The sequence below is a fragment of the Pseudophryne corroboree genome, chromosome 11 (assembly GCF_028390025.1).
Source record: "Pseudophryne corroboree isolate aPseCor3 chromosome 11, aPseCor3.hap2, whole genome shotgun sequence".
NCBI lineage: Eukaryota > Metazoa > Chordata > Amphibia > Anura > Myobatrachidae > Pseudophryne > Pseudophryne corroboree.
Window position 1 is genome coordinate 149,193,104 of NC_086454.1, and position 288,358 is coordinate 149,481,461.

Genomic DNA, 288,358 nt, shown 5'->3' on the forward strand with positions numbered 1-288,358 from the left:
ACCTCCACCATGCTTCACAGTTGCATGCAGATGCTCATTATTTTACTGCTTTCCAGCCCTTCGGCGAACAAACTGCCATCTGTTACAGCCAAATATTTTACATTTTGACTCATCAGTCCAGAGCACCTGCTGCCATTTTTCTGCCCCAGTTCCTGTGTTTTTCTGCATAGTTGAGTCACTTGGCCTTGTTTCCATGTCGAAGGTATTGCTTTTTAGCTGCAATTCTTCCATGAAGACCACTTCTGGCCAGACTTCTTTGAACAGTATATGGGTGTACCAGGGTCCCACTGGTATCTGCTCACCAATTCTGAGCTCATGGCACTGCTGGACATCTTCCAATTTTGAAGGGAAGTAAGCATGATGTGTCTTTCATCTGATAGACTAAGGACCTTATTAAGTAAGAGTAGCATATTCTGCTTTTTAGCAGAGTCTGCTACTCTTGCAATCACATGCTGGGGGCCGCCCACTGCAGGGCAAAGCCAATGCATGTGACGACACGCAGCTGCCCCGAAAATGCAGCCGACACGCCCCCGTTTCCCTGGTGCCGCCCCGAAAATGCTCCGTCGCCGCCCTCTGCCTTGTGAATGCCTCTGTCTACCAATCAGGCAGAGGTATTCACAGTTAATGCGACCCAATCGCATAAACTGCTCACGCACATGCAGGATGGCGTGCGCACAGCGGGGTCTTCTCAAAAATTGTGATGCAACCTGAACTAGGCCCTAAGTTTCCTTCGCTAACCACTGCATCTACGGTCCTCAACGTTGCCCGTTTCTTTGTGTTTCAATGCTGAGACATACAGGCAGGTACTTATCCATCATGCAATACCATCAGAGAGGTGTCTGATTGGCTCTAAATTTATTCTGCAGCAGGACAATGACCCTAAACATACAGTCAGTGTCGGACTGGGGTATGAAGGCCCCACCGGGAGAATGGAGTGGTCTGGGCCCTTTGTTAAATATATATAGTAAAAACTGCTAATGCATGCATAATAAAGTGCCAGATTAGTAACAGAAATACACTGTATATATAGCAGAGATTGGCGGCCGGCAGGAGTAGCTGGATGCGGGGAGACATGTCTGCAGTGGCAGGGGAGGCGCTGCAGGGAGAGAGGTGCCTGCGGGAGCTGAGATCGTCGGCCGGCGGGGGGACATGTCTGCGGCGGTGGGGGAAGGCGCTGCAGGGAAGAGATGCCTGGCCAGGGGACGGCCAGGCACCTCTATCCCTGCGGCGCCTCCCCCCGCCGCCGCAGACATGTCCCCCCGCAGCCAGCTCCTCCTGCCGGCCGACGATCTCAGCTCCCCCAGCAACGCTCGTCTCCTCACCTCAATCCGACTTGTTTTCAAGTCGGATTGAGTTTGTTGGAAAGGGGGCCAAAACCTGTTGGATTTGGCCCCATTTCCGACAGAAGCACGCGGATCGCGGCTGTTCCGCCGATCCATGTGTTTTCCGACAAGTCGAGAATTCCCGACTTGTGGGAAAAAATCAGCCCTTATTGAATAGGTCGGAACCCCTTCCAACCTATTTCTGTCGGAAACTGCCGTCTTTCCCACAAGTCGGCAGCTTCCGACAGTTATTGAATACACCCCAAATTGTACATTGCTATTTTTCAGCAGGAACGTCCTTCCTGAATCTGTCATTAAGTACGGCATAATCAGGAACGACGTTCCTGAACCTATCCTTGGTCAAAATGTATTTGCTGCTGGGGTGAAGTAGAATGCTGTATGGCAACAGGTAAGCACCGTACAGTGGATCTGTGGGGGGAGAGCAACAGTCCAGCTCCTGCCCTTTGACTGGCTGTCAGCATGTCTCTCACATATAGTCATTATGATTGTGTGTGAGAGAGGCTGACAGTCAATTAGAAGGCAGGAGCTGGACTGAGTCATGGAACTGTTCTGCGAGAGACAAGTCAGGGTATTCTCGGAGACTAGTGGTTCTGTGTCGAGTGTGCAGTGGACCTGGGAAAGAAGAACACTGTTGCGAAGAAAGAGCCACGGGGACATGATCTGCAGAATGCCCCCAGCACTGTATTTGTTGCTGAGCTTTTTTGTTCCCAAATATAGCACTCTCTATATATATATATATATATATAGCACTCCATCTCTCAGCAGCAGATGTTGTTTCTGAGGCAACACAGGAAATTCAACATCCCGCAGAAGCTGCTGCTCATCTTCTACACAGCGATCGTAGAATCGGTCCTATGTTCATCGATCACAGACTGGTATGGAGCTGCCAATGAGAGTGACAGACGGAGGCTGCAAAGGGTGGTGAGGACAGCTGAAAAGATCGTTAAGGCTGACATCCCTCCCGTCCAGGAATTATGCCAGTCAAGGGTGAGGAAGCGAGCAGAGAAAATCGTGGCAGATATGCAGCACCCAGGTCACAAACTGTTTGAACCGCTTCCATCAGGCTACAGGTCCATTCCCGCGAAGTCGACCAGATCCATTAAAAGCTTCTTCCCACTAGCTGTCCACCAGCTGAACAATATATAAAAAGTCCAACATGTATAATATGACTAATATGTTGAGTCTATCGTACAGTTGCAATGTGCAGTATGAACTCATATGTCTAATGTAATGTATGCTACGTTTCCCCCTTCTTATGCTATGTATTCCCCCTTCATGTTGCTGCTTGGCAATGCATTTTACAGCAAAAAAACTTAGTGTACGTGAGTATACCTGGCCAATAAAGCGGATTCTGATATATATATATATATATATATATATATATATATATATACATACATATATACTGTATATATATTTATTGTTGAATGAAAATAAAAGCCCTGTATTTTATATTTTTATAGATTTTTATTTACACCATAAACTTTATATTGTTTTATACTAAATGTTAGATTGACTTTTAGAAATTGTCACATAAATCTCTGGAGACATTTCTCCTTATTTCTTAGCTTCATCATCTTCAAGACTGTAGCCATATAATTTTCTGAGCCGCTCTTCATGTTTCTGCATCAGAATCTCTTGCTGTTTGTGGTTTCCATTAGCCCTACACAAAGAAACATCCATACATACATTAACTATAAAAAACTCAATTAAAAAACTTGCTGAAGACCTTCATCTCCCAGAGGAACACTCACCCAGATTAGATTGCAAGCATGAATGAGAAAGGCCACAATATGTTTAACTAAAAAATAGTCTTCAATCTCACCTCATATCATTTTGGGAACTGTAGAAGACATAGGGTATATTGCACGGCTGCCTAATACTTTCTAAGGAGACTGAGCACACATAACATGTACTATTTACTGTCTTCGCAATTTGAGCTGCCGAATGCCCTGTACACACTGAGCGATAACACTGGACGATATGAACGTCCAATAATTGGTTGCCATGGGCAACTTCTCCACTGGCTCACTTCTCCACACTTTTCACTGCTTCATGAATAGACCCCAAAATCCTTCTCTGCAATGTGGGATGTCTTGATAACCCTAACTCAGGTCAGATCCACCAGTTATGAAAGAAATGTATTAAAGGCTGGCTTTCAGCAGAAGGCAAGTGCCCAAAGCTTACGTTTCTTCCTTTTCATGCCTCAGATTTAGGGTTATATCCAATCACCCGTGCTGAATTGTCAGGAGCAAAAAACATGAGTTTTTCGCTACTTTCCTGATGTTTCACCGATAATTTTTTTTTCCACGGTACCCAATTAGGTCTCCCGTAAAAAAACAACAACCTTTTTTGTGAAAAAAAAACCACACAGGTTCAGTGAAACGCCGGCGCTTATCGGGGATTTTGCTTTGCCTGCCTGAGGTAGGTAAAACAAAATCCCTGATAAGCCGTGGCTCGTGATGGCTCATTGGGGCTAACAGGATAGCCCCTGGCGAAGCAATTACTGCTGGTCATTGACTGCGGGTAATTGGATATCGCCCCCTTAATGTGTTTGATTGCCCTTATGTCAAAGAGCTTGGCTGATCACATGCACTTAACCATATCAAAGGGCAAATTGCTAATAAACTACTATGATTCCTAAATATATATTACAAAGAACAAAAACAAAAGAGCAGACAATAAAGATAAAACTGGTGGAAGATTTTAGTAAATAATATTGCCCATAAGCCAAGGGAAGCATGATTCATGTGCCCGAATATCAGGCAGTTGGGGTCATGTGTATTGTATGAGTGATTGCTAAAGAGAATGATCCTTGGCCTCCAAAATTCTGTACACATACATATTCATTCCACCCACACAAGTGGCCACAGGCAGATTCAGCGTAAATGCTTTGTGGATAATGCTTTTTGTTAAAATGTATCTAATAGGATACAGGTTGAGTATCCCATATCCAAATATTCCGAAATACGGAATATTCCGAAATGCAGACTTTTTTGAGGGAGAGTGAGATAGTGAAACCTTTGTTTTTTGATGGCTCAATGTACACAAACTTTGTTTAATACACAAAGTTATTAAAAATATTGTATTAAATGACCTTCAGGCTGTGTGTATAAGGTGTATATGAAACATAAATGAATTGTGTGAATGTAGACACACTTTGTTTAATGCACAAAGTTATAAAAAATATTGGCTAAAATTACCTTCAGGCTGTGTGTATAAGGTGTATATGTAATATAAATGCATCCTGTGCTTAGATTTAGGTCCCATCACCATGATATCTCATTATGGTATGCAATTATTCCAAAATACCGAAAAATCTCATATCCAAAATACCTCTGGTCCCAAGCATTTTGGATAAGGGAGACTCAACCTGTACTGACCAAAGTGCAATGAGAAATTACCAGGCAATTCCAGCGTAAACAGGACATACAGTATTTCCTAGTATTGGGGAGCAATGGTTCATTTCCTGCCTCTTCTTCTTCTACCTTGTAGATGTCAAAACTTCCCAGTACATATTGCTGCACTTTTTCTCCTCTGCTATTATGCTTTTCTTCTTTTTTTTGCTATAGGACCTGGAGGAAACCCTCCAAACAAGAAGAGAACATACAAATTCCAAACTAAAAGGTAACTAAGATGACCATATCAACATAGCTTTTCTTAGGGTTGGGTACGGGATCCCGGCGGTCGGAATCCTGGCAGTCAAAGTACCGACGCCGGAATACCGACCGTCAGAATGCCAGCAGGGGGGACAAGCAGAACGAAGCTCCCTGCGGGCTCGCTATGCATGCCGCGCTGAGGGCTTGGTGGCACACTTTGCTTGCCACAGGTGCTATTCCCACTCCATGGGTGTCGTGGACGCCCAGGAGTGGGAATAGCTGTGGCGGCGCTGCCGGCATTCTGGCGGTCGGGATCCCGGCGTTGGTATTTTGACCGTCGGGATCCCGACTACATCCCCTTTATTAAGTGCAAATTTGGCAAGAAGTAAGGTTTTCTCTGCAGGGTAATTCAAACCTCTATGTTATGATGATCTCACCTATAGAGAAATGACGAGAGAGAGATTTCCTACCAATAATTTATTGAAGCAAATATATATTTGTGTCCATTTTCTTTTGCTTGCCAAACTAACTACAGTATGCACTCACTTGGATTTCTCTCTCCTCTCACTGTAGAAGTTCATAAGTCTCTGCTGCTGTTCATTCATTTCCTTTTGGCGATTTTCTCTTATCTTGCTATAAGACACAAAGACAGTTACCCATCAGCCTGGCCAAAGATGGTGAGCTTGCATCCATCACACATACCGTAGGGTCTGATATCTTAAGCATTTTACAGTACATATTTTGACCAAATCAACACTGAATATTAACATTTGCTCTTCCTTTTTATAGGCATTTACAATAAAAGAAATGAAAAGTTATTATGTATTATTATTTATTACCAATTATTTACATAGCACACACATATTCCGTAGCGCTTTACAGAGAATATTTGGCAATTCACATCAGTCCCTGCACCAGTGGACCTTACACTCTAATACTCCCTATCACATGTGCATGCACACACATTCACACTAGGGTTATTTTTATTTTTTTTGGTGGGGGGCAATTAACCTTCCAGTATATTTTTGGACTGGGGGAGGAAACTGGAGTACCTGGAGAAACCCACGCAAACACGGGGAGAATATACAAGCTTCATACAGTTATGGCCATGGTGGTAATCAAACCCAGTGCCGTAACTAGACATTTTAGCGCTGTGTGCAAGAAACAGCATTGTCGCCCCCCTTTATGTAAAATAGGGGCGTGGCTTCACGGGAAGGGGTGTGGCCACAAAATAATACCAATTCATATTACAGTGCACTGTAGTCTCTATTATTCAAATTATGCCGCACAGTAGCACCACTACATCAGATAGAGTCCCTTTTACTCATTACGGCAGACAGCGTCCCCCCTTTTACATGCGGCAGACAGCGTCCCCCTTTTTACACATTACGGAAGACAGCGTCCCCCTTTTTACACATTACGGAAGACAGTCCCTCTTTTTACACATTACGGCAGACAGCATTCCATTTTTACACATTACGGCAGATAGCGTCCCCTTCTTACACATTACGTCAGACAGCGTCCCCTTCCTACACATTATGGCAGAGAGCGTCCCCTTCTTACATATTACGGCAGAGAGCGTCCCCTTCTTACACATTACGGCAGACAGCGTCCCCCACATTACGGCAGACAGCGTCCCCCTTATTACACATTACGGCAGACAGCGTCCCCTTCTTACACATTACGGCAGACAGCGTCCCCTTATTACACATTATGGCAGACAGCGTCCCCCTTTTTACACATTACGGCAGACAGCGTCCCCCTTTTTACACATTACGGCAGACAGCGTCCCCCTTTTTACACATTACGGCAGACAGCGTCCCCCTTTTTACACATTACGGAAGACAGTCCCTCTTTTTACACATTACAGCAGACAGCATCCCCTTTTTACACATTACAGCAGATAGCGCCCCCTTATTACACATTACGGCAGACAGCGTCCCCCTTTTTACACATTACGGCAGACAGCGTCCCCTTCTTACACATTACGGCAGACAGCATCCCCCTTTTTACACATTACGGAAGACAGTCCCCCTTTTTACACATTATGGCAGACAGCGTCCCCTTATTACACATTACGGCAGACAATGTCCCCCTTATTACACATTACAGCAGACAGACAGAAAAGATAGACAGACAGATAGATAGATACATAGACAGACAGTCGGAATAGATGATACTTACTGTCTCTTTGCTGGCTCAGGCAGTCAGGCTCCTCAGTGCAGCAGCTGCTGGCAGATCCCGGGATGGCTGGGGAGGAGGAGGAGGGAGGGAAGGAGGAGCTGCAGCACCACACTGTAATTGGTGGCACCGCCGCATGCAGCTGTCCCTCTCCTTCCACATTGGCTGGCAGCCACCGCTGTGAATGCTGGGATGAGGGAAGCGCATCCCAGCATTCACAGCAGCAGCGGCCAGCCTATTTGGAAGGAGAGGGACAGCTGTAGCGGCGCCGCCACCAATTACAGTGTGCTGCTGCGTCTCCCTCCTCCCCCTCCCTCCTCACCTGCCCCCAGGGTTGCTCCTCTCCTCGATCCGGCAGTGGGCACACACAGGCGGAATGTAATGAGTCAATATGACTCATTACAATGCTGCTGACTTTAGGGAATGCAAGCAGTTGCGCCCTCAGGGCGACTGCGCTGTGTGCCAGGCACACCTGACCTCAGTTCTGTGAGGCAGTAATGCTAACCATTACACCTTCCATACTGATGATTATGATTGTGCTCATTGAAGCCGTTAATTAACAATATCACATTGATGTGCGATTGTACTACGCAGGGGCGTTTATAGAGGAGGGGCCCCCTATGCAGACCACAGATGGGCCCCCTCCTCTTCCCGTCATTGTAGGCTCCGGCATTGTGCCAGAGTCTACTGTGTATGCGCAGGTCTCTGGAAACATGGCGCACGCCATGTTCCGGAGACTAATTTCACTACTGCGCATGCGCGGCGGCCATTTTGACTGTGATTTTTGCGGTGGCTGCAGCGCCCGACGCGGGACTCCGGAAAGGTAAGTATTAAAACGTGGGTGCAATGTGGCTCTTCCTGGGGCTCGCGTGCACCGCACACATATACAGTAGGACAACAGTTTTCAGCACTGATTCTCAAGTAAGCCCAACAGGGTGCTGGATGCAGTTATAAATGCTTGGCACCCTCTCTAGCTGGTATTGTAGAATAGCACAGTATATATTTTATATGGTTATATGTGTGATAGAATGTATTACGGTTACATCATTTTTCAGTGTCACATTATTTTTCAATGTCTCCAGGTGAGTTATTTAAGCATGTCTAGATTCTTGAATTTGACCCATAAAAGTGCTACTACCAAATGTGGTCAATAGCCACCCGCATTCAGCTTTGCTAGACTGTCTCAGCTAGCAGTCTGCCACGGTGTGCCAGCCAGCCAATGGAACTTTTCCCTAGAAAAGACTGCTGTTAATCTGGGGACAGGGTCCAGGATGTCCACATCCTAATATGATGTATGGCCCTTTGCCCTACCGTGTGAATCTTTAATCTGTCCGAACACTCTTAAACTGCCCAGAGTTGACCACATGCGGAAACGTGCCACCAAGGGGAAGTTAAGCTGACAGATCCTCGGAAATCGTTATCAAAACCCAGCCCAACCAAAGCCACATAACCATGGGAACCAGTTTAAGGTTAAAAGAGGATTTTTCTCTGGCAGCACTCTACTCTTTGGAACATTACTAACAGGTGTGTCAGCTCTTGTTGGGCTGGTCCAGGATTGAGCTGTATTTACACATTCACTGGGCACCCTAGTAATATTATAACCACCTTTCTGTAGAGTTCTATAAAGGTAGTATTTGGGAGAATATACATAACTTGAACCAGGACTGGTGCAATATTGTGGGTCATAGGGTTGGTAAAAAAAATACAGAGGCAATTGCTAAATTATTTGTTTTAGAGACACCCCTGCTGTTTTATGCATTAATACCAAGGATAGTGTAGAGCTCTTAAGGACTCTAACCTTTAATAATATGTTGCACAAGTCAGTATGCGTGAAAACCTCTGTTTATTGTATGTTCATAAGTAAGACATTTGCAGTGTGACAACTTTCAGAATTTAACTTTGTGACTCCTGACCTTGCTCCCACTCCTGTCAGTAAGCTGTAAGTAGTGGGAAAAAGAAGGTCGGAGTTCTAAGTGACGGGATGACAACAGGAAAGATATTCAAATAGGTCTCTCTAAAATGAGAAGGGACTTCTGGAAAGTGAAATGTACACAGCAGTAGAGAGGGTCAATGGCCTACCCACTGGGTTTGGAAAGTATGACATGGGCTTCTGCTGACACAAACATCTGTCTGCAGACAGATCCATCTCGGTGATGCTTAGGGCCTTGATGACAGTGGAAGGACAGGCTTTCTGAGGAACCGAATGAAGAGCAGCCTGACTAATAAAATAGCTGTATGTTTCGAGAGATTGTAGTTTAATGTGTACTCTCATTGGGGAGGATAACCTGGCTGACTCTCAATTATAGTCATAACAGGTTGAAATGCTGAGAATGCCAATTCCAATCATCTCTCCAGCCAGGTATACTGTACCTGGCTGTTGTAAAATCATAATAAATATTGTAGTTCAGTTTTGGATATCCATCCCTTCTGATGAAATCTACACCTGATGGGTTACAGCATATCATTGCACTGCACCATGTTATTATACAAGCCAAGGAACTACACCGCCCAGCTATGCTAGCTGGTAGACACACCTTTTATAGTGCTCATAGCTATAACTATTGCACATACTGCTTCCTCTAAACAATGACTTAATAGGCTTCCAAGAACTCTAGACCTTTTTGCAATCTAAGTGCCTATTTCAGAGATGGTTGCTGATGTACGAAAATATGCAAATCTCACAGCCATCGGGAAGTATACTAAAACGCCCAGTCTGTGTCTCTGGATTTTGTGTATGAAGCCGCAACCATCGACTGAACATCAGTTGATCATTAAACTTCACAGTGAACTTATGGTCGCGTAAATGGGGGTTGGAAATAAGCCTCATTTTAATGGGATCCCAGTCTGTGGCATGCCTCTGAAATGGTCACAATTCGTCGACATTTGAGTTGCCACCCCCACCCCGTTAACAGCCACAACCAATCTGTCACTAACTTTGCAAAAAAAAATCCTCTCTGCGACCGCTGTCACAAGACCCTTGTGACTCATGCACAGTAGAATAAACATTGCCCATTTGCTATAATACTGGCGTCCGTCTCTGGATCAGGCCCGAAGTTATGTTGTGATTATTTTTAGAATTAATCTTTTAACTTGTTTTATAGAGAAGTTTTTTTCTACTTTCACAAATTGTGAATAGGAGCTTCAGCCTGTCAGTAAGTGTGATGCAAGTGTAAATGATGCTGACTGTGAGAGGAGACTGTGACACAGCTGCTGTAAAGTATCTGGAGTCAGAAGACCTACTATTTGGTCCTTTTTTCATTTGCTGTTTGGTAACCTCCCTCTCGCCAAATGGAAGTTTGGGAGTGCAAAAGAGTGACCAATCAGAAACACAGATGCACTTTTTCTTAATAGAGAAATTTGGGAGCTTATTTCATAACATGATCCAGAGAAGAGTGATGTGACCAATGTAGTCATACTATTGAGAGATAATAACTGATTGGTTGGAATGAGTTACTGCATGTGTTACATTTGCATTATTTAGTAAACACAAATAATAAAATAACAGATTATAAATTAAATTCAAAGTGACCATAATAAATTACATAATTACCTGTAAAACTCGTAGTGTACAAGAATGCTTGCGGTAGCCAAGAAAATGCAATATAAAACCAGGTATCTATTGCGCTGCTCCTGCTCGTGAACAGACTCTTTCCACTTTCCCCTTGGAGGAAACTGGGACCAGTACCGTTCACTATCTTTTGATGCAGAGCTGAGAGGATGTAAAGGCAGGCGTCAGTAAGGCCATATTTATAATGGAAAAGCATATAAGGTAGAGCAATATATATTAATAGAGAAAACTCTGAAAGGGAAAAGCAAAGCAAGCAATGGGGGGGGGGGGGGGGGATATTTTGGTTTTATCTAACTGTTAATGACTTCTTTGTGACCTCATCAAGCACAGCATTCCTCCCCCTGCCCCTATGTGTTTATATCAAAGAAAGAAGGAATTTCCTGATATCAAGGCATCTTGGAGATAAGAAGATAAGAGAACCAGGATGCAGAAGGCAATAATGACGCAGAAGGAAAGGATTGGGGGGTGTATGTAGACAGCAAGAAAGAGAAAGTGGAAAAGAGAGAAGTCAGAGAAACAGCAGATCATATGGAACACATACATTTATCAGCAAAGGGAAATACTGCAGGAGACACATAGAGATAGATAAACATGGTTATGTACAAAGATTGGGTGGTTACCTGTAAAAGGATCCCTGGTCTTTGTTATAAGTTTGCTTCCAGTTCTGGCCTCTGCTGGAGGCGGTATTTTGGGTGCTGTTTGAAGAATCCCAGAATCCTCTCTGTATTGCCTCCAAAATCTGGTCATAATCTCTGCGAGAGGAATCTTTGCTCAACACCTTATACGCTTCGTTAAGGCGCACAAACTGGGCATGCAGAAGAGGGTTCGAGGGATCGCTATCAGGATGGCACTGAGATGAAAAAAAGAAATTAAATGCAATAGCTGTAGGAGGAGAAGATGCACTTATCAAATGGACCTTACACAAGATATACACTACCGCTAATTGATTCCAAAACACCCCCAGAATTCTCTGTAAAGGATAAACCTGATACGTGTGTTTTGCACAGAAATGAGGCCACCTGCTGTGACTTGTGTGTACTTCAATCTCCATGAAGCAACGCCCCCTAACCTAAAGGTCACACCCTAACCACGAGGCCATGCCTCCTAACCACGAGGTCACGCCTCCTAATTTTGGATCCCTCTTTCTGAACCACAGAAGTTGGGAGGTATGCCAACAGCCGGATCATTCCTGATTCCTGAAAATAAACAACTTATGCACACAAGGTCACGAGGTGCTCATAATGACGTCATATACATGCCCAATGCTGTTTTGAAACCAATGAGTCAATACATACATAGTGGGAGAATTCCAGTGTTGGCCTTGTATTGTGATACTGTGAACACTTGTGAAAACGTGTAAAGTGGCCTCATAAATGGGTTGCTACAAGACAAGTGGGCTGCAACAGGAGCTGAAACTATAGACAAGTTGACCACCAGAATGCGCCGTCTTTGCACTGCTGTGATCGCCGCTAAAGGTGGATACATTGAGGAGAAAAATGTAAGGAAATCAAAACTCAATTTATTTGTAAATAATGTGTTTGAGTATAAAACATGTTTATTTGCAAAAATAAATGTATATTCATCACAAACTAGCTTTTTTGGTCCTTTACATTCCAAACAATTGATGATTTGGATGTTGTATTGAAATTAATGAGCTGTAGTGTACATATCAAAATAAATATTTCTATATTTAACTACACATGAGAACAGTAGAGACCCGATCGGGAGCAAGTAAATCAATGGCCTGCCGAGTATGAGGGGGAAGTGAGTGGTGGGCTTGGATACAAATAAATGTTTCCATCCTGCTATTTCCCTTTAAATTGTTAACTTAAGCTAATTTAGCAAGTCTATATCAGTAAGTGTCAGCAGAACAAACCTACCTTCAATTTAATGTGTACCCCTTATCACAAATTAAGATTTCCTCATGCAATAACATACATATACACTACGTAGGCAAAAGTGTTTGGAAGCCAACCCCACACACACAATAAAAATGGTGTGCTCCTGCAGCAGACACGTGTTCGTGAAGGTATAGAATGGGTACAGCGGCATTGATTAGAGCAGTTGCTAATGAAATGGCTTTGCCAGGAGTTTGAAGAGGGGATCATCATAGGCTGTGCAATGTCATGTTTCCAGGGGCAATGCTGAACTGGTATACAGAAAATTTGGTAAGCCAGCTGGACTGGCTTAACCCCACTGAGAACCTCTGGGACAAATAGGAGCAACAGGTGCGTTCTAGACCGCCTTGACCTTCTTTAGTGTCACAGTTGGTCACTGTATTTAAGGCGGAATGGAAAAACATACCTCCTGCTGTTGTCCAGAAACTTGTGGACAGTTTGCCAAGAAGGGTGACTGCAGTAATCACTTTAATGGATATTCACAAATGCTCACTTATGTGCTTCTCACTCTTTATTTTTTTTTTGTAATGTTTCGCCTCATCTTTCCAATTTATTGTCATTTTCCAGTTCTTATTTTCATAAAACTAAAAGTGCAAACAAATAATGAACTGTGAGTTTGAAAATATACTTTTAGAGCCTACTGGTTTGCAATGAAAATATTTTCTGGAACAAATGTAAAAGTGTAATTTGTAATACAGACAAATATGTTGACTGTCTAAAGAAGTTAACATTTACTAATAGTGTCGGACTGGGGCATGAAGGGCCAACTGGGGGAACACGGTAGTAGGGGCACATGTTTAGGGGTGTGGCCAGCCCCCACATTACTTTACCTAACCAATGGAGAGTGCATAGACAGGGGAACCTTGATAAAAATAATGTATATATAGTAAATACTGCTAGTGCATGCATGATAATGTACCAAGGACACAGACTCGGATCACCATCGTTACCATCTGTCTGATGGCGGACCGCTATGAAGCTGACTCAGACTGACCACAGTATCCGGACAGCTGGGTACAGGAAGTCTGTGTCCAACGGAGCAGACCCTAGGCCCGGCACAGCTATACAACGGGAATGACACGTGCCTGTTTTGAAGAACGGTGCCGGTAGCTGCTCCGCCCACCAAAGCGGCAGCATGTCAGTCATTCTGCAGCTGACAGGGGGCTGCGAGCAATATCACAAGAACAGTTTTGCACAAGCGTAAAATGGGTCTTGTGCCTGCACAGCACACAAACATCGGATTTGTACGATAACCATCGGGTTTGCAAAGAAATTCGAATCAGACCCTAAATCACAAAAGGTGACGCAGAATAACTGCTCTTGCTAGATTTGTCTACAGAGAGAGAGAGGAATGAATATACTGAGTACATTTTGTCTGCCCTTAAAGATACACTGCAGATTAACAACTGATAGTCATTCGAAAACAGAATTCTTTCTCAGAGAATAATGGGGGATGTAGATAAAACAGTGTAAAGAGTGATCGTAGTTTTCTTATGTGAAATTACTCCGATATGTCATGTCAGTACTTGTCTGGACATTTGTAGTAAAAGAACAGTAACTCATAACATTTACATTTTCAGATATGAACCATGGAAGTAAAACATGTTTTATTGTTAGCCTGAATTCCACTGCAATTGTTGTTCAGTAATACAATGGAGGTCATTCCGAGTTGTTCGCTCGCAAGCGGATTTTAGCAGATTTGCTCATGCTAAGCCGCCGCCTACTGGGAGTGAATCTTAGCATCTTAAAATTGCGAACGATGTATTCGCAATATTGCGATTACACACCTCGTAGCAGTTTCTGAGTAGCTTCAGACTTACTCAGCATCTGCGATCAGTTCACTGCTTGTCGTTCCTGGTTTGACGTCACAAACACACCCAGCGTTCGCCCAGACACTCCCCCGTTTCTCCGGCCACTCCTGCGTTTTTTCCGGAAACGGTAGGGTTTTTTCCCACACGCCCATAAAACGGCCTGTTTCCGCCCAGTAACACCCATTTCCTGTCAATCACATTACGATCGCCAGAACGATGAAAAAGCCGTGAGTAAAATTACTAAGTGCATAGCAAATTTACTTGGCGCAGTCGCAGTGCGAACATTGCGCATGTGCATTAAGCGGAAAATCGCTGCGATGCGAAGATTTTTACCGAGCGAACAACTCGGAATGAGGGCCAATATTTCTTCCTCACTCCATTACACAGATCTGAGCCCTCCACATCTTGAGGAGCAAGTCCTAATGGCATCTAATAATGGCTAAAGGCTAACAATACAACCTGTGGCATCAGTAGCCCTGCCCCTGTGCATGAGCCAACCAATACGATCCACATATTTTCTGAGAAGCAAGGATGACAAGCTGTCAGTCACTGCCTAGCTGCTTTGTTGAAGCACTCCAACCTAACATGGGGGTTGATGTATTAAGCAGCGATAAGAGTGGACCATTTATCCATAGCAACCCATCCGCTTCTACCTATTAATTCATAGGCTGTGCTAGATAAATATGTAGAAGCTGATGGGTTGCTATGAGCAACTCCTCCACTGCTCCATTACTTTCTCTGCTTGACACATTAACCCCATGACAACCTGTTGTCAGACAGTGAAACCAGGGCGTGGGGTGCTTATTTAGTAGAGTAACTGTGTATGTATATCATTCAGCTCAGAAATATGCAGCTGTTACTATATATTAATGTGAAATAGTGGCTTTAATTCCACTTTGTACAGACAGCATTGAATGGGTTCAGAATGTAATACCAGCAGTTGGGATGCCGGTGGTCATATGCAGAGAGCAGCATGGTCATATGCAGAGAGCTGCATGGTCATATGCAGAGAGCAGCATGGTCATATGCAGAGAGCAGCATGGTCATATGCAGAGAGCAGCATGGTCATATGCAGAGAGCAGCATGGTCATATGCAGAGAGCAGCATCCTGACACTGGACAGGGTAAGTATTTTTACCCTCCCCACTCCTAACCCTCAGGAGGTGGCGGCTACGGCTAACCCTTGGGGGGTGGCGGCTACGGCTAACCACCCCCCTAGTGCCTAACCCTAACCCCGATACTTACCTTTGGGATGTCGGCTGTCAGTGTCCTGACGCCAGTCTCCTGAGTGGTGTCTGGACTCCAGCACCGGCAACATGACCGCCGGGATGCCAAATGCATCCCGATTTATCAATTAGCCTTCAGAACTTTTCTTTTACATCAAATATATATTATATTTTCAGAAAGAAATACAAAAAAGTACAATTCAAACCCCCCCCCCCCCCCACCACCACCTTCCATCAGAACAAATAAGTACAATGAACACTTGTACATCGATATGGACACAGTGTCGACACTGTCAACAATTCATTTTTAGGTTTAGGCTGAGGTAAGGGCTACAGGGGATCATTCTGATTTGATCGCTAGCTGCCGTTGTTCGCAGCGATCAGGCTTAAAATTGGCATTTCTACGCATGCGTATGCACCGCAATGCGCACACGAGATGTACGGGTACAAAGTCCTTTGTGGTTCTGCACAGGTTCTAGCGAAGCTTTCAGTTGCACAGCAGAACGCAGGAAGATTGACATGAAGTGGGCGTTTCTGGGTGGCAACCGACCGTTTTTAGGGAGTGCTTACAAAAACGCAGGTGTGTCGGGGAAAACGCAGGCGTGGCTGGGCGAACGCTGGGCGGGTGTGTGACGTCAAAAGCCGTCCCTCCATCGTTAGAATCGACGCACACGAAGAGTAACTACAGGGCTGGTCTTGTTTTGCACAAACTGATTTTGCAGGCGCTCGGCTGCACAGGCGTTTGCACTTCTGCAAAGCGAAAATACACTCCTCAGTGGGCGGCGACAATGCGTTTGCACGGCTGCTAAAAGTAGCTAGCGAGCGATCAACTCGGAATGACCCCCACAATCATCTGAAAAAGCTGTCGACATGCCGACATTCACAATGTTGATATTTTGGCAATGTTAACACGATGCTCATGTCGAAAAACAAGATTTATGGTAAGAACTTACCTTTGTTAAATCTCTTTCTGCGAGGTACACTGGGCTCCACAAGGATAGACATTGGGGTGTAGAGTAGGATCTTGATCCGAGGCACCAACAGGCTCAAAAGCTTTGACTGTTCCCAGAATGCATAGCGCCGCCTCCTCTATAACCCCACCTCCCGGCACAGGAGCTCAGTTTTTAGTAAACCAGCCCAATGCAGTAGCACCACACTCTCACGACAGAAGTGTCAGCGGCTAATGCCATACCAACCCAAAGAAGCTAAGTGCGTCAGGGCGGGCGCCTTGTGGAGCCCAGTGTACCTCGCAGAAAGAGATTTAACAAAGGTAAGTTCTTACCATAAATCTCGTTTTCTGCTGCGGGGTACACTGGGCTCCACAAGGATAGACATTGGGGATGTCCTAAAGCAGTTCCTTATGGGAGGGTACGCACTGTAGTGGGCACAAGAACCCGGCGTCCAAAGGAAGCATCCTGGGAAGCGGCAGTATCGAAGGCATAGAACCTTATGAACGTGTTCACAGAGGACCACGTAGCCGCCTTGCACAATTGTTCAAGGGTCGCACCACGGCGGGCCGCCCAAGAGGGTCCAACAGACCGAGTAGAATGGGCCGTAATGTGAGCAGGAGCTGACAGACCAGCCCTCACATAAGCATGAGCAATCACCATTCTAATCCATCTGGCCAAAGTTTGCTTGTGAGCAGGCCAGCCCCGTTTGTGAAATCCAAACAGCACAAAGAGAGAATCATATTTCCTAATAGAAGCAGTTCTCTTCACATAGATACGGAGAGCCTGTACCACATCCAAAAACCGCACTTTGGGAGACAGATCAGGAGAAACAAGTGCCGGAACCACAATCTCCTGGTTAAGGTGGAACGAAGAAACCACCTTAGGTAAATATCCGGGACGAGTCCTAAGAACCGCCCGGTCACGGTGAAATATCAGATATGGGGAACTACAAGACAAGGCACCCAAATCCGACACTCTTCTAGCTGAAGCAATAGCCAGCAGAAACACCACCTTAAGGGAAAGCCACTTAAGATCAGCTGAACCAAGGGGTTCAAATGGAGACTCTTGTAACGCCTCCAAAACCACCGACAAGTCCCAAGGAGCCACAGGCAGGACATAGGGAGGTTGGATACGCAACATGCCCTGAGTAAAGGTATGCACACCAGGAAAGGTCGCAATCTTTCTCTGAAACCACACCGACAAGGCAGATATTTGAACCTTGAGGGAGGCCAGCCGCAGGCCTAAGTCCAGGCCCTGCTGAAGAAAAGCCAACAACTTGGCAATACTAAACTTGGAAGCGTCATAATGGTTAGATGCGCACCAAACAAAGTAAGAATGCCAGATTCTATAGTAAATCCGAGCAGAAGCCGGTTTCCGGGCCCGCAACATAGTTTGAATGACCGCCTCAGAAAATACTTTAGCCCTCAAGACAGAAGCTTCAAGAGCCACGCCGTCAAAGACAGCCGGGCTAGGTCCTGGTAGACACAGGGGCCCTGAACGAGGAGGTCTGGGCGTTGTGGAAGTAGAATTGGACGCTCTGACGATAGGCCCTGTAGGTCTGAGAACCAGTGCCGTCTGGGCCATGCTGGAGCTATGAGAAGCAGAATTCCTCTTTCTTGCTTGAACTTCCGAATTACCCTGGACAGGAGTGACACCGGAGGGAACACGTACGGCAGCCGAAACCTCCACGGCACCACCAGCGCATCCACGAATGCTGCTTGAGGATCCCTTGTCCTTGCTCCGAAGACCGGAACCTTGTGATTGTGTCGAGATGCCATCAGATCTATGTCTGGAAGGCCCCACTTTTCCACTAGGAGTTGAAACACTGCTGGATGGAGGCCCCACTCTCCGGCGTGTACGTCCTGACGACTGAGAAAGTCCACTTCCCAATTCAGGACTCCCGGAATGAATATTGCCAATATGGCCGGTAGATGGCGTTCCGCCCAATGTAGAATCCGTGAGACTTCCTTCATTGCCCAACGGCTTCGAGTGCCGCCTTGATGATTTATGTAAGCCACTGTGGTGGCGTTGTCCGACTGTACTTGGACAGGACGGTTCTGAATTAAATGCTGGGCCAGGTTCAATGCATTGAAGACCGCCTGCAATTCCAGAATGTTGATCGAGAGGAGAGATTCCTCCTTGGTCCACCGACCCTGAAGGGAGTGTTGCTCCAGCACCGCGCCCCAACCTCTTAGACTGGCATCTGTCGTCAACAGGACCCAGTCGGATATCCAGACAGGACGGCCCATGCACAATCGTTGGTCCTGGAGCCACCAGTGCAGCGACAGACGGACCTCCGGAGTCAATGAGATCATGTGAGACCTGATCCGGTGAGGCAGGCCGTCCCACTTGGCTAGAATCAGCCTCTGGAGGGGGCGAGAATGGAATTGAGCATACTCCACCATGTCGAATGCTGACACCATGAGGCCCAGCACCTGCATCGCCGAATGTATCGACACTTGCGGATGAGAAAGGAAGCAACGAATCCTGTCCTGAAGCTTCAGGACTTTCTCCTGAGACAAGAACAACCGCTGGTTGTGAGTGTCCAATAGCGCTCCCAACCGTGCTCTGAGCAGGGACCAGGGAGGATTTCTTCCAGTTGATGAGCCACCCGTGGGCTTGTAGAAACCGGACAGTCATATCCAGATGACGTAGGAGAAGTTCTGGGGAATTTGCCAGGATTAACAAGTCGTACAGATACGGCAGTATCCTGACCCCTTGACGGCGGAGTACCACCGTCATCACCGCCATGAATTTGGTGAAGACTTGCGGAGCTGTAGTTAAACCAAAAGGTAACACCCGAAACTGGTAATGGAGGTTGCCAATCGCAGACCTCAAGTATTGCTGATGTGACACTGCTATAGGAATATGCAGGTAAGCATCCTGTATGTCCAGGGAGACCATGTAGTCCCCAGGTTCCAAGGCCAGAACTATAGAGCGAAGGGTTTCCATACGGAACTTGGAATCTTTCGCAAACCTGTTCAATGCCTTGAGGTTGAGAATGGGCCGGGAGGACCCATTCGGTTTTGGGACCAGAAACAGCGGAGAATAGTACCCCCGGCCCCTCTGAGTAAGAGGCACCTGTACTATGACTCCTGTATCCAGGAGGGTCTGTACCACCGAATGTAGAGTGTTTGCCTTTGTCTGGTCCAACGGGACGTCTGTCCGGCAAAATCGATGAGGGGGTCGGTTTTTGAAGGCTATGGCGTAACCTCGAGTGACGACATCCCGTACCCAGGCATCTGAAGTGGTCTTCAACCATTCCTGGGTATACCCTAGAAGCCGGTCGCCCACCCTGGGATCCCCCAGGGGGAGGCCCGCCCCCGTCATGTGGCAGGCTTATCCATCTTGGAAGCTGGCTGACGAGCAGCCCAGGCTCTTTTGGGCTTCGGCTTACTAGGTTTGGAAGTGCGGGCCTGCTTGTTGTACGCCTGACCTTTTGCTTTACCTGAAGGACGAAAGGGGCGAAAGGAAGTACCTGTAGCCTTCGACACAGAAGGAGCGGTACTTGGCAGACAGGCAGTTTTGGCAGTAGCCAAATCAGCCACTATCTTATTTAAGTCCTCCCCAAACAGAATATCTCGCTTGAAAGGGAGTACCTCCAGGGTTTTTCTAGAGTCCAGATCCACAGACCAGGATCTCAGCCACAATATCCGGCGAACCAGGACTGATGTAGTAGAGGCCTTGACCGCTAGGATACCGGCATCAGAAGCCACCTCTTTAATATAGTGAGAAGCTGTGACAATATACGACAAGCATTGTCTAGCATGGTCAGAAGAGATTTCAGCTTCTAACCCTAGGGCCCATGCTTCAATAGCCTCTGCAGCCCATGTTGCTGCAATAGTGGGCCTTTGTGCAGCACCCGTGAAGGTGTAAATCGCTTTCAGACAACCCTCCACACGTTTATCCGTAGGCTCTTTTAGAGACGTGACGGTAGTGACAGGTAGAGCTGAGGAAACCACCATCCTAGCCACATGTGAGTCTACTGGAGGAGGCATTTCCCAATTTTTAGACAACTCTGGCGCGAGGGGATAGCGAGCCAGCATCTTCTTTTGAGGCACAAACTTCTCACCCGGGTTTCCCCAGGGTTCCTGACGTATATCCACTAGGTGGTCAGAGTGAGGTAAAACTTGTTTAACCACCTTCTGACGCTTGAACCTATCTGGTTTCTTAGGAGGGGCGGATGGCTCGGGTTCATCCGTAATCTGTAAAATTAACTTAATAGCCTCCAAAAGATCAGGAACATCCACATGTGAACTACCCTCCCCATCAGCAGTATCTGTGTCAGAATCTGTGGGGTCAGTGTAAGTGCCATCTTCATCAGACGAGGTGTCAGTGACAGCAGTGGATTGTGAGGAGATAAGAGCTCGCTTAGAGGACCCCTTTGTCTGAGGCGAGCGAGGGTCAAACTTTTTAGTAGTCAAGGACTGGTTCAACTTCTTCAACTGAGCAGATAAATTGTCTGCCCACGGCGGGTTAGCTGCAGGGACCACATACGGTTGCACCGGCATAGGAGGTCCCATAGGGGGTGTTAGTTTATTAACTAGCGTATGTAGAAGCGTGGAGGAAGTAGCCCACAGTGGGTCATTATGTACCTCCGTTGCCACAGTCCCACTGGGGGGCAAGGAGCCCCCAGAACCAGAGCCCACAGCTTCTATATTCTCCTCATAGGGATCTGTGGCTTCAGCAACACCGGCAGTGTGTTCAGCCCCAGAACCGTTACCTTCAGAAGCAGACATGATATAACTTGCAGTATCAGGTAACACAGTACAATTGGCAGCAGCACAATACCTCTTACCCAAACCCCTGTGCAGTGTAGTCCGCACAAGCAGGGATACAGGAGAGATATGGTGACTAAAATCACAGAGAAAAATACGTATTAAAGTATATCTTGTGAAAATCCTATATAATTATAAAACCTGACGCACCAAGCCCCCTCAGGTTATAGAATATAGGGATAGCAAGTTGAGTGAGAGACACGAAATGGAAACTACTCAGCAAGCTAATGCACACACATATAGTCACAGTTAAGCAATGCAGAGGTTATTACTAACAATAATACTGCACTGGACCAGCTTATATAGCTATGTAGTCAATAGATATAACACTGCACAGTAAGAACTGGATGTATATCACAGGGTACTTGTACTAGAGGACCCTGACTAAATGCACTCTTTCTTAACTAACACTGTCTAATTGACATGTAAGTGTCATGTAAAGTCACAGCGCTGACAACCAGGCGGCTTTACACAGGAGGATTTGCCCAAGCAGTCCCAGGAACAGTGTAACTGAGAGAAATGGCGCCCAAATACTGACAGGGAGTGAGGGAGAGACAGATATGCAGCTCCAGGGCGGGAACATTTGCTGAAAATGGCGCCCTGGTGCTGGGGGAGGGGCTCCAGGTCTAAGCCTTATCCCCCTGCTGGCAAAACCACCGGCTACTGCGGGCTACTAGTAAAACGGTTTTAAGGGAAAACCTGACCTGCACCCATGCCCTGGTGGTCTAGTGGGATCGCCTGTACTGCCACAGTGTCCACCGCCAGCGCGCGCGGCCAGCCTCCCTCTGACCGCGCCGGATCGCGATAAAGTACGGGCCCACGAGCGGGATCCACTCACCACCTCCCGAAGCGCGGCCACGCGATCCCGGAGAGCCCCCATCGTGTGTGCCTGACCATAGAAGAAAACCGGAGCCTCCTGCTGTAGTTACCCGGCAACCAGGGCTCGGGAGTGTACAGCGCCGCTGGGGAGAGATGGAGCTGCAGCAGTGAATGTCACTAGACATGTACACACTGCTCCTCCCTTGAGGTCTTTACTTTTCTTCTCAAAAAGCTCTTCTTAGGGCTGCCCAGAGCAGCCCCTCTGTTATATGCCTGCTATCTGCGGCACCAACTACAAAACTGAGCTCCTGTGCAGGGAGGCGGGGTTATAGAGGAGGCGGCGCTATGCATTCTGGGAACAGTCAAAGCTTTTGAGCCTGTTGGTGCCTCGGATCAAGATCCTACTCTACACCCCAATGTCTATCCTTGTGGAGCCCAGTGTACCCCGCAGCAGAAATTCGGAATGTCTACATACCGTACTCCACCATCTACATCACCTTACCTCCTAGCTAGCCCTGCAGCATCAGTGGATGGTAGGAGCCCTCTATCAGGAGTATGGGGCAAAGAACAACTGCTGTTTTTCTTTTGGGAAGAGAGGAATTTATGGCAAATCTTAAAAGTGAACAAAGAGTTCATGATCATGTCAAAGCCAGATGTGGTTTACACCAACTTCTATGACCGGGCCCATTTTCATGGGTTTAAGTTTCGGACAATGACTTTTCAATGTTGCAGTCTACCAAAGTTATTATAGTGCTTTCAAAAAAATGCATTCAGTCGCCACACTTTCACAAAAAATGCTAATTGTTTTGTCTCTTTCATTTATATTCACGAAGTTCACCCAAGAAAATGAAATATAAAATAGCAGCTATTACAACCAGTAGTCATTTTGGGTATGTCTGTATTCACTTGAACATAATAATGTGGCAGTATATATATATGTAATTTCTACATTATTGGGGAGTGGCTATATACACAGCTTGAGGTCTTGTCACAGATTCCCCCCTGGGATAACAGGACTATGACTGTACCACTGAAGGACATCTATGTTCTGCACATCCCACTAGTGTCCCTTTTGCTGAAGTACAAACTTCACTACCGGTTTGAGCTTTATGGCAGATGTTTCTCTTCAGGATTTTTCTGCAATATGCATCATTCATCTTACCATTATATCCAATAGGTTTGGCTAAAAAATAAATAAATCTCCCCATAGCATGATGCCCCAACTATAATGGCTCACAGTGTGCATGGTGTCACCTGACTGGGGTGCAGTGTTTCATTTTGCATTCATGCTAAAATGCCCCACAAATCCACATATCTTTCTACCACATCTCAGGGTATTCTAGAAGGCAAAGTATAGTTTTTTTTTCAGTTAGCGATTCTTTTTAGTCAACCTCACAGAATGGTCCTTTTGCTGGAATGTCTTGGAGGTTGTTGACCCATGTACTGTACATCACTTTTGTAATCGCAGCCACAGACTTTAGTGTCACAGTGTCCTTCTTCCAGTTATGTACTACAGACTGCATGAGCTCCAAGGGAACTTTAATGCCTTGGTAATGGTCTTGTACCCACCACCAGATTTATTTTGTAAAGGTACATTTTTTTTCATATGCGTTTAGTAGATTGTGGGAAGGCTTTGGATTTTACACACGCGCATGTGCAGCAACCCAGGATTTTGCTTAGTGTGAATGCAAACAACCGAGGACTAAATCCCGGTTCCCCGACCCTGCTCCTGACCAGGGTCATGGAGCTGAGACCCGGGAATTTGTCGGCTGCTAGACCCGGCAAATTCCCATGTCACATGTCTGAAAGCAGCATAATTACTCCACGGTTCATTGGGAAAAAAGCCTAATTCAGTGTAGATCAAATCTTGATAACTAGTTATGAAACCTGTGTTGGGAGCTGAATACTCGAGACGTAGTTGGAGTTGGTTTTAGCAGCAATTTGGAAATATTGGGCCTAATTCAGATCTGATCACAGCAGCAAATTTGGTAGCTATTGGGCAAAACCATGGGGGTCATTCCGAGTTGTTCGCTCGCAAGCTGCTTTTAGCAGATTTACTCACGCTAAGCCGCCGCCTACTGGGAGTGAATCTTAGCTTCTTAAAATTGCGAGCGACGTATTCGCAATATTGCGATTACACCTCTCTTAGCAGTTTCTGAGTAGCTCCAGACTTACTCGGCATCTGCGATCAGTTCAGTGCTTGTCGTTCCTGGTTTGACGTCACAAACACACCCAGCGTTCGCCCAGACACTCCCCCGTTTCTCCAGCCACTCCCGCGTTTTTCCCTGAAACGGTAGCGTTTTTCCGCACACCCCCATAAAACGGCCAGTTTCCACCCAGTAACACCCACTTCCTGTCAATCACACTACGATCACCAGAACGATGAAAAAGCCGTGAGTAAAATTCCTAACTGCATAGCAAATTTACTTGGCGCAGTCGCACTGCGGACATTGCGCATGCGCACTAAGCGGAAAATCGCTGCGATGCGAAAAAAAATACCGAGCGAACAACTCAGAATGACCACCCATGTGCACTGTAGTGTGTGTGTGCGTGTGTGTGTGTGGGGGGGGCTGATATAACATGTGCAGATAGAGTTAGATTTGGGTGGGTTGTATTGTTTCTGTGCAGAGTAAATACTGGCTGCTTTATTTTTACACTGCATTTTAGATTTCAGTTTGAACACACCCCACCCAAATCTAACTCTCTCTGCACATTTTATATCTGCCCCTGCCCCCTGCAGTGCACATGGGGCCTAATTCAGATCTGTTCGCTCGCTAGCAATTTTTGCAGCGCTGCGAATAGATAGACGCCGCCTTTAGGGGAGTGTATTTAAGCTTTGCAAGTGTGCGAAGGCGCGTGCAGCCGCCCTGTACAAAAACAGCTTGTGCAGTTTCTGAATAGCACTGACCTTACTCAGCCGCTGTGATCACTTCAGCCTATTCGAGCCCGGAATTGACGTCAGACACCCGCCCTGCAAACGCTGACACGCCTGCATATTTCCACCCACTTCCAGAAAATGGTCAGTTGCCACCCACAAACGCCCTCTTCCTATCAATCTCCTTACGAACGGCTGTGCGAATGGTTTCTTCCCTAGAACCAGTGCACAACAACGATCCGCTTTGTAACCATACGATGCGCCTGTGCATTGCGGTGCATACGCAATTACGCATGCGCAGTAGTTACCTGATCGCTGCACAGCGAAAATATTATTTTGGTACTTACCGGTAAATTCTTTTCTCGTAGTCCGTAGAGGATGCTGGGGTCCACATTAGTACCATGGGGTATAGACGGGTCCACCAGGAGCCATTGGCACTTTAAGAGTTTAAGAGTGTGGGCTGGCTCCTCCCTCTATGCCCCTCCTACCAGACTCAGTCTAGAAACTGTGCCCGAGGAGACAACATACTTCAAGAGAAGGAATTAACACAGATAGTGGTGAGATTCATACCAGCTCACACATACAAGGCACGTCAAGACAACTAGCTTGAACTACTCAGCAACAGCTGAAACATTACTTACCAAGTAACACTGCAGTACTCAACTAAAACGAAGTTGTACTGAACCAAATAACAATAGCAGGAAACGAAGCGCTTTGCCGGGCGCCCAGCGTCCTCTACGGACTAAGAGAAAAGGATTTACCGGTAAGTACCAAAATCCTATTTTCTCTTACGTCCTAGAGGATGCTTGGGTCCACATTAGTACCATGGGGATGTACCAAAGCTCCCAGAACGGGAGGGAGAGCGCGGAGGCTCCTGCAGAACTGATTGACTAAACTTCAGATCATCAGAGGCCAAAGTATCGAACTTGTAAAACTTTGCAAACGTATTCGACCCAGACCAAAGTTGCAGCTCAGCAAAGTTGCACTGCCGAGACACCTGGGCAGCCGCCCAAGAAGACCCCACCTTACGAGTAGTGTGGGCCTTAACAGATTTTGGACATGGCAGTCCTGCCGTAGAATAAGCGTGCTGGATAGTGAACCTAATCCAGCGAAAAATAGTCTGCTTAGAAGCAGGATACCCAATTTTTTTGGGATCATATAGGACAAACAGAGAGTCCGACTTTCTGTGACAAGAAGTTCTCTTCACATATATCTTCAGAGCCCTCACAACATCCAAGAACTTTGAAGTAATTGGGAGTCAGTAGCCACTGGCACCACAATAGGTTGGTTGATATGAAATGCCGACACAACCTTTGGAAGAAACTGCTGACGAGTCCGGAGCTCAGCTCTATCTTCGTGGAAGTTCAAGTAAGGGCTTTTACAGGATAAAGCCCCAGCTCGGAGACACGTCTAGCAGAAACTAAGGCCAACGAAGTGACCGCCATCCATGTAAGAAATTTGAGCTCCACCTCCTGTAGAGGCTCAAACCAATCTGACTGGAGGAACTGCAACACCACGTTAAGGTCCCATGGCGCCGTAGGCGGTACAAAGGGAGGTTGGATATAAAGAACTCCCTTCAAAAAGGTCTGAACCTCAGGGAGGGCAGCCAATTGCTTCTGAAAGAAATTGGATAGGGCTGAAATCTGGACCTTCACAGATCCCAACCTCAGACCCATATCCACTCCTGCTTGCAGGTAGAGGAGGAAACGTCCCAGTTGAAATCCCACCGCAGGAAACTTCTTGGACTCACACCAAGAAACATATTTCTTCCAAATACGATGGTAATGTTTTGACGTTACCCCTTTCCTAGCCTGTATGAGGGTAGGAATAACTTTCTTCGGAATACCTTTCCGAGCAAGAATCAGGCGCCCAACTTCCATGCCATCAAACATAGCCGCGGTAAGTCTTGATAAGGGAACGGCCCCTGATGCAGCAGGTCCTCCCGAAGAGGAGGCCTCGCTCTTCTTGCAGTAGATTCAGAAGGTCCGCGTACCAAGCCCATCTTGGCCAATCAGGGGCAATGAGGATCGCTTGAATCCTTGTTCTCCTTATGAGCTTTAGGATTCTTGGGACGAGTGGGAGTGGTGGAAACACGCACACTGACTGAAACACCCATGGAGACACCAGGGGGGGTCCACTGCCACTGCCTTTGGGTCCCTTGACCTGGAACAATAACGCCAAAGCTTCTTGTTGAGATGAGAGGCCATCATGTCTATTTGGGGCAATTCCCAAAGATCTGATATTTTCTTGAAAACCTCCTGATGGAGTCCCCACTCTCCTGGATGGAGATCGTGTCTGCTGAGGAAGTCTGCTCCCCAGTTGTCTACTCCTGGAATGAAGATGGCTGACGGCACCAACGCGTGTTTTTCTGTCCAGAGGAGCATTCTTGTCACCTCTGACATTGCCGCTCTGCTCTTCATTCCGCCCTGTCGGTTTATGTAAGCCACTGTTGTTACGTTGTCCGACTGCACTTGGATGGCCCAATTTCTCAGAAGAGGGGCCGCCTGAAGAAGACCGTTGTAGATGGCTCTTAGTTCCAGGATGTTGATGGGCAGGCCGGCTTCCAGGCTTGACCACCATCCGTTATTAGCAGGACCCAGTGCTGAATCCCGAACCTGCAGCCTTTTAGGAGGTGAGGCAATTGGAGCCACCAGAGGAGAGAAATCCTTGCCCTTGGCGACAGATGAATTCTCTGATGCATGTGGAGGTGAGATCCTGACCACTTGTCCAGGAGATCCAGTTGGAAGGGCCGAGCATGGAACCTCCCATACTGGAGAACGTCGTAGGAGGCCACCATCTTTCCCAATAGGCGAATGCATTGATGAACCGACACCCGGGGTGGCTTCAAGACATCCCGGACCATGGATTCGCTCACCAACGCCTTGTCCCGTGGAAGAAACACCCGCTGCACTTCCATATCCAGGATCATTCCCAGAAATGACAATCTCTGGGTTGGTTCCAAATGTGACTTTGGAAAATTCAGAATCCACCCGTGACTCTGAAGCAGTCGCGTTGTGAGAACAATAGACTGCAGCAGCTTCTCCTTGGACGATGCCTTTATCAGGAGATCGTCCAGATAAGGAATGATGTTCACACCCTGCTTGGGGAGTAGCATCATCATTTCCACCATCACCTTGGTAAACGCCCTCGGTGCTGTGGAGAGGCCGAATGGCAGGGCCTGGAACTGAAAATGACAGTCCAGCAATGTAAAGCGGAGATAAGCCTGATGCGGCAGCCAAATCGGAATGTGAAGGTACTCATCCTTGATATCCAGTGATACCAGGAATTCCCCCTCTTTCAGACTTGATATCACCGCCCTGAGAGACTCCATCTTGAACTTGAACTCCTTTAGAAAAGGGTTCAACGATTTTAGGTTCAGAATGGGCCTGACCGAACCATCCGGTTTCGGTACCACGAAAAGTTTCGAATAGTAATCCTTTGTCAGCATGTGAGGTGGTACCGGCACAATGACCTGTGCCTCCACCAGCTTTCGGACAGCGTCTTGAAGCACTGTGCTGTCCTCCAACAGAGTTGGTAAACCCGACTTGAAAAAACGATGAGGAGGGAGACTTTGAAATTCCAGCCTGGATCCCTGAGACACAATATCTACTACCCAGGGATCCAGGCCGAACGATACCCAGATATGACAGAACTGTCTGAGTCTCGCTCCCACAGGCCCCACCTTTGGGTCGTCCCGTCCACCGTCATGCGGAGGACTTTAGGGTACCTGAAGCAGGCTTTTGTTCCTGGGAACCTGCAGCGGCAGGTTTCTTGGACTTAACCTTACCTCCCCTAAAGAAGGTATTAAATGATCTGGCCTTTCTAGGCTTGTTGGGCCGAAAGGACTGCTGCGCAGCTGAGGAGAAGGATTTCTTCGGAGCAGGTGCTGCTGAGGGAAGAAACGGAGACTTACCCGCTGTAGCGGTGGAAATCCACACGTCTAGAGCTTCCCCAAAGAGAGCCTGACCTGTATAGGGTAGGGACTCCACACTTCTTCTGGATTTCGCATCGGCCGACCAATGGCGGAGCAACAGTCCCCGACAAGCTGAAGCAGACATGGAAGAAATTCCCGCAGCCATGGTCCCCAGGTCCTTCATGGATTCTACCATAAAACCTGCAGAATCATGAATGTTGCGTAAATACAATGCAACGTCATCCCTATCCATCGTATCCAAATCCTCAATTAAGGTAGCCGACCACTTCACTATTGCCTTTGGAATTCATGCACTAGCAATAGTGGGACGTAATATGGCCCCAGAAGCAGTGTACATTGATTTCAGAGTATTATCAATTTTCCTATCTGCAGGCTCCCTTAAGGCGGTAGATCCCAGTACAGGTAAAACCACCTTTTTTGAGAGTCTGGATACAGATGCGTCAACAATCGGCGGGTTTTCCCACTTTTTCCTGTCCTCCTCAGGGAAAGGAAAAGCTACCAGAAACCTCTTAGGGATCTGAAACTTCTTTTCAGGGGTCACCCAGGCCTTTTCAAATATAGCATTCAGCTCTTTTGACGCAGGAAAGGTTAGCGAGGCTTTCTTGTTTTCAGTGAAAAAAGCCTCCTCCCTGATAGCCTCTATCAACAACTGCACCCCCCTTTGCAAGAGATGCGGACCCCCGCAACACATCCCCATCACCATCTGTAGTGTCAGAATCGGTATCCGTGTCGTCTTGTGTTAACTGCACAAGCGCACTTTTGTGGGGGTATATAGTGGGGTGACCCGAGGTACCTGACAAGGGCCTTACAGTCATAGAGTTCTGTAATACCTGGGTTGCAGATTCATTACTATCAACCCTGTCAGAAATTTGAGAAATCCAAGTCTTGATAGAGGAAAACCACTCTGGTTCCCTTGCAGGTATCTGTGCTAAACCAGTGCTATTCTGATTACATGGAATGGGATCATCCTGGGAGGATAAATCCTCTGCAGCATATGACACTGTATCCCTGGACATTGCTGCAGGTGACCACCAAACACACACACAGGTTGGGGTAAGACAGAGTTTCCTCCCCAAGAATGGCAAGAGAGAGACAGAGATTGGAGCCAACCCACACCAGCGCTTTTGACAAGGAGAAACCCCTTATCTGTGCTGACTTGTGCTCCTTAACAGGACACACAGTCAATATATCAGCCTCCCCTCCCTTCTACAACCCCTGGTACCATTATACAGTAAGCTGGAACTGCTGTGAAGGGACCAGAATCTTCCTTCAGCTACTGCGTGCAGGAAAATGGCGCTGGAGCGCTGCAGGGTCCGCTCTGAGAAGCTCCGCCCCCTTCATGGCGCTGTCTTCCCGCTCTTCTGAAGTTTAAACTGGCCTGAGGACTTGTGCTGGCTGAGATCCCTGGACCCCGACAGGCTTGCTGACCAGTGTGAGGGGTAAGCGCAGGCCCAGGGCGCTCCTCACAGCGCCGCACAGTGTGCCTCTGGTACCATCCAGGAGCGCCCATCCCCTGTTGTCGCCATCTTCACACCGGCCCACTTGCTAGGGGGGTCGGTGACTAACTCACCACTTGCTTCAGCTCTGTAAGGGGTCGGCGGCATGCTGCTGGAGCGAGCGGTTCCCCTGTGGCAGAGACCGATCAGACCCCTCTGGAGCTCAGTGTCCAGTCAGCGGAGTCAGTGGCTCAGACCCCGCAGGGCGGACACTGCTCCTCCCCTTAGTCCCACGCTGCAGGGAGGCTGTTGCCAGCAGCCTCCCTGTAAAATAATAAACTCTAAACTAAACTGTTTTAGGAAAGTTTGCAAGAAACAATCCCGCACCTGGAGTCTGCAATAATAGTAGATTTTAATGTTGGGAATTATATATTTAGTTCTTAATGTGCATAACACATATCTATATAAATATCGGTGCTACCCACTGATCCAAAAATATATATAGAAAGGAAAATTATAGCAGGGATCAGTTTCTTGGGGTGCACTCCATCCCATTTACAAATAATTTAATAATTTCATAGATTCGTTACTGAGTTGCATATTCTCGAACAGAAATTACCAATATCCACGTGGAATATTCCTGGATTATGTTCCACCTATGATATTATTATGGCCTAATTATTCGGCCATACTAAAGCGAAGTATTAAAAACAATATAGAAATAGAAAAACGTGAAGAAAAGAAAATCTTTATTAGACAGATTTCGGCTCTACCAATGCGCATTTCGCTCTATGGTAGAGCTTCCTCTGGGCTCTACCATAGAGCGAAATGCGCATTGGTTAGCCGTGTGCCGCCAATGCATGCCTAATGTTTTAGCTCAGTAATTACTTGCTTGTACTGTATACACTTATACCGTTTAGTATATGGAGGAGACTTGATTATAGGAAGCCCGGCTGTGCGTGCATACCAAAAATCTGTCAGTTGCCCATGTATCATCTCATGATGTATGGCTATGCTGAATAGCAGATAGCTGTAATAAGCAGGGTCAGCATACCTTTATCTGAAGCACAACTGTTAATAATCTCATATATATTGCTAATTTTTGCACACCTTATTATAAAACGCTGAGCCTAAAAACACAAGATCAGAGGCATTTGGAAGTGTATGGGAATAATTAAACGGACCCACATACCATTTGGGACATATTTCCTTTGTTGTGGGATGTCAGTAATTATAGGTATATCTTGATTCTAAATATCACCGCCAATAAATATATACATACTAACCACTGACCCCTGCAGATCTTATTACAGCTTGTGTGTATTAGCAATATACAACAGTCCCTGCAGTAAACAGGGTGTGGAGTGCTAATAAAAAAATAAAAAAATAAATATATATATATATATAAATTGCTGACTCCTGCAAACCTCATTACAGCTTGTGTGCATTATAAACAGCAGTCCTTGCAGCAATCAGTGTGTGGAAACACACTGGGACATTTAACATACCTGATATTAATAGACTGACTTATTATCTGGGACGTATTTTCCCTATTGGGGGATAATGTCAGTAATTACAGGTCTGTAATCATATACACCTGTACCACGCAGTTATATATACAGGAAAACATCCGGGGTATTAATTTCATGCGCAGCCAAGAAGCCTGGTATATGTAATATCTGCACAATGTCCCTAGTATATAAATAAGGGCAGAGTGCTGAGAACTTGAAATACAACATATATGGCAACATTTGTTGCCATTCTCTGCAGATAACATTGAATGGATACATTATAAATACCAAGGCTGGTATTAAACATTTGTTGCCACTTCCTACATACTAGGTAATACTATACTGAAAATAGCTGGTATTAGCATAAGAAAGTGAATGGACATATTATAAGCATTAAGGCTGTGATTTAAATGTTAAAATTTATGGTTAGTCCTCCAATTTCTGTGGTTAATCCATTACAACATATATAACAAGTGGAATACTATTCGGGTATAGGTGCAAGTATATATTATATATAGAATTCCATGGCAAGGACAACAGTACATTATTACCTATAAGTGGATATACACATAAATAGTTGGAGCTTTAAACATTTGTACTCATCATAAGAGCATATCGAATATATAAGAAATAATAGGCGGCACACAATTTGGTTTTAATCATATTTTATTTTTACACAAGACAGAAATCTGTCTAATAAAGATTTTCTTTTCTTCACGTTTTTCTATTTCTATATTGTTTTTAATACTTCGCTTTAGTATGGCCGAATAATTAGGCCATAATAAATAATAATATCATAGGTGGAACATAATCCAGGAATATTCCACGTGGATATTGGTCATTTCTGTTCGAGAATACGCACTCAGTAACGAATCTATGAAATTATTAAATTATTTGTAAATGGGATGGAGTGCACCCCAAGAAACTGATCCCTGCTATAATTTTCCTTTCTTTTTTAGGAAAGCTCAGGAGAGCTCCCCTAGCTGTGACCGGCTCCTCCGGGCACATTTTCTAAACTGAGTCTGGTAGGAGGGGCATAGAGGGAGGAGCCAGCCCACACTCTCAAACTCTTAAAGTGCCAATGGCTCCTGGTGGACCCGTCCATACCCCATGGTATTGATTTGGACCCCAGCATCCTCTAGGACGTAAGAGAAAAACGCTAGCGAGCGAACAGATCTGAATTAGGCCCATGGTTTTGCCCATTAGCTAACAAATTTGCTGCTGCGATCAGATCTGAATTAGGCCTATAGATTTTTGTTTTATGGGTATTAGCTATGAGGTAAAAAAACAAAAAAAAAACAAAGAGCACATAGAGATTTTCATTGAATTTTTCCGTAAAAAGGTTTACAGTTTTCTAATATAACTCTAAAGACCTATTATTTTGGCTTTGTCAGGCATTTATTTTTCTGGACATTTGTCCCCCTCAGCAGCTGAATTGGGCCCCCACCAGACCCTCCAAGAAGCTCCTGGCCTGGACATTCAGTAATTGTAAAGCTAGATACTACACACTGAGCGTTATCTCTTTGATCCAGCAGAACGAACCAACAGATCGTTCAATTCAGCGCATATCGCAGTGTGTATGCCCAATATGCGGCTGCCCACGGTCACTAGCGACGTTGTCAGGTTTGATGTACTGCACATCAAGCCTGACGATATCGCTAGTGATACCATGTAAGCTAATGAAGGTCGGAACAGTGATCATTCCATCCTCCATTAACATTGCTCAATGTGTACCCAGGTTCCTATATCTCAGCCCGTCAGGCTGACATATCGGCTTGATACACATCGCTCCAGTGTGTACCCAGCTAAAGGAGCCCCTTACGGGCTTGCTGCGCTCGCCAGTGCGTTCACGCAAGGCAGTACACAGACCTCAACTTCAGCTTGTGAAATGTGGGCATATCATGGTGTGTGTCACGCTCGGCTGGAATTGAGGACCCGGCGACTGAGACTTGCCCGAGGAAGCAACTGCCTGTGGATGAAGATGACGAGGGGGCTGGATATGGTTCCTTCTCATGAGACAAAGGCCAATGGAAGATGTAGTCTGGGCTAGGAGTCAATGAGTTGGAGTTGAAGAAACGAGACTGAGGAAAAGAACTGTGGCCTTGTGACTGCGGTTTGAAAGACGAGGCTGAAGAGAATGAATTGCGGAGTTATGAACTGTGGCTTGAAAGACGTGGCTGAAGAGAATGAATTGCGGAGTTATGAACTGTGGCTTGAAAGACGAGGCTGAAGAGAATGGACTGCGGAATGATGAACTGTGGCTTGAAAGACGTGGCTGATGAGAATGAACTGCGGAATTATGAACTGTGGCTTGAAAGACGTGGCTGAAAAACTCTTCCTTAAAGAACTGAAGATTGCGGAGGTCCCGTAGCGGCCGGGATTCCTCTACGGCTTGGAGTCCCGGTGGACACTCTACGAGAGGAGACGGGCTGGAGGCAATAGGACTGCTGCAGCGAAACATAGTAACCGGAACCAGGGCACCTGGAACAACCTGAAGCAACCTGGGAGCACAGAGCTAGAGCACCTTACACAAGTAAGCAACTTGAAGCACTGGCACTCTTACTCTGGGCTAGCCCCTTTGTAAGGGAAGCCAGCCCTGGATTGGCTGAACACAGAATGGGACTCAATTGGCTTCATTGGACTCCAATATGGCGGCCCCCAGCAGAGAGGACACACACACATACACAGGGAGTCAGTATGCAGACTGAACTCCCTGCCTCCCCGGAAGCCGCACTCCCCGCCAGAGCCCTTTGCCGCAGCAGCTCCCTGCCACAGCACCTCAGGTCCCCAGCCTCCGGCCCCCAGGCGCTGGACGGTCGCGCCAGAGGCCCGCGCCGCAGCAGAATCCCGGCGCCGCAGCTCTGCCACCCGTCGGAGCGGCGAAACCCGGGACCTCCGGCCGGAGGTAAGAGTCCGGTCACTGACAGTGTGTGTGTTGGCATCGCTCGCAACATCTGCGACAGTAGGCGTACAGTGGGCAGAACACGGATGTGTACTGCCTTTACAAACAGCGCATACACTCTTACTTGTGGTCATCAGAGACACTTGTGCTGTGTACCTGAGGGCTATTCTAATGCATTGATATCGGACATCAGTGAGCAGCAGCAAATGCAGGAGAGTGTGCTCTGAATGCAATTATTATCTTATTTCTCTGTTAATCTTCTAGTAGTTTCACAATACTATTATAGTAATAGTATTACTATAGTATTATTATTATAATAGTATTACACACAGATGTTAGGAATATGCATCTGCTTAAAGAATGGCAACATTTAGTTATTATTGTACACTGTATTTAATCCATTTCAAAAAAGGACTACTAGATCGCTGCATTTCCAGTGCCTCGTTGGCACTTAGATGACACCATGCACGCTAACAATTGCATCATTTACAGTGAAACTTTCTATATGCTGTAAGGAATAACAGTTTTCAGCCCACATTCTGTGCCCTGTGCATAAGCAAATACATTTATCCATTCATATTTTACATGCTAGAGATTAATACAATTTTAAACCAAATTGTACACTTTGTAGCAATATTCTGGTATATGTGATTATAGGGGGTCATTCCGACCCGATCGCTCGCTGCAGTTTGTCGCATTGCAGTGATCGGGTTGGAACTGTGCATGCGCCAGCGCCGCAGTACGCCGGCGCATGGCAGCTTTCGTTGCCTAGCGATCGCCTCTGAGACAGAGACGGTCGCTGGGTGGGAGGGGGCTGAACGGCAGCGGTAAGCCGCCGTTTAGGGGGAGCGGTCCGGCCAACGGAGGCGTGGCCGGACCGTTGGGGGGCGGGCCGCGGCGGCTGCGTGACGTCTCACGCAGCCGCTGCGGCCAGTGGCAGCGACAATTAACTCCCGGCCAGCCGCAGGAGCTGCGCTGGCTGGGAGTTACTCCTCAAATATAAAGGCATCGCTGCTGTGCGATGCTTTTGTATTTGTGTGGGGGTCAGAATGACATGCGGGGCGGACTAGCCCTGTGCTGGGCGTCCCCCCGCATGTCAGGGAAGATGATCGTAGCTGTGCTAAATTTAGCACAGCTACGATCAACTCGGAATGACCCCCATAAGCCCTTAGATGTTATGTGGAACCATATATCTATCTCCTGTCACCCCAGACAGTAATAACCCTGCAAAACATATCACACTAACATGATTCCCACAAAATTATTATTTTGGTTGTAACAAAAATGTACCTTTCAAAATACATGTATCCATTTCATGCTGTGATCAGATGCTACAGTGCATCCGGAAAGTATTCACAGCACTTCACTTTTTCCATATTTTGTTATGTTACAGACTTATTCCACAATGTAATAAATTAATTTTTTCCCCCTCAAAATTATACACATAATACCCCATAATGACAACGTGGAAAGTTTTTTGCAAATTTATTAAAAATAAAAAACTAAGAGAGGAGACGGGCTGGAGGCACCTTTGGCAGCAATTACAGCCTCAAGTCTTTTTGAATATGATGCCACAAGCCTGGCACACCTATCTTTGGGCAGTTTCGCCCATTCCTCTTTGCAGCACCTCTCAAGCTCCATCAGGTTGGATGGGAAGCGTCGGTGCACAGCCATTTTCAGATCTCTTCTGTCGAAGTCAAAAATATTACATGGAGAGAACATCCAAACTCCAAACAGATGAGTCGCTATGGTTGCGAATACGCACAGCGTATTCGCAATATATGGTAACATACGCACTCACACAGACATGCCACAAAGATATATTCAACACATATTTCATACAGCACATAAATTGAACATATCAAGCACTAGACATAAGGTTTTAAATTATATAGTGGAGTATAGCGTCATGTATGTGTATTGTTGGAGCGGAGCAAGATGGGCATGTCATGCATGGTGTCAGGATGATCGGGAGAATGTGTGTGTCAATTTGGTGCCTATGGTTAGGTTGTAGCACATTGCCATGAGTAGATGATTAACTGTAGGAATATGAAGTCACTTTTACTGGAACAAAAGGATATTCAAAGGAGCATGTGTGGACAGGAAATCAGAGGCCTGCAACCTTGAACAAAAGCCCTCACACTGACCAATGACTTATCATGAATGAGAAAGTTCCCTCCCCTAGACTAATAACAAGAGACCTGTACACCCCCAACAGACTTAGTGTATAGCTGATCCCACACACAGAGCTTCCTGTTCTGTCTTTCCCGGGTGATGGTCGAGATGCTATCTGTCCAGTGGCTGTTTGTTTTTGCTGAGAGAGATATGGAGCGGAAGGTGCATTGAGCAAATATGGTGATGTATTGCTGGCTGTATTTGAATTAGTTTGTAATAACTGCTTCCTGTGTAAATTATAAACATGTAACTATATATATATATATATATATATATATACACACACACACACTGTACATTGTGATATATTGTATACATATCCTTTTAATAACAAATACAGGTTGAGTATCCCATATCCAAATATTCCGAAATATGGAATATTCCGAAATACGGACTTTTTTGCGCGAGAGTAAGATAGTGAAACCTTTGTTTTTTGATGGCTTAATGTACACAAACTTTGTTTAATACACACAGTTATTAAAAATATTGTATTAAATGACCTTCAGGCTGTGTGTATAAGGCGTATATGAAACATAAATGAATTGTGTTAATGTACACATACTTTGTTCAATGCACAAAGTTACAAAAAATATTGGCTAAAATGACCTTCAGGCTGTGTGTATAAGGTGTATGTAAAACATAAATGCATTCTGTGCTTCGATTTAGGTCCCATCACCATGATATCTCATTATAGGATGCAATTATTCCAAAATACGGAAAAATCCGATATCCAAAATACCTCTGGTCCCAAGCATTTTGGATAAGGGATACTCAACCTGTATATACATCAATGAGCTTTGGAACGCAGACAATGTGTACGTGTATTGGCCCTCATTCCGAGTTGATCGGTCGCAAGGCGAATTTAGCAGAGTTACACACGCTAAGCCTACGCCTACTGGGAGTGTATCTTAGCTTCTTAAAATTGCGACCGATGTATTCGCAATATTGCGATTACAAACTACTTTGCAGTTTCTGAGTAACTTCAACCTTACTCTGCCTGTGCGATCAGTTCAGTGCTTGTCGTTCCTGGTTTGACGTCACAAACACACCCAGCGTTCGCTCAGACACTCCCCCGTTTCTCCAGCCACTCCTGCGTTTTTTCCGGAAACGGTAGCGTTTTCATCCACACGCCCATAAAACGCCGTGTTTCCGCCCAGTAACACCCATTTCCTGTCAATCACATTACGATCGCCGGAGCGATGAAAAAGCCGTGAGTAAAAATACTATCTTCATTGTTAAATTACTTGGCGCAGTCGCAGTGCGAATATTGCGCATGCGTACTAAGCGGATTTTCATTGCGATGCGATGAAAAATACCGACCGATCAACTCGGAATGAGGGCCATTGTTTTCTCTTATGGGATGTAGTGTTTTGCGACGTACAGCGCACATTTATAGCACATGGTAATAAGATGCGCCTGGCGTCCGCAGTATATATTAGAGCTGGCATTTTAAATATTTATTAGAAAGTAATTTGACTTAAACACTTCAGAGATGTTCAATCGGATTCAAGTCTGGGCTCTGGCTGGGCCACTCAAGTACATTCACAGAGTTGTCCTGAAGCCACTCCTTTGATATCTTGGCTGTGTGCTGAAAGAAGAACCGTCGCCCCTGTCTAAGATCAAAAGCGCTATGGAGCAGGTTTTCATCCAGGATGTACATTGCTGCATTCATCTTTCCCTCTATCCTGACTAGTCTCCCAGTTCCTGCCGCTGAAAAACATCCCCACAGCATGAAGCTGCCACCACCATGCTTCACTGTAGGGATGGTATTGGCCTGGTGATGAGCGGTGCCTGGCTTCCTCCAAACATGACGCCTGGCATTCACGCCAAAGAGTTCAATCTTTGTCTCATCAGACCAGAAATTTTTGTTTTTCATGTTCTGAGAGTCCTTCAGGTGCATTTTGGCAAGCTCCAGGCAGACTGCCATGTGCTTTTTACTAAAGGAGTGGTTCCGTCTGGCCAATCTATTATACAGGCCTGTTTGGTGGATTGCTGCAGAGATGGTTGTCTTTCTGGAAGGTTCTCCTCTCTCCACAGATGAATGCTGTAGTTCTGACAGCGTGACCATCGGGTTCTTGGTCACCTCTCTGACTAGGGCCCTTCTCCCCCGATCGCTCAGTTTAGACGGCTGGCCAGCTCTAGGAAGAGTTCTGGTGGTTCCGAACTTCTTCCATTTATGGATGAATGATGCCACTGTGCCTATTGGGACCTTCAAAGCAACAGATATTTTTCTGTACCCTTCCCCAGATATGTGCCTCGAGACAATCCTGTCTCGGAGGTCTACAGACAATTCCTTTGACTTCATGCTTGGTGTTTGCTCAGACATTCACTGTCAAGTGTGGGACCTTATATAGACAGTTGTGTGCCTTTCCAAATCATGTCCAATCAACTGAATTTACCACAGGTGGACTCCAATTAAGGCGTAGGAACATCTCAAGGATGATCAGTGTAAACAGGATGCACCTGAGCTCAATTTTGAGCTTCATTACAAAGGCTGTGAATACTTATGTACATGTGATTTCTTATTTTTCTATTTTTAATAAATTAGCAAAAATCTCCAAAAAAAAGAAGCTTTTTTCACATTATCATTATGGGGTATTGTGTGTAGAATTTTGAGGGAAAAATGAATTTATTCCATTTTGAAATAAGGCTGTAATATAACAAAATGTGGAAAAAGTGAAGCGCTGCGAATAATGGACACTACCCTTACATCTCTGCACTGTACAGAAGGTTAATATTTTTGCACATGGCAAGAAAACACCAGGATTTGCTTAGCAGTCTAAGCATGCACAGCCATACTCAATATTACTGACACATACATTGATAGTTTTTAATTTAATTTAAAATAAATAATATGTACACATATGCGTGCATACTTTGTTAAATATTGGAATGCAGCAGAACCAGAAAACAGCAGCAAGTTTCAATGTTGGATCAAGAAATTCCAGGGCCAAAAAAAAATAATAAAAAAATACAAATCCTGCATCAGGTAGGATACAAACAGGAAATAACCAAAGTGAGTCTGAAGACACTGAAGATCCTTGACGCAACGGCAAACTGTCCAGCCACAATTATGGGACCTACAGCAAAAATCTGGCAAGAGATCACTGGGCAGTCACTTGTCGCGCCATTGCAAATCTTCTTTGACTCTGGCCGGGGATGGGATCTGAATGATTCGGGCTGGGGTATGGATCTTGTGAGAAGGCCAGTGCAGCTGATGAATATTCCACAGCTGTGCCAGGCATTCTGTCAGCAATATCCTTCAGTCCTTGGGAAAGAAGAGCAGCGTGCTCCCGCATGGTGGCAACGATAGCCTGGGTCTGCCTCTTCATCAGCTCATTTTGTCTCACAAGTGACCACTTCATTTCGGTAAGCAGGCGGATAACAGGGTCACTGGTTTAGGGGAGCGGCACTGATGGTTGTGGTAGTGACGTATGTGTCACATCCCGGCTCATATGGAGTCCCTGGAGAATTGGCCTCACCATCTGCTAAAAAAACACAAAACAAAAAAAATGCTTGTCAACTTACAAACGTCAAAAGATGACACAAAACATTACACCCAAAACAAAATATTATATGAGTCACAGAATGTAAGGTAGGTGTGTCAGAATCGTAGTGGGCCACGCCTATCAACTCTTACTCTTTGGACCCAAGCGCCAGATCTTCCACTGGAACCAACCTCAAGCACTGGGAGATAGGCTCTCTACCAGTCCCCCTCATGTACTGGAGTTGATCCTGTAGCTTTTGCATCAGTCTGTTGCGTAAGGCCGGGTACACATCTGCACAACCAGCAATTGTGCTGATGGTCGGGGGGAGTGCTCTTCCCTGACGGACCATAGCAGATTGCCACTACACATTACACAATGTAATGAACGACAGAACATCTTGTTCATCCTTCATTACACTGCACTGGGTCGCACGTGATATGCACAATTTGTCTTTCCGGTGTGGCAAATCGTGCCGATATACCAGTAATGTATACCCAGGCTTAGTCCGACCATCTGAAATGATAAATGTAACAAATTTTAAAAAAGTAGTGCAAGAGCTCAAGTTTATACAACATACAGTACAATGTCACTTTACATTTGTTCAGAAGTACTTTTGGGCCTAATTTAAGTGTCAATCATTAATTGCTGTACTTCCATAAGAAGATCAAAGAATATAGGCAAATCATTGGACAAGTTCATTAGATTATACAATTTGACAGGACCTAATCGGTAGCAAAAATGTGGTTAAATATTTAAAATAAATATGCATTACTGTCAGCTCTGCAAACTGAGTCAACTTTTTTCACTTAAGTGTTACGAGAACCATTTACATTGTTTTGATATTAGTACCTCACTTTTTTTTTCTTTTTCGCGAGGCATATCTTACCATCTGAGCACTGCGCGGACCACGGGTGCTTCTACGTTGACTGCATCAGCAATCTCTTGCCAGATCTTTCATACAGGCCCCAAATCATACTGGACATGGAGGAACTTTGCCATTGCCTCACTGACAAGAACTTAGAGGGTAATTCAAACCTAATCATAGCAGCAAATTTGTTGACAGTTGGGAAAAACCATGTGCACTACAGGGGGTAAATTTACTAAGATGGGAGTTCTATTTAAGATGGGATGTTGCCCATAGCAACCAATCAGATTCTACTTCTCATTTATCTAGCACCTTCTAGAAGATAATACCTGGAATCTGATTGGTTGCTATGGGCAACATCCCATCTTAAATAGAACTCCCATCTTAGTAAATTTACCCCCAGGTGTGGCAGATATAACATGTGCAGAGAGAGTTAGATTTGGGTGGGTTATTTTGTTTCTGTGCAGGGTAAATACTGGCTGCTTTATTTTTACACTGCAATTTAGATTTCAGTTTGAACACACCCCACCCAAATCTAACTCAATCTGCACATGTTATATCTGCCCCCTCTGTAGTGCACATGGTTTTGCCCAACTGCTAACAAATTTGCTGCTACGATCAGGTCTGAATTATCCCCTTAAGCTCTTTGATGCTCACATTTAGCCGTCTGTTGGTCTCCCAAATGGTGTAGGAGTGTTTATGCTGCTTGGCCTTGGAACCGCGCCATCCAATAGCGTGGTAAAAATTGGGGCAACACAGATGTTGTAAAAAATAAAAATATTTGATTATGTATTGGTTTGAGAAGCATTCTTGAGTGTTCAGACTACTGGCATTGCCACCACGATTGCCTGACATGAACCCAATTCAGCATTTATAGAACGTGGTGAAGAGGTTCATTTGCACCCAAGATCCTGTAGCTACAAATATCAGGGAGCTGTGGGAAGCTATTCAGGTGGCATGGGTCAACATCTCCCCAGAGGTCTTCCGTCCAGTTGAGGAATTAATGTCAGGTTGAGTTGCTGCACTTCGCTGGGCTAGAGGGAGTCCTACATGATACTAGGCACCCATCACATTACTTTTGGCACTTCAATATGTATAAAAAAAGTCACTCATCAACCCCTGCAGGACAGTGAAGGACCAGCACTCATATCAATACACCACGAAATGTATTAAAGCAACTTGTGTTCATACATATGCCTTCCGTGCCCAACGGTCGTTTCAAACTCCATCCAGTGTTTTTCTTCATGGGCCATGTCTGTCCGTCTCTCTCAGTATAATATACATGGGCCATGTCTGTCTGTCTCTCTCAGTACAATATACATGGGCCATGTCTGTCTGTCTATCTGTCTCTTGCTCAGTATAATATACATGTAGATATCTACGGCACTCAGGGATAACAGAATAAAGGCAGGACCGCCTGTTCAGACCCCCCTATACACTGTGTGTGTGTGTGTGTGTGTATATATATGTGTAAAGTGGTTGGGAACATCCAGGGGCGCATTAAGAGAGGAGGGGGCCTTCTGCAGTCTCCGTCAGGTGACCTCCCCCTCTCCAGCCAGCAGTGCTCTATTGAGCATTAGTAAACTCTGGTGTACAGTATGGGCAGGTTTCCGGGAAAATGGTGCGGTGGCCATTTTCCCAGTTATTTTCCCCATGACTGCTGCGCCAATTTCCCAGTGATTTGTGCAGCGCTGCCAACATGGGACTCCGGAAAGATAATACCCCTTTTCAGACCACCAGCTTGTAACCCGGGTTATTGCACATCAGCGCACATAACCAGAGTTGCTGTGCGGTCTGAAAAGGCCCAGGGTAAATATCCGACCAAAGTTGAACAAGGTTTCAACCCTGGTCGCTGTGCTGTGTGGACGGGTTGCTGCGACCCGTTTCCCGTTCACACTGTATGGACGGGCGGCGCTTGGAGATCTAATCTCCAAGCACCACCTCTGCTCGCGTCACCGATGATGTCACCAACCCGGCAATATGCCGGGCTGGGATGCCAGTGTGAAAGGGGCCTGAGGCGGGTCGCACCCGGGAATCATCTGTGTACGGCTTCTGGGTGCAACCCGCCATGTGCGGTCCCAAAGGGGTATGTGTATTGAAGAAATGGGTGCAGGGTGTGTGTGGTGTGGGTCCATGCGCCCTGCAGACCTTGCACCCTTTATAGATATTCCACTGGGAACATCTGTCCACAGTACAGTACAACAAATAGTGTTTAAATAAGCAACTTAAAATGGCAAGTAAATACTTTCACATGTAGAAATGACTTACATTCCAGGAATCATACTAAGACATAAAAAGAAGACAATATATTTATCAAGGGAGCGCATAAATTAATTTATTACCAAATCACTTTAAAAACAATATATACACATGAATAAAATAATACATAAAAAGAGATTAAACGTGCAAATTTGCATATACACTAAATAGCCTTTGCCCTTTTTTCTCTCCAATCGGTTTAAAGTTCAAACCATCCACAACATTTATAACATTTCTTGGATCCGTTGTATTATTTATTTGTAATATATTTAAACGGCAAATGGGCATTCGTGCTTTAAGCCGGAGTAGTTCTCATATGTCCTTATTGTTATAGGATACACAGTAGCAGGGGGAGAGCGCTGTGTGTGGTCTGTAGCTCACAGCGGTATGCTACAACCCCCGCCAATTAGAGCCGCACTGTGTGTTGCATAAATACTCACGGCCGCAGATGTCCTTTCAAATAGGGGTCTGGACCTCTTTTGCCAGGTCTCTCATCTGCATGATCCGCAAAAACGAAGAAGCTAATACAGCCGATTAATATTCAAAAGTGGTAGTATCCGTTAGAGTGCAATAAAGTCCTGTTTGTTGAAGCCTTCTTACGCGTTTCTCCGCTATTATACACAACGCGGTTTCGTCAGTGGATAATCAAGGAGGCATTTCCAGGCTCTTTTTAAACCCGGATGGACCAATCACAGGATTAATTAATAAATACATTCACCTGTGTTTTAACGCCTCAAATGCAGTCCCATTCGCATGTATAAACATCAATGCAAATATATATACTATATATACACAGGTATATATATCTCACATGACCAGGAGACTGATGTCGTTATTTGTATCCATATAGAGAATACAAATTCTAAAAACACAGAAAACCCTGTAAGCGCTCTCATAGCCTAGAGGTAAGACACCATGTACAAAGACACATGTTAATGAAGGATTTTAGTTTGCTCATCTTTAGTTAAAAATAAATAAATCGGTACATGGATTTATGTAAGAAAGGGTGATACTGAGCCATAATACACTAATTATGGTGTAATGTACATGGATTTGTAGGCAATGATTGCTGTATTTACAGAATAACATTGTTATTTCACAAAGCACTAACTACTGGTACAAATGCCAGTGACCTTCCGATGTATACTGACAGCAGATGAGCAACATCATTAGAATGCATTTTGGGAAGATTCCTTAGACATTTCTGATCCATGGAGATTGCTACACCCAACCGATAAAACACATACCCATTTGTCACTGGCACATGGAACGTTGTCTCGTATTGACAGGTTCTTAATTGCCGATGACTTAATGTCCCAGGTTGCTGGGGTGGATATACTTGACATATTGATCTCTGATCATGCCCCTGTCACGCTGGCAATAACCCAACCCATATGCACTCGACAGATCGTATCTGGAGATTCCCCCAATACTTGCCAGATTCAGAGGATTTTAAACTGTATCTTACATATCATTGGACCAATTACGTTGATGAAAATATAGATTACTGGGATAGACCTGACATTTTTTGGAACGCCTCCAAGGCAGTGATGAGGGGTCACATTATTGGTTATATCACCCGAAAAAAAAGGGAATCCAAACTGGAATACACTGCGTTAAAAGCGGCAATGTCCTTAGCCTTCCAAACATACACTACTACTCCAACAGAGATCACCCTTACTGAATACAAACAGGCCAGGCGCCTGCTTGAAACTTATTTAGCCACCCAGGCGAAACACTCCTTAGACTTTACTAAAAATAAATTTTATAGATGGGGCAATAAGGCTGGTAGATTACTGGCGGTCATTTCCCGACCTCCCAAAAAACGACACATTATAACCGCTATACACCACCCCAGGTCCAGTCGTATTATCACCAAATCTCAAGAAATAGTGGATCAATTTCAATCCTATTTTCAATCTTTGTTTAGCTCGGCACAAATAGATACTGATATACAATCACAGCTGCTCATAGATGAGGTACTACCCCCTCTGACTCGCGACCAGAGAGAAGCCATTGTGGGAAAAATAACGGCAGAGGAAATTAACACTGCTATCTCCAATTTAACTCATGGTAAATCTCCGGGTCCAGACGGCCTGTCGGGAGATTACTACCGCATGCTACAGGCCCACATTGTTCCCACCTTATTGGAACTGTTTCAAGCTATACATGAAAGGAGCACCCCATCTCCTCTCTTTAATGAAGCATTTATTACACTTATCCCCAAACCTGGTAGGAACACCAATTTTCTTTCCTCATACAGACCAATTAGTCTATTAAATGTTGACTACAAACTTTTGGCCAAGATAATGGCGACGCGGCTTCAATCCATTCTCCCTGATATACTCACCACAACTCAAATGGGTTTTGTAACTGGTAGACATGCGGTTAAAGCAATCCGCATGGCACTAGCGGCGGTGGCGGCATCTCAGTCTCCATGTACAGACTCGAATATGCTTCTCAGCCTCGATGCCAATTAGGCCTTTGACATGGTCTTGTGGCCACATTAGTTTACTGTGTTGGAGAGAAGAGGCTTTGATACGGGCTTTATTAACTATGTACGATACATCTACGAATATGCGCTATTCCGCGCATATTATATCCACTGCAAACACTTCCCATACTGCTGACTAAACAGGACGTACAAACAATCAATAAACTCATCAGAACCTTTATATGGAAGGGAGGCCGGACACGTATTGCTTTGTGTAAACTAGCCCAACCTAAGTCCAATGGGGGTATCAACTTTCCAGATGTAGTAGTTTATAATCACGCTGCACTTCTGAGACACTTGAGAGATTGGCTGCAAAATAGCTCTGTATATACGAACACATCCCTCGAACAGAACTTTTTAGCAGATGTGGGTCTGACATGTTTTCTTCACCAACATGATTGGGAGATACCGGACCATGTTAGGTCTAACCCACTTTTGTGGTCTACTAGGAAAATGTGGCACATACTGCGCCACAATGCGAAATTGAATCAATACTACTCCTTACACTTGCCCTTAATTAAAAACCCAGAGTTCTTGGACGACATGGCTGCCCATCCCTTTACAACATGGAGGGAGGCTGGTATAGCATCGATTCGGTCATTGGTATCTGTGGAGGACCACCGTTTGCTTACCTTCTCAGAGGTTTCAACGAGACATGCTGTGGTCGTTTCGTCTCCCCTTCCATTTTTGCAAACACAATTTTACGTTAGGCATGTTCTTACACATTTTGCGGAGGGGGACTGGACTAACCCTCTAGATAGTCTCTTAATGCACCCTGTACCGAGTCACAAGGCCATATCCATACATTATACTTTTTTGAGGACAATATTAGATCACGCTACTGTGACAGGTGGCATGTCCAAATGGTTGGCCCACTTTCCTGGACTGACCATACCAACAATGGAAAAAGCACTACTATACTCCCGGAAGGTCCTCCCAGCAAGCACGTACACTGAATTATTTCTTAATGTGTATCACAACACTTATCTATCCCCGTTACGACGATACCATATGGGAACGTCAGAAACACACTCTTGCCCAAGATGCCACCAGAGTGAGGCTGACACGTATCATTGTTTGTGGGCATGTCCGATTGTACAATACTTTTGGCATCTCATTAGGAGATATGCGGAGGCTAATTTAATAACCTATGTGCCCTTTACCCCCGAATGGGCAGTTTTGGGTATCATTGATCCCACTCTCCGCATGCCATTGGAATGTAAAAAACTACTGATAGCCCTTAGTGCGGCCGGGAAAAAAACGATTCTACAGGGGTGGATAGATAGTACACCACCACAGATACCATTATTTTTGAGTAAACTACACCATATATTCAGGATGGACTGGGTGGAGGCTATTGTTGATAGAGGCAAACAAGTAGATGTTTTTCAACCTCTGGGAATCTTGTATCTCCACTTTGCCCCTCGCTACACGGCTACACATTCATAACAGCCTCAAGAACACTACGTGGTACCTGACTAGATTGGCTGTGCAAGACCAACCTATATCTTTGGTTTAAGAATGGACGATTGTGACGGCTCCCCTTATGGCTACGTCTACGATGTATAATACCATCACTGTATTAAATGATTACTCACTTATAACGCAAAAGTCTTAGCAGTTTGATGTATGTGAATATCTGTGATGTCTCAATAAAAAGGTTACTTAAAAAAAAAAAAAAAAAAGAATGCATTTTGGGAGCACAAATGATTGCATGTGTTTGCTCTTTTCGCTGACTGCACGCACACACTTACGTTTGTGAGGCTGGAAATAACCGTGAATGTGCATTCGCTTTCACAGATGTGAGAAATGGTCCGGAGATGTGAGAAATTGGGGCAGTACGGATGGTGTAATGGTTATCATTGCTGCCTCACAGAACTGAGGTCATGGGTTCAATTCCCACCATGTCCCTAACTGTATAGAGTTCGTATTTTCCCCGTGCTGGAGTGGGTTTCCTCTGGGTATTCCAGTTTCCTCCCACAAAAATATACTGTTAGGTTAATTGGCTACCAACAAAATGTAACCCTAGTGTGTAAGTGTTTGCGTGTACATGGGCGTACTAGATGGGCCACGTCGTTATTATCTGCTGTCAAATTCCATATTTCTAAGGTCATACGCATGCCTACTTTCACTTGCTATCTGTGACTCAGGCCCTAAGTCTTCAGATCTCAGTACCTGAATTCATATTAATTGGCAATGACAACGTGCATCTGCCAATTATTATTTTCAATGTACTTACTGTTTTTCATCTCATGCTGGACGAGTACGGATAAAGTATTTGTATCTTTTAATATGTGTAGAAAGGAGCCTCCATGTCTCTCCATTAATTCTTTCCATAGTGGCCATTGTTGTGGTGGAGTGATTGTCACTTTACTTTGTTCATTTTGGTTCACACTTGTTGCTACATGGGGCAGCTCTGCAAGTGGGATCAGTACGAGATCCTGGCGGTCGGGATCCCGGAGACAGATGCAGAGATCCCGGTGACGAGTGCAGCGTGCCCCCTCACGGGCTCGCTGCGCTCGCCACAGGTTTCTATTCCCATTTGGGTGGTGGCGTGGACCACCACCCAAGACGGGTAACCGGCCAGCGGTCAGGACTCCGACCGCCGGTATTTCAGCTGGTGTCGGGATTCCAGCGTTGGTATCCTGACCGCCAGGATCCCGACAGGTGGTCAACTGACTGCCTCTCGTGCAAGTCACAGAGCAGACAAGAGAGAACTTCCTCATGACATAACTCCTCTGCAACACATACAGCTGAGGGGTGTGCAGCCTGCACCACAGGGACTCCCACTTCCTTTACTGATAGCGCTATACGGCTCCTGCTTACATCATTACCCACTTGCCTGGCGTAATAACATAAGATTTATCCATAAATACATTTTATATATACACCAATTTGTTAATAAAATAATAGTGAATGTTTATGTTTAAACCGCTATTTTTTTTCCATTAGTTGATTGCAAAAAATAAAATAATGAACAATTTTGGGAACATAAGCATTTTTACAGTGTAAATATATATATATATATATATATATATAGATATATATATATATATATATACATACATACATACATACATACACACACATACATATACATACATATGTACACAGTACCAGTCAAAAGTATGGACACACCTTCTCAATCTATGGTTTTTATTTATTTTATTTATTTTCTACATTGTAGATTAATACTGAAGACATCAAAACTATGAAAAAACACATATGGAATTATGTTGTAAACAAAAAAGTGTTAAATCAAAATATGTTTAATATTTTAGATTCCTCAAAGTAGCCCCCTTTTGCTTTGATGACAGCTTTGCACACTCTTGGCATTCTCTCAATCAGCTTCATGAGGTATTCTCCTGGACTGGTTTTCCAACAGTCTTGAAGGAGTTCCCAGAGGTGCTGAGCAATTGACAGCTGCTTTTCCTTCACTCTGCGGTCCAAATCATCCCAAACCATCTCAATTGGGTTTAGGTCGGGTGATTGTGGAGGCCAGGTCATCTGACGCAGCACTCCATCACTTTCCTTCTTGGTCAAGTAGCCCTTACATAGCCTGGAGGTGTGTTTGGGGTCATTGTCTTGTTGAAAAACAAATGATGGTCTCAGTAAGCGAAAACCAGATGGATGGCATGGCGCTGCAGAATGCTGTGGTAGCCATGCTGGTTAAGTGTGCCTTGAATTTTGAATAAATCACCAACAGTGTCACCAGCAAAGCCCCCCCCCACACCATCACATCTCCTCCTCCATGCTTCACAGTGGGAACCACACATGCAGAAACCATCCGCTCACCTTCTCTGCGTCTCACAAAGACACAGCGTTTGGAACCAAAAATCTCAAATTTGGACTCATCAGACCAAAGTACAGATTTCCACTGGTATAATGTCCATTCCTTGTGTTTCTTGGCCCAAACAATTCTCTTCTTCTTCTTGTTCATCCTCAGTAGTGGCTTCTTCGACCATGAAGGCCTGATTCACGCAGTCTCCTCTGAACAGTTGATGTTGAGATTTGTCTGCTACTTGAACTCTGTGAAGAATTTATGTGGGCTCTAATTTGAGGTGCTGTTAAGTAGCGGTTTCTGAGGCTGGTATCTCTAATGAATTTATCCTCTGCAGCAGAGGTTACTCTTGGTCTCTCTTTCCTGGGGTGGTCCGTATCGACTGACCTTCATATCTTAAAGTAATGATGGACAGTCGTTTCTCTCTGCCGAGTTGAGTGGTTCGTGCCATAATATGGATTACAACAGTAGTCAAATATGGGTGTCAACTGTGTACTAACCCTACCTCTGCACAACACAACTGATGGTCTTAAACACATTAAGAAGGCAAGTCATTCCACAGATTGACTCTTGACAACGCACACCTGTTAATTCAAAACCATTCCAGGAGACCTCATGAAGCTGATTGAGAGAATGCCAAGAGTATGCAAAGCTGTCATCAAAGCAAAAGGGGGCTACTTTGAGGAATCCAAAAAATAAAACATATTTTGATTTGTTTAACACTTTTCTTTTGTTTACAACGTAATTCCATGTGTGGTCTTTCATAGTTTTGATGTCTTCAGTATTAATCTACAATGTAGAAAATAAATTAAAACCATTGAATGAGAAGGTGTGTCCAAACTTTTGACTGGTACTGTGTGTGTGTAATAATATATATATATATATATATATATATATAAATATATCAATGTAGGGACCGGCACTCTCACAAACAGCACATAAATGCCCAGGTGCCTCCACAAATGGTCAATCGGCCATGGATATCACTTTAATATCGTCATCAGGATAACCAGCGGGTACAGACAACAACATTTAAATACCTACTCACCACCCCATGTGCAACTACACCATCGCTGCGGGCGCCGGGTCCATGGACGACAGCAAACTGCGTTGCGTACTTCCTGTGCGCCCGGACGCTCGAGCGGTTGCCTAGAGACAAAGACATTATGTGACCTAAACAAACAGAAAAAAATACAATGCAGGAGAATACAGATCAAGTAAACAGCAAATCGGGGGACAAAACAGATGTATGCAGTAGATGATCCCATACATAATCATATTAAAATAAGAATTTACTTACCGATAATTCTATTTCTCATAGTCCGTAGTGGATGCTGGGGACTCCGAAAGGACCATGGGGAATAGCGGCTCCGCAGGAGACTGGGCACAAAGTAAAAGCTTTAGGACTAGCTGGTGTGCACTGGCTCCTCCCCCTATGACCCTCCTCCAAGCCTCAGTTAGGATACTGTGCCCGGACGAGCGTACACAATAAGGAAGGATTTTGAATCCCGGGTAAGACTCATACCAGCCACACCAATCACACCGTACAACTTGTGATCTGAACCCAGTTAACAGCATGATAACAGAAGGAGCCTCTGAAAAGATGGCTCACAACAACAATAACCCGATTTTTGTAACAATAACTATGTACAAGTAATGCAGACAATCCGCACTTGGGATGGGCGCCCAGCATCCACTACGGACTATGAGAAATAGAATTATCGGTAAGTAAATTCTTATTTTCTCTAACGTCCTAGTGGATGCTGGGGACTCCGAAAGGACCATGGGGATTATACCAAAGCTCCCAAACGGGCGGGAGAGTGCGGATGACTCTGCAGCACCGAATGAGAGAACTCCAGGTCCTCCTCAGCCAGGGTATCAAATTTGTAGAATTTAGCAAACGTGTTTGCCCCTGACCAAGTAGCTGCTCGGCAAAGTTGTAAAGCCGAGACCCCTCGGGCAGCCGCCCAAGATGAGCCCACTTTCCGTGTGGAATGGGCTTTTACAGATTTTGGCTGTGGCAGGCCTGCCACAGAATGTGCAAGCTGAATTGTACTACAAATCCAACGAGCAATCGTCTGCTTAGAAGCAGGAGCACCCAGCTTGTTGGGTGCATACAGGATAAACAGCGAGTCAGATTTTCTGACTCCAGCCGTCCTGGAAACATATATTTTCAGGGCCCTGACTACGTCCAGCAACTTGGAATCCTCCAAGTCCCTAGTAGCCGCAGGCACCACAATAGGTTGGTTTAAGTGAAATGCTGAAACCACCTTAGGGAGAAATTGAGGACGAGTCCTCAATTCTGCCCTGTCCGTATGAAAAATTAGGTAAGGGCTTTTATAGGATAAAGCCGCCAATTCTGATACACGCCTGGCTGAAGCCAGGGCTAACAGCATTACCACTTTCCATGTGAGATATTTCAAGTCCACAGTGGTGAGTGGTTCAAACCAATGTGATTTTAGGAATCCCAACACTACATTGAGATCCCAAGGTGCCACTGGAAGCACAAAAGGAGGCTGTATATGCAGTACTCCCTTGACAAACGTCTGAACTTCAGGAACAGAGCTAGTTCTTTTTGGAAGAATATCGACAGGGCCGAAATTTGAATCTTAATGGACCCCAATTTGAGGCCCATAGACAGTCCTGTTTGCAGGAAATGCAGGAATCGACCCAGTTGAAATTCCTCCGTAGGGGCCTTCCTGGCCTCGCACCACGCAACATATTTACGCCAAATACGGTGATAATGTTGTACGGTTACATCCTTCCTGGCTTTGATCAGGGTAGGGATGACTTCATCCGGAATGCCTTTTTCCTTCAGGATCCGGCGTTCAACCGCCATGCCGTCAAACGCAGCCGCGGTAAGTCTTGGAACAGACATGGTCCCTGCTGGAGCAGGTCCTGTCTTAGAGGTAGAGGCCACGGGTCTTCCGTGAGCATCTCTTGAATTTCCGGGTACCAAGTCCTTCTTGGCCAATCCGGAGCCACGAGTATAGTCTTTACTCCTCTCCTTCTTATGATTCTCAGTACTTTTGGTATGAGAGGAAGAGGAGGGAACACATACACTGACCGGTACACCCACGGTGTTACCAGAGCGTCCACAGCTATTGCCTGAGGGTCCCTTGACCTGGAGCAATATCTGTCCAGTTTTTTGTTGAGGCGAGACGCCATCATGTCCACCTTTGGTTTTTCCCAACGGTTTACAATCATGTGGAAGACTTCTGGGTGAAGTCCCCACTCCCCCGGGTGAAGATCGTGTCTGCTGAGGAAGTCTGCTTCCCAGTTGTCCACTCCCGGAATGAACACTGCTGACAGTGCTATCACATGATTTTCCGCCCAGCGAAGAATCCTTGCCACTTCCGTCATTGCCCTCCTGCTTCTTGTGCCGCCCTGTCTGTTTACGTGGGCGACTGCCGTGATGTTGTCCGACTGGATCAATACTGGCTGACCCTGAAGCAGAGGCCTTGCCTGACTTAGGGCATTGTAAATGGCCCTTAGTTCCAGGATATTTATGTGAAGTGACGTTTCCATGCTTGACCACAAGCCCTGGAAATTTTTTCCCTGTGTGACTGCTCCCCAGCCTCTCAGGCTGGCATCCGTGGTCACCAGGACCCAATCCTGAATGCCGAATCTGCGGCCCTCTAGGAGATGAGCACTCTGTAACCACCACAGGAGAGACACCCTTGTCCTTGGAGACAGGGTTATCCGCTGATGCATTTGAAGATGCGATCCGGACCATTTGTCTAGCAGATCCAACTGAAAAGTTCTTGCGTGGAATCTGCCGAATGGAATCGCTTCGTAAGAAGCCACCATCTTTCCCAGGACCCTTGTGCACTGATGCACTGACACCTGGCCTGGTCTTAGGAGTTTCCTGACTAGGTCGGATAACTCCCTGGCTTTCTCTTCCGGGAGAAACACCTTTTTCTGTACTGTGTCCAGAATCATCCCTAGGAACAGCAGACGTGTCGTCGGAATCAGCTGCGATTTTGGAATATTTAGAATCCATCCGTGCTGTCGTAGTACTATTTGAGATAGTGCTACTCCGACCTCTAACTGTTCTCTGGACCGTGCCCTTATCAGGAGATCGTCCAAGTAAGGGATAATTAAGACGCCTTTTCTTCGAAGAAGAATCATCATTTCGGCCATTACCTTGGTAAAGACCCGGGGTGCCGTGGACAATCCAAACGGCAGCGTCTGAAACTGATAGTGACAGTTCTGTACCACAAACCTGAGGTACCCTTGGTGAGAAGGGCAAATTGGGACATGGAGGTACGCATCCTTGATGTCCAGAGACACCATGTAGTCCCCTTCTTCCAGGTTCGCTATCACTGCTCTGAGTGACTCCATCTTGAACTTGAACCTTTTTATGTAAGTGTTCAAGGCTTTCAGATTTAAAATGGGTCTCACCGAGCCGTCCGGCTTCGGTACCACAAACAGCGTGGAGTAATACCCCTTTCCCTGTTGTAGGAGGGGTACCTTGATTATCACTTGCTGGGAATACAGCTTGTGAATGGCTTCCAATACCGCCTCCCTGTCGGGGGTAGACGTTGGTAAAGCAGACTTCAGGAACCGGCGAGGGGGAGACGTCTCGAATTCCAATTTGTACCCCTGAGATACTACCTGCAGGATCCAGGGGTCCACTTGCGAGTGAGCCCACTGTGCGCTGAAATTCTTGAGACGGGCCCCCACCGTGCCTGAGTCCGCTTGTAAGGCCCCAGCGTCATGCTGAGGACTTGGCAGAAGCGGGGGAGGGCTTCTGTTAGTGGGAAGAAGCTGTCTGTTGCAGTCTTTTTCCCCTTCCTCTGCCCCGGGGCAGATATGAGTGGCCTTTTGCCCGCTTGCCCTTATGGGGACGAAAGGACTGAGCCTGAAAAGACGGTATCTTTTTCTGCTGCGAGGTGACTTGGGGTAAAAAGGTGGATTTCCCAGCCGTTGCCGTGGCCACCAGGTCCGATAGACCGCCCCCAAAGAACTCCTCCCCTTTATACGGCAATACTTCCATATGCCGTTTGGAATCCGCATCCCCTGACCACTGTCGCGTCCATAATCCTCTTCTGGCAGAAATGGACATCGCACTTACTCTTGATGCCAGAGTGCAAATGTCTCTCTGTGCATCTCGCATATATAGGAATGCATCCTTTAAATGCTCTATAGTCAATAATATATTGTCCCTGTCCAGGGTATCAATATTTTCAGTCAGGGAATCCGACCAAGCCACCCCAGCACTGCACATACAGGCTGAGGCGATTGCTGGTCGCAGTATAACACCAGTATGAGTGTATATACTTTTAAGGATATTTTCCAGCCTCCTATCTGCTGGCTCCTTAAGGGCGGCCGTTTCTGGAGACGGTAACGCCACTTGTTTTGATAAGCGTGTGAGCGCCTTATACACCCTAGGGGGTGTTTCCCAACGAGCCCTAACCTCTGGTGGGAAGGGATATAGTGCCAATAATTTTTTAGAAATTAGCAGTTTTTTGTCGGGGGTAACCCACGCTTCATCACACACTTCATTCAATTCATCTGATTCAGGAAAAACTACGGGTAGTTTTTTCACACCCCACATAATACCCCTTTTTGTGGTACTTGCAGTATCAGAGATGTGCAAAACCTCCTTCATTGCCGTGATCATGTAACGTGTGGCCCTACTGGAAAATACGTTTGTTTCTTCACCGTCGACACTGGAGTCAGTGTCTGTGTCTGGGTCCGTGTCGACCCACTGAGGTAATGGGCGTTTAATAGCCCCTGACGGTGTTTGAGACGCCTGGACAGGCACTAACTGAGCTGCCGGCTGTCTCATGTCGTCAACAGTTTTCTGTAACGTGCCGACACTGTCACGTAATTCCTTAATTACGGCCATCCATTCAGGTGTCGACTCCCTAGGGGGTGACCTCACCATTATAGGCAATTGCTCCGCCTCCACATCATTTTCCTCCTCATACATGTCGACACACACGTACCGACACCCAGCACACACACAGGGAATGCTCTGATAGAGGACAGGACCCACTTAGCCCCTTGGGGAGACAGAGGGAGAGTTTGCCAGCACACACCAGAGCGCTATATATGTATAGGGACAACCTTACAATAAGTGTCTATCCCTTATAGCTGCTTATATCTGTTATTTTGCCAAATAAGTGCCCCCCTCTCTTTTTTACCGTTTCTGTAGTTGCAGGATGCAGGGGAGATTCTGGGAGCCTTCCTACCAGCGGAGCTGTGTGGGAAAAATGGCGCTGTGTGCTGAGGAGATAGGCCCCGCCCCCTTCACGGCGGGCTCTTCTCCCGCTTTTTTCTGGAAAACTGGCAGGGGTTAAATACATCCATATAGCCCAGGAGCTATATGTGATGTATTTTTTGCCAAATAAGGTAAATTCATTGCTTCCCAGGGCGCCCCCCCCCAGCGCCCTGCACCCTCAGTGACCGAAGTGTGAAGTGTGCTGAGAGCAATGGCGCACAGCTGCAGTGCTGTGCGCTACCTTATGAAGACAGGAAAGTCTTCTGCCGCCGATTTATGGACCTCTTCTTGCTTCAGCATCTGTAAGGGGGCCGGCGGCGCGGCTCCGGGACCCATCCATGGCTGGGCCTGTGATCGTCCCTCTGGAGCTAATGTCCAGTAGCCTAAGAAGCCCAATCCACTCTGCACGCAGGTGAGTTCGCTTCTTCTCCCCTTAGTCCCTCGATGCAGTGAGCCTGTTGCCAGCAGGTCTCACTGAAAATAAAAAACCTATTTAAACTTTTACTCTAAGCAGCTCAGGAGAGCCACCTAGATTGCACCCTTCTCGTTCGGGCACAAAATCTCAACTGAGGCTTGGAGGAGGGTCATAGGGGGAGGAGCCAGTGCACACCAGCTAGTCCTAAAGCTTTTACTTTGTGCCCAGTCTCCTGCGGAGCCGCTATTCCCCATGGTCCTTTCGGAGTCCCCAGCATCCACTAGGACGTTAGAGAAATATCATTTAGCATGTATACAGCTAATCGGTTCTCATGGATTAGCTGTATACATGCTAAATGATATTTAATATGATTATGTATCTATTATGTATGGGGTCATCTACTGCATACATCTGTTTTGTCCCCCAATTTGCTGTTTACTTGATCTGTATTCTCCTGCATTGTGTTTTTTTCTGTTTGTTTAGGTCACATGATGTCTTTGTCTCTAGGCAACTGCTCGAGCGTCCGGGCGCATAGGAAGTGCGCAACGCAGTTTGCTGTCGTCCATGGACCCTGCGCCCGCACCGATGGTGTAGTTGCACATGGGGTGGTGAGTAGGTATTTAAATGTTGTTGTCTGTACCCGCTGGTTATCCTGATGACGATATTAAATTATCGAAACGTCGATTAGACCAAGTTTGTGACCGCTGTGTCCTTCTTTACCTGAATGAAGTCCTGAGAGTGCCACTCTTTTCCAGTGATATATATATATATATATATATATTTATATATTATTATTATTTTTTTTACTTATATTAGACTGTCCGGCAGTATGCTATTATATACAGTGTAGGGCTTTTTCTTTAAATATAAAATATATTGCTTGAACTTGCAGCCCAGGAGGTCTCCTGTGATTGTATGAAGATTGCCCACTACTGCTCTAGATGTACTGAAAGGGGATCTATTTCCATAGAAATAATTTACAATAATATGAGAGAGTTACCTTCTTTGACTGGGCGAAAAAAGCATTCTTAATTTCCTCGCTTGTGGCCTTCCTGCCAACGCCCAATACCTTGTAGTGGTCCTTCACATCTGAGCTGAAAGAACATTAAAAAAAGTCAAACTGTATACACAAATGTGTAAAATATGCCGCGCTAATCCATGTAACCACACTGAAGGTCGAATATACAAAAGTATTCATTTACTGTAAAATTGTCAAATCATGCTCAATTTAAGAATATATTTTGAGGAGTATTTAACTCATATAATTATATGTCAGCAGATGTTAAATAAAAAAACCTTCTGAAACGCACTGCCTGCAAAAGTATAACATTAAGACACTTTGCACTGAAGAGCAGCAACAAAGCAATAGTCGGGAAGTTTAGAAATGGGGTTTCCTACTGCAACTGGTGCAAAATGAGGACACACGAGGCATAGATTTTTCTTTCTATGGCATTAAAGGTTCTCGTTAATACTAGCTGGAGCCCCTTTTCAAGATGAGCGAAATTGGTCTCTGTATGGAAAGTGCCAGCTTTTAACACAGAAGGGATTATCACCTATTCTTGTTGACAAACTGGCCCTAGGGCCTTATTCTGACCTGATCACAGCACAATGCGATGCAACAGCACAAACGGGCGCTTACTGGCCGTCTGCGAAAGTGCAGCAGCTGCAGTGCGCAATAAATCATTATGATTGACAGGCGACACCATCCAAGGGTGGGGAGGCTGAGGGAAACGCAGGCATGTCATGGCCATTTTCGGTGCCGGTTGAGGTCACCTGCAATCGGAAACATGGCAGTGGTGCCCCTGCACATGCAGCCGTGCTGCATAAGCAGGAGTGAACCTCTATTTGAGGTTTTTGCGATGTGATCGCAATTGAATTGAGATCGTATAGCGGGGCGGCGCCACACATGCTGAACGACCTTACCCAGCATGTGATTTGAGTGGTCGCCTATTTTGGTAAAATAGCAAAATCTGCAACCAACTCTAAATCACCCCCCTAGTGTCTTAACCCTGGCCACCCCCTCATCCCCAGAGGTTGCTCAGATATTGCTTATGTATACTAATTTCTCCATATGGTTCAGGTCACAAATTTGACTGGGCATTTTCCATTGTTAGGGATTCTTAAAAGCGTGCGCTGTAGTCCCCCTTCCAATCTTTAGCAGTAGTGACACCAGTCCAATAGGAAAACATGGTGGTATGGTATCATACTTTGGATTTCTTCAGAAGGGACCTCTATAACAGAATGCAATACAAAATAGGTGGTATACACTAAAATGCCAAAAGTCATGGGATAACAGTATGTAAAAGTAATGGAAAGTGGCGCCACTGCACTGTGACATCTTAGAAATGCCCAATCCTGCAGCTGTTGTAATCTTGACATCTTGTGAGTTTGAACACCAGCTAGGCTGCTCATGGCAATTCGACATTAATTATTGGAGTTCAAATGGGGCATGATGGTGGGTGCCGACGGATGGAACATTGCATTTCCAAAGTTGTGTGAACATTCCTCAAACTAAGGTGTCATTTGTGTAGCGGAATACCTCACGGAAGGCATTACCTCCCACCATGTACAGCGCAGAAGCAGACTACGGGTGCTTAATGATGAGCAGTTGCGTCTGGCCAGAATTGTCCGTGGTAACAGACAAGCGATACGGACTCCACATTCAATGCAGGAGGTACCAGACACACATCCAGCAGGTCAGTGCAGCGTTCTTTGGGGGTCATACAGAAATGATCGCTCGCCAGCGACTTTTTGCAGCGCTGCGAGCAGGTTAAAACTCGGCAAAACTGCGCATACGTATGCACTGCAATGCGCAGGCGCGTCGTACGGGTAAAAAGAGGATTGGTGCTGGGCAATGGATTTAACTAAATATCCATTCGCACTGCCGATCGCTAGGTGATTGATAGAAAAAGGGAGTTTATGGGTGTCAACTGACCGTTTTCTGGAAGTGTTTGGAAAAACGCAGGCGTGTCCAAGCGTTTGCAGGGCGGGTATCTGACGTCAATTCCGGGACCAAAAAGTCTGAAGTGATTGCAGCGGCTGAGTAAGTCCAGAGCTACTCTGAAACTGCGACAAAGCTTTTTGTGCCATCGGCTGCAAAAACGTTCGCACACTTGCAAAGCGAAAAAACACTCCCCCATAGGCGGCGACTATCTGTTTGCAGCACAGCAAAAAGTTGCTAGCGAGCAATCAACTCAGAATGATCCCCTTTAGCTTCCATGGGATATGGGAGCAGAAGACCCACCAGAGTGTCCCTATTAACACTAGAACACCAGACACAGAGCCTCACCTGGGCTCAAGACATCACTAATTGGACCCTGGAGAACTGGCAACATGTGGTGTTGACCAATAAGTCACAGTTCTAGTTGCTTTGGGCTGATGGTAGTGTTTGGATGTGGCACAATTCCCCTGAGGCCATGGACCCCAGTTGTCAACATGGTAATGTGCAGGCTGGCAGGGTTACCATAATGGTGTGGGGTGTTCACATGCCATGTGTGTTCACATGGCAAGAGTTGGGTCCGCCTGAACACGTTATTGACTGGAAACCGCTATGTTGCAGCCCTGGACCCCCCACAATAATGGAGTATTCCAGCAGGATAATGCATGGTTTAGCCTTGTAAATGATTGCCCCTTTAAAACAACATCAGAGTTCGACAGGCAACCCGCACAGCCGCCGCACTCGTACTTCGTTACATTAAACCAAAAATATTTATTACTGGAACCAATCACTTATGATTGGGCTTTAGAAGAATCAAAATAAATTTTGCTTAAATGTCGGCACTTTCAGCAGAGATATAGGGGGTCATTCCGAGTCGATCGCTAGCTGCCGTTGTTCGCTGCGTAGCGATCAGTGAAAAAAACGGCTAATATATGCATGCGTATGCAATGTAATGCGCACGTGCGTCGTACGGGTACAAACTTCTTTGTGGTTTTGCACTGGTTCTAGCGACGATTCCAAACGCACAGCCGATCGCAAGGAGATTGACATGAAGTGGGCGTTTTTGGGTGGCAACTGACCGTTTTCAGGGAGTGTTTGGTAAAAAGCAAGCGTGGCAGAAAAAACGCAGGTGTGGCTGGGCGGGTGTGTGACGTCAAAAGCCGACCCTCCGTCATTAGAATCAACGCACACGAAGAGTCACTACAGGGCTGGTCTTGTTTTTCACAAAAAGAATTTGCAGGCGCTCTGCTGCACAAGCGTTCGCCCTTCTGCAAAGCGAAAATACACTCCCCGGTGGGCGGTGACAATGCGTTTGCACAGCTGCTAAGAACTGCTAGCGAGCGATCAACTCGGAATGACCCCTTTAGGACTTTTTCAAATGAGAGCATATAATGATGTGGCCCACGCTCACTTTCTACCCCATCTGTGTCACCCCTGTCTGTGTGCCCCTCCCCTTTAGAATGGGTGTAGATCATTAGATCGACAGTGTCTAGGTCGACAATTTTTAGGTCGACCACTATAGGTCGACAAGTTCTAGGTCGACAGGACAAAAGGTCGACATGAGTTTTTTATGGGGGGTTTTGTGTTGTTTTCTCCGTACAGTGACCAGGAAGCCCAATTAGTGCACCGCGTCCCCTCGCATGGCTCGCCTGCTACCGCTGCGCTCGGCACAGGTTACCGTTCCCAATCGTAGTCCGCGTGGATCGTTAAGTATGAAAAATTTCAAAAAAGTAAAACGTGAAAAACTCATGTCGACCTAGAAACCCTGTCGACCTATAGTGGTCAACCTAAACATTGTCGACATAGGCACTGTCGATCTTCAGACCGGATCCCCTTTAGAATGTAAGCTCTCACGAGCAGGGACCTCTTCCCTCATGTGCTTTAACGTCTCTTACTTAACTTATTTTCAATACTCCCTTTGATTGCACCAAATCCTTCGGTTTTCTCCCACCCTGATACTTATTTCAGTGCTGTCTACTGACGCAGCTATGTTTCTCTATCGTCCTAGTGGATGCTGGGGTTCCTGAAAGGACCATGGGGAATAGCGGCTCCGCAGGAGACAGGGCACTAAAAGTAAAGCTTTAGGATCAGGTGGTGTGCACTGGCTCCTCCCCCTATGACCCTCCTCCAAGCCTCAGTTAGATTTTTGTGCCCGGCCGAGAAGGGTGCAATCTAGGTGGCTCTCCTGAGCTGCTTAGAAAAGTTTAGCTTAGGTTTTTTATTTTACAGTGAGTCCTGCTGGCAACAGGATCACTGCAACGAGGGACTTAGGGGAGAAGAAGTGAACTCACCTGCGTGCAGGATGGATTGGCTTCTTTGGCTACTGGACATTAGCTCCAGAGGGACGATCACAGGTACAGCCTGGATGGTCACCGGAGCCTCGCCGCCGGCCCCCTTGCAGATGCTGAAACGAGAAGAGGTCCAGAATCGGCGGCAGAAGACTCCTCAGTCTTCTTAAGGTAGCGCACAGCACTGCAGCTGTGCGCCATTTTCCTCTCAGCACACTTCACACGGCAGTCACTGAGGGTGCAGGGCGCTGGGAGGGGGGCGCCCTGGGAGGCAAATGAAAACCTTTTTTGGCTAAAAATACCTCACATATAGCCTCCGGGGGCTATATGGAGATATTTAACCCCTGCCAGAATCCGTTAAGAGCGGGAGACGAGGCCGCCGAAAAAGGGGCGGGGCCTATCTCCTCAGCACACAGCGCCATTTTCCCTCACAGAAAGGCTGGAGGGAAGGCTCCCAGGCTCTCCCCTGCACTGCACTACAGAAACAGGGTTAAAACAGAGAGGGGGGGCACTAATTTGGCGTTAGAAATATATAAAAAAGATGCTATAAGGGAAAACACTTATATAAGGTTGTCCCTATATAATTATAGCGTTTTTGGTGTGTGCTGGCAAACTCTCCCTCTGTCTCTCCAAAGGGCTAGTAGGTCCTGTCCTCTATCAGAGCATTCCCTGTGTGTGTGCTGTGTGTCGGTACGTGTGTGTCGACATGTATGAGGACGATGTTGGTGAGGAGGCGGAGCAATTGCCTGTAATGGTGATGTCACTCTCTAGGGAGTCGACACCGGAATGGATGGCTTATTTAGGGAATTACGTGATAATGTCAACACGCGCCAAGGTCGGTTGACGACATGAGACGTCTCAAAAACACCGTCAGGGGTTTTAAAACGCCCGTTTACTTTAGTCGGTCGACACAGACACAGACAGGGACACTGAATCCAGTGTCGACGGTGAATAAACAAACGTATTCCTTATTAGGGCCACACGTTAAGGGCAATGAAGGAGGTGTTACATATTTCTGATACTACAAGTACCACAAAAGAGGGTATTATGTGGGATGTGAAAAAACTACAGTAGTTTTTCCTGAATCAGATAAATTAAATGAAGTGTGTGATGATGCGTGGGTTCCCCCCGATAGAAAATATGGGCGGTATACCCTTTCCCGCCAGAAGTTAGGGCGCGTTGGGAAACACCCCTTAGGGTGGATAAGGCGCTCACACGCTTATCAGAACAAGTGGCGGTACCGTCTATAGATAGGGCCGTCCTCAAGGAGCCAGCTGACAGGAGGCTGGAAAAATATCATAAAAAGTATATACACACATACTGGTGTTATACTGCGACCAGCGATCGCCTCAGCCTGGATGTGCAGAGCTGGGGTGGCTTGGTCGGATTCCCTGACTAAAAATATTGATACCCTTGACAGGGACAGTATTTTATTGACTATAGAGCATTTAAAGGATGTATTTCTATATATGCGAGATGCACAGAGGGATATTTGCACTCTGGCATCAAGAGTAAGTGCGATGTCCATATCTGCCAGAAGATGTTTATGGACACGACAGTGGTCAGGTGATGCAGATTCCAAACGGCACAAAGGTGTATTGCCGTATAAAGGAAGAGGAGTTATTTGGGGTCGGTCCATCGGACCTGGTGGCCACGGCAACTGCTGGAAAATCCACCGTTTTTACCCTAAGTCACATCTCTGCAGAAAAAGACACCGTCTTTTCAGCTTCAGTCCTTTCGTCCCTATAAGAGTCATATCTGCCCAGGGATAGAGGAAAGGGAAGAAGACTGCAGCAGGCAGCCCATTCCCAGGAACAGAAGCGTTCCACCGCTTCTGACAAGCTCTCAGCATGACGCGGAGACCGTACAGGACCCCTGGATCCTACAAGTAGTATCCCAGGGGTACAGTTTGGAATGTCGAGACGTTTCCCCTGCGCAGGCTCCTGAAGTCTGCTTTACCAAGGTCTCCCTCCGACAAGGAGGCAGTATGGGAAAAAATTCACGAGCTGTATTCCCAGCAGGTGATAATTAAATTACCCCTCCTACAACAAGAAAAGGGGTATTATTCCACACTATATTGTGGTACTGAAGCCAGAAGGCTAGGTGAGACCTATTCTAAATCTAAAAAAATTTGAACACTTACAAAGGTTCAAATCAAGATGGAGTCACTCAGAGCAGTGATAACGAACCGGGAAGAAGGGGACTATCTGGTGTCCCGAGACATCAGGGATGCTTACCTCCATGTCCCAAATTTGCTCTTATCACTAAGGGTACCTCAGGTTCGTGGTACAGAACTGTCACTATCAGTTTCAGACGCTGCCGTTTGGATTGTCTACGGCACCCCGGGTCTTTACCAAGGTAATGGCCGAAATGATGGTTCTTCTTCGAAGAAAAGGCGTCTTAATTATCCCTTACTTGGACGATCTCCTGATAAGGGCAAAGTCCAGGGAACAGTTGGAGGTCGGAGTAGCACTATCTCGGATACTGTTACAACAGCAGGGGTGGATTCTAAATATTCCAAAGTCTCCTGTGCTTAGGGATGATTCTGGACACAGTCCAGAAAACGGTGTTTCTCCCGGAAGAGAAAGCCAGGGAGTTATCCGAGCTAGTCAGGAACCTCCTAAAATCAGTGCATCATTGCACAAGGGCCATGGTAAAAAAATGGTGACTTCCTTCGAAGCAATTCCAGTCGGCAGATTTCATGCAAGAACTTTTCAGTGGGATCTGCTGGACAAATGGTCCGGATCGCATCTTCAGATGCATCAGCGGATAACCCTATATCCAAGGACAAGGGTGTCTCTCCTGTGGTGGTTACAGAGTGCTCATCTTCTAGAGGGCCGCAGATTCGGCATTCAGTTTTGGATGTTGGTGACCACGGAGGCCAGCCCGAGAGGCTGGGGAGCAGTCACACAAGGAAAAAATTTCCAGGGAGTGTGATCAAGTCTGGAGATTTTTCTCCACATAAATATAGCTAAGGGTAAAATTATAATGCTCTAAGCTTAGCAAGACCTCTGCTTCAAGGTCAGCCGGTATTGATCCAGTGGGATAAAACATCACGGCAGTCGCCCACGTAAATAGACAGGGCGGCACAAGAAGCAGGAGGGCAGTGGCAAAAACTGCAAGGACTTTTCGCTGGGCGGAAAATCATGTGATAGCACTGTCAGCAGTGTTTCATTCCGGGAATGGAAACTGGGAAGCAGACTTCCTCAGTAGGCACGACCTCCACCCGGCAGAGTGGGAACTTCATGGGGAAGTTTTCCACATAATTGTAAACCGTTGGGAATTACCAAAGGTGGACATGATGGCGTCCCGTCTGAACAAAAAACGGGACAGGTATTGCGCCAGGTTAAGAGACCCTCAGGCAATAGCTGTGGACGTTCTGGTAACACCGTGGGTGTACCAGTCGGTGTATGTGTTCCATCCTCTGCTTTTCATACCTAAGGTACTGAGAATTATAAGACGTAGAGGAGTAAGAACTATACTCATGGCTCCGGATTGGCCAAGAAGGACGTGGCACCCGGAACTTCAAGAGATGCTCACAGAGGACTTATGGCCTCTGCCGCTAAGAAGGGACTTGTTTCAGCAAGTACCATGTCTGTTCCAAGACTTACCGCAGCTGCGTTTGACGGCATGGCGGTGGAACGCCGGATCCTAAGGGAAAAGGCATTCAGGAAGAGGTCATTCCTACCCTGGTCAAAGCCAGAAAGGAGGTGACCGCACAACATTATCACCACATGTGGCGAAAATATGTTGCGTGGTGTGAGGCCAGGAAGGCCCCACGAAGAAATTTCAACTCGGTCGATTCCTGCATTTCTTGCAAACAGGAGTGTCTATGGGCCTCAAATTGGGGTCCATTAAGGTTCAAATTTCGGCCCTGTCGATTTTTCTTCCAGAAAGAATTGGCTTCAGTTCCTGAAGTCCAGAAGTTTGTCAAGGGAGTATTGCATATACAACCCCCTTTTGTGCCTCCAGTGGCACTGTGGGATCTCAACGTAGTTCTGGGATTCCTCAAAACACATTGGTTTAAAACCAGTCAAATCTGTGGATTTGAAGCATCTCACATGAAAAGTGAACATGCTCTTGGACCTGGCCTGGACCAGGCGAGTGTCAAATTGGTGGTTTTTTTCTCAAAAAAGCCCATATCTGTTTGTCCATTCGGACAGGGCAGAGCTGCGGACTCGTCCCCAGTTCTCTCCCTAAGGTGGTGTCAGTGTTTCACCTGAACCAGCTTATTGGGGTGTCTTGCGCCTACTAGGGACTTGGAGGACTCCAAGTTGCTAGATGTGGTCAGGGCCCTGAAAATATAGGTTCCAGGACGGCTGGAGTCAGGAAAACTGACTTGCTGTTATCCTGTATGCACCCAAGAAACTGGGTGCTCTTGCTTTTAAGCAGACTTTTGCTAGTTGGATGTGTAATACAATTCAGCTTGCACATTCTGTGGCAGGCCTGCCACAGCCAAAATATGTAAATGCCCATTCCACAAGGAAGGTGGGCTCATCTTGGGCGGCTGCCCGAGGGGTCTCGGCTTTACAACTTTGCCGAGCGGCTATTTAGTCAGGGGAGAACACGTTTGTAAAATCCTACAAATTTGATACCCTGGCTAAGGAGGACCTGGAGTTCTCTCATTCGGTGCTGCAGAGTCATCCGCACTCTCCCGCCCGTTTGGGAGCTTTGGTATAATCCCCATGGTCCTTTCAGGAACCCCAGCATCCACTAGGACGATAGAGAAAATAAGAATTTACTTACCGATAATTCTATTTCTCGGAGTCCGTAGTGGATGCTGGGCGCCCATCCCAAGTGCGGATTATCTGCATTACTTGTACATAGTTACAAAAATCGGGTTATTATTGTTGTGAGCCATCCTTTCAGAGGCTCCGCTGTTATCATACTGTTAACTGGGTTCAGATCACAGGTTGTACAGTGTGATTGGTGTGGCTGGTATGAGTCTTACCCGGGATTCATAAATCCTTCCTTATTGTGTACGCTCGTCCGGGCACAGTACCTAACTGAGGCTTGGAGGAGGGTCATAGGGGGAGGAGCCAGTGCACACCACCTGATCCTAAAGCTTTACTTTTTGTGCCCTGTCTCCTGCGGAGCCGCTATTCCCCATGGTCCTTTCAGGAACCCCAGCATCCACTACGGACTCCGAGAAATAGAATTATCGGTAAGTAAATTCTTATTTTATATACCCTGTACTTGCCCTATACTGCATTGAACTGTAAGTTACTGTCTTCATGTTTTGCTTATTTGTTTACTCTGTATTTGGCCGCTGCGGATCCCATGTGGCGCCATATAAAGTAGGATTTTAATACCTACCGGTAAATCCTTTTCTCTTAGTCCGTAGAGGATGCTGGGGACACCATAAGAACCATGGGGTATAGACGGGATCCGCAGGAGACATGGGCACTTTAAGTGGGTGTGAACTGGCTACTCCCTCTATGCCCCTCCCCCAGACTCCAGTTATAGGAACTGTGCCCAGGGAGACGGACATTTCGAGGAAAGGATTTATTGTTAACTAAGGTGGGACACATACCAGCTCACACCTCAAACACGCCGTACAACATGGCATTTAACAGAAACTCCAGTCAACGGCATGAACAACATCAGCAACAGGCTGACCATAACGTAACACAACCCGTGTGTAAACATAACTAATAACTGCAGATAGAGTCCGCACTGGGACGGGCGCCCAGCATCCTCTACAGACTAAGAGAAAAGGATTTACCGGTAGGTATTAAAATCCTATTTTCTCATACGTCCTAGAGGATGCTGGGGACACCATAAGAACCATGGGGTTTATACCAAAGCTCTAGAACAAGCGGGATAGTGCGGATGACTCTGCAGCACCGATTGACCAAACATGAGGTCCTCATCAGCCAGGGTATCAAACTTGTAAAATTTTGCAAAAAAGTGTTTGAACCCGACCAAGTAGCTGCTCGGCAGAGTTGTAATGCCGAGTTTTCGCGGGCAGCCGCCCAGGATGAGCCCACTTTTCTGGTAGAGTGGGCCTTCACTGATTTCGGTAACGGCAATCCAGCCGTAGAATGAGCATGCTTAATCGTATTACAGATCCAGCGTGCAATAGTCTGCTTGGAAGCAGGCGTTCCAATCTTGTTGGCGGCATACAGGATAAACAGAGCTTCCGTTTTCCTAAGTTGAGCCGTTCTGGCGACATAAATCTTCAAGGCCCTGACAACATTGAGAGATTTTGACTCCGCGAAGACGTCAGTACCACAATAGGCTGGTTCATGTGGAACGATGAAACCACCTTCGGCAGAAACTGTTGACGAGTCCTCAACTCCGCTCTATCTTCATGAAAGATTAAATAAGGATTCTTGTGAGACAAAGCCGCCAACTCAGACACCCGCCTTACGGATGCTAAGGCCAATAGCATGACCACTTTCCAAGTGAGAAATTTCAACTCAACCTTCTGTAAAGGTTCAAACCAATGTGATTGAAGAAAATGCACCACCACGTTAAGATCCCATGGTGCCACTGGGGGAACTTTGTGGTCAGCGGTGAGGTTACTTTCGGTTAACCGCTGACCACAAAGTTCCCACCATTGGTTACAATGGAGCGCATAGGCGCTACATTGTAACACTGCCGTGTGCCGCCTGTCAGACAGTACAGGAGCACACAGCCGATCAGGAGGGTGCCACAACGTGGCGCTCCCTGATTGGCTGAAGAAACCCACTTAGACATAAGTCAGAGGGGGTTTCTGGCATTCGGGGAAAGGGGTCCCATGTGAAAACATGGGGCCCCTTTCAGTTCGAGGTCGGGTGTCCGTTTTTTTATTTTGACAAGTACGTGGATTACAAATGGATTACAAGCAGAAGAGCCTTCTACCCTGGATTTTGTGAGTATAATTTTTTCAACAGGTACACCATGGATTCTACATGGAGAAGAGGACCGACCCTCGTGTGAACATAAGGTAAGTATGTGTATATGGTGGTGTGGATGTATGTATTAAAGTTATACTTTCAAGGTGTGTGTCTTATGTTTTTATTGGGGTATTTTTTTAGTAGTAGTACTACAGGTACCAGCGGGCCCGGTTTTCCGCCGCATGCTGGTACTTGTGGTTCTCCAAGTACCAGCTTGCGGGGGAGGCTTGCTGGGACTTGTAGTACTGCTACTAAAAACAATATTCAACACTTTCAACAAAGGCTATCAGCCTCCCATCCGCAGCCCATGGATGGGGGGGGACAGCCTCGGGCTTCACCCCTGGCCCTTGGGTGGCTGGAGGGGGGGGACCCCTTGATTGAAGGGGTTCCCACTCCTCCAGGGTACCCCGGCCAGGGGTGACTAGTTGGGTATTTAATGCCACGGCCGCAGGGCGCTGTATAAAAGTGACCCCCGGCTGTGGCATTATCTGTCCAGCTAGTGGAGCCCGGTGCTGGTTTCAAAAATACGGGGGACCCCTACGCTTTTTGTCCCCCGTATTTTTGGAACCAGGACCAGGCGCAGAGCCCGGTGCTGGTTGTTTAAATATGGGGGAACCCCTGTCAATTTTTTCCCCATATTTTTGCAACCAGGACCGGCTCAAAGAGCCCGAGGCTGGTTTTGCTTAGGAGGGGGGACCCCACGCAATTTTTTTTTTAAGTTTAAACATTTTTTATTTTTTTTACAAGGTGCACAATGAAGCCCAGCACGGATCTCTCAGATCCGGCCGAGATTCATTGTATTAAAGTCGGCAGTGTTTTACAAGTCACTCACGTAAAACACTGCCTAAAAAAACGAATGACATCGACATCGGAAAAACCGAAAATGCAGAATACGGCAGCTTAGTAAATTAGTCGTAATAAATTCAAAAAGTTGCATATTTACACTTTCGATGTCATTCGTGATTGAACTTTGACCTCAAACAGAAAATTACGAATGTTAGTAAATTTACCCCATACTTTCTCCAAATACGGTGATAATGTTTAGACGTTACTCCTTTTCTAGCCTGAAGAAGTGTGGGAATAACTTCACTGGGAATACCCTTTCGGGCTAGGATCCGGCGTTCAACCGCCAAGCGTAGCCGCGGTAAGTCGTGGTACACGCACGGTCCCTGCTGCAACAGACCCTCTCGTAGAGGAAGAGGCCAGGGATCTCTTATGAGTAATTCCTGAAGATCTGGATACCAAGCCTTCCTTGACCAGTCCGGAGCAATGAGGATTACCTGAACCTTTGTTCTTCTTATGATCTTTAGCACCTTTGGGATGAGTGGAAGCGGGGGAAACACGTACACCGACTGAAACACCCATGGTGTTACCAGCGCGTCCACCGCTATTGCTTGAGGGTCCCTTGACCTGGAACAATATCTCTGAAGTTTCTGGTTTAGGCGAGACGCCATCATGTCTATTTGAGGAATTCCCCAAAGACTTGTCACTTCTGTGAAGACCTCTTGATGAAGACCCCACTCTCCTGGATGGAGATCGTGTCTGCTGAGGAAGTCTGCTTCCCAGTTGTCCACTCCTGGAATGACGATTGCTGACAGAGCGCTTGAATGTCTTTCCGCCCAGCGTAGAACTTTTGTGGCCTCTGCCATTGCCGCCCTGCTCTCTGTTCCGCCCTGGCGGTTTATGTGCGCTACTGCTGTTATATTGTCCGATTGTATTAGGATGGGCCGGTTGCGAAGAAGATGTTCCGCTTGAAGAAGGCCATTGTAAATGGCCCTTAACTCCAGAACGTTTATGTGTAGACAAACTTCCTGGCTTGACCATTTTCCCTGGAAGGTTTCCACCTGTGTGACTGCTCCCCAGCCTCGGAGACTCGCATCCGTGGTTACTAGGATCCAGTCCTGGATCCCGAACCTGCGTCCCTCTAGGAGGTGAGAGCTGTGCAGCCACCACAGGAGTGAGATTCTGGTCTTGGAGGATAGAATTATTTTCCGGTGTATGTGCAGATGGGATCCGGACCACTTGTCCAATAAGTCCCACTGAAACACTCTGGCATGGAATCTGCCAAACTGAATGGCCTCGTAGGCCGCCACCATCTTCCCCAGCAACTGAGTGCATTGATGAACTGATACTCTCGCTGGTTTCAGAATTTGTTTGACCAAACTCTGAATTTCCAGAGCCTTCTCTTCTGGAAGAAAAACTCTCTGTAATTCCGTGTCCAAAATCATTCCCAAAAACAACAGCCGCTTCGTCGGATTCAACTGTGACTTCGGCAGGTTTAGGAGCCAACCATGTTGTTGCAGAACTGTCAGGGAGAGCGCAATGTCCTGCTCCAGCTTGTATTTGGATCTCGCATTTATCAGTATAATTGTGACTCCTTTCCTGCGAAGGAGAACCATCATTTCCGCCATTACCTTGGTGAAAATTCTCGGAGCCGTGGACAGACCAAACGGCAGCGTCTGAAATTGGTAATGACAATCCTGAGTAGCAAATCGCAGGTAAGCCTGATGCAGAGGATATATGGGGATGTGTAAGTAGGCATCCTTTATGTCGACCGACACCATGAAATCCCCTTCCTCGAGACTGGAGATCACTGCTTGGAGAGATTCCATCTTGAATTTGAATTTTCTTAGGTAAAGATTGAGGGACTTTAGGTTCAGAATTGGTCTAACCAAGCCGTCCGGCTTCAGAACCACAAACAGGCTTGAATAAAAGCCTTCTCCCTGTTGTGCCGGGGGAACCCAGACAATGACTTGATTCAGACACAACTTTTGTATTGCATCGCATACTACCTCCCTGTTCGGAAGAGAAGCTGGTAAGGCTGATTTGAAAAAACATCGAGGGGGGACGTCTTGAAACTCCAGTTTGTACCCCTGGGACACTATTTCTAAAATCCAAGGGTCTAGGGCCGAACGAGCCCAGAATTGACTGAAGAGCTTGAGACGTGCCCCCACCGGTGCGGACTCTCGCAGAGGAGCCCCAGCGTCATGCGGTGGATTTGGCAGAAGCCGGGGAGGACTTCTGCTCCTGAGAACCTGCCACGGCCGGAGATCTTTTACCTTTTCCTCTTCCTCTATTAGCAAGGAAGGAATAACCTCGGCCTTTTTTGTATTTATTTGGCCGAAAGGACTGCATCTGCAAGTGGTGAGCTTTCTTTTGTTGTGGAGGAACATAAGGCAAAAATGACGACTTACCCGCGGTAGCCTTAGATACCAACTCAGCGAGACCTTCACCAAACAATACACCACCTTTAAACGGTAGAGACTCCATAGCTTTCTTAGAGTCAGCATCAGCATTCCATTGATGAATCCACAATGCTCTCCTAGCTGAGACTGCCATGGCATTGGCCCTTGATCCCAAAATGCCAATATCTCTCGCCGCTTCCTTTAGATAGGCTGCAGCGTCCTTGATATTACCCAGCGTTAAAAGGATGGTATCCCTATCCAGGGTATCTATATCAGATGACAAGTTATCTGCCCACTTTTCGATAGCACTACTCACCCACGCAGATGCAATAGCTGGTCTGAGTAGTGTACCTGTGGTGACGTAAATGGATTTTAGCGTATTTTCCTGTCTACAATCCGCAGGATCCTTAAGGGCTGGCGTGTCAGGAGACGGTAACGCCACCTTTTTAGACAACCATGATAGCGCCTTGTCCACAATGGGAGGTGACTCCCACTTTTCTCTATCCCAGAGGGGAACGGATACGCCATTTGAATCCTTTTGGGAATCAGAAACGTTTTGTCAGGATTTTCCCACATTTTTTCAAAAAGGGTATTCCGTTCATGAGAGGGAGTAAACGTTACCTCAGGTTTCTTTCCCTTATACATACAGACCCTAGTATCAGGAACAGCAGGGTCCTCGGAGATATGCAACACGTCTTTTATTGCCACAATCATGTACTGAATGCTCTTTGCCAATTTTAGGTCTAATCTGGAATCAATATAGTCGACACTGGAGTCAGTGTCCGTGTCGGTATCTGTGTCTGCTAATTGAGCAAACGAACGTTTATGCGACCCCGAAGGGGTCTGGACCTGTGATAACACATCCTCCACAGATTTTTTCCATACCTGGTTCTGAGACTCAGATTTATCTAATCTCTTATTAATTAGAGCCACATTAGCATTCAAAGCATTCAACACATTTACCCAGTCAGGAGTCGGCGGTGCCGACAGGGTCACTCCCACAGCCGTTTCTGCCCCTAACACAGTCTCCTCCTGGAAAAAGCACTCCGCCTCAGACATGCCGACACACCTGTACCGACACCCACAGACACACTGGGCCAAAGGGGGACAGACCCACAGTAAAGCCTGTCGGAGAAACACAGAGGGAGTTTGCCAGCTCACAACCCAGCGCCTGTCCCGGTTCTGAAACCTTAATATATAATGCCTCAGACCCTGCAGCGCTTTATAATAACTTATTTAAGCACCAAACCCTCAGGAGCTAATGATGTCCTGTAGCCAAGAAGCAGAGCCTTTAAACTCACTAGAAGTCGGTCTGACTTCTCTCCCCTAAGTCCCACGATGCAGGGAGACTGTTGCCAGCAGTGCTCCCTGAACATTAAAAAACCAAACAAAGTCTTTTCCGAGAAACTGAGTAGAGCTCCTCAGTGTGCATCCAGTCTGCCTGTGCACAGATTCTAAACTGGAGTCTGAGGGAGGGGCATAGAGGGAGGAGCCAGTTCACACCCACTCAAAGTCTTAAAGTGCCCATGTCTCCTGCGGATCCCGTCTATACCCCATGGTTCTTATGGTGTCCCCAGCATCCTCTAGGACGTATGAGAAAATAGGATTTTAATACCTACCGGTAAATCCTTTTCTCCTAGTCCGTAGAGGATGCTGGGGACTCCAAAAGGACCATGGGGTATAGATGGGATCCGCAGGAGCTTGGGCACACTAAAAAGACTTTGACTGGGTATGAACTGGCTCCTCCCTCTATGCCCCTCCTCCAGACCTCAGTTATAGGAACTGTGCCCAGGAGAGACGGACATTTTCGAGGAAAGGATTTTTGTTAAACTAAGGGCAAGAAACATACCAGCCCACACCACAAACATACCGTACAACTGGAGTAGCATGAAACCAGATAACAGTATGAACTAACAACAGCAACAAGCTGAAGAAAAACTGATACACAACCACGTGTAACCGAAAATAACCAGTATCAACCTAACTGCAAGGAACAGTCCGCACTGGGATGGGCGCCCAGCATCCTCTACGGACTAGGAGAAAAGGATTTACCGGTAGGTATTAAAATCCTATTTTCTCATATGTCCTAGAGGATGCTGGGGACTCCAAAAGGACCATGGGGTTTATACCAAAGCTCCAGACCGGGCGGGAGAGTGCGGATGACTCTGCAGCACCGATTGAGCAAACATGAGGTCCTCATTAGCCAGGGTATCAAACTTGTAGAACTTAGCAAAAGTGTTCGAACCCGACCACGTGGCTGCTCGGCAAAGTTGAAGTGCCAAGACCCCTCGCGCAGCCGCCCAAGATGAGCCCACTTTCCTGGGAGAATGGGCCTTTACGGATTTCGGCAACGGTAGCCCAACCGAAGAATGAGCTTGCTGAATCGTATTACAAATCCAGCGAGCAATAGTTGCTTAGAAGCAGGATTTCCAATCTTGTTGGAAGCATACAGGACAAACAGAGCCTCTGTCTTCCTAGTAAGAGCCGTCCTGGCGACGTAAATTTTCAAAGCTCTTACAATATCAAGAGATTTTGGGACCGCCACAGCATCCGTAGCCACAGGCACCACAATAGGTTGGTTAATATGAAACGAAGAGACCACCTTCGGCATAAATTGTTGCAGAGTCCTCAATTCCGCTCTATCCGCATGGAAGATCAAATAAGGGGCTCTTGTGAGACAAGGCCGCCAACTGGCAGACGCAAGAGCCAAAAGCATGACCACTTTCCAAGTGAGAAACTTTAACTCAACCTTACGCAAAGGCTCAAACCAGTGAGACATAAGAAACTGCAACACCACTTCCAGATCCCACGGCGCCACGGGTGGTACAAAAGGAGGATGGATATGCAGCACTCCCTTCACAAAAGTCTGAAACTTAGGAAGGACGGCCAATTCCTTTTGAAAGAAAATAGATAAGGCTGAAATCTGCACTTTGATGGAACCCAATTTCAGGCCCGCATCCACGCCTGCCTGCAAAAAATGGAGGAAACGACCCAAGTGAAACTCCTCCGCAGGAGCTGCTTTGGATTCACACCACGACACATATTTTCTCCAAATACGGTGATAATGTTTCGCCGTGACCTCCTTCCTAGCCTTAAGGAGAGTGGGAATGACTTCCCCGGGAATACCCTTCCGAGCTAAAATCTGGCGTTCAACTTCCACGCCGTCAAACGCAGCCGCGGTAAGTCCGGAAACAGGCAGGGCCCCTGCAGTAACAGGTCCTCTCTTAGAGGAAGCGACCAGGGATCTTCCACTAATAATTCCTGAAGATCCGGATACCAGGCCCTCCGTGGCCAATCTGGAGCGACGAGTATTGCCTGAATCCTTGTTCGTCTTATGATCCTCAGCACCTTTGGAATGAGAGGAAGCGGAGGGAAAACATACCCCGACTGAAACACCCATGGAGTTACCAGGGCGTCCACCGCACAGGCTTGGGGGTCCCTTGACCTGGAACAATACTTCGGAAGTTTCTTGTTGAGGCGAGACGCCATCATGTCTATCAGAGGAGTTCCCCAACGCCTTGTCACTTCTGCAAATACTTCTTGATGAAGAGCCCACTCTCCTGGATGGAGATCGTGTCTGCTGAGAAAGTCTCCTTCCCAGTTGTCCCCGCCCGGGAGGAAGACTGCTGACAGAGCGCTTACGTGCTGTTCCGCCCAGCGGAGAATTCTTGTGGCTTCCGCCATTGCTGCCCTGCTCCTTGTTCCGCCTTGGCGGTTTACGTACGCCACCGCTGTGATGTTGTCCGACTTGATCAGGACAGGAAGACCCTGAAGAAAATAAGATTTTACTTACCGATAAATCTATTTCTCATAGTCCGTAGTGGATGCTGGGACTCCGTCAGGACCATGGGGAATAGCGGCTCCGCAGGAGATAGGGCACAAAATTTAAAAGTTTGACCACTAGGTGGTGTGTACTGGCTCCTCCCCCTATGACCCTCCTCCAAGCCTCAGTTAGGATACTGTGCCCGGACGAGCGTACACAATAAGGAAGGATTTTGAATCCCGGGTAAGACTCATACCAGCCACACCAATCACACCGTACAACTTGTGATCTGAACCCAGTTAACAGTATGATAACGTAGGAGCCTCTGAAAAGATGGCTCACAACAATAAACAACCCGATTTTTTTGTAACAATAACTATGTACAAGTATTGCAGACAATCCGCACTTGGGATGGGCGCCCAGCATCCACTACGGACTATGAGAAATAGATTTATCGGTAAGTAAAATCTTATTTTCTCTGACGTCCTAGTGGATGCTGGGACTCCGTCAGGACCATGGGGATTATACCAAAGCTCCCAAACGGGCGGGAGAGTGCGGATGACTCTGCAGCACCGAATGAGAGAACTCCAGGTCCTCCTTAGCCAGGGTATCAAATTTGTAGAATTTTACAAACGTGTTCTCCCCTGACCACGTAGCTGCTCGGCAGAGTTGTAATGCCGAGACCCCTCGGGCAGCCGCCCAAGATGAGCCCACCTTCCTTGTGGAGTGGGCATTGACAGATTTAGGCTGTGGCAGGCCTGCCACAGAATGTGCAAGTTGAATTGTGCTACAAATCCAACGAGCAATCGTCTGCTTAGACGCAGGAGCACCCAGCTTGTTGGGTGCATACAGTATAAACAGCGAGTCAGACTTCCTGACTCCAGCCGTCCTTGAAATATATATTTTTAATGCTCTGACAACGTCCAGCAACTTGGAGTCCTCCAAATCGCTAGTAGCCGCAGGCACCACAATAGGCTGGTTCAGGTGAAACGCTGATACCACCTTAGGCAGAAAATGAGGACGCGTCCTCAATTCTGCCCTGTCCGAATGGAAAATCAGATATGGGCTTTTATACGATAAAGCCGCCAATTCTGACACTCTCCTGGCTGAAGCCAGAGCCAGTAGCATGGTTACTTTCCATGTAAGATATTTCAAATCTACCGATTTGAGTGGCTCAAACCAATGGGATTTGAGAAAATCCAAAACTACATTGAGATCCCACGGTGCCACTGGGGGCACAACCGGGGGCTGTATATGTAGTACTCCTTTTACAAAAGTCTGGACTTCAGGAACTGAAGCCAATTCTTTCTGGAAGAAAATCGACAGGGCCGAAATTTGAACCTTAATGGACCCTAATTTGAGGCCCATAGATAATCCTGTTTGCAGGAAATGTAGGAATCGACCCAGTTGAAATTCCTCTGTCGGGGCCTTCCTGGCCTCACACCATGCAACATATTTTCTCCAAATGCGGTGATAATGTTGTGCAGTCACCTCCTTCCTGGCTTTGACCAGGGTAGGGATGACCTCTTCCGGAATGCCTTTTTCCTTTAGGATCCGGCGTTCAACCGCCATGCCGTCAAACGCAGCCGCGGTAAGTCTTGGAATAGACACGGTCCCTGCTGAAGCAGATCCCTTCTTAGAGGTAGAGGCCACGGATCCTCCGTGAGCATCTCCTGAAGTTCCGGGTACCAAGTCCTTCTTGGCCAGTCCGGAGCCACTAGTATCGTTCTTACTCCCCTTTGCCGTATAATTCTCAGTACCTTGGGTATGAGAGGCAGAGGAGGGAACACATACACTGACTGGTACACCCATGGTGTTACCAGAGCGTCCACAGCTATTGCCTGAGGATCTCTTAACCTGGCGCAATACCTGTCCAGTTTTTTGTTGAGGCGGGACGCCATCATGTCCACCATTGGTCTTTCCCAATGGACCACAATCATGTGGAAGACTTCTGGATGAAGTCCCCACTCTCCCGGGTGAAGATCGTGTCTGCTGAGGAAGTCTGCTTCCCAGTTGTCCACTCCCGGAATGAACTCTGCCGACAGTGCTATCACATGATTTTCCGCCCAGCGAAGAATCCTTGCAGCTTCTGCCATTGCCCTCCTGCTTCTTGTGCCGCCCTGTCTGTTTACGTGGGCGACTGCCGTGATGTTGTCCGACTGGATCAACACCGGCTGACCCTGAAGCAGAGGTTTTGCCAGGCTTAGAGCATTGTAGATTGCTCTTAGTTCCAGTATATTTATGTGAAGAGACGTTTCCAGGCTTGACCACACGCCCTGGAAGTTTCTTCCTTGTGTGACCGCTCCCCAGCCTCTCAGGCTGGCATCCGTGGTCACTAGGACCCAGTTCTGTATGCCGAATCTGCGGCCCTCCAACAGATGAGCACTCTGCAACCACCATAGCAGAGAGACCCTTGTCCTTGTCGACAATTTTATCCGCTGATGCATCTGCAGATGCGATCCGGACCATTTGTCTAGCAGATCCCACTGAAAAATTTGTGCATGGAATCTGCCGAATGGAATCGCTTCGTAAGAAGCCACCATTTTTCCCAGGACTCTTGTGCATTGATGCACAGACACTGTCCCTGGTTTTAGGAGGTTCCTGACTAGTTCGGATAACTCCCTGGCTTTCTCCTCTGGAAGAAATACCTTTTTCTGAACAGTGTCCAGAATCATCCCTAGGAACAGCAGACGTGTCGTCGGGATCAGTTGGGATTTTGGAAAATTCAGAATCCACCCGTGCTGTTGGAGCACTACTTGAGTTAGTGCTACTCCGACCTCCAGCTGTTCTCTGGATCTTGCCCTTATCAGGAGATCGTCCAAGTAAGGGATAATTAATACGCCTTCTCTTCGAAGAAGGATCATCATTTCGGCCATCACCTTGGTAAAGACCCTGGGTGCCGTGGACAATCCAAACGGCAGCGTCTGAAACTGATAATGACAGTTTTGTACCACGAACCTGAGGAAACCTTTGGTGTGAAGGGCAAATTGGGACATGAAGGTAAGCATCCTTGATGTCCAAGGACACCATAAAATCCCCTTCTTCCAGATTCGCTATCACTGCTCTGAGTGACTCCATCTTGAACTTGAATTTTTGTATGTACAGGTTCAGAGATTTCAGATTTAAAATAGGTCTTACCGAGCCGTCCGGCTTCGGTATCACAAATAGCGTGGAGTAATACCCCTTTCCCTGTTGTAGAAGGGGTACCTTGACTATCACCTGCTGAGAATACAGCTTGTGAATGGCTTCCAATACCGTCGCCCTGTCGGAGGGAGACGTTGGCAAAGCAGACTTTAGGAACCGGCGAGGGGGAGACTTCTCGAATTCCAACCTGTAACCCTGAGATACTACCTGCAGGATCCAGGGGTCCACCTGCGAGTGAGCCCACTGTGCGCTGAAATTCTTGAGGCGACCCCCCACCGCCCCTGAGTCCGCTTGTAAGGTCCCAGCGTCATGCTGAGGCCTTTGCAGAAGCCGGGGAGGACTTCTGCTCCTGGGAAGGGGCTGCTTGGTGCAGTCTCTTACCCTTTCCTTTGCCTCGGGGCAAATATGAATGTCCTTTTGCTCGCTTGTTCTTATAGGAACGAAAGGACTGCGGCTGAAAAGACTGCGTCTTTTTCTGTTGGGAGGGGACTTGAGGTAAAAAGGTGGACTTCCCGGCTGTTGCCGTGGCTACCAAATCCGATAGACCGACCCCAAATAATTCCTCCCCTTTATACGGTAATACTTCCATATGCCGTTTGGAATCCGCATCGCCTGACCACTGTCGTGTCCATAGACTTCTTCTGGCAGATATGGACATCGCACTTACTCTTGATGCCAGAGTGCAGATATCTCTCTGTGCATCTCGCATATAAAGGAATGCATCCTTTAATTGCTCTATAGTCAATAAAATACTGTCCCTATCCAGGGTATCAATATTTTCAGTCAGGGACTCCGACCAAGCCACCCCAGCACTGCACATCCAGGCTGAGGCGATTGCTGGTCGCAGTATAACACCAGTATGTGTGTATATACTTTTTAGAGTATTTTCCAGCCTCCTATCAGCTGGATCCTTGAGGGCGGCCGTATCAGGAGACGGTAACGCCACTTGTTTGGATAAACGTGTGAGCGCCTTGTCCACCCTAGGGGGTGTTTCCCAGCGCGCCCTAACCTCTGGCGGGAAAGGGTATAATGCCAATAACTTATTTGAAATTAGCAGTTTTTTATCAGGGGTAACCCACGCTTCATCACACACATCATTCAATTCCTCTGATTCAGGAAAAACTACAGGTAGTTTTTTCAGACCCCACATAATACCCCTTTTTGTGGTACTTGCAGTATCAGAGATATGCAAAGCCTCCTTCATTGCCGTGATCATATAACGTGTGGCCCTACTGGAAAATACGTTCGTTTCTTCACCGTCGACACTAGATTCGGTGTCCGTGTCTGGGTCTGTGTCGACCGACTGAGGCAAAGGGCGTTTTACAGCCCCTGACGGTGTTTGAGACGCCTGTACAGGTGCTAATTGGTTTGTCGGCCGTCTCATGTCGTCAACCGACTTTTGCAGCGTGCTGACATTATCACGTAATTCCATAAACAAAGCCATCCATTCCGGTGTCGACTCCCTAGGGGGTGACATCACCATTACCGGCAATTGCTCCGCCTCCACACCAACATCGTCCTCATACATGTCGACACACACGTACCGACACACAGCAGACACACAGGGAATGCTCTGATAGAAGACAGGACCCCACTAGCCCTTTGGGGAGACAGAGGGAGAGTTTGCCAGCACACACCAAAGCGCTATAATTATATAGGAACAACCTTATATAAGTGTTGTTTCCTTATAGCTGCTTAAATATATATAATATCGCCAAAAAATGCCCCCCCTCTCTGTTTTTTACCCTGTTTCTGTAGTGCAGTGCAGGGGAGAGCCTGGGAGCCTTCCTAGCAGCGGAGCTGTGTAGGAAAATGGCGCTGTGTGCTGAGGAGATAGGCCCCGCCCCCTATTCCGGCGGGCTCTTCTCCTGGTTTTTCTGAGACCTGGCAGGGGTGAAATACATCCATATAGCCTCAGGGACTATATGTTATGTATTCTTTTTAGCCAGAAAGGTAATCTCATTGCTGCCCAGGGCGCCCCCCCCAGCGTCCTGCACCCTCAGTGACCGCTGGTGTGAAGTGTGCCTGAGCGCAATGGCGCACAGCTGCAGTGCTGTGCGCTACCTCATGAAGACTGAAAAGCCTTCAGCCGCCGGTTTCTGGACCTCTTCTTACTTCGGCATCTGCAAGGGGGTCGGCGGCGCGGCTCCGGTGACCCATCCAGGCTGTACCTGTGATCGTCCCTCTGGAGCTAGTGTCCAGTAGCCTAAGAAGCAAATCCATCCTGCACGCAGGTGAGTTCACTCCTTCTCCCCTAGGTCCCTCGTTGCAGTGAGCCTGTTGCCAGCAGGACTCACTGAAAATAAGAAACCTATCAAAACTTTTACTCTAAGCAGCTCTTTATGAGAGCCACCTAGATTGCACCCTGCTCGGACGGGCACAAAAACCTAACTGAGGCTTGGAGGAGGGTCATAGGGGGAGGAGCCAGTACACACCACCTAGTGGTCAAACTTTTAAATTTTGTGCCCTGTCTCCTGCGGAGCCGCTATTCCCCATGGTCCTGACGGAGTCCCAGCATCCACTAGGACGTCAGAGAAAACTCTTCGCTTGCAGGAGGCCGTTGTAAATGGCTCTTAACTCGAGAACATTTATGTGGAGAGAAGATTCCTGGCTTGACCATTTTCCCTGGAAACTTCTTCCCTGCGCGACTGCGCCCCAGCCTCGGAGACTTGCATCTGTGGTCAGCAGGACCCAGTCCTGGATTCCGAAACGGCGTCCCTCTAGAAGGTGTGAGCTTTGCAGCCACCACAGGAGAGAGATCCTGGCCCTGGAAGATAGACTTATTTTCCGGTGCATGTGTAGGTGAGACCCGGACCATTTGTCCAGCAGGTCCCACTGAAACACTCTGGCATGAAACCTGCCGAACGGAATGGCTTCGTAAGCCGCTACCATCTTCCCTAGCACTCGAGTGCATTGATGAATCAACACTCCTGTCGGTCTCAAAAGAATATTATCTTTATCAAGGGTATCCATATCAGAAACTAAATTATCAGCCCATTTAGCAATAGCACTACTCACCCATACCGACACCACAGCAGGTCTGAGCAATGCACCAGTATTAACCAAAATGGCCTTCAAAGACGTCTCCAGCTTGCGATCCGCCGGATCCTTGAGAGCAGCCGTGTCAGGGGACGGAAGCGCCACCTTCTTGGACAAACGGGATAGAGCCTTGTCGACATTTGGAGACAACTCCCATTTTTCCATGTCATCAGAGGGGAAAGGATACGCCATAAAAATTATCTGCCACCTCTCGTCCGGCGACTCCCAAGCTTTTTCACAAAGAGCATTCATTTCATGAGAGGGGGGAAACTTCACCTCAGGTTTTTTCCCTTTAAAGAGGCAAACCCTTGTTTCCTGAACAGTAGGTTCGTCAGAGATATGTAAAACATCTTTAATAGCCACAATCATGTACTGAATACTCTTAACAACTAGTGATGAGCGGATTCGGTTTTACTCGGTTCTCAAAAAGGCATCTTATTGGCTATCCAAAACACGTGACATCCGTGAGCCAATAAGATGCCGTTTTGAGAACCGAGTAAAACCGAGTAAAACCGAATCCGCTCATCATTATTAACAACCCTTGGGTGTAAAGTAGCCTCATTAAAGTCGACATCGGAATCCGATTCCGTGTCGGTATCTGTATCTACCATCTGGGTAAAGGAACGTTTTTGTGACCCTGAGGGGGTCTGCACCTGAGCCAAAGCATCTTCCATGGATTTTCTCCATGTTTGAGTCTGAGAATCAGATTTATCAAGCCTCTTAGACAATAAAGCCACATTAGCATTAAGTGTACTTAACATAGTAACCCAATCAGCAGTCGGCTGTGCCGACAGAGCCATCTCCAGCCCCTTTTCTGCGCCCCCAGTAACCTCCTCAGCTTCAGGCTTGCCGACATGTAGTACCGACACCCCCACACTCACACTGGCCAATAAAGGGGACAGGCTACAGGGAAGCCTGGAGAGAGAAACACAGAGGGAGTATGCCAGCCCACACCCCAGCGCCTATATACTACACAACGATAATATATATCAGTAGCGCTGAAATAATCAAACAAGAACCAATTTATCTGTGCCCCCCCCCCCCCCCCCCCCCCCCCGTTTAGCTCCCTTTTACTTGTGAGGAGCATGGAGGTCCCTGGCTAGCGTCTCTGCAGCGGCTGTGAAAAGAAGAAAATGGTGCTGGTGAGCTGTGCGGCTAACCCCGCCCCTTCCCAGCGCGCTTCAGACCCGCTCAAATTTGAAAATGTATACTGGCAGGGGTATTATATACGGTGCCCGGGCACCGAATATGCCTTTAGCCAGTCTGGATGACCTCAGTAACTGCTGCCCAGGGCGCTCTCCCCCAGCGCCCTGCGAGTGCCGTTGGTGATGTGTGTGGGAGCATGGAGTGCAGCACTACCACTGCGCTGTACCTCGTTACTGAAGTCTTCTGCCGTCACTGAAGTCTACGGTTCTTCTAATACTCACCCGGCTTCTTTCTTCTGGCTTCTGTGAGGGGGGTGACGGCGCGGCTCCGGGAGCAAGCAGCTAGGCGAACCAAGTGATCGAACGATCTGGAGCTAATGGTGTCCAGTAGCCTAAGAAGCAGAGCCCTTGAACGAAGAAGAAGTAGGTCTGCTTCTCTCCCCTCACTCCCACGATGCAGGGAGCCTGTAGCCAGCAGGTCTCCCTGAAAATAAAAAACCTAACAAAGTCTTTTCAGAGAAACTCAGTAGAGTTCCCCTAGTGTGTGTCCAGTCACTCCTGGGCACAAAGTCTAACTGAGGTCTGGAGGAGGGGCATAGAGGGAGGAGCCAGTTCACACCCAGTCAAAGTCTTTTTAGTGTGCCCAAGCTCCTGCGGATCCCGTCTATACCCCATGGTCCTTTTGGAGTCCCCAGCGTCCTCTAGGACGTAAGAGAAATAAAGGATAATAATATTATTATTATTACTGTATTATTATTATTATTAGCTAGTAGCCAAGCACTGGTGGATGGAGAAGAGTACTGCAAAATTATGTGAATGCTGCAGCTGTTGGGCTATTTATTGCTGTACTGTGCACCCTTGAGACCGCACCATCGGATTTCTGAGCAACCCTACAGATGGTCTACTATCTGCAATCTAAATAAATAGCTGTATTAAGTGCTCAGGGTGCCTGGAGGAAACCTCCCAAAAAAAAACAACTACTAGGCTACCAGTAACATTGTTCTATAAACATTGCAATGCTGTCTGGAGGCTGAGAAGTCAACTGATGCACTTCTGGTTCTGCCGGACTTGTTCGTAGAAATCGCGGATTTTTGTTCGTAGCACCATAAGACTACATAAAAAGATCCATGGGTTTGGAACAAGATCGGTCCGCAAAGGGTTGCAAATTGTGGAGCCTTTGGTGGCATTTCCATGCCATTACAACAGTAACTTATCACTTGTAATACTACAGGGTTCAGTATGGTATGCCGGCGGTCGGGCTCCCGGCGACCAGCATACCGGCGCCGGGAGCCCAACCGCCGGCTTACCACAGTGTGGTGAGCGCAAATGAGCCCCTTGCGGGCACGCTGCGCTCGCCACGCTACGGGCACGGTGGCGCCGCGCGCCACGCTATTTTATTCTCCCTCCAGGGGGGTCGTGGACCCCCACGAGGGAGAATAAGTGTTGGTATGCCGGCTGTCGGGATTCCGGCGCCGGTATACTGTGCGCCGGGATCCCGTCAGTCGGCAACCTGAAGACCACCCATACTACATATATGTGATAGAATGCAGGAGTGTTATCAAATATTGGCAAAATATCCGTATTCTGAAACATAAAACATAGGGTCGATTGTAATGACGCCCGAGATAGCCGGAGGTGTCAGATGCCGGCCGATCTTGGATGTTTTTTGTAAAGGGGCAATCACTTACAAGGCATGGTTTTGCCTTGTGACTGCCTCTTTTAAAAAAAAGTCTGAGATCAGCTAGCACATCACACCATCATTACATCCCGCCCACAATGTAAAGAATCATTGTTCCTAGACACTTCAAGATACAACATAAATCAAATCCTAACTGCCTTAAATGTAAGTTTTTAGTCCATTAGATTGGCTGTGGCTAACACATGCTTGTGTGCAGTGATTGGAGACTTAAATGAAGACTCTGCATAACAAACCTCTCCTATCTGATTTGAGGCCCCCTTATGTCTGTGTTTTGATCCAGTTAATAGCCATAATAATGGTAATATAAGATGTAATCTGTACTCAAATTTGTGATGGCAGGTTTCATGGGCAAAGACTCACTAGAATTTACATTAATTATGCTCAAACTGACCGCTTCCACCAACTTTACCTGACATTGGTGGTCATTCCGAGTTGATCGCACGTAGCAACATTTTGCTGTTCGTGCGATCAACTAGACGCTGCCTATGGGGGACGGTATTTTAGCATAGCAGGGTTGCGATCGCTTTTGCAACCCTGCTATGCTAAAAAAGTTTCCTGCAAAACAAGACCAGGGTCAGACCTACTTACCCTGTGCGACGGATCCAGCGACGAAGGTCCCGAGATTGACGTCAGACATCCGCCCTTTAAACGCCTGGACACTCCTGCGTTCGGATCTCCACGCCCGGAAAACGGTAAGTAGACGCCCCAGAACGCCTCCCCGCCATCAAAGTTCTTGCGATCGCCGTTGCGGTCACTTTCAGTGCTGGCGGCGTCGCTGCCCTGCGACGACCGTCGCCAGGCAATGACGTGCGTGTGCATTGCGGGCGCCGCGCAGCCGCGACCCGTTCGCACCACAGCAAAGAACCGCTGCGTGCGAACAGGTCGGAATGACCCCCATTGTTCTTTATGGGGCGAAAACAGATAACAGCCTGATGGAGCTGATGCAGGGATGAATGCAAATCAAGCATAAATTGCTCTTGCAATGCGTGCACATAACTATATACCCGTGTGCATCTCTGTGGTTGGACTGCTCATATTAGTTTCGTAGCAGTCATTATCAGTACACATTTGAACTAGCCCTATAATTAGTGCACACCAATACATGGAAAACAGGCAAATTTAGGAGTATCCACAATAGGGTGGCCAATTCCGGGATCGGCGGGATCCTGGGATTTAGGCCAAAAACTGTCCGGTATTCAATCTCGGGCTTGGAAACTCCAATCCCGGGGATTGAGGAATCATGCTTCCCTTTGTTTTTTTAAAGCTGGGCTGTGCGTGTGGCCACGGCAGCAGAGGACTAGGCAGCAGGATCGAGGAGCTCCCTGGATAATTAATCCTGCAACAATCCTGGGGCCCCGATCCTGCTCTCCTCTGGACTAATCTCCTGCCCGGCGGTGCTGGGGAGGCGGTGGAGTGTGTGTGCGAGCGCTCCCGGCTCGCGTCGGCGGCCGCCCGGACTCCGGGCCTAGGCCGCAGCTCAGTCCCCGGCCTCGATTTTGAAGCTCCGCCGGGCGCGTGCGCGCGCGCACACGATCGAGCGCCCGAGGCGGACGCGGCGTCCAGCGGCACAGGAAAGGAGCGGCACCCCACTCCTGCACCCTCAGGGCCACATACAGAAGCCATCCTGATACCCTGAAGGCTGGTGCAGAGAGGGAAGGAGGGGGAAATCCTTGTGCTGGGCGGCCATTTTACCTGCAGCTCCCTGAGGCACTGAACACAGCAAGGTGCAGTGTGGGTGAAGACTGCACTGGGCTGAAGGATTGATACTGTCCCAGCTGCCCTGCCTCCTACTGCTTATACTGCTGGAATACCACACACTGGACATATTTATTTATACCATTGGACCCCCCAGGTCCCCCTTCTCCCCTCTCCCTTCATTACAACGTCTGGCTTTCCCAGTGACTGGCGTGCTGCTGTTGCTGCATTTACCTTCCACTGTTATACTTTCGACACTGAATAACGGGACTCTCATTACAGCTGGACCCCCACAAGATGGTGAGGGGCGGCCAGAGTGCGGCCGCGGCTAAACTGGAGAAGTTTGCCCGACAGCCTACATCTCAGTCGACGCAGTCATCTCCTAAGCCTTCCCCCCCTGCCAGAATGGATCCATCGGCTGGGGCCGACTCGGGGGCGAATACGCAGCCGTCTGCACCCTCCATCCAGCAGGTCCTGGAGGCCATAGCGGCCAGCGAGCAACGCCTATCGGACAAGATGGAGAAGGTGCAGTGCGATTTATCACTGCTGCGACAGGACGTCCAGCGAGTACGGGAGAGGGTGGGCGAAACTGAGACAAGGGTCTCCAACCTGGAAGACCTCAGCGGCCCTCTGCAACAATCGGTGTCTGCGGTTACACAGCAGGTCACAACGATACAAGCCAAACTCCTGGACATGGAGGGCAGACTCCGCAGAAACAACGTGAGGTTCGTAGACCTCCCCGAAAAAGAAGAAGGGGCACACCCCGAGGATTTCCTGGAATCCTGGTTAAAAGAGGCATATGGTGCTGAATCCTTTACATCTCAGTTTGCAGTGGAGCGGGCCCACCGCGTGCCCTTCCGGCCTTTACCACCAGGTGCCCCACCACGAACTTTTATAGCAAAATTCCTGCACTACAAGGACCGGGACTCCGTCCTGCGCCTGGGACGTGTGAAGGGTCCCCTGATACGGAATGGAATCCGGGTGTCGGCATTTCCGGACTTTGCAGCGGACGTCCAAAAAGACAGAGCACAGTTTCTCCCCATAAAGCGACGCCTTCGTGACCTGAATATATCCTATTCAATGCTGTTTCCCTCCAGGTTGCGAGTGGTGGCGGATGGGGAGACCAAATTCTTCAGCTCGCCCAGGGAAGCGGCTTCCTGGTTGGACAGATATGCTCCGGGGGCACGCCAGCTGGCTCCAGACTGACATCGGGTCGCCTTCCTTTATGGGCCTACAACTCGCAAGTATAAGTCCAGGGAGCTTCCTCTCGTTTAGTGGTTCTGGACTTTGCTGAGAAGTGTTATAAACGTATAACGTATAAGGGTTTAAATATTTTGGGTTGTTTGATCTGTACGCCTAGTACAGTGTTGCCGTAGGCTTTGGGTTCTCCAGGGCTAGAGTTCGGTTAGGGATTTAGGTATGCCACAGTTCGGGGAGGTATACGGGGAGGGGGGATGCCGGGGGGCTGCTGTTGGTCCCCCAGTAGTTTTTCAGTTTTATGTTTTGAATTTAAGAAGCCTACATATTAGCTATTCGGAGGGTGTGGTGGGGTTGCACTGTTTCCAGGGGTTTGGCTCGAGGTCCGGGGCCGGAGGACGGCGCGACTGCGCGAGTAAGGAGCCGGGGGGTTGGGTGGTAGATAGGAGTGTTGCGCCCCAGCTGATGACTTGGCTGACATGCCTCCCTTAAAAATCTTGTCGTGGAATGTCCGGGGCATTAACAACAAAGTAAAGCGATCCTTAGTGTTTAAGATGATCAAGAAATATTGCCCGGATATTATCTGTTTAAGCGAAACCCATTTGGAGGGAAATAGGCTGTTGTCGCTCCGTAGGCCTTGGGTGGGCTGGGCATATCATTCCTCGCACTCCTCCTATTCCCGAGGGGTGTCGGTAATGATTAAGAGGACTGTGCAGTTTGAGATGATTAGGGTAAATACAGATCCACATGGTAGATACGTGTTCATAGAATGTAAATTGTTCTCACGTAATTTTTTCCTGTTGTCTGTGTATGTTCCCCCCCCGTTTTCATATGATGTCCTGCAAAAGGCCGCCTTGTTTGTTGCCTCCTCCCCACACACCCCTGTCATCTGCTTGGGGGACTTCAACGCTGTGTTGGATGCCTCCTTAGACAGATGGAGGGCTCCCCGGGATCAAGGGACGGGGGGTGGTTCAGCCTCATCGGGATCTAAATTCGCAGACTTTCTAGACGGTATGCAATGGGTAGACGTCTGGAGAATTCGGAATCCTAGTCTTAGGCAATACTCCTGTTATTCGGGTACACATGGCTCTTTTTCTAGAATCGACCTGGCCCTGGTCTCGCCTGGGCTTTTGCCTGGCGTGACGGATGTCCGTTACGAGGCACGGGGGGTGTCAGATCACTCGCCCCTGGTGCTCTCAATAGATGGGGAATGTCAGAGGGGACAGTCATATTGGCGGCTACACCCTTCCTGGCTGGCCCAGCTGGGCGAATGCCCGGAGTTGGTGTCCACATGGGAGGGATTTTTTGCAGACAATGTGGGATCGGCCCCGGCCCCGGTTGTCTGGGACGCGTTCAAGGCGTATTTGCGAGGTACAATGATCGGCAAAATTGCAGCCTGCAAGGTGGCTAGAAGGGCGACGGAAAGACAGCTTGAGACTGAGTGTAGAGATCTGGAGATGCGTTACCTGACAGAGGGTACTCCTGAGCTGAAGGCCCGCTGGCTTGCGGCTCAGGAGGCCTGGCTGGCCCACCTTTCAGATATAAACGCACGTTCCCTTTTGTTTAGGGCTACTAACATATATATGCAGGCGGACAGACCAGGTAGCCTGATGGCCCACTTAGTGCACTACGATCGACCTGGGACCACGATAGCGCAAATGCTAGACCCAGGCGGCTCCACGGTAGATGCCACCCCCGACATCGCTCAGATGTTCCTCGACTACTTCAGAGAAGTATACGACAGTAGACTGACATGCTCCACGGAGGAACTTGACCTGTACCTGACAAACATTCCCCTTTCTAAACTCTCCCACGAGGCCAGGGACGCATTAGACGCACCTCTGACCCTGGAAGAGGTGGTGTCGGCGGTGGAGGTGTCTCCTAGAGGTAAATCCCCGGGCAGTGACGGTATTCCCACGGAACTATATAAACAGTACATAGAGTTCTTTGGTCCCCAGCTGCTTGACACGTACGTTAAAATGACTGCCACTAACAGCCTTCCTCCCTCGATGTCCGAGGCGATCCTTATAATGCTTCCAAAGCCTGGAAAGGACCCCAAGTTGTTGGACTCCTACAGGCCAATCTCCCTTATCCCCACAGACGCCAAGATCCTGGCGAAAATTCTTGCGGTCCGACTCAACCTAGTGATTGAATCTATAATTCATCCGGATCAAACCGGCTTCATGCCTGGGAAATCCACATCCATTAACTTGCGCAGGCTATACACCATTTTGCAGGCCCCCCGCGACTTCCCCTCGGACGCGGCTGTAGTCTCATTGGATGCAGCCAAGGCATTCGACAGCGTTGAATGGCCTTACCTGTGGGGAGTCATGAGGAACATGGGCTTCGGCCCAAACTTTATTCAATGGATCAAACTACTATACCAGAATCCACGCGCCAGGGTCTTGGTGAACGGCTACATTTCCTCCTCCTTCCCTTTGACACGGGGCACCAGACAAGGATGCCCCCTCTCTCCTGCCCTGTTTGCCATAGCCATAGAGCCTCTCGCTTGCCTGATCAGATCGCACCCGGACATTGGGGGAATAGGTACCGGCCCCTGTACTGACAAGATAGCCCTCTATGCGGATGACTTGTTGTTATTCCTTCAAGACTACGCAGTAGAGATGCCCACTGTGCTGCGGGTCATCGAGACATTCGGAGGGTATTCGGGTCTCCGCATAAATTGGACTAAATCATTTATTATGCCCATTATAGGCCCCCTCCCTCAGATTCCGAAAATATCCCTGCCACTGTGCTGGACAGTTCAGTTTAAGTACCTCGGAATTCTAATTACAAACGACCCATCAGACTTTGTGCCCTTAAACCTCGACCCCCTAGTACAAACAGTAGTGCGCAAATCTAGAGCCTGGGGTAAGCTACCACTGACAATGACGGGCAGGGTCGGCCTTATTAAAATGGTAGTCCTGCCTAAACTATTGTATGTTCTACTACAGTCCCCTGTGTTCATTTTTCCAGCCTTCTTCAGGAAATTAAATAGCGTCCTGTCCTCCTTTGTATGGGCCAATAAAAGAGCTAGAATTAAATTAACCACCCTCACCAGGCAGAAAGGGGACGGCGGTCTGGCCTTGCCCCACTTCCAACTATATTATTATGCTGCTCAGCTATCACATATCAATATGTGGCTTCGGGAGGGGGGTGGGGCTGGGCTGGGCCGGGCGTTCCTTCAATGCTATTACCCAGACCTTTCCCCGGCACAGGTCCTGGTGGGGGAAAACCCTTCCAGATTTTTACCTCCTATTGTCTTTCAGGCGATGAGAATATGGCTAGCATTGAAGGGCCTACTCGGGTATGAAGGCATGGACCCTGATACTCCCCTATGGCACTCCACAATGCTTAATGAACTGAGGTCCCTAGAGGGCGGGGAGGTATGGGCTCCGTATTCGATAGACTCACTGTCCCAACTATATAGTGACGGTTCATTGAAATCATTTCACCAATTAAAGGAGGAGTTTGGACTCCCGAACTCTTACTTCTACAGATTTTTACAGCTCAGGCACGCCTTGCAGGCGCAATTTGGAGACTCCCCCCCGGCGCTCCTCCCATTTCCCATCAAAACATTTCTACAAACACTGGGTCGAGTCAAGGTAATTTCCTTCACCTACTCATACCTCCTTCAAACAATACATGCAGACCCGCTCTCGAATCTTCGGGCGAACTGGGAGCGTGACTTGGGTCCCATAGACGGGGAAGACTGGGAGGGCGCTCTGGGCAATCCGAGCCAGGTCACCAAATCGCTACGGTTTCAGCAGATACAGCTTTTCATTCTGCATAGATCATACATGACACCGAGCAGGCTGGCCAGATTCAGGTCTGATAATGTTGATGTTTGTCCCAAGTGCGGGGCTGCCGGAGGCACATTCTGGCACCTCATATGGGAATGCCCGTTGCTACAGGTGTTCTGGGCTGGGGTCAGGTCGATTCTGGAACACACGGGAACACAGAGGGGAATGCTGACTCCGAGATTTTGCATTCTGGGGGTGGGTGACTCGGATTCTGGGTCTAGATGGGAAAACATGTATGCCCGCAGCGTATGCGCACTTGCAAAAGTGTGTATCGCGCGGACATGGATGGCCCCCAGCCCTCCCACAATACCTGCTCTTAAAAGTTTGATCAATGATACCCTATTAAAAGAACGATATGTATATATGAAATATAATGCCCTTACCAGATACGAGAAGATTTGGTCTCCTTGGATCACTTCCACATACTCCTCCCTTGCCCTTCAAATGTAACGGGCACTGGCCATTGCTGCAGAAGCGCTGTTTGGGCCCCGGGGCGTTGGGCCGAACCCTTTACCTCTCCTAACGCAGTTGCTTAAATACTTAGCTGTCGCATCACACCATGCACACATCAGCTTGACTAGGCTTGAGTTTGTTTAGAGGGTTAGTTCGGGGGTAGTGGGGTTGTGGGCTATATACGGCTCACTAGACGGGGTAATTACACATAAGGTGGGGGGAGAAAACTTGAAAAATGTTAAGTATGTGAACCATGACTTGGCTACAGACTACAAACAATATGTATACCGCGGGAAGACCGCACGGAAATGGTAATATGGGGAATTTCATTCATGCATGTATAATACCATAAAGATATTATGAATGACTGAATACTGTGATTATACACTATGACCAGTAATGTATTCTGAAATGTCTGTATCTCTAATTTTGTGGCGAATAAAAATTACTCTATTTAAAAAAAAAAAAAGCTGGGCTGTGCATCCTCAGGACGCTCAGACACTGCCCGGCTTCCTCCTCCCGGCTTGCCCTGCGCAGCGTGAAGTGCAGTCACAGGTCGAGCTGCACAATCAACCATCCGCCGTCACCCGCCGCCGAGTCCGAAGAATGTCTCCCACCTGCGTCGTATGGTGAGTTATGTGTGCGAGGTGGGAGGGGAGGGGCGGTGCGAGAGGGGCAGACACATAAGGCAAAGCCAATCCCGGGTATCCTTGGATTGACCACTTTTCCCAATACCGATACCTGGGATTGGCCACCCTAATTGCCAGTACTTGCCCACACTCTGTTTACGAGAACGCTCAGTGCGACAATAAACAGGATGTTACCAAACACACTTGGGGATCATGTACCAAGCAGTGAAAAGAGTGAAGTTGCTTTAACAAAATATTTATCAAGTACATTCCATAAAATGATTGGTACAAGCTGACGGGCAACATCTCCACTGGTCCACTTCTCCGCTCTTCTCACTGCTTGATACATCAACCCCTTGGTATCTCTCTGCATCACCTACTCTCTTTGCAATTTATTTTTAAGGTTTGTTAAAAAGCAAGTAAAGCATGTAAACAGAAATGCAAGTATGTATGGTTTTAGATGCTTTTGTACATGAAAATTAGCTTTTTTCTTAAAACCTGTACCTGTGATAGCAGGAAGTTGTTGTTAAAGGTAAATGCCTGAATAAGCATATACTGTGTGTACATGCACTCTCAGTGAGATTAAGGGGGTTATGATACATTTATTTATTATCATTATCAAACAACATAAACAGGATTTTAAATACCTACCGGTAAATCCTTTTCTCGCAATCCATAAGGGATATTGGGGCCAGAATTAGTACGATGGGTATATATGGGTCCAAAGGAGCCAGTGCACTTTAAATTTCTTCCACTGGGTGTACTGGCTCCTCCCCTCTATGCCTCCTCCTACAGGTCAGTTATAGGTAAAGGAGAATGACATACTTGAGAGAAGGAACATAACAACAATAATGGTGGTGAGAATTATACACCAGCACAACAAAACATAACCAAGCCAGCAACGTCTGGCAACAGTAACAGCAACAGCTGAACAGGTAACACACAGTGAACCTGCAGAAAGTAACCACACAGAGGCGGGCGCCCAATATTCCTTATGGACTACGAGAAAAGGATTTACTGGTAGGTATTTGAAATCCTATTTTCTCTAGCATCCATAATGGATATTGGGGACAGAATTAGTACGATGGGGATGTCCCAATGCTTCCAGAACTGGCGGGAACGTGCGGAGACAACTGCAGCACCACCTGCCCAAACTGGGTATCCTCTTTGGTCAGGGTATGAAACCACAGAATAGAAAAAATAGAATTTCACAAAAGTGTTCTTCCCCGACCAGGTAGCAGCTCGGCATAGTTGCAAGGCCGAGACTCCACGGGCAGCCACCCAGGAAGACCCCACTGATCTAGTAGAGTGGGCCTTCAGAGACTTAGGAACAGGTAAGGCTGCCGACACATAGGCCTGTTGGATAGTAAGCCTAATCCAATGAGAAATGGACTGCTTTGAAGCAGGACAACCCATCTTCTGCGCTTCATAGAGCACGAACAAGGAATCAGTCTTCCCGACCCGAGCTGTGCGTTTGACATAGATCTTCAAAGCACGCACCACATCCTAAGACTACGGAGGAGACGAAGCGTCAGAACAAGACGGAACCACAATAGGTTAATTCAGATGGAAAGCGGAGACAACCTTCGGCAGGAACTGCTGTCTAGTCCGGAGCTCTGCTCTGTCCTCTTAAAAGACCAAGTAGGGACTTTTACACGATAAGGCCCCCAATTCTGAGACGCATCTAGCAGAAGTCAGGGCCAACAACATCACTCTCTTCCATGTGAGTTACTTGTCTTCTACTGTCATCAGATGCTTGAACCAGGAGGACTGTAGAAATTGTAACGCTACATCCAAAGCCCAGGGTGCCGTAGGCGGCACAAAGGGAGGTTGTATGTGGAGCACCCCTTGTAAGAAGGTCTGAACTTCTGGCAACACAGCCAATTTCTTCTGGAAGAAAAATTGAAAGAGACGAAATCTGGACCTTAACGGAACCCAGACATAAGCCTTTATCCACACCAGCCTGCAGGAAACGTCCCAAGTGAAACTCCGCAGGCGGATACATGCGTTCCTCGCACCAAGAGACGCATCTCCTCCAGATATGATAGATTTGATGTCACAGGTTTTCTGGCTTGCACCATAGTGGCAATGACCTTTTTGGAAATAACTTTGTGAGCTAGGATGTTCTGCTCAATTTCCATGCCATCAAACAAAGCCGCCGTAAGTCCGGGTAGACGAACCGTCCTTGCTGAAGAAGATCCTTTCGTAGCGGCTGATGCCAAGGGTCTTCCACGGACATGTCCAGAAGAGTTGTGTACCACACCCTTCGGGGCCAATCCGGCGCAATCAGGATTGCTTGGACTCTGATGTCTGATCCGTTGGATCATCCTTGGCATCAAAGGGATCGGAGGAAATAGGTAGACCAGCCGGTAAGGCCAAGGTGACGTCAGTGCATCCACTGCCCTCGCCTGAAGGTCCCTGGTTCATGAGCAATAGCAGCAAAGCTTCTTGCTGAGGCGGGACGCCATCATGTCGATCTGTAGGTAAAACCACTTGTCGACAACCTGTTGAAACACCTGAGGATGTAATCCCCACTCCCCCCGGGTGGAGGTCGTGGGGACTCAGGAAGTCCGCTTCCCAGTTGTCCACTCCTGGAATGAAAATTGCGGACAGCGCTCTTGCATTTCTCTCCGCCCAGAGAAGTATGTTTAGACACTTCTCGCATGCAGGCCTTGCTTTTTGTCCCTCCTTGTCTATTGATGAACACCACTGCCGTGGCGTTATCCGACTGAACCTGGATCGCCCGATCCCTGAGCAAAGGTGAGGCCTGAAGCAGAGCATTGTATATCGCCCGAAGTTCCAGAATGTTGATCGGGAGCAGGGCCTCTTGGGCAGACCACCTGCCCTGGAACTGCGCCCCCTTGGTGACAGCTCCCCATCCTCGTAGACTCGCATCCGTTGTGAGGAGGGTCCAATCCTGAATCCCAAAACGTCGACCTTCCAGCAGGTTGGAAGACTGCAACCACCACAGGAGCGAAATCCTGGGCTGCGTTGACAGCTGAATCAGTTGGTGCATCTGGAGATGTGAACCGGACCAGTTGTTCAGGATGTCCAATTGGAAAGGTCTGGCATGGAACCTGCCGAACTGTATCGCCTCGTACGTGGCCACCATTTTTCTCAACAGCTTTATGCAAAGGTAAACGGAAACTCGAGCAGGACGGAGAACCATGCGAACCATCTCTTGAAGTGATCTCACCCTGTCCTCTGGGAGAAACACTTTTTGAGCTACAGTATCCAGTATCATACCCAGAAACAGGAGCCGTTGAGACTTCTGAAGGTTGAGGATCCACCCGCGGTGAGACAGAAGTTGGATAGTGCGATCTATATGAATCAATAGAAGCTCCCTGGAACTTGCTTTTATCAGATCGTCCAGGTAAGGTACAATGTTGACTCTGAGCTGGAACATCATTTCCGCCATCACATTCGTGAACACCCTCGGAGCTGTAGACAGGCCGAAGGGCAACGCCTGAAACTGGTAGTGTTCATTCAGTAGGGTGAACCGTAGATAGGCCTGATGAGGATGCCAAATCAGGATATGCAGGTAGGCGTCCTTGATATCCAGGGACACAAGGAATTCTTGTTATTCCAGGCCCACGATCCCGCTCTCAAAGATTCCATCATGATTTTGAAAACCTTCAGGTAAGGATTCAAGGACTTCAGATTCAAAATGGGTCTCACAGACCCGTCTGGCTTTGGCACTACAAACAGACTGGAGTAGTAACCTTGTCCTTGTTGTATCAAGGGTACTGGAACAATGACCTGGGACTGGACCAGCTTGTCGATGGCCAGTAGTAGCGTAACACGTATATTTTCCAAAGCTGGCAAGCTCGATTTTAAAAATCGTTGGGGAGGAGCACCATCGAACTCCAGCTTGTAACCCTGAGAAATAAGGTCCATTACCGAGGCATCTTGGCAGGAACCATCCCAGATGTGGCTGAAGTCACGTAATCGAGCTCCCACCACGAGGTCCCCTCATGGTGGGTGGGCACCGTCATGCTGAAGACTTAGCGGAAGCTGAACTGGTGCTCTGGTCCTGAGAGCCGGCAACGGCTGGTTTCTTAGGCTTACCTCTGGAGCCTCTAGCTGCATTGGAGGCACCCCGGGCCCTAGACCGAAATCTGGAGGACCGAAAAGGACTGAGTAGACGGTCCCGGGTAGATACGTCTAGCAGGTGGAGCCCCTGAAGGGAGAAACGTGGATTTTCCAGCAGCAGCTTAGGAGATCCAGATGTCCAATTCCACTCCAAAGAGCCATTCACCTGTGAAGGGAAGAGATTCCACATTACGTTTGGAGTCAGCGTCTGCAATCCACCGACGCAACCATATGACTCTGCGAGCAGACACAGACATAGCAGTGGTTCTAGCCTGTATATTGCCAATCTCTTTAAGGGAGTCACAGAGGACTCTTGCCGTGTCCTGAATGTGTTTTAGGAAAGTTACAGTAGTAACTAAGGTCATATCCCCTGAAAGGCCCTCTTGAATTTGAGTAGCCCACGTATGAATGGCATTTGTCAACTAGCAACCAGCAATGACCAGCCTTTGAGCTATACCTGCAGCAGTGTAGATAGATTTTAGAGTGGTCTCTATTTTCCTATCCCCGAATCTTTCACCGTAAAAGAGCCCGGAGCAGGGAGCACCAACTTTTTAGAGAAGCGAGAGACGGAGACATCCACTGCGGGAGATTCTTCCCAGAATATCCTGCCTTCAGGGGCAAAAGGGAAGGTACTTAAAAACCTCTTGGACACCTGATATTTTTTATCTGGATTTTTCCAGGCTAATTTAAATAAATCATTTACTTCTTTAGAATCAGGAAATGTGACATTCAGTTTGTCTTGTGGGAGGAAAAATGACTGCCGATTAGTAGCATCCTCTAGGGGGAGCTTTAACACATCCCGTATAGCTAATATAAGGGGTTCAATACCCTGTGTAGGGGTGGAGTCCCCGCATATGGGGTCCACATCATCCTGTATATCATCATCAGTATCTGATAGGTAAAGCACGCTTTTGTGCACCTGCAGTGGACAGGGGGGGATGTTTAGCAGCTAGATTTGCCACTGCTTGTTGCAGTTCCTGAGTTTTATTGGCATTTACAGTGAGTTGAGATGACATATCAGACATCATAGATTTGATAGCCCCCAGCCAGGAGGGCTCTGGACACTCTGCAACATTGTTATCGGCATTTTGTGATGACTGACTACACTGCTCACATGATATTGAGTCAGATGAGCTAGGGGAAAATCTAGCATTACACACACTGCATAACTTCTGTTTTACCATTATTAAGAAAAACAGGTACAATACACAGCCTGAAATACAATACAAGCCTGCCTATTGCATGTGAGAGGAGACACAGGAGTAAATAATGAGGAAGTATGTACTTCTATGGTGAATAAATCCCCTTTCTTGTACATGAAAATCATGTGCTGTAAAGATGGTGAAATTGTACCCTCATATGAATTATTCTTGTGGCTCGTGAACATAAAACCTCTTTATGATTTTCAAAACAACTTATACTCTGCACAAAACACATGTAATTCCAAAGATCTTAAAAACGGTAAGTAGACGCCCCAGAACGCCTCCCCGCCATCAAAGTTCTTGCGATCGCCGTTGCGGTCACTTTCAGTGCTGGCGGCGTCGCTGCCCTGCGACGACCGTCGCCAGGCAATGACGTGCGTGTGCATTGCGGGCGCCGCGCAGCCGCGACCCGTTCGCACCACAGCAAAGAACCGCTGCGTGCGAACAGGTCGGAATGACCCCCATTGTTCTTTATGGGGCGAAAACAGATAACAGCCTGATGGAGCTGATGCAGGGATGAATGCAAATCAAGCATAAATTGCTCTTGCAATGCGTGCACATAACTATATACCCGTGTGCATCTCTGTGGTTGGACTGCTCATATTAGTTTCGTAGCAGTCATTATCAGTACACATTTGAACTAGCCCTATAATTAGTGCACACCAATACAAGGAAAACAGGCAAATTTAGGAGTATCCACAATAGGGTGGCCAATTCCGGGATCGGCGGGATCCTGGGATTTAGGCCAAAAACTGTCCGGTATTCAATCTCGGGCTTGGAAACTCCAATCCCGGGGATTGAGGAATCATGCTTCCATTTGTTTTTTTAAAGCTGGGCTGTGCATCCTCAGGACGCTCAGACACTGCCCGGCTTCCTCCTCCCGGCTTGCCCTGCGCAGCGTGAAGTGCAGTCACAGGTCGAGCTGCACAATCAACCATCCGCCGTCACCCGCCGCCGAGTCCGAAGAATGTCTCCCACCTGCGTCGTATGGTGAGTTATGTGTGCGAGGTGGGAGGGGAGGGGAGGGGCGGTGCGAGAGGGGCAGACACATAAGGCAAAGCCAATCCCGGGTATCCTTGGATTGACCACTTTTCCCAATACCGATACCTGGGATTGGCCACCCTAATTGCCAGTACTTGCCCACACTCTGTTTACGAGAACGCTCAGTGCGACAATAAACAGGATGTTACCAAACACACTTGGGGATCATGTACCAAGCAGTGAAAAGAGTGAAGTTGCTTTAACAAAATATTTATCAAGTACATTCCATAAAATGATTGGTACAAGCTGACGGGCAACATCTCCACTGGTCCACTTCTCCGCTCTTCTCACTGCTTGATACATCAACCCCTTGGTATCTCTCTGCATCACCTACTCTCTTTGCAATTTATTTTTAAGGTTTGTTAAAAAGCAAGTAAAGCATGTAAACAGAAATGCAAGTATGTATGGTTTTAGATGCTTTTGTACATGAAAATTAGCTTTTTTCTTAAAACCTGTACCTGTGATAGCAGGAAGTTGTTGTTAAAGGTAAATGCCTGAATAAGCATATACTGTGTGTACATGCACTCTCAGTGAGATTAAGGGGGTTATGATACATTTATTTATTATCATTATCAAACAACATAAACAGGATTTTAAATACCTACCGGTAAATCCTTTTCTCGCTATCCATAAGGGATATTGGGGCCAGAATTAGTACGATGGGTATATATGGGTCCAAAGGAGCCAGTGCACTTTAAATTTCTTCCACTGGGTGTACTGGCTCCTCCCCTCTATGCCTCCTCCTACAGGTCAGTTATAGGTAAAGGAGAATGACATACTTGAGAGAAGGAACATAACAACAATAATGGTGGTGAGAATTATACACCAGCACAACAAAACATAACCAAGCCAGCAACGTCTGGCAACAGTAACAGCAACAGCTGAACAGGTAACACACAGTGAACCTGCAGAAAGTAACCACACAGAGGCGGGCGCCCAATATTCCTTATGGACTACGAGAAAAGGATTTACTGGTAGGTATTTGAAATCCTATTTTCTCTAGCATCCATAATGGATATTGGGGACAGAATTAGTACGATGGGGATGTCCCAATGCTTCCAGAACTGGCGGGAACGTGCGGAGACAACTGCAGCACCACCTGCCCAAACTGGGTATCCTCTTTGGTCAGGGTATGAAACCACAGAATAGAAAAAATAGAATTTCACAAAAGTGTTCTTCCCCGACCAGGTAGCAGCTCGGCATAGTTGCAAGGCCGAGACTCCACGGGCAGCCACCCAGGAAGACCCCACTGATCTAGTAGAGTGGGCCTTCAGAGACTTAGGAACAGGTAAGGCTGCCGACACATAGGCCTGTTGGATAGTAAGCCTAATCCAATGAGAAATGGACTGCTTTGAAGCAGGACAACCCATCTTCTGCGCTTCATAGAGCACGAACAAGGAATCAGTCTTCCCGACCCGAGCTGTGCGTTTGACATAGATCTTCAAAGCACGCACCACATCCTAAGACTACGGAGGAGACGAAGCGTCAGAACAAGACGGAACCACAATAGGTTAATTCAGATGGAAAGCGGAGACAACCTTCGGCAGGAACTGCTGTCTAGTCCGGAGCTCTGCTCTGTCCTCTTAAAAGACCAAGTAGGGACTTTTACACGATAAGGCCCCCAATTCTGAGACGCATCTAGCAGAAGTCAGGGCCAACAACATCACTCTCTTCCATGTGAGTTACTTGTCTGAACCAGGAGGACTGTAGAAATTGTAACGCTACATCCAAAGCCCAGGGTGCCGTAGGCGGCACAAAGTGAGGTTGTATGTGGAGCACCCCTTGTAAGAAGGTCTGAACTTCTGGCAACACAGCCAATTTCTTCTGGAAGAAAAATTGAAAGAGACGAAATCTGGACCTTAACGGAACCCAGACATAAGCCTTTATCCACACCAGCCTGCAGGAAACGTCCCAAGTGAAACTCCGCAGGCGGATACATGCGTTCCTCGCACCAAGAGACGCATCTCCTCCAGATATGATAGATTTGATGTCACAGGTTTTCTGGCTTGCACCATAGTGGCAATGACCTTTTTGGAAATAACTTTGTGAGCTAGGATGTTCTGCTCAATTTCCATGCCATCAAACAAAGCCGCCGTAAGTCCGGGTAGACGAACCGTCCTTGCTGAAGAAGATCCTTTCGTAGCGGCTGATGCCAAGGGTCTTCCACGGACATGTCCAGAAGAGTTGTGTACCACACCCTTCGGGGCCAATCCGGCGCAATCAGGATTGCTTGGACTCTGATGTCTGATCCGTTGGATCATCCTTGGCATCAAAGGGATCGGAGGAAATAGGTAGACCAGCCGGTAAGGCCAAGGTGACGTCAGTGCATCCACTGCCCTCGCCTGAAGGTCCCTGGTTCATGAGCAATAGCAGCAAAGCTTCTTGCTGAGGCGGGACGCCATCATGTCGATCTGTAGGTAAAACCACTTGTCGACAACCTGTTGAAACACCTGAGGATGTAATCCCCACTCCCCCCGGGTGGAGGTCGTGGGGACTCAGGAAGTCCGCTTCCCAGTTGTCCACTCCTGGAATGAAAATTGCGGACAGCGCTCTTGCATTTCTCTCCGCCCAGAGAAGTATGTTTAGACACTTCTCGCATGCAGGCCTTGCTTTTTGTCCCTCCTTGTCTATTGATGAACACCACTGCCGTGGCGTTATCCGACTGAACCTGGATCGCCCGATCCCTGAGCAAAGGTGAGGCCTGAAGCAGAGCATTGTATATCGCCCGAAGTTCCAGAATGTTGATCGGGAGCAGGGCCTCTTGGGCAGACCACCTGCCCTGGAACTGCGCCCCCTTGGTGACAGCTCCCCATCCTCGTAGACTCGCATCCGTTGTGAGGAGGGTCCAATCCTGAATCCCAAAACGTCGACCTTCCAGCAGGTTGGAAGACTGCAACCACCACAGGAGCGAAATCCTGGGCTGCGTTGACAGCTGAATCAGTTGGTGCATCTGGAGATGTGAACCGGACCAGTTGTTCAGGATGTCCAATTGGAAAGGTCTGGCATGGAACCTGCCGAACTGTATCGCCTCGTACGTGGCCACCATTTTTCTCAACAGCTTTATGCAAAGGTAAACGGAAACTCGAGCAGGACGGAGAACCATGCGAACCATCTCTTGAAGTGATCTCACCCTGTCCTCTGGGAGAAACACTTTTTGAGCTACAGTATCCAGTATCATACCCAGAAACAGGAGCCGTTGAGACTTCTGAAGGTTGAGGATCCACCCGCGGTGAGACAGAAGTTGGATAGTGCGATCTATATGAATCAATAGAAGCTCCCTGGAACTTGCTTTTATCAGATCGTCCAGGTAAGGTACAATGTTGACTCTGAGCTGGAACATCATTTCCGCCATCACATTCGTGAACACCCTCGGAGCTGTAGACAGGCCGAAGGGCAACGCCTGAAACTGGTAGTGTTCATTCAGTAGGGTGAACCGTAGATAGGCCTGATGAGGATGCCAAATCAGGATATGCAGGTAGGCGTCCTTGATATCCAGGGACACAAGGAATTCTTGTTATTCCAGGCCCACGATCCCGCTCTCAAAGATTCCATCATGATTTTGAAAACCTTCAGGTAAGGATTCAAGGACTTCAGATTCAAAATGGGTCTCACAGACCCGTCTGGCTTTGGCACTACAAACAGACTGGAGTAGTAACCTTGTCCTTGTTGTATCAAGGGTACTGGAACAATGACCTGGGACTGGACCAGCTTGTCGATGGCCAGTAGTAGCGTAACACGTATATTTTCCAAAGCTGGCAAGCTCGATTTTAAAAATCGTTGGGGAGGAGCACCATCGAACTCCAGCTTGTAACCCTGAGAAATAAGGTCCATTACCGAGGCATCTTGGCAGGAACCATCCCAGATGTGGCTGAAGTCACGTAATCGAGCTCCCACCACGAGGTCCCCTCATGGTGGGTGGGCACCGTCATGCTGAAGACTTAGCGGAAGCTGAACTGGTGCTCTGGTCCTGAGAGCCGGCAACGGCTGGTTTCTTAGGCTTACCTCTGGAGCCTCTAGCTGCATTGGAGGCACCCCGGGCCCTAGACCGAAATCTGGAGGACCGAAAAGGACTGAGTAGACGGTCCCGGGTAGATACGTCTAGCAGGTGGAGCCCCTGAAGGGAGAAACGTGGATTTTCCAGCAGCAGCTTAGGAGATCCAGATGTCCAATTCCACTCCAAAGAGCCATTCACCTGTGAAGGGAAGAGATTCCACATTACGTTTGGAGTCAGCGTCTGCAATCCACCGACGCAACCATATGACTCTGCGAGCAGACACAGACATAGCAGTGGTTCTAGCCTGTATATTGCCAATCTCTTTAAGGGAGTCACAGAGGACTCTTGCCGTGTCCTGAATGTGTTTTAGGAAAGTTACAGTAGTAACTAAGGTCATATCCCCTGAAAGGCCCTCTTGAATTTGAGTAGCCCACGTATGAATGGCATTTGTCAACTAGCAACCAGCAATGACCAGCCTTTGAGCTATACCTGCAGCAGTGTAGATAGATTTTAGAGTGGTCTCTATTTTCCTATCCCCGAATCTTTCACCGTAAAAGAGCCCGGAGCAGGGAGCACCAACTTTTTAGAGAAGCGAGAGACGGAGACATCCACTGCGGGAGATTCTTCCCAGAATATCCTGCCTTCAGGGGCAAAAGGGAAGGTACTTAAAAACCTCTTGGACACCTGATATTTTTTATCTGGATTTTTCCAGGCTAATTTAAATAAATCATTTACTTCTTTAGAATCAGGAAATGTGACATTCAGTTTGTCTTGTGGGAGGAAAAATGACTGCCGATTAGTAGCATCCTCTAGGGGGAGCTTTAACACATCCCGTATAGCTAATATAAGGGGTTCAATACCCTGTGTAGGGGTGGAGTCCCCGCATATGGGGTCCACATCATCCTGTATATCATCATCAGTATCTGATAGGTAAAGCACGCTTTTGTGCACCTGCAGTGGACAGGGGGGGATGTTTAGCAGCTAGATTTGCCACTGCTTGTTGCAGTTCCTGAGTTTTATTGGCATTTACAGTGAGTTGAGATGACATATCAGACATCATAGATTTGATAGCCCCCAGCCAGGAGGGCTCTGGACACTCTGCAACATTGTTATCGGCATTTTGTGATGACTGACTACACTGCTCACATGATATTGAGTCAGATGAGCTAGGGGAAAATCTAGCATTACACACACTGCATAACTTCTGTTTTACCATTATTAAGAAAAACAGGTACAATACACAGCCTGAAATACAATACAAGCCTGCCTATTGCATGTGAGAGGAGACACAGGAGTAAATAATGAGGAAGTATGTACTTCTATGGTGAATAAATCCCCTTTCTTGTACATGAAAATCATGTGCTGTAAAGATGGTGAAATTGTACCCTCATATGAATTATTCTTGTGGCTCGTGAACATAAAACCTCTTTATGATTTTCAAAACAACTTATACTCTGCACAAAACACATGTAATTCCAAAGATCTTAAAAACGGTAAGTAGACGCCCCAGAACGCCTCCCCGCCATCAAAGTTCTTGCGATCGCCGTTGCGGTCACTTTCAGTGCTGGCGGCGTCGCTGCCCTGCGACGACCGTCGCCAGGCAATGACGTGCGTGTGCATTGCGGGCGCCGCGCAGCCGCGACCCGTTCGCACCACAGCAAAGAACCGCTGCGTGCGAACAGGTCGGAATGACCCCCATTGTTCTTTATGGGGCGAAAACAGATAACAGCCTGATGGAGCTGATGCAGGGATGAATGCAAATCAAGCATAAATTGCTCTTGCAATGCGTGCACATAACTATATACCCGTGTGCATCTCTGTGGTTGGACTGCTCATATTAGTTTCGTAGCAGTCATTATCAGTACACATTTGAACTAGCCCTATAATTAGTGCACACCAATACATGGAAAACAGGCAAATTTAGGAGTATCCACAATAGGGTGGCCAATTCCGGGATCGGCGGGATCCTGGGATTTAGGCCAAAAACTGTCCGGTATTCAATCTCGGGCTTGGAAACTCCAATCCCGGGGATTGAGGAATCATGCTTCCATTTGTTTTTTTAAAGCTGGGCTGTGCATCCTCAGGACGCTCAGACACTGCCCGGCTTCCTCCTCCCGGCTTGCCCTGCGCAGCGTGAAGTGCAGTCACAGGTCGAGCTGCACAATCAACCATCCGCCGTCACCCGCCGCCGAGTCCGAAGAATGTCTCCCACCTGCGTCGTATGGTGAGTTATGTGTGCGAGGTGGGAGGGGAGGGGAGGGGCGGTGCGAGAGGGGCAGACACATAAGGCAAAGCCAATCCCGGGTATCCTTGGATTGACCACTTTTCCCAATACCGATACCTGGGATTGGCCACCCTAATTGCCAGTACTTGCCCACACTCTGTTTACGAGAACGCTCAGTGCGACAATAAACAGGATGTTACCAAACACACTTGGGGATCATGTACCAAGCAGTGAAAAGAGTGAAGTTGCTTTAACAAAATATTTATCAAGTACATTCCATAAAATGATTGGTACAAGCTGACGGGCAACATCTCCACTGGTCCACTTCTCCGCTCTTCTCACTGCTTGATACATCAACCCCTTGGTATCTCTCTGCATCACCTACTCTCTTTGCAATTTATTTTTAAGGTTTGTTAAAAAGCAAGTAAAGCATGTAAACAGAAATGCAAGTATGTATGGTTTTAGATGCTTTTGTACATGAAAATTAGCTTTTTTCTTAAAACCTGTACCTGTGATAGCAGGAAGTTGTTGTTAAAGGTAAATGCCTGAATAAGCATATACTGTGTGTACATGCACTCTCAGTGAGATTAAGGGGGTTATGATACATTTATTTATTATCATTATCAAACAACATAAACAGGATTTTAAATACCTACCGGTAAATCCTTTTCTCGCTATCCATAAGGGATATTGGGGCCAGAATTAGTACGATGGGTATATATGGGTCCAAAGGAGCCAGTGCACTTTAAATTTCTTCCACTGGGTGTACTGGCTCCTCCCCTCTATGCCTCCTCCTACAGGTCAGTTATAGGTAAAGGAGAATGACATACTTGAGAGAAGGAACATAACAACAATAATGGTGGTGAGAATTATACACCAGCACAACAAAACATAACCAAGCCAGCAACGTCTGGCAACAGTAACAGCAACAGCTGAACAGGTAACACACAGTGAACCTGCAGAAAGTAACCACACAGAGGCGGGCGCCCAATATTCCTTATGGACTACGAGAAAAGGATTTACTGGTAGGTATTTGAAATCCTATTTTCTCTAGCATCCATAATGGATATTGGGGACAGAATTAGTACGATGGGGATGTCCCAATGCTTCCAGAACTGGCGGGAACGTGCGGAGACAACTGCAGCACCACCTGCCCAAACTGGGTATCCTCTTTGGTCAGGGTATGAAACCACAGAATAGAAAAAATAGAATTTCACAAAAGTGTTCTTCCCCGACCAGGTAGCAGCTCGGCATAGTTGCAAGGCCGAGACTCCACGGGCAGCCACCCAGGAAGACCCCACTGATCTAGTAGAGTGGGCCTTCAGAGACTTAGGAACAGGTAAGGCTGCCGACACATAGGCCTGTTGGATAGTAAGCCTAATCCAATGAGAAATGGACTGCTTTGAAGCAGGACAACCCATCTTCTGCGCTTCATAGAGCACGAACAAGGAATCAGTCTTCCCGACCCGAGCTGTGCGTTTGACATAGATCTTCAAAGCACGCACCACATCCTAAGACTACGGAGGAGACGAAGCGTCAGAACAAGACGGAACCACAATAGGTTAATTCAGATGGAAAGCGGAGACAACCTTCGGCAGGAACTGCTGTCTAGTCCGGAGCTCTGCTCTGTCCTCTTAAAAGACCAAGTAGGGACTTTTACACGATAAGGCCCCCAATTCTGAGACGCATCTAGCAGAAGTCAGGGCCAACAACATCACTCTCTTCCATGTGAGTTACTTGTCTGAACCAGGAGGACTGTAGAAATTGTAACGCTACATCCAAAGCCCAGGGTGCCGTAGGCGGCACAAAGTGAGGTTGTATGTGGAGCACCCCTTGTAAGAAGGTCTGAACTTCTGGCAACACAGCCAATTTCTTCTGGAAGAAAAATTGAAAGAGACGAAATCTGGACCTTAACGGAACCCAGACATAAGCCTTTATCCACACCAGCCTGCAGGAAACGTCCCAAGTGAAACTCCGCAGGCGGATACATGCGTTCCTCGCACCAAGAGACGCATCTCCTCCAGATATGATAGATTTGATGTCACAGGTTTTCTGGCTTGCACCATAGTGGCAATGACCTTTTTGGAAATAACTTTGTGACCTAGGATGTTCTGCTCAATTTCCATGCCATCAAACAAAGCCGCCGTAAGTCCGGGTAGACGAACCGTCCTTGCTGAAGAAGATCCTTTCGTAGCGGCTGATGCCAAGGGTCTTCCACGGACATGTCCAGAAGAGTTGTGTACCACACCCTTCGGGGCCAATCCGGCGCAATCAGGATTGCTTGGACTCTGATGTCTGATCCGTTGGATCATCCTTGGCATCAAAGGGATCGGAGGAAATAGGTAGACCAGCCGGTAAGGCCAAGGTGACGTCAGTGCATCCACTGCCCTCGCCTGAAGGTCCCTGGTTCATGAGCAATAGCAGCAAAGCTTCTTGCTGAGGCGGGACGCCATCATGTCGATCTGTAGGTAAAACCACTTGTCGACAACCTGTTGAAACACCTGAGGATGTAATCCCCACTCCCCCCGGGTGGAGGTCGTGGGGACTCAGGAAGTCCGCTTCCCAGTTGTCCACTCCTGGAATGAAAATTGCGGACAGCGCTCTTGCATTTCTCTCCGCCCAGAGAAGTATGTTTAGACACTTCTCGCATGCAGGCCTTGCTTTTTGTCCCTCCTTGTCTATTGATGAACACCACTGCCGTGGCGTTATCCGACTGAACCTGGATCGCCCGATCCCTGAGCAAAGGTGAGGCCTGAAGCAGAGCATTGTATATCGCCCGAAGTTCCAGAATGTTGATCGGGAGCAGGGCCTCTTGGGCAGACCACCTGCCCTGGAACTGCGCCCCCTTGGTGACAGCTCCCCATCCTCGTAGACTCGCATCCGTTGTGAGGAGGGTCCAATCCTGAATCCCAAAACGTCGACCTTCCAGCAGGTTGGAAGACTGCAACCACCACAGGAGCGAAATCCTGGGCTGCGTTGACAGCTGAATCAGTTGGTGCATCTGGAGATGTGAACCGGACCAGTTGTTCAGGATGTCCAATTGGAAAGGTCTGGCATGGAACCTGCCGAACTGTATCGCCTCGTACGTGGCCACCATTTTTCTCAACAGCTTTATGCAAAGGTAAACGGAAACTCGAGCAGGACGGAGAACCATGCGAACCATCTCTTGAAGTGATCTCACCCTGTCCTCTGGGAGAAACACTTTTTGAGCTACAGTATCCAGTATCATACCCAGAAACAGGAGCCGTTGAGACTTCTGAAGGTTGAGGATCCACCCGTGGCGAGACAGAAGTTGGATAGTGCGATCTATATGAATCAATAGAAGCTCCCTGGAACTTGCTTTTATCAGATCGTCCAGGTAAGGTACAATGTTGACTCTGAGCTGGAACATCATTTCCGCCATCACATTCGTGAACACCCTCGGAGCTGTAGACAGGCCGAAGGGCAACGCCTGAAACTGGTAGTGATCATTCAGTAGGGTGAACCGTAGATAGGCCTGATGAGGATGCCAAATCAGGATATGCAGGTAGGCGTCCTTGATATCCAGGGACACAAGGAATTCTTGTTATTCCAGGCCCACGATCCCGCTCTCAAAGATTCCATCATGATTTTGAAAACCTTCAGGTAAGGATTCAAGGACTTCAGATTCAAAATGGGTCTCACAGACCCGTCTGGCTTTGGCACTACAAACAGACTGGAGTAGTAACCTTGTCCTTGTTGTATCAGGGGTACTGGAACAATGACCTGGGACTGGACCAGCTTGTCGATGGCCAGTAGTAGCGTAACACGTATATTTTCCAAAGCTGGCAAGCTCGATTTTAAAAATCGTTGGGGAGGAGCACCATCGAACTCCAGCTTGTAACCCTGAGAAATAAGGTCCATTACCGAGGCATCTTGGCAGGAACCATCCCCGATGTGGCTGAAGTCACGTAATCGAGCTCCCACCACGAGGTCCCCTCATGGTGGGTGGGCACCGTCATGCTGAAGACTTAGCGGAAGCTGAACTGGTGCTCTCCTCCTGAGAGCCGGCAACGGCTGGTTTCTTAGGCTTACCTCTGGAGCCTCTAGCTGCATTGGAGGCACCCCGGGCCCTAGACCGAAATCTGGAGGACCGAAAAGGACTGAGTAGACGGTCCCGGGTAGATACGTCTAGCAGGTGGAGCCCCTGAAGGGAGAAACGTGGATTTTCCAGCAGCAGCTTAGGAGATCCAGATGTCCAATTCCACTCCAAAGAGCCATTCACCTGTGAAGGGAAGAGATTCCACATTACGTTTGGAGTCAGCGTCTGCAATCCACCGACGCAACCATATGACTCTGCGAGCAGACACAGACATAGCAGTGGTTCTAGCCTGTATATTGCCAATCTCTTTAAGGGAGTCACAGAGGACTCTTGCCGTGTCCTGAATGTGTTTTAGGAAAGTTACAGTAGTAACTAAGGTCATATCCCCTGAAAGGCCCTCTTGAATTTGAGTAGCCCACGTATGAATGGCATTTGTCAACTAGCAACCAGCAATGACCAGCCTTTGAGCTATACCTGCAGCAGTGTAGATAGATTTTAGTGGTCTCTATTTTCCTATCCCCGAATCTTTCACCGTAAAAGAGCCCGGAGCAGGGAGCACCAACTTTTTAGAGAAGCGAGAGACGGAGACATCCACTGCGGGAGATTCTTCCCAGAATATCCTGCCTTCAGGGGCAAAAGGGAAGGTACTTAAAAACCTCTTGGACACCTGATATTTTTTATCTGGATTTTTCCAGGCTAATTTAAATAAATCATTTACTTCTTTAGAATCAGGAAATGTGACATTCAGTTTGTCTTGTGGGAGGAAAAATGACTGCCGATTAGTAGCATCCTCTAGGGGGAGCTTTAACACATCCCGTATAGCTAATATAAGGGGTTCAATACCCTGTGTAGGGGTGGAGTCCCCGCATATGCGGTCCACATCATCCTGTATATCATCATCAGTATCTGATAGGTAAAGCACGCTTTTGTGCACCTGCAGTGGACAGGGGGGGATGTTTAGCAGCTAGATTTGCCACTGCTTGTTGCAGTTCCTGAGTTTTATTGGCATTTACAGTGAGTTGAGATGACATATCAGACATCATAGATTTGATAGCCCCCAGCCAGGAGGGCTCTGGACACTCTGCAACATTGTTATCGGCATTTTGTGATGACTGACTACACTGCTCACATGATATTGAGTCAGATGAGCTAGGGGAAAATCTAGCATTACACACACTGCATAACTTCTGTTTTACCATTATGAAGAAAAACAGGTACAATACACAGCCAGAAATACAATACAAGCCTGCCTATTGCATGTGAGAGGAGACACAGGAGAGAGGATACCAGCGCTGCACAGCCCCAGCGTTTCACATAAACAGTAAGTCTGTCTAATGAAAAATCCCCCAGAGGGATGATATTTGTGTACAATATAGCGTCTCTCCCCCTCTACCAATGATCCAGCGTGTGACCGTTATGGAGGAGCTGTGTGAGGCTGCTGCTGTTTATGCAGAGGAAGGCGCCAAAATGCCGTTGAGCCTGTTCTAATGTAGCTCCGCCCCCCGTTATGGCGCCAGAGCTACTGTGCAATCTTTATACTGGCCAGGTCATCTAAGTGTTTGTAGCCTCACATAAATGCTTGGTACAATTGCATTTAGCCAGTCTCACGCAGGGGTCAAAGCAGGTCCCCCTCCCCCTCCCCAGGCACTTTTTTCTACACTGACCTGTAGGAGGAGACATAGAGGGGAGGAGCCAGCACACCCAGTTGAAGAAATTTAAAGTGCACTGGCTCCTTTGGACCCGTCTATACCCATCGTACTAATTCTGTCCCCAATATCCCTTATGGATGCTAGAGAAATTCATTTTTAGTTATTCAGGTTAGTTAGCAAACCAAAAAGGCACACTAATGGACAAAACCATGCTGCACTGCAGGTGGGGCAGATGTAACAAGTGCAGAGAGAGTTAAGGGCCCTACACACTTAGCATTGTGAACGGGCTATATGAACGATATCGTTTAGTGTGGATGCACCGACGATGAACGATGCACATCCCTGCAGTCATTCATTGTTGGTTTTCTATAATTTTTCAATCCAAGTCAATTTGGACAATAACGATCATCATTCAGGTCGCTCATTGTCCAAATTGCTGACATCGTCAAGTGTGTAGAGCCCATTAGATTTGGGGCCTAATTCAAACCTGATCGCTGGGCTAATTTTGCTGTCCTCGATCAGATAGTCGCCGCCCAAGGGGAGTGTAAATTTGCCCGTGCAAGTGTGCGATTGCATGTGTACACCGTGCTACAAATGTCCTTCAGTCAGCAGACAGATCCGTTCGCACCTCACTCACCATTGAATGTTTTTTTCCCCTGTGTGCAGTCTCTGCGCAGCCCAGAACTTACCCTACAGTGCGAAGAGATCAGGCTGATTAGGTCCGGAGCTGACATCACCCAACCTCCCTGAAAACGCTTGGGAACGCCTGCATTTTTCCTGAGACTCTCAGTTACCTCCCACAAACGGCCTCTTCATGTCAATCAATTTGCGAATGGCTGTGCGATTTAAATTTCTGCACCAGCCTGTCACTGTTTGCCGATGCCTGTTGTTGTATAGCGATTATGGTACATACGCAGTAAATCGATAATCGCTCGCTGTGTGAAAATAGCAATCGGGACTTAATCAGGCCCTTGGTTGGGATATATTGTTTCTGTGCAGGGTAAATACTGACTGCTTTATTTTTACACTGCAATTCAAATTTCAGTTTGAACACACCCCACCCAAATCTAACTCTCTCTGCAGGTTATATCTGCCCAACCTGCAGTGTAGCACAGTTTTGCCCAGTTGCTTGCTTTTTTGGATTGCTAACAAACCTGAACGAGGCCCTACGTTAACACTTGCCCTTATGCACAGATATGGAACAAGAAGTGCTACAACCACTACAAAGTTATATGCAGATTAAAATAAAATAAAAAAACACCACAAATGTGCACATTTCTAGTCAGTACAGAGATTTTTATTTTCACAGCTGTTTACAAGCATTTAAATTCTGAAATGCATTTTCCAAACAGAATTTCAATGGCACTGTGTACGTAAGCCTAAGCAGGTTTGTAAGGGTGTATGGAAACACGAGTCATCTGCACAGCGAGCACATTACAAAACACGTTCATAAAATTGAAAAGTTTTGGGGGGGGGGAAAAATCACATCTTTTTAAGATCTTTGGAATTACATGTGTTTTGTGCAGAGTATAAGTTGTTTTGAAAATCATAAAGAGGTTTTATGTTCACGAGCCACAAGAATAATTCATATGAGGGTACAATTTCACCATCTTTACAGCACATGATTTTCATGTACAAGAAAGGGGATTTATTCACCATAGAAGTACATACTTCCTCATTATTTACTCCTGGGTTTAACTATGGCAGGTCGATGATCATGGCGCGCCTTTGGGGGAGGGAGCATGGCCTCATGGCACCCCAACCATTTTCATCACTCCTAGAAATGCTGGGCTACCCCCAAGCTCTCCCCAGTCTGTGAATACATTCTGTGCACTTGCGCCTGGCATCTATTCACCTGGCAGTGAGTGTTCACTCCCAACTCCCCCTCAGCAGGACACTGCAGCCTGTGGGTGGGAAATGGCGGGACCAGCCCAACATCCCTGGTGCATACGGTAGCAGCAAAGTAGGTGGCTGGGTGCAGCGGGCCTGATGAGGTAGCGGGAGTACAGCAGGGCGCCTACATTAAGGGCAGGGTGCATATTAGTACTGTAGAATCAGGCAGCGCAGGGCACCACATTGAACCAGCCAAGCAGTAATGCTACTGCCTGCCACAAACACACACAGACAGAATACAAGCTATATAACATGTGTGACTGTAACAGTAAGGTGACCTCACCGTGTATAAGTTCCAGCCAAGCGTTGAGCTCCTGGAGTGCATAGCTGGATTCCTCCTTTACACAACCCACGCCATAACATCATGGGTCATGTTAATCACTGTGATTTGAGAAAACATATTATCAGTGGTTAGTCTGAATACTCCAATCAGAATTTATATACTGAAGTTCAATATGTGCGATATTGGGAGGTAGAATAGTAATCCCTTGTTTATTACAAAATTGGTTATCTTAACAAGGAAGGGGAAAATGTTGCATAGTCACATATAGAATATGTATACACCCAACCTGAGCTTCTACATTAAGTACATTTAGTTTAGGTAAAAAAAATAATGTATCTAATAGTAACTAAGCAGACAATGGCCAGGATGTTATGAAGTTTGAGTTCAGCGGCCGTTCGGGATCTTGGCTGAACTGGGGCGTGTTTTTTTTTAAAGGGGCAATCATTTACAAGGCATGGTTTAGCCTTGTAAATCATTGCCCCTTTAAAAAAAAATGTCCAAGTTCAGCTGACATCCCGCATGGCCGCTGAACTCGGACTTCATTACATTCTTGGCTAATAGGTCAAGTTGATTACTCGCAAGATGTCACTTTATGAAATCTCTAACGCCACCCACTCATGTACGGCACTGAAGCTACAGAACAAGTACTAAGGAGGCACAGAGGATTCCTCTCTTTAAAACATAGGTGCCCCCATGTGTGTGCGGTCCAGTGTGGGGAGGTAGGGTACAACGTGCCCTCCCAAATCTACAGAAAATTATTTTTTGGTAATATTGTCTTTGATCTCCATGCAATTTCATGTAAGGAGCAACATAATTTGCTAGAGGGGACTCCAATATTTTAAACAAAGATGCTCCCATGTATGTCAGCTTCATTAAGGGGGTGGGGTTAAAGGACATATATAGCCCCCTCATATACAGAAAATTATGTTTTCCATATATGGGTGTAATATATGGAAAATATAACTAATAACTACCAGGAGTCCGGATCATTTGAAAGATGGAACTTTCAGAAATTCAGAGTGACCCACATTTGAAAGCGGGATGCCCGGTTGGGAAACATCTTACCCATACCTCCCAAAATAACCCTTTCCAGGAGGGACAAAATACTCTGCTCCTGAACTTTCCTCTTAATTTAAGATTGCAATCACCTGTGGTGATACACCTTTCGAATCCATTAACCTGTACAAAATAGGCGGCGGCAATCAGAAATTAAGAGGGAAGCCCAGGAGCAGAGCATTATGAGGGTCATTCCGAGTTGATCGTAGCTGTACTAAATTTAGCACAGCTATGATCATCTTCCCTGACATGCAAGGGGACGCATGTCAGTGCCGCCCCCCCCCCGCACAAGTAAAAAAGCATTGCACAGCGGCGATGCTTTTGTATTTCTGGAGTAACTCCCGGACCTACTAATTTAGGTATCGGTGGAGTGAATTTGGTTTGTATCGATTATAGACGGATATACATAAGCATAGTTCCTAACATGACCCATTCCAGGAGGGACAAAATGCTCTGTTACTGGACATCTCTCTTAATTTATGATTGCCGTCTCCTGTGTTGATATACTTTTCTTATCAATTAACTGGTTCAACACAGGTGCCGGCAATCATACATTAAGAGTAGGTTTACCATACTATCCCTTTAAACTGTGCCAAAATCCCGACAGCCGACAATGCCAGCACACCAGGGCTATTCCATGACACCCATAAAGTGGGCATAGATCCTGTGGCGAGTGCAGCGAACCACCAAGCCCGCAAGGGGACTCCACGCTCGCACCACTGCACGCATTCTGGCGGGCGGGATGCAGCTGTTGGGATATGGACAGCCGGCATCCCATTCACAGGCAATACATACCGATTCTAGATTACACAGGTTCCGTGGCTGATTAAAACCAGATTAAATGCAGTCTTCAAGTCATCCAGCCACAGAACCTGTGTAATTCATGAGTGTCCTGGTTTAAAAGCATAGGCTAAGCTTAATTAGAAGCAAGGAACAGATCATGTTGTCCCTCCTGGAAAGGGTCATGCTGTGAGGTATGCATATGGCGTACAGTATAAAACAACAAGAATTGGATCTATCACTCTAGATATCGGACATGGAAAGAGTGTACAGCTTTTAGTTTGCTGCCTTATGTACTTCACTATCTAAAGCAGGGGTGGAGAACGTCCGGCCCGCGGGCCTTATAAGGCCCGCACAGCCTCTTCATCTGGCCCAGTGGCCAGTGCTGCAGCCACTGCTATGTGAGGGGAGGAGAGCACAGCGCCTCTCATGCCCCTCAATGTACTCAGTGATGTCCGGTCTCCAGCGGCAGGGTGAATCTCATTGGTTTGTTATAGGGTGGCCAATCCCGGGATCAGGATCGGCAGGATCCCGGGATTTAGGCCTAAAATTGTCTGGGCTTCAATACCAATGGGATTGGAGTTTCCAATCCTGGGGATTTTGGGATTAGAAAGGCCCCTTGTTTTTTCAATGCCAGGCAGCGTTGAGCATCCTGCCAGCTTCCCCTGCCCCCAGCTGTGCGCAGTGTGATGTGAAGTCAGAGGTCACGCTATGCAGTCTGACGCCAGCCGCCCGTGCTGCCTGTACCACACCTTTGCCGTCTGCAGCAAGTGAACCTGCCCGCACTCCCAGAGGAGGGGCGGGGGGCATTGAAGATTTTAATTTTGAAATCTTTAACCCAGTCCCAGGTATCCCGGGATTGTTCATTTTTCAGTCGGGATACGGTCGTTAGGTCGATACAGCTTAGGTCGACAGTCATTAGGTTGACCACTGAAGGTCGACGTGTATTGGGTCGACATGGTCATTAGGTCGACATGAGTTTTTCACATTTATTTTTCATTTTTTGGATTTTTTCATACTTAACGATCCACGTGGACTACGATTGGAACATTAACCGGTGCCGAGCGAAGCGAGGCACCTTGCCCGAAGTTTGCGTGCCATGCGAGGGGACGCGGTGCACTAATTGTGGTTCCCCGTCACTTTACGAAGAAAACAACGCCAAAAAGTAAAAAAAAAACATGTCGACCTTTTAACCTGTCGACCTATTGTCCTTGTGGACCTAATGCATGTCGACCTAATGACTGTCGACCCAACAACCCATACCCTTTCAATCACAAAACCCCAATATTGAAAAAAGCCCAGGATTGGCCTCCCTAGTTTGTTAGCCAATCAGAGCTCGCGGACCAGCAGCCTTGCCTCCTGACTGGCTGCCGGTTCGCGGGCTCTGATTACCTAACGAACCAGCGCCTCATTTGAGATACCTGTCGCCGGTGACCAGACTTCACTGAGCATCGAGGGGCAGTAGAGGCGCTGCGCTCTCCTCCCCTCATATAGCAGCAACACCGGTGATCGGTGAGCAGCAAAGATGGGGGGGGGGGGCACTGTGGGTCAACAGGTATCTGGCACTGTGAGGTAAAGTGTATCTGTATCTGGCACTGCACTACTGGGGGGCATATGTGTATCATGCCCCATTTTAATTGGCCACACCCATGTTTTGGCGCGCGCACACACAGTACCACTAAGGGGCACATCTACTGGGGGCAGGCTAATTTTTAAATTGATCATTTTTATATGGCCCCCGAAGGATTTTATAAATATCCAAATGGCCCTTGGTAGAAAAAAGGCTCCCCAATAAGAAGCCAATAACTACAATTCATGGGCGGACATAAAAAGCCCACAGACTGGTGTAAAATAATCACGTATCCCTACTATCTGACAGCACCCAGTGCATAACATCTGCCAGGTGACGTTAGAGGGAAGCCTATCGGCATAATAAGCACGCACGACGCCCATACAGGAGTGTGGAGGAGAAGAGAGCAGGGTGTGAGCAGCGCAGTGACCGCATTAGAACACTGCCAGGCGGGAGAACATAGGCTGAATGGCCGCTGTCAGTGAGAGAGGAGCCGTGTTGGTGGGTCGGGGATCAGTAGGCAACAGCTGCCCGCGGTGGGCACGGGGTGGATAGTAACACTAGCCTATACACTACGGTGCGGTACTGACTAATGCCCAGCGCTGATTATGTGCCCCGGGGTGAGGGGAGGTTGGAGAGCGGGAAGAACATCACATAACGTGTATTTACGTTTAGCGCCGAGAGGAGCATAGCGCTGGTACCGGCTGCCTGGGGTCACGGTGTCTCCTGGGTCCGGAAGCTTAAGTTTCCAAAATGGCCGCCGTGGAACGCACACCCGCCTCCTCCGTGCGTTCCAGCTCGACTCTCGACAGAAACTTCCGTCCAGCAGTTATATCGCGCACGCTGTGTACCTACTTTCTGCTCCGGCCGGCCGGGATCAGCGAGCACTGGGAGGTTACATCGGCGGGCGTGCGTGCGGAGGGGAATTACCGAGGGCGTGTATAATAGCGTGACACTGGGGTTGCGTGTCGTGGGAGGGGGCGGATTTACACCGTAGTTCTGGTATGTGGCGCAGTTATTGGTTGTGTTTGAGGGCACACACTGGCGGCTCCTCCCCCTCTGGGCGGTGACACACGATACGTCAGCGCATCCTCCTTCTCCTAAGGAAAGTAGGAGGAGTTCACCGGGCAGCCGGAGTAAGGTAGGGACCCCGCACCCGCACCGGTCCTCCCAGCAGCTCGCCCTTTGCAGTAACATTGCTATAGTACATCCTGCTGCTGTCACACCGCACCGGCCAGAGAACGTGGTCTCCCAGCTGCGGCTCTGTCACTGATCAGATGGTGTCATCAGGGGAGAGATGAGAACTCTGACAGACAGTAGGGATGGCCATCAAATGGTTCACTATTTGTGACATGGACCCAGGGGCTTATGGGAAAGGTCCTCTCCACGAAGGGAAACGACGCTACCATGGTCCTATCTGTCCTTTCCAACGGTGGCAGGAAAATCATCGTCGGGTGTCACTAGTGGGGTATGTGGCCGCAATTGTCCAGTCAGAAGGAGGGAGGGAGGGTATAAATGGCATGACGGGGTAAGATGGCCAGTTAGGAGGGAGGGAGGGTATAAATGGCATGACGGGGTAAGATGGGTCTGTCGGCACAGAGCCACTGTGCTCACACCCATCACAGCAGCTACAGTAATGAGGGGAGCAATAAGAACCCCCTCCATCTGGCAAGTATCAGGGCAATTCCCCGTTTTGGCAATGGCTAGGTCGGGGGATTGGGGAACTCCAACGTGTTCAAAATCCTTGATTTACTGACTTCGACCAAAAAATTATTTGGTTCGGCAACGTGGGGATTTATAAATGCTTTTTCTTCCTCATTCCTTGGTGGATAGATGATCATCGATGTCCACCTATCAACAGAACAGGGAGTCGTGGATCAGATGCATGGCCCGTTTAAGGACGGGCGTCGAATAGTTCACTCTCGATGGTGCCATCTGTAATTTCCATTGATGGCAATAAACAGCACAAAATGATCAATAGCCCCATGGCAAAACCATCAATTGTTTCTAACCATCTGTGGTCATTGGGCCTTACCCGATGGTTAGTGTACAAGTGTGATGGTGGGGACACTGCGCATGTGCAGAATGGATCCTGCATCCTTGCACACAGTGTCCCCTAAGCCCCAGCCTGATTGACTGGCTGAGGGTGTTTGGGGGCGGCAACCACCTCCAGTTTATAGCAGTGCCAAGGTCAGTGTCTGCGTCTAGTGACACAGGTTTGAGGACCTGAGACGGAAATCTGAGTAACCTTCCGACTGTCACATGGTGTGATTCAATGATGCGCCTTGAGATGCACCAGCGGATCACGGAAGCAGTCAGAAGGCGTCTATTTTCACCAGACGCCTCCTGCTGCATTTGCATATGAGCTGTACGGTATTGCACAGCCGCTTCCTTGTGTCCTTTGTCTGTCCCTATCTCACAGCTAGCTAATACCCCTTTTACACTGCACAAATAACCAGGTATATTGCCGGGTCATAACGGGTCGATGTGCAGTGTGAAAGGGGTAAGTCCCGGGTTGCCTGACTCAGAATTTCAACCCGAGAATAAACCAGGGTTATTCCCGGGTTATTACCAGGTCAGGTGCGGTGTGAATTGCCAATGCATCGGTGGGCGGCTTGTTGTGTGCTGGGCGGCTGTGAGATTCTACGCAGTTGCAGTTCTGCTACAACCACAGATCTGAAGCTGAATGAGGTCCACAGCCTGTATCATGGCAGTTAGGAGCTGATTGGCTGGTATTTTCTCTCTTTATCTCTCTCCCACCCATGCACCCAAGAATACACACATGCATATACATACAGAGGCATATCATAGTCATTTCCGGATTGCGATGCATGTATTTATATATAGAAGCGGCTCTGTTTATTATAGGTGGAGTGCTGTAGCTGTAGCAGCAGTCTATGGGAAGCTTTGGGTCTTTTCTTGGCCAAGTAAGGCCTTTTACTATAACTGCCATAATCTGTCCAGATATATAGATGTAACCTGTACAAAACCCATATTCACTTTTTACTTCCAAAAACAGGGAATGCAGACTCTACGTTCTGCTACTGTACAGTAAATGTCTGTGTCGCAGTAAGACGACCCTCACACTAGGAGATCAGAGACAGACCGCTGATAATACACTCAGTAGTAAGTGAGTGGGGCTTACTAGGTTCAGCTGCATCTGGTGGGATGTCTGCTGCTTATAACTATATAGTTAGGAAGAGGGGGTAGTGCATAGCTCCCAACTGTCCCGATTTTGGCGGGACAGCCCTGTTTTTTACGGTCTGTCCCGCTGTCCCACCCGCGGGTTGCAGTGGTGGCGGGCAGTTGGGAGATCCCCCCCTGTCACTCGCTGCTCTGAGTAGAGCAGCGGTGAATAGATATAGAATAGATTCACCGCAGACTGGGACAGGGGGCATGACCAGCAGCTCTCTGAGCGCTGTTCATGCCCCCATAATGATGAAAACGAAGGCGTGGCTTGCGACCGTGGCACTTGCCGTGAGGCCATGCCCCTTTCTGATAGGCCATGCCCCCTAATTTTGGGCGCACACCTTCGGCACGCGATAATGTCCCTCCCTGGCCAAGACCAAAGTTGGGAGGTATGCTAGCGCGTCTCCAGTGCTGATCCTGATCACGCCATTGGAATACAGGGATTCTGATAGTCTGAAGTTGTGCTTCCGGCCACCCTAGGGTCCTAGTGCCCGGCAGCTGTAGGGCTCCGAATGAGGAAATGCAGAGTGCACCCCAGGCTCTAACGGACCCTGCAAAAGCGTTACACTTGTGCACAGATCCCAATTCGGGTACAATCCCAGGAAAACCTGGACGTATAGCCTCTCTGCTTAATTAGTACCACAGACAGCTTGATTATACTGTACCCTCTCAGAAGGATGGATTTTTTTGAAACCTTGACTGTTTGGGTGCCTGAGGACCGAGTTTTGGCAACCCTTCTGTATGCTGTCTCCTATATAATAGAACAGGCTTCTTTATGAGTTAATCACTTTCTGTAAGAACATTCTAGTGCTTACATTGTAGATACTGTAAACATGTAGTCATTGTCTTTACAAGTGATCTACCATCTAATATAAGGTTGCTATCAGGCCGTTTTTCACCTTCTGAATTAAAACACAGGATGTAATTATCATGTAATTATCGTTGAATAACTGTTACAGCTATAGTTCCAATGCAAATAACCGTGTAATTGTCTGCTGGTGCCAGGGAATTTTTTGGCTTTCACTTCAATGTATGTTAAAATGTGTAGCCCTAGCAATTATGCTGCACAGCTAGAGGGGTTACCCTATTAGTGCCACTTTCCAGCTTGTCATATACAAATTGAGCATAAATAAGAAACTGCCTCAGGGTGGGAATCAGCTTACAGGCTAGTCACGTCTCTCTGCCCATCATAAACTGTGCATTTACATGTGTGACATACCATCATAAACAGTAATCCTTGTCATACTATGCTCATTTATACCAGATGTATTGGGGAATTCCACATTCAAAATGTCGGCAATGAGAATAGGGGCAATGTGAGGTTGAAGTGGCAACATGTTATTAATGCAATTTAAAGTATTGTAAGTGTCAGCTTTACACTTCAAACACAATGGTAAAGCATCATGTTTGAAGGGGAAGCAGTCAGGATTCCGACACTAGTCTGAATGCCGACATCGGCATTAAGAAAGGGTGCAACATCCTAGTGCCGGAATCCTGACAACTGGGATCCCGAACAAGGAGGCACCGCGGCGCTGCAGAGGTTAGCCGTGGGGAGGGGGATGTTGTTTAGGTTTAGCTGCATCCCAGGGGTAGGTGTTAGGCTGCGTTCCCATGGGTTAGGGTTAGGCTGCGGGGAGTGGGGGTTAGGCACCCCCCTTCGAAGATTTAGGATTAGGCTACAGGGCAGGAGGGTTAGGTTTAGGCATCGGGGATGGGGGGGTTAGGTTAAGGCACCTCCGGGTGGTGGTTAGGGTTAGGCACAAAGGGGGGAAGGTTAAGGTTAAGCAGCAGGTAGGGAAGTTTAGGGTTATGGGATGGGCGTGGGGAGAGGGTAGAACACCTGTCTGTATCTTAAACTCTGGGATCCCAGCGTCGGTATTTTACACGCCGGGATACCAGATGCCGGGATCTCATACTGATCCCTGTTTGAACGTGTAAAGCCGACGCTGGACCTGATTCAGAGGTGCACACAGTGCCATTAACACTGCAATATCAGATGCAGCGGACTTGCCAAAATATACCTTCTTTTGCATAGAGATGCCTGCTGTTAGCGCCTTACACCTGCTGCTTATGTACAAAAGCGGGAACGTTGGTCGCACCATCTAACTTCTGAGCAACCATAAGCTGTCTCAGACTGAGCGGCTCTTCTAAGATTCCGGGGCCTCTCGATGTGAACCATTGACTAGGCAGAAATCGGCCGCATTTCTAGCCACCTCTTTACCTCCCACAAACCGTCACTCACTTTGCAAATAAATACTTGCGTATCAAACCCATTTGTACATATACACCTTTTATGGCAAGCAGGAGCTTTTCCAACGATGGCAGGCCACACCATCGATGGTAGCCCATGTGCAGAACTCAGCCATCGTTAGCTAAACCATCAATGCTTTTTAATGATTGTTTTAAACCATTGCTTATTGACAATAGTGCCATCAATACAGTATACTAGTTCTATGGTATACTGTGGTTAGAAAAAAAAGAAAATAGTTTTTTTTATTGGGCTCCTCTTCCATGTTTATGTTACCATGTCTGGTTTTCCTATACAGGCTTTGATGTAATGCTCCAAGAACTTGTTATCATTCTAGTTGCCCCCTTCTGCGCCAAAGGTGTAAAACTCTGACATTTTTTTCCACAGGGTACTTTTAGTTATTTTAAATAACTATGTCAAATCTTTCATACTCCGCCTCATATCTGGTTGCAGTAATATCAGTTGCAGCAGGCAAATTGGTTTGCAGTTTGCAAATGACAAATTATGATTTCTCTGCAGAGTTGAACACATACAGTGCATCCGGAAAGCATTCACAGCGCTTCATTTTTTCCACATTTTGTTATGTTACAGCCTTATTCCAAAATGGATTAAATTAATTTCTTCCCTCAAAATTCTACACGCAATACCCCATAATGACAAAGTGAAAAAAAATTGGGGGGAATATTTGCAAATTTATTAAAAATAAAAAACTAAGAAATCACAGGTACATAAGTATTCACAGCCTTTGCCATGAAGCTCAAAATTGAGTTTTGGTGCATCCTGTTTCCACTGATCATCCTTGAGATGTTCCTACAGCTTAATTGGAGTCCACCTGTGGTAAATTCAGTTGACTGGACATGATTTGGAAAGGCACACACCTGTCTATATAAGGTCCCACACTTGACAGTGCATGTCTGAGCACACACCAAGCATGAAGTCAAAGGAATTGTCTAGACCAGTGGTTCTCAAACTCGGTCCTCAGGACCCCACACAGTGCATGTTTTGCAGGTAACCCAGCAAGTGCACAGGTGTATTAATTACTCACTGACACATTTTAAAAGGTCCACAGGTGGAGCTAATTATTTCACTTGCGATTCTGTGAGGAGACCTGCAAAACATGCACTGTGTGGGGTCCTGAGGACCGAGTTTGAGAACCTGTGGTCTAGACCTCTGAGACAGGATTGTCTCGAGGCACAAATCTGGGGAAGGGTACAGAAAAAAATAAGATTTTAAACCTACCGGTAAATCTTTTTCTCCTAGTCCGTAGAGGATGCTGGGGACTCCGTAAGGACCATGGGGTATAGACGGGCTCCGCAGGAGACATGGGCACTATAAAGAACTTTAGATGGGTGTGCACTGGCTTCTCCCTCTATGCCCCTCCTCCAGACCTCAGTTAGAGAAACTGTGCCCAGAGGAGACGGACAGTACGAGGAAAGGATTTTTGTTAATCTAAGGGCAAGATTCATACCAGCCCACACCATCCACACCGTATAACATGGAATATACGCAACCAGTTAACAGTATGAATAAAACAGCATCAGCCAACGACTGATCTTAACTGTAACATAACTCTTATGTAAGCAATAACTATATAAAAGCCTTGCAGAAACATGTCCGCACTGGGACGGGCGCCCAGCAGCCTCTACGGACTAGGAAAAAAAGATTTATCGGTAGGTTTAAAATCTTATTTTCTCATACGTCCTAGAGGATGCTGGGGACTCCGTAAGGACCATGGGGATTATACCAAAGCTCCAGACCGGACGGGAGAGTGCGGATGACTCTGCAGCACCGATTGAGCAAACATGAGGTCCTCTTCAGCCGTGGTATCAAACTTGCAGAATTTAGCAAAAGTGTTTGAACCCAACCAAGTCGCCGCTCGGCAAAGCTGTAATGCCGAGACGCCTCGGGCAGCCGCCCAAGAAGAGCCCACCTTCCTAGTGGAATGGACCTTTACCGAATTTGGTAACTGCAATCCAGCCGTAGAATGAGCCTGCTGAATCGTGTTACAGATCCAGCGACCAATAGTCTGCTTAGAAGCAGGAGCGCCAACCTTGTTGGCTGCATACAGGACAAACAGTGCCTCTGTTTTCCTAACCCGAGCCGTCCCGGCTACATATATTTTTAAGGCCCTGACTACATTAAGGGACTTGGAATCCTCCAAGTCCTTCGTAGCCACAGGTACCACAATAGGTTGGTTCATATGAAACGGTGAAACCACCTTAGGCAAAAATTGAGGACGAGTCCTTAATTCTGCTCTATCCACATGGAAAATCAGATAGGGGCTTTTGTGAGACAAAGCCGCCAATTCAGACACCCGCCTTGAAGATGCCAAGGCCAACAACATGACCACCTTCCAAGTGAGAAATTTCAATTCAAACGTTTGAAGAGGTTCAAACCAGTGAGATTTTAGGAACTGTAACTGTTAAGGTCCCATGGTGCCACTGGAGGCACAAAAGGAGGCTGTATGTGCAGCACTCCCTTTACAAAAGTCTGGACTTCTGGGAGAGAAGCCAATTCCTTCTGAAAGAAAATTGAAAGGGCCGAAATCTGTACCTTAATGGAGCCTTATTTTAGGCCCATATCCACTCCTGTCTGTAGAAAGTGGAGAAAACGGCCCAGATGGAAAACTTCCGTAGGAGCATTCTTGGATTCACACCAAGATACATACTTTCTCCAGATACGGTGATAATGTTTCGTCGTCACCTCCTTTCTAGCCTTCATCAGAGTAGGGATGACTTCTTCCGGAATGCCTTTCCCAGCTAGGATTCGGTGTTCAGCCACCATGCCGTCAAACGTAACCACGGTAAGTCTTGGAACACGCAGGGCCCCTGTTGCAACAGGTCCTCCCTGAGAGGAAGAGGCCACGGATCTTCTGTGAGCATTTCCTGAAGATCAGAATACCAGGCCCTTCGAGGCCAATCTGGAACAATGAGTATTGTCTGCACTCTTTTTCGTCTTATGATTCTCAAATCTTTGAGATGAGTGGAAGAGGAGGAAACTCATAGACCGACTGAAACACCCACGGTGTCACCAGGGCGTCCACAGCTACTGCCTGAGGGTCCCTTGACCTGGCACAATACCTCTGAAGCTTCTTGTTGAGGCGTGACGCCATCATGTCTATTTGAGGAATGTAAAGGAATTTTACCCAACTGCGCCTGTGTGTATATAAATTAATAAATGGGTGATTTGAATAAAGGGAAAAAACACAGTACTATTTGAGGAAGTCCCCACTGACTTGTTATCTCTGCAAAAACTTCTTGATGAAGTCCCCACTCTCCTGGATGGAGATCGTGTCTGCTGAGGAAATCTGCTTCCCAGTTGTCCACTCCCGGAATGAAGACTGCTGCCAAAGCGCTTATGTGATTTTCCGCCCAGCGCAGAATCCTGGTGGCTTCCGCCATTGCCACTCTGCTCCTTGTTCCGCCTTGGCGGTTTACATGAGCCACAGCTGTGACGTTGTCTGATTGAATCAGAACCGGTAGGTCGCGAAGAAGATTCTCCGCTTGACGTAGGCCGTTGTATATGGCCCTCAATTCCAGTACGTTGATGTGTGGACAAGCCTCCTGGCTTGACCATATCCCCTGAAAGTTTCTTCCTTGTGTGACTGCTCCCCATCCTCGGAGGCTCGCGTCCGTGGTTACCAGAACCCAGTCCTGAATGCCGAACCTGCGACCCTCTAGAAGGTGAGCACTCTGCAGCCACCACAGGAGAGACACCCTGGCCCTGGGGGACAGGCTTATTTTCTGATGAATTTGAAGATGGGACCCGGACCACTTGTCCAGAAGGTCCCACTGAAACGTCCTCGCATGAAACCTGCCGAAGGGGATGGCCTCGTAGGTCGCCACCATTTTTCCCAGTACTCGAGTGCATTGATGGACTGACACTCTTTTTGGTTTTAACAGGTCTCTGACCATGTTCTGGAGTTCCTGGGCTTTTTCCATTGGGAGAAAAACCCTCTTTTGTTCCATGTCCAGAATCATGCCTAAGAAAGATAGCCGAGTTGTTGGAACCAACTGTGACTTTGGTAGATTCAGAATCCAGCCATGTTGCTGCAGCACTCTCAGGGAGAGCGCTACGCTTTTCAGCAACTGATCTCTCGATCTCGCCTTTTATCAGGAGATCGTCCAAGTACGGAATAATTGTGACTCCCTGCCTGCGCAGGAGCACCATCATTTCCGCCATTACCTTGGTGAAAATCCTCGGGGCCGTGGAAAGCCCAAACGGCAACGTCTGAAAGTGGTAATGACAGTCCTATACAGCGAATCTCAGGTACGCCTGATGAGGGGGATATATGGGGACATGAAGGTATGCGTCCTTTATGTCCAGTGACACCATAAATCCCCCTCCAGGCTGGAGATAACTGCCCGGAGCGATTCCATCTTGAATTTGAACTTTTTCAAGTACACGTTTAGGGATTTTAAATTTAGAATGGGTCTGACCGAGCCATCCGGTTTCGGGACCACAAATAGGGTTGAATAGTACCCCTTCCCCTGTTGAACTAGGGGAACCTCGACAACCACTTGTTGTTGACACAGTTTTCGAATTGCAGCTAAAACTATCTCCCTCTCTGGGGGAGAAGCTGGTAGAGCCGATTTGAAAAAACGGCGAGGAGGCATGTCTTCGAATTCTAGCTTGTAGCCTTGGGATACAAATTTCCATTGCCCAAGGATCCACGTCTGACTGAACCCAGACGTGGCTGAAGAGTCGAAGACGTGCCCCCACCGGCGCAGACTCCCTCAGTGGAGCCCCAGCGTCATGCGGCGGATTTAGTAGAAGCCGGGGAGGACTTCTGCTCCTGGGAACTAGCCGTAGCAGGCTGCTTTTTTCCTCTTCCCTTACCTCTGGCGAGGAAGGAAGAGCCCCGACCTCTTCTGGACTTATGCGACCGAAAGGACTGCATCTGATATTGCGGAGTTTTCTTTTGCTGTGTGGAAACATAAGGTAAAAAAGTAGATTTGCCTGCGGTAGCTGGGGAACGCGAGACCTTCCCCAAATAAATCCTCACCTTTTGTAAGGTAAAACTTCCATATGCTTCTTTGTGTCGGCATCACCCGTCCATTGGCGGGTCCACTAGGCTCGCCTAGCAGAAATCGCCATGGCGTTGGCTCTCGAACCTAGCAGACCAACGTCTCTCTGAGCGTCTCTCATATATAGGACTGCGTCTTTAATGTGACCTAAGGTCAATAAAATGGTATCCCTATCCAGGGTATCAATGTCAGCTGACAAAGTATCCGTCCAAGCCGCAACAGCGCTACAAACCCAAGCCGACGCTATTGCCGGTCTGAGCCCGTATGTGTATAAATAGATTTTAAGGTAGTTTCCTGTATGCGATCAGCAGGATCCTTGAGGGCAGCCGTGTCTGGAGACGGCAGCGCCACTTTTTGGACAAGCGCGTTAACGCCTTGTCCACCCTGGGTGAGGATTCCCACCGTAACCTGTCCTGCGCAGGAAAAGGATACGCCATAAGAATTCTTTTGGGAATCTGCAGTTTCTTGTCTGGAGTTTCCCAAGCCTTTTCAAATAACGCGTTCAGCTCATGAGACGAGGGAAAGGTTACCTCAGGTTTCTTTTCCTTAAACATGTGTACCCTCTTGTCAGGGACAGAGAGGTCATCAGTGATATGTAAAACATCCTTTATTGCAATAATCATATAATGAATACTTTTGGCCACCCTTGGGTGTAACCTCGCATCATCGTAGTCGACACTGGAATCAGAATCCGTGTCGGTATCAGTGTCTGCTACTTGGGACAGGGGACGTTTCTGAGACCCTGAAGGGCCCTGTGACACAGCCAAAGCCATGGATTGACTCCCTGTTCTATCCCTGGACTCTGCTTTGTCCAACCTCTGATGTAATAAAGACACATTTGCATTTAAAACATTCAGCATATCCAACCAATCAGGTGTCGGAGTTGCCGACGGAGACACCACAATCATCTGCTCCACCACCTCCTTAGATGAGCCTTCCGCTTCAGACATGCCGACACACGCGTACCGACACCCCCACACACTCAAGGATATTCTATATAGAGACAGTTCCCCAATAAGGCCCTTTGGAGAGACAGAGACAGTATGCCAGCACACACCCAGCGCCAATTGACACTGGAAACCAAATTCCCAGACAAAACAGCGCTTTTATATAAATATACACTCACTGCGCCAATAAAAAGTGTTCCCCCCCCTCCCCTCTTTTTTGCCCTCTGTCACCGTGTTCAGCAGGGGAGAGTCCGGGGAGCCAGCTCCTCTGCAGTGCTGTGGAGAAAATGGCGCTGGTTAGTGCTGGAGGATCAAGCTCCGCCCCCTCAGCGGCGGGCTTCGGTCCCACTCAAATTTTCTATACTGGGGGGGATTATATAATATACTGCCTCCGCAGCCTCTCTCTCTCTCTCTCTCTCTCATATATATATATATATATATATATATATATATATATATATATAATGTGTGTGTGTGTATATATATATATATATATATATATATATATATATATATTAGTCCCTAGAGGTTTATAATTGCTGCCCAGGGAGCCCCCCCCCTGCGCCCTGCACCCTTCAGTGCCCGCTGTCTATCTTCCGGCTCTGTGAGGAGGACGGCGGCGCGGCTCCGGGACGAACGGCGAGGGTGAGACCTGCGTTCCGACCCTCTGGAGCTAATGGTGTCCAGTAGCCTAAGAAGCAGAGCCTATCATTTAAGTAGGTCTGCTTCTCTCTCCTCAGTCCCACGATGCAGGGAGACTGTTGCCAGCAGTGCTCCCTGAAAATAAAAAACCTAACAAAATTCTTTTTCAGAGAAACTCAGGAGAGCTCCCCTGTAGTGCACCCAGTCTCCTCTGGGCACAGGATCTAACTGAGGTCTGGAGGAGGGGCATAGAGGGAGGAGCCAGTGCACACCCAGTTCTTTATAGTGCCCATGTCTCCTGCGGAGCCCGTCTATACCCCATGGTCCTTACGGAGTCCCCAGCATCCTCTAGGACGTAAGAGAAATATCTGCTGCTTTGAAGGTCCCAATGAGCACAGTGGCCTCCATCATCCGTAAACGGAAGAAGTTCGGAACCACCAGGACTCTTCCTAGAGCTGACTGGCCGTATAAACTGAGCGATCGGGGGAGAAGGGCCCTAGTCAGGGTGGTGACCAAGAACCCGATGGTCACTCTGTCAGAGCTACAGCATTCCTCTGTGGAGAGAGAAGAACCTTCCAGGAGGACAACCATCTCTACAGCAATCCACCAATCAGGACTGTATGGCAGAGTGGCCAGACGGAAGCCACTCCTTAGTAAAAAGTACATGGCAGCCTGCCTGGAGTTTGCCAAAATGCACCTGAAGGACTCTCAGACCGTGAGAAACAAAATTCTCTGGTCTGATGAGACAAAGATTGAACTCTTTGGCAGGAATGCCAGGTGTCATGTTTGGAGGAAACCAGGCACCGCTCATAACCAGGTCAATACGATCCGTACAGTGAAGCATGGTGGTGGCAGCATCATGCTGTGGGGATGTTTTTCAGCAGCAGTAACTGGGAGACTAGTCAGGATAGAGGAAAAGATGAATGCAGCAATTTACAGAGACATCGTGGATGAAAATCTGCTCCACAGCTCTCTTGACCTCAGAATGGGGCGACGGTTCTTCTTTCAGCAGGACAACGACCCTAAGCACACATCTTATTAGATATTAAAGGAGTGGCTTCAGGCCAACTCTGTGAATGTCTTTGAGTGGCCCAGCCAGAGGCCAGACTTGAATCCGATTGAACATCTTTGGAGAGATCTGAAAATGGCTGTGCAGCGACGCTTCCCATCCAACCTGATGGAGCTTGAGAGGTGCTGCAAAGAGGAATGGGCGAAACTGGCCAAAGATAGGTGTGCCAAGCTTGTGGCATCATATTCAAAAAGACTTGAGGCTGTAATTGCTGCCAAAGGTGCATCAACAAAGTATCAAGTAAAGGCTTTGAATACTTATGTACATGTGATTTTTTTTTACTTTTAATACATTTTTAAAAAAACTAAAAAAATCTTTTCACATTGTCATTAATGGGGTATTGTGTGTAGAATTTTGAGGGAAAAAATGAATTTATTCTATTTTGGAATAAGGCTGTAACAACAAAATGTGGAAAAAGTGAAGTGCTGTGAATGCTTTCCGGGTGCACTGTATGTTTGCTGACCATACTGGGGTCATTGGAGATCGGCATAGCATCTGTACAAGGAGAAGTGCATCTAGAAGGCATACTCGTCAGACGCTCCTGCGCATGGCAGAATAGGGGCAGCGTGCAGGGAGTGGCAGAGGACAGTCTGAAGCAGGATGGCATGGGGGTTATTCAGAATTGTTAGGAAACCAAAAAAGCACACTTATGGGCAAAACCATGTTGCACTGCAGGTGGGGCAGATGTAACATGTGCAGAGAGATTTACGTTTGGGTAGGGTGTGTTCAAACTGAAATCTAAGGGCCTAATTCAGCATGGATCGCTAATTAGAGTATTCGCAGATTGAGCGATTATGGAACGACTGCGCATGCGTGGCGTTTGCATTGCATAAGTGTGAGGGATAATAGCGACAGAAATTGTGTACAGATCATAATCGCAATGTAGCCGCTGTTTGACAGGCAGCATTTCTGGGCGGAAACCTGCCGTTTTCTGGGTGTGTCAGAAAAAAATGCCGGTGTGCCCAGGCGTTTTTTGGGAGGGTCTCTGACGTCAGTGCCGACCACTTCCAGACGGTCTTAGTTGCAGATTAGTGACAGCCGCAGAACTACTTACATTTGCTCAGACGGCAATTTTTTTTCGATATTCCGGAAATTGCGTATGCATCTGCGAATGGATAGCGATCTGCGATGCATTTGCAAACTTGCACGGGGCATTTTTTCTTCCTGCTGGGGTGGCGCCATTCTACTCACAGACATCTGCAATTTCTCTGAATAGTGATCCATGCTGAACTAGACCCTACATTGCAGTGTAAAAATAAAGCAGCCAATATTTGCCATGCACAGAAACAATTTAATCCAAGCAAATCTAAATCTCTCTGCACATGTCACATGTCAAATCTAAATCTCTCTGCACATGTCAGTGGGGCACCTGCAGTGCACATGGTTTTGCCCATTAGTGTGCTTTTTTGGTCTGCTAACAAACCTGAATAACCCCCTATATCTGCAGATGCCACGCGAGTTGGGTGCGATCTCCAGTACAACTATTATTAATCTTGCGCATGTTTTGCTGGCTGACGAGTCCTACTCATCCATGGCTATTACTGTCACACACACACAGTTATACAGTGTCCTGGGTGGAAATGGCCATGCAGCAGCTAAAGTCACTTTCCCACCAGGTCCGCATTTGAGCTCTATGCAGTTATACACAAGAACAACAGAACCAGTTAACAGATAAGTGGTACCTGGATCAACCTATATGTAGAAGCTAGTGGCTATCAACACTGCAGCCATTGCTTTGGCATGGCCAACCCCTTACCTTGAAAAGCCTATCAGAAGTGAAATCAAGCGTCAGCCCCACCCGCACAGTGTAAGTGCTTCTGACACAGACTGCATATGGATAGGTTGCATGAGCTGCAGCATGGGATCCTGGAGAAGGCAGAGCCAGTAGCCGCAAACTGTAGACACCATCACAAGTGGCCCAGCCGCGGCTCCAGCACAGCAAGCAAATAAGAATCAGCTTGATTTCTCTTACGTCCTAGAGGATGCTGGGGACTCCGTAAGGACCATGGGGTATAGACGGGCTCCGCAGGAGACATGGGCACCTATAAAAAAACTTTAAGTATGGGTGTGCACTGGCTCCTCCCTCTATGCCCCTCCTCCAGACCTCAGTTAGATCCTGTGCCCAGAGGAGACTGGGTGCACTACAGGGGAGCTCTCCTGAGTTTCTCTGTTTAAAGAATTTTGTTAGGTTTTTTATTTTCAGGGAGCACTGCTGGCAACAGGCTCCCTGCATCGTGGGACTGAGGAGAGAGAAGCAGACCTACTTAACTGATAGGCTCTGCTTCTTAGGCTACTGAACACCATTAGCTTCAGAGGGAGTCGGAAACGCAGGTCTCACCCTGCCGTTCGTCCCAGAGCCGCGCCGCCGTCCTCCTCGCAGAGCCGGAAGATAGAAGCCGGGTGAGTATGAGAAGAAAGAAGACTTCAAAGGCGGCAGAAGACTTCTGATCTTCAAAGAGGTAGGCGCGCAGCGGTAACGCCGCCCGCCATTGCTCCCGGGACACACACACACACACAGGCACAGATGGGTGCAGGGCGCAGGGGGGCGCCCTGGGCAGCAATAAACCTCAGAACTGGCATATTGGGAGATATTAGGCTGCAGAGGCAGTAAATATGTGAACCCCCGCCATTTTTTGTAATTTCTAGCGGGACCGAAGCCCGCCGCTGGAGGGGGCGGAGCTTGTTCCTCAGCACTAACCAGCGCCATTTTCTCCACAGAAGCTGCAGAGACGCTGGCTCCCCGGACTCTCCCCTGCTGAATTCAGGACAGAGGGCTTAAAAAGAGGAGGGGGGGGGGCACAATTCTTGGCGCAGTGAGTTATATTATATCAAAAAGCGCTGTCTGGTATTTCTCCAGTGTCAGTGAGCGCTGGGTGTGTGCTGGCATACTCTCTCTCTGTCTCTCCAAAGGGCCTTATTAGGGAATTGTCCCCTTATAGCTATATCCCGGTGTGTGTGGGGTGTCGGTACGTGCGTGTCGGCATGTTTGAAGCGGAAGGCTCTTCCAAGGAGGAGGTGGAGCAGATGAGTGGTGAGTCCCCGTCGGGGGTGCCGACTCAAGAGTGGATGGATATGTGGCATATGTTAAATGCAGGTGTGGCATCACTACATAAGAGACTGGACAAAGCAGAGTCCAGGGAGACAACAACGAATTGGACCGACTCACAGGGCCCTTCAGGGTCTCAGAAACGTGCCTTGTCACAAATAGTGGACACAGATACCGACACGGAGTCTGACTCCAGTGTCGACTACGATGAAGCTAGATTGCACCCTAGGGTGACAAAAAGTAATCAGTGTATGATTATCGCAATAAAAGATGTTTTACATATCACTGATGAACCCTCTGTTCCCGACATGAGGGTACACATGTTTAAGGGGAAGAAGCAAGTAGTAACCTTTCCCCCATCTCATGAACTTAACGAGTTATTTGAAAAAGCTTTGGAAACTGCAGATTCCCAAAAGGATTCTTATGGCGTACTCTTTCCCTACGCAGGACAGGGTACGTTGGGAGTCCTCTCCTACAGTGGACAAGGCTTTAACATGCCTGTCCAAAAAGGTGGCGCTGCCGTCTCCAGACACAGCAGCCCTCAAAGATCCTGCGGACCGCAGGCAGGAGACTACTTTAAAGTCTATGTATACACATACTGGTGCTTTGCTCAGGCCGGCAATTGCGTCGGCATGGGTATGTAGCGCAGTTGCAGCTTGGACAGATACCTTTTCAGCTGACCTTGATACCCTAGATAGGGATACCATTTTATTAACATTAGCCCATATTGAGGACGCAGTCTTATAAATGAGAGATGCTCAGAGAGACATTGGACTGCTGGGTTCCAGAGCCAATGCCATGGCTATTTCTGCGAGACGAGCCTTATGGACCCGTCAATGGACAGGTGATGCGGACTCAAAAAAGCATATGGAGGTTTTACCTTACAAGGGTGACGTGTTGTTTGGGGAGGGGCTCGCGGATCTGGTTTCCACAGCTACCGCGGGTAAATCTACCTTTTGTTCCCCAACAGCAAAAGAAAACTCCACAGTATCAGATGCAGTCCTTTCGGTCGCATAAGCCCAGAAGAGGTCGGGGCTCCTCCTTCCTTGCCAGAGGTAAGGGCAGAGGAAAAAGAACACCTGCTTCGACTAGTTCCCAGGAGCAGAAGTCCTCCCCGGCTTCTGCAAAATCCACCGCATGACGCTGGGGCTCCCCTAAGGAAGTCCGCACCGGTGGGGGCGCGCCTTCGATTATTCAGCCAGGTCTGGGTTCGGTCAGACGTGGATCCTTGGGCGATGGAAATTATTTCCCAAGGCTACAGGCTGGATTTCGAAGAGGTGCCCCCTCGCCGATTTTTAAAGTCGGCCTTACCAGCTTCTCCCCAAGGGAGGGAAGTAGTGTTAGCTGCAATTCAAACGCTGTACCAGCAGCAAGTGATTGTCAAGGTCCCCCTGGCCCAACAGGGAAAAGGGTATTATTCGACCCTGTTTGTGGTTCCGAAGCCGGATGGTTCGGTCAGACCCATTTTGAATCTAAAATCCCTGAACCTGTACATGAAAAAATTCAAATTCAAGATGGAATCGCTCCGAGCTGTAATATCCAGCCTAGAAGGGGGGGATTTTATGGTGTCGCTAGACATAAAGGATGCTTACCTTCATGTCCCCATACATCCCACTCATCAGGAGTACCTGAGATTCGCTGTACAGGACTGTCATTACCAGTTTCAGACGTTGCCGTTTGGGCTTTCCACGGCCCCGAGGATTTTCACCAAGGTGATGGCGGAGATGATGGTGCTCCTGCGCAAACAAGGAGTCTCAATTATCCCATACTTGGACGATCTCCTGATAAAGGCGAGATCAAGAGATCAGTTGCTGAAGAACGTGGTGCTCTCCCTGAGAGTGCTCCACAGCACCGTTGGATTTTAAATCTGCCAAAGTCTCAATTGGTTCCAACGACTCGACTATTGTTCCTAGGCATGATTCTGGACACGGAACGAAAGAAGGTTTTTCTCCCGTCGGAAAAAGCCCAGGATCTCCAGACCATGGTCAGAGACCTGCTAAAGCCAAAAAGAGTGTCAGTTCATCAATGCACTCGAGTTCTGGGAAAAATGGTGGCAGCCTACGAGGCCATCCCCTTCGGCATGTTTCATGCAAGGACTTTTCAGTGGGACCTTCTGGACAAGTGGTCTGGATCCCATCTACAAATACATCAGATGATAACACTGTCCCCCAGGGCCAGAGTATCTCTCCTGGGGTGGCTGCACAGTGCTCACCTTCTAGAGGGTCGCAGGTTCGGCATTCAGGACTGGGTTCTGGTGACCACGGACGCGAGCCTCCGAGGATGGGGAGCAGTCACACAAGGAAGAAACTTTCAGGGGATATGGTCAAGCCAGGAGGCTTGTCTGCACATCAACGTCCTGGAATTAAGAGCCATATACAACAGCCTACGACAAGCGGAGGCTCTTCTTCGCGACCTACCGGTTCTGATTCAATCAGACAATGTCACAGCAGTGGCTCATGTGAACCGCCAAGGCGGGACAAGGAGCAGAGTCGCGATGGCGGAGGCCACCAGGATTCTTCGCTGGGCGGAAAATCACGTAAGCGCTCTGTCAGCTGTCTTTATTCCGGGAGTGGACAACTGGGAAGCAGACTTCCTCAGCAGACACGATCTCCATCCAGGAGAGTGGGAACTTCATCAAGAAGTCTTTGCAGAGATAACAAGTCTCTGGGGAATTCCTCAAATAGACATGATGGCGTCACGCCTCAACAAGAAGCTTCGGAGGTACTGTGCCAGGTCCAGGGACCCTCAGGCAGTAGCGGTAGACACCCTGGTGACACCGTGGGTGTTTCAGTCGGTCTATGTGTTTCCACCTCTTCCTCTCATCGCAAAAGTTTTGAGGATCATAAGACAAAAAAGAGTACAGACAATACTCATTGTTCCAGACTGGCCTCGAATGGCCTGGTACTCAGATCTTCAGGAAATGATCACAGAAGATCCTTGGCCCCTTCCTCTCAGGGATGACCTGTTGCAGCAGGGGCCCTGCGTGTTCCAAGACTTACTGCGGTTGCGTTTGACGGCATGGCGGTTGAACGCCGAATCCTAGCTGGGAAAGGTATTCCGGAGGAGGTCATCCCTACTCTGATAAAGGCTAGGAAGGAGGTGATGGCAAAACATTATCACCGTATCTGGCGGAAGTATGTGTCTTGGTGTGAAACCAAGAATGCTCCTATGGAAGATTTCCATCTGGGCCGTTTTCTCCACTTCCTACAGACAGGAGTGGATATGGGCCTGAAGTTAGGGCCGAAATCTGTACTTTAATAGAGCCTATCTATATTCTTTCAGAAGGAATTGGCTTCTCTACCAGAAGTCCAGACTTTGTAAAGGGAGTGCTGCACATCCAGCCTCCTTTTGTGCCCCCAGTGGCACCCTGGGACCTTAACGTGGTGTTACAGTTCCTTAAATCTCACTGGTTTGAGCCCCTTCAAACGGTCGTATTGAAATTTCTCACCTGGAAGGTGGTCATGTTATTGGCCTTGGCATCTGCAAGACGTGTGTCAGAATTGGCGGCCTTGTCTCACAAGAGCCCCTACTTGATTTTTCATGTGGATAGAGCGGAATTGAGGACTCGTCCTCAATTTCTGCCTAAGGTGGTGTCTTCATTTCATATGAACCAACCTATTGTGGTGCCTGTGGCTACGAGTGACTTGGAGGACTCCAAGTCCTTGGATGTAGTCAGGGCCTTAAAAATGTATGTGGCTAGGACAGCTAGAGTGAGGAAAACAGAAGCCCTGTTTGTCCTGTATGCGGCCGACAAGGTTGGCGCACCTGCTTCTAAGCAGACTATTGCCCGCTGGATCTGTAACACGATTCAGCAGGCTCATTCTACGGCTGGATTGCCTTTACCACATTCGGTAAAGGCCCATTCCACTAGGAAGGTGGGCTCTTCTTGGGCGGCTGCCCGAGGCGTCTCGGCATTACAGCTTTGCCGAGCAGCTACTTGGTCGGGTTCAAACACTTTTACTAAATTCTACAAGTTTGATACCCTGGCTGACGAGGACCTCGCATTTGCTCAGTCGGTGCTGCAGAGTCATCCGCACTCTCCCGCCCGGTCTGGAGCTTTGGTATAAACCCCATGGTCCTTACGGAGTCCCCAGCATCCTCTAGGACGTAAGAGAAAATATGATTTTAAACCTATCGGTAAATCTTTTTCTCCTAGTCCGTAGAGGATGCTGGGCGCCCGTCCCAGTGCGGACTACCTCTGCAAGACTTGTATAGAGTTGTTGCTTACATAATGGTTATGTTACAGTTGGAATCGGTCTTTGACTGATACTGTTTTTGTTCATACTGTTAACTGGTTGTGTATATTCCAGGTTATATGGTATGATTGGTGTGGGCTGGTATGAATCTTGCCCTTAGGTTAACAAAATCCTTTCCTCATATTGTCCATCTCCTCTGGGCACAGTTCTCTAACTGAGGTCTGGAGGAGGGGCATAGAGGGAGGAGCCAGTGCACACCCATACTAAAAGTTCTTTATAGGTGCCCATGTCTCCTGCGGAGCCCGTCTATACCCCATGGTCCTTACGGAGTCCCCAGCATCCTCTACGGACTAGGAGAAAAAGATTTACAGGTAGGTTTAAAATCTTATTTTTTCTTAGCAGCTGCTGCCTGCTGCTGAACATCACCGAAATCTACCTGTTGAGTGCCCGCTGTGGACTGGTAGATCGCAGTCGTCGCTTTGGACACCCCTGCTATAGATGGAATTATGGGGTGGGCTGTTATGAAGGCCCAAATGTATTAAGCCTTAGAAAGTGATAAAGTGGAGCACTTAGAGCGCTTTGGGTGAGATTCAAATGATATATCACGCCCAATTTCCTTTCTAAAATGATCTCCATTATCGCACATATTGCACCCATATTAATCAGGTTTAGCTGTGTAAAGGGTTGGGTGCCTCGCTACTCTGGGGGTAGTGAGCTGAAATAATGATACAATGTCCCTGAGGGCAGAAACAGAATGGGTGTGGAAAGGGGTGAAAAGAATTGAATCCTGCCCTTTGAGTCCTATTGGAGGAAGAGCACTTTATAAATAAAAATATTATTATTATTATTATTATTATTAAAGAGTGATAAAGTAACAACAAATCAGCTTCTAACTGCCATTTTTCAAGCACATTCTGTAACATGGCAGTTAGAAAGCTGGTTGACTGGTACTTTATCACTCTTTGGGTGATATTCAATTCTTTTCACCCCCTTCCACAACCATTCTGTTTCTGCTGACGGGCGTGGTATAATTATTTCAGCTCGCTGCCCCCTGAGTAGCGAGGGCACCCAACCCTTTACGCAGCTAAACCTGATTACTATGGGCGCAATATGCGTGATGACCAGGATCACTTTAGAAAGGAGATAGGGCGGTATTCAAATGATATATCACGCCCAATGAGCGGTATTCAGGGGTCTATTACTAAGCCTTGGATGGAGATAAAGTTGCTGGAAATAACGTACCAGCCAATCGGCTCCTAATTGTCATTTTTCAAACAGTCTGTGGCATAGAGGTTAGGAGCCGATTGGCTGGTACTTTATCTCCAGCGACTTTATCTCCATCCAAGGCTTGGTAAATAGACCCCTTTATTCTTTCCGCCCCCTTCCATACCTGTTCTGTTTCTGCTGACAGGCGTGGTATCATCATTTCAGCTACCGTCGAGCCAACCCTTTACGCAGCTAAACCTGATTACTATGGGTGCGATATGTGCGATAACGTGGATCACTTTAGAAAGGAGATTGGGCATGATATACTGTATCATTTGAATACCTTTTAAGTGGTCCACTTTATCACTTTTTAAGGCTTAATACATTTGGGCCGAAGTCTGTGTTTTTTTAAAGAGGAATTCATGTACAAGGCATGGTTTAGCTTTGTACACTATTGCCCCTTTAAAAAAAAATCTGAGTACGACCGCCGAATTTGGACTTTATTACATTATGGCCATGCTGTTTTATGCTGTTTCCATCTTTCTGATCCTACCCTAAGGCCCAGGATTACTAGGACAATGCTCTTGGTTGCCTTGAGACGACCCAGGGCCTACCCGATATTCTAGAACTGTGGTTGTATCTATTTAAGAGGCAATGGTGGTCATTCCGAGTTGTTCGCTCGGTAATTTTCTTTGCATCGCAGCGATTTTCCGCTAATTGCGCATGCGCAATGTTCGCACTGCGCCAAGTAAATTTGCTAAGAAGTTTGGTATTTTACTCACGGCATTACGAGGATTTTTCATCGTTCTGGTGATCGTAATGTGATTGACAGGAAGTGGGTGTTTCTGGGCGGAAACTGGCCGTTTTAAGGGAGTGTGTGAAAAAACGCGGGAGTGGCTGGAGAAACGGAGGAGTGTCTGGGCGAACGCTGGGTGTGTTTGTGACGTCAAACCAGGAACGAAACTGACTGAACTGATCGCAGTGGCAGAGTAAGTCTCGAGCTACTCAGAAACTGCACAGAAATTTCTATTCGCAATTTAGAGAATCTTTCGTTCGCAATTTTGCTAAGCTAAGATTCACTCCCAGTAGGCGGCGGCTTAGCGTGTGCAATGCTGCTAAAAGCAGCTTGCGAGCGAACAACTCGGAATGAGGGCCAACGTTGGTACAACCAATAGTGTTCCTGCTTTATCCTGGCAACCAAATGTTAACAGAGCTATACACATGCTGTCCCAAAGAAGAGTGTGAATTTTGACCTACTGCTCTATAAACCCATAGTTTTCATTAAACTTAGTAAACAACAGATTTAAAATGATTTTCTCTAATGCACCACATTTACTGACTTTGGGCCTAATCGAAACCTGATCGCTATTGTGCGAAATCGCACAGCGGCCGATTATCAAATGACTGTGTATGCACTGCAATGCGTAGGCGTGAGCCCAAACAGCGACAGAATGGTGCGAAAATTTCGATCGCTAGGCGTACACAAGCGGATTGACAGGAAGCGGATGTTTGTGGGTGGTAACTGGACGTTTTCTGGGAGTGTCAGGAAAAACACAGGTGTTCCCAAGCATTTTCTGGGAGGGTGTGTGACTTCAGCCCCAGCCCCGATCAGCCTGATTCTATCGCACTGTAGGAGTAAGTCCTGGGCTACGCACAGACTGCACACACTGAAAAAAATCATTAGATGGTGAGTGAGTTGCGAACAGATTTGCAGCTGTCTGCTGTCTGGCAAAGTTTTTGCACGGCATATGCATGCATTCACACACACGGAGCGGGTTTTCACTCTCCATAGGCGGCGACTATCTGATCGCAGACCTCTGCAAAAACACAGAGGAGCGATCTGGTCTGCATTAGCCCTTTTATTAGAACATTCCATTCCATAAGGTATTTTTGAATAAAGTACAATTTTTCTTGGCCAAGTGAGCTACGGGTACACTTTACAACACGTTGATTAATGTCCCCCCTCTTTGCATGTAAGTATGTGTTACCATCAACTGATATTAGTTTTTGTATATAAGCTTTCATAGTGTGTGGTCAGATACTAAGGGAAAGAAAGAAAATGAGGCTGATTCAGTGTTGCAGAGAAGTCCGCTGATGTTGTTCTGCACTGCTCCATAGACGAGAATACGCTTAGAGCAGCTGAGGGTAATTCGTACACATCTCAGCCGCATTCCCACTTTTAGCAGAGTGAGTGTAACTGGGCAGCACCTGGATGTTTGTACATAGGTTACATGTTCCGAGGGCATATACCTGTAGATGTTATTACAGGCTATTCAGAGGTGTAATGAGCGATGCCAGATTGCTTAGAATTTAAGCACTGATCGCTCCGTGTGTACCCCCCCCCCTCTTTACTTGTTACAGTGATAGAAAATCTAGTCTCGCACCCTGGAGCCACCACTGGGCATCACTAGGTGAGATCTTTACTGTATAGGAAGAAACCTTATCCTACCATGCAGTGTTCACTCTAGGCTGTTTTAGCAGTGCGCCGCGCCCTGCCCGTTTTTTAAAAGGCAAAACCCACCCTGCCCCTTTTGCGGCGCCCTGCTAGAACAGCCGCCCGCTTCCTGTCCTCCCAGCGTGTAAAGATGCCGCGCGCACGGCATCCATTCATGCTATGGGAGAGAGCTGGGGGAAGCCCAGCACCGACGGAGGTGCTGGGCACGCCCCCAACAGTGACGTTACATTAGTCTACTGGGTCCTAGAGTCAACGCTATGTCGATTTCTGCTTGACGTGTCCTGTAGAATATGCAATGGACAGGTGATGCCGACTTAAGAGGCATATGGAAGGCTGAGGATTGTGTGGAGAAGGGATCTCGGACCTGGTCTCCACAGCTATAGCTGGTAATTCTGATCTTTTGCCTTATATTCCTGCAGAGCCTAGGAAAGCACGACATTATCAAATCAAGCCTTTCGATCACAAAGAAACAAGAAAGTCCGAGGTGCGTCCTTTCTTGCCAGAGGCAGGGGCAGAGGAAAGAAGCTGCACAACACAGATAGTTCCCAGGAACGGAAGTCCTCCCCGGCCTCTACAAAATCCACCGCATGTCGCTGGGGCTCCACAGGCGGAGCTAGGCCCGGTGGGGGCACGTCTTCGCAATTTCAGCCACAAGTGGGTTCACTCCCTGTTGGATCCCTGGGCAATAGATATTGTGTCTCAGGGATACAAGCTGGACTTTGAGGAGATGCCCCTTACCGACGGCCCTGCCGGCTTCCCCCCATGAGAGGGAAATAGTGTTAACTGCAATTCACAAATTGTATCTCCAACAGGTGGTGGTCAAGGTTCCCCTCCTTCAACAAGGAGGGGGTTATTATTCGACCATGTTGTAGTCCCGAAACCGGACGGTTCGGTCAGACCCATATTGAATTTAAAATCCCTAAACATATACCTGAAAAGGTTCAAGTTCAAGATGGAATCGCTAAGAGCGGTCATTGCAAGCCTGAAAGGGTGAGATTTTATGGTGTCTCTGGACATAAAGGATGCATACCTCCATGTCCCCATTTATCCACCTCATCAGGCGTACCTCAGATTTGTGGTACAGGATTGTCATTACCAATTTCAGACGTTGCCGTTTGGTCTCTCCACGGCCCCGAGAATCTTCACCAAGGTAATGGCGGAAATTATGGTGCTCCTGAGGAAGCAAGGTGTCACAATTATCCCGTACTTGGACGATTTCCTCATAAAAGCGAGATCAAGAGAGCAGTTGCTGAACAGCGTATCACTTTCGCTGGAAGTGTAACGGCAACACGGCTGGATTCTAAATATTCCAAAGTTGCAGTTGGTTCCTATGGCTCATCTGCCTTTCCTAGGCATGATTCTAGACACAGACCAGAAAAGGGTTTATCTCCCGATAGAGAGAGCTCAGGAGCTCATGACACTGGTCAGGAATAGGGAGGCCAATCCCGGGATCGGGATCGGCGGGATCCCGGGATTTGGGCCCAAAAATGCCGGGATTTGAATCCCGGGATTGGAGCATCCAATCCCGGGATTCACGGGATTATACTGCGCATGCGCGGTGGCGGGAGGGTGGGTGTGTAAGTAATAGTACTTACTCATTTAGGCGGGCAGCAGCCATGAACAAGTTGAACGCGCGCGGCACTTCACATGTAGCGCCGGCCGCCAACCAATCAGAGCTGGTGGACCGGCAGCCAATCAGGGAAGCGGCAGCCAATCAGGAGCGACTGCTGCGGCCGCTTCCCTGATTGGCTGCCGGTTCGCCAGCTCTGGTTGGCTGGCGGCCGGCGCTTCATTTGAAATGCCGCCACGTTCAGTGTGTTTAATGGTTGCCGCCCGTCTAATAGTAAGTACTATTACTTACACACATGATCCTCTCTCCCTCCGTGCAGCCTTCCTCCCTCCCTGCCGCGACCTACACCCTCTGTCCTGAGTCCCGCACCGCTACCTACACCCTCCCTACCTCCCGCACCACTACCTACACACTCCCTACCTCCCACACCGCTACCTACACACTCCCTACCTCCCGCAACGCTACCTACACCCTCCCTCCAGCGCTGCTCCCTACAATTTTCTCTAATCCCTACTGCAATCCCGGGATTGACCGTTTTTCAATCCCGAATCCCGGGATTGAAAAAACGGCCCGGGATTGGCCTCCCTAGTCAGGAACCTATTAAAACCAAAACAGGTGTCAGTGCATCACTGCACTCGAGTTCTGGGAAGGATGGTGGCATCATACGAGGCCATTCCCTTCGGCAGGTTCCATGCAAGGACCTTTCAATGGGACTTACTGGACAAGTGGTCCGGATCACATCTTCAGATGCATCGGTTAATCACCCTATCCCCCAGGGCCAGGGTGTCTCTCCTGTGGTGGCTGCAGAGTGCTCACCTTCTCGAGGGCCGCAGATTCGGCATTCAGGACTGGGTCCTGGTGACCACGGATGCAAGCCTCCGAGGGTGGGGAGCAGTCACACAGGGAAGAAATTTCCAAGGTCTGTGGTCAAGTCAGGAGACTTGCCTTCACATCAACATCCTGGAACTAAGGGCCGTATACAACGCCCTACGTCAAGCGGAGACCCTGCTTCGCGACCAACCGGTTCTGATTCAGTCAGAAGCCACCAGAATTCTTCGCTGGGCGGAGAATCACGTAAGCGCATTGTCAGCAGTGTTCATCCCGGGAGTGGACAACTGGGAAGCAGACTTCCTCAGCAGGCACGACCTCCACCCGGGAGAGTGGGGACTTCTTCAAGAAGTCTTCACGCAGATTGCAAGTCGGTGGGAACTGCCACAGGTGGACATGATGGCATCCCGCCTCAACAAAAAGCTACAGAGGTATTGCGCCAGGTAATGAGACTCTCAGGCGATAGCTGTGGACGCACTGGTGACACTGTGGGTGTTCCAGTCGGTCTATGTATTTTCTCCTCTTCCTCTCATACCCATAAGAAAAAGAGGAGTGAGAACAATACTCATTGTTCCGGATTGGCCAACAAGGACTTGGAAATGCTCACAGAGGACCCGTGGCCTCTTCCTCTAAGACAGGACTTGTTGCAACAAGGGCCCTGTCTGTTCCAAGACTTACCGCGGCTGCGTTTGACGGCATGGCGGTTGAACGCCGGATCCTAACGGAAAAAGGCATTCCAGGTGAGGTCATTCCTACGCTGATAAAGGCTAGGAAGGACGTGACAGCTCAACATTATCACCGTATATGGCGAAAATATGTTGCTTGGTGTGAGGCCAGGAATGCCCCTACGGAGGAATTCCAGCTGGGACGTTTCCTTCACTTCCTACAGTCAGGAGTGACTTTGGGCCTAAAATTGGGTTCCATTAAGGTCCAGATTTCGGCCCTATCCATTTTCTTTCAAAAAGAGCTGGCTTCTCTACCTGAAGTTCAGACGTTTGTGAAGGGAGTGCTGCGTATCCAGCCCCCTTTTGTGCCCCCGGTGGCACCTTGGGATCTTAACGTGGTGTTGAGTTTCCTGAAATCCCACTGGTTTGAACCACTCAAAACGGTGGAATTGAAATATCTCACGTGGAAGGTGGTCATGCTACTAGCATTGGCTCCGGCTAGGCGTGTGTCAGAATTAGCGGCTTTGTCACATAAAAGCCCCTATCTGGTTTTCCATGCGGATAGAGCAGAATTGCGGACCCGTCCACAATTTCTGCCAAAAGTGGTTTATCCTTTCATATAAACCAACCTATTGTGGTGCCTGTGGCTACTACTGACTTGGAGGATTCCGAGTCACTGGATGTAGTCGGGGCTTTGAAGGTTTATGTAGCCAGAACGGCTAAGGTCAGGAAAACAGAATCTTGTTTATCCTGTATGCTTCCAACAAGCTTGGGGCGCCTGCTTCAAAGCAAACTATTGCTCGCTGGATCTGTAACACGATTCAGCAGGCTCATTCTGCGGCTGGGTTGCCGCTGCCTAAATCAGTTAAGGCCCATTCCACAAGGAAGGTGGGCTCTTCTTGGGCGGCTGCCCGAGGGGTCTCGGCATTACAGCTTTGCCGAGCGGCTACTTGGTCAGGTTCAAACACCTTTGCAAAGTTCTACAAGTTTGATACCCTGGCTGAGGAGGACCTTGTGTTTGCTCATTCGGTGCTGCAGAGTCATCCGCACTCTCCCGCCCGTTTGGGAGCTTTGGTATAATCCCCATGGTCCTTAACGGAGTCCCCAGCATCCACTAGGACGTTAGAGAAAATAAGATTTTACTTACCGGTAAATCTATTTCTCTGACGTCCTAGTGGATGCTGGGGACTCCGTCAGGACCATGGGGGATTAGCGGCTCCGTAGGAGACAGGGCACAAAAATAAAGCTTTAGGATCAGGTGGTGTGCACTGGCTCCTCCCCCTATGACCCTCCTCCAAGACTCAGTTAGGTTTTTGTGCCCGTCCGAGCAGGGTGCAATCTAGGTGGCTCTCCTAAAGAGCTGCTTAGAAAAAGTTTTTAGGTTTTTTATTTTACAGTGAGTCCTGCTGGCAACAGGCTCACTGCAACGAGGGACTTAGGGGAGAAGAAGTGAACTCACCTGCGTGCAGGATGGATTGGCTTCTTAGGCTACTGGACACCATTAGCTCCAGAGGGATCGAACACAGGCCCAGCCATGGAGTCCGGTCCCGGAGCCGCGCCGCCGACCCCCTTGCAGATGCCGAAAAGTGAAGAGGTCCAGAAACCGGCGGCAGAAGACTTTTCAGTCTTCATGAGGTAGCGCACAGCACTGCAGCTGTGCGCCATTGTTGTCACACACTTCACACCAGCGGTCACGGAGGGTGCAGGGCGCTCCCTGGGCAGCAATGAGAATACCTTGTTCTGGCTAAAAAATACATCACATATAGCCCCTGGGGCTATATGGATGTATTTAACCCCTGCCAGGTCTCAGAAAAACGGGAGAAGAAGCCCGCCGAAAAGGGGGCGGGGCCTATTCTCCTCAGCACACAGCGCCATTTTCCCTCACAGAAATGCTGGTGGGAAGGCTCCCAGGCTCTCCCCTGCACTGCACTACAGAAACAGGGTTAAAACAGAGAGGGGGGGCACTTATTTGGCGATATGATTATATATATTAAGATGCTATAAGGGAAAAACACTTATATAAAGGTTGTCCCTGTATAATTATAGCGTTTTGGTGTGTGCTGGCAAACTCTCCCTCTGTCTCTCCAAAGGGCTAGTGGGGTCCTGTCCTCTATCAGAGCATTCCCTGTGTGTGTGCTGTGTGTCGGTACGTGTGTGTCGACATGTATGAGGACGATGTTGGTGAGGAGGCGGAGCAATTGCCTGTAATGGTGATGTCACTCTCTAGGGAGTCGACACCGGAATGGATGGCTTATTTAAGGAATTACGTGATAATGTCAACACGCTGCAAGGTCGGTTGACGACATGAGACGGCCGGCAAACCAATTAGTACCTGTCCAGGCGTCTCAAACACCGTCAGGGGCGTTAAAACGTCCTTTTACCTCAGTCGGTCGACACAGACACGGACACTGACTCCAGTGTCGACGGTGAAGAAACAAACGTATTTTCCTTTAGGGCCACACATTACTTGTTAAGGGCAATGAAGGAGGTGTTACATATTTCTGATACTACAAGTACCACAAAAAAGGGTATTATGTGGAGTGTGAAAAAACTACCTGTAGTTTTTCCTGAATCAGATAAATTAAATGAAGTGTGTGATGATGCGTGGGTTTCCCCTGATAGAAAATTATTGGCGGTATACCCTTTCCCGCCAGAAGTTAGGGCGCGTTGGGAAACACCCCTTAGGGTGGATAAGGCGCTCACACGCTTATCAAAACAAGTGGCGGTACCGTCTCCAGATAGGGCCGCCCTCAAGGAGCCAGCTGATAGGAGGCTGGAAAATATCCTAAAAAGTATATACGCACATACTGGTGTTATACTGCGACCAGCGATCGCCTCAGCCTGGATGTGCAGCGCTGGGGTGGCTTGGTCGGATTCCCTGACTGAAAATATTGATACCCTTGACAGGGACAGTATTTTATTGACTATAGAGCATTTAAAGGATGCATTTCTATATATGCGAGATGCACAGAGGGATATTTGCACTCTGGCATCAAGAGTAAGTGCGATGTCCATATCTGCCAGAAGTTGTTTATGGACACGACAGTGGTCAGGTGATGCAGATTCCAAACGGCACATGGAAGTATTGCCGTATAAAGGAGAAAAAGACAACGTCTTTTCAGCCTCAGTCCTTTCGTCCCCATAAGGGCAAGCGGGCAAAAGGCCAGTCATATCTGCCATGGGATAGAGGAAAGGGAAGAAGACTGCAGCAGGCAGCCCATTCCCAGGAACAGAAGCCCTCCACCGCTTCTGCCAAGTCCTCAGCATGACGCTGGGGCCGTACAAGCGGACTCAGGTGCGGTGGGGGGGTCGTCTCAAGAGTTTTAGCACGCAGTGGGCTCACTCGCAAGTGGACCCCTGGATCCTACAAGTAGTATCCCAGGGGTACAGATTGGAAATTCGAGACGTCTCCCCCTCGCAGGTTCCTGAAGTCTGCTTTACCAACGTCTCCCTCCGACAGGGAGGCAGTAGTGGAAACAATTCACAAGCTGTATTCCCAGCAGGTGATAATCAAAGTACCCCTCCTACAACAAGGAAAGGGGTATTATTCCACACTATATTGTGGTACTGAAGCCAGATGGCTCGGTGAGACCTATTCTAAATCTGAAATATTTGAACACTTACATACAAAGGTTCAAATCAAGATGGAGTCACTCAGAGCAGTGATAGCGAACCAGGAAGAAGGGGACTATATGGTGTCCCGGGACATCAGGGATGCTTACCTCCATGTCCCAATTTGCCCTTCTCACCAAGGGTACCTCAGGTTCGTGGTACAGAACTGTCACTATCAGTTTCAGACGCTGCCGGTTGGATTGTCCACGGCACCCCGGGTCCTTACCAAGGTAATGGCCGAAATGATGATTCTTCTTCAAAGAAAATGGACGATCTCCTGATAAGGGCACGGTCCAGAGAACAGTTGGAGGTCGGAGTAGCACTATCTCAAGTAGTTCTACGACAGCACGGGTGGATTCTAAATATTCCAAAACCGCAGCTGTTTCCGACGACACGTCTGCTGTTCCTAGGGATGATTCTGGACACAGTCCAGAAAAAGGTGTTTCTCCCGGAGAAGAAAGCCAGGGAGTTATCCGAGCTAGTCAGGAACCTCCTAAAACCAGGAAAAGTGTCAGTGCATCATTGCACAAGGGTCCTGGGAAAAATGGTGGCTTCTTACGAAGCGATTCCATTCGGCAGATTTCACGCAAGAACTTTTCAGTGGGATCTGCTGGAAAAATGGTCCGGATCGCATCTTCAGATGCATCAGCGGATAACCCTGTCTCCAAGGACAAGGGTGTTTCTTCTGCGGTGGCTGCAGAGTGCTCATCTACTAAAGGGCCGCAGATTCGGCATTCAGGACTGGGTCCTGGTGAGCACGGATGCCAGCCTGAGAGGCTGGGGAGCAGTCACACAGGGAAAAAATTTCCAGGGAGTGTGATCAAGTCTGGAGACTTCTCTCCACATAAATATACTGGAGCTAAGGGCAATTTACAATGTTCTAAGCTTAGCAAGACCTCTGCTTCAAGGTCAGCCGGTATTAATCCAGTGGGACAACATCACGGCAGTCGCCCACGTAAACAGACAGGGCGGCACAAGAAGCAGGAGGGCAATGGCAGAAACTGCAAGGATTCTTCGCTGGGCGAAAAATCATGTGATAGCACTGTCAGCTGTGTTCATTCCGGGAGTGGACAACTGGGAAGCAGACTTCCTCAGCAGGCACGACCTCCACCCGGGAGAGTGGGGACTTCATCGGGAAGTATTCCACATGATTGTGAACCGTTGGGAAAGACCAAAGGTGGACATGATGGCGTCCCGCCTGAACAAAAAACTGGACAGGTATTGCGCCAGGTCAAGAGACCCTCAAGCAATAGCTGTGGACGTTCTGGTAACACCGTGGGTGTACCAGTCGGTGTATGTGTTCCCTCCTCTGCTTCTCATACCCAAGGTACTGAGAATTATAAGACGTAGAGGAGTAAGAACTATACTCGTGGCTCCGGATTGGCCAAGAAGGACGTGGCACCCGGAACTTCAAGAAATGCTCACAGAGGACTCATGGCCTCTGCCGCTAAGAAGGGACTTGCTTCAGCAAGTACCAGGTCTGTTCCAAGACTTACCGCGGCTGCGTTTGACGGCATGGCGGTGGAACGCCGGATCCTAAGGGAAAAAGGCATTCCGGAAGAGGTCATTCCTACCCTGGTCAAAGCCAGGAAGGAGGTGACCGCACAACATTATCACCACATGTGGCGAAAATATGTTGCGTGGTGTGAGGCCAGGAAGGCCCCACGAAGAAATTTCAACTCGGTCGATTCCTGCATTTCCTGCAAACAGGAGTGTCTATGGGCCTCAAATTGGGGTCCATTAAGGTTCAAATTTCGGCCCTGTCAATTTTCTTCCAGAAAGAATTGGCTTCAGTTCCTGAAGTCCAGAAGTTTGTCAAGGGAGTATTGCATATACAACCCCCTTTTTGTGCCTCCAGTGGCACTGTGGGATCTCAACGTAGTTCTGGGATTCCTCAAATCACATTTTAAACCGCTCAAATCTGTGGATTTGAAATATCTCACATGAAAAGTGACCATGCTGTTGGCCCTGGCCTCGGCCAGGCGAGTGTCAGAATTGGCGGCTTTGTCTCACAAAAGCCATATCTGATTGTTCATTCGGACAGGGCAGAGCTGCGGACTCGTCCCCAGTTTCTTCCTAAGGTGGTGTCAGCGTTTCACCTGAACCAGCTTATTGTGGTACCTGCGGCTACTAGGGACTTGGAGGACTCCAAGTTGCTAGATGTTGTCAGGGCCCTGAAAATATAGGTTTCCAGGACGGCTGGAGTCAGGAAAACTGACTTGCTGTTATCCTGTATGCACCCAACAAACTGGGTGCTCTTGCTTCTAAGCAGACGATTGCTTGTTGGATTTGTAGCACATTTCAACTTGCACATTCTGTGGCAGGCCTGCCACAGCCTAAATCTGTCAAGGCCCATTCCACAAGGAAGGTGGGCTCATCCTGGGCGGCTGCCCGAGGGGTCTCGGTATTACAACTCTGCCGAGCAGCTACGTGGTCGGGGGAGAACACGTTGGTAAAAATTCTACAAATTTGATACCCTGGCTAAAGAGGACCTGGAGTTCTCTCATTCGGTGCTGCAGAGTCATCCGCACTCTCCCGCCCGTTTGGGAGCTTTGGTATAATCCCCATGGTCCTGACGGAGTCCCCAGCATCCACTAGGACGTCAGAGAAAATAAGATTTTACTTACCGATAAATCTATTTCTCGTAGTCCGTAGTGGATGCTGGGCGCCCATCCCAAGTGCGGATTGTCTGCAATACTTGTACATAGTTATTGTTACAAAAAAATCGGGTTGTTATTGTTGTGAGCTGTCTGTTCAGAGGCTCCTATGTTTGTCATACTGTTAACTAGGTTCAGATCACAAGTTGTACGGTGTGATTGGTGTGGCTGGTATGAGTCTTACCCGGGATTCAAAATCCTTCCTTATTGTGTACGCTCGTCCGGGCACAGTATCCTAACTGAGGCTTGGAGGAGGGTCATAGGGGGAGGAGCCAGTGCACACCACCTGATCCTAAAGCTTTATTTTTGTGCCCTGTCTCCTGCGGAGCCGCTAATCCCCCATGGTCCTGACGGAGTCCCCAGCATCCACTACGGACTACGAGAAATAGATTTATCGGTAAGTAAAATCTTATTTTCTCGTAGTCTATAGTGGATGCTGGGCGCCCGTCCCAAGTGCGGACTTCTTCTGCAATGCTTGTATATAGTTATTGCTTAAATAAGGGTTATGTTATAGTTGCATCAGAGTTTATCTGATGCTCTGTGATTGTTCATACTGTTAACTGGGTAAAGTTATCACAAGTTATACGGTGTGATTGGTGTGGCTGGTATGAGTCTTACCCTGGATTCCCAAAATCCTTTCCTTGTACTGTCAGCTCTTCCGGGCACAGTTTCTCTAACTGAGGTCTGGAGGAGGGACATAGAGGGAGGAGCCAGAGCACACCAGAATCTAAATTCTTTCTTAAAGTGCCCATGTCTCCTGCGGAGCCCGTCTATTCCCCATGGTCCTTACGGAGTCCCCAGCATCCACTACAGACTACGAGAAATAGATTTACCGGTAAGTAAAATCTTATTTTTGCTATAAAAGAAGTAATAACTTGAGGGACCAACTGGTTTACTCAGACATCAGTCCCAGGGTCATGACTGGTACAGGATGGCTGCAACCTCAGAAAGGTGTATATAAGTGCACAGGATGTGCGAACTGTGGCTTTCTTCAGACTGGGACTCATTTCCTAAATCCTATTACAAATAAAAACTACCAAATAAAACAACGGATGTCGTGTGACACAAAATACGTTGTATATGTGATTTGGTGCCCTTGTAATTTAATGTACGTTGGAAAGACCCAGAGAATGCTAAAAGAACGAGTGGCGATGCATCGAAGTTCAATAAAAAAAGCATTATTTAAAACAGATACCAGCACACCACCAGTAGCACACCATTTTGCAGCAGCAAAGCATACCATGAAGGATCTGAAGGTGATGCCAATTGAACAGGTACCGCCCTCGCGCAGGGGAGGTGATAGGAACAGACACCTACTACAGAGAGAATGCAAATGGATATATAATCTACAAGCAATGGCCCCTCGGGTTAAATGAGGAACTGTCATTCCATTAATTTATCTGATTTGACAATTTACTTAGCTGGTTTATCTGATGGGCCCCCCAGTGATTTAATTTACTTATGTAAAACAATATGATAGCAGGGATCTGATATAATTCCGTGTGATTTATAACATGATGCTTAAGTCCTTATTGGGTGTGATCCCATGGTCCACTCTATTTTCTCTATCGTCCTAAGTGGATGCTGGGGTTCCTGAAAGGACCATGGGGAATAGCGGCTCCGCAGGAGACAGGGCACAAAAAAGTAAAGCTTTACTAGGTCAGGTGGTGTGCACTGGCTCCTCCCCCTATGACCCTCCTCCAGACTCCAGTTAGATTTTGTGCCCGAACGAGAAGGGTGCAATCTAGGTGGCTCTCCTAAAGAGCTGCTTAGAGAAAGTTTAGTTTAGGTTTTTTTCTTTACAGTGAGTCCTGCTGGCAACAGGATCACTGCAACGTGGGACTTAGGGGGAAAGTAGTAAACTCACCTGCATGCAGAGTGGATTTGCTGCTTGGCTACTGGACACCATTAGCTCCAGAGGGATCGAACACAGGCCCAGCCGTGGAGTCCGGTCCCGGAGCCGCGCCGCCGACCCCCTTGCAGATGCTGAAGCGTGAAGAGGTCCGGAAACCGGCGGCTGAAGACTCCTCAGTCTTCATAAGGTAGCGCACAGCACTGCAGCTGTGCGCCATTTTCCTCTCAGCACACTTCACTGGGCAGTCACTGAGGGTGCAGAGCGCTGGGGGGGGGCGCTCTGAGAGGCAAATATAAACCTTATACAAGGCTAAAAATACCTCACATATAGCCCATAGGGGCTATATGGAGATATTTAACCCCTGCCTGACTGGAAAAATAGCGGGAGAAGAACCCGCCGAAAAAGGGGCGGGGCCTATCTCCTCAGCACACGGCGCCATTTTCTGTCACAGCTCCGCTGGTCAGAACGGCTCCCAGGTCTCTCCCCTGCACTGCACTACAGAAACAGGGTAAAACAGAGAGGGGGGGCACATTAATGGCTATATATATATATATATATTAAAGCAGCTATAAGGGAGCACTTAATATAAGGATATCCCTTGTATATATAGCGCTTTGTGGTGTGTGCTGGCAGACTCTCCCTCTGTCTCCCCAAAAGGGCTAGTGGGTCCTGTCTTCATTAGAGCATTCCCTGTGAGTTTGCGGTGTGTGTCGGTACGTGGTGTCGACATGTATGAGGACGATATTGGTGTGGAGGCGGAGCAATTGCCAAATATGCAGATGTCACCCCCCAGGGGGTCGACACCAGAATGGATGCCTTTATTTGTGGAATTACGTGATGGTTTATCTTCCCTTAAACAGTCAGTTGAGGACATGAGGCGGCCGGACAATCAATTAATGCCTGTCCAGGCGCCTCAAACACCGTCAGGGGCTGTAAAACGCCCTTTGCCTCAGTCGGTCGACACAGACCCAGACACGGGCACTGATTCCAGTGACGACGGTAGAAATTCAAACGTATTTTCCAGTAGGGCCACACGTTATATGATTTTGGCAATGAAGGAGACGTTACATTTAGCTGATACTACAGATACCGTAAAACAGGGTATTATGTATGGTGTGAAAAAACTACAAACAGTTTTTCCTGAATCAGAAGAATTAAATGACGTGTGTGATGAAGCGTGGGTTGCTCCTGATAAAAAGTTGATAATTTCAAAAAAGTTATTGGCATTATACCCTTTCCCGCCAGAGGTTAGGGCGCGCTGGGAAACACCCCCTAAGGTGGACAAGGCGCTCACACGCTTATCCAAACAAGTGGCGTTACCCTCTCCTGAGACGGCCGCACTTAAGGATCCATCAGATAGAAAGATGGAAGTTATTCAAAAGAATATATACACACATGCAGGTGTTATACTACGACCAGCTATAGCAACTGCCTGGATGTGCAGTGCTGGAGTAGTTTGGTCAGAATCCCTGATTGAAAATATTGATACCCTAGATAGGGACAATGTTTTACTGTCGTTAGAACAAATAAAGGATGCATTTATCTATATGCGTGATGCACAGAGGGATATTTGCACACTGGCATCTCGGGTGAGTGCTATGTCCATTTCAGCCAGAAGAGCCTTATGGACACGACAGTGGACAGGCGATGCGGATTCAAAACGTCACATGGAGGTTTTGCCGTATAAAGGGGAGGAGTTATTTGGAGTTGGTCTATCAGACTTGGTGGCCACGGCTACTGCCGGGAAATCCACTTTTTTACCTCAAGTCACTCCCCAACAGAGAAAGGCACCGACCTTTCAACCGCAGCCTTTTCGCTCCTACAAAAATAAGAGAGCAAAGGGCTTGTCGTACCTGCCACGAGGCAGAGGAAGAGGGAAGAGACACCAACAGGCAGCTCCTTCCCAGGAACAGAAGCCCTCCCCGGCTCCTGCAAAAACCTCAGCATGACGCTGGGGCCTCTCAAGCGGACTCGGGGACAGTGGGGGGCCGTCTCAAAAATTACAGCGCGCAGTGGGCTCACTCGCAGGTAGACCCCTGGATCCTGCAGATAATATCTCAGGGGTACAGGTTGGAATTAGAGACGGATCCTCCTCATCGTTTCCTGAAGTCTGCCTTACCAACCGTCTCTTCCGAAAGGGAGAGGGTGTTGGAAGCCATTCACAAGCTGTACGCTCAGCAGGTGATAGTCAAAGTACCCCTATTACAACAAGGAAAGGGGTATTATTCCACTCTATTTGTGGTACCGAAGCCGGATGGCTCGGTAAGGCCTATTCTAAATCTGAAGTCCTTGAACCTCTACATAAAAAAGTTCAAGTTCAAGATGGAGTCACTCAGAGCAGTGATAGCGAACCTGGAAGAAGGGGACTTTATGGTATCCTTGGACATCAAGGATGCGTATCTACACGTTCCGATTTACCCCGCACACCAGGGGTACCTCAGGTTCATTGTTCAAAACTGTCACTATCAGTTTCAGACGCTGCCGTTCGGATTGTCCACGGCGCCTCGGGTCTTTACCAAGGTAATGGCCGAGATGATGATTCTTCTTCGAAGAAAAGGCGTATTAGTTATCCCATACTTGGACGATCTCCTAATAAGGGCAAGGTCCAGAGAACAGCTGGAGACAGCTTTAGCACTATCTCAAGAGGTGCTAAGACAACACGGGTGGATTCTGAATATTCCAAAATCCCATTTAATCCCGACAACTCGTCTGCTGTTCCTAGGAATGATTCTGGACACGGTTCAGAAAAAGGTTTTCCTTCCAGAGGAAAAAGCCAAGGAGTTATCCGATCTGGTCAGGAACCTCCTAAAACCAGGAAAAGTGTCAGTACATCAATGCACAAGAGTCCTGGGAAAAATGGTGGCTTCTTACGAAGCAATTCCATTCGGCAGATTCCATGCAAGAATATTCCAAAGGGATCTGTTGGACAAATGGTCAGGGTCGCATCTGCAGATGCACCTGCGAATAACCCTGTCACCAAAGACAAGGGTGTCACTTCTGTGGTGGTTGCAGAAGGCTCACCTATTAGAAGGCCGCAGATTCGGCATTCAGGATTGGATCCTGGTGACCACGGACGCCAGCCTGAGAGGCTGGGGAGCAGTCACACAAGGAAGAAACTTCCAGGGAGTATGGACGAGTCTGGAAAAGTCTCTTCACATAAACATTCTGGAACTAAGAGCAATCTACAATGCTCTAAGCCAGGCGGAACTTCTCCTGCAAGGAAAGCCGGTGTTGATTCAGTCGGACAACATCACGGCGGTCGCCCATGTAAACAGGCAGGGCGGCACAAGAAGCAGGAGTGCAATGGCAGAAGCTGCCAAGATTCTTCGCTGGGCGGAGAATCACGTGATAGCACTGTCAGCAGTGTTCATCCCGGGCGTGGACAACTGGGAAGCAGACTTCCTCAGCAGACACGATCTTCATCCGGGAGAGTGGGGTCTACATCCAGAAGTCTTCAACATGTTAATAGACCGTTGGGAAAGACCAATTGTAGACATGATGGCGTCTCGCCTCAACAAGAAACTGGACAAATATTGCGCCAGGTCAAGAGATCCACAGGCAATAGCTGTGGACGCACTGGTAACTCCTTGGGTGTACCAGTCAGTGTATGTGTTTCCTCCTCTGCCGCTCATACCAAAGGTATTGAAGATCATACGGCAAAGAAGAGTAAGAACAATACTAGTGGTTCCGGATTGGCCGAGAAGGACTTGGTATCCGGAACTTCAAGAGATGCTCACGGACGAACCGTGGCCTCTACCTCTGAGAAGGGACCTGCTACAGCAGGGTCCCTGTCTTTTTCAAGACTTACCGCGGCTGCGTTTGACGGCATGGCGGTTGAACGCCAGATCCTAAAAGGGAAAGGCATTCCAGAAGAAGTCATTCCTACCTTGATTAAGGCACGGAAGGAAGTCACCGTGAAACATTATCACCGCATTTGGCGAAAATATGTAGCGTGGTGCGAGGATCGGAGGGTTCCGACGGAGGAATTCCAACTGGGTCGTTTTCCTACATTTCCTGCAATCAGGATTATCTATGGGTCTCAAATTGGGATCCATTAAGGTTCAAATTTCGGCCCTGTCAATATTCTTCCAAAAAGAATTGGCCTCTGTCCCTGAGGTCCAGACTTTTGTCAAGGGAGTACTGCATATACAGCCTCCTGTGGTGCCTCCGGTGGCACCGTGGGATCTAAATGTAGTTTTAGATTTCCTCAAATCCCATTGGTTTGAACCATTGAAAAAGGTGGATTTGAAATATCTCACATTGAAAGTGACTATGTTACTAGCCCTGGCCTCTGCCAGGAGAGTATCTGAATTGGCGGCTTTATCTTATAAAAGTCCTTATCTAATCTTCCATTCGGATAGGGCAGAACTGCGGACTCGTCCGCATTTTCTCCCTAAAGTGGTATCAGCATTTCATCTGAACCAACCTATTGTGGTGCCTGCGGCCACTAGCGACTTGGAGGACTCCAAGTTGTTGGACGTTGTCAGAGCCTTAAAAATATACATTGCAAGGACGGCTGGAGTCAGAAAATCTGACTCGCTGTTTATATTGTATGCACCCAACAAGTTGGGCGCACCTGCTTCTAAGCAGTCGATTGCTCGTGGGATTTGTAACACAATTCAACTTGCACATTCTGTGGCAGGCCTGCCACAGCCTAAAACTGTAAAAGCCCACTCCACAAGGAAGGTGGGCTCATCTTGGGCGGCTGCCCGAGGGGTCTCGGCATTACAACTCTGCCGAGCAGCTACGTGGTCGGGGGAGAACACGTTTGTAAAATTTTACAAATTTGATACCCTGGCAAAGGAGGACCTGGAGTTCTCTCATTCGGTGCTGCAGAGTCATCCGCACTCTCCCGCCCGTTTGGGAGCTTTGGTATAATCCCCATGGTCCTTTCAGGAACCCCAGCATCCACTTAGGACGATAGAGAAAATAAGAATTTACTTACCGATAATTCTATTTCTCGGAGTCCGTAGTGGATGCTGGGCGCCCATCCCAAGTGCGGATTATCTGCAATACTTGTACATAGTTATTGTTAACTAATTCGGGTTATTGTTAAGGAGCCATCTTTAAGAGGCCCTTTCTGTTGTCATACTGTTAACTGGGTTTAGATCACAAGTTGTACGGTGTGATTGGTGTGGCTGGTATGAGTCTTACCCGGGATTCAAAATGCCTCCCTTATTGTGTATGCTCGTCCGGGCACAGTACCTAACTGGAGTCTGGAGGAGGGTCATAGGGGGAGGAGCCAGTGCACACCACCTGACCTAGTAAAGCTTTACTTTTTTGTGCCCTGTCTCCTGCGGAGCCGCTATTCCCCATGGTCCTTTCAGGAACCCCAGCATCCACTACGGACTCCGAGAAATAGAATTATCGGTAAGTAAATTCTTATTTTAATTGTTGTCTCACTTGGTAGATTACTTATTAGGTTATGGATTATGTGATGCGCTTGTCTAGCGCGTCGATATGATTATTGTTGACATGGGAGATAGGATGTGCCAACCCCTCCGGCCTGTCTGAGCCGCGCCATTGGCCGGCAGACACGGGTGGGGGCGTTAGCGGTTACCTGGCAACTCCAGTGTGTCCACAATCACACGGGAGATGACGCAGTGGACGGAGGAGCGGAGGCCGCGTCACTTCCGGGTGGCGCGGCTCGCAATACTGTCCCTGAGAGCCTGACCTGTGTTTTTGTTCCAGACACCGGAAGTGAGTGCCGGTCGACGGCGCGTACCACCTGGGAAGCCAGGCAGAGATGGCGTGGCTGACGATGGGGGTGGAGTGGGGGATCCTCTTCCCTATGACTGATTGGTGAGCACTTTTTCTAATGGCACAGGTGTATGTAATTTGTTGATTATTTGCATGGTATTTATATGTGATGGTTGGCTGTGGCATAATATACTGATGGCTTTTCCCATGAAGAAGTAGGAGCTGCCACTCGTTCTGAGATGTTGATATGCTGAACTGCTAAGTACCAATTCTTTGTATTTGCCTATGGCTATGCTTGCACATTGCACTTTATATGGAGTTTTGATGGATTAAAATGTACTAACTCAACTTGCTGCTATGTTTTGGTGTGCTGGTCTATGTGGGAACTCCGCATTTGCCTATACATGATTGATTGTTTCACCGGGCACCCATCTGATATTAGGAAAGTGTGTGCGATTCACTTTGGACTTGTGTGTATATATATATATATATATATATATATATATATATATAAATATATATATATATACACACACACATTTATAAACACAACTGTAGTGACACATGGGGTGGGGGGCACTAAGCTGTGAGGCCCATTGACACCAGGGGTGAGGGAAGGTGCTCTGCCACATAGATCTATTACCACTAGAGGGGTGGTGGGTGATAATGCTCGGTATTCTTTTGCCACTGAAGGGGCTATTTCTACTGGGGGGAGGGAAGTATTTTACAATGGTCACCTATGGACCTTTATAGGTACAAACCAGTCAGTGTAGGTATGTTAGGACATTCCGCATATTGTGATGAATACAAGCCATTTTAAAAATAAATAAGATTAATAATATAAATCAAAGTTGCATTCTAGCCTTGGTGTGTGCAACTAGTGGGTGATTTAGTGTTGGATGTACTTGCATCGCTGCGAATGCTGCAGGAGGCTTCTGAAGGCAAAAGACTATTCCTGCCAGTATCGCAGGTCCGAGTGCTGTGTCTGAAGATGCAGCATCAGATCACCATCGGTTGCAGCCATCACTTGATAAGTCTAAGCATACTCAGACTGACTGTCGGATGTCCTCTTCCGGGACCAGGTTATCTGCATTGGCAGGCACATAACCTGGCCCCGACACACCTACAAAATGGGGCCCCCCTGTGTTATAGTATGGTCCCCGTCATCGCCCCACAAACTGCGCTGTGGTTTGGGGGTCCTGCGAGTGACAACACAAGACCCTTTCAGAATGGGTCCGCATCTGCAGTTCAACCAGGCCTGTTCTGCGCATGTGCCCGCATTAACTGCGAACGCCTCTGATTGACATGCAGAGGCATTCGTAGGGCGGGGTCAGGGAAATGGCGTGATGGTGCCGTTTTAGGGGCCATACGGTAACGAAGACTTGGGAAATTGAGGATATCTGGATGCTAGGTCTACATGGATAAGGTCAATAGGTGGACCACTAATGGTCGACAGGCATTAGGTCGACATGGTCAAAAGGTTGACATGTCAGTGGTCGACACAGGAAAAGGTTGACATTACTTTTTTTTATAATTTTTTTTTACTTTTTTCGTACTTGGACTATGATTGGGAATAGTAACCTGTGCCGAGTGCAGTGAGACACCTTGGCAGAAGCTTGCCGAACGAAAGCCGCATTAACTGCGAACGCCTTTGTCTGATTGACAGGCAGAGGTGAGCGCAGTGAGACACCTTGCCAGAAGCATTACGGTGCACTAATTGGAGTTCCTGTTACTTTACAGAGTAAACAACATGAAAAATAAAATCTCATGTCAACCTTTTTGTGATGTTAACCTTTTTGTGATGTTGACCTTGTGCCTGTCGACCTTTTTCAGGTCGACTTCGACAGCCAATCCCAAAAATTGAGACACAAATTTGTTAACAAGTGCATATTAATGGAACAGGTGAAATGAAAGCCATGATCAGGAAGTAATACATAGCAAGTAGCATATTATTATATAACTGATTACTATGGGCGCAATATGCGCGATAACGGGGATCACTTTAGAAAGGAGATTGGGTGTGAAATATTTGAATACAGCCCATATGAGTGAAACAAATGGGTGTTCAGTATTCAGTCCAAAATCATCAGTAAAACACAGAATGAGAGGAGGTGGTGGGGGGTGTAAGGGAGCCCTAACACATGGAGTATACAGTGTATTCAGGAGGTGCATTGCATTGACGTTTGTGGTAACTAAGTCACCTGATTTTATGGAAGCTTTATTCCGCAGGCTTGTGATGTACTCCATATTAGATAGTTCACAGAAATCTGCTGCAAAATGCTACTCATCAGCATTGGCGTATCTAGTTCAGGGGGACCACACTGCACACCCTGCACCTATATAACTATACTTACCCCTCAAAAGTCCTGCAGTGGCTGGTGCTGTAGACGTAAATCACCGGGAAAATGGCTCAGCTGACATTTTCCTGGGGATTTGTGCATGTACAGTAGTTATTTCCCCAGAAACAAGTGTCAGGCGCCATGTTCCCGGAGACCAGAGCATGCACAGTAGACTTCGGCACAAAGCCAGAGTCTGCAGTGCTGCGGCCACTGCCAAAAGGAGGGGTCCACACAGAGTCTGCACATGGGTCCCCTCCTCTCTTAATCCGCCCCTGACTTTATGTGCAGTACCCATTATTATCGATGGGGACAACGATCTCACCCCTATCTGTCAAGGTCCAAAAATGTTTGCTTTTCGGAGAATGGCCCCTTTGGTTTAAGCCATCCAAGATGGGTTTTCTAGGTTTTTTTTCTTCTGGTGCAGGGAAAGAATGAGTCTTGGCCTCATCCCCAGCACTTGTTCAGTCCCACCCCTTCTCATTGAATTTGTGCTTAGCCCCGCCGCCAATTGCACCACTCAGTCTCCTGTCATGTCCTACTGCAGGGATAGCCGTTTATGGTACAAAAGTTGGCTGCTCCAACTCCTTTCCCATCACATATGGGGGGTAATTCCAAGTTGATCGCAGCAGGAATTTTTTTAGCAGTTGGGCAAAACCATGTGCACTGCAGGGGGGGGCAGATATAACATGTGCAGAGAGAGTTAGATTCGGGTGGGGTGTGTTCAATTTGCAATCTAATTTGCAGTGTAAAAATAAAGCAGCCAGTATTTACCCTGCACAGAAATAAAATAACCCACCCAAATCTAACTCTTTCTGCACGTTATATCTGCCTCCCTTGCAGTGCACATGGTTTTGCCCAATTGCTATCAAAAATCCTGCTGCGATCAACTTGGAATTACCCCCATGGATGGCTATCGACCATCAGTGGCTTGCTGTTGCACGTGTCCAAAATCCCTAAAAACTTGTGTGTGTACACAGAGCCGTATATGCATTTGAGCTGCGCTGTATCAGAAAGGTACTGGAAAGTGAAATGTGCTGGGCTTTTTCTGGGCGGTGGCTATTTACATGCATGAAAATGGTCTCATAGGCTTTATAGGAGTGATCGCATACATCGATTCTTGATATATCACGATGAAGGCCATACTCACAGGGGAAATATGTACCTGCCATAGGGCTGCGGCAAATTTTGTTGGTGTGACCGATAGTGGCGTCTAAAGACACACCAAGTGGTATTAAGTATCTATAGACACTCAGAATAGGGCCCTCCGATATTCAGGCGAATGCTTGTACATTTAGGGGAGGACTGATACTAGCATCAGTGTGACAGGACGGTACCGTACGGAAGCACTCGCCGCTTGCCGCGTCCCGTCGACTGCGCACAGAATGGAAAGTCAAGCCGCACGAGGCCTGACCACATAGGGGATTCCCGCTTACCGTCAGTAACCGCCTGTTACTGACTCCACCCACTGTGCTGTGGGCGGGTTCTCGCTGCCACCACCAAACTCCTAACCTGCCGTGGCGTTTGGAACCACGGTTCTGCTCTGTATGTGCCGAATTTCTGTGACAGGACGGTACCGTACGGAAGCACTCGCCGCTTGCCGCGTCCCGTCGACTGCGCACAGAATGGAAAGTCAAGCCGCACGAGGCCTGACCACATAGGGGATTCCCGCTTACCGTCAGTAACCGCCTGTTACTGACTCCACCCACTGTGCTGTGGGCGGGTTCTCGCTGCCACCACCAAACTCCTAACCTGCCGTGGCGTTTGGAACCACGGTTCTGCTCTGTATGTGCCGACGCACTGCTTTACCACAGCTGTGTGGTGCTGACGAATCCCCACTAGCCACTTGCTAGGCCTCTACCGGTAGCTGGCGGAAGGCGGAGCTTGGAGACGCTAGGTACTTCCCTGGACAGCCGGAGGACGGGGCTAGGTTTGGCCTAACCCTGTTGGTCACAAGATGAAGCAGTCTTCTTGAGGCAAAGATGTTTATTTGCTCAATAGTTCTAAAGAGAACCCTTCCCTATTGCTAGGGGCAACAGCATACAATCAGATGTTTCAGCAGAATAAAGATGGTACAACTACAACTCTGGAGGCACGCAGGTCTCCTTTTTATGTCAGTTTTCCACACAGTGTCACAGGGGGGTAAGCCCTCCCTGTCTTCTCCAACCAATCAGGTTATTTTACAAAATACCAATAAATTACATTTTACAAGGATATAAGTGCAATAAAACAATATCCTCCTTCCTGTCACCCAGACAACGTTTGGTATCAGATTAACATTCACTATTGATAAATTTATCACATATCTTCAAAATACAAATGTGTCTGGTCATTCCCATCTGCAGGCAATCCCAGTGTTTAAGATTACAACAGGAATAGCTACAATACAAACAAACGGTCTTCCTTCCATTATCTGCCATTCACGGATCGAATCCCCTACATGAAACAGATTCCAAGCCCATAGACCCAGTGATTAGCATCTCTCTCTAAGGAACTTACACATCAAAAGGTATTGTCCTTCACACCTCACTGCTAGGACAGGACCCTTAGCATGCCACTTCCTATTTCCAGAGGATAAGAGTTGCTTATTCAGACAGCTATAGTAACTGCATTTTTCCTTTAAATATACACCAAGCCTGTCTTGAATATAAAATAGATACAGTTAAACATGCCTTCCTGCAATGGTGCACAGAGCACTACATATGACATGTTAAAAGTAAAACACATCATTAAACAAACTTTTAAACAGTCCGTAACATGGCGCTGGGCACGAGGGTTAACCCCTTCAGTGCCGCAGACGCCATTATACGTGTGGCTGGCTAGTCTCTCCGGCCACAATCAGCATATAGTCAAAGGCGCAACGCCAGCAAAAGACGCTAAAGCGGTGGCAGCAGGGTGCGACTCAGAATCTGGCGCTTAAAGTAGCATGGTTTTAGATTAAAAAATAATATTTAAATACTATATACAAATATGTGAATCTAATGGTAAAAATCAATGACTTGCACCCATTCCTTCAACTTCTCCCCAACCCCCATGAAACAGCACCTTCATACTAGAAATGTTTTTCTCTCTTTTTATCGCCAATTGTCCAACAGTTTTGAAGGGCATTGTAAGCACTGTTGTTTGTTAGACACGTTTTGTTTTAGCTTTTATTTTGCAATGTGACTGCTGCTTAATTTATATATACAGTATCTGATTATCTGATAGAATCTGAATGTCTGATAGAATATGGCACTGTATCAAGTGTTTTCTTAATATACATGTCATCTGTTCACTCTGTAGCCCCCATGGATCCAGAGATCTCCATCTTGTACTGCAGTCCTTGTCCTCAGGGCATTCCCCAACGTAGAGTCCGTGTCCAGCTTTCCCCAATGTATCAGAGACGGAGTCTGCCTCCTCCACTGGAAGAGCAAATCCTCCTGGACTGGGAAGAACGTCAGCGCAAGCAACCATGGGTATTTAATGGGGCAAAGTTCAGGCTTCATTCTGTCATGTCTGAAGGAGATAAAGCCAACCAAAAAGAAGAAGCAGATCAGAATAAAGAGAGAATCAAGAATGAAAGCAGAGAAGGAGGAGAAACTGAATCTGATATGGATGAAGGGGGAGGCCTGACTCTACATCTGGCACTCACATCTTACAGAGACTTCTTAGGCACCAACTGGTCTGGTGAGGCAAGAGCGTTACAGGAAAGGGGAGCACAAGAGCATGGGGACACTGAAGCTTACTTGGCACATCCCCTTGGTGTAGGAGCTGCACTCCAATGTAAAGATGGATGCTTTGTTCTGCTGAGGAGGAGCCACAGGGTGGGCGAGGCAGCTGGTCTGCTGGATGTACCAGGAGGACATCCTGAGCCTAAGGTAAGATAAATAAGGAAATAAAGTTTCAGGAGGGTGCCCGCTTCCAATACAGGCATCTAGGGCAGCTCACACTTTCTTTGTGTAGCAGCAGCTCTTTTCTGATTGTCCAATCTGAATTCATAATTCATCATATTTATTGATCAAGATACATTGCGTTGCATTATTAACATATAGACACATTTGTATCAACAAATAACAACATGAGATTCCAATAAGCACTATCAAACAATCAGTGTGTTGCTCTGTACAGAGCTTTATGAGAATCTTTATTACTCTACCATTGTGTTATATTCTCTAATACACTGACACATTTGTATTAATGAACAGCAGCACAGGCTGTCAATGTAATTAACAGCACTGCAATAAGTACAGGTATATAATTATATACAGTGAATTTAACATATACAAAATAATATGCTTGATTACAAATGGCTACATATAATTAATAGCTAACTGATAATGTAGAGCAGAAGATATTAGTACCGCTTGCTGCACAGTTAATGGAGCAGATATGTCTGTGATTACACAAATGCAATAGATATGTATGGGTGCAAAAAGCTTATCCTACATCTGACTCCCAGTAGACATAATTGTCACCAAAAATTGATCAATGGTTTGTACTTGTAATAATTGAGTATCTTTACGGACTCAGCACGTGTGTGTGTGTATATATATATATATATATATATATATATATATATATATATATTTACCTTACTATTATAAATTCTTATCTATTATATGCATACTTACCTGTTATATGAATAGTAATTAGTGCTGTGAATCTTGGGACTGAGTAAGTTTTTAAATCCAGTACCTTTATAGATACATACTTTAATATCTTGTACACTTACCTGGAATTGATGCTGCAACAGATAAGGGTTCCATAACCCATATCTATTTGTTTTAAGACAACAAAATTACTATAAAGAATATTCAAATACTTTCATTTATAATTTTACCTTGTGCAAATACTGTCAGCAGGGAAACGTACATATTAGCACACAATTTAAAAAATAATGTAGACATTTAAAAAGTAAGGGAAAGGAAGAGAGAAAAAAAGAAATAGAAGAGCAGTTGGTTAATGGAAATAGGAATGGTGAAGAAGTGGGAGAGGGTAAACTGTATGCAAAGTGAGTAGGGTAAGGAGAAGGAGCATTGAGGAGGCACAGGGTGAGGGCAAGGGGGCATAGAAGAACAGTAGGTTTCAAGAAAAATAGATGGCCGACGAGTGGTGGGTGGAAATGTGCATCCTGTGTGTCTTAGGGGGTCATTCCGAGTTGATCGTTCGCTAGCAACTTTTTGCAGCGCTGCGATCAGGTTAATTCTCGGCAAAACTGCGCATGCATATGCACCGCATGTATATGCACCGCTTTCCGCAGGCGTGTCGTACGGGTACAAAGAGGATCGGTGGTGGGCGATAGATTTAACGAAGAATCCATTCGCACAGCCAATCGCAAGGTGATTAACAGAAAGAGGGAGTTTGTGGGTGTCAACTGACCGTTTTCTGGGAGTGTTTGCAAAAACGCAGGTGTGTCCAAGCGTTTTCAGGGCGGGCGTCTGACGTCACTTCCAGGATCAAAAAGACTGAAGTGATCGCAGCGGATGAGTAAGTCCAGAACTACTCAGAAACTGCAAAAAAACGTTTTTGTGTCGTCGGCTGCAAAAGCGTTCGCACACTTGCAAAGCTAAAATACACTCCCCCATAGGCGGCGACTATCTATAAATAAGGATTGAATGCCAGTGACGTAGGATGTGATACACCTCAGTGGCGTGCGGTGAGGTCAGTGGCTGGTGAGGCACTATAGCCATAATGTCCGCCGAATCCTGCCGATGGCCCCTACCGCCGCCGAGCCAATGCCCGCTACTTGCCCTGAGCCGCTGCTTGCTGCCACCGCCAATGGCTTACAAACTCACCCACCATCAACTGACCCAGCCCTCCGCCACTAATTTGCATCTCAGTCCAATGCCGCCAATGCCCACTGCCTGCCTGCTCATCATACTTGTGATATATTGTACATTTGTATAGAAAAAATTAGTGTTTGGGAAGGGAGTGGGAGGAGGACATGAATGCAATTTTGTTGTCCAGGGCTTCCATTAACTTAATGGAAAAGGGTCTGAATGGGTTAAAAAATGTAAAAAAAAAATGCGTGAGGTCCCCCCTCCTAAGTATAACCAGCCTCGGGCTCTTTGAGCCGGTCCTGGTTGTTTAAATACCAGGAAAAAAATTGACAGGGGTTCCCCGTATTTAGACAACCAGCACCGGGCTCTTAGTCCGGTCCTGGTTCCAAAAATACGGGGGACAAAAGATGTAGGGGTCCCCCGCATTTTTAAAACCAGCACCGGGCTCCACTAGCCAGGGACATAATGCCACAGCCGGGGGACACTTTTATGTAGGTCCCTGCGGCCGTGGCATTACCCCCCCAACTAGTCCCTGGAGGAGTGGGGACCCCTTAAATCAAGGGTCCCCCCCCCCCCCCCCCCCCTCCAGGCACCCAAGGGCCAGGGGTGAAGCCCAAGGCTGTCCCCAGCACCCCTGGGCGGTGGGTGCCGGGCTGATAGCCATGTGTGTAAAACAAAAGAGTATTGTTTTTTGTTGTGGAACTACAAGGCTCAGCAAGCCTCCCCCGCTTGCTGGTACTTGGGGAACCTCAAGTACCAGCGTGCGAGGAAATAACGGGCCCGCTGGTACCTGTAGTTCTACAACAACAAAAATACCCAAATAAAAACACAACACACACACCGTGAAAGTAAAAGTTTATTAAAAACACACTTACACACTCACACATACTTACCTACATCCCACGCCGGTCACGTCCACTTGTCCAGTAGAATCCAATAGGGGTACCTGTAAAAATGAGAGAGAGATTACTTACCTACATCCCACGCCGATCACGTCCACTTGTCCAGTAGAATCCATTAGGGCCGGTACCTGCAAAAACTGAAACTTATGCTTATATACATCAATGCACAGGCCGAGGAGAGAGAGAGAGATATGGATGTGCTGTACTGTAGTCACCACAGGCGCCTCTTGCTGTCCCTGCACTCCAGACGCGGCTCCGCTGCACACACAGACAGACACCTGCTGCTGAGGCTGGAGGAGGAGAGCGCCAGCCGCCGCTGCTCAACTTTCACCACGTGCCTTACACTACAGACGCCGGCTCCAGGAGCGCTGCCGCCGCTGTCTTCTACACAGGGTCCCTGACATGATCGGCAGCAGCAGGTGACGGACTACGGGGGGATGAAGGGAGGGGAGCAGCTTACTGTCCCGCCGCCTCGTAAGGATGATTGGACCAGCGGATCCAGCACTGGATCCGCTGTCCAATCATTTCTGCCTTGCTGACAGTGATGTCAGTGAGGCACTTCTATAGGTGCTGCTTTGCCTATGCTTTTCAATGGGCTTTTACAGCCCACTTCTTGGCCCCACCCCCCGCTCGATCCCCGTTTCCATTATCTACGGGAGGCACTGCTATCAGTGCCTCCCAAACCTATTTAAAGCCCTAAAATTATTAGAATAACATAAAGAACATACTTATGACACAGAACATGTGTCATAAGTATCTTCTTTTTGTTATTTTAATAATTAATCACAGGGGAGGCACTGCCTCCCCTGACTGCACGTCCCTGATACACCTTATATATGAAACCAAACAAAATATTTGTCATGTCTTTTGTCACTCCCTGTAGGCTGTTGCTCCCAATATTCCTGAAGAAGAGCTGAGTTTGGAAGTTCTAAAACCTGACTTAGTCATCGGGGAGCTGTTCTACTCCATTCTGGCAGAGATACGAGATGAGGTGAGGATTGCAAGCAGTGTTGGCTTGTGACAGTAAATGCAAGTATGATTTATTGTTCTGTGTGTTGTGAAGATGACTTGAGATAAGAGCACCTTTATTTATGTCATTAATACTTTAACACTTTTGATCTTTTGATTTCACTCTTATTTTTATTTATTTGGATTTAACGCTTTTGATCTCTGTCCACCACTACTTAGAGAAGGTTTTGTGCCGGTTTTGTGTTTGTGTGCAGCAGCTCAGTCATTTGTATTAAATTGAGTTGCAAGGCTGTAGTGCTTCTCAGTATAGTACAAATGACTTAGAGAAGGTTGCCATCTGTCCCATCTGATTTCTTGCACATATGCCACGCGTTACTTGTACAACGCTCCTCTCTGCACCCATTGTGTAAATGTATCCTTTTCCATTCCCTTTGTCATCATCACACTTCTAATTGTATCTTTTGAGTTGGTATTATCTCTGTATTTGTAAACAGTAAAATCATGTTAAAGGTACTTTCATTTATTCACTTTGATCTCCTAGTATGTAGTGGAACTGGTAGAGAAACATATTGGAAAAAAAATCCGAAACGGAGGTAGACACGTAAAGATGTGTGCTTAAATTCTAAGCAATCTGACTAGAATGCTTAGATATTAAGCACACATCTCTCCGTGTGTATAGCCCATAGCGATAGTGATGCGCGGCCCGAGCGTCGCTGACTTTAGATTGGCCTGCATGCAGGTCAAATCTAGTCAGATCACTCACTTCAACGCTGGGCAAAGTGAGCATTTAGTTTTTTTTTCCCCTCGCTCAGCACACATTGCGCTGTGTGCTGGACGTCCTGAGATGTGTGCTGAGCGATCTGTGCTAGAACACTCAGCACACATCTCTGGGAGAAATCTCCCCGTGTGTACCCCCCCTTAAGGGAGCTTGTGATTCCCCAGTTCACCTCCCCAGCTGTCTTTCCTTTCATGTGTGCATCAGCTGTAATACATAATATTACCACAAGATGTCAGTCTGTAATGGAAGTAACCTTGCAGTAGATGGCTGAAACCACAGTTTTGTCATTTAAATCCATCAATGAACTCTGTATATGGTTGATGCTAGATTCAAGTGGGCTAAGGGACCTTTTCCGTCAGGGGGAGGAGCTAGGCCTGCGGGATAGTTCCTCTATTATCCACGCCACCAACTATTACCTTTAGTAATCAGGTGGCGAGCCCGAAGCGTGGCGAGCGAAGCAAGCCCGCGAGGGTACTTTTCGGGTCCCTTGTTCGGCTGTAGCTCCTCCCCCTGGTGACGTGTCCCCTCCCCTAGGTACGTCAGAAGGTCCCTTCTCCCACTCCGATATAGAATCAACCCTCTGTATACTGGTCTTGTATTAAAATATTATTTTTTTTTTTTTTATGGATTTATTTTGTTCAAGGTTAACCTACCACTGTCTACCCTTAGTGAACCACTCCTTTTGGGTATTGCCCGTAATCACATCAGCGCAGGGCGCCCTAGTGCTGAATTCTATGTCAGGTAAATACAGTTTGGATACTCCCAATGCTATTTTAACTATCTTTTAATACTCCTGTTATCTATGGTGAATCTTCACTTGTTTTTCAGGTGCAGTTTGACTTCAGAAGAGGTGAAGGAAAGATATCTGCAAGGAGGTCTAGAGGCACATGAATCAACAGAAATTATTTTTCTAGACCGAGAGGTAAGAAAGTTATGCTGTGTACACATTCATTGGTATGCAGTCAGAATATCGACGTGGTCTGCTTGTCAAATGGGGGACATGACTTACATAACAGGTACATTGTAAGAATGTCAACACACGCTTTTGGGGTTGAGGTTAGGCTGCTGCTAGGGTTAGTGGCACATGAAAAGTACATTGGAAATGGGTTTGTTATGATATGTCGACTAGCAGAATGATGTTGAGACCATAATGTGGACATATTCAGAATGTTAACATTCAGCACAGGGGTGTAACTAAACCTTTGTGGGCCCCATAGCAAGATTTTAAAAAGATTTTTGAGGTGAGGTCAGAGCAGCAGAGAGGAGGCAGGTCTGACAGTGGACGGTGGTCCTGGGCAGGGTGGACACTGAGGTGTCAGTTATACGTACTGCACATTCAGTGCTGTGTGGTGAGGTCAATGGCTGGGGAGGCACTAGCTGATGAACACCCCCCAACTTTATGAAAAAAAGACCACTGAAATCCCAGTGCTATGCCCCGCACCGTTGGTGGCGGTAGGTGTGGGGTTTATGGTATGGTAATATTGTTCTTTACAGGCGGCCTACAGATCTTAGCAAGTCTACCCCAGCATACTGGCACTTGAAGAACCACAAGTGCCTACATGCGCGGACTTTAAGAGCCACTGGCACCTGTAGTCCTCCTGTAAAGAAAATATTAAAATAAATACAAGACACATGTTTTAGAAAAAAGTTTATTATACATCATCTTCACCTGGGGGGGGCGGCGGCCCTTAAGCTCTTTAGCATGGCCGCTTCCTCCCCACGGTTTCCGGTGTCTTCTGTCTTCGGGAGCTCTTTCATGTTCCATTTCTGCTGGCAGACTGCCAGCCGCTGCCTCACACTGGCTTATATAAGCCAGCCAGAGGGGGTGCAGCGATGACATAGCGATTAGCTCGTGGTGGCCATCTTGAATTCTAGAAATGACGCTGAGGTGCCATTTTTGAAATTGGAAACCCTTCCGAACTCTGCAGAATGGCAGACACGGACTGGATCCTCTCGTAACATTATGCCACACAGACAGTAATCCCTCTTATGCCACATTACGCCCCACAAAGTAATTTCCGTTGCACCACATTATACACTATACAGTAATCTTCCTAATAACACATTATGCCCCACACAGTAATTCCCATTACGCCACATCATGTCCCACACAGTAATACCCGTTATGCCACATTATGTCCCACACAGTAAAGGCCATTCCACCCCATTACACCCCACACAGTAATGCACATTGCGCCACATTACACCCACACAGTAATGCCCATTGCGCCACATTACGCGCCAAACAGTAATGCCCATTGCGCTACATTACACCCACTCAGTAATGCCCATTGTGCCACATTATGCCCCAAACAGTGATGCCCACTGCACAACATTACACCTCACACAGTAAAGCTCACTGCACATTTTGCCCCACACAGTAATGCCCACTGCACATTATGCCCCACACAGTAATATCTATTGTGCCACAAAATGCCCCACACAGCAATGTCCATTTGCACATTATGCCCCACAAACAATAATCCCCCTTACAGCCCACACAATAATGGCCATTGCACCACATTATGCCCCGCGCAGTAATTCCCGTGGTGCCGTATTATTCCCCACACAGTAATGCCCATTACACCACATTATACCCCACATAGTAATGTCCATTGCACATTATGCCCCACACAGTAATACCCATTGTACCACATTACACCCCACACCGTAATGCCCATTGCACCACATTACGCCCTACACAGTAATGCCCATTGCGCAACATTACACACACACTGTAATGCCCATTGCACCACATTATACACTATACAGTAATCCTCCTTATAAAACATTATGCCCCACACAGTAATTCCCATTACGCCACATCATGTCCCTCACAGTAATGCCCATTACGCCACATTATGTCCCACACAGTAATGCCCATTATGCCACATTATGTCCCACACAGTAATGCCCATTATGCCACATTATGTCCCACACAGTAAAGACCATTCCACCACATTACACCCACACAGTAATGCCCAGTGCACCACATTACGCCCCAAACAGTAATGCCCATTGTGCCACATTACACCCACACAATACTGCCCATTGTGCCACATTATGCCCCAAACAGTAATGCCCATTGCATAACATTACACCTCACACAGTAAAGCTCTCTGCTCATTTTGCCCCACACAGTAATGCCCACTGCACATTATGCCCCACACAGTAATGTCTATTGTGCCACAAAATGCCCCACACAGCAATGCCATTGCACATTATACCCGACAAACAGTAATCCCCCTTACAGCCCACACAATAATGGCCATTGCACCACATTATGCCCCACGCAGTAATTCCCGTGGTGCCGTATTATTCCCACACAGTAATGCCCATTGCACCACATTATACCCCACATAGTAATATCCACTGCACATTATGCCCCACACAGTAATACCCATTGTACCACATTACACCCCACACCGTAATGCCCATTGCACCACATTACGCCCTACACAGTAATGCCCATTGCGCAACATTACACACACACTGTAATACCCATTGCACTACATTACGCCCCAAACAGTAATGCCCATTGTGCCACATTATGCCCGACACAGTAATGCCCATTGTACATTTTGCACCACAAACAGTTATCCCCTTTATGCCCCACACAGTAATGTGCATTGCGCCACATTATGTCCCACACAGTTATGCTCTTTGCACCACCACACAGTATTGGCACCACATTATACCCCATACAATAATGCCCACTGCACGTTACGCCCCACACAGTAATGCCCATTGCACAACATTACGCCCCACACAGTAATGCCCCTTGTTCCACATTATGCTCCACACAGTATGGCCCACTGCACATTACCCCCCATACAGTAATGCCCACTGCGTATTACGCCCCACACAGTAATGCCCACTGTATATTATGCCCTACACAGTTATTCCCACTGCACATTTGTGCCCCACACAGTATGGCCCACTGCGTATTACGCCCCACACAGTAATGCCCACTGCGTATTACGCCCCACACAGTAATGCCCACTGCATTTTATGCCCAACACAGTAATGCCCACTGCATATTATGCCCCACACAGTAATGCCCACTGCACATTTGTGACCCACACAGTATAGCCCACTGCACATTTGTGCCCCACACAGTATAGCCCACTGCACATTACACCCCATACAGTAATGCCCACTGCGTATTACGCCCCACACAGTAATGCCCACTGCGTATTACGCCCCACACAGTAATGCCTAGACAACACCAACCTGTCTATGTCCAAGGAGTCTGAAGCTGTCGCATGAATTCCATGCCGGCACTGCTACTGGCAACCGTCCAGGTTCCATCCAGGGCAGAGCTTGGTGCAGTCAGGTAAGCGAGAGGAGAGGGGAGCATGTGCGTGAGAGGGAGGAAGGGGGTCGGGGGTGCCGCAAATGGGAAGGTGCAGAGTTTGGAGCAGTGAGGGAAAAGACAGGAGAGGAGGGCTTGTGCATGGGGTGGGGGGGTCCGGGTTCTTCGAATGGGAGGGAGATATGGCCCACTGCACATTATGCCCCATACAGTAATGCACACTGCACATTACGCTCCACACAGTAATGCCCACTGCGTATTATGCCACAGACAGTAATGCCCTCTGCGTATTATGCTCCAGACAGTAATGCCCACTGCGTATTATGCCCCAGACAGTAATGCCCACTGCACATTATGCCCCACACACATAATGCCCCACACTGTAATGGCCACTGCACATAATGCCCAGGCAACTCCAACCTGTCCATGTCCGGGGAGTCTGAAGCTGTTGTCCATCCATGGATTCCATGACAGCACTGCAGCTGTCATCCGTCCTGACTCCTCATCACCAGCCACTTCAGTGTCTCCCTGCACGCTTGCATGACATAGACTATGTGGCTGAATTATGATGTCACGCCGCACATTTCTGATATCGCACCCGCTGAGTACCGGGAGACTTGCGGATGTTCAGACTGGCCCTGATCATGGGGGAATGCGCGGTTGGGGTGAAGTTTGGAGCTGTAAGGGAAGACAGAGGAGAGCCTGTAAGGAAGAGGGGGGAGGCGCAAATTGAGAAGGGCAGAACTTGGAGCAGTAAGGAAAGTAAGAGGAGGGGGTCTGAGCATGGGGGAAGGGGGGGTCAGGGCTGCCGCGAATGGAGGTCCTGAGCTTGAAGCAGTGAGGGAAGAGAGGGGGGAGGGAGGTTCAGGGGTACCGCAAATGGGTAGGGGCTGCGTTTGGGCCAGTGAGGGAATAGAGAGGAGAGGAGGGCCAGTGCAGGGGGGTCGAGGTGCCGCAACTGGGGGGGCGGAGCTTGGAGCAGTGAGGGAAGACAGTGGAGAGGAGAGCCTGTGTGTGAGAGAGGGGAGGTCGGGGGTGCCGCAAATGGTGTCGGAGTTTGAAGCAGTGAGGAGACTAGAGCAGATGCGGTGGGGAATCCTATGTGCAGTGCAGCGTGACTGGGTGCAGGGGAACAGTGGGCACCACAGGCATCGTGAGCCCCATCTGCACCTATGGTAGTTATGTCACTGATTCAGCATATCTACATAGTAAATCATAACGAGGAGTATCTCCGGGCACAACCTGGTTATACTCGGCAGCCCAATTTGCACTAAATCCTGCCCAAACAGGAAAATCAAAAGTCCGCCTGGCATCCCACATGGCCGCTGAACTCGGACTTCATTACATCCTGGCCCACATCTCTTTCACTAATAATAGGATTTTGGTACTTACCAGGTAAATCCTTTTCTTTGAATCCCTAGGGAGCACTGGAGTACTCCTTGGGATATGGACGGTGCGTTAACAGGGATAGGTACATTTTAAATATTTAAATGTGTAACCCTCCACCCCTCCATACTCCCATCATGCACCAGTGCTTTTACTGTGCCGAACAGGATACACAGGAGAGAAATGAACAGTGAAGAATTACATATATCATTATAACCTAATGAACAACTTAAAGCTGAACCGACAACAGATAACAATCACCTGAATGTTTAAAAAAAAAAAGGCGATAGTGTTTTCACAAGATAAACTAAACCTACCACGAGACAGGTGGAACTGCTCTGGGCGGGCGTCCAGTGCCCCCTATGGATTCAAAGAAAAGGATTTACCTGGTAAGTACCAAAATCCTGTTTTCTTTATTATCCACTAGGGGTCACTGGAGCACTCTTGGGACATACCAAAGTTTCCCTCTTGGGCGGGAGAGCTGGTTGGCACCTGCAACACGACGGTCAAAGCGAGATGCTGATGTCGCAAAAGTATCAAACTTGTAAAAGCGCACAACATGTGCATTGATGACCATGTAGCTGCATGGCAAAGTTGCGTCGTAGAAGCTCCACGACCTGCAGCCAATGATGTTCCCATGGAATGAGTGGTGTTGAAATAGATGCAGACAGTTGTAGACTAGTATGAAAGTAAGCTTGACTAATGGTCAGCGTAAAACATCTAACCAAGGTCTGTTTGGAAACTGTCCAACCTACCTTGACTGCATCATAGCGAACAAACAAACTATCAGTCAATGTTGGAGTCACGTCGCGAACCATAGTCAAAGTAACTAGAGTTGCTGAATCTTTTAAATAAAACAGGAACCACAATTGGTTGAACAGATAATACCTGTTGTAGAAAAGCGGAATTCATGTGAAGCTCCGCTATATGTTTATGATGAAACACCAAATAACCTGCTTTGTGTGACAAAGCACCCAATGGAGAAACACGCCTTGCCAAAGCTAAGGCTAAGAGAAAAAATGTTTTCCAAGTTAAAATGTAACATCCACTTGTCGTATGTTCAAAATTTGAAAATGTCAACAAAACCTAAAACTAGATTCAAGTCCCATGGAACTGTAGGTGGTAGAAATGAAGACTGAACTGTAAGGACACCTTGCAGGAAAGTTTTAACTGCTGGCAAAGGAGCCAAATGCCGCTGAGAGAAAAGTAACAAAACAGAGACCTGCACCTTTAGTGTTGGTAAACGTAGTCCTACATCTAACCCCGTCATAGGCGTGCGCAGCTAATTATATTAAGGGGTGCACCGCCGGAGGGGCGTGTCTAGCACCGATCAGGGATATGTCTAGCACTATTTTACATTCTCTCATTAAAATCACATGGCTTAATCACATTACTCCAAACAGTATGAGCCAAAATTAACATTACGCCACACAGTATGAGACAAAATTTACATTACGCCACACAGTATGAGCTGAAATTCACATTACATTATGCCACATGGTATGAGCAAAAGTTGACATTACGTCACACAGTATGAGCTATATATATATTTTTATTTTGTACTCCTAGACAGAGATGCATATGAAATCGAAGCATTAAGTCTTCTACATGACACATCCTCCTATAAGCAGCTTCAACAAGACCCCACTACTCATTTTGTAGAAGAACTTAGAGTTCTTTTGGTACATTATTTTCATAACAATACTTTGGATAAAAATTAATTTCAATACCTCATGACGGCAACACCAATAATACCAACATTTTATTAATCTCCCAAAGATACACAAAAATCTTACAAAACCGCCGGGCAGACCAATTATCGCAGGGATTGACTCGCTCACCAGTCATTTATCAGAATACGTAGACATTTTTCTGTGCAAATACGTGATTAACCTACCATCCTTCCTGAAAGATACTAGCAGCATAATCAACATATTATCCTCAGTGGAATGGAAGGACTCTTATCTTTGGATCACTATAGATGTGCAAAGCCTTTATACATCCATTATTCATGAAAAGGGAATAGAGGCCTGTAGAAGATTCCTGGACAAAGACCCTGAATTATCTACAACTCATAAAAACGCAATTTGCGATTTCATGCAATTCATCCTGGGCCATAACTACTTCATGTTCCAGCAGATTTTCTACTTACAAATTTGTGGAATGGCCATGGGCACATCATTTGCGCCTAGTTTTGCAAACTTACTAATGGGCGCATGGGAAGAAGATTGCATTTACAATAATAACCCATACCTGAGAAATCTGATCATCTACGAGCGCTATATAGACGACATTCTGATCATTTGGGAAGGAGATGAAGAATCATTCAAGGCATTTTTTTCAATACTTACCACAAATCAATACAATTTAAAATTCACGTATGAGACCAGCAAAGAAAGTGTACATTATCTTGACTTAACTCTTTCAAACACCTCATCCAAGATTATAACGAGCAACTATATAAAAGAAGTAGATACTAACAGTTATCTTCATTTCAATAGCTGTCATGCTCAGAACTGGAAAACCAACATCCCATACTCTCAGTTTTACCGGATTAAACGCAACTGCAGTGATGAACAAGATTGTCAAAACCAGTTAACAACATATGCCACCAGATTCAAAGAAAGGAAATATCCAGAACATGTGATTAATAAAGCATTAGAAAGAACTGCCAACAAACAAAGATCTGATTTATTCAACAAACAAGTACAAAAGAAATCCGACAACTTCACCCCCTTCATCACCACGTTCAGTAATCAAGACCAAACTATTAGGAAATCCATCAATAAACACTGGAATATTTTGTTGATGGATCCAATACTAAGAGAAATTCTTCCACCAAAACCTGACATTGTATTCCGGAAAACTAGTAACTTGAAAGATATCTTGGCACCTAGTCATCTACGAAGCAAAAACAAACCTGGAAACAGCACCTTTATTAATTGTAAAGGATGCTTTAAATGTGGAAAATGCAACCTTTCCAAATACCTTCACCCAATTAGGAAAAAATTCAGTAATTATAATAACACAAAAGAATACAGCATCAAAGATTACCTAAACTGTAATTAAACAATGGTAATTTATTTGCTGTAGTGTACATGTGGACTTAAATATGTCGGAAAAACCAAAAGGGTCCTAAAGCTAAGAATCCAGGAGCACATTCGAAACATCAAAAACAAGATAGACAATCATACGGTCCCCAAACACTTCATAGAAAAACACCAATCGAATCCTGAAAACATCTCTTTCAAAGCAATAGAACTGGTTAAATCCGGAGAAAGAGGGGGTGATATCTTGAATAAACTCTCCAAAAGAGAAATGTTCTGGATCCATGAACTTAAGACCTTATCACCGTTTGGACTAAATGAAGCTTTTGAGATTGCTCCTTTCCTTTGACACTTTCATCCCTTTATATACACAACTTTCTCTTCTGTACTAAACTACGTAGAACTAGTACTTTTTATTATAACTTTACATCTAGTTCAAAATAGATATCAATAGCCAATTTATGATTCCTTTCAGCAAATTACCAATCCCTTGCCTGATGTGGATACTAGACAAGATCGTCCTTAAAGAATAACGCACGATGCGCATTGATTAAGTTCAAGATAAGATTATGAACTTCTGTTATGGAAACGACCAAGAGATGCAACGCTGTGACTCACAAATTCCCCTTGGGTCAAGATTTTAATTGGCTTACATCCGGTCAATATAGATTTATATATAAAAATATATATATATATGAAAAATTATGATATTAATTAATTCAATATACTTTTTAATTGCACTCAAAATCACTATGCACAACATCAGCACCCTTCACTTTTTATTAAATAGGTAGGTTACACTATAATATAATAATAATTTATGGTTCTATTCACTTTTGGTATATACTTTACTCAATGATTTTTTATTTCTGGGCTATTATGGCGGTGCGTTCCACTCCTTTTGAATATTTAGCCCCACAATGGCGGTGCGTTCCACCGCTATTAGTCACTAAACCTCCACTTTGCTAGTTACATTAGTGTGTGAGACGTAATTGACGCCAACATATGGCGTTGCGCTCCACACCGCTATCACACTATCAGTAACTTCCGTGTTTACTGCGGAAGTGTTGTCCCTTCTCTCTAGATGCGCTCCACGATCTCCCTCTACTACTCACTTCCGTGTTTATAGCGGAAGTGATGTCACGGATATGCGTTCCAATTATCACTCTTAATTCACTTCCGTGTTTATAGCGGAAGTCACGTCACCGTCACATGAGACGGGCCTCTTTATAATCTTTCCGCATCATCTCTTAATAAGTCTCTAGTCCGGTATCTATTTCAAATATAAGGGCATACACTTAAGTTTACTTGATTACTTATGTTAGGTTTGTTTGCACTAATTCGATATCGGGATACGCCGACCGGAAATGACGTATGTGCCATTTCCGGAAATGACGCATGCGTTCCACTGTCCATTCCGGACGGTTTTCTTTGCCGTTTATGTCACTTAACATCTCTCTTTATCTTCCTTTTTACCTTATTCCATTTGTGCTATATTGTCACCCTTTTGAGTGCCAATTAAAATACTTTATAACGTTTTCCTAAATACTCTAGCAAAAAGGCATCACAGGAAGTGATGTCATCATAAAGTGCCCCAGTTGGGTATAAATAAAGCATGCCTGCTCTGTGTGTCCATCCCCTTGATGAAGTCCTGTTGATGACGGACGAAACGCGTTGGGACTACCTGCTGACATTTCCTTTTATGGACAGATAAGCCATATATATTTTTGAATTCTGTACGTATGCATTCCAGCTATTTATGGACAGATAAGCTTGATATAATCTTTTATTCTGTACGCATGATATACAGCTATTCATGTACTTTTATGTATTTTTATGTCATTACGTGTATTAAATATTTTTATCTTTTATATATACACTGCCCAGGCTATATATTGATTGTATCTTGGGAATATGCTGGTTCCCTAATTGAGCCTAATGACTTTTGGCAGTGATATGATTTTAAATTTTAAATTTAAAAAACGGTACACACTATGTTTGCTTTCCTTTGTTTTTTCTACATGTATTAAGCGACAAAGAAGTACCGCTTGAACTAAGCTTCTCTGGTTTTCAGATAAGTTGTCTAAACTGGCTTTACTATACCTTCTCTTGATACCTTCATTTTTTCACCTGGTTATACAAATTACACTCTTGGGCGCTTATATTCACCAATTCCTTTAAATACTTATGTGTGCATGCCAAGCACATGTGTATGTACTATAAGCTGCCGCTCATATAATATATTGAGAAGTGTTTTTTATTTTGTTACAAAAGGTTACTTTCACTTAAGGTATAGATAACACAAAGCTGCACCTAAGCGCCGTAGTCTTCATTTCTATATATATATATATATATATATATATATATATATATCCTTGGAAAGTCCTGCACTCTCATCAATATATGGTAACGACGGCGGGTGCTCCTAATGACCAAAGAGGCCACCAATATACCGCAACTACCACCTGGGTGGAAGGTGCACTCACGCCCAGAAATCAGTCTCTGAATTCACTTGTAAATTCAATATAATTTTATTCAGGTTCACTGTTGATGCCGTTTTTCATCGACGTTTCGGTCCATGTGAGGACCTTTATCAAGATTGGCACTTAAAACACCTATACAATCAGAAACAATTAAAATTAATATGTATAAGAACCAAGATTATTCAACACCAGCACCACCAGTGCCTCCCAGGCCCTATGGACTGTCACCAAACAGCAAAATCGTGCTTTAAAAAATATCTCAATCCATGTGTGATTTAGAGACGCCTCCACCCTTAGATATCACCTTACACTGAGTAAATATTCTTTCTCAACAAGTAGTTACCTGGACAACATACCAGATCACACTGATGTACTAGATAGCTTTTTCAACATAGTGAAGATGCTGCAAGAAATGATAACCTATTAGATAAATTACAAATAACTAAATGGTATAAGGCAAACACCTAAGGCCACCCATTGAAAATCATACCTAGTCATTTATAGGAACAGCACATGGCAGCTGAAGGCTCAAAGCATATTTCAAACACTAAATCTGTAATTAAAAGGCAAAAAAGAAATGATCACCAACCATAGTCCTATGTCAGAGAGTAGCTGCAGGAGAACCATACTCACTGTTCAAGTGTCCAGAGCCAAATGAGAGCTGCATGTAGTTCAGTCTCAGCTGACCGCTATTTAAGGATCAACCACAGGAAGTGCCAATTAGAAAAATTAACATAGACTAAACCACGCTTCAAAAGATTGCTGCTCAGAGATCACAACCAGACCCACTGAGTAAATGCTACAAAGCCTACAAGACAGGCTAATGATGTATCGCTAGGATAAGCGACTTAAATATGGGAAAATTTTGTAGTTTAACGTGGCAAAAGCCGGAGACGCGTCTTTTGCGTTCCACCGGCAGGAAGTCCCTGCGTTCCACTCAGCGGAAGTACCGCTACTCTGCGTTCCACCGGCGGGAAGTCCCTGCGTTCCACTCGAAGGAGAAGCCGTTGCTCGGCTCACCAACGGACTACATACTCATAGGAAAAATGTGTAACTAGATGAGGGGTGCTCACAAATGGCGAACATCCACCCGGGTTAGAAGTTCAATAATCCAGTCCGCACATAACTTGAGAGAACGTGGGGATCACAACTACTATCCGCTTAGCCGGAAGTGACATCATACACTATACTGGGCTAGCCCATGTGGAGGCTGTCAATCACCAGAAACGTCACGTATATGTCAATAAGAAAATAGGATAATAAGAGGGCCCCAGATCCAATGACCACACTCACCCAATACATCTAAACCGACATACATCTAGTCAATAGAACATATTGAATACTACATTAGTATAATATTATAGCAAAAAAGTTTTAGTGATAATAGGTGGTCAAGGGTACAGGGGGTGGTGCGATCATTGGATTCAATGAGCCCTCATGACATGTCAAGGACCTGGGATGGCTCCGGGAAACATAAAAAACATATAAAACATAAGCAAAGACACATAAATAGATGCCCTTACTTTCTTAATCACTATACATAGAAAAAACATACATCAAAAACATAAAACATAAAAACACAAGTTCAGACCCACTCCTTATATGATAATCATATCAGAATGCCCTTCGTCCTCAAAACACAAGACATCTTCAATAGAATCCAACATCCGAAAAGGAATTGGACTCTAAAGAAAAATGTTAAGGGGGTTGGCCTCATTGAGGCCCCTTGGAGACACCGTGTTGAGTTTGTGTATCCAAAAACTTTCCCTCTGTTTGAGCAATAGGGTACGATCACCTCCACTTGTGGGTGGAGGTACCCAATCGATAAGCTGGCACTTCAGGGCAGATACTTGGTGTCTAACTGACACGAAATGTCGTGCTACGAGTTTATCAGAAGAACCCACATTAAGGGCCGTATGTATAGATGACCGATGGTTGGCCATCCGGTCGCGAAAAGGACGCGTCGTCAATCCGACATAACATAACCCACATGGGCATTTTAGAAGATAAATAACGTGGTCCAATCGACAGTGTAGATGATACCTGATAAATATTTTTTTCCCTGTGTGGGGATGATACAAAAAGGAACCAGTGATCATAGATCTGCACGTAGTGCACCCCCCGCAGGAAAAGCTGCCAGGTTTGGCCTGCATAAGCTGGATGTGGGACTTGTTCTGTTCGGGGAATGTCGTGGGTCTCATTAACAATTGTTTTAGGTTAGCCCCTCGTTTATATGCAACCATGGGAGCTGGTGTTTTTAGGAACGGCAAATTGCTGTCAGTGGCTATTATTGGCCAATGTTTCCGTAGGGCTTTTCTAGTGGCATTTGTAGAACTATCAAACTGAGTGGAACAGATCATACGATTATTGCGAGTAGCATTTCTAACCTGTTGTCCGTTAAAAATGCTATTCGCTTTATTGAGGCAACGTGTAAGAATACCTCTAGAGTACCCTCGCTCAAGAAAGCGAGAAGTAATTTCAGTACATTGCTGGTCTTTGAGTGTTGGGTTGGAATTGATCCTAATAGCTCTGAGATACTGGGATATGGGCAATCCCTCTTTAAGAGCTGGGGGATGGTGGCTATTTGCGTGCAGCGTCAGATTGCGATCCGTAGGTTTACGGTACATGGAGGTGTCCAGTCGATCACCAGTTCTGGTGATGCTGACATCCAGGAAATTGATATTAGTGGCAGATACAGAGTATGTGAACTTGATGGGACTATCTAATGCATTCAATTGGTTCACCATGTCAAGAAATTCAGACTCTGTGCCTTCCCAAAGCAAAAAGACGTCATCGATGAACCGTTTAAAGAAAGCAATCTTGTGCCCATATCTAGGCAGCAAATGAGTATTTTCATAATGCGCCATGAACAAATTTGCGTAAGCGGGGGCCAAATTAGACCCCATCGCAGTTCCGGCAATTTGGAGAAAATAATCATTTTTATACATAAAGTGGTTGCACGTCAGAACCAGTGAGGTCAATTCCAACACAAACTCGGTGGGGTAATCTTTGCAGGGAGAGCTGGAAAGGAATTTGCGTATAACTTCACTATTGACAGCCTCCACATGGGCTAGCCCAGTATAGTGTATGATGTCACGCAGAGTGGAACTGCAGAGTAGCGGTACTTCCGCTGAGTGGAACGCAGGGACTTCCTGCCGGTGGAACGCAAAAGACGCGTCTCCGGCTTTTGCCACGTTAAACTACAAAATTTTCTCATATTTAAGTCGCTTATCCTAGCGATACATCATTAGCCTGTCTTGTAGGCTTTGTAGCATTTACTCAGTGGGTCTGGTTGTGATCTCTGAGCAGCAATCTTTTGAAGCGTGGTTTAGTCTATGTTAATTTTTCTAATTGGCACTTCCTGTGGTTGATCCTTAAATAGCTGTCAGCTGAGGCTGAACTACATGCAGCTCTCATTTGGCTCTGGACACTTGAACAGTGAGTATGGTTCTCCTGCAGCTACTCTCTGACATAGGACTATGATTGGTGATCATTTCTTTTTTGCCTTTTAATTACAGATTTAGTGTTTGAAATATGCTTTGAGCCTTCAGCTGCCATGTGCTGTTCCTATAAATGACTAGGTATGATTTTCAATGGGTGGCCTTAGGTGTTTGCCTTATACCATTTAGTTATTTGTAATTTATCTAATAGGTTATCATTTCTTGCAGCATCTTCACTATGTTGAAAAAGCTATCTAGTACATCAGTGTGATCTGGTATGTTGTCCAGGTAACTACTTGTTGAGAAAGAATATTTACTCAGTGTAAGGTGATATCTAAGGGTGGAGGCGTCTCTAAATCACACATGGATTGAGATATTTTTTAAAGCACGATTTTGCTGTTTGGTGACAGTCCATAGGGCCTGGGAGGCACTGGTGGTGCTGGTGTTGAATAATCTGGGTTCTTATACATATTAATTTTAATTGTTTCTGATTGTATAGGTGTTTTAAGTGCCAATCTTGATAAAGGTCCTCACATGGACCGAAACGTCGATGAAAAACGGCATCAACAGTGAACCTGAATAAAATTATATTGAATTTACAAGTGAATTCAGAGACTGATTTCTGGGCGTGAGTGCACCTTCCACCCAGGTGGTAGTTGCGGTATATTGGTGGCCTCTTTGGTCATTAGGAGCACCCGCCGTCGTTACCATATATTGATGAGAGTGCAGGACTTTCCAAGGATATGTTTGTTTGAACTACTATTTGCAGTTCTTACTTCCTGACACCCATCCAGCACACCGGATTGGACTTCTTCACCGATCACCACCATTACATCCGGGAATCTTATATGTTCTGTTTGTCGTTTCATGTTTAGTATGTCATTAGCTTAACCATAACCCTTGTTCAAATTTTCAGTCAATTAGTGTTATGACTCAAAGTGGGGTATATTTGTTGGACGATGGCCTACTGGCCCAAGCCGAGACTGGTATAGTTTCGTTTACTGACGAGGACACTGAAAAACTATTATTCGATAAATTAGAGTTTGAGGCCTTACCAGCTGAAACTCCTGTGGATTTATTTTACAAAGTGCTTAAACACAAACAAAGAGAGGTTGATTTGACTTTACATGGTCAATTTTTGTCGGAATACCTCAGGAGAAAGCAAATCCCCCGAGGTTTCCGTATCTCAAATGTTCCAACATTGGGAAGAAACAACCCTGTCTTCTGCAGCCGGTGGTGTGGAGTATTGAACAAATGTTCGCTTGACCTCATGACCTTGGTAGTGGAGGAAGTTGGCATTGAGTTATAGAAATTGTCAACTGAAGTAGATATCACCATCAAGTCCCACACCGCCGTGCTGCAGAATGACAAGACCCAGAATTGGATCGAACGCCTACAGACACAGGTGGACAACTATAAGCGTGATCTAATTTCTTTCAAACGGAAGAAATTGTCCACTGTAACCAACGATTACCAAACTCATACAGTATATCGCTGGTTACTTGGAAATAATACTAGTGAACGTCAGAATAGACAATACACTAGACGAAGGGCCCAACCATTCGCCCATGATTTTGCTTCCTCCGCCTCTACCTCAGATACTGATTATTACGAAGGAAATAATGACTCTACTCGTTTTTTAGATCGAGGAGGAGAGGCTTCCTCCACCCGCTCCAGGGTACTAAGAAGCGGCATAGACCGCACCCGAGGAGAGGGGGGTACCAAGAGAAGAGGGAGGAGGAGACAATAAGTAACAATGTCTTTAACCTATCTAGTGTAGAATTGAGTCCAGCTGAAACTAAACTCCTTGCACGAGGTTTATCTTTCGTTCCTACGTGCAGAATTAATTCATTTAAAAAAACAATAGATCAGTATAAATTTGGCCGTTCCCTCCGTTTGCGGGAGTTCTTTGCTAATAAACCCACTAATAAAGAGAAATCAGAATTCAGGCCTAAATCGACATTCGATCCTCCATCCTCTAACCCTAGCATCAAAACCTATTTACGGTTAGTCCAAAGAGACTCCGAGATCTCGCCTCCTAAAAAAATGTTTGATAATCTTTCCACAGCTGAGAGGAAAGCACTTAAAACACTAAGAGATTCTCCTAATATAGTCATCCGTCCCGCGGATAAGGGAGGAGCAATAGTCGTCCAAGATTGGACAGACTATGACATTGAGATCAACCGACAATTATCAGATGATATGACCTACCAGAAATTAACCACCAATCCGGTTCCCAAAATTAAATCTAGGATCGACCAATTTCTGAAGTTAGGTTTTGAGCAGGGGTATATTAGTGAGGACCTATTAAATTATCTGACTACTAATTTACCAAGGTGTCCTATCCTATATACACTGCCTAAGATTCATAAAACATTAGTTCATCCTCCCGGCAGACCCATTATTGCCGCGGAAGGCTCTTTGTTACAGCCGATTGCTATCTTTGTTGACAGTATCTTACAGCCTTTGGTACTAAAAACTGACAGTTACTTAAAGGACACTGGGGATTTCCTCACACATCTACGTAAGTTTACCAAACTTAGTGAACATACTCTTTTGGCTACAATGGATGTAGGTTCCCTCTATACCGTCATACCACACCATCAAGGTATGGAAGTTATACGCAAATTCCTTTCCAGCTCTCCCTGCAAAGATTACCCCACCGAGTTTGTGTTGGAATTGACCTCACTGGTTCTGACGTGCAACCACTTTATGTATAAAAATGATTATTTTCTCCAAATTGCCGGAACTGCGATGGGGTCTAATTTGGCCCCCGCTTACGCAAATTTGTTCATGGCGCATTATGAAAATACTCATTTGCTGCCTAGATATGGGCACAAGATTGCTTTCTTTAAACGGTTCATCGATGACGTCTTTTTGCTTTGGGAAGGCACAGAGTCTGAATTTCTTGACATGGTGAACCAATTGAATGCATTAGATAGTCCCATCAAGTTCACATACTCTGTATCTGCCACTAATATCAATTTCCTGGATGTCAGCATCACCAGAACTGGTGATCGACTGGACACCTCCATGTACCGTAAACCTACGGATCGCAATCTGACGCTGCACGCAAATAGCCACCATCCCCCAGCTCTTAAAGAGGGATTGCCCATATCCCAGTATCTCAGAGCTATTAGGATCAATTCCAACCCAACACTCAAAGACCAGCAATGTACTGAAATTACTTCTCGCTTTCTTGAGCGAGGGTACTCTAGAGGTATTCTTACACGTTGCCTCAATAAAGCGAATAGCATTTTTAACGGACAACAGGTTAGAAATGCTACTCGCAATAATCGTATGATCTGTTCCACTCAGTTTGATAGTTCTACAAATGCCACTAGAAAAGCCCTACGGAAACATTGGCCAATAATAGCCACTGACAGCAATTTGCCGTTCCTAAAAACACCAGCTCCCATGGTTGCATATAAACGAGGGGCTAACCTAAAACAATTGTTAATGAGACCCACGACATTCCCCGAACAGAACAAGTCCCACATCCAGCTTATGCAGGCCAAACCTGGCAGCTTTTCCTGCGGGGGGTGCACTACGTGCAGATCTATGATCACTGGTTCCTTTTTGTATCATCCCCACACAGGGAAAAAAATATTTATCAGGTATCATCTACACTGTCGATTGGACCACGTTATTTATCTTCTAAAATGCCCATGTGGGTTATGTTATGTCGGATTGACGACGCGTCCTTTTCGCGACCGGATGGCCAACCATCGGTCATCTATACATACGGCCCTTAATGTGGGTTCTTCTGATAAACCCGTAGCACGACATTTCGTGTCAGTTAGACACCAAGTATCTGCCCTGAAGTGCCAGCTTATCGATTGGGTACCTCCACCCACAAGTGGAGGTGATCGTACCCTATTGCTCAAACAGAGGGAAAGTTTTTGGATACACAAACTCAACACGGTGTCTCCAAGGGGCCTCAATGAGGCCAACCCCCTTAACATTTTTCTTTAGAGTCCAATTCCTTTTCGGATGTTGGATTCTATTGAAGATGTCTTGTGTTTTGAGGACGAAGGGCATTCTGATATGATTATCATATAAGGAGTGGGTCTGAACTTGTGTTTTTATGTTTTATGTTTTATGTTTTTGATGTATGTTTTTTCTATGTATAGTGATTAAGAAAGTAAGGGCATCTATTTATGTGTCTTTGCTTATGTTTTATATGTTTTTTATGTTTCCCGGAGCCATCCCAGGTCCTTGACATGTCATGAGGGCTCATTGAATCCAATGATCGCACCACCCCCTGTACCCTTGACCACCTATTATCACTAAAACTTTTTTGCTATAATATTATACTAATGTAGTATTCAATATGTTCTATTGACTAGATGTATGTCGGTTTAGATGTATTGGGTGAGTGTGGTCATTGGATCTGGGGCCCTCTTATTATCCTATTTTCTTATTGACATATACGTGACGTTTCTGGTGATTGACAGCCTCCACATGGGCTAGCCCAGTATAGTGTATGATGTCACTTCCGGCTAAGCGGATAGTAGTTGTGATCCCCACGTTCTCTCAAGTTATGTGCGGACTGGATTATTGAACTTCTAACCCGGGTGGATGTTCGCCATTTGTGAGCACCCCTCATCTAGTTACACATTTTTCCTATGAGTATGTAGTCCGTTGGTGAGCCGAGCAACGGCTTCTCCTTCGAGTGGAACGCAGGGACTTCCCGCCGGTGGAACGCAGAGTAGCGGTACTTCCGCTGAGTGGAACGCAGGGACTTCCTGCCGGTGGAACGCAAAAGACGCGTCTCCGGCTTTTGCCACGTTAAACTACAAAATTTTCCCATATTTAAGTCGCTTATCCTAGCGATACATCATTAGCCTGTCTTGTAGGCTTTGTAGCATTTACTCAGTGGGTCTGGTTGTGATCTCTGAGCAGCAATCTTTTGAAGCGTGGTTTAGTCTATGTTAATTTTTCTAATTGGCACTTCCTGTGGTTGATCCTTAAATAGCGGTCAGCTGAGACTGAACTACATGCAGCTCTCATTTGGCTCTGGACACTTGAACAGTGAGTATGGTTCTCCTGCAGCTACTCTCTGACATAGGACTATGGTTGGTGATCATTTCTTTTTTGCCTTTTAATTACAGATTTAGTGTTTGAAATATGCTTTGAGCCTTCAGCTGCCATGTGCTGTTCCTATAAATGACTAGGTATGATTTTCAATGGGTGGCCTTAGGTGTTTGCCTTATACCATTTAGTTATTTGTAATTTATCTAATAGGTTATCATTTCTTGCAGCATCTTCACTATGTTGAAAAAGCTATCTAGTACATCAGTGTGATCTGGTATGTTGTCCAGGTAACTACTTGTTGAGAAAGAATATTTACTCAGTGTAAGGTGATATCTAAGGGTGGAGGCGTCTCTAAATCACACATGGATTGAGATATTTTTTAAAGCACGATTTTGCTGTTTGGTGACAGTCCATAGGGCCTGGGAGGCACTGGTGGTGCTGGTGTTGAATAATCTGGGTTCTTATACATATTAATTTTAATTGTTTCTGATTGTATAGGTGTTTTAAGTGCCAATCTTGATAAAGGTCCTCACATGGACCGAAACGTCGATGAAAAACGGCATCAACAGTGAACCTGAATAAAATTATATTGAATTTACAAGTGAATTCAGAGACTGATTTCTGGGCGTGAGTGCACCTTCCACCCAGGTGGTAGTTGCGGTATATATATATATATATATATATAGAGTAAAGATACACTCGGCACTCCGCCAAATAAATGTAGACATCTTGCCCGGTGCCTTCCTTCTGAGTTTGATATAAGTATGGTATGTAGGCGGCACTCGTGGACTTAATTCAAATAAGAAACCCGGACACTCCTGGGTTGAATACAACGTTTCGGATTTATTATCCTTCGTCAGGTATGCATATACCTGACGAAGGATAATAAATCCGAAACGTTGTATTCAACCCAGGAGTGTCCGGGTTTCTTATTTGAATTAAGTCCACGAGTGCCGCCTACATACCATACTTTATATATATATATATATATATATATATATATATATATAGATAAGCAAAATCGACGGCACTCCCTGGTCCCCAAAGTAAGTATAACAATGGATGTAGTGCCGGTGCCCTCCCTAAGGTATACAGTGCACCTGTATCCTAATATATAGAATGTAGAATGGATCCTGACGAAAATGCCGCTTTGGTCATTGAAACGTTGATAACTTAAAGACTTGCTTGTCTGTCTTCATTTACGCCGAGAGTGCCGCCCGTGCCTACATTCTATATATATATATATATATATATATTATGGAGAGAGAGAGGCATGAAGAGCGAGAGGGGCATTGGGACAGGGGGTGGCATGGAGAGAGTGAGAGGCATGGAGAGGGGTGGCATGAAGGGTGAGGGGGCATGGAGAGAGTGAGAGGCATGGGGGGGCTAGAGAGAGGAGGGAGGGAGAGAGAGAGTGGGAGAACAATTTACCTGGGGGTTGGGAGGAGGCACCGCGGTCCCTCCAGTCAGGCGCGGTGGGATGTGTAGTGGCTCCGGTGGGGTCACCGCAGCTGGGCAAGAGATGCAGGAGGAGGGGGACAAGCAGAGACGCAGCGGCAGCTGATGCAGTACTCTGTAAGAGAGGAGCCCGCTGCCCAGACTGCCTGAGCTTCACCAGCTGCGCGTCCCAGGAAGTCAGCGAGTATACCGGTAACTGCGCTACTGGCAGCGAGGAATAGCACAGGACTGAGCAGCAGGCTCTGCGGGGATCGCTGTGCTGCACTGCCCTAATGTGCAGGCATGTGGGGGGTGCTGGACATTAGGGGGTGCCTGTGCGCACCAGGCACCCCCCTGCGCCCACCTATGAACCCCGTGTGTAAAAATAGTAAAAGACAGGATAACTTGAAAGAAGATGTCGGAAACTTTCGAGATTCCCACTAAGTAATATAAGCTTGCCAAATCCTGTGATAGTGAGCTTCTATAACTGGTTTCCCAACACGTAACAAGGTTAGAATGACCGACTGTGAAATGCCCTCTTGTCTTAAGAGAACGGTTTCAACAGCCACCCCGTGAAAAGCAGCCTCTGTAAATTTGGGGTAACGGAATGGACCCTATTGCAGAAGGTCTGAACATAGCGGAAGCGGCCACGGATCGCTGCGAGTAGACCGCGGAGATCCGAGAACCACGCTCTCAGAGGCCAATAAGGCGCCATTAGTTTGACGGTTGAAAATTCTCTTTGATCAGCCTTAGCAATTGAGAGACCAGCGGAACTGGTGGAAAAGATACACAAGGGTGTACGGCCACACTATCGTGAGAGCGTCCCCTGCCTTAGCCTGTGGACCTCTTGATTTGGACACCTACGTTGGTGTATGGTGACGTTTGGCGAGATGCTATTAGATGCAACTGTGGAAAACCCCTCCGCTGTACTAACATCTGGAACCTCTGTATGTAATGTCCATTTCTGCAGCAGGGTATATTGGTTTCCACAGGGAAACATCGGGTGTAGAGTGGATCTTGATCCAGAGAGGCACCAATAGGCTAAAGCTTTAGGCTGTCCCAGGATGCATTGTGGGGCCTCCTCTATAACTCCGCCTCCAGGCACTGTGAGCTCAGTTTTTGAGTTGGTGCCTGTAGTAGAAGCAGTCGCCAACAGGAAGGCTGCACTGGGCAGCCCTGAAAAAGCTTTTTCTGACAGAAAATTTCAAAACTGGGCTGTCAGCGCTGTAAGTCATGGTGACACTTCAGCGCTGCAGCTCCATCACCTCCTAAGTGGCGTTGCATACTCCCGCGGCCAGTTCCCGTGTACTTGCGGCGGAGACGCTCTGGCTCTAGGCACACGGTCGAATACGCTCTCCTGGTTCGCGTGGCTGCTACGGGGAAGAGGTAAGAGGGTCCCCCAGGCGGGACCCGCCACTAAATCGCGTTCCTGTCGCAGTCTAGGGAGACGGACTGTGATGCTGGCGTGGACACTGTCACTGAGCAGGGACCCCACTATATCCACCAGGACATAGGAGTACAGGTCGGGTGTACTAACACCCATGTTAATAAGGCTCTGTAGTACCGGCGGTGAGGCCCAGCATAAGGGAGTCGGCGCTTGACCGGTAGCCACAGGACCCCCCTGCCCCCCCCCCCCCCCCCTCCCGGCCCAGGGTGACATCTACTGCAGATTTCTCTGACGTCCTAGTGGATGCTGGGACTCCGTCAGGACCATGGGGATTAGCGGCTCCGCAGGAGACAGGGCACAAAAATAAAGCTTTAGGATCAGGTGGTGTGCACTGGCTCCTCCCCCTATGACCCTCCTCCAAGCCTCAGTTAGGTTTTTGTGCCCGTCCGAGCAGGGTGCAATCTAGGTGGCTCTCCTAAAGAGCTGCTTAGAAAAAGTTTTTAGGTTTTTTATTTTCAGTGAGTCCTGCTGGCAACAGGCTCACTGCATCGAGGGACTTAGGGGAGAGTAGTGAACTCACCTGCGTGCAGGATGGATTGGCTTCTTAGGCTACTGGACACCATTAGCTCCAGAGGGATCGAACACAGGCCCAGCCATGGAGTCCGGTCCCGGAGCCGCGCCGCCGACCCCCCTTGCAGATGCCGAAGATTGAAGAGGTCCAGAAACAGGCGGCAGAAGACATTTCAGTCTTCATGAGGTAGCGCACAGCACTGCAGCTGTGCGCCATTGTTGTCAGCACACTTCACACAGCGGTCACTGAGGGTGCAGGGCGCTGGGGGGGGCGCCCTGGGCAGCAATGTATAATACCTTTCTTATGGCTAAAAATACATCACATATAGCCCTTGAGGCTATATGGATGTATTTAACCCCTGCCAGATCTCACAAACTCCGGGAGAAGAGCCCGCCGAAATAGGGGGCGGGGCTTATTCTCCTCAGCACACAGCGCCATTTTCCTGCTCAGCTCCGCTGTGAGGAAGGCTCCCAGGACTCTCCCCTGCACTGCACTACAGAAACAGGGTAAAACAGAGAGGGGGGGCACTTTTTTTGGCGATATTACTATATTTAAGCTGCTATAAGGATACAACACTTATATAGGGTTGTTCCCATATATATTATAGCGCTTGGGTGTGTGCTGGCAAACTCTCCCTCTGTCTCCCCAAAGGGCTAGTGGGGTCCTGTCTTCAATAGAGCATTCCCTGTGTGTCTGCTGTGTGTCGGTACGTGTGTGTCGACATGTATGAGGACGATGTTAGTGTGGAGGCAGAGCAATTGCCGGTAATGGTGATGTCGCCCCCCAGGGAGTCGACACCGGAATGGATGGCTTTGTTTATGGAATTACGTGATAATGTCAGCACATTACAAAAATCAGTTGACGACATGAGACGGCCGGCAAACCAGTTAGTACCTGCCCAGGCGTCTCAGACACCGTCAGGGGCTGTAAAACGCCCTTTACCTCAGTCGGTCGACACAGACCCAGACACGGACACTGAATCTAGTGTCGACGGTGAAGAAACAAACGTATTTTCCAGTAGGGCCACACGTTATATGATCACGGCAATGAAGGAGGCTTTACATATCTCTGATACTGCAAGTACCACAAAAAGGGGTATTATGTGGGGTGTGAAAAAACTACCTGTAGTTTTTCCTGAATCAGAGGAATTGAATGATGTATGTGATGAAGCGTGGGTTAACCCAGATAGAAAAGTGCTAATTTCAAAAAAGTTATTGGCATTATACCCTTTCCCGCCAGAGGTTAGGGCGCGCTGGGAAACACCCCCTAGGGTGGATAAGGCGCTCACACGCTTATCAAAACAAGTGGCGTTACCGTCTCCTGATACGGCCGCCCTCAAGGATCCAGCTGATAGGAGGCTGGAAACTACCCTAAAAAGTATATACACACATACTGGTGTTATACTGCGACCAGCCATCGCCTCAGCCTGGATGTGCAGTGCTGGGGTGGTCTGGTCGGATTCCCTGACTGAAAATATTGATACCCTGGATAGGGACAGTATTTTATTGACTTTAGAGCAATTAAAGGATGCTTTTCTTTATATGCGAGATGCTCAGAGGGATATTTGCACTCTGGCATCGAGAGTAAGTGCGATGTCCATATCTGCCAGAAGAAGTTTATGGACACGACAGTGGTCAGGTGATGCGGATTCCAAACGGCATATGGAAGTATTGCCGTATAAAGGGGAGGAATTATTTGGCGTGGGTCTATCGGATCTGGTGGCCACGGCAACTGCCGGGAAATCCACCTTTTTACCTCAGACCCCCTCCCAACAGAAAAAGACACCGTCTTTTCAGCCGCAGTCCTTTCGGTCCTATAAGAACAAGCGGGCAAAAGGACAGTCATATCTGCCCCGAGGCAGAGGAAAGGGTAAGAGAGGGCAGCAAGCAGCTCCTTCCCAGGAACAGAAGCCCTCCCCGGGTTCTGCAAAGCCCTCAGCATGACGCTGGGGCTTTACAAGCGGACTCAGGAGCGGTGGGGGGTCGACTCAAGAATTTCAGCGCGCAGTGGGCTTGCTCACAGGTGGACCCCTGGATCCTGCAGGTAGTATCTCAGGGTTACAGGTTGGAATTCGAGAAGTCTCCCCCTCGCCGGTTCATAAAGTCTGCTTTGCCAACGTCTCCCTCAGACAGGGCGACGGTATTGGAAGCCATTCACAAGCTGTTTTCTCAGCAGGTGATAGTCAAGGTACCCCTCCTACAACAGGGAAAGGGGTATTACTCCACGCTATTTGTGGTACCGAAGCCGGACGGCTCGGTAAGACCTATTCTAAATCTGAAATCTTTGAACCTGTACATACAAAAATTCAAGTTCAAGATGGAGTCACTCAGAGCAGTGATAGCGAATCTGGAAGAAGGGGACTTTATGGTGTCCCTGGACATCAAGGATGCTTACCTGCATGTCCCAATTTGCCCTTCACACCAAGGGTACCTCAGGTTCGTGGTGCAAAACTGTCATTATCAGTTTCAGACGCTGCCGTTTGGATTGTCCACGGCACCTCGGGTCTTTACCAAGGTAATGGCCGAGATGATGTTTCTTCTGCGAAGAAAAGGCGTATTAATTATCCCTTACTTGGACGATCTCCTGATAAGGGCAAGGTCCAGAGAACAGCTGGAAGACGTAGTAGCACTAACCCAAGTAGTGCTGCAACAGCACGGGTGGATTCTGAATTTTCCAAAATCTCAATTGAACCCGACGACACGTCTGCTGTTCCTGGGAATGATTCTGGACACGGTTCAGAAAAAGGTGTTTCTTCCGGAGGAGAAAGCCAGGGAGTTATCCGAACTTGTCAGGAACCTCCTAAAACCAGGAAAAGTGTCTGTGCATCAATGCACAAGAGTCCTGGGAAAGATGGTAGCTTCTTACGAAGCGATTCCATTCGGCAGATTCCACGCACGAACTTTTCAGTGGGATCTGCTGGACAAATGGTCCGGATCGCATCTGCAGATGCATCAGCGGATAACCTTATCGCCACGGACAAGGGTGTCTCTTCTGTGGTGGTTGCAGAGTGCTCATCTGTTAGAGGGCCGCAGATTCGGCATACAGGACTGGGTCCTGGTGACCACGGATGCCAGTCTGAGAGGCTGGGGAGCGGTCACACAGGGAAGAAACTTCCAGGGAGTATGGTCAAGCCTGGAGATGTCTCTTCACATAAATATACTGGAGCTAAGAGCGATTTACAATGCTCTAAGCCTGGCAAAACCCCTGCTTCAGGGTCAGCCGGTGTTGATCCAGTCGGACAACATCACGGCAGTCGCCCACGTAAACAGACAGGGCGGCACAAGAAGCAGGAGAGCAATGGCAGAAGCTGCAAGGATTCTTCGCTGGGCGGAAGATCATGTGATAGCACTGTCAGCAGTGTTCATTCCGGGAGTGGACAACTGGGAAGCAGACTTTCTCAGCAGACACGATCTGCACCCGGGAGAGTGGGGACTTCATCCAGAAGTCTTCCACATGATTGTGAACCGTTGGGAAAAACCAAAGGTGGATATGATGGCGTCTCGCCTCAACAAAAAACTGGACAGGTATTGCGCCAGGTCAAGAGACCCTCAGGCAATAGCTGTGGACGCTCTGGTAACACCGAGGGTGTTCCAGTCAGTGTATGTGTTTCCTCCTCTGCCTCTCATACCAAAAGTACTGAGAATTATACGGCAAAGGGGAGTAAGAACGATACTCGTGGCTCCGGATTGGCCAAGAAGAACTTGGTACCCGGAACTTCAGGAGATGCTCACGGAAGATCCGTGGCCTCTACCTCTAAGACGGGACCTGCTTCAGCAGGGACCGTGTCTATTCCAAGACTTACCGCGGCTGCGTTTGACGGCATGGCGGTTGAACGCCGAATTCTAAGGGAAAAAGGCATTCCGGAAGAGGTCATTCCTACACTGGTAAAAGCCAGGAAGGAGGTGACTGCATAACATTATCACCGCATTTGGAGAAAATATGTTGCGTGGTGTGAGGCCAGGAAGGCCCCCACGGAGGAATTTCAACTGGGTCGATTCCTACATTTCCTGCAAACTGGATTGTCTATGGGCCTCAAATTGGGGTCCATTAAGGTTCAAATTTCGGCCCTGTCGATTTTCTTCCAGAAAGAATTGGCTTCAGTTCCTGAAGTCCAGACTTTTGTAAAAGGAGTACTACATATACAGCCCCCGGTTGTGCCCCCAGTGGCTCCGTGGGACCTTAATGTAGTTTTGGATTTTCTCAAATCCCATTGGTTTGAGCCACTCAAATCGGTGGATTTGAAATATCTTACGTGGAAAGTAACCATGCTACTGGCCCTGGCTTCAGCCAGGAGAGTATCAGAATTGGCGGCTTTATCGTATAAAAGCCCATATCTGATTTTCCATTCGGACAGGGCAGAACTGCGGACGCGTCCTCAGTTTCTGCCTAAGGTGGTGTCAGCGTTTCACCTGAACCAGCCTATTGTGGTGCCTGCGGCTACTAGCGATTTGGAGGATTCCAAGTTGCTGGACGTTGTCCGGGCATTGAAAATATATATTTCAAGGACGGCTGGAGTCAGAAAATCTGACTCGCTGTTTATACTGTATGCACCCAACAAGCTGGGTGCTCCTGCTTCTAAGCAGACGATTGCTCGTTGGATTTGTAGCACAATTCAACTTGCACATTCTGTGGCAGGCCTGCCACAGCCTAAATCTGTCAAGGCCCATTCCACAAGGAAGGTGGGCTCATCCTGGGTGGCTGCCCGAGGGGTCTCGGCATTACAACTCTGCCGAGCAGCTACGTGGTCGGGGGAGAACACGTTTGTAAAATTCTACAAATTTGATACCCTGGCTAAAGAGGACCTGGAGTTCTCTCATTCGGTGCTGCAGAGTCATCCGCACTCTCCCGCCCGTTTGGGAGCTTTGGTATAATCCCCATGGTCCTGACGGAGTCCCAGCATCCACTAGGACGTCAGAGAAAATAAGATTTTACTTACCGATAAATCTATTTCTCGTACTCCGTAGTGGATGCTGGGCGCCCATCCCAAGTGCGGATTGTCTGCAATACTTGTACATAGTTATTGTTACAAAAAAATCGGGTTGTTATTGTTGTGAGCCGTCTGTTCAGAGGCTCCTACGTTTGTCATACTGTTAACTGGGTTCAGATCACAAGTTGTACGGTGTGATTGGTGTGGCTGGTATGAGTCTTACCCGGGATTCAAAATCCTTCCTTATTGTGTACGCTCGTCCGGGCACAGTATCCTAACTGAGGCTTGGAGGAGGGTCATAGGGGGAGGAGCCAGTGCACACCACCTGATCCTAAAGCTTTATTTTTGTGCCCTGTCTCCTGCGGAGCCGCTAATCCCCATGGTCCTGACGGAGTCCCAGCATCCACTACGGACTACGAGAAATAGATTTATCGGTAAGTAAAATCTTATTTTTTCTGCCCTGGAGCTTCCTTACACTCTCCCTCACTCCCAGACTGAGACGCTGGGCGCCATCTTAGGTATAGCTGCGGCTTGTCTCTGGGACTGTAGGGCAAGGTCTCCCTTGTAAAGCCGCCTGTATACAGCGCTGTGACTTTTCAAACACTTGAGTATTCCAAATGTCTTTGTATAGACAGCGTTAGTTAAGAAAAAGTGTACCAATTACAGAATATATCGTACGAGTACTCTGATATATGCCTCCGGTCTAGGACCGCGCTATATATATCTATATATATCTATATATATATATATATATATATATATACATACATATATATATATATATATACATATATATATATATATATATATATATATATAAGTAAATAAATATATATATATATATATATATATATTAGTTCAGTGCAGTTTTATTATCATATAATAATTATCTGCATTGCAGGTGTTGTGTACTGGGGACTCAGTCACATACTAACGGATTTATTCGCAGGTGTTATACCCTGTCTGGCTTCATCGTACTAATACGCTCTGTGTTGCATTTGTGTACAATGTCTAACAGAAAGGGCGGGGAATCTGGGGACGTTCCTGCATCATGCAGAGTATGCGCCACAGATTTACCTGAGGGGGAAATCTGTGTATGATGGTCTGTGTACTCTGTGTCATACATCTCTCAGTCAGTCCGCAGCTCCTGTACCCAATCAGGAGCCATACTGGGCTGCTTTCTCAATCCTACTGGGTACTCTAGTGGAACGCCTAACGCCCCCTATAGGACCACCTGTGCCATTACAGCCTCAAATTGTCCCTGTGATGAATCCACTTTGGGCGGATGATTTGTCTAACCAGTTGCAGTTGACTCATTCCTTGCTGGACACACACAGTCAACGGCTGTTTCTGTTTCCAGAGAAGATCCTGAAGCTTCAGGACAGGGTAAGATGCTTCCTTTCCTGCAACAGAGTGTCGTTACACTCGGCGATGCAAGTACTTGGCTTAATGGTGTGACAATCGACATGGTGGAGTACGCTCAAGTTTATTCCCGCCCTCTGCATAATCCTTTCCAAGTGGGACTGCCTACCACACCGGATCAGGTCTCACATGATCACTTTGACTCCGGAGGTTTGTCTATCACTGACCTGGTGGCTCCAGGACCAGCAACCGACCAGGAGACGTCCCTTCTGGATCCCCGACTGGGTCCGGTTGACAACAGATGCCAGTTTGAGGGGATGGGGTGAGGTGTTGGAGCAACACTCTTTTCTGTGTCACTGGACCAGAGAAGAATCGCTCCTTCCATTGTGGCATACATGGCAATGTTGGAAGTGTCAATAATCTTTCGTGGGGTGGAATGCTATCTGCCAGCAATATCGGAAGTGTTCATTCCGGACAGCCTGAACTGGGAAGCGGACTTCATCAGTCGTCAGGACATGCATTCCGGAGAGTGGAGTCTTCATATGGAAGTCTTTCAACTCCTAGTAGACATGTGGGACCTACCAGACGTAGCCCTGATGGAGTCTCAACACAAACACATAGTTCCGGTCTTCGGATCAAGAACCAGGGTTCCTCAAGCAGCGTTCGTGGACGCACTAGCCATTCCATGGAACTTTCGGCTGCCATACATGTTCCCTTCAGTGTCACTCCTGCCCAGGGTCCTGCGGAAGTTCAAGTAAGAAGGAGGAATACTACTTCTAGTCGCTCCGGCGTGGCCCAGACGGCATTGGTTCTCAGACCTGCAGGGTCTATCGACATAGCGTCCTCTTCTTCCTCAACACCCAGACCTCCTCGTACAGGGTCCGTGTCTCTACAAATAGGCTAAATAGCCTAGTGGTCTAAGGTACCAGTACAATACACACTGGGGCCCAGGTTCTGTTCCCAAGTAACATATATACTTTCAGACCTGGCTAGACTAGCTTTGACGGCGTGGCTCTTGAAGCATCACTCCTGAGGGCCAAAGGATTCTCTGAGGTGGTCATCCAAACTAGGCTGAAAGCCTATAAGCCGGCATCTGCCCGGATCATTTATAGGGTTTGGAATTCTTAAGGCCAGTACTCACGGCCCGATGCTGGAGAGATGTGTGCTGAGCGAACCGCTCAGCACACATCTCTCCCGGCGCTCAGCACAGCGCGATCTGTGCTGAGCGTGCGGGGGGAGACGGGGGGGCCGCTCACTTCACCCAGCGGGTGAAGTGAGCGACCCGCTAGATTGGCCTGCATGCAGGCCAATCTAGCAGCAGCGATAGCGATGCGCGGGGCTGCGCATCGCTATCGCTGTTAGGGCTACACACGGAGCGATCTTGCTGAAAATCTAAGCAATCTAGTCAGATTGCCTAGATTATCGCTCCGTGTGTACCCCCCTTTACTACACCTGGTGTGCTGATAAGAATTATGTTGCCTACAGATTCAAAACGTCTAGAATCTTTGCTTTTCTACAACAAGGCCTGGATTTAGGCCTTCGTCTGGCCTCCCTCAAGGTTCACATATCTGCCTTGTCGGTGTGGTTTCAGAGAAAAATTGCATCTATACCTGACGTTCAAACATTCACTCAGGGTGTGTTACGGATTCAGCCTCCCTATGTCCCTCCTGTGGCTCCATGGGATCTGTCTGTTGTCCTGAATGCCCTGCAAGAGTCTCCATTTGAACTTCTTGAGTCAGTGGACCTTAAGTGGCTCACAGCCAAGGTCCTGGCTATTGCCTCTGCTAGAAGGGTGTTGGACTTAGGCGCTTTGTCCTGACTTCAACCCTTTCTAATATTCCATCGTGACCTGGCAGTTCTAAGAACTCACCAAGGTTATTTACCTAAGGTGGTGTCATCTTTTCACCTTAACTAAGAGATTGTGGTTTTGGCCTTCATCTCTTCTGCTTTATCCTCCAAAGAGCGGTCTTTGGATGTGGTACGGGCTCTCCATATATATGGGGTGAGGACTGCCTTTTTCAGGAGGTCAGATTCTCTTTTTGTACGGTTTGGTTTTCACAAACGTGGCTTGCCTGCGAATAAGCAATCCCTGGCCAGATGGATTAGAATGGTGAATGCACAAGCTTAAGCACAGGCTGGACTCCCAGTTCCTGCTGCTATTATTGCCCATTCTACTCGGTCTGTTGGACCTTCTCGAGCGGCCCACCATGGCGTGTCCGTTGAACAATTGTGCAAGGCGGCTACATGGTCCTCAGTGAACACGTTCATTAGGTTCTATGCCTTTGATACTTCCGCCTCCCAGGATGCTTCCTTTGGACGCCGGGTTCTCATACCCACTAAGGCGCGTCCCCTTCCTTGAGGAACTGCTTTAGGACATCACCCAATGTTTCCCTGTGGAAACTAATGTACCCTGCTGCAGAAAAGGAGATTTATAGTTACTGATACTGGAATCATAACTGATATATGAAAGATTGAATAAGGTCTGCAGAACTGCCCTCTTGTCTACCCACATAGGTATGCTTTTTTTCGAAACCAGATTTGGTGTTTCCTGAAACAATGCCATGTGAAGTCTCAGAAGACGTGCTCCATAATCGAAGAACAATGGTGGGCAGGAAGTCCGTCATGCCACTGTTTTGTCAGTTAGCTTTGTTTGTAGACGACGGTTTTTGGTTTTTGAAAATCACGACTTCTACCACATGTGTTATGCACGGTTGTTTTTTGTTTTTGTTTATTATGGCCTCGACAGGTCTGAGGCCTGAAATATGTAAACGCTAAACTCTGAATTTAAACGAAAAGAAGGTGAAGAATTCTACGTCTATACAGGCACCGTGAAATGGAACAATAAAGAATTATATTACTTTCCAGAAGGTTTTTCTAGTAGATCTTCTTCTTTTCCTCGGTTTTGTTCTTTTTCTTTCAAACAGGTGTTTCTCAATCCCCAATAGGTATATGGAAATAAATTAAACAGAAAAAAATACAATGTGTAGTATTGTTTTACACTATATATGTCCATTCAAACACCATATTTCTACAAATCCAAGATGGATGAAGGAAGATTAGTTGTAGAAACAGGTTTTGGCACAAAGGGCGTACCCCAACTCACAGGAAAGTCTCCCAGTAAGTGTACATAAAGGTATCTTTATATCTTCTAAATTCCACTTGTACCTTCACCACTCACTTTTAACACTGATTTAATAAAGAACATAAAGGTATCTTTTCCTTATGCATATATTCAATGTTATATGTACCACACTCACAGATTAAAGATTAAAATCATAGAGGGACTGCTATCTGGGTTTCTTTCACATCACAGTCATCTCCAATTTTAATTTTCAAAAATATGGAAGATATATCTCCCCACCAGTACATGCAAAGTTGAAAATGTAAGTGTATCAGCCAAACCGCATATATGATAAAAAAAAGTTTATTTTTTCACATAAACCCCATAGTTGGGATGTATAGGACAAAGACAAAAAAGGTTAAAAAACGGTAAAAAAAATAAAATAAAAAAAGTCCATCAAAGGTGTAAACAAAAAGCGGATATCCACATGGTAGGTAACAATGAATTTACCTTAAATCTCTTTTAGGAAAGATGGTATCACAGAGCCCAGTTTTGTCGACACGTTTTCGGCTCAATTGGAGCCTTCCTCATGACATGTCATGAGGAAGGCTCCAATTGAGCCGAAGACGTGCCTTTTCCCTGAGAGGCACAAAAAACACTGGTGCATGATGGGAGTATGGCGGGGGTGGAGGGTTACACATTTAAATATTTAAATGTGCCTATCCCTGCTAACGCACCGTCCGTTTATCATCCACTAGGAGTGACCCCTAGTGGATGATAAAGAAATAGCATATTGTACACATTCATAAAGTATGTATGAAAAACAGCTAAGTCAGGGTCTCCTGCTGGTCACAGACTGTAGGTAAGATTTGAAATCAAGCCAGAGCTTTGGTCATCCAATGAATATTAAAACAAACACACACAAAAAATGACAAAAATTCACATAGAATGTTAACATATTTAAAAAAAAAACCCATCTGTTTATATTTGCAAAAGATAAATAGTAATTTGTACTCACATACTATATATGTTTGACAAGTGCTGTCTACACGATCCATCTCAAACTTGGCAGCAATCTTTATCATGTTTGAGGAGAAAGGAATGTCCGCTGATTGTCATTTAGCTGAAAACAGGCCAAAATGTCCATAAATAGAATTTAGCAGTGCAGGTTATTTATTTTTTTTATCAATGTCAGTAACTTTAGATGTGATACAAACTTTCAGGAGAGGGATAGGGTTAGGCTGTGGGAGGGGAGGGTTTCCGTTAGGCTGCGGAAGGGTTAGGATTAGGCTGTGGGAGGGGAAGGTTAGCGTTAGGATGTGGGAGGAAAGGTTAGGTTTAGGCTGCAGGAGGGAAGGGTTAGGCTGCAGTATGGGAGGGTTAGGATGTGGGAGGGAATGTTAGGTTTAGGCTGCAGAAGGGGAGGGTTAGGCTGCGGGAGGGGAAGGTTAGCATTAGGATGCGGGAGGGGAAGGTTAGCATTAGGATGCGGGTGGGGAGGGTTAAGCTGCGGGAGGGGACGTTAGGGTTAGCCTGCAGGAGAGGAGGGTTAGGTTGTGGGAGGGGAAGGTTAGAGTTAGGCTGCAGGAAGGGAGGGTTAGGCTGCGGGAGGGGAAGGTTAGCATTAGGATGCGGGAGGGGAAGTTTAGCATTAGGATGTGAGTGGGGAGGGTTAAGCTGCGGGAGGGGATGTTAGGGTTAGCCTGCGGTAGGGGAGGGTTAGGTTGTGGGAGGGGAAGGTTAGCATTAGGATGCGGGAGGGAAGGTTAGGGTTAGGCTGCAGGAGGGGAGGGTTAGGTTGCAGGAGAGGAAGGTTAGCATGCGGGAGGGGAAGGTAAGCAATAGGATGCGGGTGGGGAGGGATAGGCTGCCGGACGGGACATTAGGGTTAGGCTGCGGGAGGGGAGGTTAGGGTTAAGCTGCGGGAGGATTATGCACTAGGAAGAGGGTTAGGGTTTTGTTTGGGGTTTTTTTTTGGGGTGGGGGTTTCTGTGTGTGCTGCTGTCTGACCGTCTCTTTTGTTCCATAGGAATTACTGACTGTTGAAAACTCAGAAATGTGGAAGGAGCTGTGCCCTTCAGCAAAAGGTTGTGTGAAACTTTATCTGTTGGTGCGAGAGCAACAATCTTAAGTTTAAATAAACTCACGCCAACTTCATTTGTCTTGTTCTACACAAGGAAAAGCAGAACTGAATATTTTATACTGGACTTAATTGGAATAGGATCTTTCAAGTGTCATACATAAAAATCATACACTTTTATGTAGTTTTCAGATAGTTTTGTGTGTAATAAAGCTGTTTTTTTAACCATATATGGCCTGATGCTAAGCTGTACATATGCTTATTTACACAGCGTAAAATACCAAAATTGCCTCTGCTCATGTCCAGAAAATGGGCACAAACAGCCATGTATGGAGAAGTGGGACACGTGTGGTGGGATCTTCTAACGTAGGCTGAGTACAGCAAGGGTATATTGGCGGAATTGCGAAAAGAAGCAGATTGGCACAGACATACCAGTTGTGGTTGTCTGAGGTCTGGTACAAATACCTGATCGCCATCGCTATCCAACTTCTTTTGATTTGGTGATTTGTGAATTGCTAAATAGCTGATATACGTGCTTTATTCATTCTACATACATATATTATGTTTTTATGTGCAGCTTGTGGGTTTTTTAAGGTTTTAACGGTGAATGTGTATTTTGCAAGGAATACAGATGGTTAAAATCATGGTTGTAAAAGTGACATATTTCTGCTGCGGACATAACACACATCAGGTGCAAACCTGCGACCTATAGGCTTCAGAACTTGGGTACATACAGTATGCTATTGCTGTTGATACAGATCTGCGATGTATAGACTTCAGCACATGGGGGTACATATGCTATTGCTGCTTATGCAGACTTGCGACCTATAGGCTTCAACACATGGATACATATGCTATTGCTGCTTATGCAGACTTGCGACCTATAGGCTTCAACACATGGATACATATGCTATTGCTGCTTATGCAGACTTGCGACCTATAGGCTTCAGCACATGGGTACATATGCTATTGCTGCTTATGCAGACTTGCGACTTATTGGCTTTGGAACATGGGTACATAGCTATTGCTGCTGATGCAGACTTGCGACCTATAGGCTTCAGCACATGGGGATACATATGCTTTTCCTGTTGATGCAGACTTGCAATCTATAGGCTTCAGCACATGGGGGTACATATGCTATTGCTGCTTATGCAGACTTGCGACCTATAGGCTTCAACACATGGATACATATGCTATTGCTGCTTATGCAGACTTGCGACCTATAGGCTTCAACACATGGATACATATGCTATTGCTGCTTAAGCAGACTTGCGACCTATAGGCTTCAGCACATGGGTACATATGCTATTGCTGCTTATGCAGACTTGCGACTTATTGGCTTTGGAACATGGGTACATATGCTATTGCTGCTGATGCAGACCTGCGACCTATAGGCTTCAGCTCTTGGGTACATATGCTTTTCCTGTTGATGCAGACTTGCAATCTATAGGCTTCAGCACATGGGGGTACATATGCTATTGCTGCTTATGCAGACTTGCGACCTATAGGCTTCGGAACATGAATACATATGCTATTGCTGCTGATGCAGACTTTGCGACCTATAGGCTTCAGCACATGGGTACATATGCTATTGCTGCTTATGCAGACTTGCGACCTATAGGCTTCAACACATGAATACATATGCTATTGCTGCTTATGCAGACTTGCGACCTATAGGCTTCGGAACATGAATACATATGCTATTGCTGCTAATGCAGACTTGCGACCTATAGGCTTCAACACATGGATACATATGCTATTGCTGCTTATGCAGACTTGCGACCTATAGGCTTCAGCACATGGGTACATATGCTATTGCTGCTAATGCAGACTTGCAACCTATAGGCTTCAACACATGGATACATATGCTATTGCTGCTAATGCAGACTTGCGACCTATAGGCTTCAACACATGGATACATATGCTATTGCTGCTGATGCAGACTTGCGACCTATAGGCTTCAGCACATGGGTACATATGCTATTGCTGCTAATGCAGACTTGCGACCTATAGGCTTCAACACATGGATACATATGCTATTGCTGCTTATGCAGACTTGCGACCTATAGGCTTCAGCACATGGATACATATGCTATTGCTGCTGATGCAGACTTGCGACCTATAGGCTTCAACACATGGATACATATGCTATTGCTGCTAATGCAGACTTGCGACCTATAGGCTTCAGCACATGGGTACATATGCTATTGCTGCTTATGCAGACTTGCGACCTATAGGCTTCAACACATGGGTACATATGCTATTGCTGCTTATGCAGACTTGCGACCTATAGGCTTCAACACATGAATACATATGCTATTGCTGCTTATGCAGATTTGCGACCTATAGGCTTCAGCACATGTGGGTACATATGCTATTGCTGCTTATGCAGACTTGCGACCTATAGGCTTTGGAACATGAATACATATGCTATTGCTGCTGATGCAGACCTGCGACCTATAGGCTTCAGCACTTGGGTACATATGCTATTGCTGTTGATGCAGACTTGCAATCTATAGGCTTCAGCACATGGGGGTACATATGCTATTGCTGCTTATGCAGACTTGCGACCTTTACGCTTCGGCACATGGATACATATGCTGTTGCTACTGATGTGTTCTGCTGATCATATAGGATTTTTAAGTGAACAGGGTGACTAAATTGACTGTTCCCTGTTGTCAAATGTTAGATATGTTTTTGTAGATCTAGAACCTAGTGCCTGTGGTGACTACATGTATTTGGTAGTATGTGCGGCCATCACCACTAATGAGATTAGAACATTGGTGGAAGAATGGACTTAGTAGTAGCTGATGGGACCTGCCATTGAGCCTGGTCCTGGGTTTTCCATTTGGACTGTGACTTACCAATCTTTCTCCTATTAAAAGTAAAACTAAGAGGAAAATGTAATGAACAGTGATTTGTCAAAATCCCATTATCATGGAATTTAATTAAGCAAATTATCTAAAGGCAAAACTAGGCTGATTTTGTCTTTTAAAAAATGACCGCCTTATTCATATTCATAAATTGCCGGCCATGTTTTTAGGGTGGATGCTGAAAAAGCATTCGACCGGATACATTGGCCTTTTATGTTTACAACCCTATATTCCATGGGTCTCCAGGGTTTCACTAAGGGATAGCTGCTTTTTATGGTAACCCTAGGCCGTCTGTTTTGGGCAAACCAGCGGGACGCGATAGGGTTGCCCCTTGTCCCCCCTCATATTCACCCTAATGATAGAGCCACTCGCAGCGAGGATAAGAGCTAACCCAAATATAAAGGGTATCAGGGTTGGGTTGGTTGAACATAAAATAGAGCTATACGCAGATGATGTCCTACTTACGATTTCTGATCCGGCTCATTCACTATTATTTTAAAAAAGTGGAGCAAAGCTGACCAGTTAGTCTTACATCTATAGTGGGGAAAGTATTGGAAGGTATTCTAAGGGACAATGGCCCTCATTCCGAGTTGATCGCTCGCTAGCTGCTTTTAGCAGCAGTGCAAACGCTAAGCCGCTGCCCTCTGGGAGTGTATCTTAGCTTAGCAGAAGTGCGAACGAAAGATTAGCAGAACTGCTCTGAAAAAAATTCATGCCGTTTCAAAGTAGCTCCAGACCTACTCCTTCCTTGCGATCACTTCAGTCAGTTTAGTTCCTGCTTTGACGTCACAAACACGCCCTGCGTTCGGCCAGCCACTCCCCCGTTTCCCCAGGCACGCCTGCGTTTTTACCTGACACGCCTGCGTTTTTTAGCACACTCCCGTAAAACGGTCAGTTACCTCCCGGAAACGCCCCTTTCCTGTCAATCACTCACCGATCAACACAGCGACTGAAAAGCGTCGCTACACCTTGTGTAAAACTGCATCGGCATTTGTGAAATTACTTCACGCGTGTGCACTGCGTACCATGTGCATGCACAGAAATGCCGATTTTTAGCCTGATCGCTACGCTGCGAACAACGGCAGCTAGCGATCAACTCGGAATGACCACCAGTATTCAAAAGTTCCTTGAAGTAAATAAGGTCATTAAAAGGAACCAACATGGATTTGTGAAGGACAGATCATGTCAGACCAACTTATTTGGCTTTTATGAAACAGTAAGTGCCAACCTGCATCAGGTTAAGGAGGTGGATATAATCTTTTTAGACTTTGCCAAAGCTTTTGACACTGTACCACACATGCGTCTGATAATGTCAAATATTACCTTTAAACATAAGCTATTTACTATTACGGACTAAGTATGCTATTTGCGTAGGGGTACGCACTTAGCGTAACAGATGCTAAGCCGTGGGCGCGACGCACGAGCGATGCGTACGCTCACGGTTTCACGCTTCGTACCAAGCACGCTATAGGCGTACCGAGTACCGTACTGCTACGCTATTGGCGTAGCGGACGTTGCGCCGTGAGAGTGAGACACGAGCGGCGCAGACGCTCACAGAAAGATACACAGTAAACCTTATTAATAAAACACAGTAAGAATATGCTTATACTCTAAACCTTAGTAGTCAAATACTACAATGATGTAACGCTTAAAAACCTTAACTATGTGTATGCTGTTTGAGCGATTGAAACGCTAAGAAAAGCCCTTTGTGGAGAAGTGAAAACACAAGACCTTGTTTGGATTTAAAAACCACAGCGGTTCTAACACCGCCGTGGATGGTTTAGAGAAAAGGAGAAAAACACAATACAAGTTATACACTACAAACTAACATCAAAATCTAACACAATAACAGAGAATAATATGAACAATAACAAACAAGAGTGAACAAATTGAAACGAATGGCGAACAGAATGGATAACAAAATGGCTACAGAGAAATAAACATACGTGGGGATGATTCGCAAGCGCGTCCTGGATCCAGCCCTCAGCATTCAGAGAGAAAGCCTTCAGAGAGAGTGAGTGTCTGGCCAGGCAATGGTGGTCTTTATATACACAACATACATTCACAATACAATGGTCCCTATAATTGTTCATTGGACACAGGAATGTGTCTCCACATTATAGCAAAGGTCATAGGTGGATTTGAACAGGTGGGCTGTGTCTTTCCCCAACTGCTCAGGTGGGAGGTATCCTCAGGATTCCCGCGTCATGTGTAATTTACAGCAAATACAATATATGTTCATAAACTACTTTTGCACATAACTATACGCAGGAGCGAGCGATCCTTTCCTAACCAACACCGAAATGTTACCCTTAAAATACCCTACAGCTGGATACTAGACACCACCTTTCAACCTTTATCTGACCCTTCCTATCATGCAAAGAGGAATCTCTCTGTCCAGGAACCGTTTAAACTAAACATACTCGCTGACATTGTCTAGGGGAATATTAACTATAAAACACACTATATGGGTTAAATATGCTACGATCGAGTCGCACGCTAGACGCTCACAAACTCCGCCGTAAATACACATCTCATGCGCACGAGACGCTGTAGCGTCCACTACGCAACTTGCGGGTATGTGCACGTACGGGGGAGTGGGTGCACGAGCAGCGCGCGTGTGCATGAGGGGTTAGTACAAGGCATATGCATCATGATATTTTTCGACTTTGACACGTCTTATCTATAAGCTACAAGAAATAGGGCTAGGGAGCACAATATGCACTTGGGTCAGTAATTGGTTAGATAATAGGGAGCAGCGCGTTGTAATCAATGGATCATTTTCAAATTGGACTAAAGTACTAAGTGGTGTGCCACAAGGGTCTGTACTTGGACCACTTTTGTTCAACATTTTCATCAACGACCTAACCGTAGATCTTCGCAGACGATACCAAATTGTGTAAGGTTATAAATACGGAGAGGGATGCTGAGTCTCTTCAGAACGACTTAACTAAACTGGAAGCATGGGCAGCAAAATGGAGAATGAGATTCAACACAGACAAGTGTAAGGTAATGCACTATGGGGGCAAGACTAAAAATTACACCTACATACTAAATGGGTAATATTAGAGGATTCTTTACTGGAAAAAGACTTAGGGGTTCACATAGATAACAAATTAAGCAGCTGTACCCAAAGTAGGAGTGCAGCAAAGAAGGCTAATAAGATATTAGCATGCATAAAATGAGGAATTGATGCAAGGGACGGGAGTATTATACTCCCATTATATAAATCACTAGTGAGGCCACATCTTAAATACTGTGTGCAATTTTGGGCACCATATTACAAAAAGGATATCCTGGAGCTAGAAAAGGTTCAGAGGCGGGCGACCAAACTAATCAAGGGCATGGAGATGCTGGAATACGAGGAAAGGCTTGCAAGGCTAGGCATGTTTACATTGGAAAAGAGGAGACTAAGAGGGGACATGATCAACATCTACAAATATATAAGGGGTCAATACACAGAGCTTGGGAGGGACCTGTTTTTTATAAGATCAGCACAGAGAACACGTGGTCACTCGCTTAGGTTAGAGGAGAGGAGTTTCCGCTCATTGAGGCGAAAAGGTTTTTTCACAGTAAGGACAATACGTTTGGAATTCCCTGCCTGAGGGAGTAGTAACTGCGGACTCAGTCAACACCTTTAAGAATGGGTTAGATAAATTCCTATTGGATAAAGATATTCAGGGTTATGGTGCGTAGGCACGCATTATAGTTAATTTAACTAGTCCCATAGGCGTGCGCAGGGGGGGTGCCTGGTGTGCACAGGCACCCCCTAATGTCCGGCACCCCCCATACGCCAAGAGGTCCGAGCCCTGAAGTTAACATTCACAAATGACAAAATAAACTGATAGCGATGGCTGTCATATGGTGCAGTACAAGTGTGAAATACAAGACATATTAGAAACCCTCCCCACCTCTGATTACCCCGTTACACATCATAGTCCGGTCTGTGCGCTTCTATGAATGACGTCACAACGCCATTACATGGGACACTGCGCCGGCCCTCCCTGTTCTATCCTTACCTCCGCATCTACCTAAGAGGAGCGGGAGCTGCCAGCATGGCGAGTGGGAGTGAGACCGCCGGGCACAAGCACACTGCTGCACAACTGTCCGCTCCCTACAGACAACTTTCTCACACTTTTGACAGCCATAGCAGAACTCAATCAGGGACGGAATTGACACTCACTGGCAGCAACCTGCAGTGTGGTAAGCAGCTACAGTATGTGTGGTGGAGTAACTCAGTGTATTTTTTATTTATTTTCCATTTTAAAGAAATCCTCTCTGTCTCTCTGTGTGTAACTCTCTTTCTGTCTCCCTGTCTCTCTATCTGTGTCTATGTATGTATGTCTCTCTCTCTGTTTATCTGTCTCTATATATCTGTGTCTCTATCTCTATCGCTGTGTCTCTCTGTCTATCTGTGTCTCTGAGTTTGAGGTCTGTCATATTGCTGTCATGACGGTGAGAGGCAATGTGAAGAATAAGGGGAGGGTGAGAGGTAATGCAGTGAATCTGGGGAGGGGCAGAGGTGATGAGGAGCAGCGGGGGAGAGGTGATGCGGAGTATCGGGGGAGAGGGAGAGGTGATGCGGAGCATCGGGGGAGAGGGAGAGGTGATGCAGAGCATCGGGGGAGAGGTGATGCGGAGCATCTGGGGAGGGTGTGAGGTGAAGCAGAGCACTAGGAGAGGGTGTGAGGTGATGCGGAGCATCAGGGGAGGAACAAGAGGTGAAATTGTGGGCGGGAGGAGGGTTTGCGAAGCTATGTGTAGGATCGTCCACCTAAGAGGAGCAGCTGTAGGAGGAACAGGCGTGACAGGATGGAACCACAGCTAGGCAGGATTAGCACACACCAGTCCAGCACCATTACTGACATAATCATCTGCCAGCCCTCACTGTACTCTATTTAATAAAATGTCCTATATTATGTAGTTTGCAGTGAATGCCAATAGGTGGCGAGAGACACGCCTGATGGGTGGCGCTAGACACGCCCAATGGGCGGTCCTAGTCAAGCCCCTCCAACGGTGCACCCCCTAATAAAATGTGCTGCGCACGCCTATGTCTAGTCCTAACATAAAAATAACTAGTCCTATAATAAGACTGCATAGGAGACCACAAATAGGTTAAACACGATGGACAATTGTCTTTCTCTTACGTCCTAGAGGATTCTGGGGACTCCGTAAGGACCATGGGGGTATAGACGGGCTCCGCAGGACACATGGGCACTATAAAGAACTTTAGATGGGTGTGCACTGGCTCCTCCCTCTATGCCCCTCCTCCAGACCTCAGTTAGATCCTGTGCCCAGAGGAGACTGGGTGCACTACAGGGGAGCTCTCCTGAGTTTCTCTGAAAAATAATTTTGTTAGGTTTTTTTATTTTCAGGGAGCACTGCTGGCAACAGGCTCCCTGCATCGTGGGACTGAGGAGAGAGAAGCAGACCTACTTAAATGATAGGCTCTGCTTCTTAGGCAACTGGACACCATTAGCTCCAGAGGGTCGGAACGCAGGTCTCACCCTCGCGGTTCGTCCTGGAGCCGCGCCGCCGTCCTCCTCACAGAGCCGGAAGATAGAAGCCGGGTGAGTATAAGAAGAAAGAAGACTTCAAAGGCGGCAGAAGACTTCAGATCTTCTCTGAGGTAACGCTGCGCGCCATTGCTCCCACACAGAACGGGCACTGAAGGGTGCAGGGCGCAGGGGGGGGCGCCCTGGGCAGCAATTATAAACCTCTTGGGACTGGCTAATATATATATAAGGGCTGCAGAGGCAGTATATTATATAATCCCCCGCCAGTATAGTAAGTTTGAGCGGGACTGAAGCCCGCCGCTGAGGGGGCGGAGCTTGATCCTTCAGCACTAACCAGCGCCATTTTCTCGACAGCACACTGCAGAGAAGCTGGCTCCCTGTTCTTTCCCCTGCTGAACACGGTGACAGAGGGCAAAAAAGAGGGGGGGGGGGGCACTTTTTTTTGGCGCAGTGACTGTATATTTATATATTTATATAAAAGCTCTGTTTTGTCTGGGAATTTGGTTTCCAGTGTAAGTTGGCGCTGGGTGTGTGCTGGCATACTCTCTATCTCTCTCTTCAAAGGGCCTTATTGGGGAATTGTCTCCATATAGATATATCCCTGAGTGTGTGGGGGTGTCGGTACGCGTGTGTCGGCATGTCTGAAGCGGAAGGCTCATCTAAGGAGGAGGTGGAGCAGATGATTGTGGTGTCTCCGTTGGCAACGCCGACACCTGATTGGTTGGATATGCTGTATGTTTTAAATGCAAATGTGTCTTTATTACATCAGAGGTTGGACAAAGCAGAGTTCAAGGATAGAACAGGGAGTCAATCCATGGCTTTGACTGTGTCACAGGGCCCTTCAGGGTCTCAGAAACGTCCCCTGTCCCAAGTAGCAGACACTGATACCGACACGGATTCTGATTCCAGTGTCAACTACGATGATGCGAGGTTACACCCAAGGGTGGCCAAAAGTATTAATTATATGATTATTGCAATAAAGGATGTTTTACATATCACTGGTGACCCCTCTGTCCCTGACAAGAGGGTACACATGTTTAAGGAAAAGAAACCTGAGGTAACCTTTCCCCCATCTCATGAGCTGAACGCGTTATTTGAAAAGGCTTGGGAGACTCCAGTCAAGAAACTGCAGATTCCCAAAAGAATTCTTATGGCGTATCCTTTCCCTGCGCAGGACAGGTTACGGTGGAATCCTCACCCAGGGTGGACAAGGCGTTAACGCGCTTGTCCAAAAAGGTGGCGCTACCGTCTCCAGACATGGCAGCCCTCAAGGATCCTGCTGATCGCAGACAGGAAACTACCTTAAAATCTATTTATATACATACGGGGGCCTTGCTCAGACCGGCAATAGCGTCGGCTTGGGTTTGTAGCGCTGTTGCGGCTTGGACGGATACTTTGTCAGCTGACATTGATACCCTGGATAGGGATACCATTTTATTGACCTTAGGTCACATTAAAGACGCAGTCTTATATATGAGGGACGCTCAGAGAGACGTTGGTCTGCTAGGTTCGAGAGCCAACGCCATGGCGATTTCTGCTAGGCGAGCCCTGTGGATCCGCCAATGGACGGGTGATGCCGACTCAAAGAAGCATATGGAAATGTTACCTTACAAAGGTAAGGATTTATTTGGGGAAGGTCTCGCGGACCTGGTTTCCACAGCTACCGCGGGCAAATCTACTTTTTGACCTTATGTTTCCACACAGCAAAAGAAAACGCCGCAATATCAGATGCAGTCCTTTCGGTCGCATAAGTCCAGAAGAGGTCGGCGCTCTTCCTTCCTCGCCAGAGGTAAGGGGAGAGGGAAAAAACTGCCTGCTACGGCTAGTTCCCAGGAGCAGAAGTCCTCCCCAGCTTCTACTAAATCCACCGCATGACGCTGGGGCTCCACTGAGGGAGTCTGCGCCGGTGGGGGCACGTCTTCGACTCTTCAGCCACGTCTGGGTTCAGTCAGACGTGGATCCTTGGGCAATGGAAATTGTATCCCAAGGATACAAGCTTGAATTCGAAGACATGCCTCCTCGCCGGTTTTTGAAATCGGCTCTACCAGCTTCTCCCCCAGAGAGGGAGATAGTTTTAGCTGCAATTCAAAAACTGTGTCAACAAAAAGTGGTTGTCGAGGTTCCCCTAGTTCAACAGGGGAAGGGGTACTATTCAACCCTATTTGTGGTCCCGAAACCGGATGGCTCGGTCAGACCCATTCTAAATTTGCAATCCCTAAACCTGTACTTGAAAAAGTTCAAATTGATGATGGAATCGCTCCGGGCAGTTATCTCCAGCCTGGAGGGGGGGGGAATTTATGGTGTCACTGGACATAAAAGACGCATACCTTCATGTCCCCATATATCCCCCTCATCAGGCGTACCTGAGATTCGCTGTACAGGACTGTCATTACCAGTTTCAGACATTGCCGTTTGGGCTTTCCACGGCCCGAGGATTTTCACCAAGGTAATGGTGGAAATGATGGTGCTTCTGCGCAGGCAGGGAGTCACAATTATACCGTACTTGGACGATCTCCTGATAAAGGCGAGATCAAGAGATCAGTTGCTGAAAAGCGTGGCGCTCTCCCTGAGAGTGCTGCAGCAACATGGCTGGATTCTGAATCTACCAAAGTCAGAGTTGGTTCCAACAACTCGGCTATCTTTCTTAGGCATGATTCTGGACACGGAACAAAAGAGGGTTTTTCTCCCAATGGAAAAAGCCCAGGAACTCCAGAACATGGTCAGAGACCTGTTAAAACCGAAAAGAGTGTCAGTTTATCAATGCACTCGAGTACTGGGAAAAATGGTGGCGACCTACGAGGCCATCCCCTTCGGCAGGTTTCATGCGAGGACGTTTCAGTGGGACCTTCTGGACAGGTGGTCCGGGTCCCATCTTCAAATTCATCAGAAAATAAGCCTGTCCCCCAGGGCCAGGGTGTCTCTCCTATGGTGGCTGCAGAGTGCTCACCTTCTAGAGGGTCACAGGTTCGGCATTCAAGACTGGGTTCTGGTAACCACGGACGCGAGCCTCCGAGGATGGGGAGCAGTCACACAAGGAAGAAACTTTCAGGGGATATGGTCAAGCCAGGAGGATTGTCTACACATCAATGTACTGGAATTGAGGGCCATATACAACGGCCTGCGTCAAGCGGAGAATCTTCTTCGCGACCTACCGGTTCTGATTCAATCAGACAACGTCACAGCCGTGGCTCATGTAAACCGCCAAGGCGGAACAAGGAGCAGACTGGCAATGGCGGAAGCCACCAAGATTCTGCGCTGGGCGGAAAATCACATAAGTGCTTTGGCAGCAGTCTTCATTCCGGGAGTGGACAACTGGGAAGCAGACTTCCTCAGCAGACACGATCTCCATCCAGGAGTGTGGGGACTTCATCAGGAAGTTTTTGCAGAGATAACAAGTCATTGGGGACTTCCTCAAATAGACATGATGGCGTCACGCCTCAACAAGAAGCTTCGGAGGTATTGTGCCAGGTCAAGGGACCCTCAGGCAGTAGCAGTGGACACCCTGGTGACACCGTGGGTGTTTCAGTCGGTCTATGTGTTCCCTCCTCTTCCACTCATCTCAAAGATATTGAGAATCATAAGACGAAAAAGAGTGCAGACAATACTCATTGTTCCAGATTGGCCTCGAAGGGCCTGGTATTCCGATCTTCAGGAAATGCTCACAGAAGATCCATGGCCTCTTTCTCTCAGGGAGGACCTGTTGCAACAGGGGCCCTGCGTGTTTCAAGACTTACCGCGGTTACGTTTGCCGGCATGGCGGTTGAACACCGAATCCTAGCTGGGAAAGGCATTCCGGAAGAAGTCATCCCTACTCTAATGAAGGCTGGAAAGGAGGTGACGGCGAAACATTATCAGCGTATCTAGAGAAAGTATGTATCTTGGTGTGAATCCAAGAATGCTCCTACGGAAGTTTTCCATCTGGGCCGTTTTCTCCACTTTCTACAGACAGGAGTGGATATGGGCCTAAAATTAGGCTCCATTAAGGTACAGATTTTGGCCCTATCAATTTTCTTTCAGAAGGAATTGGCTTCTCTCCCAGAAGTCCAGACTTTTGTAAAGGGAGTGCTGCACATACAGCCTCCTTTTGTGCCTCCAGTGGCACCATGGGACCTTAACGTGGTGTTACAGTTCCTAAAATCTCACTGGTTTGAACCTCTTCAAACGGTTGAATTGAAATTTCTCACTTGGAAGGTGGTCATGTTGTTGGCCTTGGCATCTGCAAGGCGGGTGTCTGAATTGGCGGCTTTGTCTCACAAAAGCCCCTATCTGATTTTCCATGTGGATAGAGCAGAATTAAGGACTCATCCTCAATTTTTGCCTAAGGTGGTTTCATCGTTTCATATGAACCAACCTATTGTGGTACCTGTGGCTACGAAGGACTTGGAGGATTCCAAGTCCCTTGATTTAGTCAGGGCCTTGAAGATATATGTAGCCAGGACGGCTCGGGTTGGGAAAACAGAGGCACTGTTTGTCCTGTATGCAGCCAACAAGGTTGGCGCTCCTGCTTCTAAGCAGACTATTGCTCGCTGGATCTGTAACACGATTCAGCAGGCTATTTCTACGGCTGGATTGCCGTTACCAAATTTGGTAAAGGCCCATTCCACTAGGAAGGTGGGCTCTTCTTGGGCGGCTGCCCAAGGCGTCTCGGCATTACAGCTTTGCCGAGCGGCGACTTGGTCGGGTTCAAACACTTTTGCTAAATTCTACAAGTTTGATACCTTGGCTGAGGAGGACCTCATGTTTGCTCAATCGGTGCTGCAGAGTCATCCGCACTCTCCTGCCCGGTCTGGAGCTTTGGTATAATCCCCGTGGTCCTTACAGAGTCCCCAGCATCCTCTAGGACATAAGAGAAAATAAGATTTTAAACCTACCGGTAAATCTTTTTCTCCTAGTCCGTAGAGGATGCTGGGCTCCCGTCCCAGTGCGGACATATTTCTGCAAGGCTTATATATAGTTATTGCTTACATAAGGGTTATGTTACAGTTAAGATCAGTCGTTGGCTGATGCTGTTTTGTTCATTGTTCATACTGTTAACTGGTTGCGTAAATTCCATGTTATACGGTGTGGATGGTGTGGGCTGGTATGAATCTTGCCCTTAGATTAACAAAAATCCTTTCCTCGTACTGTCCGTCTCCTCTGGGCACAGTTTCTCTAACTGAGGTCTGGAGGAGGGGCATAGAGGGAGGAGCCAGTGCACACCCATCTAAAGTTCTTTATAGTGCCCATGTCTCCTGCGGAGCCCGTCTATACCCCATGGTCCTTACGGAGTCCCCAGCATCCTCTACGGACTAGGAGAAAAAAATTTACCGGTAGGTTTAAAATCTTATTTTTTTCAACCTTAGTTACAATGTTACTACCCCTTCTCTTTTGAGAACTAGAGGAATATGGTAGGCTATCTGGTTACAAGTTAACACACAAAAAACAGAGGTCCTAGATTTCTACATGCCCCAAGAAACTAAGAGTACGTTAGAGGAAACATATCCTTTTCAGTGGAATAAACATCAGATTGTATATCTTGGAATCTCCATTACCAGGAATTACAGAGAGATCTTCCAGGTTCACTATCCTAAATTAACACAATTAAAGAAAGACCTGGAGAGCTGGGGTTGCTGCTATATTTCGGCTGTCAAAATGAACCTTCTGCCCAGACTTTTATATTTATTTCAGTCTCTTCCAATAAGGTCCCTCCCTATGTTTTTAAACATCTACAACACATGACTTCACAATTCATATGATCTTAAAGCGCCTTGAGTCCTATTGGAGAAAGAGTGCTATATAAATAAAATTATTATTATATTATATTACTAAGTCTTACTATGTCGCTGCTAGACTTGCGCAGTGCATCTTGTGGAGTGAACCCAAATCGTAGAGGGTATGGGTAGCAATCGAATCGAATATCCTAAGGCTGTATTCCATTTCCTCCCTTTTGTGGTTCCCCAGACTGGCTCATCCAAAGCTCCCCTACATCACCCTGTTATTTCTCATACACTGAAGATCTGGGACTTCGCTAATCGCCAACATTGCTCCACATCCCAGTCCCTTCATCCCATTGTTCAACAATCCTGATTTCCCGAGGGGGGGGGGGGGGGGGGTTGTAATTTTACTGCCTTTACATGTTGGCAAAACAGGAGAATCAGATTGCTTAATGATATTACCCAGGATTCATCCTTCTCTACTTTTGCAGGTATTAGTACCAAATTCTCTATTCCCAGTAACCCCTTTTTTCAATATTTGCAAATTCTGCATTTTCATTTCCATTTTCTGCGTCTCATAATGATGATGTAGGCCCTCCTCCCTGTAGAAGAGTTCAAAAAATAAAACTTGTTAAGGCACAGGAACCAACTGTGCGTTCAGAAATATCACCAATCCCCAAGGAGAGCCCAAGTGTGTCCGCGGTTGTGATATATAACGTCACTTGCAGGGTATACATCACAAGTTGTTGAAACATTCAGAAACTTAGGATAAGAACGTAACCAGTCCAGCGACACATAGCTCCCTTTTCTCTGTTGGATCCAAGCGCCTGCAATCCCCACCCTCAACACCCTCATTGTCAATTTCCTATTCAATCAGGATTGGAAGTAGTCCAATTCCTCCGGAGGATCCTTGAGTGCTACCCATACTGCTGTTGCTGCTGGGAGTCGATCTTCATCCCAGAAGGGGACCAGGAAGACTACTTGTAGTTTAACAAAACAATTGACTGTTCAACAATCCTTTGCAAGGAAGATGAAGTATGACAGCAGTCACCCAGTTGCAAAGCGCATTACTGAGGCCATAACAGCTATGCTGCTGTTAGATGTGCGTCCAGTATCCGCCATTAGTGCAGTGGGATTTAGACAGGTGATTAACGTACTGTGTCCCCGCTACTAAATCCCATCTAAAGTTCACTTCACTAGACAAGCAATTCCCAGCCTGTACAGGGACATTAAAAAAAGTGTTATTAGTGTCCTCAGAAATGCCGTTGTACCAACTGTCCACTTAACCATGGATATGTGGACAAGTGAAACAGGGCAAACTAAAGACTATATGACTGTGACAGCCCACTAGTTAGGTGTATTGCCTTCCGTAGCACCAACAGCAGCAGCATCTCACAAATGCCAACTCATTCAGAGGCACGATATACAACAATAAATAGGATACAGGCGTAATTTGCTAGCAAACAAAATGTCCCCAAAAGTTTTTCCTCAAGGGAAGACTGGATAAAGGTGTACTGTTCAATTCCACTTATTTATAAGGAGATCTTCAATATAGATGTCCAGACTTCTCTGCTCAGTATAAACCCAAGTTAGAGGAATACTGCAAAGATGTAACTGGAATCTTAAAGCGGAAATTATCATGAAACTGACCTCAAGGAAATGCCCCATATTCCCTCAAAGGTATCTTTGCGTATATTGAAGACGACCTAATTTCAACCAAAACCAGGGTGACGCACACAGTATAAAATCCAAACCAAACTGAGCTTAGAACTGGTCTCTATGTTCACATAGCGGTTTCTTTGAATTCACTGCTGTGGGTCCACTTTTCAGTATCTGCTTTTATATGAGGCAATAGACACTTCTCCAATTCATGTAAAAAAAACAACACAGATTTATTGGTTGTAACAACCTGTCACTGACCTGGGTTCAGAGTGTTGAGAACTCGGGGTTCTTCCGATGATCGGAAGGAGGAACCACAGCTGGGCCGGAGCAGGGATGGCCGGATGTAGGTTTTCCTCATGCAGAACTAGCCGTAGTAACTGGCGTATAATGCTGAAGAACTAAATGATGATTTGAGAACGATGGTGAAGCACACAGAAGAATGAAGAACTTGTGAGCGATGCTGAAGAGATGAATGAGGATTTTAGAACGATGGTGAAGCACACAGAAGAATGAAGAACTTGTGAGCGATGCTGAAGAGATGAATGAGGATTTGAGAATGATGGTGAAGCACACAGAAGAATGAAGAACTTGTGAGCGTTGCTGAAGAAGTGAATGATGATTTGAGAACGATGGTGAAGCACACAGAAGAATGAAGAACTTGTGAGCGTTGCTGAAGAAATGAATGAGGATTTGAGAACGATGGTGAAGCACACTGAAGAATGAAGAATTTGTGAGCGATGTTTGAAGAATGAGAAGCTTGTGAGCGATGTTGAAGAAATGAGAAGCTTGTGAGCGATGTTGAAGAAATGAATGAGGATTTAAGATTTAGTGTAACTCTGGAAGTATGGAAGGCGTTCCACTTGGAGATATCATGTAATACAGGAAACACAGGAGGTGTCCCCTTAAGAGAAACACTGTAACTCAGAGAATGTCCCACTGAGTGATACACTGTAACGCTGGTAGCACAGTGAATGTTCCACTGAGTGATACACTGTAACGCTGGTAGCACAGTGAATGTTCCACTGAGTGATACACTGTAACGCTGGTAGCACAGTTAATGTTCCACTGAGTGATACACTGTAACGCTGGTAGCACAGTGAATGTTCCACTGAGTGATACACTGTAACGCAGGTAGCACGGTGATTGTTCCACTGAGTGATACACTGTAACGCTGGTAGCACAGTGAATGTTCCACTAGGTGATACACTGTAACGCTGGTAGCATAGTGATTGTTCCACTGAGTGATACTCTGCAAACGCTGGTAGCACAAGGAATGTTCCACTGAGTGATACTCTGCAAACGCTGGAAGCACAAGGAATGTTCCACTGAGTGATACTGTGCAAACGCTGGTACACAGGAGACGTTCAGTTAGAGAACTCACTGAACACTGCTAGCACTGGTGATCATAGAAGAGACGATACTCAGGATCCGGAGCTCTGCTTGGCGTCTTCCTTTGAACTTCCTGCTCTCTCCCAATTGGCGGAAGGGGCCAATGACGTCACTCGCCCACCACGCTCCCCTGAACGCCAGGCGCAATGGCGCCCACACCCCGGGAACCCGCCGGAGGCAGCGCCAGCAAGACGCATCAACCCGGTGCCCACCAAGGGCGGCGACCGCCGAGAGACCCAGCGCACCCAGAGCAGTAAGCGCGGCAGCCACAGCGCCGCAAGTGTGACAGTACCACCTCCTCTAGGAGTGGCCCCTGGACACTTTCCTGGTTTCGTGGGATGCTTAGAATGAAAGATCCGGACTAGTCGCGGAGCAGTGACTTCAGAAGCTTTGACCCAGCTCCTCTCCTCAGGACCATAACCTTTCCATTCTACCAGATACTGTAAATTCTTGTGAAGATAACGATAGTCAAGAATAGCTTTGATTTCAAATTCCGTTCCAGCTTCAGTCTCTACCGAGGTCGGCCTAGGAGACTCTGAATGGAACCAATTTAAGATGAGGGGACGAAGAAGAGAAACATGGAACGAATTTGGTACCCGAAAATGGGAAGGCAACCCCAATTTGCAGACAACCGGGTTCAGGACAAAACAGGGTAAGGACCGATGAACCTCGGAGCAAACTTCATAGCGGGCACTCTTAAACGAAGATTGCGGGTAGAGAGCCATACCCTGTCACCAACTTTGTATTGAGGAGCTGCTCACCGTTTTCTATCCGCAAAGAATTTGTAGCGGCCAGAGATTTTTTTGAGATTAGCATGAACCTTACTCCAGATTTGACTGAAGTGCTGGAGAGTAGAAGCTGCAGCAGGAACATCCTCCGAAGGAGAGATGGGTAATTCTGGAACTCGTGGATGGAATCCATAATTAATGAAGAATGGAGACTCACCAGTGGAAGAGTGATACAGATGGTTATGGGCAAACTCGGCCCAGGGTAACAGTTCCACCCAATCGTCCTGCGAAGGAGAAAGATAAACGCAGAGAAAAGTCTCTAAATCTTGATTGACGCGTTCAGTCTGCCCATTGGTTTGTGGATGGTAAGCAGATGAGAACTTGAGTTTTATTTGTAAAGCTGAACAGAGGGCCCTCCAGAATCTAGCAGTGAACTGTACCCCTCGATCAGAGACTATCTCCCGAGGTAACCCATGCAGGCGGAAGTGTTCACGAATAAATAGTAAAGCCAACTTGGGAGCCGTTGGTAACCCGGACAACGGAACAAAATGTGCCATTTTAGAAAAGCGGTCAATAATCACCCAGATGGTATTGTAACCCTTGGAGAGGGGTAATTCAGTAACAAAGTCCATGGAAATATGGGTCCAGGGTTTCTTAGGAATGGACAGTGGACGAAGCAACCCCGCAGGAGGCAGACGAAGAGTTTTGTGCTGAGCACATTGAGGACATGAGTTGACATAATCTTGTATATCCTTCTTCATGGTGTCCCACCAATATGACCTTCGTAGAAATTCACACATTTTTTGAACACCAGGATGCCCGGAAAACTTGGAGATATGAGCCCACTGCAGCAACTTTGGACAAAATTCAACTGGTACAGACATTCTCCCAGGAGGAGGACCCAGAGAGGTGGGAGCTGCTGAAATAGAGACTGGACTGAGAATCAAACTCTTTTCAAAGGAATTCTCATCCGAGGCCGTTAAAGAACGAGACAGAGCAGAGAGTCCCGGCCCGATACTTAATAACAAACGAGAATCGAGAGAAAAAGAGCGCCCATCTAGCTTGACGGGAATTCAAGCACTGGGCTGTCTTGATATACAACAAGTTCTTGTGGTCGGTATAGATCGCAATTAGATGTTTAGCACCTTCCAATAAGTACCTCCATTCTTCTAGGGCAGATTTTATTGCTAAAAGCTCCTGATCTCCAATGGTGTAGTTTCGTTCAGCAGGAGAAAACTTAAGAGAATGGAAACCACATGGATGTAACTTCCCATCAGAGCAGTACTGTGAAAGAACGGCACCGATGCCTACTGAAGAAGCATCGACTTCCAAGAAGAATGGTCTAGAAAAATTTGGTTGTTGGAGTACCGGAGCAGACATGAAGGCTGATTTCAACCGGGCAAACGCTACTTCAGCTTCTGAAGACCAGTGACTTGGGTCAGACCCCTTTTTGGTTAGGGCAGTAAATGTAATAGGTGCAAAAATGGTAGAAAATCCCTTTATAAATTTCCGGTAGTAATTTGCAAAGCCCAGAAATCTTTGTACCGCTTTCAAGGAGAGAGGCTGAGTCCAGTCCAGTGAGTTTCTCCGGATCCATGCGAAGCTCCGTACCTGAGATGACATATCCGAGGAATGGAATTGAAGGGACCTCGAAGACACATTTGGAAATCTTGCCGTAGAGATGATTCCTTCGTAGGCGAAGAAGTACTTCTTTGACCTGTACTCTGTGCTCTGCAAGATTCTTAGAAAATATCAGAATGTCATCCAAGTACACCACTACGCTTTAATATAACATATCTCGGAAGATTTCATTTACAAATCCCTGAAAAACGGCAGGGGCATTGCTGAGGCCAAACGGCATTACCAGATACTTGTAATGCCCGTCCCTGGTATTAAAGGCCGTCTTCCATTCGTCCCCCTGTCGGATACGTATCAAATTATAGGCTCTTCTTAAGTCGAGCTTAGTGAAAACGTGGGCTCCACGAACCCTATCAAATAGCTCCGTGATTAGCGGTAGAGGGTATTTGTTCTTAACGGTGATATCGTTTAAGCCACGATAATCAATACATGGTCTTAACCCTCCGTCCTTCTTCTTCACGAAAAAGATACCTGCTCCAGCCGGGGAGGTAGAGGGGCGAATGAATCCTTTCAGCAGATTAGACTTGATGTAGTCCGACATAGCTTGGGTCTCGGGTAATGATAAGGGATATGTGCGTCCCCGAGGTGGCATTCTCCCTGGGATAAGCTCAATGGGACAGTCCCAGGGTCTATGCGGTGGTAACAGATCGGCCGCCTTGTTCTGAAAATAAGTCTGTGAACTCCCAATAGGCCTCTGGAATAAGCTCCTCATCCGACTTGGAAGATGCACGGAGCGGGTAAACAGGAGTGAGACAATTAGAGTGACAAAACGAACTCCAGGACACTATTTGTGACGACTTCCAGTCGACGTGAGGATTGTGAATTCTAAGCCAAGGTAGACCAAGAACAAGATCGTGAGGCATCTCCGGAATTACTAGGAAGTCCAGATGTTCTTGATGCAGAGCTCCGACCTGCAGCTTGATTGGCTCTGAGCGACTTGTAATAAGACCAATAGATATTTTGGTACCATTGATGGCTGTCAACGTAATAGGTCGTTTGACAGACTGTAACTGTAAACCCAGACTCTGAACACAAGAAAGAGAAACAAAGTTCCCTGCAGCCCCAGAGTCCAGCAGGGCTTTAACAGGTTTAGCTATAGACTCAGAAAACAGAGACACGGAGAGTAAACAATCCACTGTCGAAGAAGATTTAGATGTAACCCCTAACTCGACTTCTCCGGAACAAGCTAGGACTGCCCGTTTCCCGGACGGGACTTGCAGTATTTGATAAAGTGATCCGCGGCCCCACAGTAGAGGCAGAGTTTACCCTCACGACGGCGCTGTCATTCTTCCGGAGACAGCCGGGATCGATTGATTTGCATGGGTTCATCCGAACTTGGGGTAACTGCTTAGACGGGAGAGACCGGAATCTGGATCGATCCGACCGACTACGTTCGCCACCTCGTTCCTGCATGCAGAGATCCACCTTAACGCAGAGTGAGATCAACTGTTCTAAGGAATATGGCAGATCCCTAGTGACCAGCTCATCTTTTAGACGGTTGGAGAGCCCGTTCCAGAAAGCGGCCCGGAGAGCATCATTATTCCAGCGTAGTTCTGAGGCTATGGTCTGGAAGTGAATCACATACTGTCCCACTGAACGGGAGCCTTGACGGACTCGGAGCAGGTCCGAGGAAGCAGCGGTCATTCTGCCGGGCTCGTCAAAAATCCTTTGGAATGACGTGATGAAATTGGTGTAACTGGAAACCAAAGGGTCAGATCGCTCCCACAACGGAGACACCCAATCCAACGCTGAACCTTCAAGCAAGGAAATAATGTATGCCACTTTGGCCCGATCCGTGGGGAAGTTGTGTGAGAGAAGTTCAAAATGCACCTCGCATTGATTGAGATAACCACGGCAATTCTTTGGATTCCCATTATAGCGAGAGGGAGTGGGAAGCTGAAGGCGTGACCTGGTTCCGGACAAGGATTGAACATTACTGGTGGCAACCACTGGAGCGGGTACTGGAACTGGAGCCGGAACTACAGAAGCCAGGGAAGCCTGAATTTGATCCAGCCGGCCGGATAATTCCTGGAGATACTGCATCACCTAGCCCTGTGCCGCCTCCTGACTCTGAACTCGGGAAACTAAGTTTTGGATGGCACTTGATTCTGGGTTCCGATCCCCCAGGTCCATGAGGCCTGAGTATACTGTCACTGACCTGGGTTCGGAGTGTTGAGAACTCGGGGGTTCTTCCGATGATCGGAAGGAGGAACCACAGCTGGGCCGGAGCATGGATGGCCGGATGTAGGTTTTCCTCATGCAGAACTAGCCGTAGTAACTGGCGTATAATGCTGAAGAACTAAATGATGATTTGAGAACGATGGTGAAGCACACAGAGGAATGAAGAACTTGTGAGCGTTGCTGAAGAAGTGAATGAGGATTTGAGAACGATGGTGAAGCACACAGAAGAATGAAGAACTTGTGAGCGTTGCTGAAGAAATGAATGAGGATTTGAGAACGATGGTGAAGCACACTGAAGAATGAAGACTTTGTGAGCGATGTTTGAAGAATGAGAAGCTTGTGAGCGATGTTGAAGAAATGAGAAGCTTGTGAGCGATGTTGAAGAAATGAATGAGGATTTAAGATTTAGTGTAACTCTGGAAGTATGGAAGGCGTTCCACTTGGAGATATCATGTAATACAGGAAACACAGTAGGTGTCCCCTTAAGAGAAACACTGTAACTCAGAGAATGTCCCACTGAGTGATACACTGTAACGCTGGTAGCACAGTGAATGTTCCACTGAGTGATACACTGTAACGCTGGTAGCACAGTGAATGTTCCACTGAGTGATACACTGTAACGCTGGTAGCACAGTGAATGTTCCACTGAGTGATACACTGAAACGCAGGTAGCACGGTGATTGTTCCACTGAGTGATACACTGTAACGCTGGTAGCACAGTGAATGTTCCACTGAGTGATACACTGTAACGCTGGTAGCACAGTGAATGTTCCACTAGGTGATACACTGTAACGCTGGTAGCACAGTGATTGTTCCACTAGGTGATACACTGTAACGCTGGTAGCACAGTGATTGTTCCACTAGGTGATACACTGTAACGCTGGTAGCACAGTGATTGTTCCACTGAGTGATACTCTGCAAACGCTGGTAGCACAAGGAATGTTCCACTGAGTGATACTCTGCAAACGCTGGAAGCACAAGGAATGTTCCACTGAGTGATACTGTGCAAACGCTGGTACACAGGAGACGTTCAGTTAGAGAACTCACTGAACACTGCTAGCACTGGTGATCATAGAAGAGACGATAATCAGGCGCCGGAGCTCTGCACGGCGTCTTCCTTTGAACTTCCCGCTCTCTCCCAATTGGCGGAAGGGGCCGATGACGTCACTCGCCCACCACGCTCCCATGAACGCCAGGCGCAATGGCGGCGCCCACACCCCGGGAACCCACCGGAGGCAGCGCCAGCAAGACACAACAACCCGGTGCCCACCGGGGGCGGCGACCGCCGAGAGACCCAGCGCACCCGGAGCGGTAAGCGCGGCAGCCGCAGCACCGCGAGTGTGATACAACCACACAAAATTCATAAAAAATGACAATGCACATGAGTTTAAAATGATATATATAAAAAAGAGGAATAGAAATCAATTCCTTTGTTAGTGGCCTTTAACTCTAAGGTTGGCTCCAGGAAACAAACTGGTGGTAATAACCCTCATAAGTCCGGACTAGAGGAGATGGTAAATACCACACAGTTTAAAGGAGTTTTCTCTTACGTCCTAGAGGATGCTGGGGTCCACATTAGTACCATGGGGTATAGACGGGTCCACTAGGAGCCATTGGCACTTTAAAAGCTTGAGAGTGTGGGCTGGCTCCTCCCTCTATGCTCCTTCTACCAGACTTAGTTTAGAAAATGTGCCCGGAGGAGCCGGTCACAGCTAGGGGAGCTCTACAGAGCTTCTTTAGTAAAAGTTTATTTTAGAGTTTATTATTTTACAGGGAGGCTGCTGGCAACAGCCTCCCTGCTTCGAGGCACTAATGGGGAGAGTAGTGTCTGCCCTGCGGGGTCTGAGCCACTATCTCCGCTGACAGGACACTGAGCTCCTGAGGGGATCGAACATTCCCCCGCCACAGGGGATCGCTCACCCCAGCAGCATGCCGCCACCCCCTTACAGAACCAGAAGATCAGTGGTGAGTCAGTCATCGCCCCCCCTAGCAATCGGGGAGCCGATGTAAAGATGGCGGCAACAGGGTATGGAGCACAGTACTAACTGCGCTCCGGGGCTCAGCGGTAAATAGTGCGGCACTGTAAGGGGCACCCTGAGCCAGCGCCTACTGCCTACACTGACCTCTCAGCCTGTCAGGGTCCCAGGATCGCTGCCAGCACAATTCCTCAGGCCAGTCTAATCTCCAGAAGAGCGGGAAGACAGCACCATTAAGGGGACGGAGCTTCTCAAAGCAGACCCAGCAGCATTCAGTGCCATTTTCCTGCCTGCAGAAACGCTGTCAGTGAAGAGCAGTCCCTCCAAAGCAACTCCAGCTATCTCTTACGGTACCAGGGGGTTGTAGAAGGGGGGGGGGGGGGGGCTGTGTAAAAACTCTGTTAATAGGTTATTAAGGTGCTTCGTCAGCGCTGGTTGGGGTCTCCCTATACCTTGAAAGCGCTGTGTGTGGGTTGGCTCCAATCTCTGTGTCTCTCTTGCCATTCTTGGGGGTGAAACTCTGTCTAGCCTCGTGTGTGTGTGTGTGTGTGTGTGTGTGTGTGTGTGTGTGTGTGTGGTGTTTGGGGTCTCCATTTAGCTATGTCCAGGGACTCTGTGTCATATGCTGCAGAGGATATGTCCTCTCAGGATGATCTCATTCCATGTAATCAGGATTGCACTGTTTTGGCGCAGATACCAGCAAGGGAGCCTGAATGGTTATCCTCTATCAAATCTATGATTTCTCAGATTTCTACTAGGGTTGCACAGAATGAATCTGCAACTCAGGTTTTACAGAACTCTATGGCAGTTTGGTCCAGTTCTGTTACCTCAGGGGCCCCCTCTGTAGGTTCCCACAATCGTGCTCTTGCCCAGATTATGCAAGATGACACGGATACCGATTCTGACACAGCAGAGGGTGATGGGGATGTGCTCAGGGGGGCCGCATCTCTTGCTAAAGGGGTGCAGTTGATGATAGAGGCTATCAGGAATGTGTTGAATATTGCTGAAACAACACCTGAGCAGGTTGAGGAGGCTTACTTCACTGACAATAAGAAAGCCTCGCTAACCTTCCCTGCGTCCAAATAATTAAATGCTATTTTTGAAAAAGCATGGGAAAACCCGGAGAAAAAAATCCAGATCCATAGAAGAGTTCTGGTTGCTTTCCCCTTCCCTGAGGATAGGAAAAAAAAAGGAAAACCCACCCATAGTGGACGCGTCTGTATCCAGACTCTCGAAAAAGGTGGTTTTACCTGTCCCAGGATCTACCACCTTAAAGGAGCCGGCTGATTGCAAAATTGATACTACGCTCAAATCCATATACACGGCTTCAGGGGCGATACTACGTCCTACTTTTGCCTGTGCATGGATTTCCAAAGCTATAGTAAAGTGGTCGGGCACATTACTTGAGGATTTGGATACAATGGATAAAAGTGATGTTGAATTGTTTTTACGTATCATTCAGGATTCTGCAGGATTTATGGTGGAATCCATGAAAGACCTGGCTTCAATTGCTGCAGGAATTTCTTCCATGTCTGTCTCAGCTCGTCGAGGACTGTGGCTATGTCAGTGGTCTGCCAACGCGGAATCCAGGAGAGGTGTGGAGACCCTACCCTACACAGGTCAGGATCTCTTTGGGGAAGCGTTGGATGCGTGGATCTCCACGGTTACAGCGGGTAAGTCACCTTTTCTTCCCTCAGCTGCACCTGCTACGAAGAAACCTTTTTCTTCAGCCGCATCACAGTCCTTTTCGGGTTGCTAAAACAAGAAAAGCCAAACTGTCCAACACCTTCTTTAGAGGAGGTTGACCAAAATCCAAGAATCCTGCTGCTGCAGGTTCCCAGGAACAGAAGCCTGCTTCAGGTACGCCAAAGTCCTTAGCATGATGGTGGACCGCGCGGCCTGGAGGTAGGGCAGGTGGGGGCGAGACTCAGACATTTCAGTCACGTCTGGGTGTCGTCCAGCCTGGATCCCTGGGTACAAGATATTGTGTCCCAGGGGTACCGGCTGGAATTTCAAGACCTCCCTCCTCACCAGTTCTTCAAATCAGGCTTGCCAGCTTTGCCGGCAGACAGGGCTATCCTACAGTGAGCCATCCAGAAGTTGGTGGAGGCACAGGTTATTGTTCCAGTTCCTCCCCAGATGCAAAACAGGGATTACTATTCGAACCTTTTCGTGGTACCGAAACCGGATGGTTCGGTCAGGCCCATTCTGAACTTAAAATCACTAAACCCCTTTCTGAGGGAATTCAAGTTCAAAATGGAGTCTCTGAAGGGCAGTGATATCCGGTCTGGAGGAGGGGGAATTCCTGGTATCCCTGGATATCAAGGAAGCGTACCTCCACATTCCGATTTGGCCACCGCATCAAGCTTATCTCCGATTCGCACTGTTGGACTGTCATTTTCAATTCCAGGCCCTGCCATTCGGCCTCTCCACAGCACCGAGGGTATTCACCAAGGTAATGGCGGAAATGATGGTTTTCCTCCGCAGACAGGGGGTGAACATAATTCCATATCTGGACGATCTGCTGATAAAGTCATCGTCCAAGGAGAAGCTGTTACAGTTTATAGCTCTCACGACCCAGCTTCTCAAGAAACATGGTTGGATCCTGAATCTTCCAAAATCACATGTGGAACTTACCAGGAGGTTGTCATTTCTGGTAATGATCATCGATATGGAAGTGCAGAGGGTGTTTCATCCAGAGGAAAAAGCGTTGGTGATACAAACAATGGTCCGGGATGTCCTGAGGCCAGCCCGGGTGTCGGTTCATCAGTGCATTCGCCTTCTGGGGAAGATGGTGGCCTCTTACGAGGCTCTGCAGTACGGGAGATTTCATGCTCAGTCCTTCCAACTGGATCTCCTGGACAAATGGTCGGGATCTCATCTACATATGCACCAGAGAATACGTCTACCACCAAAGGCCAGGATCTCACTCCTCTGGTGGCTGCTATTACCTCACCTTCTGGAGGACCGCAGGTTCGGGATTCAGGACTGGATCCTTCTAACCACGTATGCAAGCATCCGGGGCTGGGGTGCAGTCATTCAAGGGGAAACCTTCCAAGGAAGGTGGTCAAGTCTGGAAGCCGGCCTGCCAATAAACATTCTGGAATTAAGAGTCGTCTACAACAGTCTTCTCCAAGCAGCCCATCTCCTGAGAAATCGGGCCATTCAAGTGCAGTCAGACAATGTAACGACAGTGGCTTACATAAACCGACAGGGCGGAACGAAGAGCAGAGCTGCAATGTCAGAGGTAACAAGAATCATCCTCTGGGCGGAAAAACACGCATTGGCGCTGTCGGCAATCTTCATTCCGGGAGTAGACAACTTGGAAGCGGACTTCCTCAGCAGACACGATCTCCATCCAGGAGAGTGGGGCCTCCATCTGGAGGTGTTCACGGAGGTAACAAATCTTTGGGGTGTACCTCAAATAGACATGATGGCCTCTCGTTTCAACAAGAAGCTTCGGCGGTATTGTTCCAGGTCGAGGAACCCGCAAGCCGTGGCGGTGGACACCCTAGTGACTCCGTGGGTGTTCCTGTCGGTATACATGTTTCCTCCACTTCCACTCATTCCAAGGGTTCTAAAACTCATAAGGAGAACAAGAATTCAGGCAATCCTCATTGCTCCGGACTGGCCAAGAAGGGCTTGGTACGCGGATCTTCTGGATCTACTGCCAGAAGAGCCAAGGCCTCTTCCTCTTCGGGAGGACCTACTACAGCAGGGGCCGTTCGCTTATCAAGACTTACCGCTGCTACATTTGATGGCATGGTGGTTGAACGCCAGATATTAGCTCTAAAGGGCATTCCGAACAAGGTTATTCCTACCCTGATACAGGCTAGGAAATGAGTAACGTCAAAGCATTACCATCGCATTTGGAAAAAGTACATGTCTTGGTGTGACTCCAAGAAGCTTCCTACGGTAGAGTTTAAACTTGGACGATTTCTCCTCTTCCTCCAAGCAGGTGTGGATATGGGCCTGAGATTAGGTTCCGTAAAGGTCCAGATTTCGGCCTTATCCATTTTCTTCCAGAAACGGTTGTCTGCCCTCCCTGAGGTTCAGACTTTTTTTTAAGGGAGTTCTGCACATCCAGCCTCCCTTTGTGCCACCAACGGCGCCCTGGGATCTTAACGTGGTGTTGCAGTTCCTCCAGTCAGACTGGTTTGAGCCTCTACAGGAGGTTGAGGTCAAGTTTCTCACATGGAAGGCTGTCACTTTGTTGGCCTTGGCTTCTGCTAGACGTGTGTCGGAGTTGGGGGCTTTGTCATCTAAAAGCCCATACTTGATCTTCCTTGAAGATAGAGCTGAGCTCCGGACACGTCCGCAGTTCCTTCCGAAGGTTGTGTCGGCATTTCATATCAACCAACCTATTGTGGTGCCAGTTGCTACTAACTCCTCAATTTCTTCAAAGTCCTTGGATGTTGTAAGGGCTCTGAAAATCTATGTGATGAGGTCTGCTCATCACAGAAAATCGGAACTCTCTGTTTGTCCTGTATGATCCCAAGAAACTTGGGTGTCCTGCTTCTAAGCAGACAATCTCTTGCTGGATCAGGTTCACTATCCAGCATGTGTATTCTACAGCAGGATTGCCGTGTCCTATGTGTTTTAAGGCCCACTCTACTAGTAAGGTGGGTTCTTCCTGGGCGGCTGCCCAGGGTGTCTCAGCTTTACAGCTTTGCCGAGCAGCTACTTGGTCTGGGTCGAACACGTTTGCAAAGTTCTACAAGTTCGATACTTTGGCCTCTGAGGACCTGAAGTTTGGTCAATCAGTTCAGCAGGAGCCTCCGTGCTCTCCCTCCCGTTCTGGGTAGAGATGAGCGGGTTCGGTTTCTCTGAATCCGAACCCGCCAGAACTTCATGTTTTTTTTCACGGGTCCGAGCGACTCGGATCTTCCCGCCTTGCTCGGTTAACCCGAGCGCGCCCGAACGTCATCATGACGCTGTCGGATTCTCGCGAGGCTCGGATTCTATCGCGAGACTCGGATTCTATATAAGGAGCCGCGCGTCGCCGCCATTTTCACACGTGCATTGAGATTGATAGGGAGAGGACGTGGCTGGCGTCCTCTCCGTTTAGACACTTGATTTACTAATTTTGGGGAGCATTAGGAGTACTCAGTAGTGTACAGTGCAGAGTTTTGCTGATAGTGACCAGTGACCACCACTTTTATTTATAATCCGTTCTCTGCCTGAAAAAAGCGATACACAGCACACAGTGACTCAGTCACATACCATATCTGTGTGCACTGCTCAGGCTCAGGCCAGTGTGCTGCATCATCTATATATTAGAGATGAGCGCCTGAAATTTTTCGGGTTTTGTGTTTTGGTTTTGGGTTCGGTTCCGCGGCCGTGTTTTGGGTTCGAACGCGTTTTGGCAAAACCTCACCGAATTATTTTTGTCGGATTCGGGTGTGTTTTGGATTCGGGTGTTTTTTTCCAAAAACACTAAAAAACAGCTTAAATCATAGAATTTGGGGGTCATTTTGATCCCAAAGTATTATTAACCTCAAAAACCATAATTTACACTCATTTTCAGTCTATTCTGAATACCTCACACCTCACAATATTATTTTTAGTCCTAAAATTTGCACCGAGGTCGCTGTGTGAGTAAGATAAGCGACCCTAGTGGCCGACACAAACACCGGGCCCATCTAGGAGTGGCACTGCAGTGTCACGCAGGATGTCCCTTCCAAAAAACCCTCCCCAAACAGCACATGACGCAAAGAAAAAAAGAGGCGCAATGAGGTAGCTGTGTGAGTAAGATTAGCGACCCTAGTGGCCGACACAAACACCGGGCCCATCTAGGAGTGGCACTGCAGTGTCACGCAGGATGTCCCTTCCAAAAAACCCTCCCCAATCAGCACATGATGCAAAGAAAAAGAAAAGAAAAAAGAGGTGCAAGATGGAATTATCCTTGGGCCCTCCCACCCACCCTTATGTTGTATAAACAAAACAGGACATGCACACTTTAACCAACCCATCATTTCAGTGACAGGGTCTGCCACACGACTGTGACTGATATGACGGGTTGGTTTGGACCCCCCCCAAAAAAGAAGCAATTAATCTCTCCTTGCACAAACTGGCTCTACAGAGGCAAGATGTCCACCTCATCTTCACCCTCCGATATATCACCGTGTACATCCCCCTCCTCACAGATTATCAATTCGTCCCCACTGGAATCCACCATCTCAGCTCCCTGTGTACTTTGTGGAGGCAATTGCTGCTGGTCAATGTCTCCGCGGAGGAATTGATTATAATTCATTTTAATGAACATCATCTTCTCCACATTTTCTGGATGTAACCTCGTACGCCGATTGCTGACAAGGTGAGCGGCGGCACTAAACACTCTTTCGGAGTACACACTTGTGGGAGGGCAACTTAGGTAGAATAAAGCCAGTTTGTGCAAGGGCCTCCAAATTGCCTCTTTTTCCTGCCAGTATAAGTACGGACTGTGTGACGTGCCTACTTGGATGCGGTCACTCATATAATCCTCCACCATTCTATCAATGTTGAGAGAATCATATGCAGTGACAGTAGACGACATGTCCGTAATCGTTGTCAGGTCCTTCAGTCCGGACCAGATGTCAGCATCAGCAGTCGCTCCAGACTGCCCTGCATCACCGCCAGCGGGTGGGCTCGGAATTCTGAGCCTTTTCCTCGCACCCCCAGTTGCGGGAGAATGTGAAGGAGGAGATGTTGACAGGTCGCGTTCCGCTTGACTTGACAATTTTGTCACCAGCAGGTCTTTCAACCCCAGCAGACCTGTGTCTGCCGGAAAGAGAGATCCAAGGTAGGCTTTAAATCTAGGATCGAGCACGGTGGCCAAAATGTAGTGCTCTGATTTCAACAGATTGACCACCCGTGAATCCTTGTTAAGCGAATTAAGGGCTGCATCCACAAGTCCCACATGCCTAGCGGAATCGCTCCGTGTTAGCTCCTTCTTCAATGCCTCCAGCTTCTTCTGCAAAAGCCTGATGAGGGGAATGACCTGACTCAGGCTGGCAGTGTCTGAACTGACTTCACGTGTGGCAAGTTCAAAGGGCATCAGAACCTTGCACAACGTTGAAATCATTCTCCACTGCACTTGAGACAGGTGCATTCCATCTCCTATATCGTGCTCAATTGTATAGGCTTGAATGGCCTTTTGCTGCTCCTCCAACCTCTGAAGCATATAGAGGGTTGAATTCCACCTCGTTACCACTTCTTGCTTCAGATGATGGCAGGGCAGGTTCAGTAGTTTTTGGTGGTGCTCCAGTCTTCTGTACGTGGTGCCTGTACGCCGAAAGTGTCCCGCAATTCTTCTGGCCACCGACAGCATCTCTTGCACACCCCTGTCGTTTTTTAAAAAATTCTGCACCACCAAATTCAAGGTATGTGCAAAACATGGGACGTGCTGGAATTTGCCCATATTTAATGCACACACAATATTGCTGGCGTTGTCCGATGCCACAAATCCACAGGAGAGTCCAATTGGGGTAAGCCATTCCGCGATGATCTTCCTCAGTTGCCGTAAGAGGTTTTCAGCTGTGTGCGTATTCTGGAAAGCGGTGATACAAAGCGTAGCCTGCCTAGGAAAGAGTTGGCGTTTGCGAGATGCTGCTACTGGTGCCGCCGCTGCTGTTCTTGCGGCGGGAGTCCATACATCTACCCAGTGGGCTGTCACAGTCATATAGTCCTGACCCTGCCCTGCTCCACTTGTCCACATGTCCGTGGTTAAGTGGACATTGGGTACAACTGCATTTTTTAGGACACTGGTGAGTCTTTTTCTGACGTCCGTGTACATTCTCGGTATCGCCTGCCTAGAGAAGTGGAACCTAGATGGTATTTGGTAACGGGGGCACACTGCCTCAATAAATTGTCTAGTTCCCTGTGAACTAACGGCGGATACCGGACGCACGTCTAACACCAACATAGTTGTCAAGGACTCAGTTATCCGCTTTGCAGTAGGATGACTGCTGTGATATTTCATCTTCCTCGCAAAGGACTGTTGAACAGTCAATTGCTTACTGGAAGTAGTACAAGTGGGCTTACGACTTCCCCTCTGGGATGACCATCGACTCCCAGCGGCAACAACAGCAGCGCCAGCAGCAGTAGGCGTTACACGCAAGGATGCATCGGAGGAATCCCAGGCAGGAGAGGACTCGTCAGACTTGCCAGTGACATGGCCTGCAGGACTATTGGCATTCCTGGGGAAGGAGGAAATTGACACTGAGGGAGTTGGTGGGGTGGTTTGCGTGAGCTTGGTTACAAGAGGAAGGGATTTACTGGTCAGTGGACTGCTTCCGCTGTCACCCAAAGTTTTTGAACTTGTCACTGACTTATTATGAATGCGCTGCAGGTGACGTATAAGGGAGGATGTTCCGAGGTGGTTAACGTCCTTACCCCTACTTATTACAGCTTGACAAAGGGAACACACGGCTTGACACCTGTTGTCCGCATTTCTGGTGAAATACCTCCACACCGAAGAGCTGATTTTTTTGGTATTTTCACCTGGCATGTCAACGGCCATAATCCTCCCACGGACAACAGGTGTCTCCCCGGGTGCCTGACTTAAACAAACCACCTCACCATCAGAATCCTTCTGGTCAATTTCCTCCCCAGCGCCAGCAACACCCATATCCTCCTCATCCTGGTGTACTTCAACACTGACATCTTCAATCTGACTATCAGGAACTGGACTGCGGGTGCTCCTTCCAGCACTTGCAGGGGGCATGCAAATAGTGGAAGGCGCATGCTCTTCACGTCCAGTGTTGGGAAGGTCAGGCATCGCAAACGACACAATTGGACTCTCCTTGTGGATTTGGGATTTCAAAGAACGCACAGTTCTTTGCGGTGCTTTTGCCAGCTTGAGTCTTTTCAGTTTTCTAGCGAGAGGCTGAGTGCTTCCATCCTCATGTGAAGCTGAACCACTAGCCATGAACATAGGCCAGGGCCTCAGCCGTTCCTTGCCACTCCGTGTGGTAAATGGCATATTGGCAAGTTTACGCTTCTCCTCCGACAATTTTATTTTAGGTTTTGGAGTCCTTTTTTTTCTGATATTTGGTGTTTTGGATTTGACATGCTCTGTACTATGACATTGGGCATCGGCCTTGGCAGACGACGTTGCTGGCATTTCATCGTCTCGGCCATGACTAGTGGCAGCAGCTTCAGCACGAGGTGGAAGTGGATCTTGATCTTTCCCTAATTTTGGAACCTCAACTTTTTTGTTCTCCATATTTTATAGGCAGAACTAAAAGGCACCTCAGGTAAACAATGGAGATGGATGGATTGGATACTAGTATACAATTATGGACGGACTGCCACGGTTAGGTGGTATAAAAAAACCACGGTTAGGTGGTATATATTGTAATACAATTATGGATGGACGGACTGCCTGCCGAGTGCCGACACAGAGGTAGCCACAGCCGTGAACTACCGCACTGTACACTGGTTGATAAAGAGATAGTAGTATACTCGTAACAACTAGTATGACACTATGACGGTATAAAGAATGAAAAAAAAACCACGGTTAGGTGGTATATATTATAATAATACAATTATGGATGGACGGACTGCCTGCCGAGTTCCGACACAGAGGTAGCCACAGCCGTGAACTACCGCACTGTACACTGGTTGATAAAGAGATAGTAGTATACTCGTAACAACTAGTATGACTGACTATGACGGTATAAAGAATGAAAAAAAAACCACGGTTAGGTGGTATATATTGTAATACAATTATGGATGGACGGACTGCCTGCCGAGTTCCGACACAGAGGTAGCCACAGCCGTGAACTACCGCACTGTACACTGGTTGATAAAGAGATAGTAGTATACTCGTAACAACTAGTATGACTGACTATGACGGTATAAAGAATGAAAAAAAAACCACGGTTAGGTGGTATATATTGTAATACAATTATGGATGGACGGACTGCCTGCCGAGTTCCGACACAGAGGTAGCCACAGCCGTGAACTACCGCACTGTACACTGGTTGATAAAGAGATAGTAGTATACTCGTAACAACTAGTATGACTGACTATGACGGTATAAAGAATGAAAAAAAAACCACGGTTAGGTGGTATATATTATAATACAATTATGGATGGACGGACTGCCTGCCAACTGCCGACACAGAGGTAGCCACAGCCGTGAACTACCGCACTGTACACTGGTTGATAAAGAGATAGTAGTATACTCGTAACAACTAGTATGACACTATGACGGTATAAAGAATGAAAAAAAAACCACGGTTAGGTGGTATATATTATAATACAATTATGGATGGACGGACTGCCTGCCGACTGCCGACACAGAGGTAGCCACAGCCGTGAACTACCGCACTGTACACTGGTTGATAAAGAGATAGTAGTATACTCGTAACAACTAGTATGACACTATGACGGTATAAAGAATGAAAAAAAAACCACGGTTAGGTGGTATATATTATAATACAATTATGGATGGACGGACTGCCTGCCGAGTGCCGACACAGAGGTAGCCACAGCCGTGAACTACCGCACTGTACACTGGTTGATAAAGAGATAGTAGTATACTCGTAACAACTAGTATGACTGACTATGACGGTATAAAGAATGAAAAAAAAACCACGGTTAGGTGGTATATATTATAATACAATTATGGATGGACGGACTGCCTGCCGACTGCCGACACAGAGGTAGCCACAGCCGTGAACTACCGCACTGTACACTGGTTGATAAAGAGATAGTAGTATACTCGTAACAACTAGTATGACACTATGACGGTATAAAGAATGAAAAAAAAACCACGGTTAGGTGGTATATATTATAATACAATTATGGATGGACGGACTGCCTGCCGACTGCCGACACAGAGGTAGCCACAGCCGTGAACTACCGCACTGTACACTGGTTGATAAAGAGATAGTAGTATACTCGTAACAACTAGTATGACACTATGACGGTATAAAGAATGAAAAAAAAACCACGGTTAGGTGGTATATATTATAATAATACAATTATGGATGGACGGACTGCCTGCCGACTGCCGACACAGAGGTAGCCACAGCCGTGAACTACCGCACTGTACACTGGTTGATAAAGAGATAGTAGTATACTCGTAACAACTAGTATGACTATGACGACGGTATAAAGAAAGAAAAAAAAATACCACGGTTAGGTGGTATATAATTATACAATTATGGATGGACGGACTGCCTGCCGAGTGCCGACTGCCGACACAGAGGTAGCCACAGCCGTGAACTACCGCACTGTACTGTGTCTGCTGCTAATATAGACTGGTTGATAAAGAGATAGTATACAACAATATACTACTATACTGGTGGTCAGGCACTGGTCACCACTAGTCACACTGGCAGTGGCACTCCTGCAGCAAAAGTGTGCACTGTTTAATTTTAAATTAATATAATATTATGTACTCCTGGCTCCTGCTATAACAACCTGCAGTGCTCCCCAGTCTCCCTCACAATTATTATAAGCTTTTATACATTGATGTGCAGCACACTGGGCTGAGCTGAGTGCACACAGACTGAGTCACACTGTGTGACTGCTGTGTATCGTTTTTTTCAGGCAGAGAACGGATATAGCAGAGAACGGATATATTAAATAAAAGTTAACTTAACAACAACTGCACTGGTCACTGTGGTAAACTCTGTCTGCACAATCTCTCTCTCTCTCTCTCTCTTCTAATCTATTCTAATGGAGAGGACGCCAGCCACGTCCTCTCCCTATCAATCTCAATGCACGTGTGAAAATGGCGGCGACGCGCGGCTCCTTATATAGAATCAGAGTCTCGCGAGAATCCGACAGCGTCATGATGACGTTCGGGCGCGCTCGGGTTAACCGAGCAAGGCGGGAAGATCCGAGTCGCTCGGACCCGTGAAAAAAAAAGTGAAGTTCGTGCGGGTTCGGATTCAAAGAAACCGAACCCGCTCATCTCTACTATATATATTATATATCTGTCTGACTGCTCAGCTCACACAGCTTATAATTGTGGGGGAGACTGGGGAGCACTACTGCAGTGCCAGTTATAGGTTATAGCAGGAGCCAGGAGTACATAATATTATATTAAAATTAAACAGTGCACACTTTTGCTGCAGGAGTGCCACTGCCAGTGTGACTAGTGACCAGTGACCTGACCACCAGTATATAATATTAGTAGTATACTATCTCTTTATCAACCAGTCTATATTAGCAGCAGACACAGTACAGTGCGGTAGTTCATGGCTGTGGCTACCTCTGTGTCGGCACTCGGCAGCCCGTCCATAATTGTATATACCAGTGACCTAACCGTGGTTTTTTTTTCTTTCTTTATACATACATACTAGTTACGAGTATACTATCTCTTTATCAACCAGTCTATATATTAGCAGCAGACACAGTACAGTGCGGTAGTTCACGGCTGTGGCTACCTCTGTGTCGGCACTCGGCAGCCCGTCCATAATTGTATATACCAGTGACCTAACCGTGGTTTTTTTTTCTTTCTTTATACATACATACTAGTTACGAGTATACTATCTCTTTATCAACCAGTCTATATATTAGCAGCAGACACAGTACAGTGCGGTAGTTCACGGCTGTGGCTACCTCTGTGTCGGCACTCGGCAGCCCGTCCATAATTGTATATACCACCTAACCGTGGTTTTTTTTTCTTTCTTTATACATACATACTAGTTACGAGTATACTATCTCTTTATCAACCAGTCTATATATTAGCAGCAGACACAGTACAGTGCGGTAGTTCACGGCTGTGGCTACCTCTGTGTCGGCACTCGGCAGCCCGTCCATAATTGTATATACCACCTAACCGTGGTTTTTTTTTCTTTCTTTATACATACATACTAGTTACGAGTATACTATCTCTTTATCAACCAGTCTATATATTAGCAGCAGACACAGTACAGTGCGGTAGTTCACGGCTGTGGCTACCTCTGTGTCGGCACTCGGCAGCCCGTCCATAATTGTATATACCACCTAACCGTGGTTTTTTTTTCTTTCTTTATACATACATACTAGTTACGAGTATACTATCTCTTTATCAACCAGTCTATATATTAGCAGCAGACACAGTACAGTGCGGTAGTTCACGGCTGTGGCTACCTCTGTGTCGGCACTCGGCAGCCCGTCCATAATTGTATATACCAGTGACCTAACCGTGGTTTTTTTTTCTTTCTTTATACATACATACTAGTTACGAGTATACTATCTCTTTATCAACCAGTCTATATATTAGCAGCAGACACAGTACAGTGCGGTAGTTCACGGCTGTGGCTACCTCTGTGTCGGCACTCGGCAGCCCGTCCATAATTGTATATACCACCTAACCGTGGTTTTTTTTTCTTTCTTTATACATACATACTAGTTACGAGTATACTATCTCTTTATCAACCAGTCTATATATTAGCAGCAGACACAGTACAGTGCGGTAGTTCACGGCTGTGGCTACCTCTGTGTCGGCACTCGGCAGCCCGTCCATAATTGTATATACCACCTAACCGTGGTTTTTTTTTCTTTCTTTATACATACATACTAGTTACGAGTATACTATCTCTTTATCAACCAGTCTATATATTAGCAGCAGACACAGTACAGTGCGGTAGTTCACGGCTGTGGCTACCTCTGTGTCGGCACTCGGCAGCCCGTCCATAATTGTATATACCACCTAACCGTGGTTTTTTTTTCTTTCTTTATACATACATACTAGTTACGAGTATACTATCTCTTTATCAACCAGTCTATATATTAGCAGCAGACACAGTACAGTGCGGTAGTTCACGGCTGTGGCTACCTCTGTGTCGGCACTCGGCAGCCCGTCCATAATTGTATATACCAGTGACCTAACCGTGGTTTTTTTTTCTTTCTTTATACATACATACTAGTTACGAGTATACTATCTCTTTATCAACCAGTCTATATATTAGCAGCAGACACAGTACAGTGCGGTAGTTCACGGCTGTGGCTACCTCTGTGTCGGCACTCGGCAGCCCGTCCATAATTGTATATACCACCTAACCGTGGTTTTTTTTTCTTTCTTTATACATACATACTAGTTACGAGTATACTATCTCTTTATCAACCAGTCTATATATTAGCAGCAGACACAGTACAGTGCGGTAGTTCACGGCTGTGGCTACCTCTGTGTCGGCACTCGGCAGCCCGTCCATAATTGTATATACCAGTGACCTAACCGTGGTTTTTTTTTCTTTCTTTATACATACATACTAGTTACGAGTATACGATCTCTTTATCAACCAGTCTATATATTAGCAGCAGACACAGTACAGTGCGGTAGTTCACGGCTGTGGCTACCTCTGTGTCGGCACTCGGCAGCCCGTCCATAATTGTATATACCACCTAACCGTGGTTTTTTTTTCTTTCTTTATACATACATACTAGTTACGAGTATACTATCTCTTTATCAACCAGTCTATATATTAGCAGCAGACACAGTACAGTGCGGTAGTTCACGGCTGTGGCTACCTCTGTGTCGGCACTCGGCAGCCCGTCCATAATTGTATATACCACCTAACCGTGGTTTTTTTTTCTTTCTTTATACATACATACTAGTTACGAGTATACTATCTCTTTATCAACCAGTCTATATATTAGCAGCAGACACAGTACAGTGCGGTAGTTCACGGCTGTGGCTACCTCTGTGTCGGCACTCGGCAGCCCGTCCATAATTGTATACTAGTATCCAATCCATCCATCTCCATTGTTTACCTGAGGTGCCTTTTAGTTGTGCCTATTAAAATATGGAGAACAAAAATGTTGAGGTTCCAAAATTAGGGAAAGATCAAGATCCACTTCCACCTCGTGCTGAAGCTGCTGCCACTAGTCATGGCCGAGACGATGAAATGCCAGCAACGTCGTCTGCCAAGGCCGATGCCCAATGGCATAGTACAGAGCATGTCAAAACCAAAACACCAAATATCAGTAAAAAAAGGACTCCAAAACCTAAAATAAAATTGTCGGAGGAGAAGCGTAAACTTGCCAATATGCCATTTACCACACGGAGTGGCAAGGAACGGCTGAGGCCCTGGCCTATGTTCATGGCTAGTGGTTCAGCTTCACATGAGGATGGAAGCACTCAGCCTCTCGCTAGAAAACTGAAAAGACTCAAGCTGGCAAAAGCACCGCAAAGAACTGTGCGTTCTTTGAAATCCCAAATCCACAAGGAGAGTCCAATTGTGTCGGTTGCGATGCCTGACCTTCCCAACACTGGACGTGAAGAGCATGCGCCTTCCACCATTTGCACGCCCCCTGCAAGTGCTGGAAGGAGCACCCGCAGTCCAGTTCCTGATAGTCAGATTGAAGATGTCAGTGTTGAAGTACACCAGGATGAGGAGGATATGGGTGTTGCTGGCGCTGGGGAGGAAATTGACCAGGAGGATTCTGATGGTGAGGTGGTTTGTTTAAGTCAGGCACCCGGGGAGACACCTGTTGTCCGTGGGAGGAATATGGCCGTTGACATGCCAGGTGAAAATACCAAAAAAATCAGCTCTTCGGTGTGGAGGTATTTCACCAGAAATGCGGACAACAGGTGTCAAGCCGTGTGTTCCCTTTGTCAAGCTGTAATAAGTAGGGGTAAGGACGTTAACCACCTCGGAACATCCTCCCTTATACGTCACCTGCAGCGCATTCATAATAAGTCAGTGACAAGTTCAAAAACTTTGGGTGACAGCGGAAGCAGTCCACTGACCAGTAAATCCCTTCCTCTTGTAACCAAGCTCACGCAAACCACCCCACCAACTCCCTCAGTGTCAATTTCCTCCTTCCCCAGGAATGCCAATAGTCCTGCAGGCCATGTCACTGGCAAGTCTGACGAGTCCTCTCCTGCCTGGGATTCCTCCGATGCATCCTTGCGTGTAACGCCTACTGCTGCTGGCGCTGCTGTTGTTGCCGCTGGGAGTCGATGGTCATCCCAGAGGGGAAGTCGTAAGCCCACTTGTACTACTTCCAGTAAGCAATTGACTGTTCAACAGTCCTTTGCGAGGAAGATGAAATATCACAGCAGTCATCCTACTGCAAAGCGGATAACTGAGTCCTTGACAACTATGTTGGTGTTAGACGTGCGTCCGGTATCCGCCGTTAGTTCACAGGGAACTAGACAATTTATTGAGGCAGTGTGCCCCCGTTACCAAATACCATCTAGGTTCCACTTCTCTAGGCAGGCGATACCGAGAATGTACACGGACGTCAGAAAAAGACTCACCAGTCTCCTAAAAAATGCAGTTGTACCCAATGTCCACTTAACCACGGACATGTGGACAAGTGGAGCAGGGCAGGGTCAGGACTATATGACTGTGACAGCCCACTGGGTAGATGTATGGACTCCCGCCGCAAGAACAGCAGCGGCGGCACCAGTAGCAGCATCTCGCAAACGCCAACTCTTTCCTAGGCAGGCTACGCTTTGTATCACCGCTTTCCAGAATACGCACACAGCTGAAAACCTCTTACGGCAACTGAGGAAGATCATCGCGGAATGGCTTACCCCAATTGGACTCTCCTGTGGATTTGTGGCATCGGACAACGCCAGCAATATTGTGTGTGCATTAAATATGGGCAAATTCCAGCACGTCCCATGTTTTGCACATACCTTGAATTTGGTGGTGCAGAATTTTTTAAAAAACGACAGGGGCGTGCAAGAGATGCTGTCGGTGGCCAGAAGAATTGCGGGACACTTTCGGCGTACAGGCACCACGTACAGAAGACTGGAGCACCACCAAAAACTACTGAACCTGCCCTGCCATCATCTGAAGCAAGAAGTGGTAACGAGGTGGAATTCAACCCTCTATATGCTTCAGAGGTTGGAGGAGCAGCAAAAGGCCATTCAAGCCTATACAATTGAGCACGATATAGGAGATGGAATGCACCTGTCTCAAGTGCAGTGGAGAATGATTTCAACGTTGTGCAAGGTTCTGATGCCCTTTGAACTTGCCACACGTGAAGTCAGTTCAGACACTGCCAGCCTGAGTCAGGTCATTCCCCTCATCAGGCTTTTGCAGAAGAAGCTGGAGGCATTGAAGAAGGAGCTAAAAGGGAGCGATTCCGCTAGGCATGTGGGACTTGTGGATGCAGCCCTTAATTCGCTTAACAAGGATTCACGGGTGGTCAATCTGTTGAAATCAGAGCACTACATTTTGGCCACCGTGCTCGATCCTAGATTTAAAGCCTACCTTGGATCTCTCTTTCCGGCAGACACAGGTCTGCTGGGGTTGAAAGACCTGCTGGTGACAAAATTGTCAAGTCAAGCGGAACGCGACCTGTCAACATCTCCTCCTTCACATTCTCCCGCAACTGGGGGTGCGAGGAAAAGGCTCAGAATTCCGAGCCCACCCGCTGGCGGTGATGCAGGGCAGTCTGGAGCGACTGCTGATGCTGACATCTGGTCCGGACTGAAGGACCTGACAACGATTACGGACATGTCGTCTACTGTCACTGCATGTGATTCTCTCACCATTGAAAGAATGGTGGAGGATTATATGAGTGACCGCATCCAAGTAGGCACGTCACACAGTCCGTACTTATACTGGCAGGAAAAAGAGGCAATTTGGAGGCCCTTGCACAAACTGGCTTTATTCTACCTAAGTTGCCCTCCCACAAGTGTGTACTCCGAAAGAGTGTTTAGTGCCGCCGCTCACCTTGTCAGCAATCGGCGTACGAGGTTACATCCAGAAAATGTGGAGAAGATGATGTTCATTAAAATGAATTATAATCAATTCCTCCGCGGAGACATTGACCAGCAGCAATTGCCTCCACAAAGTACACAGGGAGCTGAGATGGTGGATTCCAGTGGGGACGAATTGATAATCTGTGAGGAGGGGGATGTACACGGTGATATATCGGAGGGTGAAGATGAGGTGGACATCTTGCCTCTGTAGAGCCAGTTTGTGCAAGGAGAGATTAATTGCTTCTTTTTTGGGGGGGGTCCAAACCAACCCGTCATATCAGTCACAGTCGTGTGGCAGACCCTGTCACTGAAATGATGGGTTGGTTAAAGTGTGCATGTCCTGTTTTGTTTATACAACATAAGGGTGGGTGGGAGGGCCCAAGGACAATTCCATCTTGCACCTCTTTTTTCTTTTCTTTTTCTTTGCATCATGTGCTGATTGGGGAGGTTTTTTTTGGAAGGGACATCCTGCGTGACACTGCAGTGCCACTCCTAGATGGGCCCGGTGTTTGTGACGGCCACTAGGGTCGCTAATCTTACTCACACAGTCAGCTACCTCATTGCGCCTCTTTTTTTCTTTGCGTCATGTGCTGTTTGGGGAGGGTTTTTTGGAAGGGACATCCTGCGTGACACTGCAGTGCCACTCCTAGATGGGCCCGGTGTTTGTGTCGGCCACTAGGGTCGCTAATCTTACTCACACAGCTACCTCATTGCGCCTCTTTTTTTCTTTGCGTCATGTGCTGTTTGGGGAGGGTTTTTTGGAAGGGACATCCTGCGTGACACTGCAGTGCCACTCCTAGATGGGCCCGGTGTTTGTGTCGGCCACTAGGGTCGCTTATCTTACTCACACAGCGACCTCGGTGCAAATTTTAGGACTAAAAATAATATTGTGAGGTGTGAGGTATTCAGAATAGACTGAAAATGAGTGGAAATTATGGTTTTTGAGGTTAATAATACTTTGGGATCAAAATGACCCCCAAATTCTATGATTTAAGCTGTTTTTTAGTGTTTTTGGAAAAAAACACCCGAATCCAAAACACACCCGAATCCGACAAAAAAAATTCGGTGAGGTTTTGCCAAAACGCGTTCGAACCCAAAACACGGCCGCGGAACCGAACCCAAAACCAAAACACAAAACCCGAAAAATTTCAGGCGCTCATCTCTAGTTCTAGGAGCATTGGTACATCCCCATGGTACTAATGTGGACCCCAGCATCCTCTAGGACATAAGAGAAAATAGGATTTTAATTACGGACTATGAGAAAAGGATTTACTGGTAGGTAAAGGATGCTGGGCGCCCGCGCAGTGCTTCGTTATCCTGCAGTGGTTACTTGGTTCAGTACTGCTTAGTTCTTGGTTAAGTACTGTCTTGTTACTTGATAAGTAATATTGTTCAGCCGTTGCTGATGTTTCAAGCTAGTTAGCTTGGTTTGCCTTGTGTGTAAGCTGGTGTGAATCTCGCCACTATCTGTGTAAAATCCTTCTCTCGAAGATGTCCATCTCCTCGGGCACAGTTTCTAGATTCTGGTAGGATGGGCATAGAGGGAGGAGCAAGCCCACACTCTCAAACTCTTAAAGTGCCAATGGCTCCTAGTGGACCCGTCTATACCCCACGGTACTAATGTGGACCCCAGCATCCTCTATGGACTACGAGAAAAGGATTTACCGGTAGGTAATTAAAATCCTATTATTCTTACGTGTCGCGGCCAACCGAAGAGAAGTCCACAGCATAAGCTCCACCACTGACACCTTTCGGATATAGGGACAAATTCAGTAAGTATCGCAGGTCGTGATTCGCAAGGAATTTTTGCGGGGGAGGCGCATGCACAGTGGGACCTACTGAGCATGCGTCCTTTTTTTGCAGGGGGCCGCAGAAAATGCAATCGCCTCTGCCTGTCAATCAGGCAGAGGCGGCCGCGGGGCGGGAGAGGGGCGGCAACGCTCCCTTTTCAGGGAGGAATTGGAGTACTGCGGGGGCGGGGCAACCCGAACGGTGGGTTGTGCGGCGCGAGCGGGGGGGTGTCGGGGGCACGCCCGCGGCGGCTGTGTGATGTCATACGCAGCCGTCACGACAGGGAAAATGGCGCCGGAACTCCTGCGGCCGCAGCTAAGCTGCGTCGGCAGGAGTCAACCTTAGTTTCTGCTAACAAGCAGAAATTGTGAGGCGAACGCAATTTCTGCTTGTAGCAGGGGAGGAGACGCCAGTCAGCATGCGTGCAAAAGGATAGCAAATTCTGCTGATTAGCAGAATTTGCTATCCTTACTGAATTAGCCCCATAGATCCTTTTTCCAAGTGTGGAGCTTGAGTTTACCCGGGGCCATATTTATACCCCTTAAGGTCACATGATCACCAATCAAGCATGATTGACAGCAAACAATCAAACACATATTTAAAAGATGAAAAAGACACCTATTTCTAATACATTAGAAAGCTATCCTTCATAATAACATCACAATATACTTCACTATTTCTTTTGTATTATATATAAGCACCAAGAATACACATAATGACGTCATTAGGGGTGGGGAATAAGTAGTCCGACTTTTGGAACCTCTTGAAGCGATTAAAACGTCCTACAAATGTCCCCAGAATATACAATTAAGTCCTTCATAGTGTGTCTAGCGTCCCGCTAGACACACTATGAAGGACTTAATTGTATACTAGTACACAGAAATAGATAATAATGTCTTTGTGGAGAGACAGCTAAGGATGCCTGCCTTACGTGGCCAACTTCCGGCCTTTGGAACGCGGACCGGAAGTATAGAGATCGTGAGTGTAAAGCATCCCCTGTACTTCCGTATAGTTGCCTTCTGGTACTTGAAGCGCATAGTGGAGATGTATCCATGAAGCGCATCCCGCTGTTATTTACTGGCATTTTTGTCCTCTGATTAGTCCAGATCGTAATAGTAAACATCATTAGTATATTCATATTGTGGAACTTCACATATCAAAATTCGATAGCCTCAGCTGGACGGTAATATTTATTCAGAGGCAGGCTACACTGTGTATCACTGGTTTCAGTAAGAGGCACACCAGTGAGAACCTCTTAGAAAAACTCAGGGAAATCATTTCACAGTGGCTTACCCCGCTTGGACTCTCTTCAGGATCTGTGATATCTGACAATTCCACCAATATTGTGAGAGCATTACATCTGGGCCAATTCCAACACGTCCCATGTTTTGCTCACAAATGAATTTGGTGGTGCCGAATTTTTTTTTAAATGACAGTGGCGTGCAGGAGATGCTGTTGGTGGCCCAAAAAATTTGTGGACATTTTTGACATTCAGCAACTGCATGTCGGAGACTGGAGCGTCAGCAAACACTCTTGAATTTGCCCTGCCATCATCTGAAGCAAGAGGTAGTAACAAGGTGAATTCTACCCTTTATATGCTGCAGCGGATGGAGGATCAGCAAAAGGCCATTCAAGCCTACACATCCACCTATGACATAGGGAAAGGAGCGGGAATGCACCTGAGCGCAGTGGAGAATAATTTCTGTGTTGTGCAAGGTTCTCAAACCCTTCGAATTTGCCACATGTGAAATTAGTTCGGACGCTGCCAGCTTGAGTCAGGTCATTCCCCTCATCAGGCTTTAGCAATAACAACTGGAGAAAGTGAAGGAGGAGCTGAAACGGAGCGATTCTGCTAAGTTGGACTTGTAGCTAAAGCCCTTCATTCGCTTTGCCAGGATTCAAGGGTCGTCAGTCTCTTGAAATCAGATCACTATATTTTGGCGACTGTATTTGATCCTAGGTTTAAGTCATAGGTTGTGTCTTTCCAACGAGCACAAATCTCCAGAGGTGCAAAGAGCTGTTGGTGAGAAAATTGTCAGCTCAAGCGGAACGTGACATGACAACTCCTTCATTTTCTCCGGCAACTGCAGCTGCAAAGAAAAAACAAAATTTTCCAAAGAGACCTGCTGGCGGTGATGCAGATCAATCAGGAACAAGTTTTGACATCTGTTCCGGAATGAAGGAGCTGCCTACAATTACTGACATGTCTACTGTCACTGCATATGATGCTGTCACCATTGAAAGAATGGTTGATGACTATTTCAGTGATGGCATCCAAATAGGCATGTCAGGCAGTCCGTTTCAATTCTGGCAGAAAAAAGAGGCAATTTGGGGAACCTTGCATAAACTGGCTTTGTTTTACTTAAGTCTCCCACCCTCCAGTGTGTACTCAGAAAGAGATTTTAGCGCAGCCGGGAACCTTGTCAGCGATCAGCGTAGGAGGTTACTTCTCCAAAATGTGGAAAAGATGATGTTCATTGAAATGAATTACAAATTCCACGAGGAAGACTTTTACCAGCAATGACATCCAAAAAGTAGAGAGGGACCTGTGATGGTGAATTCCAGCGGGACAAATTAATAATCTGTGTACACACTGATGGGGGTGAGGAATCAGATGCTGATGACGACATTATGCTTATTTAAAGTACTAAAGCCAATTTGTGCACTGCCCATTGCCAGCTTGTTTTGTGGGGGTCCAAACAAACCAATCATTTCAGCTACAAGTGACGGTCCCTGTTGCTGAAATTATTGTTTTGTTAAACTTTGCATGTCCTGTTTAATATACAACATAAGGGGCCCAAAGACAGTTCCATCTTGCACTTCTTTTCTTTGCATTATGTGCTCTTTGGAGCAATTTGTTGGCATAGATTATAACACTGATATCCTGTCTGCCACTGCAGTGCCACTCCTAGATGTGCCCTGTGCTTGTGCCGCCCACTTCTGTCACTTAGCTTAGTCCGCTAGCTACCTTGGTGCAACCTTTTGGCCTAAACGGGATGAAAACCATATTGTGAGCTGTTCAAAATAGACTGTAAATGAGTGGAAATGAATGTTATTGAGGTTAATAATACTGCAGGAACAAAACACCCCCAAATTCTGTTAATTTAGCTGTTTTTATGATTTTTATTTTTTTTTAAAAACAGATTCAAAACAAAAACGCGCAAGGGTGGTTTTGGCAAAACCAATACAGATCCAAAACATGAAGGAGATACTGTACAGATCCAAAACACAAAACCCGAAAAATGGCCCGGAACACACACCTAATTGCAACACGGTTTGTTCCAGACACAAAGTTACATGCTTTACTTACAAGCATTAATCAGGCCCAAAGTGTACCCCTATCAAAGAGTCTTCTTTTCTCTCAAGTTAAGATATCTGATATCTTTCTATTTTACAAACAATAAATATCAAAGTTGGTTTATATTGGAAATCATTAAAAATCCAAACCATTGCACCAACCACTCTGGTTTGATTGGAGCCAAAGGAAAGTATCTTGTGCAGAATCCATCCCGTTTCTTCCTTATTCAGAGTTGCAAGCAAACAAAATCACAAAATGCATCTGCATATCAAGTCGCATTTATGTGGCCAATTCCTCCCTATCGTGTTCCAGTGTCAGATGCTGCTGGAATACTACTTAAGGTGTGGTTTCAGTGTACGACCTCAAAATGCTAACAATCGCAATACACAATGGAAACAATTTAAAGTGAGAAGTTGGAGAGTGCAGAAAATAAGTGCCCAAGAGGTATGGAGCATTGGAAACGCAAGGCAAGGCAGACACAAATATACATTGTGTTTCATAAAAACACTTTTCCAGCTGAGTATAAAGCACTCTTTATTTGTGTATAATTAGTGTTTAACGCAGTGTAAATTGACTTCATAAATACACATGTGCCCTTTACGGCGTGCAATTCCCACCATGTTGGGAGGTATAAACGCTGTTGGTGCAATGTAGACAAAAAGAAGAAAAAGTATTCCAAAATGGGGCACTCATTTAAACTGATTGGGCTAGTAATCCTAAATAGGGTATAAAGTACAATGCCCCAATAAATTTATGATAAAACATAACCTTTATTATTATTTGTATAAAATACTATATAGCTTGCAAAGTATTACAAGAAAAATGTAAACCGGTTAAATTGTGAAAATACAAACAAAAAATAAAAAAGAATGAACACACACTAGTCTCTAAATCAGTTACTGTATGCTAGATAATCTTAATCATAACTGGTCAAACTATGTAGATATGCCTAATGTTGATGTTTAGCATCCATAGGACAAATCCTGAAATCAGTCAGTAACCACATATATGGGGTATAATATCAATATAATTATTTGATCCCCTACCACGTTGTTCCCTCAATAAAAATCAGTTCATTTTTTGTTAGTGTACATGTGCATGTCATAACTGGATGTAATATCCCTGTTATGAATTTGGGATGCTCAGTAGTGGATATAAATAAACTTAAACTTATCCAATTATAGGAATTATAATAAATTGCTGAGGTAACGTGATGTTCCTAACTAGCAGGGAGTTAATATTAAAACTAGATCTTCCATCTGCAGCATATTCTGAACCGCCAGATGTATCATTTGTATTGTAACATACTCTCAGTAGCCAGGTTTTGATACAAATGTTTCGTCTTGTTTCTCTGTTACAAAATATCAATGGGGTTCTCTGCAGAATATTATGACCACATGTAATTTCTATAGTAATGAGCAATAGTATTCTATAGTATAGGCAATGGTATTGCACATGAACTATATTGATGTCCTAATAATCCAGGGTCTCATATTAATGGCATTTTGTGATATAGCATATATTTATAACCACTTTAACTGTGCAGTGATGTATGTACGGATGGTGTAATGGTTAGCATTACTGCCTCACAGCACTGAGGTCATGGGTTCGATTCCCACCATGGCTCTAACTGTGTGGAGATTGTATATTCTCCCCGTACTTGCGTGGGTTTCCTCCGGGTACTCCGGTTTCCTCCCACAATCCAAAAATATACTGGTAGGTTAATTGGCTCCCTACAAAATTAACCCTAGTGTGAATGTGAGAGCGTGTGATAGGGAATATAGATTGTAAGCTCCACTGGGGCAGGGACTGATGTGACTGGCCAAATACTCTCTGTAAAGCGCTGCGGAATATGTGTGCGCTATATAAATAACTGGTAATAAATAAATAATATAAAGGGTATTTAGGAAACCAAAATAAGCATGCCAACATACATGCCTAATGAGGGAAAACAGCATCTCTATTAGTAACGTATTTTGTATCACATCGTCCTATGGTACATTGATCTGGATATGACCCCGGGTGTCAGATTTTCACAATGTTGTAAACTGGCATATGGTCATGGTTTAAACATAATGCGACAGTGTGATCATTTAAAAAAACATGGCACCCAGAAGGTGGGCGGCGTGTTAGCCTATGCGCATTTCGCATGTGAGCTTTAACGAGACGAACCCGATCACCGGGCGGAAGGGGACTATAAAGGACGAGTGAACCAAACAGCAGGCATCTTTGCTAATTGACGGCCAATACAGCCTGTCAGCTCCATTTCCACATCGTAGGTGGATACTAAGATCAGAGTGTATAGTACGATTGGTCACGGTGTCATTAATTGACAACCGAAGTGGCCAATTCAAGTCTCTGTTTCCATGCTGGTAAGAGACCTCTCAGCCTCTATTGTCGTCATGCGGGGAAAAGATAAATGACGGCTCCATTGGCCAATTATAGTCCATCTTATACCTGTGCTGCGAGGCTAATAAACCTGAACAGTTGGATTTTACAATATAGGCTAGCATCATATTGTTACCTATACAATATAGTGATGTGCACCGGACATTTTTCGGGTTTTGTGTTTTGGTTTTGGATTCGGTTCCGCGGCCGTGTTTTGGATTCGGACGCGTTTTGTCAAATCCTCAGCGAAATTTTTTTGTCTGATACGGGTGTGTTTTGGATTTGGTTTTTTTTTTACAAAAAAACCCTGAAAAACAGCTTAAATCATAGAATTTGGGGGTCATTTTGATCCCATAGTATTATTAACCTCAATAACCATAATTTACACTCATTTTCAGTCTATTCTGAACACCTCACACCTCACAATATTATTTTTAGTCCTAAAATTTGCACCGAGGTCGCTGGATGGCTAAGCTAAGCGACCCAAGTGGCCGACACAAACACCTGGCCCATCTAGGAGTGGCACTGCAGTGTCAGGCAGGATGACACTTCAAAAAAATTGTCCCCAAACAGCACATGATGCAAAGAAAAAAAGAGGCGCACCAAAGTCGCTGTGTGACTAAGCTAAGCGACCCAAGTGGCCGACACAAACACCTGGCCCATCTAGGAGTGGCACTGCAGTGTCAGACATGATGGCAGATTAAAAAAATTGTCCCCAAACAGCACATGATGCAAAGAAAAAAAGAGGCGCAATGAGGTAGCTGTGTGACTAAGCTAAGCGACCCAAGTGGCCGACACAAACACCTGGCCCATCTAGGAGTGGCATTGCAGTGTCAGACAGGATGTCACTTCAAAAAAATTGTCCCCAAACAGCACATGATGCAAAGAAAAATGAAAGAAAAAAGAGGTGCAAGATGCACACTTGAACGAACCCATCATTTCAACGACAGGGTCTGCCACACGACTGTGACTGAAATGACTGGTTGGTTTGGGCCCCCACCAAAAAAAGAAGCAATCAATCTCTCCTTGCACAAACTGGCTCTACAGAGGCAAGATGTCCACCTCATCATCATCCTCCGATTCCTCACCCCAGAGCCGGCCATAGGCATAGGCAAACTAGGCAATTGCCTAGGGCATTTGATATGCCTAGGGGCATCATCAGCTTCTGCTGATTAAAATGATATGCGGCATGCCTATATTCTGTATGTAGCATTTCACATGCAGATACAGCCACAGTCTCACACAGTATATTGGCATGCTGCATATCAGTTTAATCAGCAGAAGCTGCTTGTGCATCCTAGCCACATAGCAATGCAAATAAGATGCATCTTCATTAAAAAAAGGTGCCCGACGTTAGCATTGATGCAAGATTTGTGAGGACACATCTGTATCCAAGCAGAGGCAGAGGTCACAGTGTTAGTGAAAGTGTGAGTGCTGTGTGCATGTGAGGGGGTTGGTTGTGCAGTAGTGTTCAGAATATGTGTAAGGAGCATTATGTGTGTCATGTAAAAATGCATTAATAATGTGCAACATATGTGTAAAGGGCCACTATGTGTTTCATTATGTGTATAAGGGCATTAATAATGTGCAGCATATGTGTAACAGGGTACTACTGTATGTGTGTAATTATGTGTATAGGGGCACTACTAATGTGCAGCAAATGTGTAGGGGGCACAATGTGTGTCATTATGTGTATAAGGGCATTAATAATGTGCGGCATATGTGTAAGGGACATTATGTGTAAAAGGGCATTAATAAAGGTTGTCATAATGTGTAAGGTGCATTACTGTGTGGAATTGTGTAGAAATGCATTACTAATGTGTGGCATTATGTGTATAAGGTGCTCTACTATGTGGCGTTGCATATAGAAAGGGCACTACTGTGTCGTCTGATGTGAATAAAGAGCAATAAGGTGTGGTGTAATGTGAATAAGGAGCAATTCAGTGTGATGTAATGTGAATAAGGGGCTCTACTGTGAGGAGTAACGTTTAAAAGGTAAAGTAATACTACTGTGGGATGTAATATGAATTATGGACACTATCGCAAGATAAAATGTAAATAAAGTTGCAGTACTGTGTGGCGTAATTGGAATTGGGGTTACTATTGTGTGGCCATGCCCCTTCCCAGCAAGAAGATGCCCCTTTTTGGGCTGTGCGTCAAATGTGCGAACTGATCCTATTTAAAATATAGGGGGTGCAAGGACTGCTATGGGTGAGGGATGATGGTGCTGGGAAAGAGGTGCAAGGTTAGAGGCAGAACCAGCGGTGGTGCTAGGGGGCACCAGCCAAAATCTTGCCTAGGGCATCATTTTGGTTAGGGCCGGCTCTGCCTCATCCCTTTCACTGTGTACATCCCCCTCCTCACAGATTATTAATTCGTCCCCATTGGAATCCACCATCTCAGGTCCCTGTGTACTTTCTGGAGGCAATTGCTGCTGGTGAATGTCTCCACGGAGGAATTGATTATAATTAATTTTGATGAACATCATCTTCTCCACATTTTCTGGAAGTAACCTCGTACGCCGATTGCTGACAAGGTGAGCGGCTGCACTAAACACTCTTTCGGAGTACACACTGGAGAGAGGGCACTTAGGTAGAATAAAGCCAGTTTGTGCAAGGGACTCCAAATTGCCTCTTTTTCCTGCCAGTATACGTACGGACTGTCTGACGTGCCTACTTGGATGCGGTCACTCATATAATCCTCCACCATGAGAGAATCATATTCAGTGACAGTAGATGACATGTCCGTAATCGTTGGCAGGTCCTTTAGTCCGGACCAGATGTCAGCACTCGCACCAGACTGCCCTGCATCACCGTCAGCGGGTGGGCTCGGAATTCTTAGCCTTTTCCTCGCACCCCCAGTTGCGGGAGAATGTGAAGGAGGAGATGTTGATGGGTCACGTTTCGCTTGACTTGACAATTTTCTCACCAGCAGGTCTTTGAACCTCTGCAGGCTTGTGTCTGCCGGAAAGAGAGATACAACGTAGGTTTTAAATCTAGGATCGAGCACGGTGGCCAAAATGTAGTGCTCTGTTTTCAACAGATTGACCACCCGTGAATCCTGGTTAAGCAAATTAAGGGCTCCATCCACAAGTCCCACATGCCTAGCGGAATCGCTCTGTTTTAGCTCCTCCTTCAATGTCTCCAGCTTCTTCTGCAAAAGCCTGATGAGGGGAATGACCTGACTCAGGCTGGCAGTGTCTGAACTGACTTCACATGTGGCAAGTTCAAAGGGTTGCAGAACTTTGCACAACGTTGAAATCATTCTCCACTGCGCTTGAGTCAGGTGCATTCCCCCTCCTTTGCCTATATTGTGGGCAGATGTATAGGCTTGAATGGCCTTTTGCTGCTCCTCCATCCTCTGAAGCATATAGAGGGTTGAATTCCACCTCGTTACAACCTCTTGCTTCAGATGATGGCAGGGCAGGTTCAGGAATGTTTGGTGGTGCTCCAGTCTTCGACACGCGGTGGCTGAATGGCGAAAGTGGCCCGCAAATCTTCGGGCCACCGACAGCATCTCTTGCACGCCCCTGTCGTTTTTTAAATAATTCTGCACCACCAAATTCAATGTATGTGCAAAACATGGGATGTGCTGGAATTTGACCAGATGTAATGCACGCACAATATTGCTGGCGTTGTCCGATGTCACAAATCCCCAGGAGAGTCCAATTGGGGTAAGCCATTCTGCGATGATCTTCCTCAGTTTCCGTAAGATGTTGTCAGCTGTGTGCCTCTTCTGGAAAGCGGTGATACAAAGCATAGCCTGCCTAGGAACGAGTTGGCGTTTGCGAGATGCTGCTACTGGTGCCGCCGCTGCTGTTCTTGCTGCGGGAGGCAATACATCTATCCAGTGGGCTGTCACAGTCATATAGTCCTGAGTCTGCCCTGCTCCACTTGTCCACATGTCCGTGGTTAAGTGGACATTGGGTACAACTGCATTTTTTAGGACACTGGTGACTCTTTTTCTGAGGTCTGTGTACATTTTCGGTATCGCCTGCCTAGAGAAATGGAACCTAGATGGTATTTGGTACCGGGGACACAGTACCTCAATCAAGTCTCTAGTTTCCTCTGAATTAACGGTGGATACGGAACCACGTTTCTCACCGCCCAGGCTGCCAAGGCCTGAGTTATCTGTTTTGCAGCAGGATGACTGCTGTGATATTTCATCTTCCTCGCAAAGGACTGTTTGACAGTCAATTGCTTACTGGAAGTAGTACAAGTGGTCTTCCGACTTCCCCTATGGGATGACGATCGACTCCCAGCAGCAACAACAGCAGCGCCAGCAGCAGTAGGCGTTACACTCAAGGATGCATCGGAGGAATCCCAGGCAGGAGAGGACTCGTCAGACTTGCCAGTGACATGGCCTGCAGGACTATTGGCTTTCCTGGGTAAGGAGGAAATTGACACTGAGGGAGTTAGTGGTGTGGTTTGCAGGAGCTTGGTTACAAGAGGAAGGGATTTAGTGGTCAGTGGACTGCTTCCACTGTCATCCAAAGTTTTTGAACTTGTCACTGACATATGATGAATGCGCTGCAGGTGACGTATAAGGGAGGATGTTCCGAGGTGGTTAACGTCCTTACCCCTACTTATTACAGCTTGACAAAGGCAACACACGGCTTGACACCTGTTGTCCGCATTTGTGTTGAAATAATTCCACACCGAAGAGCTGATTTTTCTTTGTATTTTGACCAGGCATGTCAATGGTCATATTCGTCCCACGGACAACAGGTGTCTCCCCGGGTGCCTGACTTAAACAAACCACCTCACCATCAGAATCCTCCTTGTCAATTTCCTCCCCAGCGCCAGCAACACCCATATCCTCATCCTGGTGTACTTCAACAGTGACATCTTCAATTTGACTATCAGGAACTGGACTGTGGGTGCTCCTTCCAGCACTTGCAGGGGGCGTGCAAATGGTGGAAGGCGCAAGCTCTTCCCGTCCAGTGTTGGGAAGGTCAGGCATCGCAACCGACACAATTGGACTCTCCTTGGGGATTTGTGATTTAGAAGAACGCACAGTTCTTTGCTGTGCTTTTGCCAGCTTAAGTATTTTCATTTTTCTAGCGAGAGGATGAGTGCTTCCATCCTCATGTGAATCTGAACCACTAGCCATGAACATAGGCCATGGCCTCAGCCGTTCCTTGCCACTCCGTGTCGTAAATGGCATATTGGCAAGTTTACGCTTCTTATCAGACGCTTTCAATTTTGATTTTTGGGTCATTTTACTGAACTTTTGTTTTTTGGATTTTACATGCTCTCTACGATGACATTGGACATCGGCCTTGGCAGACGACGTTGATGGGATTTCATCGTCTCGGCCATAACTAGTGGCAGCAGCTTCAGCACGAGGTGGAAGTGGATCTTGATCTTTCCCTATTTTAACCTCCACATTTTTGTTCTCCATTTTTTAATGTGTGGAATTATATGCCAGTATCAATAGCAATGGTCTACTACTATATATACTGCGCACAACTGAAATGCACCACAGGTATAGAATGTAGATGGATAGTATACTTGACGACACAGAGGTAGGTACAGCAGTGGCCTTCCGTACCGTACTGCTATATATACTGGTGGTCATTGTGTCAGCAAACTGCAAAACTAAAATGCACCACAGGTATAGAATGTAGATGGATAGTATACTTGATGACACAGAGGTAGGTACAGTAGTGGCCTTCCGTACCGTACTGCTATATATACTGGTGGTCACTGTGTCGGCAAACTGCAAAACTAAAATGCACCACAGGTATAGAATGTAGATGGATAGTATACTTGACGACACAGAGGTAGATACAGCAGTGGCCTTCCGTACCGTACTGCTATATATACTGGTGGTCACTGTGTCAGCAAACTGCAAAACTAAAATGCACCACAGGTATAGAATGTAGATGGATAGTATACTTGATGACACAGAGGTAGGTACAGCAGTGGCCTTCCATACTGTACTGCTATATATACTGGTGGTCACTGTGTCAGCAAACTGCACAACTGAAATGCACCACAGGTATAGAATCTAGATGGATAGTATAATTGACGACACAGAGGTAGGTACAGCAGTGGCCTTCCATACCGTACTGCTATATATACTGGTGGTCACTGTGTCAGCAAACTGCACAACTGAAATGCACCACAGGTATAGAATGTAGATGGATAGTATACTTGAAGACACAGAGGTAGGTACAGCAGTGGCCTACTGTACCGTAATGCTATAATATTATACTGGTGGTCCCCAGTCCCCACAATAAAGCAGCACACTGAGCACAGATATGGAGTGTTTTTCAGGCAGACAACGTATACTGGTGGTCACTGTCAGCAAAACTCTGCACTGTACTCCTGCTATATAATACAGCTGCTCCCCAGTCCCCACAATTAAGCAGTGTGAGCACAGATATATGCAGCACACTGAGCACAGATAAGGAGCGTTTTTTTTCAGGCAGAGTACGGATAAAACTGGTGGTCACTGATCAGCAAAACTCTGCACTGTATTCCTCCTATATTAATATAAAGCTGCTCCCTAGTCCCCACAATGATATAAGCAAGCACAAATATTTGCATCAACTCAACAATGAATAAATGTAGAGGACGCCAGCCACGTCCTCTCCCTAATATTTCCAATGCACGAGTGGAAATGGCGGCGACGTGCGGCTGCTTATATAGAATCCGAATCTCGCGAGAATCCGACAGTGGGATGATGACGTTCGGGAGCGCTCGGGTTAACCGAGCCATACGGGAGAATCCGAGTATGGCTCGGACCCTTGTAAAAAGGGTGAAATTCGGGGGGGTTCGGTTTCCGAGAAACCGAACCCGCTCATCACTAATACAAAAACGCATAAAGGTTTTTTTGGTGGGATAAACCCACAAATAAATTCATATATTATTACAGTAAATATTAATAACAATTTCTTGCCATCATCATAATTAGTGTGATGATGTGATACAGATAAAAATAACAAATATCTACAATATTATGTCATTGTGTACAAAATCATAAAGAATAAAAGTATTAGAAAGTAAAAAAAATATAGTAATAATAATAATAATAATAATAATAAACTAAATAAATAAAGTACATATATCCTTATACATACATATAACTGCAATTCTTAGGTGAAAGAATCCTATATTAGGTGACGTGCAATCCAATATTGCTTATGATGCAATGATGAAATAAAATGATCCACACTAGTGGATTATTGTGAATAATGTGACTAGAAAGAGTGAAAATACCAAAAACAAAAATTTATAATTAATAAGTTTTATTTTATATTTATTTCTTTTAATTTTAATCTAGCCTTAATGGCTAACCCAAAAATGCATTATAGTTTATATACTCATTTAGCCCTTCTGGATGTAAGCCTCCCAGTATGAAAGTCCAATAACTTTCTCTCCTCAGTAATTCCTAAGTCAAATTGCCACCTCTAATTCCCAATTGAATCTTCTCAAGTCCAAATACCCTTAAGCCATTAAAATTCGAATCATGTTGCATATAAAAATGTCTTGCAACTGATGTAAGGGATTTAAATTTCTCGAGATCACCCTTGGAATTCCTAATATTCCCCACATGCTCCAACACTCTTTGCTTTAGTGGTCTAGTAGTCATACCTACATAATGTTTGTTACAGGGACACATTAAACAGTATACAACTCCCCAGTGGTGGAACTAGCGAGCGGTGGGCCCAGGTGCGACAAAATGCTTTGCCCCCCTCCCCCCCCACACATCCCATCCAAGTCCACCCCCTCACCCCTGCAGAGGATCTGGTGAGGGGGACCTGCTCAGGGCCAGAGAAATGGATACCTAGTAACAGTGCTGTAACTAGACATTTTAGCACTGTGTGCAAGAAACGGCATCGGAGCCCCACCCCTGCATGTAAAACAGGGGCAGTGCGCGCCGTAGGCGCGTGCAAAAATACATAGTGGCATGGCTTCGTGGGGAAGGGGTGTGGCCACAAAATAATACCTATTCATAAAACGGTGCTCCATTCTTCAAATTACGCCGCACAGTAGCACCACTACACCAGGTAGAGACCCTTTTACACCTTACAGCGGACAGATTCCTCTTTTTACACATTACGGCAGACAGCGTCCCCCTTTTTACACATTACGGCAGACAGCGTCCCCCTTTTTACACATTACGGCAGACAGCGTACACTTTTTACACATAATGGCGGACAGCGTACCCTTTTTACACATAACGGCAGACAGCGTGCCCTTGTTAAACATAGCGGCAGACAGCGTACACTTTTTACACATAACGGCAGACAGCGTGCCCTTTTTACACATTACAGCAGACAGCGTGCACTTTTTACACATAACGGCAGACAGCGTCCCCTTTTTACACATTACGGCAGACAGCGTACACTTTTTACACATAACAGCAGACAGCGTGCACTTTTTACACATAACGGCAGACAGCGTCCCCTTTTTACACATTACGGCAGACAGCGTGCCCTTGTTACACATTACGGCAGACAGCGTCCCCCTTTTTACACATCACAGCAGGCAGATTCCCCCTTTTTATACATAGCGGCAGGCAGATTCCCCCTTTTTACACATTGCGGCAGGCAGTCCCCCATTTTTACACATTACGGCAGGCAGATTCCCCATTTTTACACATTGCGGCAGGCAGTCCCCCATTTTTATACATTGCGGCAGGCAGTCCCCCGTTTTTACACATTGCGGCAGGCAGTCCCCCATTTTTACACATTGCGGCAGGCAGATTCCCCCTTCCTACACATTGCGGCAGGCAGTCCCCCATTTTTACACATTGCGGCAGGCAGATTCCCCATTTTTACACATTACGGCAGACAGATTCCCCCTTTTTACACATAGCGGCAGGCAGTCCCCCATTTTTACACATAGCGGCAGGCAGTCCCAACAAAGAAACAAACAGACAGAAAGAAAGAATAAATTATACTTACCCTCTCCGCTGGCTCAGGCTCCCCGGTGCAGCGTCAGACGATTCCCGGGCTGGAGAGAAGGAGGAGGGAGGTGGAGGAGGGAGCCGCAGCAGCACTGTGTTATTGGTGGAGGCGCTGCTACTGCTGCCCCTCTGCTTCACTATAGGCTGTTCTCGGAAGACAGCCTATAGTGAAGCAGAGGGGCAGCAGCGCCTCCACCAGTAACAAAGCGCTGCTGCGGCTCCCTCCTTCACCTCCCTCCTCCTCCTTCCACCGTACCGCTGCTCCTCTACTCTCCGGGCGGCTCTGCGCTGCGGGCAGCGGTTGCCCGCAGCGGCATGTAATGAGTCAGCTTGACTCATTACATGCTTTGGGCCCCTGGACAGAGGCGGGCCCCAGTGCAATGCACTGGTTGCACTGGCGGTAGTTCCGATGTTTTACAGTTGATAATGTCCCTTATAGTGTGTTATGCTGCATATAGCTGCAAGCTCTGCATCCTCCACATCTATAGGAGCCTTTTACTGTAGGTTGCTTTTTCTCAATTTTGACAAAATGACTATCAACAAGCTAATCTTTTAAATTGGCCGATCTCCTCCAGTTTATAGGTATCCTTGAGCCCAAGGCTTGATTCAAATCTGGATCTAGTTTCAGTACAGGTGTTTCTGTAGTACATTTTGTATTGTCTGCCATTCTGCACAAATTCCCCTTCAAATCTGACAACATTGGATTCTGATTCCTTTCTTTTCTCTGAATAGAGGAGAGAATTTCTGTCTTTATTCCTTGCCTGATAAAAGGCCTTCTTAATTGATCTTTTGCTATAACCATGTTTTGTTAATCTGTTAGTTCTTTAGAACGTTGTTCAAATGTTGAATTGTCCGAACAGTTTCTTTTAAGATGCAAAATTCCCCTCTCGGGATACCATTCAGAACAGGTGGGAAATGGGCACTGGTCCTATGTACCACGCTATTCGTAGCAGTGTGTTTTCTATGAAGATCCGTTGAGATTCTCCCATTTCCCAATCTTTCGATCTTCAAATCATCAAGCTGTTTGTGCAGTGTCAGTGCTTTTGCATAAATGGTTCTGGTTTTTAACACTTGCAACCAATCAGATGCAGTCATTATCATCAGTGTGGGAATAATATCACAGCTTTAGCACACACAAGTTGGACCACTCCAGGCAGCTACACTTGCGAATTTTCAACTGAAATTGAAGTTGCACTTTATATCTGCACTCCTGCACCATTCCAAATGCCACAAATGAGATTTACTTCTTGATCTGAATAAGGCTCTTTGTGTGTTTTTGTAAGTTTGGTATGATATCCTGGTGGTCGGGATGCGTGCAGTAACATGATCAACGGCGGCATCCCGACATTGAATATCCTGACCTGGGGGGGGGGGGGGGGGGGCGGGAGTGCTGCAAGTATTTTCTACGTACCCCTGTCCTCTACCCTAACCCTCTGGGGGTGGCAGCTCGGGCTAACCCTCTGGGGGTGGCTGCTAGGGCTTACCCTCAGAGGGTAGCAGCAGTGCCTAACCCCCCTCCCCCACTTCCCCAGTGCCTAAACCTACTCCCCCCCCCCTACCCGGGCCCTAACCCTAACAGAAACCCCAATACTTAACTTTGGGATGTCAACTGTTGGTGTTCCAGCTCCAGTCTCCTGTGTGGCGTTTTGATTCCAGCGTCGGTCACATGACCACCAGCATCCTGTCCACCGAGATGCTGAACACATTCCATTATTGTTACCCCAGTTCAGGAAGATAAAAGCAGTCACCACAATTCTGCTATTTGGGGAGAAAATGCTTTTCCAGAGAATGTGACTGTGGACTAGATGGAATTTCTGGTCAGATTATTTGATAAATGTTGTCTTTTCCAGGCTTACATTTTATCACGTTCTTCCTAATACATATGCAGTAAATGGCCCCGGCTGACAGTACACCCAGTCTGGCTAATTAGTGTTACACAAATTCTGCCTAAAATCTGTGTTAAGCGCTGACATCTGACTGGGTATGCGCAAGGGAAACAGCTGACACAGAACAGAATATAGAACAAAGTGATGAATCTACTGGAGCAGATAATAGGGAAATGTACAGAACCAGGCATATAATTAGCATGGAAGGTGAAAAAGGCCTGACATTAATACAACAGTACATGTCTAGCCTGTCTAGCCGGCTACCAAACAACTAGAAAACAGAAGTCTGCGGACTTTCACCTGCTATAGGGAACATACTGTATACTCCATTTAAAATAGGGTTTGTTTATTTATTTACTTGTTTGTATTCAGTTGTTTATTTAATAATGTTGATATCAGTTATTATAGTGAATCTTATTCCATTTATTTATAGGACTTAAGTAGTAGCACACAGCATTATGTTCCACATGTGCTGATACAATGAAAGAAACAAAATCACTTTACATCAGGGGTGGGGAACCTGCAGCCCTCCAGCTGTTGCTGAACTACACATCCCAGCATGCCCTGCAACAGGCTTAGCATGGCCAAATAGCAAAACTGTAGCAGGGCATGCTGGTATGTGTAGTTCAACAACAGCTGGAAGGCCAAAGGTTCCCCACCCCTGCTTTACATCAATGAATTAATTCAGCCCAGTTTACTGCCACTGGAAAAAAATTAAGAAAATCAGGGCCACAACACTGCATTCCAGGGTGTATACTTACTAAAGTTCTATTTGGAAGTAATTTTAATGAATCTAAAAAAATTGACTGAAATCGATTCTATTTGATTTTCTTAATCGCTTCAAAATCCCAAATTTACTGATAATCGATTTTGCATTTAATTTTCAAATCGAATTCCATTTTGATTTGTGTTTAGAAGGGATTTTGTGTTAAGATTTTGAAATCCCTTTAAAAATTTAACCTGAACTCCCCATTAAAATCCCCAGCAAAATCGAACAGAACTTACAAATTGCTTCCTATTGGTCCAAATGCATCACATGCAGGGCCGGTGCTAGGGTGTTTCGGCGCTCCCCTGCAAACTATAAATTTGCGCCCTCCCATATTCCTTTGGCGCGTGCCGGGAAAAGGGGTGTGATCTCACAAGTAAGGGGCATGTCCACACAGTAGTACCCCCATTTAAAATGACGCCACAATGTAGCACAATCTTATTAATCTTATACGTAATGCCCCACCCGTAGTAGTAGCGTCCTTATATGTAATGCACCCCAGTAGTAGTAGCATCCTTATACATAATGCCCCCCCAGTAGTAATAGCATCCTTATACATAATGCCCCCCCCAGTAGTAGTAGCATCCTTATACATAATGCCCCCCTGTAGTAGTAGTGTCCTTATACATAATGCCCCCCCAGTAGTAATAGCATCCTTATACATAATGCACCCACAGTAGTAGTAGCGTCCTTAAACGTAGTGCACCCCCAGTGGTAGACGCGTTCTTATACGTAATACCCCCAGTAGTAGTAGCGTCTTTATACGTAGTGCACCCAGTGCCGGTGCAAGGCTTCTCGGCACCCTAGGCAAAACCTCTGCCTGCTGCCCCCCTACCCCCACACCCACCCACCCCTCATGAAAAAGTGTTGCAGTGACTTCTTAGAAGTTCCACAGTTGTCAAAAAGAGACCGTCCCTTAAAAAAAAAATATATATGTAAAAAAAAAAAGCACACTCACTGACACAAATTCCGCTGACACAAACACACTGACACATATACACTACCACTACTTACTGACACAGACATCACTTGTTGGCACATACATACTTACTGACAGACACCCCCTAACTGACATAGACACTAGTTACTGGCAGATACCTCTTACTGACACAGATGCCCCTTACTGACAAATACCCCTGACAGACACCAGTTATTGGCATATACATACCCAGACATACCTTACTGACACAAATTTACTGACACAGATACTTACTGACATATACCCTTTACTGACACACACACACTACTTACAGATATACAGTACACCCCTTACTGACACCACTTACTGGCATGTACATAGACACCCCTTGCTGACAAAGATACAACTTACTGACACACACACTACACAGACACCACTTGCCGACACAAACTCTTACTGACACACACACACACACACACACACACACACACACACACACCACTTACTGACACAAATGCACATACTACACAGACACCACTTACTGGCACACACAAAAACACTACTTACTGACATAAATGCACACAGACACCACTTACTGCCGCAAATACACACACCACTTACTGACACAAATGCACATAGACACCACTTAGTGACACACACACATACACCCTACATAGATACCACTTACTGACAAGAATGCAGACACCAACTACTGACACACAAACACCACTTACTTACACAAACACACTAAACAGACACCACTTACTAACACAAGGTCAGAGGGTAACCCCCCGGCTGTGCGCCACTCCACGCAGATGTCAGCTCGCTTTGCCATCCACGGACCCGGCTGTCATCTTCTCAGTGCAGCCTCCTCTTCCGTGTCCAGGTGTTGGTCCTACTGGCAGGCGGGGGCCGGGTTCTCTGGGACACCCAGTGCCAGATTAAGGTCCTCATGGGCCTGGAGCTGAAATCTATGAAGGGCCTATTGTGTGCCACCACAAGGGGTGTGACCAGCATGGTGGGGGTGTGGCCACTGGTATGGGGGTGGGAACAGCGCTGTATATATTTTTGTGTATGTATGTATGTATGTATGTATGTATGTGTGTTTGAAACAGAAAAATCTCAGCGCTTTTCTTATTATATTACAAAAGTTATTTTATTAAAAGGGAAGGAAAAAGGGAGAAGAACAGTGGAAGATGGGAGTGACAATGCTAAATTCTTTTGTCGTATAAACAACCCTTAATGAAGTCTAAGAACACTGTACGCTGTTTACTTAAGAAGTACCGTAAGGGTACGCTAGTTGCGTAACGATCGCTCAGCCGAAGGCGAGACGCTCAAGCGTCACGTTCGCTCACGGCCCAGTGATCACAGGACAACACGTTATTGGCTATGACTAGAGTAATGATTCGCTATGGCGTAGCGGACGCTCGAGACCACGAGGAGATCACCAACGGCGCAGACGCTCACAACGCTATACCTTTATGTCTAAACCTTTTATCAATGAAATACACAGAATACCTTAATGTGAATACAGGGTGTAAGCGCAACCTTGTGTAACCTGACTAATTACAAAGCTGCCTGAGCGTCACCGACGCTCAAGTGAACACTTAAAACTATAGGAAATACACAGATACTGGTTTAGGGTCCAAAGCCTATTAACTGTATTATATCTAATATACTTGTAAAAGAGAATAACAGTACAAATGATACACTACAATATAACAGATACTTCCTAGCCAAAATACGATACTATCTAATACAATACAATACTAGTCTAGGGGAGATGTGAGAGAAAAGAGAAGGGAAAGAGAGAGAGAGAAATGGAGAGAAATGAGAGAAATTGGCTCACAGTAAGACAATGATTACGGAGAGAAAACTTACGCACAAAGGGTATGATCGCATGCGCCTCGATATCCAGCTCCCGATTATCAGCAAGAAAACCGTTGATGAGAGTGAAGTTGGATATGGTCGGCCTGCCTATTTATGCCCCACACACAATGCAATCTCATAGTCCCTACAATCCCATTGTCCATTGGACGAAGGAATTCGGCCCTGCATCATAACAAAAGGTCATAGGTTGATTCATACAGGTGGGCTGTGACGATTTCAAACAGCTCAGGTGGGTGGGAAACTAGGTTTCCCGCCGCATACCTGAGTATGAGTAAATAATAGAAATGGACATAAACTTCTTATGTCCATAACTATCCGCACGAGCGATTAATACGCTCCAAACCAACACCGGAATATTGTTAATTAAATTCTCTTCCGATGGGTACCAAACACTGCTGTATGACTCCTGTTAGACCCTTCGTACAATACAAAGAGGGATTCCTCCGTTCAGGGACATTCTATATTAACCAAACTTTCAGAAACTATCAAAGGGATCATGATCTATAAACTACATTAATTATAAAAATGTGTAATGAATGAGTCGCACGCTACGACTACATACTCTTTACCGTAAATACGCATACCGAGTGCGAGCGAGTGCACACAGTAGCGGGTATGCGCCTTCACGGGAAAGCGCACGCATGCGCAGCGCGTACCAGGGTGAGGTGCAAATATGGCAATGTGTATAGAAACATTTTTCTGACTTTGACAGTCCACCCTTTGGCAGTCAATAATAACTGCCACCTTCTAAAACATTTCAAAAGGAGAAAAATGTAAGTCAGGGGTTAATTGATTTCCATGGTGGGGTAAGGAAGAAGAGTGGAGTAGGTGTGAAGAGGGTATGACCTAGTGAGAAAGCAGAAGCATGTGTGTATGAGTCCATGTTTGGAGGGTCATGTATCATCGTGCCGTACGTGTGGTAAATCAAGCTTCGAGGTATTGCGAAGTATACATTTGAATTCCTTCTTATCCCGTGGTACAGGTCTGTGGATGGGCTGTCAAACTTTACCGAGCTCTTTTTTCGGATTTTGAACAAAATGGGGAGCACATTTTAGTTGATGATACATGAATGGGGGAATATGTGATTGCTGATATCTGTGCCTGTATTCCCTATACTATGTGTGTCATTACCTGAGGGTTGTAGAAATGAAGAAAAGACATAATTACGGTAAATGCGGTGGTATTCTATGTCAGGGAAATGTACATCTGTTGTTGAAGTTTTGTTCGGTATCTGTTGAGAGTCGTCTTCTTTGCGCTGTATTGCTCCTTGGGCATGAGCAAATAGCTTTGTCAGTGCCATCAGATTTACAAAAATGTTGGGCTAGCGTGAGTTTACAAATACTAGGGAAACTGGGGATCCATGGCAAAGTTCATCAAGTGTCCATATTATAGGTTGTCAAAACTTCATCTTTGGTGCTTGTCTGTTGTCTGTATAGCGTCTCGTCAACTTCCTCGTCCAAGGGGGTCTTTGTACCTTGGTGAAAAGCAGAAAAACAGGCGAAAGAAACGGACCTTATAATCGCATTTTCATCACATCATGGTTTCTATCATTGGGTCATAAATCAAATCCAGGTTAATTACAGTTTCCTCACTCCTCAAGCTCATCACTTTTGTACTTTGTTTGCACCTCATTAAAGCCTGCCCGCATCTAAATATCAATCCAATAGATATAACAACACCTAAGATACATAGGAGAAACTTTCCAACATCCATTATGACTCCTTGAGCCCAGTCTCCTAAACCGGAGAACCAATTTCGCGGGTTCAACCATGACACCCAACTAGTCAGCTCATTACCTACAGCGGCAAGGGTGAGATTGTGTTTTCGGCGAAATTCCCATTTTAATTGGAGAATATCGTCCATCTTTTGGTCTATGACCTCTACCGGATCCTCTGTGCTATTTGTGATATACGTGCAACACTTTATACCGTACTGTGTTGCCAATGTAACACAATATCCGCCTGTTACTGCTGTAAGATAATTAAGAACCATCCTATGCTGAACTAGTTCTGTTTTATAAGCTTGAAGTTCTCTTCCAGTGTATCTAAACGTGTCATCATACATTTCAGTGATATTATCTAACAAATTGGCGAGTGCGGAAATGTATCTATAATTCATCACTCCTCGAGCGGTGCGAGTGAAATCTAACGCTACCAGAACCTGAATCCCGGTGGATTCATGGATCAGGTCAGAGGCCGGATGCTCCAACCTTTCTGACAGGTGTCTTTTAACTCGGTGCTCGTAATGAGTGTGAGTATAAGGAGCTTGGGCACCACGGTGTATGTCCTTCATTTTGTCATGTGTTACAGTCATCACTTCAGGCAATACTTTTCCAATATAACACAATCCTTCAGAGTTTGGGGCAAGCCACTTGTACGCCTTTCTTCCGCATATGAAATATGCATCATCGGGGAGAACATATGGGACGGAGAAGGACATGACCATATTACAAACCTTCCAGGTGAAATCTCCTGACCCTAATTCTTCCATCTGCTTAATGCACGTATCAGACTGTACGATATGTGCACAGTATCCTGGTGATACTTCTCCAACTCTAGTAATCCTATTCCCTAAGGTATATCGATACCGGAAAGATTTTCCTCTACTGGCTATGTGGCGTACAAGCTCTGTATCTGTAGGCATTCTATCTGCTCTGTGTGAAAAGGTCATGGTAAGGTTGCTCCATGACACTTCCCAATTTCCCGGCTTACGGGGATTGGAGATATTAAAACATAAGAGGGACCTATCCACATGGTATTGGTGGAGCTTCAAACTAGGAGGGCTGGAGATATTAAACCTCCGGTCCACCGGTCTCCCACCACTTAGCTCAAGTACCTCCCCTAACGTTAAAGGAAATGGTACTAGCCCTGGTTTGCTATGACCCTGAGGTACTTGAGAGCATACCCAACAATCTGTTTGGTTTAATACGTTACCCACTAAGGAGTGATAGTCACTCAATGGATGCCGGTCCATATGGATATTAAAACTGGATTGGCATTTCTTTATGCACCCATCCTCAATCAAATTGTCACAGAGCCTACAGATACAGTTTTCTTCAGCTAACAATCCATCACAATTTCTTCTATCGGATCGTTTTCTGATACTCGCCTTTGCTTGTTGGTTTGGTTGATCTTGGAAAACTACGCCTCCATCATCATAATCGGAACCCATTCCAGAACCTCTCTCGACCTCTATGGTACTCTCGCCGGAACAGACTGCTCTGGTCAACATCATGGTTAACATCAAAATCCGGATCACAGTCTCTTGGGGCAAGTCCATCTTTGAGGAGGAAATAGAGAAGAATGAGAAGGGGGAAAAAGAAATGTTTTGGGGGAAGGGATGGGAAGTGGAGGAAAACAATAAAAGGGAATGGGGAGTCGACAGTTGCTTTCGGTCTTCACGGCTCAGGTGCCGCCTCAGTCCTCCTGGAACAGACACTCCAGTGATACAACCTCTACCGTCTGTTCCTTATCACGGGACTTCTCTGGATCAGCAACCTTTTTGCAGTGGGATGAATGGACCCAAGTCTCTCTTTCAGCAACCTTCAATGCTGTGGTGCTAGTCAATAAGACCTGGTATGGTCCTTCCCATCTATCAATAAGACAACCTGAGCGTAGAAAATTTCGTATCATTACATAATCCCCAGGTTCAATGTCATGACAATTACTATCTGGTAAATCAGGAATCACCAACTTCAGATTATCATTTTGATTCCTCAACTGCTTACTCATGTTAATCAAGTATTTTACAGTTACTTCATTGTTACATTTCAAATCATCCTGAGGGTTAATCATGACATGCGGTTGTCGACCAAACAGAATCTCAAAAGGGGACAGGTTAAGAGGGGACCTGGGAGTGGTTCTGATGCTATACAAAACAATGGGTAAAGCTTCTGGCCACGTCAATCCTGTCTCTGCCATTACTTTACTCAATTTATTTTTAATAGTGCTGTTCACTCTTTCGACCTTCGCACTCGCCTGTGGACGGTACGGAGTGTGCAGCTTGCTATCAATACCCATTAATTTACACATTCCTTGAAAGACATCACCGGTAAAATGGGTACCCCTATCACTTTCAATGATTCTAGGGATACCATATCTACATACAAATTCCTGCACAATTTTCTTAGCTGTAAACATAGCGGTATTTGTAGCTGCTGGAAATGCTTCGACCCAATTCGAGAAAACATCTATACAAACAAGTACATATTTCAAATTTCGACATGGGGGTAATTGAATGAAGTCAATTTGTATTACCTGAAAAGGGCCGCCGGCAGGTGGGATATGGGTTCTGTGGGTATTGCTTTTCCAATATTCTTTCTCAGACAGGTAAGGCATGACATTGCTCTTTTACCCGCATGAGAGGAGAATCCTGGGGCGCACCAGTATGCTCTTACCAATTTGCACATTCCCTCCCTGCCTAGATGAGTCAACCCGTGAGCTGCTTCAGCCAGACATGGAAGGTATGTCCTGGGGGCCACTGGTTTACCATGTCCATCCGTCCAGAGCCCTGAGGATTCCTGGCCATATCCCTTTGCCTTCCAGACTGCCTTTTCCTGTGTGGAACACAAATTCTGCATCTCACACAACTTCTGTGTGTTGATGGTATTAAATACCATCAGTTGTGTGGTGTCTGTCTGTATGGGGGTAGCAGCTGCTAACTTAGCTGCTTCGTCTGCTCGGCTGTTACCAAGCGATACTGGGTCTTGGCTATATGTATGTGCTTTACATTTGATAACAGCCACTCTGTCGGGTTCCTGTATCGCTGTTAGAAGCCTTTTTATGTAAGCTGCATGCGCTATCGGTGTACCAGCTGCCGTCATGAAATTTCTGAGGCGCCATAGGGCTCCGAAATCATGTACTACCCCGAAGGCGTATCTAGAATCGGTGTAGATATTGGCTGACTTACCCTTAGCCAATTCACATGCTCTGGTTAGGGCGACCAGTTCAGCAACCTGGGCTGAGTGAGGTGGGCCTAGCGGTTCCGCTTCTATGGTGTCTTGGTCATTTACGACTGCGTATCCAGTACACAAGTCTCCCGAGTCTGACTGTCTATGACAACTACCGTCAGTGTAGAACGTGAGTTCTGCATCTTCCAGTGGATTGTCACTGATGTCAGGCCTTGCGGTAAAATTTTGGGTCAAATATTCCATACAATCATGTGTATCTTCCTTTGTATTAAATCCTCCTTCCCCATCACTCTCACCTTCCACCCTTTGTGTCTGACCAGGCACACCTGGGAGAAATGTTGCAGGATTTAATGCGCTGCATCTCCTTATGGTGATGTTTACTGGGGCCATTAATGCCAATTCCCATCTTGTAAACCTTGCTGATGAGACGTGTCTGGTTTGGGCAGAATTCAATAAGGCAGATACCGCATGTGGTGTATGGATTGTGAGGTTGTGGCCTAGCACGACATCTTCGCTTTTTGTCACTAGCAATGCTATCGCCGCAACGCTACGCAAGCATGTGGGGAGGGATCGCGCTACCGTATCTAGCTGAGCGCTGTAGTATGCAACTGGCCTGCTGGTATCACCGTGTTTTTGGGTTAGTACACCTGCTGCGCAACCAGCACTTTCTGTTCCGTATAGTTCAAAGGGTTTCCCATAGTCTGGCATACCTAGTGCTGGTGCCTGCGTTAGGCATTGCTTAAGTCTCTCAAATGCTGTTTCGGATTCGTCTGTATGCGAAATCCGATCAGGTTTGTTTGAAGAGACCATTTCCTGCAAAGGTAACGCCAATATGGAAAACCCTGGGATCCAATTACGGCAATACCCACACATTCCTAAAAACGTTCTGATCTGTTGCTGGGTTTGTGGCAGTGTCATGTCTCTAATGGCTTGGATTCTATCAGCGGTCAGGTGTCTCAGTCCTTGTGTTAGACAGTGTCCCAAATATTTTACCTTAGTTTGGCATAATTGCAACTTGTCTTTGGAAACCTTATGTCCTGTGTCTGAAAGATGAAACAGGAGCTGTTTCGTATCCTTCAGGGAAGCTTCCAGCGAATCTGAACACAGTAGTAAATCATCTACATACTGTATCAGTACTGATCCACTCTCTGGTTGGAAAGACTGTAAGCAATCATGCAAAGCCTGAGAAAATATACTTGGACTATCTATGAAACCTTGGGGTAACCGAGTCCACGTGTATTGGACTCCTCTGTATGTGAATGCAAACAAATATTGGCTGTCAGGGTGCAGAGGTACCGAAAAGAATGCGGAGCAGAGGTCAATAACAGTGAAAAATTTGGCAGTGGGAGGAATTTGCATTAGGATGACAGCTGGATTTGGCACTACGGGGAACTGACTCTCAACTATTTTGTTAATCCCCCTTAGATCCTGCACTAGCCTGTAACCCCTCCCCCCACTCTTTTTAACAGGGAAGATGGGACTATTTGCTGTGCTGGACGTTCTTACTAGAATGCCCTGTTGTAGCAAGCGCTCTATTACTGGGAAAACTCCTAACTCCACCTCTGGCTTCAGAGGATACTGTGGGATTTTTGGAGCTATCCTACCATCTTTTACTTGTACAACTACTGGAGCTACGTTTGCCATTAATCCAGTGTCCTGTCCATCTTTTGTCCAAAGTGACTCTGGTATCTGAGATGTCATCTCTTCTATTTGGGATGGATTCCTATTTGTCATAATGGTATGTGACATTAATTTTGATGGGGAGTCTAACATGTCTCGTACTTCCTGAGCGTGATTCTCAGGAATGTCCAAGAATACACCTTCAGGAGTACAATAAATGACGCAACCCATTTTACATAGTAGGTCTCTACCCAGGAGATTTGTCGGTGCCGATGCAGCCAGCAAAAAGGAATGCTTGGTATGCAAGGGTCCTATTGTAATCTCGGCTGGTTTGCTAACAGGGTAGTGCTGGACTACTCCTGTTACTCCCATGGCTGGAATCGTCCTACCAGTGGTTCTCATGCCCACTGTTGAATTTATCACTGACTTGGCCGCCCCTGTGTCTACAAGAAAGTTTAAAGTTTTACCAGCTACATTGATTGCAATCTCTGGTTCACTTCCAAGACTGGCAATCAATTTAACTGGCTGCAGATTACAGGTATGGCCACACCCCTATTGGGTATGCTGACCTCCCTGAATCCCGTTGGCAGCAACTACTTGTGGGGGAGTTAGCTGGGAACTACCAGAGGCATGCCAATCTCTGTTCGGGGGGTATCTTTTTGTTTCCCCTGTATGTGGCTCAAAACTCCGCCTCTGTGGACCCTGCTCCCAATGTCGTGTGTCGTGTCGTTGTCTAGGGGGTTGAAAAGATCTTTGTACACTCTTTGTTCTACAGTCTCGTGCATAGTGTCCCTGTTTGTTACAAGAAAAACATGTTATTACACTTGACTTACCCACAGGATTCGGTGGTACATACGCAGGCTGCCTTGTGGTCAGCGCCTGTATACTTACTGACATCAACTTATCACTTTGCGACTCCCTGTGTCTAGTGATGTTTCTGTCGTGATCAATAGCAGCCTCTCTCAATGTGGACACCGACAGACCTCGCCAACATGGTTGCGTGGTCTGAACCCTAGTCTTTAATGTTTCCTTTAAACCATCCATCAGTACAGATACTGCTACGTCTTGATGGTTTGGGTTGGTCCTAATGTCTTCTATTCCAGTGTACTTTGCCATTTCTAATAGTGCCCGGTGGAAATATTCTGCTGCCGTTTCGGACTCTTTTTGTCTAATGGAGAATATCTTGTTCCATTTAACAACGGCTGGGAAATACTCCTTTAGCTGTAAATTTATCCTTTTTACGTTATCTTTGTTGTACACATCTGAAAGCGGTACATCTTTATCTAGTCCACAATCAGCTAAGAATTGAACTGAGTCGACATTGGAAGGTAAACAAGCTCTTAGCAGTATCTGCCAATCCTTGTTGTTGGGTTCTACAGTGTTACCTAGATCCCTGATGTATTTTTGGCTAGCAACTAAGTCTTTCCTGGGGTCAGGAAATTCGGACACTATTGTTCTTAATTCCATTCGGGAAAATGGAGTGTACATGGCAATGTTCCTTATGGGAGTGGCTCCTGATACATCTGTTTTCCCATTGGGAACTGCTATTACTCTAAAAGGGTTAACTCTAACAACCTCATTCTGTGTAGATTCTACAACTTGTGGTGAAATTGTTTCGGTATAATGCATGGTGCCGTACTTACCCGTTGACACGACCTCACCTATCCCTCCGCTAGGGGCCTTCACTAATCTCGTGAGTGGTGCAGTTCCTACTGTGGTTTCTGATATGGTGGCCGCTAGAGAGAGTGCTGAAATTGTTGCCGAATCGTCTTCTTGATCACACTCCTGAGGAAAGTTCAAAACAGGGTACAACTTGCACGGGTTAATACTTGCATGAGTTACTTGGTTAACATCATTAACATTTACAGGGTTACTAAGTGTTTGTGTTTTACAACCCAGTGCGTTTCTCTCCGTAATCAACTTCTCTCCTGCTATGTATGGTGGTGGCGGGGCTGTGGCAATCAGTTTCCTGACTGCCCCAGATCCCGCCGCCAGAGCCAAACCTCTCTGTATCTCACCTTCCTGTTGCCACAACTGTAAATAATCATGATGCTGAATTCGTCTCTTTGTTGATTTTATGAGACATATCCTCCTCCTTAAATTTTGTAACACTTCTGGACTGAAGCTACCTATTCTTGGGAATTTCTCCCTGTCTTGTACAGTCATTCTCTCCCATTCATCACATAAAACCTCTGTGTGACTTCCGTATTTTTCACACATGATGTACCTTGCCGACCCGACTGGTCGGTTCTCTGAATCAACCCGAACCGAGGTTGATCGCCCCCTACCTGAACAATTGGCCCCCATAATCTGCAGGTGTTGCTTACTACTCCTTTGATCTTTATATCACGGTCTTCAGCGAACCCTTACAGCAAACCAAATTATTCAAAATAGGCCGGCGGTGGCGGTTTACCGAGTACCCCACTCACTCGCCCACCTCGACCAATACGACCTGATCACACCGATATGGTGCTGGCGTACTCGATACAGGGCCCTACCAAAAAACCTTCTGTTTACTGGAACATACGAGGGTTACCCGAAGGACACTTACTCTTTCCAGTAAAGGTGGGGTTGTTAGATAGTTCCTGAGTGACCAGCGAACTTCCCTTTAAAAATAAAAAATTACACAAATCACGTCAGAATGTACAACTAGCGTTTATGACCTTTGTACGCAAAATGATACTAGTCAGGTTTACTAATGCACACAATGACGTGCGGTACAATCGTTCAGTACATAAGCACTACCTGTTATGTACTGAGAGATCAATGGAATCGAAAATTGCGGCTGCGAATTCCTTCAGCCAGAGCTTCCAATGGCCTATATGGGTTTTAGCACCAACCCCCGGGGTTGTGCTTCTTACCTTTATAGCGGACTTCTTTGTCTCCTTATGACCTCCTGGTCTTGTCCTTGTGACCTCCTGGTCTTGTTACCTTGTGGTCCGCTATACTCTAATGCTCAAATATTATTTAACCAAGGATGCCTCCCTAGCCACCGTATATGTCACTTACACGTATGTCCTTTACGAGTACCCGATTTCTTTTTGGTTCAACCTCTAAGTTATATAAACTTATGTATACAAAAACACACTCACTCAACACATGTACACTTTCGTTTCTATATCTATTTCTGCGCAGAAATTTTCTTTAGCCCAGCTGTGTTACCAATTAGGAGCAGGATCTGTTAAACTAAATTTCAAATTTTCCAAAAATAGATTTGCGTTATTTACCGCGTCGCGTTATCTACCGCTGTGCGTTACTTATCGCCTTATCACAACTTGAGCTACGTGGGCGTAACCGGACGCTACGTTGCGTAATGTACGCTGCGTGCGTCTGCCTTTGGATTGCGTACGCTAGTCTTTGTTAGAGACACGTGTACGCAAAACAAAAGATCCACCGTGACACAATTTCTACTTTTATCAATGTAGATGATCCCTGATCATCTACCGCACACCACACTGACTGCCTTATCTCCCAGACAAGCCGTGTGTTGGTCTATACTTTAACTATTACCTCTACTATGAAATAACAGCAAATCTCTTTTAGCACTTTCTATCAACTATAAAATTGGCAAACAGGAATAGTGATATACGAAATTGAAAAAGAAATGCAGATATATATGTATGCGTGCGTGTATACGCAAGACAGAAGAGAAATAAACAGTTTTAAAAGACACAAGCGTTTTGTTCTTACTTCCGGTTCCCGGATTCCTTCAGCACTCTTTATCTAAGTGAAGCAGACGCTTATCCCGTCAGCACTGCGAGACAACCTCCCACCCTTTGCTGGGGGATAATGTCTGCTGATCTACCTAGTGCAGATATGAGAAGGACAGGACGAGTCCCCAATTGACAATGCTAAATTCTTTTGTCGTATAAACAACCCTTAATGAAGTCTAAGAACACTGTACGCTGTTTACTTAAGAAGTACCGTAAGGGTACGCTAGTTGCGTAACGATCGCTCAGCCGAAGGCGAGACGCTCAAGCGTTACGTTCGCTCACGGCCCAGTGATCACAGGACAACACGTTATTGGCTATGACTAGAGTAATGATTCGCTATGGCGTAGCGGACGCTCGAGACCACGAGGAGATCACCAACGGCGCAGACGCTCACAACGCTATACCTTTATGTCTAAACCTTTTATCAATGAAATACACAGAATACCTTAATGTGAATACAGGGTGTAAGTGCAACCTTGTGTAACCTGACTAATTACAAAGCTGCCTGAGCGTCACCGATGCTCAAGTGAACACTTAAAACTATAGGAAATACAGATACTGGTTTAGGGTCCAAAGCCTATTAACTGTATTATATCTAATATACTTGTAAAAGAGAATAACAGTACAAATGATACACTACAATATAACAGATACTTCCTAGCCAAAATACGATACTATCTAATACAATACAATACTAGTCTAGGGGAGATGTGAGAGAAAAGAGAAGGGAAAGAGAGAGAGAGAAATGGAGAGAAATTAGAGAAATTGTCTCACAGTAAGACAATGATTACGGAGAGAAAACTTACGCACAAAGGGTATGATCGCATGCGCCTCGATATCCAGCTCCCGATTATCAGCAAGAAAACCGTTGATGAGAGTGAAGTTGGATATGGTCGGCCTGCCTATTTATGCCCCACACACAATGCAATCTCATAGTCCCTACAATCCCATTGTCCATTGGACGAAGGAATTCGGCCCTGCATCATAACAAAAGGTCATAGGTTGATTCATACAGGTGGGCTGTGACGATTTCAAACAGCTCAGGTGGGTGGGAAACTAGGTTTCCCGCCGCATACCTGAGTATGAGTAAATAATAGAAATGGACATAAACTTCTTATGTCCATAACTATCCGCACGAGCGATTAATACGCTCCAAACCAACACCGGAATATTGTTAATTAAATTCTCTTCCGATGGGTACCAAACACTGCTGTATGACTCCTGTTAGACCCTTCGTACAATACAAAGAGGGATTCCTCCGTTCAGGGACATTCTATATTAACCAAACTTTCAGAAACTATCAAAGGGATCATGATCTATAAACTACATTAATTATAAAAATGTGTAATGAATGAGTCGCACGCTACGACTACATACTCTTTACCGTAAATACGCATACCGAGTGCGAGCGAGTGCACACAGTAGCGGGTATGCGCCTTCACGGGAAAGCGCACGCATGCGCAGCGCGTACCAGGGTGAGGTGCAAATATGGCAATGTGTATAGAAACATTTTTCTGACTTTGACAGGAGGAAGACAGGAGGAAGAATAGGGTCTAAATGGGAGGAAGACGGGAGAGACAGGGAAACGAATAGGGGCTAGATGGGAGGAAGACGGAAGGGATACAGGGGGAAGAACAGTAGGAGATCGGAGAGAGAAGGTAAGATGGCAGGAAGAATGGAGGGAGACGGGAGAACAGGGGAAGATGGGAGGCACAAGGGGGATGGGAGAAAGAACAGGGGGCTAGATGCGATGAAGACGGGAGAGATACAGGGGAAAGAACAGTAGGAGATTAGAGAGAGAAGGTAAGATGGCAGGAAGAAGGGAGGGAGACAGGTGGGAGAACAGGGGAAGATGGGAGGCAGAAGGGGGATGAAAGGAAGATCAGGTGCTAGATGGGAGGAAAACAGCAGGAGATATGGGGAAGAACAATAGAAGATGGGAGAAAGATGGGGGGGGGGGAAACAGTCTGGTGTTCTGGTGAGTAAGTGGGGGATCAGCCTGGTGACAGGGGAAGAGGGGTATTAGCCTGGTGACAGGGGAAGAGGGGTATTAGCCTGGTGACAGGGGAAGAGGGGTATTAGCCTGGTGACAGGGGAAGAGGGGTATTAGCCTGGTGACAAGGGGAAGAGGGGGGATTAGCTGGGTGACGGAGGGAAGAGGGGGTATAAACCGGGGGAGGGGGGGATTAGCCTGGTGAGGGGAAGGGGGGTGTTAACCTGGTGACAGGGGGAGGAAGAGTGATATGTCTGTAGGGGGGTTAGCCTGAACATTGGGAGTAGGGGGGGTTATGCTGGTATGGGGGGGGGGGTTAGCCTAGTAGTGACAGGGGGAGGAGGGGGATTAGCTTGGTGACAGGGAGGGGAGGGGAATTAGCCTAGTGACAGGGGGAGGAGGGGGAATTAGCCTGGTGAGAGGGAGAGGAGGGGGATTAGCCTGGTGACAGGGAGAGGAGGGGGATTAGCCTAGTGACAGGGGGAGGAGGGGGATTAGCCTGGTGACAGGGAGAGGAGGGGGATTAGCCTAGTGACAGGGGGAGGAGGGGGAATTAGCCTAGTGAGAGGGAGAGGAATAGGAATTCATTTGGGGAGGGGGGTGGGTTAGCCTGCTGACAGGAGGAGGGGGTTAGGCTGGTGAGGGGGCGAGGAGGGGGGATTAACCTGGTGACAGGGGGAGGAGGGGGATTAGTTTGCTGAGGGGGTGAGCCTGGTGACAGGGGGAGGAGGGGGATTAGGCTGGTGAGGGGGGTTAACCTGGTGAGGAGGGGTGATTAGTTTGGTGAGGGGGGGGTGGGTCTGCCTGGTGACAGGGGGAGGAGGGGGATTAGTTTGCTGAGGGAGTTAGCCTGGTGACAGGGAGAGGAGGGGAGATTAGGCTGGTGGGGGGGGGGGGGGCAGGGGGGATTAGCCTGGTATCAGGGGGAGGAGGTGTGGTCAGTCTCGAGGGTGGGTTAACCTGGTGGGGGGGGGGGGGGGGGGTCTGTGGAGGAGATTAGCCTGGTAACAGGGTGAGGTATGGTGGATTAACCTGGTAATAGTGGGAGGAGGGGTTAGCCCATTCACTTGTGCTGCTGCTACATAATATATTCCATATATTACCTGTCACTACCAGATGGTGGCTCCGGAAATGCAGGAATATGGGGCTCCAGGTTATCTTGCTGACCAGGACCAGACACAGTTTTACTAACACGCAAGGCCCTGCCAATCGCCGCACAGCCGCGGGCCGCCCGGCGTCTAGAGTGAGCCGCCGCTGAGAAGCCGACAAAGCCGGGGATGCAGCTTGGCCTTCCAGATAGGCTGGGGGCGTGGCCCAGGCTGCCCGGCGCCCCTCTCACTGTCACATACGCTAGTAACTCTTCCCCTCAAAGCTCATCTCTACCCGCGATAGTGCCAGCAGCGGAGAAAAAGATGCAGGAGGGGAGCCGGTAACATTCATGAACACAATTACGGGGGGAGCGGGTAACATACAGGGGAGTCCAATCGCAGAGAGCAGGGAGGGAAACGGGCAACATGACGTGCGAGCCAATCGCGGGGGGGAGCTGCCAGCTTTTAATTTATTCAGTGTGTGGTGCCGCCCTCCAGTGGTCGCCGCCCCTAGGCAGCTGCCTAAAGCTGCCTAGTGGTAGCGCCGGCCCTGAGTGCACCCCCAGTAGTAGAAGCGTCCTTATACGTAATTCCCCCCTAGAAGTAGTAGCGTCCTTATACGTAGTGCACCCCCAGTAGTAGTAGCGTCCTTATACGTAATGTCCCCCCAGTAGTAGTAGCGTTCTTCTACGTAATGCCCTCCCAGTAGTAGTAGCGTCAGTGGCAGATCCAGGGGGGGGCACCAAGGCACGTGCCCCCCCTGTCGTTTAGAAGATTTTTTTAAATTGATAGCGCACGACACTGTAAGGGAAAATGGGACGCTCCAATCTCCGCGGCGGCGGCCCCTGCAGTACGGGGGGAGATGGTGCAGTCCTGTTGCTGGACTGCACTGAAGTCCCCCTCTGTCCGGTCCGTGTCCTGCTGCTGAGTGCCGTCCTGACACCCGTGCTGCTGCCAGTTGCTGTGCGGCGCTGGCAGCATGAAAAGCCCACTCCCCCCTTCCCTCACCTGTGTGTCAGTGGCTCGGTACATATCAAAGGAGGGGGCGGAGCTACATGGACCGGAATGGGCGGAGCTAAACGGGACAGAAGGGGCGGAGCTACACGGACCAGGCTGCTGCAGTGCTGTACTGAGGGAGACAGTGGCTTTGGTAAGTGGTGGGTGACAGAGAAATGTGTGTGTGTGTGTGTGTGTGTATATATGGTGGGTGGGGATGCGGTCAATTTGCCGCCGGCCAGAATCCCGGCGGTCGAAATACCGACGCCGGAATCCCGACCGCCACAATCCCGACATATTCTCCCTCCGTGGGTGTCCACGACACCCATAGAGAGAGAATATAATAGTGTGCTGAGCGTAGTGAGGCACCGTGCCCGTAGCGTGGCGAGCGAAGCGAGCCCGCAAGGGGCTGCGTTCCGCTCGCCACCCCTGTCGGGATTGTGTGGTCGGGATTCCGGCGTCGGTATTTCGACCGCCGGGATTCCGTCCGGCGGCATTTAGTACTGATCCCGGTGGGTGTGTACATGGGCGGATCCAGAAAAAAATGACAGGGGGGGCACCATGACTTGGGGGGTACTTTGTGCGCCAAAGGCAAGCACGCTCCTGGGAAAGTGGGTGTGGCCCACAATAATAAGCGTGGCTTCAAAGGGAATGCTGTATCCATGAGCTAGTGGGTGACAGGAATGGTAGATACGGAGACACAGTGGGTGACAGGGAAAAGTTGACATGGAGAGGGAGAGGGTGATGCTTTGAAGAGTGTAACAAGAGAGAGAGGCGGATGTCGAGATAGTGATGCAGGGGAAAGGCAGTGTGTGAAAGGAGAGGGTGACAGGGAGAGGAAGTGGATGATGAGAGGGAGAAGGTGACGGCAGAGGCAGTAGGAGACAGGGAAAGGTAGTGGGTGACATTAAAAGGGTGACAGGGAGAGACAATGGATGACACCAGATAGAGGTTGATGGGGAGAGGCAGTGGATGATATATAGGGGGGCACTGGGCTGAATGGGAAAAGAGTGGACGGAAGGTACCAGGGGTAGGATGGGGAGCGGACCTTTACCTAATGTCAGATATGGAGATCTGGCTGCAGCAGGGCCGGTGCTAGGGTGTTCGGCGCCCCCCTGCAAACTATAAATTTGCGCCCTCCCATAATCCTTTGGCGCGCGCCGGGAAAAGGGGTGTGGTCTCACAAGTAAGGGGCATGGCAACACAATAGTACCCCCATTTAAATTTACGCCAAAATGTAGCACAATCTTATTTATCTTATACGTAATGCCCCACCTGTAGTAGTAGCGTCCTTATGCATAATGCCCCCCCAGTAGTATTAGCGTCCTTATACATAATGCCTCCCCAGTAGTAGTAGCGTCCTTATACGTAATGCCTCCCCCAGTAGTAGTAGCGTCCTTATACGTAGTGCACTCCAAGTAGTAGTAGCGTCCTTATACATAATGCCCCTTCCAGTAGTAGTAGCATCCTTACACGTAATGGCCCCCCAGTAGTAGTAGCGTCCTTATACGTAATACCCCCCCAGTAGTAGTAGCATCCTTATACGTAATGCCCCCCCAGTAGTAGTAGCGTCCTTATATGTAATGCCCCCCCCCAGTAGTAGTAGTAGCGTCCTTACACGTAATGGCCCCCCCCAGTAGTAGTAACATCCTTATACATAATGCCCCCCAGTAGTAGTAGCGTCCTTACATGTAACGCCCGCCAGTAGTAGTAGCGTTATACTTAATGCCCCCCCTCTAGTAGCGTCCTTATACGTAATGCCCCCCCAGTAGTAGTAGCGTCCTTACACGTAATGGCTCCCCCAGTAGTAGTAGCGTCCTTACATGTGATGCCCCCCCAGTAGTAGTCGAGTCGTTATACGTAATGCCCCCCCAATAGTAGTAGCGTCATTATATGTAATGCCCCCCCTGTAGTTGCGTCCTTACACGTAATGCACCCCTCCAGTAGTAGCGTCCATAAAACGTGTGCGCACACACACACAATTCACACACATAGATACCCACATACACACCCAGTGGCGGATCCAGGGGGGGGGGCACTCGGGCCCGTGACCCCCCTGTCATTTGTGGCCTCCACCCCGTTCCGTCCCCCCCCCCGGCGTCGGCGCCGCACAGGGAGATGACGGGCGCCAGCTGAGATTGTGTTACCAGCGGGCGCCCGTCTCCCTGCACAGCGGTAGCCGGAGGCAGGAGCTCAGTACTGAGCTCCGGCTTCTGGCGCTGTCACTGTGCGCCGTGCGCTATGGGAGAGACGTCAGTCATGACGTCTTTCTCATAGTGCTGAGGAGAGGACGCCAAGAGAGGAGGAGGACTGCAGCGGCCTGGAAGCGGGAACGGGGTTCGGTAAGTGTTATGTTTTTTTCTTCCTTAATGCAGCGGGGTCATCTACTGGGGGGACATTACTACTGGGGGGCATCAACAAGGGGCATTACTACTGGGGGGGGCATTAAAACCGGGGGCATCACTACTGGGGGGATCATCTATTGGGGGCAGCTACTGGGGGCATTACTACTGGGGGGTCATCTATTGGGGGCACCTAATGGGGGACATTTTTACTGGGGGCCATCTACTGGGGGCATTATTACTGAGGGGCATCTACTTGGAGCATTACTACTGGGGGGTCATCTAATGGGGGCAGCTACTGGGGGCATTATAACTGGGAGGCAGGGACGTGCAGTCAGGGGAGGCAGTGCCTCCCCTGTCATAAGGATTAAAATAATAAAAAGAATATATTTATAACAGAGTCTGTTATCAATATCTTCTTTCCTTATTTTAATAATTCCCCCCCTGTGGCTGCTTGTGAGGGTGGGAGGCAGCGGGAGAGGTGCCTCCCGCTGCTTACACTAAAACTCCGGGCAGCGGGGGGTGGGCAGGGGGCGGGGCGCAGCAATGGGCAGTGAAAGCCCATTGAAAATGAATGGACAAGCGGCACCTATACTGGTGCCGCAATGACAGGGGCGTGCATTCAGCTCCGATGAATGCACGCCCCTGTCAGTGTCCAGATGTAATTGGCCCAGCGGATCCAGTGCTGGATCCGCTGTCCAATCACCCCCTTACCGGCTGCAGCAGGCGCCGTGGGCTGTGTGGGCGCCCGATGCAGCCAGCGCCGCTACTATGGGAGAGACGTCATGAGTCGTGACGTCTCTCCCATAGTACAGAAGAGACGAGCCAGCGGCGGACGGACGGAGGACGGACGGAGGACAGCGCTGCAGGAGCGGTAAGTATGTGTGTGTGTGTATGTTTATTTTTTTATGTGTTTGTGTTGGGGCACAGCAAGAGGGGCACAGCAACTGGGGGGCACAGCAACTGGGGGGCACAACAACTGGGGGGCACAGCAACTGGGGGGCACAACAACAAGGGGCACAGCAAGAGGGGCACAGCAACTGGGGGGCACAACAACAAGTGGCACAGCAAGAGGGGCACAGCAACAGGGGCACAACAACAAGGGGCACAGCAACTGGGGGGCACAACAACAAGGGGCACAGCAACTGGGGGGCACTACAACTGAGGGGCACAGCAACAGGGGCACAGCAACTGGGGGGCACAACAACAAGGGGCACAGCAAGAGGGACACAGCAACTGGGGGGGACAACAACAAGGGGCACAGCAACAGGGGCACAGCAACTGGGGGTGCATCAACAAGGGGCACAGCAACAGGGGCACAGCAACTGGGGGGCACAACAACAAGGGGCACAGCAATAGGGGCACAGCAACTGGGGTGTCAGCGTCCGGAGTCTTACCGGTACGCTGGGGCCGCGGGGCTGGCTTCCTTGGCATTGTGCGGGCAGTGGCGGAGGTGGGCTGCTGCGCCGGATTCGTGGGCAGCAGTAGCGGAGGTGAGGGGGTCCGCTCGTGGCGGCGGGTCGCCGCTACAGCGGGTCCCTCTTGCTGAACCGTTGCTTGGAGACTAGGGGCAGTGAGCAATGTGGCTTTGCAAAAAGGTCTGCATTACTGGGCGCCGCCATGTTGGAGACCAAGTTTTAAGCATAGTTCCTGTTTCCTGTTTCTTCCAGCCAATCCAGGGGAAGCTCTCCCTATAAAAGGGGGCTGGTTTAGGAGAGGGATGCCAGTGCTTCAAGTTACAACCCTGTTGTAGGTGCTTTAGCCTGTGCTCCCAGGATTCCTGCTGTATCTTGGTTCCTCCTGATCCTGCTTGGTCGGTCCTCTGTTGCTGCTGCAGCCCTGCCGTTTCTTGCCTGCTACTGCCTGTGGAAGCGCTCCTGGAAAACCCGGTCCAGTAAGACTCTTTGGGCACAGTCGGCCCCGTGTCTTCTGCCTCGTCTTTCAAGCCACACTCCACAGATCTCCTTCACCAGCCACGCCTTTGTACCACTGACCACAGCCTGCAGATTATCTTCAAGCCTCGTTTTCCAAACCACAGTCCACAGTCCTTGTTTCCAGCCATGTTTTCAACTACCATCCACAGTTCCACAGTTCATCATCTACAGTCTCGTCTTTCAAATCACAGTCCGCAGTTCTTCACCTCCAGCCACGTCTTTAACCATTGTGCTTCAGCCTCAGTTCCCTACCTCAGCTCTGTACATAATACAGGTTGAGTATCCCTTATCCAAAATGCTTGGGACCAGAGGTATTTTGGATATCGGATTTTTCCGTATTTTGGAATAATTGCATACCATAATGAGATATCATGGTGATGGGACCTAAATGTAAGCACAGAATGCATTTATGTTACATATACACCTCATACACACAGCCAGAAGGTAATTTTAGCCAATATTTATTATAACTTTGTGCATTAAACAAAGTGTGTGTACATTCACACAATTCATTTATGTTTCTTATACACCTTATACACAGCCTGAAGGTCATTGAATACAATATTTTTAATAACTTTGTGTATTAAACAAAGTTTGTGTACATTGAGTCATCAAAAAACAAAGGTTTCACTATCTCACTCTCGCTCAAAAAAGTCCGTATTTCAGAATATTCCGTATTTCGGAATATTTGGATATGGGATACTCAACCTGTAAATACTTTCCATTGACTCTCAAACCCCGCCTACGTTCTTCATTGCTCCGTGTCCCATGCGAAGGAACTATATCCAGCCCCCTCATCTGGTTCATTCACAGCCTGCTACCTCCTAGGGCAAATCTCAGCTGCCGGATCCTCAAACCCTGCCAGACGTGACATGGAGGGCACAACAACAAAGGGCACAGCAACTGGGGGGCACAACAACAAGGGGCACAGCTATAAGGGGCACAAGTACAAGGGGCACAGCAACTGGGGGTCACAATTACAAGGGGCACAGCAACTGGGGGGCACAACTACAAGGGGCACAGCAATTATGGGGCTCAACTACAAGGGGCACAGCAACTGGGGGCACAATTACAGGGGTCACAGCTACTGGGGGCAAAGCGACTGGGGGCACAGCAACAGGGGGCACAACTACTTCGGGCACAGCTAGGGGCAAAGCTACAAGGGGTACAGCGACTGGGGTCACAACTACTGGGGGCACAGCGACTGGGGGCACAACTACAAGGGGCACAGCAACAGGGGCACAGCAACTGGGGAATGCAACAACAAGGGGCACAGCAACAGGGGCACAGCAACTGGGGGCACAACAACAAGGGGCACAGCAACAGGGGCACAACAACAAGGGGCACAGCAACTGGGGCACAGCAACTGGGGGGCACAACAACAAGGGGCACAGCAACTGGGGGGCGCAACAACAAGGGGCACAGCAACAGGGGCACAGCAACTGGGGGGCACATCAACAAGGGGCACAGCAACTGGGGGGCACAACAACAAGGGGCACAGCAACAGGGGCACAACAACAAGGGGCACAGCTATAAGGGGCACAAGTACAAGGGGCACAGCAACTGGGGGGGCACAGCCACAAGGGGCAAAGCTACAGGGGGCACAGCTACAAGGGGCACAGCGACTGGGGGCACAACTACAGGGGTCACAACTACTCGGGGCACTGCTACTAGGGGCACTGCTACAGGGGGCAAAGCTACTAGGGGTACAGCTACTAGGCTCACAACTATTGGGGGGAGCCTGCTCCATCATCCCAGTTAGCAGCAGCACTGTCCCGTCTGTGCTAACGTCTTCCCGCGTCAGTGAGGGCATAATATTCATTAATTTCTCTCTCTCTCTATCGCTCTCTCGCTCTCTCTCTCTCTCTCTCTCTCTCTCCTCCTGTGGATTACTTTGTTTGTAAGTATAATTTTCATTTTTACAGGTACCCCTTTTGGATTCTACTGGACAAGTGGACGTGACCGGCGTGGGATGTAGGTAAGTGATCTCTCTCTCATTTTTACAGGAACCACCTATTGGATTCTACTGGACAAGTGGACGTGACCAGCGTGGGATGTAGGTAAGTATGTGTGAGTGTGTAAGTGTGTTTTAATAAATTTTTTCTTTCACGGTGTGTGTGTTGTGTGTTTATTTGGGTATTTTTGTTGTTGTAGAACTACAGGTACCAGCGGGCCCGTTATTTCCCTACATGCTGGCACTTGAGGTTCTCCAAGTACCAGCAAACGGGGGAGGCTTGCTGGGCCTTGAAGTTCCACAACAAAAAACAATATTCTTTTTTATACACACTTATGGCTATCAGCCCGGCACCCACTGCCCAGGGGTGCTGGGGACAGCCTCGGGCTTCACCCCTGGCCCTTGGGTGCCTGGAGGGGGGGGACCTCTTGATTTAAGGGGTCCCCACTCCTCCAGGGAACCCCGGCCAGGGGTGACTAGTTGGGGGGGTAATGCCACGGCCGCAGGGACCTACATAAATGTGTTCCCCGGCTGTGGCATTATGTCCCTGGCTAGTGGAGTCCGGTGCTGGTTTTAAAAATATGGGGGACCCCTACATCTTTTGTCCCCCGTATTTTTGGAACCAGAACCATTATAAGAGCCCGGTGCTGGTTGTCTAAATACGGGGAACCCCTGTCCAATTTTTTCCCAGTATTTAAACAACCAGGACCGGCTCAAAGAGCCCGAGGCTGGTTATTCTTAGGAAGGGGGACCTCACGCATTTTTTTTTTACATTTTTTAACCCATTCAGATCCTTCTCCATTAAGTTAATGGAAGCCCTGGACAACAAAATTGCATTCATGTCCTCCTCCCACTCCCTTCCCAAACACTCATTTTTATTTTTTTCTATAATAATTTACAATATATCACAAGTATGATGAGCAGGCAGGCAGCGGGCATTGGCGGCATCGGACTGAGGTGCAAATTAGTGGCGGAGGGCTGGGCCAGTTGATGGTGGGCTAGTTTGTAAGCCATTGGCGGTGGCAGCAGGCATCGGCTAAGTGGCAGTAGTGGGCATTGGCTCGGCGGCGGTAGGGGTCATCGGCAGGATTCGGTGGACATTATGGCTGTAGTGCCTCACCAGCCTCTGACCTCACCGCACGCCACTGCTGGGAGGCATCTACTGGGGGCATTACTACTGGGGGGTCATCTATTGGGGGCAAAGTCCTAGGGGGCATTACTACAGGGGGCAAACTACTGGAGGACATTATTACTGGGGGGCATCTACTGGGGGCAAACTGCTGGGGGACATTATTACTGGGGGCATCTACTGGGGGCAAACTACTGGAGGACATTATTACTGGGGGGCATCTACTAGGGGCAAACTGCTGGGGGGCATCTACTGGGGGCAAACTACTGGGGGGCATTATTACTGGGGTCCAACTACAAAGGTGCTAACTACTGGGGGCATACTTCAGGAGGGCATTACTACTGGTGGCTTAACTACAGGGGCATTACTACTTGGGGGCTAAACTACAGGGGGGGCCAAACTACTGGGGGCATAACTACAGGGGCCAAACTACTGGGAGATAACTACAGGGGCCAAACTATTGGGGGCATTACTACTGGAGGCTAAACTATAAGGGGGGCATAACTACAGGGGCTAAACTACAATGGGGCAAACTACAGGGGGCATTACTACTGGTGGCTAAACTAGTGGGGGCATTACCACTGGGAGGCTAAACTAAAGGGGGAGGTAAACTACTGGGGTCATAACTGCAGGGGCATTACCACTGGGGGCATAATGACTGGGGGCATTACTACAGGCAACATTACTACTGGGGGCAATATGGGCATTGCATAAGGGACACCACTACTATGGGGTCTATATAAGGGGCACTACCAGTACAGTGGACATTGCATAATGAGCGCTACAACTGTGGGCATTGTATAAGAAGCGCCACCTCACATGCACCGAAGCCGCACGCAAATGTACTTGCCCCTTCCATGGTGCCCCCCCTATCATTTTCTTCTGGATCCGCCCCTGCATGAAAACCTAACTGATTATACAAATTTTGTGTTTTGTTATTCTAAATACTTACAGCTGAAATAGTTGGCAATAAGATTAGCCCTAATCTGCCTTCCTGCCTACCTTTCATTTTCTGTGCTCACTTACTCAGTTGTTGGTAACAAAACCTCTGCCTGCTCCCTGTTTATTGCATAATCTGGGGCAGTGCCGTAACTA

The 288,358-nt window shown here is 47.1% G+C and overlaps 2 protein-coding genes and 3 long non-coding RNA genes across 10 annotated transcripts; 3 read left to right on the plus strand and 2 right to left on the minus strand.

Annotated features, from left to right (window-relative positions):
- Positions 1-2,790: 2,790 nt before the first annotated feature.
- Positions 2,791-117,199, minus strand: DNAJC4 (DnaJ heat shock protein family (Hsp40) member C4). Of its 2 annotated transcripts, none has more exons than XM_063944954.1 (7): positions 117,095-117,199; positions 112,834-112,931; positions 57,537-57,630; positions 11,312-11,541; positions 10,674-10,832; positions 5,489-5,575; positions 2,791-3,006 (listed from the first exon to the last, which is right to left on the minus strand). In XM_063944954.1, exons 2-7 carry the CDS (start codon positions 112,914-112,916, stop codon positions 2,901-2,903), a joined length of 759 nt encoding a protein of 252 aa, XP_063801024.1. In that variant the 5' UTR covers positions 112,917-112,931; positions 117,095-117,199; the 3' UTR covers positions 2,791-2,900. The 2 variants fall into 2 exon arrangements, with proteins under 2 accessions (XP_063801024.1, XP_063801023.1); XM_063944953.1 differs by lacking the exon at positions 117,095-117,199 and adding an exon at positions 116,909-117,069.
- On the plus strand, positions 116,630-202,658 carry NUDT22 (nudix hydrolase 22). 5 transcript variants are annotated; one of them, XM_063944950.1, is made up of 6 exons: positions 116,630-116,740; positions 162,770-163,344; positions 167,032-167,139; positions 168,539-168,636; positions 168,724-168,817; positions 202,378-202,658. In XM_063944950.1, the coding sequence occupies exons 2-6, from the start codon at positions 162,775-162,777 to the stop codon at positions 202,477-202,479; spliced, it is 972 nt and encodes a 323-aa protein (XP_063801020.1). In that variant the 5' UTR covers positions 116,630-116,740; positions 162,770-162,774; the 3' UTR covers positions 202,480-202,658. The 5 variants fall into 5 exon arrangements, with proteins under 5 accessions (XP_063801020.1, XP_063801021.1, XP_063801022.1 ...); XM_063944951.1 differs by lacking the exon at positions 116,630-116,740 and adding an exon at positions 117,218-117,241; XM_063944948.1 differs by lacking the exon at positions 116,630-116,740 and adding an exon at positions 117,265-117,380.
- On the minus strand, positions 179,156-179,679 carry LOC134970038 (uncharacterized). Its single transcript, XR_010189626.1, has 3 exons — positions 179,617-179,679; positions 179,470-179,529; positions 179,156-179,258 (listed from the first exon to the last, which is right to left on the minus strand). It is a non-coding gene; the product is annotated as an uncharacterized LOC134970038 (long non-coding RNA).
- On the plus strand, positions 182,645-183,168 carry LOC134970039 (uncharacterized). Its single transcript, XR_010189627.1, has 3 exons — positions 182,645-182,707; positions 182,795-182,854; positions 183,066-183,168. It is a non-coding gene; the product is annotated as an uncharacterized LOC134970039 (long non-coding RNA).
- Positions 187,681-188,204, plus strand: LOC134970040 (uncharacterized). Its single transcript, XR_010189628.1, has 3 exons — positions 187,681-187,743; positions 187,831-187,890; positions 188,102-188,204. It is a non-coding gene; the product is annotated as an uncharacterized LOC134970040 (long non-coding RNA).
- Positions 202,659-288,358: the final 85,700 nt, after the last annotated feature.

Excerpts from the sequence above, each read along its gene's own strand:
- DNAJC4 (XM_063944954.1), bottom strand. The coding sequence starts at position 112,916 with ATGATGTTATGGCGTGGGTTGTGTAAAGGAGGAATCCAGCTATGCACT. Across the intron at positions 11,542-57,536 it reads TTTTCGCCCAGTCAAAGAAG|TGCCATCCTGATAGCGATCC; the intron begins GTAACTCTCTCA and ends TTTTCATCTCAG. Across the intron at positions 10,833-11,311 it reads GACCAGGGATCCTTTTACAG|CTCTGCATCAAAAGATAGTG; the intron begins GTAACCACCCAA and ends ACATCCTCTCAG.
- NUDT22 (XM_063944950.1), top strand. The coding sequence starts at position 162,775 with ATGGATCCAGAGATCTCCATCTTGTACTGCAGTCCTTGTCCTCAGGGC. Across the intron at positions 163,345-167,031 it reads GAGGACATCCTGAGCCTAAG|GCTGTTGCTCCCAATATTCC; the intron begins GTAAGATAAATA and ends CACTCCCTGTAG. Across the intron at positions 168,637-168,723 it reads AGTGCTGAATTCTATGTCAG|GTGCAGTTTGACTTCAGAAG; the intron begins GTAAATACAGTT and ends CTTGTTTTTCAG.